The 281,994-nt window shown below is 41.9% G+C and overlaps 2 protein-coding genes, 1 long non-coding RNA gene and 1 pseudogene across 4 annotated transcripts; 1 reads left to right on the top strand and 3 right to left on the bottom strand.

The window, feature by feature from the left end:
- Positions 1-6,120: 6,120 nt before the first annotated feature.
- Positions 6,121-13,294, bottom strand: LOC309387506. Its single transcript, XR_014174601.1, has 3 exons — positions 12,970-13,294; positions 7,636-7,728; positions 6,121-6,174 (listed from the first exon to the last, which is right to left on the bottom strand). It is a non-coding gene; the product is annotated as an uncharacterized lncRNA (long non-coding RNA).
- A 31,617-nt stretch (positions 13,295-44,911) lies between these two features.
- RAB3C (RAB3C, member RAS oncogene family) lies at positions 44,912-179,462 on the bottom strand. The gene is made up of 5 exons (XM_081943362.1): positions 179,413-179,462; positions 152,226-152,453; positions 103,448-103,566; positions 56,491-56,615; positions 44,912-45,111 (listed from the first exon to the last, which is right to left on the bottom strand). Exons 1-5 carry the CDS (start codon positions 179,434-179,436, stop codon positions 44,921-44,923), a joined length of 687 nt encoding a protein of 228 aa, XP_081799488.1. The 5' UTR covers positions 179,437-179,462; the 3' UTR covers positions 44,912-44,920.
- LOC309386752 (solute carrier family 25 member 32-like) lies at positions 114,203-115,366 on the bottom strand (annotated as a pseudogene). The gene has a single exon. The product of its transcript is annotated as a solute carrier family 25 member 32-like (transcript).
- Positions 179,463-232,031: 52,569 nt separating the features above from the next.
- On the top strand, positions 232,032-242,257 carry PLK2 (polo like kinase 2). The gene is made up of 14 exons (XM_081943333.1): positions 232,032-232,406; positions 233,773-233,880; positions 234,039-234,155; positions 234,378-234,507; positions 234,817-234,904; positions 235,797-235,892; positions 236,135-236,330; positions 236,457-236,604; positions 237,251-237,348; positions 238,435-238,555; positions 239,353-239,593; positions 239,693-239,822; positions 239,914-240,024; positions 241,479-242,257. Exons 1-14 carry the CDS (start codon positions 232,134-232,136, stop codon positions 241,668-241,670), a joined length of 2,049 nt encoding a protein of 682 aa, XP_081799459.1. The 5' UTR covers positions 232,032-232,133; the 3' UTR covers positions 241,671-242,257.
- Positions 242,258-281,994: the final 39,737 nt, after the last annotated feature.

The raw sequence follows: 281,994 nt of genomic DNA, 5'->3' as shown, positions 1-281,994 counted from the left end.
GTGTGACTTTCTGTCTCTGTCTGTCTGTCTCTGTCTTTCTGTCTCTGTCTCTCTGTGTCTCTCTGTCTTCCCATCTCTCTCTCTCTCTGTGTGTGTCTTTCTGTCTCTGTCTTTCTGTCTCTCTCTCTCTGTCTCTCTGTCTTTCTGTCTCTGTCTTTCTGTCTGTCTCTCTGTCTCTGTCTCTCTGTGTCTTTCTGTCTCTGTGTCTTTCTGTCTCTGTCTTTCTGTGTCTCTCTCTCTGTCTCTTTGTCTTTCTGTCTCTGTCTCTCTGTCTTCCTGTCTCTCTCTCTGTCTCTCTGTGTCTTTCTGTCTCTCTCTGTCTCTGTCTCTCTGTCTGTATCTTTGTCTTTCTGTCTCTCTGTCTGTATCTTTCTTCTGTCTTTCTGTCTCTCTCTCTCTCTGTGTCTCCCTGTCTTTCTGTCTCTCTCTCTTGTCTCTGTCTTTCTGTCTCTCTGTCTTTCTGTCTCTGTCTCTCTTTGTGTGTGTCTCTCTCTCCCCCACCCCTCTCTCTGTGCACACACACATATAATACCATGCTGTTTCCTTTCAGGACAAACAACATTACACAAGGTCCTGAAAAAGAAGGTGTGTGTCTGTGTGTGTGTGTGTAGAGAAATAGACACAGAATGAGAGAGAGATAGCAAATGAAGGCTGCCATGTAAAATATGTGCTCTTTGGAAGACTAGACCACTCGGTATACGCACTTCCAGTGCAATACAAGAAACCTAATCAGAAGCAGCAATGAGTTTTGTAGTATCTCAGAATGTTCAGGTTTGTTCTGGAATAACTAGCATGAAACAGTCAATGGTTACTACTACTTTACATATATCTATGTGCATATCTGAATGTTAGGTGTGAGGAAAATAGAATACAAAACAATGCAGCAAGGAATACAATGTGGGGGGAAAGGTTCATGGATCAAGTGCACAGTCAGGGCCCCAACTTACATTTGTTGGATATCCATTCTAACAAAGATGGTCCTGCTGTCCTGATTGAGCTATATGGGAACTGAAGTCAACCTACAGCTTAGATTATGCCACTTTCATCTATCATAACCCAACAGAGTTTCTTGCAAGAGGGAGGGGTGGGATCAATGGTGGGTTCCTACCGGTTCTGACCGGTTCGGCTGAACCAGTAGTGGTTTAGCAGCCTGGGTCGCTGGAACCTGCAGCGGCCCAGGCTGGCCACACCTCCGAATTGGTTCTCGGGGCAGCGCCTATGGTGCCGCCATTTTGTTTTTTGCTTCTTGCCATGTGCAGAACAAATTTTATTGCACTGCGCATGCCCACGAGTGAACTGGCAGTAGTGACTGCAAGAACCCAGCCCTGGGTGGGATTACTTTCTCCCAGGTTTTGGTCTAGACAGGTTGGAAACTTTTTCTGCTTAAGTTTTGTTGTTGCTGGTTGGATTCATGAATTGATTTCATGCTATTATTCTTATTGCATATTTGTTAAGTTAAGTATGTTGTGAGATGCTCAAGTCAATTTAGAGTTTGGCAGTGCATAAACTGAATAAATTGTGTTGCACTGCATTATATCAAAGCCTGGTGGATGATGGGAAATTTGAATTTCATCCAAAGCACCACCTGCACGTATGCCACAAAACAAAATCCAATGTGTGCTTCTTACATCAACAGCCCTGGCACAAGCGAGACAAACAGATTTTTGAAAAGATAAGCAGGTTGGAATTTTGTGTTGGCAGTGGTAGAAAAAATTGTCTATATTTGAGTTGATGCACTGAAGCCAAATATTTTGTTATTCATTTCCACCATCCAGATTGAGTTTTTTCTTCTTCCAGGAACTGAGATGGAGATGCTTTTCTTTCATAAGTAAAATCATGTGACATTCACACTTAATCTTGTGAAATTCTAGTTAGATCAGTAGATACAGTTTTAATAGGCTGCCTTTGGACAAATTCAGATTGACGGGTAGAGGTTCATGTTCCAAGCAGAAGTTAAACATGACAGCAGTTGAGTAAAGTCAATCATAGCTCATCTCCAGCAGAAGCAGGATGAAAATGCTGCTCCCACTGTGAATACAGGCCAATAGGAGGTCTGTCCAGTGGGAGCCACTTTGGTGCAGTGGTGAAAGCGGTGGCTTAGAAAGCAGGAGAGTGGGAGATTAGCCTCTCTAAGCATGAAAGTCACCTGAGTGACATTGAGCCAGTCACTGTCTCTTAGCCTAACCCACATTGCAGGTGTTTGTTATGAGGAAAACAGGAAAAGGAAGGAATATTGGTATGTTCACTACCTTAAGTTGACCAAAACATATTACAAAGACGGGATAAAAGGATTATTATAGTTTGTCTCCCATAGTCAGCCAGATGTTCAGACTGGCATTTTTGTCCACCCAAAGGCATCATTGCAGAGTGTAAGCTGTTCCAACGATAGCTGCCTTCTGCAACTGACTGATGGGGATTTTGTCAATGCTGATGGTGATCAAGTGGTGCTTCAGATGTTTTGGGATTATATATAAGATGCTTAATACTATCACTAGTTTTACCTGTGAGGTAGGTTGCTTTGCTTTCTTCATATTTTGTGATTTTCTCCAGTTCTTCCTCTTGCAAAAAAGCTGAAGAAACAGTGATCCACCTAGTTAGCTGTCCTCGTCTTCCCACTTGAGACTTGAAACCCTTAACTAAAGCTGTCTTTGGTATGGTATGGTAGGACAGGTGATGGAGAGCATCTCAGAAGATTAGGAAGACTGGTGGGAAACAGCTTCTCCCTTTATCTTTCTGGTGTACAGGTCTTTTGTGATTGTTTGTGGCAGCCTTTGAGTGAATCCTGCAGTACTGAGATGAAGACATTTGAATGGCAACTTTCCATTTTCCTAGTGTGAAACAATGAAAAAAAAAGGGGGGGGACGACAACAGTGTGATTCATAAGTCTGAAATGGGACTTAGCCCCACCGTTTCCTGAATGAGCTCATCTGCTCCTCATCGTGCGCTAAATAACTCCAAACAGCTTGTGTTCGACACCTCTATTTATACACTGCGTCATTTCTCCCTCTCTCTCTCTCTCTCTCTCTCTCTCTCTCTCTCTCTCTCTTTGTTTTTCTTTGAATCTTCAGCTTATCTGTCTAATATATTACAGGAGTTAATTATATGGTTTGTTTTGTTCCTTTAGTTAATCTTTTTTCTAACTTAAAAGACAGAAAATAACTAAATTAAAAATGAGGGGAAATGTTGTTTAAAACTGATTTTAATAGTAAGAGTCAATGAAATTTTCATTCATTTCATTCGCTTACTTTTAGATCAGAGAATTCAGCATACTTGTAGGATGTGCTCACATGCTGTATTAACAGAGTTTGTTTGGGCTGGTGCAATATGTGAAACTGGTCTACAGCCAGGAAAGATCATTATCAGTTCTTTAGAAGATGGTTGATACGTGCCATAAGGTTCCAAGAAATTTGACATGCCACAAAGCCATTATTAATTCATCTAGCCCAGTTTGATGCCCTCAAGGTATTTTAGACATCAAACTTGTAACCTTGAGGTGTTGGGAAGGCTGGTCAATTCTGACAGACAGCAATTCTCTAGAGTCACAGGCAAGGTCATTTCCACTTCCATAATCCAAGAAGTTTAATGATAAAAAACCTGGATGCTATATACACCGCCTCTCTCTTCAAAACAAACAACTCTTTCAACATTTTCCCATCTCACACGGTGCAAGGAGAGACATTCCTATGGGATGATAAAAAGAAAACGCACAAATACTTTCAAAATCATTTAATTAGAAGAACATTATTGCAAAAATGGCTCAAAATAAAAAAAAATCCACTATGTGAAAATTCCGAATTGGCTATCACCAACAGAAAGGACGACCCATCCAAATGTTATAGATTTGAACAAAATGCTAAGATATAGAGACTTAATTGATAGACAGGGAAATTTAAAAACAATTGAAGAATTGGCAGAACAGAACATGAAAGTTGACTGGCTAACTTACCTTCAAATCAAAACTAAATAAAATAAAGATACCAAATTATATGACATTGAAACAGAACCACACGAATTGGATAAAATTATTCAAAGCTCAGATAGAAAGATGATAGGGAGAATATATAAATTTCTCCTGAAGTATAAAATGGAAGAGGAAATTGTGAAAGAACAAATGATAAAATGGGCGCAGAACTTTGGCTATAATATTGAATTAGACAAATGGCAAAAACTTTGGGGAACAAACTTAAAAATGACATTATCAGTTGCATACAAGGAAAACCAGTACAAAATATAGATTGCACCTGGCACCAACATGGTTAGCTAAAATCTCATCAAATACCTCCCCAAAATGTTGGAAATGTGAATCAATACACAGAACATATTACCATTTATGGTGAATCTGTGAGGAGGCTAAATTTTTTTGGAAAAAGATCAAAAATTGGCTGGAGGCAATAACGGGGGTTAAAATAGAATGGAAACCTGAAATTTTTAAATTAGGAATAATGTCTGCGAAATACAAAAAATAAATCCAGTATTTAATACTACATATAATTACGGCGGCAAGGATTGCCTTTGCCCAGAAATGGAAAAACAAACTAACTCCAAGCGAAGATGAAATAATAAGAAAGGTTATGGATTGTGCTGAAATGGGCAAACTAACTAAAGAAATTCAGGGAAAAGAAGAATCAGAATTCTATTAGGTATGGGATAAATGGTATAGGTGGATGGAGGAAAGAAACAAGAATCAATGAAGGAATATAAAAAACTCAAAAATAATAGTTATGAGTAAAATAAGAGAGTTAACAATGGTAAAATCCAAATGAAATACAATAGAAGGGGAAATAATATAAGGTGAGAGGTATCGATTGATAATTGCTATTAGAAAGAACAGGAAGCTCCTGGTTGTATTGCATTGTGTAAATGTGTTGTACGTCTACGTTTTGTGTGTGTGTATCTTACATGTTTGTTAATAAAATTGAAAAAAAAACCACATCAGACTTGTAACCTTGAGGTGTTGGGAAGGCTGGTCAATTCTGACAGACAGCAATTCTCTAGAGTCACAGGCAAGGTCATTCCCACTTCCATAATCCAAGAAATTTAAGGATAAAAAATCTGGATGCTATATACACCGCCTCTCTCTTCAAAACAAACAACTCTTTCAACATTTTCCCATCTCACACGGTGCAAGGAGAGACTTCCTTCAGGGCAGATGATAGTGGAAGGAAGGTAATGTCATGGTGGATTTACAAAGGCTCATTTCATGCTCATTAATTTGTCCCAGAATCATCTGCACTAAACTCATGTTGAATCCAGCAAAGTCCCAGCGCTGGTTCCTGGCAATGCACCACAGGCTGATCGTGCCTCTGTGTGTGTGTTTGTGTGTGTGTGTGTGTATGTGTGTGTGTGTGTGTGTGTGAGAGAGAGAGAGAGAGAGAGACAGAGACAGAGACAGAGAGACAGAGAGAGAAATAGAAAGTGATAAGAGAAGATTGACTAGTGGCAAAATAAAAATCTCAGCTTTTCTGAAATGTTTAACATACCTCGGAGCTAACCAATATCCCATATAACAATAATTTCTGGGAGGAAAAAAAACCCTCCTCTTAGCAACAAGAGATTGGTTTTAACAAGCTTTGAGAGAGCTATTTTCTCCAAATTCTCTTCCATTGTTTCTCAATTAGATTTTGTTGCTGCCGCATAGTGGAATTTTGACATGTACAGTATCTCAGGGAACAGGCTCAGAGAAAAAGAAATTTGACCGGTACTGCAGACTTTATACATTTTCTGCTTTTGTTCTCCTCTCTCTCTCTCTCTCTCTCTCCCCTTCCCTCTCTCCAATCCTTTAGCACTTCAAGCCTGGTAATGAAAAATGTTTGCATCCTCCTCTGTACCTGACACTTCCTTCTTTTCACATGCCTCGGTCTTGCTACACTCACCAGAGAAGTGATACTGTCAGTTGACTAACCCCTCTGAGTACCTCTGTGGAATCTGAAGAAAATCTGGGCATTCACTCTCAAACTTTCTTGCAAGGCTTCCCAGTTTCTCCCAGTTACTCCTCGATCTTAGAATGGCAGCTCATCCCCATTAAGATATGTTGAACTTAGAAGGCAAAAGGCCCAGTGCCTTTTCGAATAGGATGATTGCAGATGACCAGTTGGCACCAGAAGCACTTCAAAAGAGAAAAAGCGGAGGTGGATTGAATCATGGTTTGCTGAGGGGATTACTGTACCACATTTACTAAAAAACAAACAAACAAACATATTTGAGAGAGAAGACAGCATGACCATTTAAACTCAGTTAATGAAAATTATTTTTGGAGGTACTGGCAAGAATCTCACTTACCTCAGTCTTGCACAATATCAGATTAAACCTTGCCTGTTTTTTTTTTTAAAAAATATTTTGTTGTATTTCCTCATCCTTCCACCTGCCTCTGTTCACAGTCAAATGAAGTGTTAATACCACTTTATAATGCCTTGGTAAGGCCACACTTGGAATACTGCATTCAGTTCTGGTCGCCACGATGTAAAAAAGATGTGGAGACTCTAGAAAGAGTGCAGAGAAGAGCAACAAAGATGATTAGGGGACTGGAGACTAAAACATATGAAGAACGGTTGCAGGAACTGGGTATGTTTAGCTTAAGAGAAAGAAGGACTAGGGGAGACATGATAGCATTATTCCAATATCTCAGAGGTTGCCACAAAGAAGAGGGAGTCAAACTATTCTCCAAAGCACCTGAGGGTAGAACAAGAAGCAATGGGTGGAAACTAATCAAGGAGAGAAGCAATTTAGAACTGAGGAGGAATTTCCTGACAGTGAGAACAATTAATCAGTGGAACAGCTTGCCTCCAGAAGTTGTGAATGCCCCAACACTGGAAGTCTTTAAGAAGATGTTGGATAGCTATTTGTCTGAAACGGTATAGGGTTTCCTGCCTAGGCAGGGGGTTGGACTAGAAGACCTCCAAGGTCCCTTCCAACTCTACTATTGTATTATTATTGTATAAATCTTCCTATTTCTCCAAGGAAATGGTCTCCGCTTCCATTCCCATAAATGGAAAGCAAACGAGGAGAAAGAGGGCAAAATAACCTCCTTGTTTCTAGGCACCCATTGCTACCTCAAGGCCTAGTCGTATCATTCCAATCACCAGGCTCCTTTCTAGAACCCAAAACCCCAAAGCTTTGAATGCCGGTACTTTGCGGCACAATGAGAGAACAGCCAGTGATCCAGTGGCAAGCAGTGATTGACGTATCAAGAATGGTTGCAGGAATTGGGTATCTCTGGTCTAATGAAAAGAAGATAAGGGGTGACATGATAGCAGTGTTTCAATATCTAAGGAGCTGCCAAAAAGAAGAGGGAGGGGGACTCAACCTATTCTTCAAAGCACCTGAAGCAGGGGTGGGACTGAAATTTTTTAGCAACCAGTTCTCTGCCAGGTTCCTGGGTGGGCATGACCATGGTGGGTGCAGCCTCCTGCACCATGGCAGGGGGCATTTCACCCTCCCCCAGCCTCCAGAGGCTTTCTTTGAGCCTCCGGGAGGGTGAAAATGGCCTCTCCCAAGTGCTGGAGGCCCTCTAGAGGCTGGAAATGGGCCCATTTCTGGACATCTGGGAGGCCTGTTTTTCATCCTTCCCAGGCTCCAGAGCTTCTGAGAGGCCCAGTTTTTGCCCTCCCAAAGCCTCCGCGTCAGCCCTGCACTTACCCAGCATCCAAAACGGGCTGTGTGGAGACTCCTGAGAAGGGATGGAGCAGGGTGGAATAGAAGACCTCCAAGGTCCTTTGCAACTCTGTTATTCTGTTACGAAAAAAAAGCCTTAAATTATTTTCCACAGTAGCTGCCAATATGCTGCTACTTTGATTTTGTGTCTGTGTTAGGAAACACAGGGGAGAAGCGTGCTGAGGGGGAGACACCTAATTACTCCAAAAGTTATCTTTGGCTATAAGATGAAAATGGATGACTGAGCATGAAATAATCTGTAAATGGAAGAGGAGCTCTTTGTTTCCCCCATCTACTCTTCCCTCAGATCTATTTTTTGAGTTTGGCTGGGAGGTGTTTTTTTTTTTTGACCTTGCAGAACCTTGAGGTAAATCAATGAAATGAGTTGATTGATTAAGTATGTTTTGTGAACTCAGCCACTGCACCAAAAGATTCTTCTCTAAAGCGACTGAACTAGGAACTTCAAAGGCAGCTTCCTAAATTATGTTACAGATACTGTTCGATGAATTCGGAATTGGGAATTGGTTCAGTTCCAAGTGTGGAAAAAAGGCACTGGAAACATGGAGGCTGCTTGGAAAGATGGTTTAATGGTGGACAGGATCACATGGCTTGAGCTCCTGAACAGAAAAGGGGGATCACATGTTTCAAGATGTTGGGTGAAGAAGGAAAAAAAAGGGCAGAGATGCCAAAAGTCCCTGGTTTTATGCCCTCTCTGGCCTTTGATTTTGAATTCTAATTGGTTGTCAGACTCCCAATGGGCCATTCAAGGACAACTCTGTAGGCTGTACTTTGAGCCCAAGTTTGGTTGCCTTGCTGGCTGATGTAATTTTCCCAGGTGCCTTTTGGTGAGTTTCTGTGGAGGGTTAATCCTACCTTTGATATGTAGAGTAGACTAGCTCAGGCTTTAATGGCTCATTGACAAAGGTGGGGGCTGTTAAGTGTGAGTCTGATTCCTGCCCAAAAACATGTTTCTCCATTTCTTATCCAGGGAAATATAATATTCTGCCTTTTCAATATTTGCTAGGATATTTCATTTTTCTAGGAGAGGGGTGGGTTTTAACTTCCTACTGTCTCACATTAGATGACCAAAATTTGGTGAGAGTAAGAATTGCACAATTTCATCAGGTTTTAGCAAGAGCTCAAGAAATTTCAGTATTTTTACTTGAGGTCTTATAAATAAGAGGGTTTAGTGGTTCCATGAAGGCCCTGTGAGAAAGTTGAAATATCTTAAAAGAACTTGCATGCTTTCATCAGTGTTCATATTTTATTCTTATGAAATAAAAATATGCAACATGAATCGTTTACCATTAAACAAAATGGTCTAAATACCTAAAGATTTTCGTTACTGTCATTAAACACATAGTTCTAGAAAACATGGAAACCAGGGAAAAGGAGAAAAGCAGGAGGCACCTGAGTCACATGTTAGCTTTTAGATTGAGGATATAATGACCGCTCTGCCATGTATGTATCATTTCTGAGAAATGTTTCCATACTTTGGAGGGAATGAGGTTAAAAGAGGACAAAGCAAATGCTTGCGTCAAGGGAACAGCTGTTGATGCGCCATCTTGTGGTGAACATTAGCCAAGCAACATACAAATCTTGCTGTGGAAGGGAAGATTAGGGTTTTAGGGTACATTCTGTTACACCATCATCCCAATGGGTACATTATAAGCAGCCCAGGCTGTATATGGCTGCATCTGGGTGTGTGTGTGCGGGTGTGTGGGTGTGTATGCCCCCCCTCTCCCCTTTATTGTCATTGTACAAAATAAACAGAAATGTAAAAATGTAAACATGTTTACATTTCATTGTAAAATCATTATTTATGACTATGGCTAAAAGGGGGGGGGGCGAAAAGCAGGAAGGGTGTATTTTCCTACATTTAGGGAATGAATTCAAGACTATTTATTTATCTCATTAATTTATAAGGCTGTCCAACTTACCCAATGTGACTCATACAAGATTGAGGAAAATAACTAACTCCATATATATTATAAAATACTGCATAGAATGGTGACCAAATGGAACAATCAGACAACCAAAATACAGGTGAAATTCGAAAAATTAGAATATTGTGCAAAAGTTCATTTATTTCAGTAATGCAACTTAAAAGTTAAAACTAATATATAAGGTAAACTCATTACATGCAAAGCAAGATAGTTCAAGCCATGATTTGTCATAATTGTAATGATTATGGCATACAGGCCGCTATTGAAGCATCCTGGTCTTCCATAACACCTCAGCAGTGCCACAGGCTGATAGCTTCCATGCCATGCCGCATTGAGGCAGTAATTGCTGCAAAAGGGGCCCAAACCAAGTATTGAGTCCATATGCATGCTTATACTTTTCAGAGGTCCGATATTGTTCTATGTACGATACTTGTTTTATTGATTGCATGTAATATTCTAATTTTCTGAGATTGTGGATTTGGGGTTTTCATGAGCTGTAAGCCATAATCATCACAATTATGACAAATCACGGCTTGAACTATCTTGCTTTGCATGTAATGAGTCTTATCTCATATATTAGTTTCACCTTTTAAGTTGCATTACTGAAATAAATGAACTTTTGCACGATATTCTAATTTTTTGACTTTCACCTGTATGTCTGCTCTTATTGGTGGTGGTGTTAGCCAACTCATTTATTCATGTCTGATCTAAATCAGGATCTCCCAACAAATTACTCTAATGGTCATAGAATGCATTTGTGGGGATCTAGTAGATCATCTACAAAAGTAATAGTCCTGGTCCTATAAGGGAGAGAAGTTACTTTTAAAAATAAAGAAGTCATAGATGTTTAAGTTTTGGGAAAGAAACTGCACCACAACTAGATCTGGGTAAAAAATAATTTTGGTTTCAATATTTATTTTTATTTTAAAAAGAATAGCACCCTAGACAAATTAGGAGGCAGCACATTTTTTCAATAAATAGTTCTTAAAAATGAATACGGGACAGGGAAACAAAATAATATCTGTGCAAAGAAGTTCAGGACTATACGTCATAGTCCTAATGTAGTTTTTCCTTCTTCCATACTTACAACAAAAAGGTCAGAATATCTCACCAGTAATCAACCTTCAGAGAAGCTGGGATTGATACCAGGATTAACACCACACAATGAAGCAATGAACAATACCCAAATCAAAGTGCTATCAACTCAGATAAACAATCAAGTGGTAAGCAACAGCCTAATCAAGGAACTACCAAGGAGAAAACAGCACCTCCTGACAAGGAGAGTTACTGTATATAAACAGAAATCAAACCTCACACTCTTCTAGCACTGAAGATGTTACCTAGTCAGGTAGTGAAATGTTTGCAACTAAACAACCAAGCTCAAAGGGCATTAAAGACTCAATAATTGAACTTGTCGATCAATCAATCAATCAATCAATCAATTTTTTAACCTGGTTTTCCTCAAAATTTCTCAATAAATTATTTTTTTTTTAAAATAAAGTGATTAAAGCATGAATGTCAAAAGGAAATTTTCCATTGAAAGTTTCATCACATCCAAATCTTCACTGTGGTACAGTTACCATTTTATGTCAGTATTCTCCAGTGGTCTGATCTGAAGCACTTCCTAAACTAGTTTCTTTTCTATTTTCCTAGAGATACATTCACTGCATAGCTTGACAGGATAGAGGCTATTCAGCCCAGCTAGTGACATCCTTGCTATAATTATCCTTTACTGGGAATACTTGGAAAAAGGGATCTTCTGGGGATATTTTAAATTCTCTTTTTCGGTATAACAATGTACCTTAGTTGCTGAAGGATTAAGGCTCACTTTCTGGATGTCTAATTTTAGAAAATAGGTTGAAGGAAAATTACCTTGGAGGCTGAAAAGTCACTGCTTGTTAAGAATAGATGGTACCTATCTAGGTGGACCAATAAATTAGTCTACCATATGAAATTGGCAGCTTCTAAATTTAGTTGAAATATTCTTGCAGCCGTTAATGTAAACAGTAATTACTAGATAGCTTGTAGCAATCCATACTTATAGCTAGTGCTTCCTGAAAATATGTGTCAAAATATTTTCTCTGGGTTTGCATATGCCAGCGATGGCGAACCTTTTTTGGCTCGTGTGCCACTAGTGGGGGGAGCGCGGGGGGTCATGTGCAGGCGTGCCACACCCATAAGGCAACGCGTGATCCCCCAGTGCCCATGCACGTACAATGCGCGCCCCTCAATTTTTACATGCTTTTTTCGCCCTCCCCAGGCTCCAGAGGCTTTATAGGAGCCTGGGGAGGGCGAAAAGAGCCTTCCCCGCTCCCCCGGAGGCCCTCCGGCAGCTTCAGGGACTATCTGGAGGCTTCCCTGAAGCCTTCGGAGCGCTTAAAACCACCCTCTGAGCAAACCGGAAGTCACTTCTGGTTTGCTCGGAGGGTGGTTTTAAGTGCTCCAAAGGCTTCAGGGAAGCCTCCGGATGGTCCCAGAAGCCTTCGGTCAGGGCTCCGCCTCGCGTGCCCTGACAAATGGCTCTGCGTGCCACTTGTGGCACGCGTGCCATAGGTTCGCCATCACTGGCATATGCCCTGAAGATTAATGGTATGGCAGCATTAACCCCACCAAGGAACTCTCACATTTCTGTGGTGTTTCTATTTGTAGACACATTGTTAGGAAGAAAGAAAGCTATTGTTGTGGGTGGCATTGGTATCCCGATTCTCCAATTTTTGCGGGCTGGTGAGCTCATTTTGAAATTTTTCAAACTTGTGGGCTTGCTTATATAGTTCCCTGTTGTGGTCCAGCAGGATCCGATTGAGCTGCTGCTGGACTCGGATAGTGAGGAACCATATGAGTCTGCCCTGGATGATGTGGAGGACCCTGTGCAGGGTTCAGACTCACAGAAGGGACCAGAGAGGCTGGTTGGCCACCAGGAGGCTCCTGAGGCATGGAGCAGTGGGGAGGATCAAAGGCAGTTTGTCCCTGATGCTAGAATCAGAAGGGCTGAGAAACGGAAACAGCAACTCCGTAGGCAGACTCACAGAAGATAATTCAGCACAGGTGGTTGTGGATTGGCCCCTCCCAAGAGATATTATAGGTGAGGCGTTGGGAGGGGACATTTGCAGGAAACAACCGTTCGAATTAGTAGTTAAGAAAATCTATCTGTGTATTCTAGCCGTGTCTGTTCATTTGGACTATCTACGTTGTTTCATTTGAATTATCTGGGTTGCTGCAGAGCTACTCTATTGAACTTGAGTTGTCTGGGCCCGTTGGGGTTACGTTGGGGTTACGTTGGGGTTAGCCACCGCTACCAGTTCACCCAAACTGGACAGAACCGGCTGAATACCACCTCTGGTGCAAGAGCTAGATTATGCGCAAATACACACACCGCTCCATGGGAGAATTGTCTTCCACAAAACTGGTCCCTGGTATCAAAAAGTTTGAGGGTCTGCTTAGAATGTTCCCCTCTCCTTGCTGTTCCTCTTGTCCCTTTTCCAGGCAAAAGAAAATTCAAGATAGCAACTATCCATCATTTTAGATTTTTAAAGAAAGCTTAAGGGATCAATTTAAGACTCAGAGGTCTTGAAGATAAAGATGCCATTGGAGGCCAGTATCGCCTTCTTTTCATTAAAATTCTTAAAACTCATGTCAATCATGTAACTTGGTGAGGATTAACAGAGATGTCTGAAGTCATGTTGCCTATTTCGACACCTTCTGTGGATGCCTCTGGGAACAAAAAATTCCGAGTTACATTTAACAGCAATTCCTGATGGTATCACTGTTCAACATTTGTATTATAGAAATGATAGAAGATTCACTCGTTGATTTTTAAGAGAACCCCTCCCCCCCATGGATATCTAGCAGCAGGGCTACTGTATTACCTGATTTCCTAAATCAGCAAAGAATTGGATTGGATGACGCTTTTTCTGCATATGATCAGAAATATTCTTGACCCAGTTAGCTATGCTGTTAACAATATGAGCTAAAGTCGTACCTGAATAAAGAGCTACATCTATTTTTCCCCATAAATCTCAGCATAATATACAAATAACAAATTTGTTTTCAGCAATATGTTTTACACTACATATGTTCATTTGGAAATATTTTACCCCTCTCTTCCGCTCTGCTCACTCTTTCTCTCTCTCAAACACTCACACATATAAAGTAATAAATTTACCTCCTGCGTCATCAGTTTCCAAAAATGTATTTTTGGCTTCAACTGGCCTCCTGGAAGAAAGCTAGAGCTCTAGCCACAAAAATTGATATGAAATAAAACGACATTGTCTGAACTGCCATCGGTTTCTGATAAATAATGTACTATAGACACATATAAACAACTGTCTAATAAAACAGGGGACCATCTCAGATGATTTTTTTAAAATGGAGTCTGTCAAAGAAATTTGGGCCTATACCCCACAAAGATGTTTACAGGGACTTATACAGACTTTGACACATTCTAATTTACATGAAAGTTTCTTGGAAAAGATTGGAAAAAAAAGGAGATGGGCATACTACAAAATGTTAAAGCTAGGAATAATCTTGCTTATGGCCCTACTCAAGGGTAGCTTACAGCAACTGTTTTCTGCCTTCATATTTCCCACCCCAGTCCCTGATTCAGAATTGGTGTTAAGTCAAGGACTGCTGATTCTAGCAGTGATATGCTTCACTGTTTTCCCAAACTCCCCCCTCCCCATATATAAACCTTTGGGGAGGGTTATCTCTCTTGGTAATGCCATTTCCATCAATAGCACTTACATCCAGAAATGGAGGGAAGAAGTGAGTTTGCCTGAGTCATGCAGGGAACTTCTATGACTGAGATTAGTCTACGATTCAGGTCTCGCCACTAATAGTTCTTAACTACTCTACCACACAGATTCTCTAAATACATATTTGGGAGAGAGTGGGAAGACTTATTCTAAGTTTTCTCTTCTTTAATTTTTATCTGTCAGAATTCTCCCATACAAGTAATGCTATAAACAAGAGACAAGCAAGGATTGTGAAGCCTTGTCACTCCAGTCCTACCGTTCCAGAACAGCTTAGCACATCTGCTTTGAGCCCTAATTCAAACTATAATTCTCAGACAGGTTGGTTATGCTGGATGTGGGATTGGGAAAAGCTGTAGTCTGGCACATCTGGAATATATGAAATAGAGCAAATTTGAACTACCAGTATTTATTTATGTTTATTGATTTATTTAGTTTGTCACTCATGTACAGGATAACAGGAATAAGAATAAACAAGAATAAGAACACAGGAAATGAGTACAAATAAATGGGGACATTAGGACAGGGACGGTAGGCATGCTGGTACGCTTATTCATACCCCTACTGACCTCTTAGGAATGGGGTGAGGACAACAAGTTTTTTTTTAAGAGAGTTTTTTAAAATTTTATTTAAGCAAACAACACACGCAAAAAAAGAATCCTCTTACATTACATCTTGTAGAAAGTGTGTACAAATAACTTTCGTGCATCTCTTCCACAGTCATTACTTATAATTCATATCTGTTATGTGTTTTAAGTCAAAAAATTTAAGAATCTTACTTTCGGCATACCACAATCTCATTTGACTAAAATTGCTTTAACGTCCTTTTGCCTAAAATAGTCCATAGTTAAAAACACAACCACATAATGACATTTCATTAATTATTACAAAAATCATCCTTCATAACATTCTAAATAAGAATTAATTAGCAAAATGTCTAAGCCTTTTTTTCCAAGTCACTGTTTGCAATTTGTATCCAAATTCCTTTTGTTAGGACAGTACATGTGCATATCCTTAACAATATCCATTATCACTTCATTATTATTGTTATAATTAATATTTGTTAACAGGAAATCCTTTACTATATATATCCAATTTCTTCTCATCAAGCCAACACATATATGTACCTTGTTGTCATTATCAATTATTTATTTAACATAGCCATCTAAAAATTACTAAATTATTACAAATTATAAAACTTAATTAATTCTTTGTTATCAACTTTCATATCTCCAGTAACATTACCCCTTTATAACACATTCAAAATAAGGGTTAATTAGCAAAAATTTCTAAGCCTTTTTTCCAAGACACTGTTTGCAGTTTGTATCCAAATTCCTTTTGTTAAACCAGTACATTATATATTGTTAACTATATCTCTTATCATTTCAGTATTATTATTATCATTAATATTTATTAGCAAGAAATAATTTACTATTTATATCCAACTTCCTCCCGTCAAACCCACACAAATATTTACCTTGTTGCCATTATCAATTATTTATTTAACATAACCACCTAAAAATTACTAAATTACTACTTATTAATCAAAAGGCTTAGCTAAATTTCTATGGTCAACTTTCATATATCAACCTGTGTCCTTCCAATAGGCATACAGTCTTGTTTCTTTTGCCATTTGTGGAATTAGTCTTCTGTATATTTCCTTAATAAAGTTTTTATGGAATTCCCTCCGCACTTTATTGCTTGTTGCATCTCTCAGGTAATCTCTGCGCCCTCCATTTACTGCTTTAATTAATTTATCTTCAGTTGTCGATCGTGCTCCTAGTAAAATTTCTCTCCTTAAATCCATCATTTCCCCCCTTTTTTCTTCTTCTGTGCCTTGAAATTTGGGGTAGAGCTCCAGTCCATCAAATTCCCTTTTCCATACTCCCTTTTTTTCACTTTCAGCTAATAAAATCATTGGATTTCTTTGTATTCATTTTTCCCTTCAATTTTTGGGGCTTCATCTCCACCATTTTTTACTAGTAAAAACACTAGTTTTTCTATCTTCTTCTCAGTTACCTCCAGTAAATTTTGAATTCCAGCCAAGATATTTTGCAACATCAAAGTTTCCTCTTCTGAGAAATGATCCATATTTCTAAATTATTGTTTACTGCGCCCTAGCTTTCCAAGCTATTTTTTTAAAGTTAGCTCACACACAAAAACGTTTGTAATCTTCAAAAGAAAAGGGTTCTAATTTTTTCCCCTCTTGTGCCAATAAAGCTCTCAAAGGACATCTGTATAAACACTCTGTGTCCTTGGCTACAGTGCTTTGAGGTACAGAATCAGTAAGATCAAAGGGGAAACAGGAGCAAGTGTGTAATTAAAAAAAACCTCTAGCCTCTAGCCTCTGAGTGGCGGTTTCACTTCCTTTCACTTTCTGATATTATCTTCAGCTTAAATTCTTGAACAAAATTTAGTAAGAAGTAGTTGAAACTTTGTTAAAATAAAGAAGAAGATTTAGTCCTTAGGTTAAAAAGTAAAGCAACTAAAAATAGAAGAAGAAAACCGGTCCGTACACTTTAAAAAGAGGAGAAAAAAAAAGGTTGAGAGCACTTCAATCCACAAAATATAATTACAAAAAAAGAGAAACACTTTCCAAGGCAATCCACTGCAGGTTAATTTTGCCGCTTATTTCTTCTACTTAAGGATTTAATTATCTTAAAAAAAAATTGGGGCAATCTTTCTCAAAACAGAAAAAGTTCTCACCAGATGGACACACTTTCTCTTTCTGTTTTCCTTCCATTCCAGAGCCGTCCTGACTTCATCAGCCTAGGCTGCCTTTTGTCGCCAGCTTGAAGACCTTCTCTTGGATCAATCAGGGACTTTGCAGGGTCTCTGAGATCAGCAAGACATAGTCTTCCTGTTCACCATCTCTTTGGGACAGTTTAGGCCCGATTGGACCACCCAGCGGCAAAAGTATTGGCATCAGTCTCAGAGCATCAAGACCGTATGTCCGTACTGTCGCGACGTTGGCTCTTCTCTCTAACAGTAGAAAGTTTAAGGTTAAAGTTATGGGAGTTTGAGGATGTAACAACAGTCAGTTAGTGCATTCAGGCATTGACCACTCTGTTGCTGAAGTTGTATTTTCTGCAATCGAGTTTGGTGTGGTTTACTTTGAGTTTGTATCTATTGTGTGTTTGTGTATTATTGTGGTTGAAGTTGAAGTAGTCATTGCAAATGCTGCAATTATGTTCTTGCATTAAGGTGTTTGATGCAGACATATGAAATGGGGCATTTGCCTGATTATGTTACCACTGATGTATTGTAGTTTGTACCCAACTCCCTTGGGGGTACCATGGTTGTTTTTACTATGTATGTATGTATGTATGTATGTATGTATGTATGTATGTATATGATTGCAGTGATTCTGGAGATAAAACAGCATCCATGCATTCAGGGTATGAGTCTTGTAAGGAATCTCAGAATTGTGTAATTAGTTGTATCATGGAACAATCCGAGGCTAAAATAGGCCATCCTGTATGTTCCAGAGTACACAGTGTTGGATCGGGCAATGGAAAGGCAGACACAGGCTAAAGTAACAACAGCTCTTTATTAACAAGACAAGTGAGAACAATCCAGTTTAGGCTGGGTCTGACAGCAGCCCTTTTATAGGGAGCTGTCAGACTTTCAGCCAATAGAATCAAACCTCTGTTCCCGCCGGAACAGAGGACCTTGGTGGAAACCATATCTACTGTTGTAGATATCTAACACACAGGACAGGTCTAAATTGTGACTGGACTATTTTCATAGGAATAGTCTGCTTCACAGGCAGAAAAATATGTTTAATATGTCTAGATTGAAATCGATTCCTTTTTCTACAGAACCTATAAAGAAATAAATACTTGAACATGGGAAGCTGTTCAATAACCACAGATGGAACTTTTACAGAAGATGATTTACATATGATTACATTTGCTGGGTAATAAAACATTCATGCAAAATTAGCTCCATCTAAGCCGAGGGAGATGTAGACTCGATGCTTTGTCATACCTACCCCTCTGTCCTAATTTCCCTCTTCTCAAACGCTTTTTACTTTTCCCTACAGAAATTGTGAGGAAGAAAGTTATGTTGCCTTTGCTAGTGGAAGAAAAGATACAACAGATAAGGACGGGCAGAAGACACAATTTTCTTTGCTACTCTGGAATTGCACCGTCTCTATTTTCTCTTTGAACTATCTGTTGAACTTTCCTGTTCAAAAGGCTTCACAGAGTAATACAATCCTTGGCCATTATTACTAGAAACTCCTATAGCATCATTGTTCATTGAAAGTGCAGTCTAGTTCAAGGGTTCAAGGGACATATGGACTGTACAGCTAATAAAGGTTTGTTGTCAGGTTCAGGCAAAGAATAGTATTTCCAGTCAGTTATAGTTTGCCATTAAAGAGATGAGTGTTTCAAGTGAGGCTACTATTCTAACATTCACATGAACTCATGCAGACATTTTAATGAGAGCTCCCAGTCTGGCCAGTAGACAGTGAGGAGGTTGGAGAGGAACATGGGCCAGTCCTGGAGTCTGGGGAAGGCTCTGATGAGGGCTCTGTGTTGGAGGCAAAGAGGGGAGCCAGAACCATATGCCAGTTATCAGCTGCCTTCAAAGTCAGACATCAGTGAGGCAGATGAGCAGCTGGAGCTTGTTCCCAGTGTGCACATGCACAGAGTTGCCAGACAAAGTTAAAGGACAGGGGTTGATTTGGGAGTAAGGTCACAGGTGGACGATGAATGGCTCCTCCCAGAGGAAATAAAAGAGGGGCGAAAGGGGAGTGAAGTTTGCAGGAAACAATTAGTTCACTTAATTGGTTTGTGACTCTCCGAGACTCTCCGAGAAGTTTTGCAGATATTGGCCTGGCAGCTCTTCAAGCCAGATAAGGTCTGTGACTGTAAATCCTCCCTTGAAAGACTTTGCTGTATGTGAATGAGCAGAATTCACAATGAATTAATATTTATTGTGGGGTTTTTTGTCAGAACAAGGAGTTTGCTTCATGCTCTCGGGAAGCCTCGATCAGAAAACTTTCTTTGAGCACAGCCAACATTGTTTAGACCAAAATACTAACATTAATCTATTCAGGAGCAACAATTTACCCTTAATAGCGAGTTATTCTCAAGGGGCAAACTGCTTTTGATGTGAGATGTTGAGTCTCCTATCGACTGGGTGCTCTGAACTCCTTATTTATCTTTCATCTAAGATAAGAATTCTGAAACTTGGTCTTGCTGTACATTGAGACATGATCTCATTGACATTGAAGATTTACATCCGAAAAAGATTTTCTAGTTCGTGGCTGTAAATACAATATCAATGATTAAAAAGTGAAAGCAGTGTGTCTGTAGGAGAACCTGAACAGTTAATCAAAGCAGATTTTCTAAGAGTTTCAAGGGCTTATAATGCAGCTAGTCCTCGACTTACACAAGTTCATTTAGTGACCCTTCAAAGTTACAACGGCAATGAAAAAAGTGACTTATGACAATTTTTCACACTTTTGACTATTGCAGGATCCCCCATAGTCACGTGATCAAAATTCAGACGCTTGACGAGTGATTCATATTTATGACGGTTGGCGTGTCCTGGGTTCATGTTATCTGCTTTTGTGACCTCCTGACAAGTAAAGTCCATGGATTCACTTAAGAACCATCTTACCAACTTTAAAAAAATGCAGTGATTCACTTAACAACTGTGGCAAGAAAAGCCGTAAAATGAAGAAAACTCACTCAACAAAAGGTTTCACTTAGCAACATAAATTTTGGGCTCAATTGTGGTCGTAACTCGAGGACTGCCTGTATAGCTTTCTGCCGTGTAAAATAAACGCGTGATCTGGGGAAAGGAATGAAGAAGCATTTAAAAATAAATAAATAAATCTTCCCATAGCAACCACACAATAAAGGATGACTATTCATCTGCTGACATACAAAGCTTCCTTGATGGGAAAAAAGCAGCGGGGAAAAGGCTCGACCCACCACAAGGTGTGAACAAAATGTCAGTGTCGTTTTTCACACTGGCATCTATAAATGTCTTCGGATAATGAGCTAGGATAACTATTATGATGAGCTAAGACCTGTTCTTTAGGAAGCACCAGAATTTCTTCTCTTGGTTTTTAAAATGGAAATTCTCTTACTATTCACTGCAAAGGAGGTAGATATTATGAATGCACCAGGCTCCTGATTGTGCTTTCAGTTTTTCTCATCAATTGAATCAGAGGTGGGTTCTTACGAGTTCAGCCGAATAGGTAGTAACTTGGCCTGCCACGACCCTGAACCGGTCCTCTCAGCACCGCTATAGGCACTGCCATCTTGTTTTTGGCTTCTGCGCATGTGCAGAAGCTTTTTTTTTTAGTACTGCGCCTGTGCCTGCACGGCAAATCCCTGCGTGAACTGGCAGTAGCAGCAGCTGGAACCCACCCTTGAATTGAATCTTCCAGCAAGGCACAACTGCAGGTCAGTTCCAAATATGAGGAAGTTCTGGACAGGGTCTTCTGCTGGGACTCTAGGCTGATGGAGATCTGTTCCACTGTGTCTGCTTCTGGGTGGTTGTGTGTCCAGACAACAAGGTTTTAATGCTGAGCCAGCAACTTACAGTCACAGAACCACAGTCACCTCCAACCATAACCTTTTACCTTCTGGAAGGTCCCTGGGGCCTGTTGCCAAAATTCATGGCAAATGGTCATTTAAAAGCTCAGCACTTCTGATGTTTATTTTAATGAACAGGACTTTTTTTTCAAGAGGGATAGCTATACATATCTATTGTGGCCCAGCAGGATCTGGTTGAGCTGCTGATGGATTTGGATAGCAAGGGTTCATTAGAATCTGTCCTGGACGATGTGGACGACCATGTGCAGGGTTCAGATTCAGAGCAGGGACCAGAGGGGCTGGTTGGCCACAAGGAGGCGCCTGAGGCATGGAGCAGTGTGGAGGATCAAAGGCAGTTTGTCCATGATGCTAGAATCAGAAGGGCTGAGAAACGGAAGCAGCAACTCCGTAGGCACACTCACAGAAGATAATTCAGCACAGGTGGTTGTGGATTGGCCCCTCCCAAGAGAGATTATAGGTGAGGTGTTGGGAGGGGACATTTGCAGGAAACAACCATTTGAAATTAGCAGTGAAGAAAGTCTATGTCTTAGAGCCGTGTTTGAATATCTGGTTTGTTTTTCTTGTACGTGAGTTATCTGGGCCCTCAACCAAAGGGTTTGTTATCTTGCAATTAAACAGTGGCAAACAGTGAAGCCTGTGTTCTGGCTTGTTCACATACCATATTTTTGGGAGTATAAGACAAACCGTTTCCCCCCCACACACAAAAAGGGTGAAAATCTGGGTGCGTCTTACACACTGAATACAGCTTTTTTGGCCTCCTGAAACCCTGCTCCCTTCACAAAAATGGATGAGCAGAGGTTTTGGGAGGCCTGCAAAGTGCTCCTGGGGACTGGGGAGGGTAAAAATGAGCAAAAACTGGGCCATTTTCTGTTCATTTTTGTCCCCCCCCCCCAGCCAGTGGTGGGTTTCAATTTTTTTAGAACCTATTCTGTAGGTGTGGCCTGTTTTATGGGAGTGGCTTGGCAGTCATGTGACCGGGTGAAAGTGGCCAACTTGATATCACTCACCAGGAGATGTCATGGATTGGGTAAAATGTGGTGAAGCTCGTTTAACAATGCTCTTGCTTAGCAACCAACATTTTGGGCTCAATTCTAGTTATAAGTCAAGGACTATTTCTGCCTTCCTCTGCATGGCAGCCTTGTCCTAGTAAACTATTTCTCCTTTCTGGCAATTTTCCTCTTTGTTAGAGGCACCAAAATAATCCATATAATGTAAGGTTTCCTGCTGCAACAGGGGGTTGGACTAGATGACTTCCTAGTAGCCTTCTAGCTCTAAATTGCTGTGCTGTTTTTCTTTCTTTCTGTCAACAAAGAAACCTGCCTGAGGCTCATTCCACATGCCTGCCAGATAGAGATAATGAGATAATGACCCTAGAGAAAGTTTGGCTCCATTCCCAAGCCTTTTAGAAACACAATGCTCATATTGCACAAACCCCAAAACTTCAAAAACATAAAACCATATAACATATAACCAATTTGTCCTTTCCTGAACTTTTCAATTTAAAATTATTAAGACTTGTGGACTTCAACTCCCGAATTCCACAGCCAGGCATGCTCAGTTCCGATTTAAAGCAACAGCATTTGTTTTTCTCCTTTGCGAAATAAGTTTCCTTCTTTCCTTTTCTTTTTCTTCTATCTTCTCCTCCTTCCTCTCTCTCTCTCTCCCTCCCTCCCCCCTTTCAAACACACAGACACACAGAGATAAGTTGGATTGGACTATCTCTCCCACCCCCTTCCCTCTCTCACTATATCTCTCTCAAACACACACACACAAGTTGGATTGGATATCTTTTCCAATGGCTTGAAAGTGGTTCCTCTGCCATCTCCCCCCCATTCCCCTGCTGCCTTCCCCAACACCTCCCCCATTGCAAATGCAGCCTGCTGTCTGGGTGGGAAATGCCTGGAATGCAATAAAGCCCACCCATTCACCTCCTGCTGTCAGGCTGGGGTGAGAGGAGAGGCAGAGAAGACAAAGGGGAGCCGATCTGAGTCTTCCAAAAGAAAGAGGCTGGGGGAAAGTGTGTGTGCTACAGCATAGTTCTTTGCCTGGCTTCCTGCCTCCTCCTGTGGTCTCCTCAGTGCTTGCTTGTGCTCTTCCTCCTCAAGTGTAGTTTGATTGCAGGTGGAGCCACATTGTCTTTTCAAACTTGTAATCAGTGAAGCTGGGCTGGGTTTTTATATAGTTTTATCCAGCTCTGTGTGTGTGTGTGTGAGAGAGAAATGGATGGGGGCCTGGGGAGGAAGTCACTACACTTGGGGAGGGAGAGCACGAGTGAGCACTGAGGAGACAACAGGAGGAGGCATGAAGCCAGGCAAAGAGCCATGCTGTAGCACGCACACTTTCCCCCAGCCCCGGAAGGCTCGGATCCACTATGTAAAAATCCAGCCCAGCTTCACTGATTACAGGTTTGAAAAGGCAACGTGGCTCCGCCTACAATCAAACTACACTTGTGGAGGGAGAGCACAAGCGAGCCAGGGTCCTTCCCTCCAGCCTTTGCCCAAAGCCCCGCACAGCACCAGGAGGATGAAGTTTGAATTGCTCCCCCTCCCTCCGACCCACACGTACCTTTTCCAACTGCTTCAGAGAGGACTTCAACTCTGTTCTTGCCTCGGGTCCTCTGAAGAAGCCCCACCCTCACTTCCTTCTCTTTGAGAAGCGCCTTCAAATGGGCTGCAGGGCAGGGGAGGGTACCGGTATGGGGGCATGGTCATGCCTCCGTGGAACGGGTACGCAAAAGTATGGCAAATTTCTGGAACCGGTACACCCGAAGAGATGCAAACCAGCAGGAACCCACCTCTGCCCCCAGCCCCCAGGAGCACTCTATAAGCCTTCTAAAGGCTATGCATGCCCTTTTTTGGCAAAAAACAGGCTCCCTTTTTGCTCGTTTTTGCCCCCCAACCCCAGGAGCACTTTCCAGCCCTCTCAAACTCTACATGCCCCATTTTTCACAAAAAATGAGGCATGCAGAGGGTTTGGGAGGTCTGCAGAGTGCAAAAACTTTTTTTAAAATTTACCTCTTCAAATTCTTGGTGTGTCTTATACTCTGGTATGTCTTATATTCCGAAAAATACACTATATATGTATGTGTATATATGTAGAGGAAGGCTTCGACTTACAACCAGAGGTGGTATTCAGCCGGTTTGGACTGGTTCCAGTAATGGAAATTTTGAATAGTTCAGAGAACTGGCAACTACCTCAGTTCTGGTTGGCCCTGCTCTCCCGCCCCCTGTCCTATATGCCCTTGTTTTTTTAGCTAAGCTGATTTGCACAGCAGAGGCTGCCATGCCTCAGCTGAGCTAAAAACAGCTCAGCTCACCAGCACTGACACCAAGGCTGGTTTTTAAGTGTGTGTGCATGTGCGTGAAGCGTGCATGAGCGCAGCGCTCATTCATACAACCAGTAGGAAAAGATTTGGAATCCCACCATTGCTTACAACAGTTCATTAGTGACCATTCAAAGTTGCAACAGCACTGAAAAAATGTGACTTGTGACCATTTTTTCCATGCTTAAGCTATTTTTTTTGTACAGCTGAGAGACAAAAGTTGGGCTGAAATTTACCTTTTTGAAATATTTCCATGGGAGGAAATAGGAGCATCTCAAAACTGGAAACAAAATTGGAAGCTGAAAGGGAAGCAACTGGAAGCTCAGAGGAAAGCAACAACAAAGAATTATTTTTACTAAAAAAGTTAGTTACATTTGTCTTGGTTTGGTTTAAAGAAAGGGTAGCTAAGTATAATCAAGGTAGAAGCCTTACAGCCTTACGTGTTCCCTCTAAATCACAGGTGTCAAACTCACCGCATCATGTTGCCGTCATGTGATGTTTTTCCCATTCATTGTGTTGGGGAGGGCGTGGCCCGTGTGTGCCACATCCAACCTATAGGCTGCCAGTTTGACACCTCTGTATCTAAATCACATTCCCCTTGGTGGTGGTGGTGGGTCCGGCTTCTGTTACTGCTGGTTCACTCAGGGAAGTGCTTCGTGTATGTGCTTGATGCACGCTACCAGTGCATGCGCAATATTTAAAAAAATGTATTTTAAAAAACAAGGTGGCGGTGCGTTTGGTGCCACCGATAGAACCGGTTCAAGGGTGTGGCCGGCTAAGTTACTACCTACGCGGCCAAACTGGTACAAACCGGTAGGAACCCACCTCTGCCCTTAGTTTGGTCAAAGCTGCAGCTGCAGCTGCTGACTCGGACTCTTATTCTCTTTTCAGATGAAATATTTAAACTAATCAGCTACGATCTGATGCGAAACTGAAGTTTGGTAAAAGAAAGTTGCTAAAAAGAAAATCCGTTTCCTCTCACCATGAACACATACGACAATCCTTAAGTCTTCAAATTTGCAACGCAGAATAAGATACTTTGGATATCAATTTTCACTGCTTAAATGTTATATAGAAACATACATCAAATAATACGGTAACCAGAAAATAGCACTATATAAGGGGAGTTTAGACATGGAGGAAATTAAAAGCTAACCGCTCCTTTCTTAATCCACAAGAAGATTGTCTTTTTTAAAAAAATGATTAAAACCAAAGCTGAGCACATGTTAATTGAACCCGATGAAAGCGTTGAGGCTAGCAAGAAAAATGCATAGGTGCCTGATGCAGGAAACTGCATGATGGCTGCACAAGGAGGATTTGAGCAAGCAAAATAAGTCTTCTGTAATCAGGGTAAACAACACTGAATGCAAGTGTCAAGATTTAAAAATAAACAAATCATGAAGCATTAGGCCAGTATTTGAAGTAGTTTTCAGACCTCTTGGAGTAATTTAGATTCCTCTGGTTTTCAATACAGAGAAATCCTGATTGCTTCTAGGCAGACACATTCTATCTGCAGGTCAAATCACCGTTACTATTATTTTTTTTATGTCTAAATTACCACTACAAAATAAAAGTAAGCAATTAAATTTAAGGGGAGAAAAAGGAAACCAATTTCAGGAAAGTACGAGTTAGGTGAATGCAAAGTTGATATTCTGTGCAGGAGAAAAGGCTTTCAAAAGATAATACAATCTCAGCACTTCGCGTACCTTTGTTACCCCAAAGATGTGTTTCCCACACTGCCATTTAATTCGAAGTGGTTGTTTAAGACTGAACAGCACGAGGCTGAAGCAGGAGTGAAATACTACCGGTTCGGGCCAGTTCGCCCAAACCGGTGGTAAAAAAATGCTACCATTTGCCTGAAATGGTAGTAAAAAAAAATGCTTTTAAAAGTTTTAAAAAGTTCTGACAATCAGCTGTCCCCAACCATTGTTGGAACTTTTAAAAACTTTTTTAAGCATTTTTTTTACCACCTATTCGCCCAAACTGGGAGTTAAAAAATTGCTTTAAAAAGTTTTTTAAAAAGTTCCAATGATCAGCTGTGGGACAATCAGCTGTGCTCAGGAATCATCGGAACTTTAAAAACTTTTTTAAAAACTTTTTTAAAAACTTTTTTAAAAACTTTTTTAAAAACTTTTTAGAAAACTTTTTAAAAAACTTTTTAAAAAACTTTTTAAAAAACTTTAAAAAAACTTTTAAAAACTTTTAAAAACTTTTAAAACCTTTTAAAACCTTTTAAAACCTTTTAAAACCTTTTAAAAAACTTTAAAAAACTTTAAAAAACTTTAAAAAACTTTAAAAAACTTTAAAAAAGTATTTTGTTTGCTACCGATGAGCTGTGCGACAATCAGCTGTGCCTAAGGGTTCCTGCTTGTTGCAGGGGGCCATTTTGTGTGAAGTCCAGCTGCTTTTGCATTGTGTGTGAGTCAGTTGTGTAGCTTTTGTGTTATTTTTGTGTAAAGTGTGAGAGATGGTTTTTGAGATCTCTGTGACTCTGTGAGGTTCCTGCTTGTTGCAAGGGGCCATTTTGTGTGAAGTCCGGCTGCTTTTGCATTGTGTGTGAGTCAGTTGTGCAACCACACCGGTGGTGGGTTGCAGGTGGTACGCCCTGGTAGGGGTGTACCAGAGCCTGCCTTCTTTTAAGTCTTCGACACTTCAGCGCATGCACACAGCACATACAGCACCTGCGCAAAGCTCTGCTGGCTCACGGAGGCGCTCACGCATCCATGTGGATGCCACCAGGCTGGTACGGTTGGAACAGGATCCGGAACCCACCACTGACCCACACCCGCCCGGTCACATGTCCACCAATCCACACCCACCAAGTCACAACCACAGAACACAGTAGGAAAATTTTTTGAATTTCACCACTGGGCTGCAGATGGATGAAGAGCAATAGAGCCATTTGAAAAACAGCCCTAAAATATATTATAAACACCTAGAGTCTGAGGAGGAAAAATAGAAGCTACTTCTGGAGGACAGAACTTGCTGCAATAATATTAGAAGTAAGGAAAACTCCCAGGTATTATTTTAGGAACATAAAATAGTGACTTAGTCTGTCTCTTACTCAATCTTAAATCTGCTTCACGGTCATACTAAGTCATTCCCTGTTAACTGTGGCTTAATTAAGAAGCCCTAATTGGCAGTGTTCATATAGCACCCTGTGCTTTACAACATGTAATTGGCTGAGTTTTCAGTGCTAAGGAAACCACGTGGCACCTAGCCAATATGTAAAGCCATGTGCTCCAAGCACCCAGTTCGCTAAACTGTTTTCCAGTTTAGTTTGGAAAGACTAGAGATTTAACCTAAGACAATTTCATATGAAGTAGGTGTTCCACCTAAACTGTGGCTGTAAGATAAAAATGCAGGCAATGTATCCTTTCTTAATATTAATATTCTTGTGCAAAGCTGCTTAAATTCACTTCAAGGCAGAGGCTTGACCTCTGAGTGATGTGCTTTCTTTCATGGAAGAGAAGAAATGAGACTCATGTATCTTGAACTGTTTTGAGCCAATGCTAAAGAGAAGGCTTCTCTCAGTGCAATGGTATTTACTGAAACCACTCTGTCTGGAAGATTTTCTGTGTGTTCTGAAGTTACTCCAGCTGGGTGGCTTCAGGGCACTACAGAGATTTGCCCACAACACAACCAGCCTGGAAGATATTTGGCACATGAGCTGCAAGCTGAGCAGCTTCAGTGCAGGCTAGAATTTCCTGCAGTTTAGTAAAGCCACCCAGTGTTTGGTCAATGCAACAGAAGAAAGTGCCTCTAGTTTTCTTTCACAGTGTGAGCTCTGCAGAAGAAAGCTAAGAAGGAGGATACAAGCAGGACAACCCGAAGCAACACGGTCACTTTGCTTTTAAGGCGGTTGTGTTGCCTTAAACCGTTGCCCGGTCTTAGTATCTATTTATCAGAAAAGTAACAACGATTTTCACTTTATTATATTAGATGCACAAAACCTGAGCTTGAGGTGGGAAGAGCAGTCAGAGAAAAGAAAGAATCTTAAGGGCTAGATTATGAATCTAGCAGGAGCTATCTTTGGCCTTTTGAGGAATAACCATCTCCATCTAAGGGCTTCTGTCCACTCAAGAAGATCAAGATTGGTCGATTTACTTCAAGTACAGTATCTTCTCTTAAGGTTGCTGGGTGAGTGTGGCCATGGTGGGTGTGGCATATTTGCCCTCCTGCACCAAGGGGTGGGCATTTTTACCCTCCCCAAGCTTTGAAAGCTTTTTTTGAGCCTCCATGAGGGCAAAAACGGCCTCCCGTGGGATATGAAGGCCCTCTGAAGGCCATAAACTAGCCTGTTTCTGGACATCTGGAACTTCTGAGAGGCCCATTTTTTGCCCTCCCAGTGCCTCTGTGTGGTCCCTGCACTTACCTGGCATCTAAAATGGGCCACACGGAGACCCCTGGGGCGGGTGGGGCCAACCAGTCCTTGCAACCCCCAGTTCGGTGAACCAGATGTCAAATTAGCATCCAGTTTTTCTAAACCAGTCCGAACCAGCTGAATCCCACCCTGGGTTACTTCCTGGGATCAGATTAGCTCTTACCCAGTTGGCCTTCAAAGAAATAGCCATTAAAACATAGTTTTTAAAGAGAGTGGATCTGATCAGATCAGCTGCTCCATTCATGCTTTATGTTTAAGTCTTCTTCGGACGGTTAAACTTTACCTAATTTAGTTGAAATTTTTCTTTTTTTGTTATATACTTCTTCCTCATTGTTTTCATTGAAAAGGAAGGAAGTGAATTGCTCACTCATAGTCATTTTAGATTAAAGATAAGCCCTAAGAAGTAAATAACCAATCAACATTCAAATGGACGGATTATTTTTTTTCTTCCAGACACAAATATCATAAATGAATTATTATAATAAATACAAACAAAAGATAAAATGTACCCTATATATTCTGTGCGTCTGTTTGCATGTGTATGAAAATAAGAACAGATATTTTGAAATATTTGTGGATTATAGATTAGAAAGCTACTTTATGATAATCTGAAGGAAGAATGAGTGAATGTACCACCAACATTTCTATAATTTTTTATTAATCGGTTAGATATTCTTGAGACAGTTATGAAGATAACAGCGCCCTCTGCTGTTTGAGGTCATGGCATAGGACAGTGATGGTGAATCTTTTTGGCACTAAGTGGCCAAAACAGAACGTGTTTTTGCCTGCTTTTCAGGCTGTTTTCAGGTGGTCTGGCACCTGTGAAGACCAGCTGTCCAGCGCACATGTGCGCACCAAAAACCAGAAGTGCAGCTGGTGACAGCATTGCCCACAGAGAGGGCGCTGCATGCCACCTCTGGCATGCGCGCCATAGATTCTCCATCATGGGCATAGGAGATGGTAAGCACGTTACTCAAGAATAAGTAATCAGATGTCCTGGTGATTTAAATATGCTGAAGGCTGAAGGCTTCAAAGTTACCAGAGAAAAGAGCTTATTTCAGAACAAGTCCTTCTTCAGAAAAAGCTAAAGTGCTATTTTTGAAATCTGGAATGAAATCAATAGTGTGTTCCCATGGGGTCAATTGTCACTGAAGAATGTTTTCAACAAAGCACTTGGTTTAAAACATTTGCATTTACGTCAAATAATGACCAGCCTTTTAAATTCTGTATTACTGCAGCTTATCCTTTATAGCCCTGTCAGAAAATCGCTACATATGGTATTAAGACCTTTAATCAATAATGTGAATTTGTATTCATTTGAGTGAGGATGAGAGTAGCTACAGAAAAAGGTTATAAAGACATTTACTTCAATTTAAATATAAACTGAGGTGTAAATGTTTGTTCTTAGTAAAAAAAAAATCTAACTTTCTAAAATTAATAATGACATTACTTACAGTATATATAAACTATGGCTCATAGATACCATATTGCAAAATGACTAACAATAACCCATTAAAGTCTTTGTTTTGCTGAATGTTATCTCCCTAATCATTTTTTAAATTAAAAGAATCTAGAAACCTAACATTAGCTATGGCAATAGCACTTAGACTTATATACCACTTCACAATGCTCTCTAAGTGGTTTACAGAGTCAACATACTGCCCCCAACAATCCTCATTTTACCTCAGAAGGATGGAAGGCTGAGTCAACCTTGAGATGGTCAGGATCGAACTCTCGGCAGTGAATAGTGAGTTAGCCTGCACTTCTGTATTCTAACCAGAGTCAAACAAGGAGTAGAAGGAGTAGAGTTCCATGTGTTGGTAAAGACATTTTTTGGACATCAAGAAAGATGTTGCATGGATACTTTTACCGGCAAGCAAAATATTGGGGACTGAAACTCAAGAGAAAATTATGTAGAGAAAAATGTGAAAAATTACCAGTGAACTCACCAAAGCTTTAATGTTCTCATGAACCTTATTTGTAGCACCCTGAACAAAGGCATCCAACAATGAGCTTCTTCTACAGAGTGGAGGCCCCAGGTATGAAGAGACATCTAGGGTCTGTAAGAGGCCCTTTCAAGAGTTAAGAGGACTCTTAGTAATAGAGACCATTCCAAAACAAAATAGAAAAAAGGGACAATAAGGTGACTGTTTCAATAATTTCTTGCATACATCAGAAACTATAGCTCTCCATAATATGTACTGGCTCCAGATCTGTATTCAAAATTCTGGGTTCTATATTTATAATCGGGCAGAGAAGAAATATGCTTTCAGAAATGGTCACTGCCTCCCTGGCTTGTATATGACAAAACAGATTGTCATGCCAGCTGCTATTTCTACCATTCATATTTTTGGCTAGGTACCTAAGTAGGAGAAGGAACACTTTTCCAAATTTTGCTGAACAGAGGAATTAGATGAAATGGAATTTGCTCTTGAAATCTCTATCAAAGAAAAGAAATTTGAAATGCATGGAGTGGTGTTCAAGGGAGCCAGCATTTGAACATTAAGTTCTTGTTTTTCATTGTATAACCATTTCTCCAAAGATCTATAATGTTCTTTAAATCCCAAGGGAAGAAATTATGACAGAATTTCTCCATATAGTGTTTTTGTCTGTGGCAATGTTACCATTACCAATTCGGAAATGCCCTGCCTCTTAAAAAAATGTTGAAGATATTTTTTTTTTTCATTTGGAGAAATTCAAATAAACCATCTACAGATAAATTTGGTGGGAAAAGTTTGAAAGGCTATCTGTACAAATGCCTCTAGTTCATATTGCCCTCTCCGGGCATGGTGGAAGCAAAATGGAAATGATCTAATTTTAGGAAAAGGAAGCATTCACATGGCAGATAACATAGAACAAGGAAAAAGGAGTCAGGTATTAATCATCTGTTAGGGATGTACAAACCAACCAAGATCTGATCTTACTTTGTGATTCAAGAATCAACAGTGTGGAGATCTGATAAAATGTTCAACCAGATGCTACGCCTGACCAATGAGAAAAGTACTCTGCTCCAACTTAAAAATAAAAACTTCCAAAAACTGTTTAAAAAAGTAAACTCTTATTAAAAATCAAAGACTTCATCAGTCTTGGACTGTTTGTTTTTCATGGTTGGCAAACTGGTTGGCATGGCTCATTGGCAGGTTGGTGATGCGAAAGGATGCCATTTAACTGGTCCTTGTGATGTACTGCACAAAATTTCCAAAACGGAGATCTTAAAGGATTTAAGTTCACCCTTTTACCTTCTGACCATTCATGGCTTTCTTGGCAGCTAGGCTTGGCATCTCATCTTTGGATCTGGGAAATGTTTCATTATGAGAATGAAAACGAAGAACATTACCATAAATTGTGGTCGCACAGTGGTGAGAATGCAATATTGCAGGCTACTTCTGCTGCCTGCTGGCTGCCTTCAATTTGACAATTTGAATCTCACCAGGCTCAAGGTTGACTCAGCCTTCCATCCTTCCGAGGTGGGTAAAATGAGGGCCCAAATTGTTGGGGGCAAAATGCTGACTCCTTAAACCACTTAGAGTGGGTAAAGAACTGTGAAGCTGTATATAAGTCTAAATGCTATTGCTATCTAATGTCAAGTCTTGACATTCTGATAGGCAGGATTTATGGAAGTAGCAAAACATTGGCTGACTGTTCATGGCACTATCAGAGACATCGTCACAGCGCTATTTGTCATCACCTTGACCAGATAAGGACAGAAGTTACAAACATGTTTGAGAGTAAACAAAATCAAAAGCATTGGTGTAACAGTTTTCAGCACTGTGTCTTGGTTGCCCAGGTTTGTGTGCCATGAAAGGTTCAGGGTTTTTTTTTTTTGCCAATTCAGAAACCCCTCCAAAAATGATAGAAAGTGTTGTGCAGGTAGAATTCAGTCTCTGTGACATGACCAGATGGACTGCCCCAATTTCTTATCCTGAATCCCAAAAACCCATGACATGGGACTTCTAGTTCTGTGACCCAGAAGTCCTGTCTATGAGAGCTATGTGGTGAGATGAAAAAAGTTGAAAACCATCACATTAAAGCAGTGATTTCAACCTTTGCCATTTTAAGGTATGTGGACCTCAACTCCCAGAATTTTCCTAGCCAGCTTTTAGTGCACCAAATATGATTCAAGGACATCTAATCCAACTCATCACTTTAAATTGCCTTACAGACCAGACTCACATTTCAATTCAAGGGATAAGTTGCTTGATTCACCTTCAAACTGAACTGCCCCATCCAAAACTGTGTAGTCCTTGCATCTCTAGGTATACTACGTCACTACCACATAGGGTTTGGGCACTGCTCCTCAATGCAGCTGGTTTTCTTTGATCCCATGCCATCAGTGTCTTTGGGCAACCAAACTGATTTCCTTCTGGCATGACTGTCCCAAATTTCAAATGTCAAAAGCTGCACTTTGCTTGAGGTCTGAAAGGCTTGGGTGAGTCATATTCTGCAATGGCTGTGCAAATAACATTGGAAGACAAGAGGAAGACCTGCAGTTAAACAATGGTCTGACAAAAAACATCTGAGTCCAAAGCAAGGATGAGGTTGGAGAAAGCATCTGAGAAGGAACTCTCCCTAGTTATCTGAAATGTAAAGGCAAGGGAGGGGGGGAAGCAAGAAGGGGTGGGATTCTACTGGTTTGGACTGGTTCGGGTGAACCGGTAGCTCTGACCATCAGCTGGAAGCGAACCGGTTGAACCTGCTCCGACAATGAAATGGGCCCACCTTCCTACCTCTGTGCTTAACTCACCTATATCTTCTCAGCTGATTGCCATGCCTCAGCTGTTTTTCTCCCCAGCATTAATGCGGAAGTTATTTTTTGTCAAAACTGTGCATGTGCGCACAGTGTGCGTCAGACGGGTGCACAAGTGAAGCGAACGTGCATGAGGGAAGCGTGCGATCACCGAACCGGTTCTTAAACCGGTAGGATCCCACCATTGCTTGCAAGGTTCTGTTACTGCAATCTTACAATCAAGATCATGTTTTAGGACTCATGGTTTTTGTTCCTTGTCTGGACTTCCTCAAAGGGCTGATAGAGATGCACTGGTAGGAACTCACACTAGCACTTGTACCTCACCTCTCTTTTTCTGCCATTTGTAATATCTTGGGACTTCCATGTGACCCTTGCACCAGACTTTGGGCAGCCAGGCCAAAACTGCCTGGTAAGTAGATTGTGATGTCAGCTGGCTGTTCTTTCAGAGGTTATATGAGTATCATTCTGGGTTGTTGCGACAATGGTGTTGACAGCTTGGGGAGGGCTTGGCTGTGCTCCTCTGGCCATTTCAAAGTGCCCATAGACCACCCAGAAATCTAACGGCATGATGATGGCTCACTTGGAGCTGTTTATGGTGCTTTCAATTACTATGTGCCTTACCACTGCTTGAGGCCTCTGAGGGAACAGAACGGGACACACGAAGGAAGCGTACACCAGTTAACCACATTTCTGGCAGCCTGACTGGCCCAGCATTCCTCCTCCTATGGAGGAACTCCAGCAAACCCACAGGAATGCAAATACAGCCACTTTTCAAGGTTGCCAAGTGTACAGGGCAGGAGGATTCCATCATGCTTAGGATGGGTATCGGAACACCCTGAAACTGCCGTACTTAACTCTCCATTTTAAATGCATTGTTATATTTTACCTTGCTAGATATTTTTTTCCTAAAAAAAAAATGCCTGGCTTGAATTGGTTTTGAACAAAAGGCACCTCAGCTGAAAGATGCCATTCGAAAATTAACATCTTGTGCCCAGATTCTGAACTCAAGTGAAAATTTTTTTTTTCAGACACAGCCCTTCAGTTTGACTTGAAAAGGTATAGTTAATCAGAATGCCTGCTTCTAAGTAATTCTGGCTCGTGAATAGGATGGAGGTACTTTATTTCATGAACAAAAGACTGCTGCTAAAAATGTCCCCCTCTGCAGGTCAGTTTCCTATTGTCTACTCTGTTGTGTCTTGTCCTTCATATTCTTTATCTTGATACCATTGTGAATTGGGTTACACTATTTAGGCTCCGAGGGAAACTGCTCTCCATTCTTAAGAAAAACAGTTTTGTTATCCCTCTGCAGTAACCATGGCAATAGCAATAGCACTTAGACTTATATACCACTTCATAGTGTTATACGGCCTTCTCTAAGTGGTTTACAGAGTCAGCATATTGCCCCCAACAATCTGGGTCCTCATTTTACCGACCTCGGAAGGATGGAAGGTTGAGTCAACCTTGAGCCAGTCAGGATCGAACTGCTGGCAGTTGGCAGAAGCTTCCCTTTTTTTCTGCAAATGAATTGAGGAAAGTCATTTTTTTTAACGTGAAACAGTTGTTAGTTTTTTCAATCTGAAATTGATCACAAGTAAAAGGAAACTGTCTGGACTGTGCATGCTTCAGAAATGTTTTGAAACACTTGCTTTTACTTTGTGCAAGTACGGTGCCTGTCCTCTAGTCCCTAAGACAGCTCCAGTTTTCTTCAGGCTATCACACAAACATGGCAAAAAAGCCCTGCCATTTTAATGAAATGGTTCCTTATACTCAGGTTTGGGCTGCTATGGGTTTGCTTGGGTTTGGGAGAACCCGTAGCTAACCTTTTGGCCAGTTTGGAGAATCTCCAAATCCCACCACTGGATGGCCACGTCCACTCCCACCTCACTCCTCCTCTCCCAGGAGTCTCCATGCAGCCCGTTTTGGATGTGAAGTAAGTGAAGGGCCCACACAGAGGCTCGGGAGGGGGGGGGGAATGGATCTCCTGGAAGTTCCGGAAGGACAGAAACGGGAAAGCCTCTGGAGCCTGGGGAAGGTGAAAATGCTCCCCCTGGCTGTGGTGCAGGAGGCTGACTAGGCCATGCCCTCGAGGCAGAGAACTCATTGCTGAAATTTTTGAAGCCCACCCCTGCTTATATCTGTTGGTTCTGCTAATGTCTCATGAAAATTAGCCCAATGACCCAGTATTTGGTTTAATGTACTTTAAATTAAAATGTGAAAGCAAAAGTTTATTTCAAAGGGTAGCATCAATTGAGAACCCAGGGCAGAAGGAGGTAGTCAACTATGGTCATCTAAGAGCCTCTGGCTTTGGATTAGATCATGCCCATACTCACACAACCTCTTTTCCCATGGATCCCAAACTTCTCTTGTTTTATGTAGGAACTGAGGGATGTGAAATAGTTGAAGGGACACCCAGAGCACCAAAGGAGGATAGCAAAGAGAAACCCAAACCAGCATGAGTAATAGCTGCTATTAAGATCTATCTTGTGGTAGTAAGGGTGGTGAAATCAGTATTACATCAGAGGATAGTCATCTGGGTACCCTGTTCAAGGTAACGTAGCTCTTCTGAGGATGACTGATTTGGAAATTTACTTGCAGGGCTGCTGGGAGGAATATGCTTGGCATCTGTTGGACAAAGTTGCTCAGATTTGCTCCTGGTTGGACAGTAAGTTAAATAAGTCCATCTACTTACCAGTAAAATCAGTGAAGCTTATTTCTGAGTAAATCTGTCTCAGACTGTATTAGAACACTTTAATGTTTTGTATAAATTTATTAAACAGAACTGTGTTTTCAATATCTGTATAGCGAAAGATCTAGGTTTTTTAAAGGGACATTTTAACACATATAAGATTCATGTGCCAGGTTGTCTAACATTCAGTACATATATATTTGGAATAGTCCAATGTTTCTAGAATAAGTTTTAAGAATTAGAGCAGTGTTTCTCAACCTTTGCACTTTCAAGATGTGTGGACTGCAACTCCCAGAATTCCCCAGCCAGAAGTTCCAGCCTGTTCTTCTTCTAGTGTCAGGCCAAGTAATAATCTTCATTTGAAGACAATTCTTATTCCAATAGAATGTGACCTAACATAACATTTTAGAGTAGCTTTACCCAACGCAAGCATTCTTCAGAAGTGTGGATGTCATGTCCAAAAATTCACTGCAAATATTGGTAAGAATTCTGGAAATTTATATTTTAAGAAAATAAGTAGTTTGAAGAAAGGTGTAGGGTAAGAGCTAAAACCATTTTTTTTCAATGGGGATAAGCTAGAAGATTTTATATATAACAATCTTAACAATCTTTCTGAAGAAATGTACTTGAAACTTCCCTTGAAACCCATGAGCGCAGCACATTAGCAAGCACAAACATTTGAGCTGGTTCAACTAAAAATGTTCTTTACTCTTTTTATTTTTAGCACAATCTTTTTTTAAAGATAGTTCTAGAAGTAAAATTAGCATGCACTTGCAAAGAAGGAAACATGGACATTTTCATATGTGTGTGGGGGGTGTATATATATATTTATAATTATCTCATATAAGAAAAATAATTTAACAGAATTAGGAATAGAATATTTTTTTGCACAACACTATTAATAGCATTTGTATGATATACACATGACTATCAGACACTTGACAGCTAATAGAAATTGTTGAAATAAGCCACACAGTCATCAACCAACAAGTGGAGGCATCTCACACATTCAACACAACTCTCTCTTCCACACAAGTTTATATACACTGAGTAGGTCGTTAAATATTGCACTGATTGGCCCAAGATCCCTCAGATTTGAGGTGTTGAAAAATAGAAAAGAAATCTATTTTTAAGTAACATCTTCATGCAACATTTAAGACATTTCAGTTACACAAACACTATTAAAGAGTATATACATTCCGACAGTCCAACTGAATCACAACACATTAGCTGACGTTATTCACGATATGTTGAACAGGAATCACAGCACAGGTTCTATTTAACACTAGTTTGCAAGGTCACGTGTCAGGATTCCCCATTCCTGCCAATTCATCATGGTTAGGTGGTAAGCAAATCCTAGGATCAGTTTCGTATGTTTGGAAAGAGAGATTAGGTGGTCAAAAAGTTAAGGTCAGTCTCTCCTTTAAAATGCCAAGTGGATCCTGTGTTCAGGATCCTGCCATCTGCTGCCACTGTAAATATAGATTGTACAGGTTGGGAAATTACTAGAGGCACTTGCTAGTGACGAGATGAATTTCTTGGCAAGTTCCACGTAGCAGAAGAGACAAGAGGAGAGGAGAAGAAAAAGGAGGGGGACTGGAACTGTACAGAGATTGATACCACTAAACTGAGAAGGGAAATGAGTTGCCATGAGAAATAAAATATATTTGGTAAAGTGGGACTTGAGCATTTACATACAGTAAATAAGTTTTAACAGTGATAAAAACAAAGTTCTCTTAACCTGAATTGAGCATATTGAATTCAAGTCTTTCAAATGTAAAACTTAAAAAAAAAACCTACTTGCCTGTGGGAGGTGGGGGATGAGATTGAAATATGACTGACCTATTTACATGAAATAAATAAACATTGGCCAGCTATAATTATGGGAATTATAATGCTGGAATTCAGCATAGTATTTCTGATTCTCAAAGCTGTTAGTACAAAGCTATTTGCTGTATTTGGGAAACAATGTTCTATTGGCTACAGAGCCAAGATTGGCCATATTCCTGTGAATTCCAATATGTCTTATCATTATCTAAGTTAGACAGGTCTGGTTGGAGGTTGGAGTTCAACATCAGGAGGGGCATATATGGCCCAATGCCCACTCCTGGTCTAAACTTTTTAGTAACTTATTAATTGAATGAAATGGATGTTTTATGAGTAACCAAAGCTACCTGAGATGTGAATGTTTTTGGCCTTTCTAATATACATACAAATATATGAGAATCTTCCCATATCAAAAACAAGCAAAATCTACAAAAGGACCCTCGGGGTCTTGTCATTCTATAATAGCCCTGGTTTGACAAAATCAACATTCATAGTTGCCACACAGGCTTGTTTCAACAGACAAAAGTTCAAGCTGAGGACAGATCAACATCGGTTTGTATAGGATAATTCAGAGTTCAGTCCAGGTTTTACTGGATGTCTCTAGCACAATTTGGGTGGGGACATATGCAGATTTTGCCATCACAGAAGCAATTACATTATTTGATCCACATTCAAATGAAAATATAGTGGTACTTGACAGGAAAAACAAAACTTCAATCTACATTGAAAACTAGCTCTAGTAACTGTGATTGACAAAAAACGGACATCAACAGACATGAATCTTGCATCACCGTTACATTTCTTAGAAACCATGACATTCCAAGAAGGTTGCAAGTTAGGAGCAAACTCCAGTGAACGTAGTGCACCACAGCACTCTATTCTTAAAATAAGTAAGGTGCAGGCAGTACAGCTGGATGTATCAGAGCTGAGCTGACCAGAAAGAAAAATCGAATCTTTCAGACTCAAGCTCTGGAAAGGCCACATACTGTAGATCTAGCTGTTCAGGTAGTGTTCCATGTCAGTCGTCTTTGACCAGGTGCCCTTTAGTGGCACTGAGCTAAAATATCCCTAACTCTCCAGCCAGCATGCTTGCTTGCTGGTGAATGATAACTGTAGTCAAGCATCTCTGAAAGTTGTTGGGTTAAGGGAGGCTGCACTATGCAGTGTATTGAAGGCTAATTAAGTTCACAATAATGCAAAACCATTTCAGGAGAGTATTAAAGAAAGATAAAAGCATGCTCAGGTCTTCACAAAGAAGGATTAGCTATATGAAGTGAACATGATTTCAGAGTGGCAAGGCAAAGTTCAAGAAGAACTTTCGAAGCAAGGTCTAACTATTTGCAATGAGTTGGGGAGAAGAGTTTAATCATGTCCAGCTCCTTTGGAAGCTCTCTCCTTCTTACCTTAGCAATGGACCAATCAAACTTACCACCCAGAGCAGTAAGTTATCTGTGCCACTCTTCTTTTGTGATGTCATTAGCACGATCGTATACAAATCTATGGTATATATATATATACCATAGATTCATATTATATTATATAAATAATATAACTTTGTAATTCAGGTAGCACTATAGCCTTGGGAAAAAAATCTCAGTTTTCCAGGAACAGTAGTTTCTTAAATGTCAGGGAAATATACAATCCTGGTTAGAAAGCACTTTGCCAACACAGATACTTAATCCTGCAGAAAATATGTTCCAGTATCAATCATTTGGAAAAGCCCTCTGTATAAGTATGAAAGTATAAATGGTTCCATTAACAGTCACATACATTGCAGCTAAGAGAAAGGAAACATTTTGACAGAAAGGACAGACCAAGCTATTCTGCATTTTGTACATCAAGCAAACAGTTTTATATATAAGGTGGGTTTTTTTTGCTTTTTGTTTATGTGCTGTCTTGAATTAATGGCACACAAAATGACAAAGAACATTTGTAATTTCATAAAGTGAGTTTAAACCCCAAATTATTAATTTATTGATAAGATACGTAAGACCTTTGATAGATTCTGTTTGCATTATGTGTTTATGGACAATATATTGTAAGTGTTTGACTCACACATCTGTGGTAAAATTACCTACAAAAGGAGATTTTATGAAGAAACCGTATGCTCCTGCAGGGAGCAAAACACTCGTGAATGTAATTTACTGCAATTTTCCTAATTAAATTTCTTGATTAAACATTGTTTTCCCCATTACCTCCTCTTTTTTGCTCACTCAATCTCCACCTCCATTCTGTAACAATAAAGAAGCAAAACATTGGTTGCTATCTGGTTTTCTAAACTTCAGTTTGATATTTTTATAATCTTGTTGTATGTATTCTTAAATGATTTTAGTGCATTTAAAAGATTTTATCTAGACTAGCAAAAGTTGTTCAGTAGGAATCATGGAACGACAACAGCCAACTCATTCCTATTGTTTCAACTAATGACAGAGGGATTTTTAATTTGGTCTGTAACCTTTGCATGAATCAGCAACCTGCACTTTATTTGTAGGAAAGAAGAAATTATCCTTTTTTGGAATGTATTTCACTTGTACATAGAATGCATATAATGTACCTCAGAAAGTTGCTTACTAGATTATGTATATTAGGAAAAATTGTAAATATCATGCATATAAAAGCCTCCACCTACAGGCTGAAGTGGTGCAACCTACACACATATATTTACCACTTCCATAGAGTCTAACCTACATTCACTTTTTAAAAAATAGCTAATTTCTACATTCCAGTCTGAACCAGCCCCTGGCCCAAAGTTGTCACTTGGCTATATAAATTGCAAAAACTGGTGGTCAAATCAGGACCACAGTGGATAAATAAAAAAATTAATTTTCCCTCCCCTTCTTTTAGGTTTTGATTTGGATTAGATTTTTTGCACTTATTCTAGAGCACGGGTGTCAAACGTTGCCATATCACGTTGATGTCACATGATGTTTTGTGATGTTTTTCCCATTTGCAAAGCTGAGATGGGTGTGGCCCTGCATGAAAGGCATTTGCTCCGCGGGCCACCAGTTTGACACCCCTGTTCTACCTAAAGAAATATATTAATGGGCCCAGAGAGGCCAAAGTCAAAGGATGCTCTGAGACATTTGGGCCAGTTAAGACAAGAAAAAGATAATAGTAGTGATATAGGAGTTGCCTGAACTATGTAAAAAGTATGGACATAGAATGTTCAAACGCTCCTTATTGGTGCATTGCACGTTTTTGTAATAGTCTCTTAGCATTTCAGGAGCTTAGTCCCAGATTCACACCTTTTAATTATCTGGGCACCAATTTGAAGTGGGAAAGAAAAATAGAGAGGCTAGTAATAAGGGTATTTTTATGTACTGTGTGTATGTATATGTGTGTGTGTGTGTGTGTGTGTATCACAATATGTCACATATATATATAAATAAGCAGGGCCAAAATAGAAGTGCCTCCCCTAATAATAGGCAGCCATGGTTACATTGGCCAGAAATTCAAGAAATTCATCTATACATGGGATACATTGGGTTAAATCTTACTCTCCTTTTGTAGCAATAACAATCAGATATATGGAAGATATTTCCTTGCAATTAACTATATTTTTAATTTCCATCTATTACTCTTGATCAATCAACCTGGAATTTAATCCATATTTAAAATGGGATGTAATGAAGAATGATAAACGTAATATTTATTTGGGAGCCACACTAATTTGAAGGCTTTTGACCCAAAGCAGTGAAGATGAAACATGGAGGTTGAGATAAAATTGTTTCCCACTTTCAGAAAGAGAACTAATTAACATAGTGTGAAGTAAATATCTTGGCACAGGGGACTATAATTAAAATATTTGGCACATTGCCCTGGTAAATTCATCCAGAGATTTCATAATCATTTGATGCAGTCTATTTTTTGTGATTGTTGAATATCTTGTTGCTACTAATGTTGTTAATAATAATAATAATAATAATAGTAATCAGAAACCATCCAAATTTAGATAATCTCCTTAAAAGTTGCAAGAAAATAATCAGGGTCAAATTATTGCTAAAAGCAAATGATTCAGTCGAGACCTTTTATAGCTCCTGATGATATCAATGAAAGGGGAATGGAAAGGGAAAACACAATTTTATAAGAACAGAAAAATGACTTTCCCATGAGAAATAGGGAATCTAGTTTTAGGAATCGGAAAAGCAGTACTTCAATAGATGAGTCTCCACTGTTGTAATATTCCTTTACAATAGATGTATCACATTGAAATTATAAGGGTGGTCTTTAAACACATAAGAGTTCTATGGGCATGTTATAGTTACAGCTACTATCTTGCTGACTCTTGTTTCTAAGTGGTGGTCTTCGTAACGTTTTAGGACCATGTAATGGCCAACATAAAGGAAATAAGGAAATGTTGGAGCTACTGACCTAAACTTGTAGGAGAGCTTCTGTGGCAATGGAACATGAGATGTACAGCCTGTAAGACTAATCAATTAATAAATGACTAGCAATGTAAAACAGGATCACTGCAGATATCATGCTGTTAAGTTTGGCTGGACTTTTAGAAAACTAAAAGCCTTAACAATTTACTCTTTCATGACCAAGGATATTCCACAGGGACGATGTTAAAAAAAAATGCATTTAAAGATCATAGAGTCCATGTATACAAAACAGTTGTGAAAAGACATCTAAATCACTTTCCTCTTATTATGCTCCTCCTGTGTTGATGCTACTTGTATCTACTACCTGCAGTTTCTCATTAGTCAGGTATTATATGTACTTGTGAAGAGTTGTTTTGAATGAACTTGCTAAGCCCTTTAAAGATTGACTGCATTTAATTTTATATGTCTGTGTTTGATATGTAAACAAACATACAAACTGTATTGGAAATCTTAAAGTATTTTTCGTAGTGCAAGTAGGGGACAACACCTGCTGTCTAGATGTCGGGCACCATTGTGCATTTTATATGATAGTGTGAATCCCTATTTTTAATGGTTTTTTTTTAAATGCCCCAGATCAAATCCCCTGAGATAATATGCAAAAATGCTGAAATCTCACAATATTTTTTTTGCAGTCTCCTTAGATGCTATAAGAATCCAGATATCTGTAGATATAATCTTGCTGTCTCCTTTTCTCTAATGAGAAGAGGCACTATGGGGGGGAAAAAAAGCTCTGTTACATTTTATTATTTGCATATGGACATCTGAATTAAACTTATTTTCCAAATTAAGCAGGACAGTCAGTTCTACTAATTGAATCAGATTGGAATTCTCTAAATCTTTTCAAATGATTTGGAAGTTTTCTCCAAATGGTTTCTGAATTTCAACTTGAATAAACATAATTAATTTGATTTGAGCATTGGAATAAAATTGGATTAATTTTCCTTGAATCACATTGACAATTTAAACAGGATTTTGTCTACTTCATACAGACTTACTCCAATCTGTCTATCTTTCTTAACAATTGTCTTCATGTGATCAGTAGAGGTTATATATCGGTTTTTCTTAATGAAACTGAATTAAATGTTGCAATAAATGTGATCTAAATAAGCCAAACACTGTGCAATAGTGTTTGGCTATGGATCCACTTTACCTGGGATTCTATGGTGAACTACAATGAATTGGTGGACCAGACCAAAGAAATGGGCAACTAGAACAAACATTAAATGTAATACCATTTTAACTGAATGATAATGAAAATGAAAAACATGCAAGCAATGAAATTGCCCTAGAATGTACAGTATTTAATAATTTTCTAATTCAGTCACATTAAGAATCATAATAGGATGGACATTTTTGGAAGGACTCTGGGAATTGCATCTAAGGTTTTAGAAGGACTGCATAGACAAATTCTGGTCTAATGATGGATGGGACCTTGCCAGATAATCAGTGCTGATAAAAAAAATCCAATTGGAAGTAGGCAGGTAGCAGGTTTTTGCAAAACCTATTTCTGAACTTGTGTATCTTGGCTTTGAGTAGGAGACCACACTTACAATGTAAATAAAAGCGTGGCATGCTTTTAATTATTTAGGCCAGGGGTGTCCAAACTTGGGAACTTTAAGACTTGTGGACTTCAACTCCCAGAATTCCCCAGCCAGCATGGCTGGCTGGGGAATTCTGGGAGTTGAAGTCCACAAGTCTTAAAGTTCCCAAGTTTGGACACCCCTGATTTAGGCACACCATATGATTTCTCTAAAAGTGCCAGTTCCCTGCCACATGGAGCCATTCATCTTCTGGCAAGTTATCTAAATAATATACAGGTAGTCCTCAACTTACGACCATTTGTTTAACAACCATTCAAAATTTGAACTGGTCCTTGCTCTTCTGACTGCCTCAGCGTCCTTGCAGTCATATGATTAAAATACAGGCACTTGGCAACCAGCATATATTTATGATGGTTGCAGCTTCCCATAGTCACCTAATCACCATTTGTGACTTTCCCAGAGGGCTTCTAATAAGCAAAGTCAATGGGAAAAGGGTGAAATTTGCTTCCTGACCACATGACACAGTTAATGACTGCGGGGGGAAAAAGGTTAATAAAATCAGACACAACTCCCTTAACGACTGCATCGCTTAGCAATGGAAGTTCTGGTTGCAATTGTGGTTATAAGTTGAGGACTACTTACGGTTGCCTTTGCAGAATCGCATTGCTACACTTCAGCAGTTTTTATGTTGATCCAGAATGCTGAATAATGGAACTCATATTTCTGAACTACTTGGTCATTGCCCTGGAATAAATAGCAACAACTGAAAATGGGTGATGGATGGAAGAGTCAAAACCAGGCAGAATTTATCCCGGAGGTCACAGCACCAGCTGAAGCAGCGATAGATTTAGAAGGAACAAAGGAAAGGTCACAGAGAAGACAAGCAGCCATCTAAGCTTTGAGGCCAAATGTAGAGAAATTAGAGTGTCCTTTCTTTACACATTTGTAACTTTGAATACATCTTTTACCAGGAGTGGACATTAAAGAAGAGGTATACTCCTCTGAAATGAACCAGTAAGACATTATAAATAAAGGCATATAGACCTAGGTAAATACTCTATTGGCCAAAGAACACACTGGAGTTGCCTTGGTTGACAATGATGTTATTAACAGCCACAGGTGGGTTGCTGCTGTGGTGCAGGGGTCTCCTTTAGTCTTGTGTTCTGTTTACCAGCAGCAATAGCAGGATCGGTCTCCAGACTTTCAGACATTTTGTCACAGATGATATCCACAAGCCGTTCAAAAGTCTGCTTGACGTTGATGTTGTCCTTGGCACTTGTCTCAAAGAATTCAAAACCTAGTGAAAGAGACCCAAAACACTGATATCGTCAAACTTTAATCATCTCTCTTTTGAATAAGGTTTATAGACTGCAGCTGAAAACGATAATGCAACTGGAAGAACTAAGGAAATCAGTAAGGTAAATATAGTATGCATCTACTCTTCCACTTAATGACAGTTCTTTTAACAAGAGTCCAAAGTTACGTATGAGCAGTGACGTGCGGTGAGGTTTATGGCTGGTGAGGCTGGTGACGTCATCAGGAAGGCGGGGAATTGGACCACGTGTGCTGGAGGCTGAGGCTGCCTCAGCCTCCAGCACACGTGATCCCATTCCCCGCCTTTCTGAGCGTGCTCCGCCGGCTCGCACTCCGCAGTCCTCGAAAGCAACTGGGGAACGACGAGAACCTTCCTGCCTCTGCTGGACTTTGCGCGCTCCTCGGGACTGCATATTGCAGTCGCGAGAACGCGCGAAATCCAGCAGAGCAGGAAGGTTCTCGTCGTTCCCCAGTCGCTTTCGTGGCTTCATCATCCGGGAGCGCCGACAACATTTCTGCCTCTGCAGCTCCCGGGCGCGGCCGGACGGATGTATATAATATTATAATATTTACGTCTTTGGTTGTTCGGGTTTTCTCCCGCGTAGAATTGGAAGTATCTTCACTATTATATCTTCACTATTATAATATTATATATATGTATGTATATATATATATATACACACAAACACACACACACACACATATATACATATACACATACACACACACACACACACACACACACACACACACACACACACACATATATATATATATATATATATATATATATATATATATATATATAGTATATAATATTATATACTATTATTTCATGAAGAGAGGTGAGGCTCTGCCTCCCCTGCCTCCCCTGACCGCACGTCCCTGAGGGACTTCAAAACAAACGAACAAATCTGTATTTGCACTTACAGTCATTGCAACACTGTCACAACACCCTTGCAGACACATGATTGTAATTCGGGCACTTGGCAACGAGATCAAATTCATGATTGGTTACAGCATCCATGCTGTCACATGATTACAATTTGTGACCTTTTTTTTTTTGGTTAAAAAAAACCCATTGGGGAAGCTGGATTGGTTTAATGTCATAATTCATTTAACAACTGTTGTAAATGGTTGTAAAATCAGGTGTGGTCACATAGCATGATCAAATATTCTGATCCCAATTGTGATTGTAGTGCAAGGATTGCCTCTATCATCCTAGTTAAAACAATGATTGATATATTGTTTTTTTTCCCCCATGTGACTAGGAGAAAAAACCCAGCTCCATCCATTTCTGATTAGTTCAGATCTTTGGGGGAAAAGAGAGAGCTAACCATGGAATGCATCTAGATCAATTGCCCACAACTTTTTGGGCACTAGGGACAGGTTCTATGGAGAGAGTTTTTTTCCATGGACTGGAGGGGGCATGGTTTGTGTGCTGCCTGCATCCCACAGATGGGGCTTCATTTGTTTGCGCAGCCTGGTGTTGTGGCCCAGTGGCCAGCAGACCTGGCAGCAGAGTCAGACGGTGAGGAGGTTGGGGAGGAACATGGGCCAGTCCTGGAGGCTGGGGAAGGCTTGGATGAGGGTTCTGTGTTAAAGGCAGAGATAGGCCCAAGGCCATCTGGCAGTTCTCAGCTGCCTTCAGAGGTAGACAGCAGTGAAGCAGAGGAACAGCTGGAGCCTTTCCCTAGTGTACGCATGTGCAGAGATGCCAGAAGAAAAGAACAGCTAAGAATCAGGGTCAACTTAGGAGTAAAGCCACAGGTGGGCAGTGAATGGCCCCTCCCATAGGAAATAAAAGAGGAGTGAAAGGGGAGTGGGCTTTTGCAGGAAACCATTCATTCATTCGTTTGTTCATTTCAGGCGTGTAAATGAATCTCAGAGACTCTGAGCCAAGTCTTTCCTTGCACAACACTTCAGTTTTGAAAATATTTACATAACAGCTTTCCAAGCTAGATAAGGTCTGTGGTCATAAATTCACCTTTGAAAGACTGTTTACCAGACCTTTGCTGAATGTGAATGAAGGGAATTCACATTCATTTAATAAAAGGGGTTTTGTTGGAAACAGGAATCTGCCTCATGCTTTTTGGGGAAGCCTAGGTCATAACACCTGGTTTCTGGCATGCTACAGATCAGTGCCAGTCCACAGATCAGGGTTTGGGGACCCATGATCTAGATTATATTGTTACGAAATCCAAAATCCATATTATAAACTAGGACAATGCTATGGATTTGAACAGAGAAAAAGGATGACAGAACTGTAATGACATATTCAACTTTTGCTAGCAACTCTTTATAGAAGCTGTGTCTTTCCCCAGGATTGTGCAGTTGGCTTTGCACAATCTTGAGTAAAGATGTGATTAGTGTACAGAGGCACCGACAGGTTTTACATTCACATCAGTGGTGGGTTTCTGCTGTTTTTCACCAGCTCGGGAGAACCGGTTGGTAAAATTTAGCAATCGGTGAGAGGAGGTTCGACCTGTGGACCCAGAAGTAACTTCCAGAACGCCTGCCCCGGCCCTGTTGCTTGCTTGCCCTGGCCGTCCCATTGCAGCTTGCTTGCTCCCCCGCTTGTCTGCACTAAACTAGCCCAGCCCGCTGCTCACTGATTGGCTGGAGTCCAGCCAATCAGTGAGCAGGCTGGAGGCAACCTGTTTAAAAGCGTGGCGCCAACGGCCAACATTCTTCTCATTTCCGAGCAGCTGTCGCATTGTGCTTGCTGCTAAAGCCACGAGCTGGCATATGCCACATGACCGAAAGTGGGTGGGAGGTGGCGGTGGGGGCGACGGCAGGCTAGCTTTCGCAAGGGAAGGCCTTCAGGTCTTGCCTCGTGAAAGCCACAAGCTGGTGTATGCCATGTGGCCAAAAGCGGGTGGGTGGCGGTGTCAGGCTAGCTTTCGCGGTTTTCACTAGGAAAGGCCTTCAGGCCTTCCCTCGCGAAAGCCGTGAGCTGGCGTATTCCACGTGCCAAAAGCAGATGGGCGGCAGCAGCAGGCTAACTTTCGCAGCTTTCGCTAGGGAAGGCCTTCAGGCCTTCCCTCATGAAAGCCGCGAGCTGGCATACGCCATGCGGCCAAAAGTGGGCTGGCATACGTCACACAGCCGAAAGCCCCCTGCCCCACCCTCTCCAGCCTCACCTGGCTGGCTAAATCTGCCAGGCGGTGTGCCTAGCTAACCAACAACCCTAATCCAGTCTGGTAAGTTTACCTGTCCTGCTGCCTCGTTGCCTGCCTGCTCCCTGCTGCATCCATCGCATCGGAGAGCTACTGATTCTGCCTGCTGGTAAGTGACCTTTTTTTTTCTTTTATTCTTTTAATGTTTTTTAAAAGAATGTTTTATTTATTGTGTATAGAATTTTTAAAAATCGTTTTACTTAAAAGTATTGAGTGTAGAATATTTTAAAATGGTTTATTTCAATTTATTCTGTGTAGAATACCTTGAAATGGTTACAGTATAAATTATTGCTGGTAGAATATCTTGAAATGGTTACAGTATAAATTATTGTGTGCAGAATACTTAACAATGGTTTTTAAGGATTTTTTAATTTATAGAATATCTTTTTTAAAAATTATTTTAGGGAATTTTTATTTTTTAATTGTTTATAAAATATATTTACTACAAGAAATGTTATTCCTTTTTGCAAATGTTTTTTTTTTGTGATGCAATATGTTGCTTTTAAGTGTTCAGACCAGATTTATGTGTTTCAAAGTGTCTGCTTTTCTATGGGCAGGCCAGGTTGGTGCAAGCCCAGATTTAGTGTGTTTCACCCTGGTTGTTTAGATAATTGTGAGGTGGTTGCTGGTTCTGTGAGCTTCCTGGCACTGTCCTTTATAATTTCCCACAATGCCTTGATGGTTTTTATTCCAGTGGCTTTGTCTTTCCTGTCCTTAGGGTTAGGAAAAAAAACTGGTTCCATTTGTAGTCTTTTTTTTTGGGGGGGGGGAATTCTTATTTTTTGGTGTTTTCCTGGCACTGTCATAGTTTGTGTGGGTATGTAATGTCCCGCTGTTATCTACACATTAATAATGATCAAGAACTAATAATATTTTCTGATACATTTTAGTGACCTTTCCTTACATAATACGGACCTTCCCAGAGCTCCGTGAACGATGGGGCTCCCTGGCAGGGATAGCGGGCGTTTTCGGCCCCCGCCGGTCATTCTGGGGGTCTAGAATTGTTAAGTGGCAACCCTGGCCTTCGTTGAGAACAGCTTGGTCCCGGGGGGACCAGACAGCCAGGAGGACGGGAGATGGAGGATGGTGGCTAAGAGGCGAGAACGCAGAGGCTGGGCCACGGCAGCGGAATAACAGTAAGAACGGTGGAGGAGGTTTGCATGGCTGCCAGGACGGCGGGACAGCGGAGGAGTGGAGGAGTGATTCCGTGAGGAGAGCGAGTCGGTGAGAAGAACGATGTGGGAGGAGAGCTACATCTTGATGTTCGGGGGCGGCGTTCGGGCCCGACCGGCGGTGGCGACGGCGGCGGCAGCGGCGGAGATGGCGCTGGAACACCGGGCGCCATATTTTTCTTCTATATCTCTGACCGCGGTGAGCTGCCTGGTTAGGAGGCCGGTGGGGTTGGAGAGGAGCCGCGGGGACCGAAGAAGGAAGCCAGGGGGGTCGCCGGAGGCTATGGGTGACCTCCAGAAGATCAACAGGCCGGGTAACTGGCCTTGGCACTTCGCCTACCCCTCCGCCCCCCCACCCCCCACCCCGCTGAGTTGCGATTTCTGTATACCTTAAGAACTGCCTCTGGGCCTTTCTTTATACCTTAAGAACTGCCTCTGGGCCTCGATGGTGGATTATAGACTATTGTGGATTGGCGATGTTTGCTTCCTCTCTCCTCTCACTTGCCTTTTAAGTACTCTACTTCTCTATTTTACCTCCATTTACATACTGGACCTGCTACAAAGAAAACCCTGCCATAGCCATAGTCATGGACTGATCAACATCTTAATTTATTCAAGGTCTGACATTCTACGACTGCGAGGGTCCCCCCTCTCGCAGGCATGCCCCCCTGCCCTGGTGAGGGCCCACCTCGATGAAGGGTTCATTAACCCAGAGAGGTGGAGGAAGCGGGGGATTAGGGGTTTTTTAGCAAAATGTTTTTTAAAGGTTTTAAGGGGTTCCAGGGAGCGGGGGAGGGTTATTCAGCCTTGGGGTATGGATACAGCCAGGTCAACAGGTGGGGTCAGGATGGAGGGGAGCGGAGTGGGGGAGGTGGGAGGAAACAGCATTCCTACAAGGGGAATTCCAATAGCGACGGTCGTAGGGAGGGGCGGGCGCGAGGACACTAGAAGAACGTTTAGTCGGTTGGGAGACCAGGGCCGCTGGACATGCCCGGTCGCTTGTACCAACCCCTGCAGTCTAGGTGGACAGGATCGGCAGAGCCTGGGCCTTAGGCTGATGTTATGTAATGCGAGGTCCGTGGTTAACAAGGCGCCCCTCATTAGTGACTTGATCACAGAGGGGGAGCCGGACCTCGCAGGAATAATGGAAACCTGGTTGGGCCCGGAGGCGGGGTTGCCCCTCGGGGAAATGTGCCCTCCAGGTTACCGTGTATTCCACCAGCCACAGGCCCAAGGTAGGGGCGTTGGGGTAGCGATAATCATCCGGGAAGATTTGGCACCGAGAGAATTCACTGTGTCGCAGATATCTGGGTGTGAGTCTCTAGGCGTGAAATGGGGCCCAGGGAGACAGTTGGGCCTGTTGATAGTATACTGGCTCCCCGCCATACATCAACGGCCCTGCCCGGACTCCTCAAGCGGATCGCGGAGATGGCGGTTGAAACCCCCAAGCTATTAGTGATGGGGGATTTCAATTTGCCGTCGACGGGACAGGCATCCGAGGTAGCCCGGGAATTCATGGCTTCCATGACAGCCATGGATCTGACTCAAGTAGTTTGGGACCCCACACACGAGAGAGGCCACACACTGGATCTTGTGTTTGTCTCCGACCAGTGGACGAGTGATCTGGGAAGAGGGAATTTAGTCATCACGCCCCTGTCATGGTCAGATCACTCACTTCTCCAGCTGGACTTCCCTGGCGCTACTCCCCGCCGCGGGGAGGCGGAACCAGATTGTCCCAGATGGTTCCGCCCCAGGCGTCTGATGGAACCAGATAGGTTCCAGGCGGAGCTTGGGCCACCTCCTGCAGACCTGTCCTGCTCCCGGGCAGAGGACCTGGTAGCCGCGTGGAACAATGCGGCCGCCGGTGCCTTGGACCGGGTTGCGCCTTTGCGGCCTCTCCGATGGCAACGATCGACCCGGGCCCCCTGGTTTGACGGGGAGCTAAGGGCGATGAAACGCCACAGGAGACGCCTAGAGAGCAAGTGGAGATCCTCCCGCTCCGAATCCGACCGAACACAGGTAAGAGCCTACTTAAGGACCTACCTTGTGGCAATAAGAGTGGCCAAACGTTGGTATTGTGCCACCCTTATAGCGTCCGCAGAGAACCGCCCTGCTGCCCTGTTTCGGGTGACCTGCTCCCTTCTGTCACAGGGGCAGCGGGATCCCCCATTGCAGGGCAGGGCAGAGGAATTTGGGGAATACCTGCAGGATAAAATTGATCAGATCCGGAGGGGATGGACCCACTCCAGTGCTTCAGGGGGGGCGTCCGAGGCTAGCCTTGAGAGACCATGCTGGGAGGAGTTTGACCCTGTTGTCACCGAAGATTTGGACAGGTTGCGCGGGCGACTCCGAGCCACCACATGTTTATTGGACCCGTGTCCCTCCTGGTTGGTACTGGCTTCCTGGGAGGGTTCACGAGGCTGGCTACTGGGACTGGTGAATGCTTCGCTGAGTGAGGGCCTTTTACCAGCCGCCTTGAAAGAGGCGGTGGTGAGACCCCTGCTCAAGAATCCTTCTCTGGACCCAAAGGAGCTAGCAAATTATCGTCCTGTCTCCAACCTTCCTTATTTAGCGAAGGTTGTTGAGAGTGTGGTGGTTCAGCAGTTCCCGCGTCACCTGGAGGAAGCTGATTATCTAGACCCACGCCAGTCCGGCTTCCGACCCGGTCACAGCACGGAGACGGCCTTGGTCGCATTGGTGGATGATCTCTGGAGGGCAAAGGATGGGGGTTGTTCCTCCATCCTTGTCCTATTAGACCTCTCGGCGGCTTTCGATACCATCGACCATGGTATCCTATTGCGCCGTCTGGAGGGGTTGGGGGTCGGAGGCACCGTGTTACGGTGGTTCCGCTCCTACCTCTCTGGCCGGATGCAATGTGTGTTGGCAGGGGAGCAGAGGTCGACCCTGAGGCCCCTTACTTGTGGGGTCCCACAGGGGTCGATCCTCTCGCCTCTCCTGTTCAACACATATATGAAGCCGCTGGGCGAGATCATCCGTGGTTTCGGGGTGGGATACCATCTGTACGCTGATGACACTCAGCTGTATATTTCCACCCCAAACCACCCCAATGAGGCCGTCGAAGTGATGTCCCGGTGTCTGGAAGCCGTACGGGTCTGGATGGGTGACAACAGGCTCAAGCTCAACCCCTCCAAGACAGAGTGGCTGTGGCTTCTGGCTTCCCGGTTCAACCAGCACATTCCATCGCTGGCCATCGGGGATGAGCAATTAGCCCCGGTGGAATGGGCGCGCAATTTGGGCATCCTCCTTGATGCCCGGCTGGCTATGGAAGATCATGTGGCAGCCGTGGCGAGGGGAGCATTCCACCAGGTTCGCCTGGTGCGCCAATTGCGACCCCTTTTGGACCGGGAGGCCTTGCGCACAGTCACTCACGCGCTGGTGACGTCTCGCCTGGACTACTGTAATGCCCTCTACATGGGGCTCCCCTTGAGGTGCACCCGGAGACTGCAGTTGGTCCAGAATGCAGCCGCGCGGGTAATTATGGGGAGATCGAGGTTCTCCCATATAACACCTCTCCTGCGCGAGCTGCACTGGCTTCCTGTGGCCTACCGGGTGCGCTTCAAGGTGTTAGTCACCATCTTCAAAGCGCTCCATGGCACAGGGCCTAGTTATCTGCGGGATCGTGTCCTGCCCCATACATCCCTGTGACCCATTCGCTCACACAGAGAGGGACTCCTCCGGGTGCCGTCCTCCAGAGAGTGTCAGTGGGCGGTGTCCAGGAGTAGGGCCTTCTCTGTGGTGGGCCTTACCCTTTGGAATGACCTCCCCCCAGACATTAGGACAACAACTGACCTCCGCTCCTTCCGTATGAAACTGAAGACCTACCTGTTTCGACTAGCCGGCCTGGCATAACTCTACAGCTTCTCCACCCCTTGGTCATTTTTTAACTGTTAATTTTAGTTTTTAAATTTTTAATGCTATTGGGGTTTTAACTTTTTCTAAGCACTGTAATTTATTTATTTATTTTTACCTCCTCTATATGATACTGTTTTGATTGTTGCTTTTGTACGTCGCCCCGAGTCCCTGTGGGGAGAGGGGGCGACTAACAAGTTCAAATAAATAAATAAATAAAATAAAATAATACAAGATTTTAGACAGATTCGCTATTGCCTGCTTCCTAGGGCTAAGAAAGTGTTATTGGTGCAAGATCTCCCATCTGGGAGGGACTAGAACTCCCAATCTCCCAGAGTTCTAGCCTGTTGTATTATCCTCTTCATCAAACTGGCTCTCCAATAGGGAATAAATATTTTCATTAGATCAAATCGAGTATTGCAAGGGTTAAGTACACATGTTTTTGAGTTCTCTAAAGTTAGTGACCTGTATTTTCACATTGCTTGTGAAACTGCAGCTGTGCTTTATTATTTCTTCCTTTCTTATCCAAATCCTATGCCACTCATTTTGCCAAGAGGATTCTAATGCAGTGGTCATAAAGTTACTTTTTCATCACTAATGTAAATGCAAACAGTCCCTAAGCAAGGTCTCCTTGTATATACTATATTATATTATACATGTGCACTACTTCACTCCAACTCGATTCTAGGTAGTTAAAATCATCTGTAGCCAGAAGTGGTATTCAGCCGGTTCAGACTGGTTCGGCTGAACCGCTAGTGGAAGTTGCGGTTGGGTGGGTGGGACATGGGCACTCACATTTGTGAACCAGTAGGGAAAGTCTGTGAATACCACCCTTGTCTGTAGCCACCAAAGCTCTCAGTTACTGCAATCACATCAGTTTATCTGTTACTCTTTCAAGAAGGGGAGGTAGAGATAGAATGGGAGTTATTTATATTCATTGAATCTAGGGTGAATTTCTTGAGTACTGGGCAGATCAACACTGTCTTTAAACCTCCGTTTCTCTCAAGGAATTATTGATGGATGTCAAAGCTCTTTTGTTAAATGGAAGTTGGCCAGAATTAAAGGCAAGAGGTGGTATTCAGGCATTATGATCTCCTCTGTAATTAAAATCCACTGGGAAAAATGAGGACATAAGTTCCACCACTTCTGCTATCAATCCTCCACTACATGAGAACTTTCCTCTACTCTACTTGTTGAATGGGATACATTGGAAAGTTCTTCTGATGAAGATTAAGAACTCGACAACTATTTATGGGTGGAGAAAATACTCCAAAAAATCTGCAGCGACCATATGGACGTTTGCCTCAGATATTCAATATCTCTTTATCAGTTATCTTTATTACATACTAGCCGTTAACCCGGGATTGCCTGGATATTTATTTATCCTAATTCAGTATTAGGTTGGCGCCCTCTTGTGGAAAACTGTGAAGTCGTTACCATGACAACTCCACGGTGCTGTACAGTAGATGCCATTTTAAGGCACAATAAGCTGTATCCTAATACTATCACACTACTGTACACTATCACTGTCAAAAGTACTGTGATTTGATACTATAGATATAATTCATTCCTTTTCGTTTCAGCAGCCCAGGCATTCCAGTGTTAGGCTGAAACACAGACATAGACACAGACACACACACTGAGGGGTGTTAGGGGTGTCTTAGCCCCACAGTATTTGTTTCTAGAGAGTAAGTCATCTGTGTACCAAGTTTGATTGAAATTGCTCAAGGTGTTCCAGAGTTATGCTGGAACACACACACACACACACACACACACACAGAGCCATTTATATATTTACACACACACACACACACACACACGGCAATATATATAGGACAGACAAACAGGAGAATAAATGCAAGCATCACAGAACACAAGAATGCAGTAAGAAAAAAAGAAAAAACTTCCTCCCTTTTCCAGCACCTTAAAGCTACAGGACATGAAATCAACTTTGAAGGAGCCAGGTTAATCTCCAAAACAGAACACCTCAACAAGAGAATAATTATGGAAGCCATCGAAATAGAGAAACACCCCCACAACATGAATAAACGTGATGATACCTCCCGCCTACCAAACATCTGGAAACCAGCCCTAGCCAATAAATGAACACCACCCACCACCCAAGCCGTTACAATACAAAACAACAATGCACACACAGCCAGCACCAATCAGCACCAATCTACCAATCATGATACAACCACACAACCAATCATTCCACTTACTGAAACAAAGCCAGCACCCCATCCCCTCCCACCAAGATTTACAGAAAGACGGAAGCTCCGTTCCCATTTTAAGCCCAAGCCCGAAGATGGCAGGTGAGATCTTGCCGAAACATTGCAAAGACAATCTCAATCCTACACGGGAAAAGACCCGAATACAACAAAACCAGCATATATATATATATATATATATATACACACATACATACATACATACATACATACATACACATATATATACGTGTGTGTGTGTGTGAGTAGATTTTCATGGGTGTAGGTATGCTGGTCTTGTTGTGTTTGGGTCTTTTCCCATGTAAGATTGAGATTGTCTTGGCAACGTTTCGGTGAGGTCTCATTTGCCATCTTCAGGCTGGTGTTTTCGGCTTAAAGCGTCGTCGGAGCTACCGTCTTTCTATAAATCTTGGTGGTGTGTGTGTGGAGTGCTGGCTTTGTTTCAGTAAGTGGATTGGCTGTGTGGTTGTATCATGATTGGTAGATAGGTGCTGATTGGTGCTGCTGTGTGTCCGTTATTGTTTTGTGTTGCAACAGCCTGGGTGGTGGGTGGGGCACGTTTGTTGACTAGGGCTGGTTTCCAGATGTCTGGTAGGCAGGTGGTATCCTCACGGTTATTCATGTTGTGGGGGTGTTTCTCTATTTCAATAGCTTCCATGATAGAGAAACACCCCCACAACATGAATAAACGTGATGATACCTCCTGATCTGGAAACCAACCCTAGTGTTTCATTATTTTGACAGTCATATTTTTCAGTTCATTTTCTTTGGCTATTAGGAGAACTAGGCATATTACACTATGCATGTATGAACCCTCTCCAGAAGTTCTATCCAGACAAATATGGAGAAGGATGGGCAAACCTTCTCCAGAATGGTTTGTAGAATTCCCTGCTGTCAGGACTTTTCTTACCAAGTTGCTCTGCTAAATGTTTGCCTCTGTCAGCAGAGATTACACGTTCCTCTTCCATGTCACATTTATTGCCGACCAAAATAACCTGGGCATTGTCCCAAGAATACGTTTTTATTTGGGTAGACCTTATGAAAGACAGAGAAAGAAAACAAATCTGTTAATGGATCAGCAAATTTACAAAACTGATATTACCTTTATACAGACTTGGACAACAGCAAAATCCAGTTTTTGATTTTTCATAGCAGAACAAACGTTTTATATGCGCTTACAGGTAGTCCTTGACTTATAACCACAATTGTAACAAGAGTGATGCAGTCATTAAGTGAAGCAATCATCATGTCATTGACATGATCTTATGACCATTTTTTATTGCAATCATTAAGCAAATCACATGATTGTTAAGTGAACCCAGCTTCTCCAATTGATTTTGTTTGGTTGGAAGCTGGCTGGGAAGATTGCAAATCACAAATACATAATTGCAAGATGCTGCAACCCACATATATGTGAGCTGATTGCCAAGAACCTGAATTGCAATCACATGACTGCAGGGTGCATGTTTGAGGGTCATAACTTTGAGGATGGGACCCAAGTCACTTTTTCCAAGGCTGTCATAATTTTTGAACCTTCATTAAATGAATGGCCATAAGTCAAGAACTACCTGTATAATAACAGATGCGTAAGTTGCAATTGGATTTTCTAATTCAGGATCCCAAAGAACTTTTAACAGATTAGCAGAGTTGGAAGGGACATTGTAGGTCATCTAGTCCAACCCCCTTCCCCCCAAGCAGGAGACCCTATCTATAGCTGAGGCTTATCCCAGTCTGAAAACTTCCATCTTTCTTTCATAATCAATAACATTGCATTTGTTTTGAAAACCTGAGCAACTATGCACAACCGTTTTATTACAGAAATTCACAGGACTATTGTCTAAGCCCTGCACAGGAATCCTCATACTATCGCAGGCAAATGTCTCTCCAAACTTTGTTTGAAAACCCCCAATGATGGAACACTCACAACTCCAGGAGGCAGGTTCTTCTACTGCATAATAGTTCTCAGGTCCATGACCTTCCTTCTTATTATGTCTTTGGATCTCCCTTTGTGAAGCTCCCATCCACGGAGTCTTTTCTTAACTTCAGATGCTATGGAAAATAAATCTACACCTTCTTCCCTATCACTGTCCTTAAAGTATTAGAAAATTGCTATCGAGTAGTCTCCATATCTTTCTCTCCTTTAGGCTAAATGTACCCAGGTCCTTTAATTGTTTTTCATAGGATTTAGTCCCCAAACTCATCTGATACGATTGGTATTATCAGTCTCTGTGACCCTGACACCATGAGTCTATTAATGCAGCCCATGTATTTATCCCCTTTGGCTGCTGCAACACGTTGCATGCTCATGCTTAGTCTGTGGCCTACCAAGATATCCATATCTCTCTCAGAAATACTATTGCTAAACCAAGTACAGCTTACCTTGCCTCTGTGCATCTGGTTATTCCTGCCTAAGTGCTGAACCCTTAGTTGGATAGGACCTAATGTCCAAGTCTATCAACATCTTTTAAAAAACTTGAGTCTGCTTTCCAAGGTATTAGCAATCCTTCCTCCCCAGTTTTGTGTCATCTAAAACTTTTATGAGAACCTGTATACTGCATGAGTCAAAAAGAGGGCCGTGAAAATATTTACAGACCCCTCGCATCCTGGACATAAATTGTTTCAACTTCTACCCTCAAAACGAAGCTATAGAGCACTGCACACCAAGACAACTAGACACAAGGACAGTTTTTTCCTGAACACCATCACTCTGCTAAACAAATAATTCCCTCAACACTGTCAAACTATTCACTAAGGCTGCATTACTATTACTATTAATCTTCTCATCGTTCCTATCACCTATCTCCTCCCACTTATGACTGCTTGACTGTAACTTTGTTGCTTGCATCCTTACGATTTATATTGATATTGATTGTTTCCTGATTGCTTATTTGTACTCTATGACTATCAATCAGAGTTGTACCTTATGATTCTTGATGAATGAATCTTGTCTTTTTATGTACACTGAGAGCAATATGCACCAAAGACAAATTCCTTGTGTGTCCAATCACACTTGGCCAATAAAGAATTCTATTCTATTCTATTCTATTCTATTCTATTCTATTCTAAAATGGCCAACTTTCAGCAGGGATTTGCTTCCCAGGGGTCTCCTATTCACATTCTTAACAAAAGCTAACTACCTGGTCTCAAAATGTTGTTCTTGTCTCTGCTAAAGTTGTCACCATATCACCACATAATCTCTTTAGCTCTCTGGAAGGTTGGGAGGTTAAGCTACATTCCCATTGTCTGAACTGTTTCACCTGATTTAGATGGCCCACATCACAATTGCAAGCATCTTCTATCAACAGGAGGGTTACAAATGGATGAATATTAAATTCTAGGAGTAGTAAGCATACAGATAGATAAAAATATTATCAGTGCTAAGTTTACAAACTTCTCTGGTGGCTTGGTTATTGCATCAAATATTCCTTCAGTTCTTTTCTCAAATTATCTCATTTCAACCTCATGGGAAAATATGCATTGATTTTGGACTACTTTTCAAAGAAAAAAAATACTGAAATGCTATCATGGTTGGATGTAGCGGGGAGAGTTGAGTGTCCAGTCTTTCATTGTATAATCATTTCTCAGAAGTCTTCAACCACGCTGGTCTCCCTATGTTATGATTAAATTCTAAGGGAAGACATTATGAAATCACATGGCCCTTTTTTAGATGAGGAATATATGTAATCAGAGACACTGCAAAGAAATGAAAAGAAGTATAATAAAAAAAGAAAAGAATAACATATCACTGCCTCCTCTGCCTGTTTATAACAATATAACTTCAAAAGTGCAATAAAAACCTTCTAAGTAAATAAGAATGAGGTAAAAAATAGAAATATTTTTCAAAGATCTAGTTTTCTGAGAAACCAGAGGGATAGATTTGTTCAGAATATTAGTTTCTATATCACTGGCTGGTTTGTAAGTTTTGGATTGTTCAGTGCTTTTGATTTTCTTTGTGATTCTAATATACAAACGTTCCTTATCTGGAGTGAACATTCAAAATAAAAAAAAGTTAAAATTAAATTGGGTGCAATAATACCTTATAGAACATCTCCCCTTGTTTCCTTCGAAATTGTGTGGGTTTTTTTTGGGGGGGGGACTGTTTGCTTTCAGCATGAGGTGATGTTCCCAGAAAATTAGATTAGGACATTTCCTGTTTCAAATTAGTTCTGTTTATACTAGGTCACATGCAGAACTTTTACCAGATGAAGACATTTTATTACGAACAGATCCATTGAATATGAAAAGTACATTTTATGAAGAACAGATTCATGTATGCATGCACATGGGTAAAATTTCTGCAGATCAGTTTGAAGATGGACATACAGCTAAAAAAGAATCCTAAGCCATCTCTAAATACATGTGTATAACTAAGGCCAACTGGGCTGGAAAATTATTTATTTCGTATACATGAGATATATTTTCATGTATTTAAATATACATGAAATTCATAAATATATAGGAAATGTACTTACTGGAGTTATATGCCTCTCCAAATCAATAGGACTCTGAAATGTTTGTGCTATGCCACACAAGCTGGTAATAAAATGGTTATGACTGGCAAAGTCCTTTCTCCATTTTTGCAAAACAATTCTGCCTCTACCAACATTGAGGGAGAGGGGGTTGCTCAGAGAGAGACAGAGGGTTGGACTTGAGTATTTAGACAGAATTCTCAAGTACTGGGTTAGGTTTTATATACAGGTTCATTCATTCATTCAAAAACATTCAAATCAACAACTGGCCAGCCACAATCAATAGCCAGGTACCTTCAGTGTTTCCCTGCCTTCCTCTGGCCCTGTGAGTGATGTGTCAATGCCAGATTACCACAGTAATGGAGCAGTGTTCAGGTCAGAAAGAATTTGGGACACTACAAGGACACAACCTCTAACCTCTGGTTGTAAATAAAGTACCTTCCTTTCCCCAATGATTTTTTAAAATTAAAATCCTTTACAATAGCTTTATTGAATATGCTCTTATTTTTTTCCTATACTGTATGCCTGTTTTTGCATACAGTGTAGAAAATTTCCCCCTAAAACAATGTGCTTTTTACTAATTATTATACCTTTTCAATATCTGAATTGAAAAATTTCAATTTCAGCACATAACTGTATTTCCAATCATATCTACACTTAGGAAATGTACTTGGGAACTCAATGAACTTCTCTTCCATCCTTCCCATCTACATAACATCTTTTCGTGCCATACTATAAACAAATGCTTACCCCAGTTAGCAAAGCCAAACAGTATTTCCTCATATGTATTCAATTGTAACTTCATGTTCTAGTTATGCTGTCCAGTGTCATAAAGGGACGGGGGATAGAGACACATGAAAATGGTCTAAAGTTTCCATCATGTTAAAAGGGATTTTGTATTCAGGCACAATGGTGTATGGTATGTCCAGCTGTGAATTTTATGGTTCATTGATTGTAGAGAAGAGCAACAATGATGATTAGGGGTCTGGAGGCAAAAACATATAATGAATTGTTGCAGGAACCAGATATCTCCAATCTACCAAAGAGAAAGGCTAGGGGTGACACAATAGCAGTCTTCCAATATTTGAAAGATTGCCACAATGAAGAGATGGACAATCTATTCTCCAAAGCACTTGAGGGCAAGACAAGACACAACAGATGGAAACTTATCAAAGAGAGATCCAACTTAGAACTAAAGAGAAATTTCTTGATGGTGAGAATTACTCAGTGGAACGGCTTGCCTTCAGAAGTTGTGGGTACTCCAACATTGGAGGTTTTATAGAAGAGATTGGTATAGGATCTCCTTCTTGGGCAAAGGCTTGGATTAGAAGACCTCCAAGATTCCTTCCAACTCCCTTCCAATGTTCATGAAAGGCCACTTGCAAATACAATAACATGGGATGTTTTATGTATTTAATTTATTATATTTCTAGTTCATTTTTATTATTCTGCATGTCAATCTAACTGTCTGAACATGGACTTATAAATGGTCAAATGTGGATCAATGACACAGATGCCAATTTTCTCCTATAACTTTCTTTGGTGGAAATGATTGGCAAAAATTCATTGATTTCCTTCCTTCCTTCCTTCCTTCCTTCCTTCCTTCCTTCCTTCCTTCCTTCCTTCCTTCCTTCCTTCCTTCCTTCCTCACCATAATTTTTCGGTAGTATTTTGACCTGAAAGAGACAAACACTAAGCAGACTCCAATTAGTTCTGCTGTCTGCGGCTTGAGCATAATTTATTTTCTGGGTCTTGTCAAGAGTTCCCAAAGAAATATTTTAAAACCTTATTTGACACCACAAAGAGTAATGTTTCAGTACCCTCCACGTAATGTCTAGGCTTGTCGTCAAAAACTTTGCTTCTTTCTTAGTCTACTTTGAAATGCTGTCTCTATTAGTAATGACAAATTAGGCAGCAGAAGTTGTCATGAGATCATGGAATTGAATCCAATACTAATTAAAGATCCAGAATTCAGGAGACATTTTGTGGAAACTTACATTTGCTTGCAAAGGGACACTCATCCACCACATTCAGTTATATGAAAAATCTTGGTTGATTGGGTAAATGCTGTATATGTTGCATGTAAAAGTAATAGAATACAGTGATTATACCCGCACTCTCTTGATTGTGTAAGAAAAACCTACTAAACTATTATCCCAAAATACAAAGTACAATTATGTAAAAATGGTATATTGGTTCAACATTGTTCTCTTATGCCCATTCACCAACTCTCCTGTCTGCCTGTTACATCTTTTGTGGTCTCTTCCGTCCAACATGGCACTCCACCATATCTGTGCATCAGTGACATGCGGTGAGGTTTATGGCTGGTGAGGCACTGACCCAGTGGTGGGTTTCAAATTTTTTTAGACTTGTGGACTTCAACTCCCAGAATTCCACAGCCAGGCATACTCAGTTCCGATTTAAAGCGACAGCATTTGTTTTTCTTCTTTGCAAAAGAATTTTCCTTCTTTCTTTTTATTTTTCTTCTCCCTTTCCCTCCTTCCTCCCTCTCTCCCTTCCTTCCCCCTCTCTCAAACACACACACACACACACACACACACAAGTTGGATTGGATTACACACACTTTCCCCCAGCCCCGGAAGGATCCAGCCCAGCTTCACTGATTACAGGTTTTAAAAGGCAACGTGGCTCTGCCTGCAATCAAACCCTAACCCTTCCCTCCAGCCTTCGCCCAAAGCCCCACACCAGGAGGATGAAGTTTGAATTCCTCCCCCTCCCTCCAACCTACACGTACCTTTTCCAGCTGTTTCAGAGAGGATTTCAACTCTGCTCTTGCCTCAGGTCCTCTAAAGAAGCCCCGCCCAAAAGAGCACCCTCTACTATGAGGCAGGAGAACTGCGTGCCTCAGCTACGTCAGGAATTTTTAGGCTTTTAACCCTTGCTTAACTCTGCTTGAGTGATCATAAAACACCTAAAGTCAGACCAGATGAGGCATGCAGTTCTCCTGCCTCATAGTAGAGGGCACTTTTTCAGAGGCTTTTTTAAACAGTTAAGCAGAGTCATCCATGGTGAGGCAGCAACTAGCTCAGCCTGACCTCAGCTCTCGCCTTTTCCCTTTTATATTTTTTTTCTTTTCATGATGACAGTGGTGAGGCTGTGCCTCCCCTGCCTCCCCTGACTGCACGTCACTGCTGTGCATCTAGAGCAGACAAAATACACATGCACCAGAACCATAACACATTTCCACACTTTAGGTCCTTCTGGAGTCTCTCCCCTCCCATTCCCCCTCCACTTACACATAGACCATTTTGAACCAAATTGGCTTTGCCTCATGGTAAGGCCAATGATCCTGAATAAAACTTTATAAAGTTTTATTAGAATAAAACTTTATAAAGTTTTATTAGAATAAAACTTTATAAAGTTTTATGAGCCAAGAGGACAGGAAGAGCAGGAGAGATGCAGCTTTTCTTTCAGATGTGTACCAGAGGTGGTATGCAGCCTGTTCTTACCAGTTTGGGTGAACTGGTAGCGGCTGCTGCTGGAGGCTCCGCCCACCCACCCTGATATAATAAGGACCTTCTGCGCGAGTGCGCTCATATTTGCAAACCGGTAGTGAAGGTAAGCGAATCCCACCACTGATGTGTACTCATTTGTGTACTACTATCATATCCACATTTCACACATTCATCACAGATGTTACTGTGCATGAAAGGATAAGTCCTGGAGGCCCAGCTATGTATCTTTCTAAATAGCCAAGGCAGACTAAATACAATTCAGGCTAAACCGTATTCATTCGACATTTGCCCATACCTTGTGTTGGGTTTTTTTAGGACTTGTGGAAAACAATTTAATCTTGGGGCAAGAAATAAGAAAATCAAGATATGAACATTATTTTACCCCAAGGCTCAATATCCCGTTTCCCTCCTCCTCTTTTTTTTTTTAGTGGCCTCCTTTTTTTCAGTCTTAGTTCTTTCATATACTTTATTTTGTTGCCTGTTCTGGCTTCCTCCTTCAGGCCAACAGATTGAATGAGCAACAGGTGAATACTCAAACATGTGGAAGAAGTAAACCTTTTAACATAAAAGGAGGCGAAAAAGGAGCATTAAGCTGCACATCCCTCGGAGTGCTTTTGATTTTTAAGTCACAGTGGCAGTAAACTCTTCCATTCCCAGATGCCACCCCTGGATTCACAATCTGTAGACCTTACAGTTCTAAAGAGTAGAGCCAAAGACCTAACACCAAGCCGTCAACAAAGCAGTTCACTCAAATTAATCTTCAACAGAGATAGCAGCACAATGCTATTTTCACGGGGAATGTTTTTTTTTTTTTTTGCTTCTGTTTCTGTGATCCAAATCTAGTATATGATTCAGTATAAAAAAAATGAAAAGGTAAAATAAACAGTAAAACCTATACAGAAATTGCATATTCCGAAGGAGGTTAACACAGGAAGTGCCATGAATCATCCCCACACTGCATGCTATGTACCAATGACTGAACCATGTGTGGAGTTATACTCAGAGTCCAGCTATAGCTGGAATTGCAATGCAAACTGTAATAAATACATTGCCTCCTTTTTACAGTCAAATATTGCATACAGCCTTCTGCTGTGAATTCCAAGAACATGCTAAGGAAAATAGAGAAGGCGCAAAAGAGACATTGAGGATTCTCTTTGGGATTCTATACGCAGAATATTTTAAACAGAATTCCAATCAACATGTTTGCTTTGTTTTGCCATTAAATGTATCCCACTTTTTTTTAAAAAAAATCCCCAAACAGAATTGTTTGTTCATTCTCTTCCTTTTATATTTCTGGGAATGGGGGTGGGGAGGGTGTGAGGCAGCAACAATAGAAGGGCATCAAATAAAGAGAATCATCTCGGGAGATGGAGAAAGAAGCGAAGAACCTGAATTTGACTTACCTGCAGGAAGGCATGAACGAAGGAAACGAATGCTGTAGTACATAGAAGCCAGAACAGAGTGGGGCCTAAAGCATAGACATGGAAGATAACAAAGCCATTTGGGGCTGTTTTCAAGAGAGGCAGGGTGCTGCGGGAAGATGCCACAGAGTCCTTATATGGCAAGAAGAAGACGGCGTGGAGCAGCATGCAAAGTAGGATGAATTAAGTGTGTGCAGATTAGAAACGAGCAGCTTACTTTTTTTAAAAAAAAATGTGCATCTATTTCTCTGCTGACCTCTCTCTAGGCAGGTTAGGCACTGACAATAATGGCATTGACTTGGCTACAAAGCCACTGTGCAGAAGAAGAAAACAATATTTTATAATACAGCATTGAGCTTTTAAATTTTTTTTATTGCTATTCTTTGTTGTGCCGTCGCATCAGTTGTGTTCTTTGCTCCACGCACACTACCTATTGTCAGCCTTCTGGTATGCAATCAATCTTAGAGCTGCTTGGATCGATCTGTCTCAGTAGGAACAATGGATTCTTTAAAAAAAAGAATGCAGGAAAAAACCCCAAAGAAAAGGCTTTTGAAAATAGAAAATAGCAGTAGCCAGCCCTAGTGTAGTGCAGGTGTGTAGTGCAGATGTAGTGCAGGTGTGTCCAACCTATGTCCCACGGGTCGCATTCAGCCTTGGACAGCTAGTAACGCAGCCCCACAATATTTTATAAAACAATATTTAAAAATAAAAGAAGTTTGTTATAGACCTGTATATTCATTAACTATATTATATGTTTTATATGTGGCCCAAGACAATTCCTCTTCACTCAATGCAGCCCAGGCAAATCAAAAGGTTGACCATGCCTGAATTAGTAGTGCCTTGTCCCATGCACTTATAAAAGAAGTTGTTTCTGATGAAGTATAGGTAAAACACGTAATTCTTGCTTAACTTTGGTAATTGGAACAGGAATTCCCAACGCTAAGCAATGTGGGCATAACATTTGATGTCAGGTAACCGCATTGCTTAGCGATTGCAATTCCAGAGGTACCAGTTGTCGTTGTTAAGGAATTGCCATGGGTCATTCAGCGAGGGCCACATGTGACCAGGACTAGCTTCTAATCGGCAAATGGGGAAGCTGGCAAGAAGTGACAAGTTCCAGTCATAGCATGCCTTTCCTTAGGCAGCTCAGAAGCAAGGCAGTGGGCAGGTGAGCGGTACAAAGTGGGGAAGTCACAGGAGGGGAGGTTTTGGTGCATCGTGAATGCAGGAAGGCCCAGGTGGTTGGCGCAGTGTGGCCAGAGCACAGAAAGGACAGGCGGTGGATGGTGGGGTGTGAGTGCCACCTAGCGGGTGGCAGCCTGCGTACCCAGGGTCTGCACTCATCTTGCCACTCAGGAGCTCCTCAAGGGGAAAAGTGGTGGGGAAAGGAATGACTTACCAGAGCGACTTGCAACCTTCCTTGCTGGCTTCCCCATTGACTTGGCTTGTTGGGAGCCAGTAAGGAAGGTCACAATTAGTGATCATAGGACACTACAACTGTTGTAAGTGTGAGCCAGTTGCTAAGCTACAGTTGTCAGCTGTGATCATATGATTGCAGAGTCGCTACCATGGCCCAAACTTCAAGGACAAGCTAAGTATCCTTCATTTATGCAGGTTTGGACATGAATTCAGAAAAGAAATTTGGAATACGGTTGCTACCTTATAAGAGTGGTTTGCTGAAGTATTACTTTGTCCCAATAGAATTAGGATAGTGATTCCACATAGTATTTTCTATGTGAATTATATGATCCAGTAGGATCTTTTTTCATGGTGTTTGCTCAACATTCTCCCATTCAACAAAGATATGTCTGAAATTGTTTGGTCATGACACATCCTATTTGATGTACATACATACATACATACATACATACATACATACATACATACATACATGGATTCTGTAGCCACACATCTCAACAAACGATAATGCAAGCAGCATTGTGGCACCAGCTTCACCCCTTTTGTATATCTGTGTGATGTCACAATTCAAGTACCAAAAGGGCAGGGTTTATATCACAGGTGGGTTGCAAATCCTGGCACTACCGGTTTGCTCGTGCATGCGCAGAAGCTTCCAGGTGGGTGGGAGGAGCCTCCCGTTGCCACCACTACCCATTCACCCAATCCAGGCTGAACTGGGAGCAACCCACTTCTGGTTTATATGGCAAGACTGCTTTTATCATTCTGTCTACTTTTCTTCTCCAAAGATGTTGTCTGTTCCTAGTTTCCATTTCTAACTTATGTGTATGTTAGCCATGACATTGTTCAACGTCATCAAATTTTGGAAGGAGGTCTCTTTTGAATCTCTAGCATCCCATTTATTGCTTCATGTCAAATTTGGCAACTCGCATCCATAGGTCAAACCCCCTGGTGACTTATTTAGGCACTATCATAATTGCAAAGGACTACATCTTGATTTTCAACATTTGTGCTTGCTATTTTCAGAAATAAATTGCATTATGCTTGTGAGCAGAGAAAACAAAACCTTATTTGCCTGTAAGAACTGAATTGCTTCCAGTTAATTCTCATGCCAGAGAGTTTGAGCCAAGCCATGATTAATTCTTATTACCAAAGAACCAAATCAGTAACATAAATTCATAGTAGATCTTTATGAAGATTTTGGTAAGGAAACATTGGAAAAGACAGGCCATTCTGAGCTAAGAGGCCAAACTGCTTAGATTAGAAAGTACCTAAAAGACATAGAGAAAATTGTAAGGGAATTCCAATCAATATTTATAATCACAATCACTAGTCAGTAATAAATTGTAACAATAATGCTGCAAGGTAAGATTCCTACTAGTATGAATCATAAATAATGCAAATTGACTAGTTCTCATATCTTATGAAAACAACTGTAAGTCAGAAAGAAGCTGGCATCAGAAAAGCCATATCCCACTCCAGACCAGGATGCATCATTGCAAACTTGGCAACCTAGAGGTAAGTTGTTGGAGCCTGAAACTGATATTCAACAGCCTGAAGCTGTTACAGTGTTGTCCAACACAAGCAAAACTCAAGGCTCTTGCCAACTGTTGGGGCAGCAACATCTCAAGTTGTTTTGCTAGCGAAAAATATTGCTTTCCCTTCAGAATGTTGCTGTGGCTTTCAGATATCAACATCTAATATAATACAATACAATACAATAGCAGAGTTAACCCCCTGCCTAGGCAGAAAACCCTATACCAGTGATGGCGAACCTATGGCACGCGTGCCACAGGTGGCACACGAAGCCATTTGTCAGGGCACGCGAAGTGCTGCCCTGTCAGCTGGCCAGCGCGCATGCGTGCGCTGGCCAGCTCAGTTCACCGTTTTTAAAAGCCGTTTTTTGCCCTCCCCAGGCTCCAGGGGCTTTATAGGAGCCTGGGCAGGGCGAAAAGAGCCTCCCCCGCCCCCCGGAGGCCCTCCGGAGGCTTCAGGGACCATTCGGAGGCTTCCCTGAAGCCTTCGGAATGCTTAAAATGACCCTCCGAGCAAACCGGAAATGACTTCCGGTTTGCTTGGAGGGTCGTTTTAAGCGTTCCGAAGGCTTCAGGGACCATCCGGAGGCTTCCCTGATGCCTTCGGAGCACTCAAAATGACCCTGTGTCAGCACAAACGCAACACACACACAGACACAGAGATATATAGATATAGATATAGTTATAGATATAGATATAGATATAGATATAGATATAGATATAGATATAGATATAGATATAGATATAGATATACATATACATACATACATACATACATACATACATACATACATACATACATACACCCTAATATATAAATATTAATCACAGTCCATCTTGAATACATAGCGGAAAGAGGAAGCTAGAGAGTTCACAAGATTGATGCTGTGTGGAACAACACCGCCACTGAGTCTGGATGTTCTGCTTTGGATACCACGAAGTCTCCTCCCAGAAGGTAACAAGGAAAACAGGCCATGAAGAGGATGAGTAGCATCCCAGACAATCCTGCAGACCCTGCTCAAGCAATGCTTATGTGCTATGTCCTGGATAGAAGGGAGTGAATTGCCCATAATATTTTCTGCCTTCCTCACCACTCTCTGTACCACCTTCCTGTCCGAGGTAGTAATGCTTCCAAACCAGATTGTAATGCAATATGACAGGATGCTCTTGATTGTCCCTCTATAGAAAGTGATAAGGAAAGGGGGAAGAAGATGTACTTTCCTCATGCACCATAGAAAATGCAGGGAACATAGAAAATCTTATCAATATAGCTATACAACCCAAGCAATGATTGCTTGTGAAAGTAAAAAGCCAGTTCTAGTTAAACCATTCCTGCATGCCTCTTCCTCTGCAACATATATGCCTGTATACCTAACATGTGGGTAGAAATGCCTGCCAGAAGCCATGCTCTCCAAAAGGGTATGGCCAGGATAAATAAATAAATACAGCAGATTAATCACTAGTGATTAAAATTAATTGCCTGTAAACAGAAGTTCTTTTGTACTAGAGACAAAACTTGTCATTACGGTAGAGAAAACAGGATGTTATAATTTCTTGGAATTTGTGTGCTGTACTTTGATATTAACTGAGGACAAGGCAATTATACAGTAATGTTTTGCATATTATTTACTAGATTTATTTGTCTTGCTGGCCAAAATGATATTCTCACCCTGATGCCCCATTTGTTACCATGAAAAGATCTGTTTTGTTTTATCAGCTCCCTGCTCCAGCTGTCATGGACCAACTATAGAGATGATCTCAGAATCCTTAGTGTTTCCCCCCCCCCCCCCGCCTTAACATATATATTGGTATCTGAGTTGTAGTTCTATATTTGCTTGACATCAAGCAGATATTTTTTTTTTCACAGACTATGTTTGGTCCCAATACAGCAGTCAGTGAGTGAGTGAAAAACAGAGGAATGCAGTATTGGGAGCAATCAAAGATGATTTTAAGAAAAAGGAGATTCTTCAAACTGCCAGGTAAGATGATGGAATCTGAGATGAAGTACACATTACCTCTGGGTAACAAATAGTTTGCTATTTAGAGATGCATGATTTCAGGGTATGGTACCAAAGGTGCTTTTTTTCAGGAGGCAACTGGAGTTCCTTGTTTTTTTCTTTGATGATAGAATAGAATAGAATAGAATAGAATAGAATAGAATAGAATAGAATAACAGAGTTGGAAGAGACCTTGGAAGTCTTCTATTCCAACCCCCTGCTTAGGCAGGAAACCCTACACCACTTCAGACAAATGGTTGTCCAATCTTTTCTTTAAAACATCCAATGTTAGAGCATTCACAACTTCTGGAGGCAAGTTGTTCCACTGATTAATACAATACAATAGCAGAGTTGGAAGGGACCTTGGAGGTCTTCTAGTCCAACCCCCTGTCTAGGCAGGAAACCCTATACTGTTTCAGACAAATGGTATCCAACATCTTCTTAAAGACTTCCAGTGTTGGAGCATTCACAACTTCTGGAGGCAAGTTGTTCCACTGATTAATTGTTCTAACTGTTAGGAAATTTCTTTCCTAGTCCAGTTGCTTCCTGAAAAAAAAAACATCTTTGGGACAATCATGACCTGGATGACTGAGAATCTCCGTAGATTTGGGGGTATGTAATTCATGAAGACAAACAAACAAACAAACAAACAAACAAACAAGATAACTTCAAAACTTTGAATTGTAGACACAGATATGATGGATTGAAAGATCCCCAGCTAAACCTTTTGGATGACAGTCTGTTCCTTGACTATTTTTTAAAAAAGATATTCTGTCACCCTTCAAATACTTTGTTTGGCAGAGAAAAAGTAATAGTATATGCACTAAGTACCTTCTTTGCAGGTACTTGCAGGTGTTTTGTTCTGTAAAAATAAATAGATGTGGCCTTAGTTTAACCCGTAGGGTGTGTGTTCTGATCACAATTTTATTGAGTGGCCATCTGTTTCATACAAAAAATAATTCAGCCCTGTGATGAAGCAGGGTTTATTTCACTATTGCTGTTGATTGGAAATTTGGTAGTAATGAGTTTGTGGTCAATTAAGCTTCACACCATTGTCAAGTTATTGTGTGGAAAGATAGCTACACTCACAGCTGGCAACATGGAATATTGCCAAGGGCCACCCACTCTCTCTGGATAATTGATTCGACTTTATTAACTATTCTGTTAGGAAATTAGGTTCTTTAAAACCATTGAATCAGAATCTATTTTTCTGTAGTTTACATCCCTTATTCTAGAATGAAAGAGAACAGCTTTGACCTTCTACTATGAAACAACCTTTCAGGTATTTAAAAACTATAACTATATTCCCTCTCAGCCTTCTTTTGACAAGACTACTTGAGTTCTTCTTCTTGTGCCATATCCATCATTGGACATTGGTGATTATATGTTGGTGTTCCTATTTTTATCAACAGCCGCATGAAAAAGTGCTGCTGAGTTTTATCCAAACCAGTCCCTTAGATTTTGAAGCCATGATGTTTATTTTCTGCCTGGACCTCATTTGCCTTCTATCTTTCCTTGGATGATTAAGTGAAGTATGCCACATTTTTTTGGAGGTCACATCACGTGTCCAAAATATTCTAACTTTCGCTTTTTTATGGTTTGATTATTTCCCTTGGCTTTCCCATGCAGCTTATCTCCTCCTTATTTCTGATTTTGTCAACCCAGTTTATATGTAACAAACAGCCACATGTAAATCCACATTCCAAATGCTTCTAGACTCTTCAAGTGGCTTTCAATAGTAGAGACCAACTCTCTACTCCATAGAACAGGATAGAAAAGATGTAACATCTGATAAGGCTACATGACACTCAACAGTTTCAATCACTATAGTTTCTAGTGCCCTGATCCAGTGGTGGGTTCCGGATCCCATTGCAACCGGTACGCAGTGACGTGGCCGGGCATCCACCTTGGGCACGCACGCTGCGTGTGCATGCACACCCACCCTCCTGTGACACTCCAGCTGCTCGGCGGCGGTCGCGCAGGCGCCATACGCTGCACATGCATGCGCAAATAGCCCCGGTTGGCTTAAATACAGGTAAGGAACGCAGATGGGCAGGTGGGCCCTCCAAAACACTATTCCGGTACGGTGGCCGCTGCTCCCAGCTGCTCCTAGTATGCCCGTCCTGGGGTGTACCGCTCGGAACCTACCACTGCCCTGATAATCTTAAATGCCCTTCTTCATATCTTTCTCAGAAAGATTTTTTTGAAATAATGTTGATGCCTAGTTGATAGAAATTATGTTGATGCAACAGCTGCATTTACCTTTTCTGCAGCCACATCCTACAGCTTGCAATCAATTATATTCCAAGATTTATTTTTTTCATATGGTTTATTGCCCTAGGCTGCATCAACAGAGGGCTAGCATCAAAATGACAAGAAGTGATAGTTCCACTCTATATTTGCACTAGTAAGACCACACTTGGAATATTGTGTCCGGTTCTAGGTACCACAATACCAAAAAGATGCTGAGGCTCTAGAAAGAGGGCAGAGAAGAGCAACAAAGAGGATAAGAGGACTGGAGGCTAAACTATATCGGGATCAACCAAGAGAACTAGGTATGTTTAGTCTAACAAAGAGAAGGCGTAGTAGGGATAACAATAGCCATCTTTCAATACTTGAAGGACCATCACAGAGAAAAGGGGTTGATTTATTCTCCAAAGCAGCAGAGGATAGGACAAGAAGCAAAGGGTGGAAGCTTGTCAGAGGGAGACCCAACCTGAAACTAAGGAAAAATTTCTTGAAAGTGAGAACAGTTAGTCAATGGAACCCCTTGCCTCCTGGAGTCATGTGTGCTCCATCATTGATGGATTTTAAGATTTCTCCAGGATGGTATAGAGACTCTTGCCTTGGGCATGGAGTTAGACTAGAAGACCATGAAGGTCCCTCCCAACCTTATAACTCTATTTGTATCTCTATCGCTACAAAGCTCTGGGTATCAGCACCTCCTGCCTGTAACTGAAGGAAGTTCATTTAGAACAGTGATGGCAAACCCTTTTTCCCTTGTGCAAGCACGGGCGCTGACACCCATAATCCAATACCCCACTCCTGAGCATGTGTATGCGACACCCCCTGATTCTCCCACCCATGCGCACATGTGCATGACTCCCATTTTGCTGCTAGCAGGCCTCCCTGAAGTTTCCTGGAACCAAAAACGGGCATGGGGGAGCACTGCACCTCAACCCCTGTTTTTGGTCCCAGGAGGCTTCAGGGAGGCCTGCTAGCACCAAAATGGGGGGGGGTAGGGGGACGCACTGCACCACCTACTCCCGATTGTGGTGCTAGCAGGCTTCCGTGAAACTTCCTGGAACCAAAAATGGGGCCGCTGCATCCACCCCGCCACCCAGGCATGCATGTGTAAACCCCCCCCCATGCATGCATGCGCTTCTCCCAGCAGAGATTCAAAAATCAACTGGCTGGCGGGAGGCACGCGCGCATGCGGAGTAGAGCTGACCAGGCTCACATGCCTGCAAGATGGCTCCGTGTCCCACCTGTGGTTGCCATAGATTCGCCATCGCGGATACAGACGCTGTCTCACAAGGCTGTGTTCAAAATGGGAAGAGTAGAACTCATCTTTTATTTTAAGAGACTATACTGTAATTTGCAGATCTTATTTTATTTCCTTATTTGTGTTTGGTCTTGAGAGTAGGGGTAAGAGCCTCATTGGGCAGGCTGCTAATGCCAAGTGGCACTGGGCATAGATGAGGCCAAATTGACTATTCCTTTATTTTTTACTCATGTTTCGGTAGGAGCGAAATGCCTTTTTAGTTGTTGTTAACGCTATTTTATACCTTCTCTACAGTTTTTTTGGTCATCTCAAATAAATGAGAAACTATGTTGCTGACTTTCAGCAATTTTTGGTTGGTTAGGACTATAGAATTTTAAAAATGAGTTCATTCCATGTGTCCCTGGGGAACTTAGATTGCCTATAATTGATATAAAATATTTTTTTTAAAAAAGAAGAAGTTAGAAACAGCAATTCCTGGCCATTATTTATCAGCAGACCTCCAGCAAACTAACAACAACAAGAAGATTGTGACTGGTCTTTGTCATCTTGCAAAAGACATTCATCCTTTATTGATAATATCTTCTTATTCCCTTTAAAATTGTTTTCTCCAGCAGCCATTTAAATGCAGAACAAAGGAAACTATTAGGAGCCAGAAACTAGAGAGCCTTGAATAGTGCCAAGATTAATCCAGCTTTCCTAGAAAAGCAATTTGTTTAAGTGTTAGTTACCATCAGAAGCTAGTGGCCGCTGAATAATGTAAATATTAACTTGCTTTCCATTTGCTTTCATTTTTAAGTAGCAAAGGTAAATCTAGAGAAATGTGTTTATATATATACATTAAATAGGAAAGGAGAAAACAATTCCAAGAATCTGGGAATGGAAACAATCAAATTCATCGGAAACAGGTGACACCAAGGCAGAGCCTGCTAAATGATGAGATTGGTTACCTTGGAAACAAGCTTGGAATCCTTCATCAGATAACAATATGATGCAGAATGTTGGCCTCTCTCCCTCCCCCCTCTCCCCGAGTTGTTACAAGGATTTAAGATGGCATATTACGGAAAAGAAGACATTTACTCCAAACTCTTCATTATTATTTTGTGCACTCTTCTTCTCTTGAGAGTTATCTAATTACTCAACTTCCACCAGTACAATTTAAATTGTTCTGCCCATGTGCAGAACTGAAAAACAAAATGGCGCCGCCAACTAGGGAACTGGTTCAGGGGTGAGGGAAGCCTGGGTCCTGCCAGTTCCAGCGACCCAGGCCACCAAACCACTACCGGTCCAACCGAACCAGTCTGAATCAGTAGGAACCCGCCACTGACTTCCACATACGATACATGCAGGGGAAAAATATGATTGCTTTACATTTTGTTTCGCACCAAATGTATTTTTTTAAAATCAGTGTTAAAAGAAATATATCTTGAAAAAGAAATTGTCCATAAACCTACAACAAATGTTTCATCCAAAGACAATTCTGACCTGACAAGTATTCACAGTGATGATGGATTAGACTAAATGAAAAATCCCAGAGGCGCGGCCCGCTCCAAACCACACAGATATAGATTTAGAGAAAGGCTGCTTTCAATCTGAGTAAATTGGCAAAACCTTCCCTGATGATCTGATTTCCTTCCCTGAATACCGTAACTGCGCTCAGATGGGGAATCTGCCCTCCTGAATATAAGGAGGAGATCAACATATAAGTAAGTTGTTCACAGATTATGTCCATGGTTTCTACTCAAAAGATTTTCTCTTTGGGTATAGAAGACAGATTTTCCAGGCAAGAGAGGCAATAAGGTGATTCAGGAAAAGGATGAGAACACGAAAAGAAAGATGTCAGCATTCCAAGTAATGCACCCATAGAAAATAGAACTCAGAAGCAGGTAGATTCCTCAAAGAACAAATTTATTGGATACATCATATTGGGAACAACTGGTGAAAACCAACTCTGAAAGTTCCCGTGGTTTTCACCTAATTAAAACAGAAAGATTTCCCCCTTCCCCAAGTCATGAGTCACATGGTCCAATCAAGGTGCTGCGTACTTGTTTGGTTACTTCGCTCCTCCTCTCTCAGCCACCTGTTGGAATGACCTTGGTTCCCACAGGAAAACCTTTTGTTTTGGCTGCAAAACCCCAGCTAACTATTTCCCTCCCCCCTCCCATGTAGTGGTAACCCTGAAGCCTCAAAGATGGCCCCAGCCAGGTTCACTTCAGGGTTGACAAACGATATGTGAGTAACAAGCTTGAAGCCCAAACGGTGAGATTGTCTTCCAATGATCTGAAAATGAAAATATTCTGGATGTTCAGCTGAAAGGCAAGATCTTTTTTATGGTAAAGCTCTGGACTATCTAATTTCTGTGAAGACCATAGTGGTATCTATATGCTTAGAGTTATTTTGAGCAGCAGTGGAATATTAATGCAATAAATAAAATAAAAATCAATTACCACCACCCCCAAAATACCATCCTGCTATTTAATCAAAACTACAACCTGGGGACTTGGGATTCTCATTAGCCATCACAAACTTGCTCTCTATGTAGAATTATTATCCTCAAAATAGACTTGGAACTTAGTCCTCATAGATAAGATTTAATGGAAAATCACTACACTGATATACTATATTAGCATGAGGTTATATATATCAAGCTACGAAACTAGGATTCTCATTCCATGTTTCTAATTTTAGGGACAGTAAGCTAAATCGCAGTTCATATATGAAGTATAAAACCAGGACTGCTGTGCCCGGGCAATGATCTGGATTTGGAAGAAAAAAGGGTGTATCAGATCAAATGAATGCATATTGCAGTAAAAAAAGATGCAGCATTTTTAAGGGAGTTGTCAACAGGTATGAAGTGCACCATTATATGGCTATAAATCATCTTCTCCCACCTCACCTTCTGAGCTTGGGTCACTCCACAGTCCTAATACTTCTCCAATCCCATATTGTACGTGAAATATCAGGGTGCAAAAAACATTTGCATAAGATTCCCTCCATCACACCATTCTCTGTTAACAACCAGGACCAGCTCATACAGTACAGGTAGTCCTCAATGTATGGCTATAATTGAACCCAACATTTCTGTCATTAAGTAAGACATTGGTTAAGTGAGTTTGGGCCCATTGTATGACTTTCCTGCCACAGTTGTTAAGTGAATCACTGCAGTTGATAAGTTAAGTGAACTAGTAAACTAGTGAATCTGGCTTCCCCCATTGACTTTACTTGTCAGAAGATCGCAAAAGGGGATCACTTGATCTTAGGATACAGCAATGGTCATAAATGTGAATCAGTTGCCAAACATCATAATTTTGATCACATGATCATGAGGATGCTGCAAAGGTCATAACTGTGAAAAACAGTCATAAGTCACATTTTTCAGTGCCATTGTAACTTTGAACAGTCACTAAATGAACTGTTGTAAGTCAGGGACTATCTGAATAGCACTATAGTATATAAAAAGTAGGCGTGTGTGTGTGTGTGTGTGTGTGTGTTCCAGCATAACTCTGGAACGCCTCAAGCAATTTCAACCAAACTTGGTACCCAGATGACTTACTCTCTGGAAACAAATACTATGGGGGTGGTGGTGGTAAGACACCCCTAACACTGTTTGGGATGTGTTTTCTGTTATGATACAGTCTGTTGTGCCTCCAAATGGCTTCTACTGTACTGCCGTAAAATGGTTTCTACTGTACAGTGCAGTGGAGTTGCCATGGTACCAATCACAGTACTCCACAAGGGTGCTCCCTCTGGTAAGGGGGAAAATCTGACATTAAAAATTACGTTTGGTCCTGATGTTTTCACCCTATAAATAAATACTTGGACAACGCCAGGACCAAACGTAATTTTTAATCAGCTAGTCAACTATAAAGTATTTAATGTGAGACATGTATTTTAAGGCAAAGATATAAACTTTTTTTTAAAAAAAGAAAGAAAACCAGGGTTAAATGCATGGTGCCCACATAATAATAATAATAATAATAATAATAATAATAATAATAATAATAATAATAATAATAATAATAATAATTTTATTTCATTAGCCGCAACCCTCTCCCGAAGGACTCGGGGCGGCGTACAATCAAACAGATAAAAAATACACATAAGACAAACATATATACAAAAGAACAGAGACATATACATATGTGCATGGAGGAGGATGGACTTAAGTGAAAGACAGTTAAAAATACAATTTAAAATCCCCTAATAAAATTACCAAATTAAAAAACCCATCAGGAGCGTTACTAAGTTATGGTCGAGCCAGGCCAGCTATTTGGAAAAGGTGGGTCTTGAGCTTGACACGGAAGGAGCGGAGGTCAGTAGTAGTCCTAATATCCGGGGGGAGGTCATTCCACAGGGCTGGGCCCGCCACAGAGAAGGCTCTGCTCCTAGGCGCCGCCCCATGGCACTGTCTGGTAGACGGCACCTGGAGAAGTCCCTCTCTGTGCGAGCGGATGGGTCGTAGGGATGTATGGGGCAGAATACGATCCCGCAGGTAACTAGGTCCTGAGCCATGGAGGACCTAGCCAATAATATTATGAGCCCAAAGACATTAGCAAATCAAAATCTGATACTTCTTTGTCATCCTGCTATTTCATTGCAACACAGTTCTAAATAGAAATGCATTTGTAAGGGTGTTTTTGAGAAAACTATAAAATAATTTTCAGTCCTATGTGGGGAAAAAATCATATAAATTAACCTCTGAAATGAATACACTTTCACGTGTAATTTTAGGTTCAGCTTTGACTGTAAAGAGATATAATCAGAACTGAGATTCACTGAAGAAAAGTGTGTAAGGAACATTCAGCAGTTTTCCTTCTCGACTTTTTAATTTCCACTATAAGGCTAGACAATCTGTGACTTTTGTACATTGCTAAACCCCTGTGGTGGCTCAGTGATTAGAATGCAGTATTGCAGGCTAATTCTGCTGACTGCCAGCAGTTTGATTCTCACCGGCTCAAGGTTGACTCAGCCTTCCATCCTTCTGAGGTCAGTAAAGTGAGGAGCCAGATTGTTCGGGGCAATGTGTAGACTCTGGACACCCCTTAGAGAGGGCTGTAAAGTACTGTGAAGCTGTATTATAAGTACTACTGCTACGTGCTATTTCATGCATCAGCAGCAGCCATATTTCTGAGGGATTCTGGGAAATTTCACTGAAGAGGCTGTCAACACCTGAAGGGACATAGATTTCTATCCTGCTTATACTTTATTTTGGAGAATTGTGTGGAGAGCAAAAAAAAAAAAAAAAAGAAACCCAGGAGATCTCTGGTGGTACCTTTTCAGATCAATACATTTTATTAAAAGGCATAAGCTTCACCTTAGGGAAGCTAATCCCTTTTAATAAAAATTGTTAGTCAGAAAAAGATGCTGCTAGAGTCATCCTGATTTATTATCCTGGCCCTTAAGTTAACAGTGTTATCACTTAGACTTTACAGTCATGGCCATAATCTTGTGTAGCACATCAATCAACATTCTTTAAAATGAACCAAAGAAATTATTGAGAGAGCTGCTGTTACTAAGGCTAGAAACACCTTGGTGATGATATTAGAATAGTCTATAATTCTACATGAAAGAACATCTACTGTGTGTTCTCATTCTTCAGGAGAACAACAGATAGTTCTTACTAAGACAGCCCTTCACTTTTGATTTGGGGATATCATAGATTTGAAGTCTGATATTATAATCCAGGGAGTGTATTGTTCTCAACTACTTATTGCACTTACATTTTAGTGTTGTCAATCAAAGCTCTAGATTCTTAGTAATGTATTGCAACATGTTCAGGATCTATTCAAGTCAGCGGAATGAAATTGTGCTTTACTGATCGCTATCATATATAATGATTGTTTTACTTGGATAAATTGTGAAAGAGCTGTGATTTTGGTTCTTGTTCTTTAAATATTCTATAAATACTAATGCCATTATGGTTAAGCTTTATTCTGCTGGATCTAAGGCAGGGGTGTCCAAACTTGGCAACTTTAAGACTTGTGGACTTCTTCCGGTTCCGGCGGCTGACGGTGACGGGCAGGTCTTGTTCGCCCCGCGCATCCCTGGTGGGCTCCCCACTCCTTGGGGGGCACAGGATGCCCCGCAGAGGCATTCTGCCGGAGGAGCGGCGCGGCAGGGGGACCCCTGGATCGGCGGCGGCCGGCGGGGGTCCCCGCTTCGCTCCAGGCACCGAGGAGCACGAAGGGGAGACGCTCCGGCGTCTTCGCTGTGAGGCTGTGCGGAGATAAAGAAAGCTGAAGGATGCGGCGGTGGTGCGGTGAGGCGTAGACTTCCTCCACTCCTATTACAAATTTGAAAATTTGTCAGCTGTGTAAACTTTACTTTTCGGCTTGACTTGGAGAGGCGCGGCTGGAGGGAGGGGGATTTCCCCCCCCCTCGGACAGGCGGCTGGAAACAATTGTGCTCTTAGCCCCAAGGGAAGGAGGAGGGGGAGAGCCAACCAATGATGTCACACCCCTATAAAGTGGATTTTCGGACTTAAACTTATAATATAATGATGATCTGGAAGCTTTGGGAATTTTGAACTTTGAAAACTTTATTTGTTGCCTCTAAACCCGATGCTGGCAGGGCAAGATGGCACGCTTCCATTGTCTTTATGAAATGTGAAACTTGACTCCACCTTCAAAACTTCAGGCTTCCGGTCTTTGTCTCTGTGCTACTCAGACAAATCTCTTGTTGATTGATTGTTTTTGAACTCCCTGGAGTGAAAAACGTTTGCTCTTCTGCCAGGGTGATTAGAAAATACTCTCTTCTGCCTGGACCCTCTGTCTCCTGGGCTCTCCTGGCTGTTCTACCTTTCTGACTGATCATTCTCTATACTGACTGGACTCTTTATTCTATAAACAATGTCACCTAAAAAACCACCTCCTGGAAAGCCAGGCTTTGCTGCCTCTGCCCCGACATCTGCAACCTCCAGTCCTAGTACACAATCAACGATAACAGCCTTAATGCAACCAGGAGGAGGAGGAGCTTCCTGGTGAAATGGCGGTCTGCTACAGGGCTCCGTAGACGCTCGGGGCTCTTTAAGGGAGCAGGGGTGCTGCTGCCCCTCTTTCCACCATGGGGGGCCATGGTGTCCTGCAACAGCTACCCTGGATCTTGCTACGACCCAAGTGGCGGTCCCCCAGGGTAGTGTGACGATAGAAAAGCGTGGGAAGTGAGCTGGTGAACAGCTGAGGGGAGAAGCCATTCGAGACGCCGTTTGAAATCGGCGCCGTTTGAAATCGACGGAGCGCGCCGGAGAGCGCTTTGTGAAACCGGAGGAGAGCTGAGGAGTGCTTGAGTGCTTGAATGGCTGCGCAAGGCTCGGGAAGGCTGGAAATGGCTGCTGAAGCATGTGGGAACGCGTTGGGAACGCCGAACGCAAGGCTCGGGAAGGCTGGGAATGGCTGCTGTAGCTTGTGGGAACGCGCTGGGAACGCCGTACGCCGAATTCCCCGGCCTGCTATTGACCACGCAAACTGTGGGAGGTGCAGAAACTATGGAGGCTGAAAAGGAAGGCCCGAGGCTGGTAGGAGTGGCGCTGGGTTTTGGAATGGTGGTTTTTTTTGGGTGTTAAGAACAATGATGCAGGCCATGATAAGATACCGATGGCCTGGTAGGATGAGGGCTATGACGCAGGAGGCTATTCAGAGACTGGGGGGGGGCTTGAACCATCTACCCCCCTGCTGATTATTTATTACAACTTGTCCCTGCTTCCATTTGTGTGTGCCCTGGAGGACGTCCCCCCTTTCCTCTGTGACCCTATTGCCTGACCGACCATCTCCCCCTACCCATCATCAACAACAACAACAATAGTTTAACCACCCTCGCCACCCATCATTGTCCAGCATTGTCCATCATTGTTTATTATTGACCATCATCGACCATCTACTAACCCCCACCATTGTCCATCATTGACCATACTACCCCCACCGATTGTCTGTCATCTGACCAGCCTACTACCATCCCCCCCCACCCAGGATTGGACAATTCTTTTTACACTGGAGCCCGGCCTTTTCAACTTCTTCAATCTATACTGGATCATGGTACTCGGCTGGAACATCCACAGCACAGTTCCTAGGCCCTGGCGAATCTCTCTTTAACATCATATGTACTTAAGAGCAGACCTCATCCTACTGCGGGAGTCCCCCCTCTCGCAGGTGTGGCCCTCCGCCCTTTCGAGGGCCCACCTTGATGACGGATTTATTAATCTCGAGAGGTGGAGGAAGCGGAGACTTAGGGGGTTTTTAGTTGACTGTTTTTTAAAATTTTGTAGGGGTTCTGAGGTGGGGGGGTTGGAGGGTCAGGTCAGGAGCGAGGACAGAGCCAGGTCGCCAGGTGTGGTCGCGAGCAGAGGGAGCGGAAGGGAGGAGGAGGGGGAGGATGTCGTTCCGGTGCAGGGCCTCTTGATTCTAACGGTCATAGGGAGGGGCAGATACGAGGACAGATCAAAAACTCGCAGTCGGTTGGGAGACCGTGGGTGCTGGTTACACCCGGTTGTTTGTACCAACCCCCGCGTTCTAGGTGGTCAGGAGCTCCAGGCCCAGGGCCTGAGGCTGTTGTTATGCAATGCGAGGTCCGTCATTAATAAGGCCCCCCTCATTCACGATCTAATTTTGGAGGGGGAGCTGGACCTCGCGGGAATAACGGAGACCTGGCTGGGCCATGAGGGAGGTTTACCCCTCGTGGAAATGTGCCCGCCAGGTGATCGAGCATTTCACCAGTCCCGGGCCCAGGGAAGGGGCGGTGGGGTAGCAGTGATTATTCGGGAGGACTTAGAGCCGAGGGAGTCCACTGTGCCACAGACGTCCGGATGTGAATCCCTTGTTGTGAAATGGGGCCCTGGGAGACAGTTGGGCCTGCTGATAGTATACCTGGCTCCTCGCTATACATCAGCGGCACTGCCCGAACTCCTCGAGCTGGTCGCATCGGTGGCGGTTGAGACCCCCAAACTTTTAGTGATGGGGGATTTTAACCTGCCATCGGTGGGAGAAGCATCTGAGGGGGTTCGGGAGTTCATGGCTTCCATGACAGCCATGGACCTGACTCAATTGATTCAGGGCCCGACACACGAGGGAGGTCACACCCTGGACCTTGTTTTTGTCTCTGGCCAGTGGCTGAGTGATCTGGGAGGAGGAGACTTAACCATCACTCCGCTGTCATGGTCAGACCACTCACTCCTCCGACTTGACTTCCCTGGAGCTACCCCCCGCTGCGGGGAGGCGGAACCGGAAAATACTAGATGGTTCCGCCCCAGGCGCCTGATGGAACCAGATAGGTTCCAGATGGAGCTTGGGCCACCTCCTGTAGCCCTGACCCGCCCTCGGGTAGAGGACCTGGTGGTCGCGTGGAACAACGCGACTACCGGGGCCTTGAACCGGGTGGCGCCTTTGCGGCCTCTCCGGCGGCAACGATCCACCCTGGCCCCTTGGTTCACCGAGGAGCTAAGGGTGATGAAGCGCCGCAAGAGATGCCTAGAGAGTCGTTGGAGATCCTCCCGTTCCGAATTTGACCGAACACAGGTACGAGCCCATTTAAGGACGTACCTTGTGGCATTGAGAGCAGCCAAACGTCAATATTGTGCCGCTCTCATTGCATCCGTGGAGAACCGCCCTGCCGCCCTGTTTCGGGTGTCCCGCTCCCTTCTGTTTCAGAGGCCGCGGGAGCCCCCTTTACAGGGTAGGGCAGAGGAATTTGGGAAATACCTGCAGGATAAAATCGCTCAAATCCGGAAGGATTGGGTCCCTTTCAGTGGCCCAGTGGAGACGTCTGTGGCGAGTCTTGAGAAACCAACCTGGGAGGAGTTTGATTTGGTTGCCATCGAGGATTTGGACAGAGTGTGTGGACGACTGCGACCTACCACATGTTTGCTGGACCCGTGTCCCTCCTGGCTTGTACTGGCATCCTGGGAGGTTACACGCGACTGGCTCCAGGGCCTAGTGAACGCTTCGCTGGGCGAGGGGTCTCTTCCAGCCGCCTTGAAAGAGGCGGTGGTGAGACCCTTGCTCAAGAAGCCTTCCCTGGACCCTATGGAGCTGGCCAATTATCGTCCTGTCTCCAACCTTCCCTTTTTGGCGAAGGTTGTAGAGAGTGTGGTGGCTTATCAGTTTCCACGACATCTGGAGGAAAATGATTATCTAGACCCGCGCCAGTCCGGCTATCGCCCCGGACACAGCACGGAGACGGCCTTGGTCGCGTTGGTGGATGATCTCTGGAGGGCCAGAGATAGGGGCTGTTCCTCTATCCTGGTCCTATTAGATCTCTCGGCGGCTTTTGATACCATCGACCATGGTATCCTGTTGCACCGACTGGGGGGGTTGGGGGTCGGGGGCACCATTTTACGGTGGTTCGGCTCCTACCTTTCCGGCCGGATGCAACGTGTGTTGACAGGGGAGCAGAGGTCGACTCTAAGCCCCCTTATTTGTGGGGTGGCACAGGGGTCGGTCCTCTCGCCGCTCCTGTTCAACACATATATGAAGCCGCTGGGTGAGATCATCCGTGGTTTTGGGGTGGGATATCATCTGTACGCTGATGATACTCAGCTGTACATTTCCACCCCGAACCACCCCAACGAAGCCGTTGAAGTGATGTCCCGGTGTGTGGAAGCCGTACGGGTCTGGATGGATGACAACCGACTCAGGCTCAACCCTTCCAAGACAGAGTGGCTGTGGCTTCCGGCCCCCCGGTTCAACCAGTTAATTCCATCTCTGGCCATCGGGGGCGTACAACTTGCCCCGGTGGAGCGGGCGCGCAATTTGGGCATCCTCCTGGATGCCCGGCTGTCCATGGATGACCATGTGACGGCCGTGGCAAGGGGGGCGTTCCACCAGGTTCGCCTGGTGCGCCAATTGCACCCCCTATTGGACCGGGATGCCTTGCGCACAGTCACTCATGCGCTGGTGACGTCTCGCCTGGACTACTGCAACGCTCTCTACATGGGGCTTCCCTTGAAATGCACTCGGAGACTACAGTTGGTCCAGAACACGGCCGCGCGGGTAATTATGGGGAGTACAAGGTACTCCCATGTGACACCTTTCCTGCGTGAGCTGCACTGGCTTCCTGTGGTCTACCGGGTGCGTTTCAAGGTCTTGATAACGATCTTTAAAGCGCTCCATGGCTCAGGACCTAGATACCTGCGGGATCGTATCCTGCCCCATACATCCCTGCGACCAATCCGCTCGCACAGAGAGGGACTCCTCCAGGTGCCGTCCGCCAGACAATGTCGGGGGGCGGTGTCTAGGAGCAGAGCCTTCTCTGTAGCAGGCCCAGCCCTGTGGAATGACCTTCCCCTGGATATTAGGACTACCTCTGACCTCCGTGCCTTTCGGATAAAGCTCAAGACCCACCTATTCCAAATAGCTGGCCTGGCTCAACCACTCTGCTCCTGACGGGTTTTTTTAATTTTAATTCTGGGGTTTTTAGATTTTACTGTGTTTTAATTGTCTCTATTCATCTGCCTCCCTTCTCCATGTCCATGTACATGTATTTGTTTATTGTGTGTGTGTTGTCTATTTTATATTTTATGTGTTTTCTTGTACGCTGCCCCGAGTCCTTCGGGAGAGGGTGCGGCTAAGAAATAAATTTTATTATTATTATTATTATAATTATAAATCTACGGAGCTGGAGTTTCATCAAATGTTCCAGCAACTTCTACAGGGACAAGAGGAAATAAAGAGACAATTGAAGGAGATGAAAGAAGAAATTAAAGAGAACCAGGACAAAATTAATAAGAACTCACAGAGACTGGATCTTTTGGAGGGTGGGGCGGCTGAGATGAGGGGGGGGATAGAGGGGGTGCAGAAGGGAAACAAAGAACTTGACACCCAACAAATGAAAATAGAGTTTGAGAGAATGTCTTTTTATCTTAGATTTCAAAACGTGATGGAGACAGATGATGAAAATATAAGGGACATCATGACAAGCATTTTGGCTGAGTATATCCAGAAGGAGAAACAACAGATGGGGTGGGAAATAGACCTGGCTTATAGAGTGAATTCAGCTTACGCTAGAACACACAATGTTCCCAGGGAGGTACACATTAAATTCCTCAGGAAAAGCACAAGAGATGAAATTCTGAGTGCACAAAGGGGGCAAGCCTTGACATACAAAGATAAGGAGATAACCATTCTGAAACAGATCCCCAAGAAAGTGAGGGAAAAAAGAAAACATTATTCGCAATTGGTGAATAAATTATACCAGAAGGGGGTGTGGTTTAGATGGTTGATGCCTGAAGGTATGTTAATATTCTGGGAGGAGACAAGAGTTAGAATTAATACACCCATAGAGGCACAGGCCTTTATGGAGAAAAGCAAAGTACTCCTAGAAAAACCAGAAGACTCCCTAACAGACATACAAGACATGGGAGGGGCCAGAGCTCTGCCAGCGGGGGGAGATGGGGCGACATCAAGAAAGCTCAGATCACAAAAATGAGTAAGAAAAGTCACCTGATATATGTTACTACTTAATATTGAATTTTATGCAAATGTATACTATGAGTTTGGAGGGGGGGTGCACCTACCGCATTTCGCAACTGCCAAAATTTGTAACCTTTCCCTTAGCTTTTCCCTTTGTAAAATACTAAAAAACCAATAAAACTTTGTTTTAAAAAAAAAGACTTGTGGACTTCAACTCCCAGAATTCCCCAGCCAGAGTTGAAGTCCACAAGTCTTAAAGTTGCCAAGTTTGGACACCCCTGATCTAAGGCAATGTACACTATAGACATTAGCTGATAGTTGCCCTTATAGATCAATTTATACTCTGTAGAGCCAGACTGTAATTTTTTAAAAAATCTTAAACACTGAAGTACTTAATTTTATTCATCTATATAACCAATGCCACCATTTTTATGTTTCTTTCTTTTGTGAGAATAACACTTGTCTTTTTTCACTGTACACTTATTAACTTTTCTTTCAGGCATGACAGTTATTAATCGTTCTGCATGTTCATCAATTTACTTTATTTGAAAAGTGTTCATCATAATGTCCCTCTGTAAAAGGCTCAAAACTAGAAATGGGCACTAGATTTTGCAGAGAAGCAACTTGAATAAATATATTCATCATTAATTGTGATGTTTATACCTATTTTCTTGTTTCACTCTCATCTCTAAATAAAAGAAGAATAATCCTGGCAGTGCAGTACAGAGATGGTATTCAGCCAGTTCTTACTGGTGCAGCTGAATCGGTAACGATGGTTGCTGGAGGCTCCACCCACCTGCCCCAAAGTGATGTGCAGCCTTCTGCGCATGTGCTGAAGGTGGCGCAGGTGAGCAAAGTGAGCGTGCGCATGAGCATGCTCACATTTACGAACTGGTAGCAAAGGTAAGTGAATCCCACCACTGGCACAGTCGTTAATGGACACTCTGGAGTTAGCCTGGAGTTTGATCCTGATGGGCTCAAGGTTGACTCAGCCTTCCATCCTTCTGAGGTCGGTGAAATGAGGACCGGGATTGTTGGGGGCAATATAGTGACATTGTAAACCACTCAAAGAGTGCTGTTAAGCACTGTGGACAGTACATATAAGTCTACGTGTTAGGTGCTATCTCTAAATAAACACAAGAATGGCTCTGCGAGACTTCTGTTGTCCTCCAGAAACCTGCAAATTCAATTGAAGTTCATATATTTTCAGTAAAGGCATTCCCCCGCCCCTACCCCAGATTATCCCTGCTGCAAACTTGGAAATGCTAATTTAAAATGTGCTAGACATTGCTGCAAATTATAAAATCCTCTGAGTCCCCTTTTAAGAAATCATACCTCCCCCCCCCCCTGTTAATTAGGGAACATTTTCTGAAAACATTCTTGATGATTATCACATGCTCAATTCAATCTTATTTAAATAAATAAGTAAAGGGGGATCGGAAACTGCCTGGAAATGATTTATTATGAAATGCCCACTCAAGGTTGTCAGTGCTTATCATATTGATTGATTCACATACTGAATCTTGGAAATTAGAGTTTGTTGAGAAAAAAATGCCTATTAGTGTAACCCTAACCTTTCCCTCAAAGGCTGAAAATATCTCACATCACTAAGAGGGGGGGAAAAGGTGTCCCAAATGGTGTGCATTATACTAAGGTGTGCATGCTTTAGATATGAAGACCCAGCAAGTCAAAATCTCCCAAAATGAGTGCATGTAAATGGCCAGGTGGGACATGCACTCATGCCACTTTTCATATATTTGATATTAATCTTGGATCTAGAAATAGAACTTTTAGAGTAACCTTCATAACTTCCTTTTAATGAGAGATTTATATTTAACATACAGTAATGCACTATCTTTTCTTATGATGCAGGCAAAGTTTGCAAAGCTTATGTGATTTCTTTCAGTAAAGCATTCTGACTGCAGAAAATTAAAAAAAACTACATTTTTTTTACTTGAGCTCCAGGGCAGCCTTTATTGCCAGAAATGTAAAACAAAGCACTCTTTCATAGCTTGTAATCATAGTTACTGCACTATGACAGTTTAATATGAAAAATTTCCCAGGGGCTGCTAAAGTATTTCAAAATGTAGTTATGTTTGACCTAGCAATGAAACGACCTAGTCCAGTGATGGCGAATCTTTTTTGGCTCCCTTGCCAAAAGTGGGGGGAGCACAGGGGTTAGGGAAGTCACTACCGGTTTGCTCATAGGGCCAGTTTTTGTCCTCTGCAGCCTTCAGGGAAGCCTCCTGAAGGCCCCTGAAGGCTCCAGAGGGTGAAAAATGGACCTACGGACAAACTGGAAGTCACTTCCAGGTTGCTTGTAGGGCCCCTTTTTGCCCTCCGGAGCCCTCAGGGAACCCTGAAGTTCAGGAATGGTGGCTTCCGGTTTGTCCATATGGCCAATTTTCGATCTCCGGAGCCTTCAGGGGCCTTCAGGAGGCTTCCTTGAAGACCCTGGATGGCAAAAAACAGTCCTAAGAGCAAACCAGAAGTCTGTTCCTGAATGTCCGGTTTGCCCGTAAGGCTAGTTTTTCGCACTCCGGAGGCTTTCCCAGAGATGACTTTAGTGGAATTGTGGGAAGCCATCCCCCCTCCTGGAAGAATGAAATATTTTAAGGAATATTTAAAAAGGAAGAATATTATATTTCCGTAAAGGAGAAACATGTTTTTAAAGACAGAAAACAGCTCCCACGTCTTTCTTAATAGCCCCAGCAGGACTGGGCCAGCCTTTCTACAAGACAAAAGACCTTCAGCTCCAGGATGATGGGATTAAGACATGACTTTCCAGAACATAATAGGATTATCTAGCAGCAGAGCTCACTACATCGCACAAGCTCCTAAGGACATTGCATCATCCAGCACACTTCAAGCAAACTTGGCTCAGATAAACATTACCCCTCATGGTACCATGGGAGTTTGACAACAACCAATAGAATACATGTTCTTGCACAGGAACAGGAAGTTCAAGTGCAAAGCACAAGAGAAGGAATAATCCCCCTCACTCTTAATCCTTGTGATCAGCTGCGCAGAATCACAATTGTGGTTCTGCTTCATCAATAAATGGACCCTCTTTCCGAACAGCCTCCAGCCTCCATTTTGTCTCCAGTGCCTTTCTCCCAGATTGGAACAGAACCAGATGGATATTTTTTCCAACAGAATGGATAAATGCTCAGTTCTAAATTCTCTGGAATACTAAAGTTTAACATGTTCTCTATACCATAGCTGAGAATAAAACATTATTCTTTACAGGTAGTCCTCAATTTATAGCCAATTTCCAATTTTGCAGACCAGCAAGGGGGGAGAGTAATGATTCTGTGTGAGTGGCAGGTGTGCCTGCTTGCATGAGCAGCTTCATTTGCACGAGCGGCTGGCACTCGTGCTCATGCATGAAGCTCCATTTGGAAACATGCTGCTCAACCAATTAGAGCTTCAAGTATGTGCAGAGTGCCCACTGCTCGTGCAAATGGAGCTGCATGCGTTCACCCAACACATTGCACAGCCTGGTTCTGAATGGGCCACAGCCCAGTAACAGGCTATGGCCTAGGTATTGGGGACCACTGGTTTAGTGAATGTTTGAACTTACAACAGTACTGAAAAAGTGATTCACAACTGTTTTTCACACTTAATGACCATCAGAGTATCCCCAAGTTCATGTGTTCAAAATTTGGGCAATTGACCACTGTCATGAATCCGGGGTACCTTATTGCCACTAAATGTGCTTTAGAAACAGAGGCTGAACCAGATCTATCCACACATTTTAGCCAGAAATGAGAACTGGTTCATGATGCATTGGTACCTGATGTAAAAAATAAGTTACTTCTTTATCTGAACTGACAAAATATACTAACTAAAAAGGAAGAGTTAAAAGAAAAGCTGAGCTTTATTTTAGGAGATATTTACTCAGGATCTTTAGCAGGCAATTCTTCATTACAGGAAAAATCTGAAATGTTTACTTTGGGGAATAATTTGTCCAGCTGGAATAGATTTTGGCATTCAGGTTAACTCTCTCCTCCAAAAGAGTTAAGTACGAACATATCTTCAATCTGCTCATGAAGAAGAAAAAGTGTTAAAGATGGCATGTGTATATTGATGCATGTCTGTATGCCTTATGTATAACTCAGGTTTTATGCTATTCTAGCTGATAACCTGGTGCTGCCCAGGTATTTATTTAACCCAACCCTTACCTGGGGGAGCTCCCTTGTGTTTTGTGAAGCCATTACCATGGCAACTCCACAGTGCTGTACAATAGAAGCCATTTTACTGCAGTACAACAGGCTGTATCTTAACAGAACACATACCCTGAGGGGTATTAAGTGTGTCTTACCCCCACAATATTTGTTTCCAGAAAGTAAATAACCTGTGTACCAAGTTTGGTTGAAATTGCTTGAGGCGTTCCAGAGCTTGGCTGGAAAACACACACACACACACACACACACACACACACGCACACGCACCCACCCACCCACCCACCCACCCCCCACACACTTTTATATATATATAAGATGTTGTCACAATTATAAATTACAAAGCAGTCATGAATTTTCAAACAAGAAATGATAAAGACTGTAGGGAAATAAATGAAGAACTGACCATTTTTCTTGAATGTAATGCCTCCTTTTCTTTCTTAATTCTGATTTTAAAAAGGCACATCTCCACTTTCCCCCTGCATTTATTTTAAAATACAGTTCAGAAAATACCATATTGAAAGCAGCCTGGTGATTGGATATTCTATATCTAGCAAGTGTGGTACATCTAGTGCTCTGTATTAAGATGCAACATAGAGTGGAATAAATTAATAATACTATTGTTCTCACAACCTTTACATTCTGAAATGTGCTGGCTATAGTAGGATACTTTCTTGTGGAAGGAAAGTACCTTTTTCTCCAGAATTGAACCCATACATAATTTTAATTGATCATTTAATTGTAAAGTAATTGTGAACTAAGCATACACTGGAGGTCTACTTTAGTTTATAATAATTTTATAATTATTAAAATTATTATATTAATTATTGAAAATTAAAAAAAATAATTTTATTGTATAATGCATCGTAAGAAGACAGGAAATGATGAAAAATATTCCAAATAATTCTACGCAACCTGAATAACATGTACTTCAGCTTGGGATTTATATTCAGATTTATTGCAGCTCTACAGAAAGGATCTCCATGGTGACCAAGGAACCATTTTAAATATTTTGAAAGAAAGTCCTGAGAATGTACTTCACTGAGAAATCACTGAATGTGCATCACACACTTGTTCTTTGCTGTTCTTTTATTTTGCATACTACATTAAGTTATGTTTATTAATGAGCAGTGATTATGTTAGGTTTCTTGTTATGTGCACCCATCTCCTTATGATGACAACAATTTACTTGAAGAATATTCCTTTTCATGAATTCTGTGGACTGACGTCCATACATCTTATTGTTGCTGAGCGCTACACAACAGATACAAATAGTACTATATCTAGGACTAGACTAGACTAGACTAGACTAGACTAGACTAGACTAGAATACTAGTATTCTTTCCATTAGTTGGAAAGAATATTTGCCAGGTGGTTCTTGACTTACAACACAATTGAGGCAGGAATTTCCATTTTAAGTTATTTGGTCATAGGTCAAGTTACCAAATTTTACAACAATTTTTATAGTGGTCATTTAAAGAAATTCCATGGTTAAGCGAATGGATCTTCCCCAATGGGAATTTCCTTCCGCAAGTTGACAAAAAAGATTGCAAGCCATGATCATGTGTCTGGAGAATAGCACAACCGGTTGTAAAGGTGAGCCAGTTGCCAAGCGTCCAAATTGCAATCCCATGTCTGCGAAGGTGGTGTAATGATTGTATGTATGAGTACATATTGTAAGTGGCTTATGTCATAAGTGTTAACTTTGAACCATTGTTAAACAAATGCTCACAAGTTGAGAACTAACTATACAGACTTTCCCTTTAGGATAGCTGTTGCTCATATTCAGAATACACTCTAGGATAGAAAGCCACATTAGTGAAGTTACATGGATAGACAGACAGGTATTTAGAAAGGAATTGGCATGAGTATAAAAAATTATCATGATGCTTTTCCACAAAGGTTCAAATGGAAATAGCTATTTCAGAAATTTAAATTTCATTATATTTTTTGCAACACAATACCACAATATTACAATTTAAAAGCATGCAAAATGCAGAATAGCAAAACCAAACCAGCAACCTAAAATCTGATCTTTTTGCTTTAATTGGATAGAACAGTTGATAAAGACTATCAGACTTTATTTAATGGTCAATTAGCTGCAGTAGAAGCTCTTTTAGACCTTGCAATATGCCTATAATGAATCATGAAAGTTAATTTGGGGCTGGTTTTTAACCTCTTTAGTTGCTCAACAAAACCAAGCTCCATCTGTCTATGTCTTTGTCAGATTGGGGGGGGCGGGGGGAACACAATTGTTTTCAGTACATAATGTTCTATTTTGAGACAGGAAATGTCCACCTGCATTTTGTGTGTGTCTATTTGAGTATGTGTGCTCTTGAAATTAATAACAGATAACTCCAGTTTAGCATGACCATGCCCTGAGGTGTCTTCATATCTATTTACATGTCACAGATTTCTTGACTGTCCGTAAAGATCAGGGGTGTCAAACTCCCAAACCATGGGCTGGATGTGTCATGCGCTGGTCATGACCACACCTACTCCTGGTTTAGCGAAGGGGAAAAAAGTCATGATATGTTACATGACGATGTCATGACAACTTGAGTTTGACATCCCTGATAAACATGGCAAAAAGATGCTGCTGATTTGGGCTTGGGACAAATGCAAAACCATTTCAAATCAACATATATTAATTAACTATATTTGAGAAAAGAAAACACAATACAATCACAAGTCCCATAAGAGATTATTTTCAATAAATTGAAGAGTTTTCAAATTTATACTTGTCAAACGCTCCATGAAAAAGTTTGACTTGTTAGTTGATGCCTTGAAAAAAATCAGCATGCTTCTTTATTTTGTTTGTTGTTTCTTATTTCCTTTCAGACAAAAATGAAAATCAAGCCAAGTTAAGACAAGAAGTGTGGTTGATTTATTTTTCCTAATCTATTTTAAAAAATATGGCTTGCATTTTTATTCAGTAGCTGACTTCATCCCTTATGTTTACTCATGGTTCAATGAACAATTTGCTGTTTTGGAGTTCATATATTAAGCCAAGAGCATGGTTTAAAAACCATGCTTAGACTTACAAGTCATGCTAAATTATGATTTGATTAACAATGCTTTACTGAATAAATGTTTTCCAGTTGGCACGTGGCTATTATGCAACAGGTTAAGCCAAAATGAAACAGATCACATTAGGGTTTAATGTGTGGACGTAGATAATTTTAAAAAAGGGAAACACTATGGACCATTCTATTTTTGATAATTATCACTACATCTCTAGCCTTTCTGGAGAACATTATACATATTGTTGTTGACTTACAGAAATAGAGTACCTGGACCCATTTTAGTCAGGATTCAGACCTAGTCTAGGATGGAGAGACAGCAATATGATCATATTAATGGATAATTTCTAGGATGAACAAGGGACGCGGTGGCTCAGTGGCTAAGACACTGAGCTTGCCAATCAGAAGGTTGGCAGTTCAGCAGTTCGAATCCCTAGCACCGTGTAATGGGATGAGCTCTCGTTACTTGTCCCAGCTTCTGTCAACCTAGCAGTTCGAAAGCATGTAAAAATGCAAGTAGAAAAATAGGGACCACTTTGGTGGGAAGGTAACAGCCCTCCGTGCACCTTCGCCTTTTAGTCATGCCGGCCACAAGGCCATGGAGATGTCTTTGGACAGCTCTGGCTCTTCAGCTTAGAAACGGAGATGAGCACCGCCCCCTAGAGCTGGAAATGACTAGCATGCACGTGCGGGGGAACCTTTACCTTTACTTACTAGGATGAAGGAACTGTACCCCTCCTGGTGATGTTGGACCTTCTTAACAGTATTCAAAAACATCAACCATAGTATCCAGGTGGTCTGGACCACCTGTAGAGTTGGAGGTTGGTGGCACTACTTTGTAATGTTCATTCGTAATAGGCAGTTCTAAACTTGAGTACATGTGAAAGTAACCCAACCTGGGAGACCTTTGGTGTGCACAGAAGGGACTTCAGGCTGACCACCTCCAAAGTTTCATTCAAGATTGTCCCCAACTGTAATCCTGGAAAATCTTTAGCAAGTGGTGCAGAAAAGGCTGCAGGGCAGGCTTGTTGGCACACACAGCAGAAAGTATTTCAATAGTGGAAGTCATTCACTATTAGAAAAGCCAACCAATTTGATCAGCACAAAGAAGCCCACAGCTTGTTCCTTCGTCTTTACAGTTAGAAGCAAAGGGACTGCATTCCCCTCCCCCCAGAAAGCAGCTTTCAATTTATTAATGACTGGAAATCTCTTACGAGTTTTTGCTGAAGAAAAGAAAGCAATGAAGTTGGATTTATGAGTTTAATTATTCGAAAAGGTAAATTATGGTGGTGGTGAATTATGTTGCAACCTTAGAGAAAGAAGGTAAAATGTAAATGTACTTGTAAGTGCTGTTAAGAAGACTGAAAGCTACTTCTTTATAATTTTTTTCTTTTCTTTTGTCTGTTTCTTTGCACTTTTTTCTTTTACTTACTGATTATTATTATTTTTTTGTTTTCCTTTTTTCTCTCTTTCAAAATGTCTATTATTTTTATTCTTTAATAAAAGTTAAATATATGTTTTAAAAAAGAAAACCGCTTTCAGGGAAGGCTTCACTCAACATGTAATTGAAAAGAGTCATTCTTTTTCAAATTTGCACAAGGGATCACCGCACAGGTCCTGAATGTTGGCTGAATACACAGCTACTCCCTGAAATAAGCAATCTCTGTTTCATGAGCATCACTAGTTGCCTTTTTAAAACTTACAGACAATAAAAGAAGACCTTCATTCATTGGGCATTTTTAGTGTGTGGTTTAGAATTGTAAAGAGAACTGCTAAGTCTTGTGCCTATCAGTCAGTGCAGATACAAAGCCTTTCATTTACTGAACCAAGCATAGAAATCAAGCTTTTATGCTGTGATGCACAACAGCTTGATAAACCCAACAGTAGCATGCAACATGTTCACAGCTTCACAGGTATTGTTTAGCTGTGGATTAAAACTTATAATCAATCCGATATGATAATATGGTTGGTGAATGTCTACCTATTTGGGGAAGGGGGGGGATACAGTTACCATATCATGATGCTCAAGGTTTTTTTTTAACTAAATAAATAACTAGATGATGGGTCTGGGGAAAATGATATGAAGGTTAGAAACCAAAGCAAGCAATAGGGAGCTTCCAGAGTTAAAACAGAATCTGTCTTGCCAACAATTGTTTGTTCCTCTGAATATTATAATGCTTATATTGCATACTCAATACCAGTGTAAGTTCTCTTAAAAAACAGTTTTTGGTTTGCTAAACTCCTTTTGCCTACTGATCATCTCAACCATCCAAAAACAATCTAGAGTACTTTCATTCAAAAATTATTTTACAATTATTTTACATAAGGCCTGATATAATTTACAGCCGGCTCTGAAGCTGATTGTGTGCATCTACAGTATTCACTCCCCCCCCCCAAGATTCACTCTTAGAAACACTACAATATTTCAATTTTTTCTTTTCAAAATGTCTGTATGGCTAGCCAGCAGAAAAACAGAATCCTATGTGAGTGTAGGAATTGCTTTCGCACAAGCTGGAAACCCATACAGGAAGATTTTTCAAGCATCTTCCCTGCCTGCTTGTGACCATCTTGTATGCAACTTCCTGAAAAGGCAGGTCAGATGTGCCAAGTCACCAAGTTCATAAGCAACAGCATCAATTTTCTCAAGACAATTCAGAACACAGGAGAATGTACACAGAGCAGAGCAGCATGCAAAGAGTTGCCATGTCATCTACGCCAGAATTAATTCAATAATGTACACGAGAGCAGCATGAAATGGCTCTTGGCATTCATTTATTTCATGTTTGAATTTGGTTAAAGTAATTAGTAGAAATAAATCAAATCCAGCAGTTCCAATTATATGGGGCTTGCAGACGTTGTATATAGAACTCAGGAGCATGGGCGTTTGAAGCTTAAAATGTACTTGAGACAATGCCCCCACCCAGCACTTTTGCATACCTACTAAAAGAGGAAGGGGTGAAAAATCACATTGCTCTAATGGGAGCTAACAGTTACAAACCAAGATAGAATATGCCACAAATGGTGTTTTAATTGCAACTAGCCAATAACCCGGGGCTGCCTGGGTATTTATTTATAGGGGGAAAAATGTCTGGACCAAATGTAATTTCTAATGTTGGATTTCCCCCCTTACCATAGAGAGCCCTCTTGTGGACTACTATGAAGCCATTACCATGGCAACAGCACTGCGCTGTACTGTAGAAGCCAGTATGGCACAACAGGCGGTATCTTAACAGAACACACACACCCCGAGAGGTGTTAGGGGTGTCTTACCCCCACAGTATTTTTATCCAGAGAGTAAGTAATCTGTGTACCAAGTTTGGTTGAAATTGCTTGAGGTGCTCCAGAGTTATGCTGGAACACACACACCAGTGGTGGGTTGCAGGTGGTACACCCTGATAGGGGCGTACGGGAGCCTTCCCGGAGCACCGGATACCATTCCGGTATGGTCCTCTGGAGGACCCACCCACCCGCCAAGTTCCTTACCTGTCTTTTAAGGCTTCTGCTCTTCTGCGCACGCGCTTGGCGCGTACAGCGCCTGCGCGATGCTCCGCAGAGCAGCTGGAGCATCGCGGAGGCTTGCTGAGGCACTAAGACACATGAGCGTGCTGCACCGGTTGGAATGGGATCCGGAACCCACCACTGACACACACACACACACACACACAGAGCCATTTAGATAGATAGATAGATAGATAGATAGATAGATAGATAGATAGATAGATAGATAGATAGATAGATAGATGATAGATAGATAGATAGATAGATAGATAGATAGATAGATAGATAGATAGATAGATAGATAGTTGGATAGATAACATAGGCCTCTTGTTAGATAGGAAAGAAAACAAGAAACTAAGTAGAAAGTAATGGAACAGTAAGAATGAAGTTTAGTTATAATTTGGATGTAGAATGAACAACTTCAGAAGATACAAACTTAGCCTATATCACATAGCCTAGACACATTTTTTAATTAGTCAAATCATAGTCTGGGGGTAGAAAGGCACAAACAGTATGTTGATTTTAAAGGCACATATTACTTGACTTTGAAACCAAGAGGCTATTTTGCTTTTGCTTTTTGTTTCGTTTTACTTTATATTTCACACACATTTATGACCATTCTTTCATTTCAGGCTAAACAACTCAGACAAAGTACAGAAAAGGAATGAGAGATACGGAACAGAAGAAATGAAAAGAAATAGCAATAGCACTTAAATTTAGATACTGCTTCATAGTGCTTTAAAGGCCTCTCTAAGCAGTTTACAGAGTCAGCATATTGCCCCCAACAATCTGGGTCCTCACTTTACCCATCTCTAAAGGATGGAAGGCTGAGTCCACCTTGAGCCTGGTGAGATTTGAACTGCCGAACTCCTGGCAGCTGGCAAGGAGCAGAACTAACCTGTAGTACTGCACTCTAACCACGGCACCACCGCAGCTCATATCAAATGAAAGATGGTAGAAAAGAAAAAGAAATGTAACTTGCCCTCGTATTCATTACGCCTCTCACACGTTTTCATCCTTCCATGTGTAAAAAATATAGCAACTGTATACTAAAATATTTGGATCGAAAGACTGAATCTGTATTAAAAATTGATACAACTGGTAATGACCACCTTGTTGGCTCTGAAACATTTTCTTGCTTAAAAAATGAAAATGTTGCACACTTTAGTACTACGTGTCTTCTTTTTTTCCCACAACAAAAAAAAATCCTTTTAAAAAACCCGATGAGAATGGTATGGAACAAGTGGATTGGCAATTCTTGGGGAAAATGCTTCAGGACAAGTATCTTCTTTTGAATCACTAACATATAAATCAATCCTAGGGTGCATCAAGAGAGGAATAGTACCACGAAATGTGTGAAGTATTAGTATCGTATATACCGCCTTGGTGAGACCAAACCTGGAGTACTGCATCCAGTTCTGGTTATCATGATACAAAAAATGATGATGAGACTCTCGAAAAAGTGCAGAAAAGAGCAATAAAGATAATTAAGGGACTGGAGGCTAAAACGTAGGATGAATGGTTGCAGGAATTGACTATAACAAATCTAAGGAAGAGAAAGACTGATAATAGTCTTCCGATACTTGAAAGGGTGTCACAAAAAAGAGGGTGACAATTTATTCTCCAAAGCACTTGAGGGTAAAACAAGATGTAATCAGAGGTGGGTTGCTGCTAGTTAGGCCTGGATCGGCCGTACCAGTAGTAGCGGTGACGGGAGGTTCCACCCACCTGCACATGCGGGAGTGCGCAGGTGCGCGCCTGAGCCAATAATAAAAAGATTAGCAACCCACCTTTGGATGTAATGGATGGAAATTTGTCAAACAGAGATCCAACCTAGAACTAAGAAGAAATTTTCTTGACAGTGAGACTAATTAATCAGTGGAATGACTTCCTTTCGGAAGTTGTGGGTGTTTTTATAGAGATTTTTTAAAAAAGAGATTGTATAGTCCAGATGGGTAGAGGCCTCTTGCTTGAGTAGAGGATTGTACTATAAGACCGCCAGTGTCCCTTCTAATTCTGTTATTCTGTATTCTGTATAACTATTGGCTCCTGCTTTCAAAAAATCTTCAGGCAGAGACTAGGCAGACTTCTACTGGAAATGCTCCACAGCCTCTAGATAAGGGGTGTCAAACTCAATTTCATTGAGGGCCGCATCAAGGTTGTGTTTGACCTGAGGGGCTGGGGGTGGAGAATGGTCAGGGTGGGCATGGCCAACTCGACATCACTCATGTCAGGGGCACCTGTGGTGGCCAAGTGCTAAGACAGGACTTCCCTCAGGCCCTCCCTCCCTCTCATTATAATCTCCTTCCTTCCTTCCTTCCTTCCTTCCTTCCTTCCTTCCTTCCTTCCTTCCTTCCTTCCTTCCTTTCCTCTTCATTCTCTTTTCTTCTTCCTGTCCTCTCTTTCCTTATTTTTCCCTCCTTGCTCTCTTCCCATCTTTTCTTCTTTTTCGGTGTCTTTCCTCTTTTCCTTTCTCCTTTCTTGTCCCTTCTTGCATGCTCAAGAGGAACAAGAGGGGAAACATTTCTCCTTTTGTTTTGTTTTTAGTTTGTTTTGCTAGCCTTCTGCCAGCAAAAACAGAGCCCGTGTTTGGCCACAACAGCCCCCATTCCTAGAGAAAAGAGAGCTGGGGTGTGTGTGTGTTTTCGCTGGCCGAAGGTTGCAGGAGGCCATCAGGGCCAAAAACAGGGCTTGAGAGGGCCATATGAGGCCCCACTGAGCTCTGTTTTCACTGGCAGAGGCCCCATGGGTCAGTGCTTTGCTGTTTCCACAGGCCAGATTTAAGCACCCCATGGGCCCACCGGCCTTTGGTTTGACACCCCTGTTCTAGATTTTCTGGACCAATTTTTAGGTTGGTCGAGATTAGATTAGGTTACTTCCAAGGTTTTCTTTTTTAAAAAACCACGATTCCATGCTCTTTGAATAAGATATCTCAGAGGAAAAAATAAGGACCTCTTCAAAGGGCTATGATGGTTTTTTCCAGGTTTTCCACAATCATGGTGTGCAGCATGATAGCCTACCTTGTTGCTCTGTACCAGTGAAGCATTGGATTCAATTCTATAAATAATCAATGGGCAGCAAGGATGTAAATCTTAAAATATTAACGGAACAGAATGTTCTGCGAATGATAGTTACAAAGCTAAGAGTGCTCTTTTCCCAGCATAGGAAAATGTCTTCCAGGGTCTTCCATGCTTTTAATAAAATTAAAGAAAGGGTATCTATTAAATCAAAGGACAAGTTTTAAATATTGTCATATGCAAACTAAGTTTGAAATGTGGAAGATAGTTTGGGAAGTAGAATGACGAGAAGGAGCTGGGTGGTTGTTGTTAGTTGTGAAGTCGTGTCCAATCCATTGTGACCCCATGGACAATGTTCCTCCAGGCCTTCTTGTCCTCTGCCATCCACTGGAGTCCATTTAAGCTCACACTTACTGCTTTCTTGACTCTATCCAGCCACCTCATTCTCTATCGTCCCTTTCTTCTTTTGTCCTCAATCTTACCCACAATTAAGCTCTTCTTCAGTGAGTCCTTCCTTCTCATTTGGTGGCCAAAGTATTTGAGTTTCATCTTCAGGATCTGGCCTTCTGAAGAGCAGTCAGGGTTGATCTCCTCTAGGACTGACCGGTTTGATCTCCTTGCAGTCCAAGGGACTCACAGGAGTCTTCTCCAGCATCATAGTTCAAAGGCCTCAATTCTTTGGAGCTCAGCCTTTCTTATGGTCCAACCTTCACAGCCATACATTGCAACTGGGGAAACCATAGCTTTCACTATACACACTTTTGTCGGCAGGGAGATATCTCTGCTTTTTAGTATGCTGTCTAGATTTGCCACAGCTTTCCTCCCCAGGAGCAAGTGTCTTTTAATTTCTTGGTTGCAGTCTCCATCTGCAATGATCTTGGAGCCCAGGAAAATAAAATCTGTCACTACCTCCATTTCTTCCCCATCTATTTGCCAGGAATTGAGAGGCTGGATGGATTAGAAAGTTCCTATTTTAAACCTTGCTTTTGTAACATCTCTTCTAAATGATAGTAGCTACAATGTTGCTGTTGGAAAGTTGACAAATAAAGCTGGATTTATAGCACCTGAACTAGACAGTATCCTACAGTGCTGAGCCAAAGGTGGGATCTCTGGTATTTGAAGCATGCAAGTCTTAAAGCTGTCAAATTACAAGATCCTTGCACCCCTAATCCTTTAGGAAAAAAACCCCAGGGGTATTCAAACTTGACAGCTTTAAGACTTGTGGTCTTCAACTCCCAGAATTCCTCCTCTCACTCTTCATCTTGATGATGTGCAGACGGGCAGGGGGAGGGAGCTGGAACCGGTTCTAAACGGCACTGTAGATTTGTGGAACCTCTTCTATAGAAGAGATTAGAACTGGCAGGAAACCACCTCTGCACCAGGCTCAAGGTTGACTCAGCCTTCCATCCTTCCGAGGTGGGTAAAATGAGGACCCAGATTGTTGGGGCAATATACTGACTCTGTAAACTGCTTAGAGAGCCCTGTCAAGCAGTATGTAAGTCTAGTGCTATTGCTATAAATGCACTGCAGCAAGTCATAAAACTAAAAAAAAGAAAAGAAAATAGAAGAAATTACAGTATTAAAATAATACTGTAGTTATGGGACTTTTCAAAACTTACAATACAGACATGGGATTTAAAAACTATAATTTAATATATGAAGGGTCTGAATTCCCCACAAGAATGAAAACAATCTTTTCATTATTTGATATATTTATAAGAAATGCAATAAAAAAGTAAAAAAGCTTCAATTGTACATAACAAACTTATGAAAATATGATGAAACCAGAATGTTTTTGATCAAAGACTTATGCACTTTGAACTAGAAAACAAATACGAGAAATTAACATCATATATAATACCTGCAGCAAGATTACCGTACCAGATGTACAAAGATAGAAGAACAGTGAAATATCCACAGTGGAAGACTGCATTATAAAACTGATGGAATTGACAGGAATGATGAAATTGACCAGCATGGTCGGAGGAGAAATGATATAGACCTTTTGAAAGACTGGAAACCTCATATGGACTTTTTGTTGAAAGAAGGAAAGACTGCATTGATTGCATTGATACGAATTTGAGTTGGGGAGGCTTAAAAGGGAGGAGGAAGAAAAAAGGAGGGAAGGGAAATAACAAAATCACTATCAATCAAAGGCAGTTGCACTTGGAACAGCTTACATCCTTCAAAGATACATTCAACATTATCAAACAACAACATCTGCCTTATCCCAAGTCCTTGCGGAGGACTCAACACATGGATTAAAAATGCCAAATCCAGTCTAAACATCTGGCCTATTGTGTAACATACCATAACAATAACAGTGTACATTAAGAGCTAGCAATGACTGATGAAGAAAGAGTTCTTGGAGTAGTGGCAAATAATTCAATTAAGGTATTGACACGGTATACATTCATTGCAAAAAAAAAGGTGAACAGCATGTTAGACATAAAAGAAATGGGACTGAAAATAGTCCCATAATATCATGATGCCCTTCTATAAATCAATGGCATGAGAGAGTATCTGGTTTGTGCACAATGTGAACATTTCTGGTCATGACATCTCAAAAAGGATATAAGGGCACTAGAGAAGGTCAGGAAGCAACTAAGTTGGTGAAGCAATTGGAGAGCTTCCCCATGTGGAAACGTAACATTTAGAGTTTTTTAATCTAGAAAGAAGGTGAATTAGATGGGACATGATGAAGGTATACAAACTTGTGTATGGTGTAGACTTAGTTTGGTGTAATGGTTAAGGCATACTGCTAGAAAGCCAGAGATGGTTAAGTTCAAGTCCTGTCTTAGCCATGAAAGCCAATGGGTGACCTTAGGCCATTCACTCTCTCCCAGCCCTACTCACTTCGCAGGGTTGTTGTCGTGGCAAAAATAGGAGGAGGAAGATGTGTTGGATCTGTTCACCACCTTGAGCTATTTGTAAAAATAATAAAGGATGGATTAAAAAAAAACAACCAAAGTGGACAAGGAAAAGCTATTTCCCTCTTCCCAAAGAACCAGAACTCAGTGAAACAGAATCTTGGGAGAATCAGGACAAAATGATTTTTTTTCAATGTAAAATGCACAATTAAACTTTTGTACTTAAACTATAAGATGTGGTACTGGCTATCTGGCTTTAAAAAAAGGAGTAGCACCAATTCATGAAAGTCATGGGGATCAAGGTCTATTAGCTGTGATGGCACTGCGACTACCTTTGAAGATTTGCTGGAAGGCTAGTGGGCTTCCTTATGTAGTTGGTTGGCTGCTGTGAGAACACACCACTGGATTAGAATAGAGTAGAGTAGAGTAGAGTAGAGTAGAATAGAATAGAATAGAATAGAATAGAATAAATAGAGTTGGAATGGACTTTGGAGGGCTTCTAATCCAACCCAGGGAGGAAACCCTATACCATTTCGGACAAATGGTTATCCAATCTCTTCTTAAAAACTTCCAGTGTTGGAGCATTCACAACTTCTGGAGGCAAGTTGCTCCACTGATTAATTGTTCTAACTTTCAGGAAATTTGTCCTTAGTTCTAAGTTGCTTCTCTCCTTGATTAGTTTCCCCCCTTTGCTTCTTGTCCTACCCTCAGGTGTTTTGGAGAATAGCTTGACTGCCTCTTCTTTGTGGCAGCTCCTGAGATATTGGAACACTGCTATCATGTCACCCCTAGACTAGATGAGTCAAATGTCCAATCCAGCAGAGCACTTCTTATGTTGTTTTGAAGACATTTGAATTTGTCACTAATGAGGAAGGGAAACTTTTAAAGTTTTGTAGTTGGCATGAGGCACAGCTTAATCCAGAATAAATAATTCTCAAATTCAGATTCATGCTAATAAGAAAGCCACCTTTAGCCAACTCTTATAACAACAAGAGTCAAAATGAGGTTGTCAGGTCAACTATCCTTTATTTCCAATGGATTCCTAAATATATTTTACTTACCAGTCTTGTACAGCATTGAAAGATTCTTCATTGGTGATGTCATACATTAAAATGAAGCCCATAGCGCCCCGATAGTAGGCCGTAGTAATTGTCCTATATCTCTCTTGACCTGCTGTATCCTAAAACCATGAAATATCAATAGTTAATATCGAATAATAAGCAGTGAAATTCAACACGTACATCAGCCCCATACTGATGGCATTTCAAAATATTATTTTCAACAAAAATAACATTTCAGGAGACCAAACACTATTTGATAGTTATATGTACGGTATATCTAGGCAAAAGCTGGAACTAAGTTACTTCAGATCAAGAATCTTGAAGTCGTTGTTAGCTTCCATTGCTTCAACTGTGATTTATTTTCATCCGATAAGTAAGTGGTGAGTCTCAATATGAAACGATAAGACCAAAGATACTCAAATGCATATGAGAAAATAAGCCTTCAGCCATCTTCATCTGACAACATATTTGATGTTGACTGCATTTGGGGGCAAATGACAAATTATATTAGAGCCACGGCAGAGACATTTGCTTCTCCATTGCAAGCTCTCCTGGAGGGCAGATTTCATCACAGAAATATCAAGAGGCGAACGTATGTGATATCTTTTCCTTGAGAGTTGTTTTCTCCCTGATTAAAGTTGCTTTTATTCTTCTGGTAGGTCTGGCTAAGTGTAAATGGAAAAATCATATGGGAAGAATAACATTTAGTAGAACTTTCTTACAACTTCTGTGCATGTGGCATTTGTTCTGCTCCAGCTTGATACAGGTAGTTTGCAACTTACAATCACAACTGAGCCCAACATTTCTATTGTTAAGTGACTTTTACTCCATTTTATGACTTTTCTTGCCACAGGTGTTAAGGGAATCACTTAAGCAGTTGTTAAGTCAGTAACACGGTTGTTACGTGAATCGGGCCTCCTCATTGACTACTTGTCAGAAAGTCGCAGAAAGTGACCCTGAGACACTGCGACTGTCATACATATGAGACAGTTGCCAAGCATCTGAATTTTGACCACAGAGATACTGTGATGGTCATAAGTGTGAAAATGGTTCATAAGTCACTTTTTTCAGGGCCGTTGTAACTTTGAATGGTCACTTTAATAAACTGTTATAAGTTGAGGACTACCTGTTCTTAATTCATTTCTCTTTTGTTTTCAAAATCTTGGGCTCCGCTGAATTTGGATGTGGAACATTATTCCCATTGAGTGGAATTCCTATCCCCCAGCTTTGGAGCATCGTGTTATTTTGTCACTAGTCACATTTCTTTTAATTTCTGTTCAGAAGGATGATACAGTGATGCCTGCAAGCACTCTATATAAAGCCCCAAGGAGTATGATGAGTGGCCATAGTTGGATGCTGTTTTATGCTGTCATGCTAGTTGGTGAGAGGAATCATTGGTTAGTTGGAGGTTCTCATGTGATGAGATAAATCACTGATTGACCTGATTACAACATACAAACTTTAGATGCTGTTATAGAAGGTATCTTAGCTACAGTTCACACTTTCTAGAATTTCTTTTTACCTAAAGAGGCCAGTTAAATTTTATTATAAAGTACTGTATGGGAAGCTGTGTGTTTGCACCCATGGCTATGTTGCTGGAGGAGGAAGGAATTGTAATCCAAACAGCTGGATGGTGCAGAATAAACAAATAACTTTTGTTTGTCTTCAGGCAGTTTTGTCTAACTACAGTTTTAACTGGTTACAAAACAAAGACTTTCCCAAAATGCAGCATTGCTTATATAAATCTGTTAAATAGGCTTTACATTAATTTTTCCCTGATGCACATTTAAATAGGTTTTACAGATTATATATCTCCTCTGTCCCAATTATTGCATTCATATTCATGAATTGTTGCTGCAACATTAAACAAATGTAACCATAAGAAGAAAATGTCCAGTGTATTGCAGAGTCCATTGTCATGAATGACACCTTCATTACAATTGATGTACATGGGGAAACGTCATAGTAGATAGTCCATACACAAGGTATTTCTGGGAAAAAATTAACCAAGTACTTAAATTTCATTTATGACAAAATGCCTTAGTGACAACTGATACATTCATAATTTATTAGAACCATGTGAAGAACTATTGTGAACATGAATGCAATTAAATATAACTTCATTTACTATGCTAACATTTCCCCATCAATTTCCCTGCTCAGTGAACTTTGTAGTCCTTTTGTTGCATGTTGTATGTCTAGTTATTATGCTAATAGACCATTCAGAATAATTAATTCCATATTTCATTTATACTTCTTACTAAAAATTAATCCTGATTTTTTTCATTAAATCTTGACATAGGTTTCTATGGAAAACCAGTGAGGTTATCAATTCAATCTTCCTTATTCATTGGTGCTAATTTACCCACTGATCAGATTATTCTAACATTGAAATGCAATGGTCCCTTTCTACTTTCAGAGTAATTTTCTAAGCAAAAAATCTAACAGCATACAATTAGCCTGACAAATATTGATAAAAACGTGCCCTATTTTCCATTATGATGTTACCATGGCAATACATCTTTTTCCTGGTTGAACGGTGAAAATGCATAAAGATTTTTGAAGGAGCTTTTTCTTTGCTTTGGCACCAGGCAGTCAGTCAGGTGTTGTAATTGTAGCTATAGATACACACCATACAGAAAGTGCATAATAAAATATCCTTTGATAATGATTGCTGTTGGGCATGTAGTGATGATTCATGTAGAAATAAAGCTAGAAGAATCTAATTTTTACCCTAAATCAGATGGTTGTTTACTCAATTGTAGGTCTTGCTGTACTAGTGAATTTGATTATAAATATACATAGGTCTACAGCTTGACAATTCGATTATAAATATCCCAGAGTCTTATTTTCTTTTGACTCCCAAAACAAGCATTTGGCCTTATTTTTGGTGAGGTCTTATTATTTTTAGGTGCAGGAGGCCCCTAAACCTCGGCCCACGGCCCGCAGATTAGCTGATCCAGAGAGGACCAGAGGTTCTGTTTCTGTTTCTGGCACACTCTTGCCAGCCCTAGCGTCACTGGGCCTGCCACGCTTTTTGCGGCTGCCACTAAGAAAAGGGGCGCAGTAGCTAGAGTTTGCAGGAGTGGCCTCCACGAAGCCGTTCCGTGTGGATGGCATGTGAGGCACATGGGGGATGTTACCCCTCTCCCCCCAGGAAATGGCAAGGACTGGTTGCACTAGAGGAGGAGCTTCCGGCGATGGCGGTCGCCTCCTGAGCTCCTAAGAACGCCATGGAGCTCCCGACCGGGTAAGGGATTGCTGCCGGCCCTCATGTCATCGGAGGGCCGAGAGTTGGACAGCTCGACCACCCTGGCTTGTTTTGGGCTCGTTTTGGCCCACCAGGGTGGTCGGGGGAGATTGGAGGAAAAGGAGGAACGGAAGGCTGTAAACGGCCGGGGAAACAGCTGGGAAGCAATGGCGGCGGCGCGCGCAGCGCAGCGCAGCATGAGGATTGCGCTGACGGCGAAAAAAGGCACCGGGGAGAAGAACGAGGCACCGGGGAGGAGAACAAGGCTGGGAGGCAATTGGGAGAGGCAGTTGGAGACGGCTGCGGCAGCGGGACGAGTGGAAAGAGTGGCGCCGCTGCCAGGGACTCCTCTGTGGTATTCTGCCGTATCCTGGCTGCTCCCATGCCCCCCCCGGGTCTTGCCGGCGCCAGCAGAGGACGCCGAATGGTTATTACGATCTTGGAGAATTTTGGAGAACTTTATCCTAAACCGTGGAGAACTTTGGAGCGCCGGGTGGGGGGCCAAGGTGGAGTGTGCCCACCTGGGCGTTCTGGATGGAAACCAGGAGTGAGGGCGAAGGTATAAAACAACGGTTGGGGGTGGCCTGGAACACCGGAGGCCACTGGAGGCCCTGTTTCAGGGCCATGGATAGGCCTGAACAGTTACCTAGGCCAAGAACAACTGGGCCAAGAACGCCCCCCCCATCTGGAACCACCTTGGACTGTCTCCCACCTTTCTGTCATCTCTGCCATCTTTCACCACTTGGGGATATTCGATCATTTCCCGCCCCCCCCCCTCATCCAAGTACTAACTGGACATTGAAGCCTCGTACTTCCTATTGAGACTCTAACCCCCGTTTACCAACTTTTCAGTACTAGCACCCTTACCCCACTGGGTTTTTAACAATCTACTCGAGGTCAGACCTGCTCCGCCTGCGGGAGGCCCCTCTCTCGCAGGCATGGCCCTTGGCTCTCTCAAGGGCCTGCCTTGATGACGGGTTCATGGACCCCGAGAGGTGTAGGAACCGGAAGCTAAGGGGATTTTAAGTAAAATGTTTTTTATCTTTTTTAGGGGGTCCCAGGGTGGGGGGGAGGGTTAATCAGACCGGGAGGAGGGCCAGAGCCGGACAGACAGGTGAGTCCAGGAAGGACGGGGATGCGGTGGAGGGGGGGAATATAAAGGTCACTAAAGCAGAGGGTTGTCCTATTACAACGGTCGCGGGGAGGAGGGGATGCGAGGACAGGATAAGATCCCAAGGTTGGTTGGGAGACCGCGGCTGTTGGTTACGCCCGGTCGCTTGTACCAACCCCTGCAGTCTAGGTGGACAGGTCCTACAGAGCCAGGGCCTGCGGCTGATGCTTTGCAACGCAAGGTCTGTCACCAACAAGGCCCCCCTCATTAATGAGTTGATCTCAGAGGGGGAGCTAGACCTTGCAGGGATAACGGAGACCTGGTTGGGCCACGAGGGTGGTTTACCCCTCGTGGAAATGTGCCCACCGGGTTTCCGTGCATTCCATCAACCTCGGGCCCTGGGTAAGGGTGGAGGGGTGGCGGTGGTTATGCGGGAATGTTTAGAGCCGAGGGAGTTCACTGTCCCTCAGATACCCGGGTGTGAGTCCCTTGGTGTGAACTGGGGCCCAGGGAGGCAGTGGGGCTTGCTGATTGTATACTTGGCTCCTCGCTATGCATCAGCAGCCCTGCCCGAGCTCCTCGAGCTAATCTCAGCGACGGCAGTTGAGACTCCCAGACTTTTGGTCATGGGGGACTTCAACTTGCCGTCAACGGGAGCGGCTTCTGAGGTGGCTCGGGAGTTCATGGCTTCCATGACGGCCATGGACCTGACCCAATTAGTGCAGGGCCCCACTCACGAAGGGGGCCACACACTGGACCTCATTTTTGTATCTGAACAGTGGACGAGTGATCTGGGAATAGGGGATTTAGTCATCACGCCCCTGTCATGGTCAGACCACTCATCCCTCCGGCTGGACTTCCCTGGCGCTATCCCCCACCGCGAGGAGGCGGAACCAGACTCTATAAACTGGTACCGCCCCAGGCACCTGATGGAATCTGATAGATTCCAGACGGAGCTTGGGCCAATTCCTGTAGCCTTGTCCCGCTCCCGCTCCGAGGACCTAGTGACTGCCTGGAATAGGGCGACGACTGGGGCCTTGGACCGGGTTGCGCCTTTGCGACCTCTCCTGCGGCATCGACCCACCCGGGCTCCTTGGTTTACTGAGGAGCTTAGGGTGATGAAGCGCCACAGGAGACGTCTAGAGAGCAGGTGGAGGTCCTCACGCTCCGAATCTGACCGAACACAGGTAAGAGCCTATTTGCGGACTTACCTTGTGGCAATAAGAGCCGCCAAACGTAGACATTGTGCTGCTCTTATTGCGTCCGCGGATAACCGCCCTGCCGCCCTGTTTAGGGTGACCCGCTCCCTTTTATCGCAGGGGGCGCGGGAGACACCCTTACAGGGTAGAACAGAGGAGTTTGGAGAATATCTTCAGGACAAAATCGATCAGATCCGGAGCGGGTGGGCCTCCGTCAGTGGACCAGACGAGCTGCCAACAGCGAGTCTTGAGAGACCATTCTGGGAGGAGTTTGACTCTGTTGCCCCCGAGGATTTGGACAGGTTGCGTGGACGGCTACGACCTACCACATGTTTAACGGACCCGTGCCCCTCCTGGCTGGTACTGGCAGCCTGGGAGGTGACACGAGGCTGGCTCCTGGGCCTGGTGAACGCCTCATTGGGTGAGGGATACTTACCTACCGCCTTGAAAGAGGCGGTGGTGAGACCCTTGCTCAAGAGACCTTCGCTCGACCCAATGGAGCTAGCTAATTATCGTCCAGTCTCCAACCTCCCCTTCTTGGCGAAGGTTGTTGAGAATGTGGTGGCGCAGCAATTTCCACGACACCTAGACGAATCCGACTATCTAGACCCATGCCAGTCCGGCTTCCGACCCGGGCACAGCACTGAGACAGCCTTGGTAGCGTTGGTTGATGATCTCTGGAGGGCCAGAGATAGGGGTTGTTCCTCTATCCTGGTCCTATTAGACCTCTCGGCGGCTTTTGATACCATCGACCATGGTATCCTATTGCGCCAGTTGGAGGGGATGGGAGTCGGAGGCACCGTTTTGCGGTGGTTCGGCTCCTACCTCTCCGACCGGAAGCAATGTGTGTTGACAGGGGGGCAGAGGTCCTCCCTGAGGCCACTCACTTGTGGGGTGCCACAGGGGTCGGTCCTCTCGCCTCTCCTGTTCAATGCATATGTGAAGCCGCTGGGCGAGATCATCCGTGGTTTTGGGGTTGAGTACCATCTTTACGCTGATGATACTCAGCTGTATATTTCAACCCCAAACCACCCCAACGAGGCTGTCGAAGTGATGTCCCGGTGTTTGGAAGCTGTCGGGGTCTGGATGGGGGACAACAGACTCAAACTCAACCCCTCCAAGACTGAGTGGCTGTGGGTACCGGCGCTTCGGTTCAGCCAGCTGACTCCATTGCTGGCCATAGGGGGCGAACAGCTGTCCCCTGTGGAGCGGGCGCGCAATTTGGGCGTCCTCCTCGATGCCCGGCTGTCAATGGAGGACCATGTGGCAGCCGTGGCAAGGGGGGGCGTTCCACCAGGTTCGCCTGGTGCGCCAATTGCGCCCCCTACTGGACCGGAGTGCCCTGCGCACGGTCACTCATGCGCTGGTGACGTCTCGCCTGGACTACTGCAATGCTCTCTACATGGGGCTTCCCTTGGGACGCATCCGGAGACTGCAGCTAGTTCAGAACGCAGCCGCGCGGGTTATTATGGGAAGTACTCGTTACTCCCACGTAACACCTCTCCTGCGCGAGCTGCACTGGCTACCTGTGGCCTTTTGGGTGCGTTTCAAGGTACTGATTACCATCTTTAAAGCGCTCCATGGCATAGGACCTAGGTATCTGCAGGATCGCATCCTACCACACACGTCCCTGCGACCTATCCGCTCACACAGAGAGGGGCTCCTCCTGGTGCCGTCTGCTAGGCAATGCCAGCGGGCGACACCTAGGAGTAGATCCTTCTCTGTGATGGGCCAAACCCTCTGGAATGACCTCCCCCCAGACATTCGAACTACCACCGACCTCCGTTCCTTCCGGCAAAAGTTAAAGACTCACCTATTTCAATCACCTGGCCTGGCACTTTCTTAGTTTTACCTCCCGGGGATTTATTCATTTTAATTGGGTTTGGGGTTTTAATAAGCTTTTAATGTACTATATTTATTATTCTATATACAGTCTTGCAACCTCCTCCACCTACGTATTTAATTATTTAACTGTTTTATGTATGTATTTTATAACGCATTTTAGTGACTGTACACCGCCCCGAGTCCCTTTCGGGAGAAGGGGCGGTCTATAAATACGAATAATAAATAAATAAATACTTGCGTTTAAATATTTTAGGGGAGGGCTTATTTTCGGGGGAGGTCTTATTTTAGTGGAAGCCCAATTGGGCTTATTCTCCAGGGAGGTTTTATTTTAGGGGAAACAGGGTATATAGGACTACAGCCTGACAATTCAATCTCAAGAAAGCTTGCTTATAAGTAAAATTCCTCTCAAGACCAAAACTGCTCACAAGGCACCAGCATTCCTATCCACAATAGGTTTGTGAATCAGAAATTACTCCTTTGTTTAACAATTTGCCAATTCCAAAATATTTCAAGGTTTTGCTTAAAATCCTTAGTTAAGACAAAGTGTTTAGTCGAGATTTACTGACAGTTTTATGGCACAAGTCCCAGTTCCTCATAGTGCTAAGCAGGAAACATCAATAGCTGGGTTCATATATCATGTTTAGCCAAAGTTGAACAAACCACATTATGTCTGAGCATGTTCCTGGGATCCAGTCATGCAATTTGGGATTATTGTTTATCCCAATTCCCAAAGATTGATGCAGGAAATCAAACATTACAGCAATCTATAACAACAGATAAAATATGCTAGCTTTAGCTAAAAAAAAAAAATCCAAGGTAAGGCAGTGCTCACCCTCGACTAATAATAATCCTATTTTTACACTGATTATTTTCAGCATTAAGAAGTCTCTCATAGTGTTAAATTGGAATCTAATCTCTAATTTAAAATCCACTTCTACTTTCTGAAGAAACAGATAAGAAACTTTATCCTCTGGTTCTCAGAAATATAACCTAGGAGATGAATCTGTTTCTGTGGGATTCAAACTGAATCATACTAAAAACAGATAAGTGCTTGACTTACGACCACAACTGAGCCCAAATTTTCTGTTTCTAAGTAAGACAGTTGTTGAGTGAATCACTGCAGTTTTTAAATTAATAAAATGGTTGTTAAGTGATTCGGGCTTCCTCACTGATAGTTTGTCATAAGGTCACAATATGTGATCATATGACCTGGGACACTGTAACCGTCATAAAGATGAGTCAGTTGCCAAGCATCTGAATTTTGATCACATGACCATGGGGATGCTGCAATAGTCATAAGCGTGAAAAACAGTCATATGTCACTTTTTGATGTTGTAACTTTGAAGAGTCACTAAATGAATTGTCGTAAATCGAGGACTACATGTATTTTTCAGCATCAAAATAAACAAACTGAATTTTTTAAACTAAAAAATGTAGCAGGTTAGCCAGAAAGAGAGGTTAGTATTCTATGCAAATACTTTCCCAAGTTTTCTGCAGAGAAATATCCAGTCATTTAGCCTTCTGAGCTAGCATAATCCAAACACAACTTTATTCCCTTAATAAGGACAGTATCAAGTCTGAAAGCCATCTTTTGCATTGGGGCCTTCAGGCCGGCCACATTTACTGCTGTGGGAAATTGGGAAAATGGAGTGTAATAGATATAGTCAAAAGAATATTCCTTTCTCAGAGAGTCAAGGACATCTTGCCCTGCACCTGGAGTGGTGTGACTGGGAGGCATCTCCAGTTGGGATGGTGCCTGATTGGACCATGGGTGCTGGGCAGGGACTTGGACTTTCGTTTGGGTGGGGAAAACCTGGAAACTTTCAGATTTGGGTTTTCCCAGTTTTGCCAATATGACATCTCTAATAAAATGGAACTTTAAGGAAACTCAAGTCTTTTAGTCCAACCCCCTGCCTAGGCAGGAAACCGTATACCGTTTCAGACAAATGGCTATCCAACATCTTCTTAAAGACTTCCAGTATTGGGGCATTCACAACTTCTGGAGGCAAGCTGTTTTATCTATCTATCTATCATCTATCTATCTATCTATCTATCTATCTATCTATCTATCTATCTATCTATCTATCTATCTATCATCTATCTATCATCTATCTATCTATCTATCTATCTATCTGGATGGGGGACAACAGACTCAAACTCAACCCCTCCAAGACAGAGTGGCTGTGGCTACCGGCACCTCGGTTCAGCCAGCTGATTCCATCACTGGCCATAGGGGGCGAACAATTGCCCCCTGTAGAACGGGCGTGCAATTTGGGCGTCCTCCTAGATGCCCGGCTGTCAATGGATGATCATGTGGCAGCCGTGGCAAGGGGGGCGTTCTACCAGGTTCGCCTGGTGCACCAATTGCGCCCCCTTCTGGACCGTGATGCCCTACGCACAGTCACTCATGCACTGGTGATGTCTCGCCTGGACTACTGTAACGCTCTCTACATGGGGCTTCCCTTGGGACGCGCCCGAAGACTGCAGCTAGTCCAGAACGCAGCCGCGCGGGTAGTCATGGGGAGTACTAGGTACTCCCACGTAACACCTCTCCTGCGCGAGCTGCACTGGCTGCCTGTAGTCTTTCGGGTGCGTTTCAAGGTTCTGATTACCATCTTTAAAGCGCTCCATGGCATAGGGCCTAGTTACCTGCGGGATCGCATCCTCCCACATATATCCCTGCGGCCAATTCGCTCTCACAGGGAGGGCCTTCTCCTGGTGCCGTCCACGAGGCAATGCCAACGGGCGACACCGAGGAGTAGGGCCTTCTCTGTGATGGGCCCAACCCTCTGGAATGACCTCCCCCCCGACATTAGAACCACTACTGACCTCCGCTCCTTCCGACAGAAATTGAAGACACACCTGTTCCGACTGGCTGGTCTGGCATAATTTATAATGTCTACCTCCTGGCATACACATTTTTACTGGTTTTTAGAGGGATAGTTTTTTAAATTTAATCTTATATGACATTGGGATTTTAAATTTTATACATTTCGTTTATTTATTTAGCTGTACAGTTTGGCATATTTTATCCTCCTCTCATATACGTATTTATGTAGTTATTACTATGTTTTAATTTGTTGTATTTTGATACGGACTGTACACCGCCCCGAGTCCCTTTCGGGAGAGGGGGCGGTATATAAACGCTAATAAATAAATAATAATAATAATAATAATAATAATAATAATAATAATAATAATAATAATAATAATAATAACAATAATAATAATAATAATAATAATATCTATCTTTCTATCTATATCTATATCTATATCTATATCTATATCTATCTATCTATCTATCTATCTATCTATCTATCTATCTATCTATCATCTATCTATCTATCTATCTGAAACATACCAATTTGCGGGTGACCTTGGTCCATTTTAAAGGTATTACAAATGAAACTGACAAATATGAATCCAGAAAAAAAAAAAATGCCAGACAGGTGTTGGCATTCCTGCTTCACTGAAAGGGTGCAGAACAATATATGGAGTCAAAATTCAATCTTCATTTATTATTTAAGTCAAAGTAAAAAAAAAAGAGATACTTTTTCACATACTACAAAGGTGATACAACATGCAGGAGTGACTCGCATTGTATTGGGCATAATTCCTTTATAAAATCCACAAACTCCTTCTTTCCTCCACGTCCTATGGATGACATCAAGTACTCCAGACTATCTGTTGTGCTGATCCTGGAGACGTGCCCTCACAACCTGATACGGGTATGTGACTGCAAATATTTTGAATAATGCTGCCATGGTAATATATTTAAAGTGTTCCGTTTCATATGTGATGATCTAGTTTTATATTTATTATATTGGGATTTTAAATCTTTATAAGCCATAAAATGAAGGGCTCCATGTAAGGTTCCAAACAGACCAGGCACAAATCCCTTATATAGCCCATGTATACCTTCATGCCTGTGTATTTTAATAAGAGCATCAAACATTCCTTTGTACTGCGTCTTTGACAGGTCAGCACCAGCTTCATATTGTAAGACAAGCCCAGTCTTGGTTACACATATTGGGTTTGTAATACACAAAGTCATCACTCCAGCTTCTGCTGCTGACACTAGGTGTTCAATTGCTCCAAGGTTTTCCATCTTATTGCCTGTCTTGTAGGCTTTAATAGCGTTGTAGAAGAAAAAATACAGAGCTCAAGCGGCATCCGCACCCCAAACATTTGGAATCACTTCTTGGTACAGACCACGTAATCCTTCTTGTTTCCAGATGGTTGACAAACAATGCAAGATACCATTGTATTTTGGTCTCAGTTCCAAGCCATCACTCACTGCGAAACGGATCTTGGCCAAGTCCAGCGGGTGCAGGACCAGCGTGGAGGCAACGCTACTGCTCTCCCTGGCCAGCAAGTTCTCATAGCGCATATGCTTGAAGAAGGACTTTGCTGCCGGGCTCGAAGTAGCCAAGGGGGAAGCAGCAGAGCCCGCCAGCTTACTCGGGATGCCTGGAATGGTGGCGGAATTCATGAGAGGGAAAGAAGCAAAGGCAGCCAAGGGGACGGAGGAAAACAAAAAAAGACCCCACACGAGCCAATCAATCTATTTCTGTGTGTAGCAACAGAAAAGATTCACAGGCAGTCATAGAATGAAATGTTTTGTGTTACCGTAACCCTATAATAAAAGTAGTTGTAGGGTGTAATCTACTTTGAAGTTTGGATGCCAGCCTTGCAACTCTGAATGGTCCTCTCTGTCACTGCGTTAAATGTTTGCTAGCCGAACTGAACTGAATAATTACTAATGATTTACTGCGCATGCTTTCACACATTCCATAGACTTCTTTCCTTTTGATCTTTGTCCATCTGCCAGGAAGCTGGGAGACAAACTGCTTCTGCCAAAATGTAACAATTAGATAGATTTGTTTTATTTCTATTTTCTTATTTTTGTATTAAAGCTTGTTTTTAATTAGAACATATTTTCGGGTTTTATTTATTTTTCGCTTCTTGAAGAATATGCCTGTTTGGAAAAGCCGCGGTCTAAGCCTCATTAGTTCAGGGTGAAATCTTCCCCAGACACTCTCCCCTTCTTGCATTTATCCTCAAAAGAAGTAGGAAGGGTCATGTTTGAGATGCTTTCTCAAATTCCATTTCTGTTAGGGGCTGAGATTTCTTTTATCTGACATTGCTTGGGTTGTAGCTTTTCCCAGTTCTCAAGATTATTCTCACATTACAATACATTACACTGACCGGACTTGCTGAAATAGGAACAATGAATTCTCCCAAATAGCTAATATTGTGTTTCCCCAAAAATAAGACAGGTATTATTTTCTTGTGACCCCCAAAACAAGTGCTTGGTCTTATTTTGGGGGAGGTCTTACTATTTTTGAGGTGCAGGAGGCAGCAAGCATTATCACCTCATGGCTGCTGCTGTGTTGCAATATTTGTAGGGAGGGCTTATTTTGGGGAGAGGGCTTATTTTAGCACATCCGCTCAAAAGCCGGATTGGGCTTATTATCCGGGGAGGTCTTATTTTCAGGGAAACAGGGTATAATAGCTCTTTAGCAACCTCTGTGCTGTGTTGTTGCCTATAATGTTTCGGGATATTAGAATGGCTGTGGACAAAACATGAGGACAGGCAATTTGCTTGATCATAGAACATTTGGTACATTGGAGGTATTATTGTAAACATAATGCAGTAGTAGTACAGAATCAGGCTAGACATAGTGGTGGGATTATTAATAGGTCTACATGATAGGAATCAGAGAGGAGAAACATATTTCTTCGGTGATTGCATTAATAGAAAACCATCCCATGGATGGCCTAGCCTCCAATTATTTCAGCAATGCTTTGATACCATCTGAGCTCAACTATGTTATGAACAACTTGTACAATTCTCCAGAGATAAAATCACTCAGATTCCTGTAGGATCAGTATCACTTTGGGAAATGTTGTGTCTAGGGTGTTTATCACATTCTAATAATATATTTTTGAATAAGTTCTATTACTTGTCCCTTAAGGTAGCAGTTAAGACTCTTACAGCACTAATTATGTGTTAGATTCTTTCATGCTTTGGTTTAATAAGAGCATCAAAGAATTCCATCCTAATTTTTCTTTGCAAAATATACATTGGGGCCTCACCCCTATGGCTTAACATTGACACTGGACCTATCCATTTTGAACTTCATTTATTATCTAGCATTGAACAAAGCCTGTGAAGATGGTGGTAGCATTGTAGCTCTTAGAGGAAATGAGTTAGATATGAAGATGCTGACCCACTGAATGCATTGAGAAGCAGAACACAGAAAGTTGACTTTCTTGTAACTTCTGTCATTTTTTCAAGACTTAAGATTTTCTTAATGACAGCATCTTGTTGGAGCTCTTGTATTGTAGGAGGGAAGTGTTGCTTAGAACCACTATTTGAGGAATATGTATTATACTGGGAAGCATCTGTTCAACCAATTGAGAACTTTCTTTACTTAATAATACATGTCAACAGCAGCGAGGATTATGTTTGTACAGTACTGGAAAAATGAAGATATATCGCGAGATAAAGAGATAACCAGGAAGATACTAGATTATGCAGAAATGGATAGATTGACATTGAAAATTAAACAGAAAAAAGATGTAGAATATTATCAAACATTGAATCTATTTTATCAATGGGTTGGAATAAAGGTGTGGAGATTAAGAATGTAAATTTGTATTGTTAAGCAAATTAAATTCCCAGACAACATGATGTTTATTAAACATTAAGAAATGTATTTAATAGAAAATCAATTAAAACAAATAAAAAGAACTTTTTAAAGGTGATCTTGCAATATTCTATTTTGCATCCCATGTTATTTAATGACTTTAATGAAGTTGTTGGAGGTGATCATTTATGGCTTTGGAGATAACTGTCATCAAAATGCAGGTGAAAGCTTTACATTCATTTCCTGAAGATTCAGAATAGGTACCATCAAAATTGCCATATGTCTCCAATCTGTAAAGGCTATTTATGATAAAATGAAGCTGAAATCTGACAAGATGGAACTGTTATTGATTCTTGAGGCTGGATTTCAGGATTTAGAGTCACCCCTTCTGCAAAAATGGTTGAAGAGTAATGGCATGAATCTCTTTTCTAAATATTTAGCTACTCTCAATTATTGTTGGGCATTTAAAGGTGACATTAGTTACTTAACTTGTTCTCCACCAGATGTATGATTTTGAAGAAACAAAGAAGTGAAGCAGAGTAGAACCACAACCTGGCACAATCCTATTATTTGAGGTATTAGTTTCACGAGGACATAAACATAGTCATGTATAGATCTGACAAAAATTAAAATACTAACTTTGGGGTTGGTGGTGGAATTATATCTAAGACAAACCAGCACATAAGCGTATGGTAAGAGAAAATGTATCCTAACTGGGGCCTCTGATAGCAATAGCAATAGCACTTAAATTTAAATACCGCTTCATGGTGCTTTTACAGCCATCTCTAAGCAGTTTACAGAGTCAGCATATTGCCCCCAACAATCTGGGTCCTCATTTTACCGACCTTGGAAGGATGGAAGGCTGAGTCAACCTTGAGCCCGGTGAGATTCGATCTGCCAAACTGCAGGCAATCAGTGATCAGCAGAAGTAGCCTGCAGTACTGCACTCTAACCACTGCGCCACTGCGGCTGATCCAAAAAGAGTGGATGAAAACTGCATGTTCCAATAATGTTCCTATTATTGTCAGTACCATTAGGGAGACCAATATTAGATGGCCACATCTATGGTCATCTTTGAAATGCCCATGACAAGCTTCAGTTTTGGAAATTGCATTAATTATTTTTGATGATAAATTTATTTGAAAGCATCCACAGTTCTCAGAATTTTATGATAAACTTTAAAATTACTATGGCATGAGAAAGTCTATTTATATTCTACTGATCAGAGATTCCCTGGTATGAAGAAACAGACTAACAATAAACCTATTCAGTCATCCCTGACAGCAATTTACTCAAGTTTTGGCAGACATCAGTATCCAAAGGGTATGTCTGCTGTTAACAAAATGGCCCAATAAACATACTAAAGTCATTGACATTCCAAATTTTGGGATCCTGGAGTGAATGAGAAGATGCTTCAGTGCTTTCTGTAATGAGTGGCAACCTTAAAGAGCCCAGGTTCTTAGCAATACAAGTATATGCCCTACCTCAATATACTGACACACAGACTTAAACTGAAACATTAAGTACAAATCGTTAAGCTCCGCAAATATCTGATCTTTTTTTTTTTTCTGAAAGAATTTTATTAGTTTTTAAATTTTGGGGGGGAAAAGGGTAGGTGGATATACCCAAAAAATTTTTTGGCAGCTTCATCGTTCTAGAGGTAGGAATCTCTCCAATTCTCACAACTTTTTACAGAAAAAAAACAAAAGATAAAAGATAAGCAGAAATAGCATCTTATTATACATTGTATCAACCATGTGTTCAATCATCTCTTTTGCCACTTTCTAATATATCAACAATTAAAATGATATTCCAGATATATTTATTTTTGTGACCTGAGTCTTTCCATTATTGTTCCCTCCCCCCTGTCCCCAGGTGGAGCCACAGCCCTCCCTCCTTCATGTCTTGTGTTTTGTCGCCTTTTTCACTACTTCTTATATTTCCGTCCTCTAGAAGGGCACTATGTTTTTTAATGAAGGCCTCTGCCTCCACCACTGTGTTAATTCTAATTCAGTTTCCCTCCCAGAAGATCAGCATTCCTTCTGGCAATAACAATCTAAACCAAATTCCCTTTTTATATAATTTCTTTGACAAGGAGGAATACTTCCTCCTCTTATCTCTTATTTTTTTCGGAATTTGCTTAAGAATGGCAATTTCTTTATCTTTATATTTTAGTGGTCCCCCCCTCTGAGCCCCTAGAATCTCATCCCTCATGGTCTTCCTAAGAAATTTAACATGTACTTCCCTTGGAACATTATGTGTTCTGGCATATGCTGAATTAATCCTATAAACCAGATCCATATCCCACCACAACTTTTCTTTATCTCTTTTAATATATTCTGCTAAAATTGTACTCATAATATCCTTAAGATCTTCAACTTCTGTCTCCGGTAGGTTCTGGAATCTGAGAAAGAAGGACATTCTTTCAAGTTCTATCTTTGCCATAAAATTTTCCAATTCTATATTCCCCTTCTGGACTGCCTTAACCTCCTCCCCCAGCCCAGCTGTGCCCTCCTCTAGCACACCAATTCTCTGTTTATTTTCTGTTATTTGTTGCTGCACACTTTTAAGCTCATCTCTAAAATCTGCTACCTCCTTTTTCAACTCATTTTGTCCCTGCATAATAGCTTCAAACATTTGAGTAATAGATAAATCCTTTGAACCCTCTCCAGTCTTTTCTTGTAAAAATGATGAAATTTTTGTCTGTTGAATCGTTGGACTGGATGCAGTAGAAGTTGGTGCTGAGGCTGCTTTGCCTGTAGGTGGTTTTCTGGGCCCCATTGTCTAAATTCAGAAAGAGTAAAGATCTTTTGCAAAAGAAATGGCGTCAGTGAAGTGCGCAGCCGAGCGAGTCCAAGAAGACAGGCAAATCCAAAAGTGAAAATTAACCCTCTGTCACAGTTCCAAGTCAAGAAGTCACTCAAAAAAAAAAAGGGGGGGAAATCAAATAATCCAAATCCAGAAAGACTACATAATAGGAGAGGCTCCAAGAGTCCTTCAGTGGGGATAATATAAAGCCAGACTTTCTTCAAAGGTAGTTTCAAAAGGCAGACTTCATTTATAAGTGCGAAGAAGAAGAAGGAAGAAGGCCTTCTTGGCTCCTCCTCAGGATCAGGAGCAGAACATTAAAAACTTCCACAAAACTTTCAAAATAACTCAGCTCTTGCAGTTATGATATAAATCTTTTCACATAGTTAGTTCAAGTGGCTAATTCAATTTTTTGCTCTCTATCTCCATTCCAAGATTGAGAGACAGTCCAAATGCCGCTTTGCCTGAGAGGGGTAGAAGAAAAAAAACAACCCCCCTCCAATCTTCCTACTTCAAACAGATTGAATCCACAACTTGTAAAAAAGCCGCTACTCATCAGTTAAAAGCAATTAAGGAGATTGGAGTGAATTTCTCACCTCCAGCACTTCAGCCGCTGCATGTAGTTAACTCTTTCCTTCCGGAATCCATTCAGTGAAGGTGCTGATATGCACCCCCTATGCTCCCCGCCTCCTAAGGCAAAACTGGGGACCCCCCCATGGCTGCTGCCTATCCGGGGTGTTCCAGCAAGCCACCCTACGGCAGGTGATCCCTCCAAGACCCTCTGTGCTCCTAAAAGGAGCCCACTGGAGAAGCGAACAGTGGACCAACGTCCGTCGCCTTTGGAAACCGGAAGTGATTTGTCCGCAAATATCTGATCTTAAGTGTGAGTGTTATAACAAAAAGGACAACTAAATGATAGCAAGCATTAGCAAATCACTGGCTATGAAGCTACAGCTAGCTTCCATCAAAATTCCAACGGTGAATATGTTTAATTGCTATATTTTAAAACAATTATCCTGAGTTTCTACTTTCAAGGAGGTTTATATTCTCTTCTAAATAAACAAGAAGTAGAGTGAGATACACATACATATGTAGTATGTAGATCACAGGTGGTTTGCTAAGTTGTGGGGATATGTCTTGTAGAGGTGTACAAAGAAAGATTCAGGTCAGCCCTGTCGCTCTGAAGCTGTAATAAAAAGCGGTTAACCAAGCAAATCAAAGCAAAGAGGAAGCCCCTCAGTTGACTAGGAACAGGGCACCACTTTCCTTTGTGAGGTGTTACTTTGATGGGATGTTCCATTATGAATTGTCACAGAAGCCCTAACTGTTTATTTATGAGAGAATGCAGCTCTTGAAGAAAAGAAAGCTGTTCTGAGTAGCCAGATGGGGCACAAGCAGGGGCCAGCTGCTACGGGTTCAGAAGAACCTGTAGCTAACATTATGGCCAGTTTGGAGAACCTCCAAATCCCACCCCTCACTGGCCCTGCCCACCCTCCCAGGAGTCTCCACATGGCCCATTTTGGATGAGAAGTAAGTGCTGGGCCCACGCGGAGGGTTGGGGAGGGGGAAAAACAGGATTCCTGGAAGCTCCCAAGGGCCTCCGGAGCTCAGGGGAGGCAGTTTTTGCCCTCCCAGAGGCTCGAGGAAAGCCTCCAGAGCCTGGGGAAAGCAAAAATGCCCTGCCCTCCATGGTATAGAAGGCTGACTACGCCACGCCCACCATGGCCACACCCATCCAGCAACCATGCAGAGAACCCATTGCTGAAATTTTTGAAGCCCACCCCTGGGCACAAGTGTTACAAGACCAGTCAGCTCTCAATGAAGAATAGTGGTTGAATGTCCTAGATTCATTTAATCGACTCAGCAGACGGATGGAACAAGGAAAAACCTTCAATTTTATTTTCCTCCCAAACAGAGGAGTAAAAGTGTAATCTTTTGCATTTGAAAGAACTCAGTATACACATGCATCTATGTAACTTTTGGCTGAAATTCCTTGTCCAGAGACAAGTGTTTGTGACTGTACAAAATGATGAGAATATTTGTAGCTTGGACTTGAACTATTCCTGTGGCCCCCAGAGAACACCAAGGATTCTACAGTTGCTCACAGTGTATAGAAGCCCAGAGGCTACTCAAACGACCTCCATGCCCTTTGCAGTGATCTAGAAATAGCTTGGTTGGAAGCGTTCTGGGGGTGGTGGATACCACTCCTGAATCTGAAATATACTGAGAAGTTTACAATATCTTTCTCCCTCAAAATGCCTGAAAGGATTGCAATTTTCTAATGTTTCAGTGTAAGGAGGTGATTGCCAACAAGTTCTAGAGCTACTTAGATGAAGAAATGTGTTCTCCCAAAAAATACATAGACATTACTGTATGTTTAATTTTTCAGCCCTTTAAATCAGGGGTGAAATCCAGCAGGTTCTGACAGGTTCTGGAGAACCAGATATGGAAATTTTGAGTAGTTTGGAGCAGTGATGTGCGGTGAGGTTTATGGCTGGTGAGGCTGGTGATGTCATCAGCGCGAGCCGCGGTCCCCTTCATGTTGACTCAGGAAGGAGGGGAATGGGACCACGTGTGCAGGAGGCTAACGCTGAGGAGCCTCCTGCACACGTGGTCCCATTCCCCTCCTTCCTGAGTGATTGATGATTTTATTTTTAAAAAAGGCCATCCTAAAAAGCTGGGGGGGGGGAAGAGACTTGTAAAGGATTAGTCATATAACCTGAATGCCAAGCTGAGTTAAGCACTCTATATTAAACACCCCAATGACCTCATATTGGAGATAGACCAGGCAACCCCGGGTTCCGACATTAATTTAACCATCTGAATGTATGGAGAAGGCTGGCTCCTGACCTCTCTGAAACTGGATTACCACGGAATTAAAAAAACCGCTTTCCTCCCAAAAACCCCTTCTGCGCCAGCCGACATTAAAAACAGTGGAAAGTTTCTCTTTCCCGGATTCGATTGCACAATGAAAGCCCCAAGGAGGACTCGGGCATCTCTTTGTCCCTCCTGTGGACACGCCCAGAGCAGGCGTGCAAGCCCGGGGTCCGTTTGCCGAGTCAGATCTCTCTTTCTGAGCCGTACAAGGCGAACGGGGAAGGGAAGGAAACAGGGCCAAGAACTTCGCCGCTCCAAAGTCTCACAAAATGGAGACCTTCCTCTGCTCCCAAAACCGTGGCACTTCCCTCCCGCAAAGCCAGGGACCTCCGCCCACCTCTTCAGCTTCGCTTTCTGCCTCCTCCGCAAGGCATTACCTGCTTGCATTGGCCGCGGTCTCCCCCAGCACCGCTCGCTGCCTTCACGGGCTCCCCCCTCCCCCTGACTCCTCTAGCCTCAGCCTCCCTCCTGCACACGTGGTCCCATTCCCCTCCTTCCTGACTCCTGAGTCAACATGAAGGGGACCACGGAGCGCGCTCTGCGGGCCCGTGGCTCACGCTCCGCGGTCCCCTTCATGTTGATTCAGGAAGGCGGGGAATGGGACCACGTGTGCAGGAGGGAGGCTGAGGCTAGAGGAGCCTCCTGCACACATGGTCCCATTCCCGGACCAAGTGTGCAGAAGGCTCCTCAACGCCTTTTCCCTTTCCGCCCTTTTTTTTATTTTCATGATGAGAGCGGTGAAGCTCTGCCTCCCCTGCCTCCCCTGACCGCACATCCCTGGTTTGGAGAAACGGCAGTGGAAATTTTGAGTAGTTCGGAGAACTGGCAAATGCCACCTCTGGCTGGCCCCAGAGTGGGGTGGGAATGGAGATTTTGCAGTATCCTTCCCCTGCCACTCCCACCAAGCCACAGCACGCCCACCAAGCCACACCCACAGAACCTGTAGTAAAAAAAATTGAATTTCACCACTGCTTTAAATCTTTTGGTTTTTAAATATTGCCTAGTATTATATTAATTCTAGTAACAAAAATTTGCAGTGATGATACATTTTTTGGTGTGGAAATATTCATAACATGTTTCAGATAAACAGGCAGTGATCTTTTTTAAGGGATCTGATTGTTACACAAACATAAGGGATAAAGTCCCTGGTCTTCTCTTCCATAAAAATAAGTAAACCAGTTTCAAATGCTCCAAAGAAAAAGGTTAGAAACTTAATGGAAATCCAATATTAGAACAAAGACAGAAATCTATCTACTCTGTCCTGAAATCTGGTTTTGGTCAAAGTCAGTGCACATTAGAAGCAGGAATAATTGCTTCTAATTTTAGGATGGCCACCGCTGGTTGATGGCAATGGTCTGTCTCAGTTATATCTCCTTCCAGTAAAGATGGCTGGTAATCGGACTGCTTACTCTTTGTTTCTTGATTCATGTGATTTATTGGCATTTCTATCTTATTTTATTTTTCTCTTGTCAGTTGCCCTGGGGAAAGGAAAACCCTGCCAGCTGTGAAGTGGTCCTCCTCAATTTATCTTGGTTAAGCTGCAAGAGGACTTGTTTATAATTCTCAACAACTGTCCTCTGCTCTGAACTGGGCAGCTGCTCCCTCTTTAATCCAAACCTTGCATCCAAATGATTTGCAGCTACCCTTTTTTCCACTTAATTAAAAAACTCATAGAAAATAAAAATAATAAATCAATCAAGGACTTTAAAAAAAAACCACCAAGCCGTATATTGATTAAGTGCACTAAAACTCTTTTAGCATAATCCATAAAAACCAATATGAGTAATTGAATTTAGGACTTTCTCCTGACCTTGTTCAGGCAGGGACTAATGTTATCATTCATTGCAGAGAGTAGTAGCTTAGGAACATTCAGAGCCTGCTTATACTGTTGTTCGAGATATTCAGGACCTTGTTTTGATTAGTACTTGTGCTATATTTATACGTTGCATCTGAAATGAGGCTGAATTTTAAGTATGAGTCTGCCTTCGTTGCCTGAGGAATTTCTCCCATCTTGCATATTTGTCTTTCTGCCTGCACAACATTGGTCAAAACTGTTCTGCCTGCAGAGAGCAAATAACCTCCGCAGATTTTTCACAGCTGGCATTCATTATTCAAATGGAAGGGTACAAGTCTCCCTCATTTCTTCCTTGTTCTGAAACCATTTCAAATAATTTATTTCAAAATGCATCCATATTAATGCATTTTACCATTTTTATAACCTGCCCCAACAACAAACTCACAAAGAAATCTGGGAACAAAATTAAATGGGCAACGTGAGATTATATGCCTGGGGATTATTTAAAGTACACTATGTTTAATATTCCTTGTGTATCATTGTGGGAAAATGTGTTTTGCGGAAGATAGTGGAATATTCATAGAAAATTCTTAATAAGCCTTTACAGGAAGTTGAACGAGGAAGAAGTCTCCTTTAAAGATGTTTGGAGATTAATATTCAGCAGGAAACTTTAGATGTGTTCTAGAACAGAGGTCACCAACCTTTCGGACCTCAGGGACCACTAAATTCATAATTTTAAATCCCGGGGACCACTAATATGATCTGCCTAATGATTGGCTAGGTGATCATGTTGACAACTCAATGTCACTCACATCGAGGGGCACCTTGCCAGCCCCTACTCACTCCGCCCCTCCCAGCAACTCCTTACCTCACCACCAAGGCTCCTTAGGGCCCCAACAGGAAGCAATTGTTGGAGGTAAGCACCACTACAAGAAAATGTTGGCAAAACATCTCAGTTTAAATTGGTTCTGACCGAGAAGGAGGCTCAATAGAAGCACCTCACTGAGGATTATGAGCATAGGTTTTCCAAGCAGAGGGCAGACCAGGAGTGCAAGGCCAGGTACTGGTGCCCGGAGGTTCAGCAGGCTGAGATGGTTAGCCAGTTACAGGCCATGATGCAGTCCCACTGGAACAAGGCCCTCTGGCTCTTCGCCACCAGTGGCACTTCCCTCCAGCCTTCTCCCAAAGCCCCACACCAGGAGACCGAAGCAGACCCCAAGTTGGAATTTCTGCCCCCCTCCAACCTACACAAAAAGACCCCAAAGGGGGAGACTCTCTGTAGCAACACAAATGTTCATTGCATGTAACCATCCCAGGGGGTATAGTTTGAGGACCCCTGATTTAGTGCAATATAAAACATGCAAATAATTTTTCTGTGGACCACCAAAATTTTCACATGGACCACTAGTTGTCCATGGACCATCAGTTGGTGACCGCTGTTCTAGAACATATACAGACTGAAGTTAAGTGGAAGTCTATCCCACCATTATTTAATGGCCATAATATGATTTTCTTGAATGCAGAATATGAATGCTAACCAATGTTCATTCTATTTGAAGTGAAATGTAGATATATTAATAAAAATATGTATTAGTATATTTTACCCATATTTTACATCCTGAAATAGAGGACAAGAGTGAGAAACAAAATTGTCTTTATTTTTAAACCCAGAAACTCACTAAACCAGATGAGAAACAAACAATACTATTCTTTATTATGGAATGGTCAAATTAGGTTCATAGTTATAGAGAGTTGCAATCTCTTTGCAATAAAGGTTGGCTTAGTTTGGATTTGCACAATGAATCATAGAATTGCAAAGGTTCTTAGAATAATCTGATTCAACCTTCTGCTCAGTTCCGGGTCATCTAAAGCAGATGGCCATTCAGTCTCTGTCTGAAGACTGCCAGTGAAGGGAACACACCATGGTAGCATAGGGTGGGACCATTACTTACTGTGATCTGAATTATATGCTCCTGCAGCTAATACTTTCAGAAAAATAATATTTACTTTTTAAAAGGTGCAATCATACTGGTAGTTCTGTTTAACCTGCAATTTACTAGAACACTAAGTCTCTTATTGCATGAGTTACTGTACTGTACTGCTTCATCCCATACCTATGTCTTTCATTTTGTTTCCTCTCCAAAAGCAGGATATTACCATTTTCCCTAGTAAATTCCATCCTGTTTCAGTCTAATGGTCAAATCTTGATTTTTTTGAACTTTCACATTCTCTTCTAAAGCTATCCCGCCAAGTTTTGTGTCTTCTACAGATTTGATAACAAACAGTTCAATATTATCTAGAAAAGAGTGCAGAGAAGAGCAACAAAGATGATTAGGGGACTGGAGGCTAAAACATATGAAGAACAGTTGCAGGAACCCGGTATGTTTAGTTTAAAGAAAAGAAGGACTAGGGGAGACATGATAGCAATGTTCCAATATCTCAGGGGCTACCACAAAGAAGAGGGAGCAAAGCACTCCAAAGCAAGAAGCAAAGGGGGAAAACTAATCAAGGAGAGAAGCAACTTAGAACTAAGGACAAATTTCCTGACAGTTAGAACAATTAATCAGTGGAACAAATTGCCTCCAGACCTTGTAAATGCTCCAACACTGAAAATTTTTAAGAAGATGTTGGATAACCATTTGTCTGAAGTGGTGTAGGGTTTCCTACCTAATCAGGGGTTGGACTAGAAGACCTCAAAGGTCCCTTCCAACTCTGTTATTCTATTCTATTCTATTCTATTCTATTCGTCTCTGCTTTCTTGGAGATAAGCCCATCTTCTGGAACCTGACTGGTTTGCCAACATTTCTAAAAAAATGCAATTAATGATTCTGCATTCTTTCTTAGGATTCTTGGCTCCATCAGGCTACAATTTTAGTACAATGCTTTCTAAATCATCCTACAAGAAGAGATATTCTCTGCCCCTTTGTATCTATATGTGCATATGACTTTAAGCATATAGAAAATGACAGAGCTTTGATAAGCATTTGTGCCTGCTATAGGGTTCTACCTCATCCTGAGTTGTGGATACCTCTGTCTTTGAATTAGAGCGTAGTGCTCTTTTATTATCATCTACTTTAGCCTGAGCTGTATTTCTCTTCATCCACTAGAGGTATACCACTGGCCAGTTACGGCTTTGTTTCCCTTTTGAGAGAAGACAGATGTAAAATTTGAATTAAGACATTTCTTGCCATCAGCCACTAATCCACTCTTTCCTCTTGGCAGCAGACTTCTTGGCTTTTCTTTGCTCCCCCCTCCCCAAGCATGGTTGCTTTGAGCATTTCTTTGCATGCCTCATCACATTCTGAGCTTTAGCCTTTCTGACACAATCCCTACAGTTTCTGATGACTGCCTTCTTCGATTTCCTTTGTATGTCTCTTTTTCTTTTCTGCAAGCTCCTTCATATTTACACTAGTTTCTTAAGATGTCTCCCATTTTTCGATCCCTGACCACAACAATTCTGGTGGAGGCACTGTCTCAAAACATTCTGCTTCTCTCTGTGGACAACAAAATTAAATACTGTGGGATATTTGGAAATTTTAGTACAATGCTTTCTAAATCATCCTACAAGAAGAGAGCTATGTCAAGACCTCTTTCAAAGCCTCGAGTGAATCTATCTTACTACTTCTTTCCTAATAGTTAGCTTTTCTATTGATCTTATTAGATGCTTGCTATAAGTGTAGTGCTGTGTGTAGAGCAGTGTTTCCAATCTTGGCACCATGGCTGGTTGGAGAATTCTGAAAGTTGAAGTCCCTAGATCTTCACACTGCCATGGTTGAGCAACCTGGTTTATATACAGTAGAGTCTTAATGGAACTGGTTGAACTTCTAAGTTTGAGAAAAAAATATGGGCATACTTCATAGGTTTCTAGTGATAAGCTCATCATCCCTGAAATTCTACAATAAATGCAAAAACATCAATATAAAAATTGGCGCCTGTTTATTTATTGGTAAATTGCCTCCAAGAGATTTATTTATAATCTGTTTTTTTCCCTACTCTGTTGCAAAGCTGGGAGAATTAAGATTGATGAAAAGCAGTCAAACATCTTCAGTTTGGCCCTGTTAATTTTCTCCACCTAAATCTACAATTAGTTAATTGTAAAAGGAATCATGCACTCAATAGCACTGGAAGGTAATCTCTGGCGTCACTCAGGGATGGGTTTTGGAAATCAAAGGAAATTATAACAAGCAAATAGAACAAGAGGAAATTGGAGCAAATTTGCTAGAGGAAACTCCATTCAGTATAAGCATTAATATTTTTTTCAGTTCTTCTGTGGATCATTTTCTTTTCAGATTTCCTGATTGCCTCTCTGTTTGGGTAGCATACCAGTGGGAGACATCAGCTCATCAAAATTTAGCAGTTTCAGGCTTTGTTTCCTTTTAGCCAACAGGGTAGATATCACAAATCCTTGTTAGTGTGCCTTTTATCATTTTGAGATCTGGCTGCTTTCCAGCAGGATCCATTGAAGCTTCTACTGTGCAAGTAATGAGTTATATTGAGCAACTAAATCTAAAGCACTAAACGTCTATGGAGATTCGCAATCATCCAGGTCATGGTTGTCCCAAAGGTGCTTTTTCAGGAGGCCACTGGACTTTCTCATTTTTCTTTGAGGACGCTGAAGAAGCTCCTTGGATGAGAAGCAAAATATCTTCAAAGAAAAAATAGTCCAGCGGCCTCCTGAAAAAGCACCTTTGGGACAACCAGGACCTGGACGACTAAGAATCTCTATAGGGTTTTAACTATGAACGTTGGGATGAACAGTGTGGGAGTATGGATGGATTTCCAGAAAAATAGCAGACTACAGGAACCATTTGCACTTTAGTTTGAGATGCAGACAACACAGACTCTTCTCCAACAGCTTGCTACTGTCTTCAACAGTGAAGGGACACAGGGCAGAAAACATCCTGCAACCAAGAAGGCTCCACACCAGGGGTGGGTTCCGGCTGCTGCTACTGCCAGTTTGCTCAGGGGATGCACCACATGCGTGCTTGAGGCGTGCTACACATGCATGTGGAGTAGTAAAAAAATGCTTCTGCGCATGCACAGAAGCTAAAAACAAGATGGTGGCACCTATGGCGCTGCCAAGAGAACCGGTTCGGGGGCGTGGTTAGCCCAGGTCATTGCCGGTTCCAGTGACCTAGGCTGCCAAGTTACTACCTATTCGGCTGAACCGGTCCAGTAGGAACTCACCTCTGCTCCACACCCATTTACACTACTCAGGTGACCCTAAGGACACAGAAAATCCTTCAATGACTTCAACGATCCTCTAAAGCCCGGGTGTCAAACTCACAGGGTCACGTTGCTGTCATGTGATATAGTGCAACGTGTTTTTCCTGGAACTGGGGTGGGCGTGGCCTATGCTTGACGCACCCAGCCCACAGCCCACGGGTTTGACACCCCTGCTCTAAAAGAATGCAAATGACTAGCTGTCTGCAAGGAATATAAATCTTTCCATTCCCCACCATCCAGTCTGAACTGAAGAAGCTTCTTGAATGAGAAGCAAAACCTCTTCAAAGAGAAACAAGGAAGTCCAGTTGCCTCCTGAAAAAAGCACCTTTGGGATTAACGCACTAAAAGTAAAACCTCATTCAGGATTTATCAAACGGGGTTCAGGTCCCTTGCTTGTTCCATATTCTATGGCCATGATGGCGAACCTATGGCACGTGTGCCACAGGTGGCATGCACCGTCCTGTCTGTGGGCATGCAAGCCGTCACTCTAGTTCAGCTCCACCATGCATGCATGTGTACCTCCCACTGGCCAGTTGGTCATTGGGTCTCTGGAGCACATGCGCAGGGGGGTGTAAGGTGTGTGAAAGTGGCTGTGTGTGCATGCGCTGGGGGCAAGGTGTATGCAGGGGGGTGGTGCGCATGCATGGAGGCACATGCATGGGGGCCGCACATGCATTGCATTTTGGGGTTGGGGCACATGCACGCTTTGGGCACTTGCTCTGGAAAAGGTTAGCCATCACTGTTCTATAGTTAGTTCACCAGACAAATTCTCTGGTAATAAAAAAATTACAATAGAACAACATAGCAGAGGGCACAATTAGCTACAGACACAGTTGTAGCAAGGAAGGGGTTTTCCCCCTCATCTATTGTTCTTTCCTTGCAGCTTCCTCCAATAGATGCTAGACTGCCACTTAAACCCAGTGTTTCCATTGCAAATAAGTTAGCTGGAAACCCAAACAGGGTGAAAAATGGAAGGCACAAAAGATCTCCCATTGGGAGGGGGGACAGCCACTGCCATCACTTACCCACTTACCCACATTTGGACCTGTCGCTTATTTTCCTCACTTGCAGGCTGTATTACCATCATCTGCTAATCATTCTTTCCTGCAGAAAAGTCACTAGCAATGTTTTAACAACAGACACTAGGCTAAAATGTATCCTCATAAGGGAGCTTCCAAGTGAAACTTTATGGAGTAGCGTGGCTCGTTCTGATTGTCCTCTCTGATGAGTAGAGCACAGTGGTCTATTTATATAGGCCTGTGAACTACTGTGCTAATTTTCTACAAGAAAATGGCGAATACAGCTCTCCCAAGTATGTATTGCTCCTTTAATAACTTTCAGAAAAAGTTATGACTGTCAGGCCTGCAGCATCTTTTCTTTTGGGTCTTGGGCCTGCCACAGTTTTTATTATTCTGCAATGCATTTTCTATTGTGGGAAAATTGGAGGGGGGGGTTGTAAGGAGTCGCATACTATGTAGCCACAACAAAATTCTTTCTAGAAAGCCAAGGTCATCCTTTGTCTCTGCACCTGACCGGAATTGGATGGGTGGAACTGCCAGCATGGCAGTGGGAGATTGGACCATGTGATGGACTTGTGGGTGTGGGAGCAAGATCTTGAACTTTCAACTAGGTGGGGAAAATTGGGAAGCTTTCAGATTTCAGTTTCCCCAGATATGCCAACATGGCTCTTTCATTAAATTGCAACTTTGAGGAATTTATTGCCTTGGAGTTTGAATTGTTTAATGATACTATTTGGAAGCCTGACAATGAAGTGGCTCACTTCTACCAAGCTATGCCCTCTGCCCGTCTCGCTCTTAGAAGTTCTTAGAGCACAACCATGGGCAAAGGAGCCTCTTCAGGAGACAGAATGGTATGTTGAAACATAACCTTGATCTGTCATCCTTCTCAATCTGTCACCTGAGATGGCTACCTCATGCCAGTCTAGAAAAGAACAGCAAGAGATGGAGAAAATTGCCCAAAGAAGATGGCAGAAAGAAAAAACCTTAAGTGACATCTGTCAGATCAAAGTCTTGCCAGGGCAGTTAGCAGGCCAACTTTTTTAAAATTCAATTTAGGCAAGAGAAATAGTGTTTAGTATTAATTATAAAAAGTTGGAACAGTGCAGGGAGATTCACCTAAGGATTTTTTTTTTGTCTACTCTGAAATCATAGTGTTTTTATGTGTGTAGGCAACCAAACATCCAAAGGCAGATACATCAATTAGTTTTTCTCAGAACAGCCACGCTTAATTGGAACAAAATATTATTAGTTTCTTTAATTGAGGAGACATTAGCGGCCTTAGCAGAATAAATCACTTTTCGTAGATGGTAAACTGGCAGAAAATAGTAGCCCCACTCTATCAAGAGGACAAAACTAATTATTTCCATTCAAGCAAATAGGCAGAACAAAGAGGGAAAAAAAACAATGGATGTTGGAAAATTGCATCTGTTACCTAATAATCCTCCCATTTTCTCTCCTAGTAAGAGAAATGACTCAGCATGTTCTAAACCAGTGGTTCTCAACCTGTGGGTCGGGACCCCTTTGGGGGTTGAATGACCGTTTCACAGGGGTCGCCTAAGGCCATAGGAAAACACATATTTTCAAAAAAATACGGAAAACATAAAATCATTTTATGGTTGGGGGTCACCACAACATGAGGAACTGTATTAAAGGGTTGCGGCATTAGGAAGGTTGAGACTCACTGTTCTAAACTGAAATGTGGTTTAGTCACTGGGCCCAAAGTATTTTCACCCCAGATGGCAGGGGTGGGCTTCAAAATTTTTAGCAAGGGGTTCTCTTCCTGATTGCTGGGTGGGTGTGGCCTAATCAGCCTTCTCCACCACGGGGAGGTGGAAGTTTGCCCTCCCTGGGCTTCGGAGGCTTTCTTCGAGCCTCCGGGAGGGCGAAAACATTCTCCCCAGGCTCTAGAGGCCCTCTGGAGGCCGAACTTCTGGAAGTCTATTTTTTGCTCTCCCCAAACCTCTGTGCATGCCCTGCCTTTGCCTGCATCCAAAATGGGCCATGTGGGGACTTCTGGGAGGGGCAGGGTGGGTGGGGCCAGCCAGGATTGGGAGGGGTTATCTGAACTGCAAAGAATCGTAGCGAGAGGTTCTCCCAAACCCCTGCAAACCCCAACCAGCACACCCCCGCCAGACGGTATCCTCTCTCGAATGCTCCAAAGTATTTTGAAGTCATATTTACTTCTGATGACCTTGAAAAGATGAGGTAATGAACACCACGATCGATGTTCCTTCCAGCTGATCAAGAATCAACTACAGAAAACATTTACTTTCTTCTCTGAACTGTAGCACTGTCTGGAAGTGGAAAAATATCATGGTTTTCACTCTATACAAAATGGGGAAAAATTGCTATCTTGCACCTTCACATAATTTTGTTGTATGTGTTTGTTTTACATGTGTTTGTTTGTCAGAGTGAGATTGCTAAGAAATTAGAGATGCCTGACTGTAAAGATGTCATTCTTCCTGAATACAATTCCTACTGAAAGTTGAAACATGTTTAAGCTATAAGAAATAGCATAACGCACTATATATCGGACATTGATATGATTGAGCGGGTTCAGAAGTATTTCACGAGAAGAGTACTCCACTCCTCTACTCACAATAAAATTCCCTATGCCACTAGGCTCGAAATTTTGGACTTGGAAAATCTGGAGCTGCGCCGCCTGCAGTATGATCTAAGCACAGTACACAAAAACATCTGTTACAATGTCTTACCTGTCAACGACTTCTTCAGCTTCAACCTCAATAATCCACGGGCAAACAATTGATACAAACTCAAAGTAAACCCTCCCAAACTCGATTGCAGAAAATATGATTTCAGCAACAGAGTGGTCAACGCCTGGAATGCGCTAGCTGACTTCATTGTTACATCCTCTAACCCTCACAGCTTCAACCTTAAACTGTCTACTGTGGACCTCACCCCATTCCTAAGAGGTCTTTTATGTTCTGAGGTAATAAGGACAAGGAGGCTGCTGAACCATTAACTATTCTTTATTAACACAACTCCTGACAGGAACAGAACAGCAACAAACCGGCTGACAGCTATTTATACTGACAGCTGTCAGACCGGTAACCAATAGAATAACAAGGATTATCCCACCAAGAAGTTAGGCCAGTTGGACCAATCAGAGGGGAGCGGGACAGCGCCACCTGCTGGTGGACGCTCTTGGTACACAACACCCCTTTCCCCTGGTCTGCACAGGCGTAGTCGCATAGATATATGGGAGGTCTGCGCACGCGCTGGGATCTCCTTATTGTAGGAGTGGCCGTCGGTGAAGAAGGAGTGTCCTGTCTGCCGCGAGGGAGGAGCGATTTAGCAGGCCTCAACCCTAGTGTCCTGCCAATGTTTGAAGGTAAGTTTTCCGGCGAGAATGTGGCGGTCGGCGAGGCTTCGGAGCCAGCTGTTTGAGCATGGTCGGGCCAGCAGGCGGCGTGGATAGGGCCCGGTTTACTCGGAACATGTGGACTGTCCGGAGGACCCTCGTTGTTGCGCCGCCGCAGCTGATCTACATGCCGCCGCCAATGTCGTCCATCGCCGAGGAGGACCCTGTAGGAACAGGGCCCCGTTAGCTCTGCAATGATTCCAGGTACCCACTTTGGGTCACCCGCAAAGTTTCTCGTGAACACCCCCTCCCCCACAAGAAAAGCCCTAGGGGGTGGGGAAAGAGGGAAGGAAGGGGAAGAGTAGAGAGGGTGCAGACGGTCGAGCGTGGTGCGGAGTTTTCTGCCCATTAAAAGTTCAGAGGGGGCTTTGCTGGTGATTGGGCAGGGAGTGGTGTGTTGAGAGCGGAGGTATGTGGTCAAGCGAGCATGCAAAGGAAGGGATGCCATTTGGGCAAGTGATTCTTTGGCAGAACGGACAGCGCGTTCAGCCAGGCCATTTCCCGCCGGGTGAAAAGGAGCCACAGGGGCGTGATGGATGCCTAACACTTGGAGAAAATGCTGGAATTCCTGGGAGGTGAATTGGGGACCATTGTCTAATACAATGATATCAGGCAGGCCATGGGTAGTAAACAGGGCATCTAAGACACGGATGGTGGCACTGGTGGTAGCGGTAGGCATGGGAAAAAGTTCTACCCATTTGGACCAGGCATCAATGACTAATAGGAATGAGGAGCCAGCCAGGGGGCCCATGAAATCGATGTGTAGGCGACTCCATGGGGCCCTGGGTTGTTCCCAATCATGGGAAGGAGCGGCGGGAGGCACCGCACGCACTTGCTGGCAGGGTGTGCATCGCTGTACCCAGGCAGTGATGTCCGCATCCATGGAGGGCCACCAAACGTAACTTCGGCCCAGGCCCTTCATTCGTACTATGCCAGGGTGCCCTTCATAGAGGCGGGTAAGCACCACCTGGCGCAGGGAGTCAGGAATGACCACCCTGTGGCCCCACAGCAGGCAGCCCTGGAGGGCGGAGAGCTCAGTGTGGCGGCGGTAGAAAGAAGGAAGCGAGAGTCCCCTGATGTAGACAGCCAGCCCCTGTGGACAAAGTTAAGGACCATGGAAATGGTAGGATCAGAAAGGGAGGACAATGCGATGTCCGAAGAGGACACGGGAAGGCGGAGGTCATCAAGGAGGCAAATAGACTCAGTGGGGGCAGGGTCTGAAACAGGCAGGGGCAAAGGGCAGTGGCTCAATGCGTCCGCGTGGCCCATGTGGCGGCCAGGCTTGTGTACTAGGGAGTAGTTGTAAGCGGAGAGAAATTCCACCCAACGTGACATTCGTGGTGATAGGATGGGCGGGGTAGGGCGGTCCCCAGCAAGGATGCCCAAAAGAGGCTTGTGATCGGTTAAGAGGGAAAACGGGTGTCCGTAAAGGTAATGATGGAAGCGTTTTACTCCCGCAATGGCGGCCAGTGCCTCCTTATCCAGCTGGCTGTAATTTCGCTCTGGCTTGGATAAGGTGCGGGAGTAAAAGGCGATTGGGGATTCAGAGCCATCTGGATAAGCGTGGCTCAGGACAGCCCTAATGCCAAAAGGGAAGGTGTCGCAAGCAAGGAGCAAGGGAAGAGATTCGTTGTATTGGGCCAAAACAGGGGGAACTGTCAATGCATGTTTGACAGCCGCGAGCGCATGTGCTTCGCGACTGGTCCGGGCCCAAGTGGCGGAGCTGTCCAAAAGCCGATGGAGAGGCTCCACCAGGGAGGCTTTGTGAGGTATGAATGATGAATAGAAGTTGAGGAGACCTAAGAAAGCCTGCAACTCAACTTTGTTGGTGGGGGTAGGTGCAGAGAGAATAGTCTGTAAAGGGGATGTGCATAAGTGCACCAGCATGCCTACCATCCCTGTCCTACTGTCTCCATTTATTTGTATTCATTTCTTTTATTTATTTATTTATTAATTCAATTTATAGGCCGCACCCTCTCCACCATGGACATTTTGTTTATGTCCATGTTTATATTTACACCTGCCATCTTGTACATGTTTGACAAACTAATAAATGCAAATCAATCAGAAAGGTTGGTGGTTCGGCGGTTTGAATCCCTAGTACAGGCCTCCTGCGTGAGCAGGGAGTTGGACTAGATGATCTCCAAGGTACCTTCCAACTCTGTTACTGTTTACTGTTTACAAATACAAACATTTGGAAGCAGTGAAGGCAGATGCCCCCCTGAATCACTGAAGTATAAGGGGTGGGAGAAGAATTTTCCCAAAATTTAAAAAGATGATATCAAACTCGAACATCAATCAAGAGTAACCCCATCTCTAAATGAAGTAACATTTTTAAATGCATCTTGGAACTGTAAGGATGGCTCTAATAAATGTAGACTTAATGGTTTCGAGGATGTTATGTCAGCAAGAACTTTCCTGAGCTGTCTGCTGTTCTGCCCCTGCTTTTCTGTTTCTTAAGAGGCAATATTACAAGCCACATCAAATATACAACAGAGTAACTGAAGGATGGGTGGCTATGTAAATGTTTTAAACAAAATAAAATCTAGCTGCAAGCTTCCAAGTAGGGAGGGAGGAAAAGGGAAGAATCAAAAGTTGAGTGAAGAGATCTCTCTACGTAAAAAGAAACACCACAGAACCAGTCCGGCTGTAAGGAAATTCGCTCACACTTCGACTCTTAATAGGTCCGAGGCGCCTGAATGGGAACTTCAAAGGGAACTAGAAAAATAACAGTTGCTGGAAGTCTCAGCTTCTTTTAGAGACAATTTAACCAGTAGTCTAACTCCCAGCCAGACTAATTCACTTATTGTTTGCACAAAAAATAAGGCAATGCAGAAGCAAGACTCCAAGGTTGTTCCCATAGAGTTGGCGAGCTGATTTTATGGTTAAACTGTAGCCGACATTTCTTCTTATAGTTCAGTCATTTCATTGTTTGAGCAATTGACTTCTATTAATAAAAACATGTACTCATTAAAATGTGACTTTGTAGCTTTGGCTCCAAAGCACCCCAAGAGACTTTCTACTTTTATTGAAGCCCATGTGTCAGACTTGGATTCCTTGGGAATCCTTGCGATTCCTTGAGGAAGAGATACAACTTCAGGTCAATTGTGAAGTCCAAACTCAGTTTTCCTTTTCACTGTAAAGGCAAGTGGCTCCATGTTTGTTCACCACAACATTCTTTTAGTCACAAAAGAAACCACCTCATTATAATACACTCAGTCCTTGCTAATAAACCAAACTGTGCGCTGAAGAATGTAAATTCTTGCTGTGTCACAAACAGGTCAATTGTGAATTAATTTAAACCCCTAGAACTCTGATTGATTTGATCTTTGGGTACCCATGATACTTACTGATATTTAGTTTGGCCCTAAGTATATTGTTTTTGAGGATTGTGAAGAATCGTTAAAATGATCGAAAGCTAGAAGAAGCAAATATTATTCATCTTCAGAAGAGGAAGGTCACAATTCAGAAGAGGAACATCACAATTGACTTGACGTTGTATCTCTTTCTCAAGATTGCTTGTCTAATATCAACATCTGGAAAGATTCCAGAAGGGATCATAAAAAGATGGATCTGTAAGTACATTGAAAACAATAAACATCAGAAAGGATTTGCCTGATTTTTTAAAAATTGGATTGGATAAGTTTCTTAAGAGATTGTGGAAATGCTATAGATATATCTTCATCTCAGTAATGCATTTGACAAAGTATATCATGATATTAGCAATCTAATTGTACTGGCCGAATGCATGTTAAATAAATGAATGCATAGCTGGCTCATAAATCATACCCAAAATCAGTTCATAAATCATTTCTCATCCAATGGGACTTAGGTATCTAGTATGCTGCCAAACTTCCACTCCTTAATTTTTGTATTAATACCTAAGATGATTACTTATGAAATGTACAGATAATTCAAGATTTAGTGGAATCATTAATTAATTCATTAATAAAACACATACCAATCTTAAGGGCATAAAGAAAATGCAAATCAATTTAGAGAAATTGACTGAAAACAACAATGAATTTTAAGTGGAAAATACAAAATTCTTTGTTTAGGAAACAAAAATCAAACGCATTAACATCACATAGGATGTACCCTATATGGTAATAGTTCTTGTGAAAAGTAACATACTAGAAGTGTAAGTGATTGAAAATTAATTATAAGCCACCAGTATGATGAGGTTGCAAAGAAACAAATGTAATTTTAGGTTGCATGAAATTTTCCTCTCTGAAGTACTGCATCCATTTCTGGACACCATACCGTATAGATTCAGAGAAATTGTAACAGGTTCATGTTGAACGTGAACCTGCTACCTAGAAAGAGAAATATTTCTCTATGAAGAGAAATATTTGAGGATACTTGAGAAAGAGGCGATTGCAAGGAAAATATAATACTTTTCAAATATTTGAAGGGAATCCACTGAAAGTTAGAAAAAAAACTTCCTAAAAGTAAGTGCATTTCAAAAGTGAAGTCAATTATCTGGAATGTTAGTGGGCTCCCTTTCACTGAATATATCTATCATAAATTATTCCATCTGTCATAGATTCTTTAAACTGGATTTTTGTGAAGACAGGGCATTGATAGCCTAAGGCACCCCTTCTGACTCTACAATTCTGCCTGCATCTTTCTGCAGCTTCTCTGTCAGTGCTTCTTAATTTCAAAAATAGCCATAAGAGAAATTTTCTTATGATGTTTTCCTGTTGGATTTAATTTGACTTTGGAATCAAGGAAAGCTGAAGAGGGACAAAGATAATTCTGTAAAATAAAAGGTAAGACTTTGACCAATTCATTAATTTACTTGTAATTAAAACAATATTGTATAGTTCTAACATTGTAGTAATCAAGATTACTACAATCATAATAGTAACTATTGACAATGGGATGAGCCAATTTTAAGGCTACTCTTAACCAAGGATATTCTCTGGGTGACATTAGGTCCAATCGCCAATATTTTCCATGGGCAAAGATGGGAAGAAGGAAACACAAGGTCCTTGTTATGAATTTTTATCAAGTGCTTTTTAGTAAGGTCTAATAAATATAGACCCCACACATCTCTATATTTTATAAACACTGAAAATGTATGTTTTTAAAGATCTAGATTTAACCCATTGCTGTTTGCAGCACAAAAGTATTTTGTACTCCAAAGCCAGCAGTTGCATAGACTATGTAACATCACTATAAACAGAAGAATTTAGAGAAATGTGACCCCAACATCTTTTATCCATACTTTCTTTATAAGATGAATGTGTTGTAAATACCTTAATTGTCATTTTTAAAGGAACGTATAGGATTTCTAGTGTAAAGATCCTGAACCTGTTGTGTGAAATAACTACAATGTTTTCATTCCTTGCAGGTGTAAGTAACATTGAAAATTATTGTATATAGTTTTCATAATGGGTAAACAGTTTCCAAGTATATCTTCAGATATTGAGAATTATTACAACAAGGCTTAGCTTCTGTATCTGCATCCTTTTATTTAGGCGTAAGCAGCATCAAACCCAGGCAAACTATTCTATTTGAATAGACATATTCAGGATAGTATTGTCACTTTCTTGGAATTCTGCACCAAAAGCAACAGATTCAGATAGCAAGAATGGACGCACATTTCATAAAAATTAAGGAATAGAATTTGCTTTGAGATTTCTTTGCAATCAATGAAGTGACCTTTCCTGATAATCATAATGGTTTCACAACATGGTATCCCCCTGGGATATTTCCAGAGATAAATTGAAGAGTGAATTTAATTAAAAGTCACAATTCTTGCATAGAGATCTTCCTTTATTCTCCTTCTTTCCCCCAACAGGAGAAAGGATAGTCTAATACACAAAACCTCTACAATATATTTCTGCTAAGAAGAGCTCTCCCTCTCCTTAAATACTTCCACAACTGCCTGAGAGAGTCTGTTCTTTCAAATTATTCTCCCCCTCAGCTCCACAAAAAGATATAAAAAAACAACAAAACAAACATTAGGAACAATGAAATTAGAAAAAATTACCTGATGCCTGACTAAAATATACTTCTATATAATTGTCCTATCTTCTATATGCCTCCCTCACCATCTTTTTTTCACCAGGCTAAACATATTCAATATCTCTAATCATCGTAGTTACTCTTCTTGGGACCTAGATCGCTTTGTTGCTGTATTTCCTAAAATGCAGTACTGAGTGTTGGATGCTATCTTCTAGCTGCGGTCTGACCAAAACAGGATTTATGGCAATGAGGACCTACAGAACCTAGATTTTGATACTAATAGGCATTGGATTAGTGATTTTGCAGAACTCTTACTTTATCCTTTAGGGATATGCACCACTTTGGACTTCATTGCAAAAATGTGGTTAAGAGTTCAGGCAACATGAATGTAACACTGGATTAAAAAAAATTTTAAGCTATAATATTTCCTGGGACCACATGGTAGTTAAAGAGAGTGGTGCGGTGGCCTAGAGGTAGAGCTTTCACCGCACAATCAGGAGGCTGTGAGTTTGATTCTAGGTAGAGGCAGATATTTTTCTCTCTGGGCATAATGAGAATATATCTGCTGAATATAACTCTGCATTGGCGATAGGAAGGGCATCTGGCCAGTAAACACCCAGCTCCATTCAGTTGCCCAGACTCCACCCCACCCCACAAGGGGTTATGGGGTTATTAAAAGAAGAAGATCACATGGTAGTTAAAGAAAAATATGTGACTGCTTAACTAGTGGCAGAGAGATGCTGCAGTTGCATCCTTGTACTTCTCTAAGGCAAATTTTCTTAATTATTTCCAAAGAGTTGTATATCTGTAAGATCTCTCTCTACTCATCTCTACTTTGTTAAATCTGTAAATAAGCCTGAATATTATTGACTGCTGTTAACCATCTGGAATCATTTTGCAAAAGCAGGTTAAGAATGAATATAGTGTGGGAATTCAGTTTACAGCACAATCATTGAGTCAACTATCCTATGTCTCTTTAAAATCAGGGAAACTAGTTGGGTTTACACTTCTGCCTAAGAGGATGCACAAAATCTCTATCATGTCTCAGGCAGGTAATTCAAGCCTTCAAATCCTGGTTTAAAACATAAGAGAAATAAAACCTTTTCTACTAGCAGTTAAGGAATATTAGGGCTGTGCAAAACTTCAGTGGGGTATTTTACTGATGCTTCAGGCTATTTGATGAGGCAATCAGTTCTCAACAGTCAATTCACAGACTGATTACGACCTAGGAGAAGGTTTTGTCAATAAGCTTCAAGTTCTTCTCTTATTAGTAAAAATATCCACCACCTCACCAGTTCACAGAAAAGCTGTTTCTGCTTTAATCTAACAGGAGATAAATTGGTTCGCACTGGAAAATAGTCCCATCACTGAAATTCTTGTCACATTATCCTCTTCATTTTGATAAATTTTGTTAAAGAAGAACATGGCGGAACTTTTTGATTTAGAAGATTTATATTCACGATGAGGAAGCTGCAAAAAAAAACCTGACTTCCCACTCCTAAATAATGAAATAAAGCTGCTGCATTGTTTTATTTTATTCTTGCAGTAGCAGGAAGGAGTATCTGTCTATCCACCAATCTCTCTCTTGGTAGTCCCAATTACCTATACTTAATGAATACTGGAAAAATCACTGGAGGAGTTGGAGCCTTAGTCAGACAAATCACATCATTACTGCAGCTTGTTAAAGCAAATACAGTATCTCTGCAACATATAATGCCTTGTTCAGACAATGAGAGCCACAGTGGTGCAGTGGTTAGAATGCAGTACTGCAGGTTCCTTCTGCTGCCTGCCGGCTGCCTGCAATTTGACAGATAAAATGTCACCAGCTCAAGGTTGACTCAGCCTTCCACCCTTATGAGGTGGGTAAAATGAGGACCCAGATTGTTGGGGGCAATAGGCTGACTTTGTTAACTGCTTAGAGAGGGCTGTAAAACACTGTGAAGTAGTGTATAAGTCTAAGTGCCATTGCTATATGTGGGTGGCTCACACAGGTAATAGAAAGCATGAGAATGAGGGTGTTCTTGTATTCATGTGCTTCAGGTTGGTAGCTAGTGGGTCACTGAGGAAAGGAAATGCTAGAGTAGAAGGTGCTGTGCCTGACCCAGCTTGGTTCTTCTGTTCCTGTGGACACAAAAATAGTCCTTGCTACATCAGATTAATGGTGTTTCTAGCTGGAAACTTACCGGTAGCCAAAATGAGAATATTAATTTGCTACAACTAGATCACCCAGTAAAAGGCCAACGCCCCATAGCTTGCATGATCTCCAGATGCAAAGCTACATATGATATTATCTTTAAAAGTATAAACTGAGAGCTACCCTGTTGGTTCCCCCCCCCCCGCCCACCCCCCCGGCAGACATTATGGATAAATCTAAGTGTCAGATTTAATGCACATAGACTCTTTCACTTATTGAATTTAGTTAGAATAGAATAGAATAGAATAACAGAGTTGGAAGGGACCTTGGAGGTCTTCTAATCCAATCCCCTGCCTAGGCAGGAAACCCTACACCACTTCAGACAAATGGTTATCCAACACCTTCTTAAAATTTTTCAGTGTTGGAGCATTCACAAATTCTGGAGGCAAGAAGTTCCACTGATTAATTGTTTTAACTCTCAGGAAATTTCTCCTCAGTTCTAAGTTGCTTCTCACCTTGATTAGTTCCCACCCATTGCTTCTTGTTCTACCCTCAGGTGCCTTGGAAAATAGTTTGACTCCCTCTTCTTTGTGGCAACCCTTGAGATATTGGAACACTGCTATCATGTCTCCCCTAGTCCTTCTTTTCATTAAACTAGACATACCCAGTTCCTGTAACCGTTCTTCATATGTTTTAGTCTCCAGTCCCCTAATCATCTTTGTTGCTCTTCTCTGCACTCTTTCTAGAGTCTCCACATCTTTTTACATCGTGGCGACCAAAGCTGAATGCAGTATTCCAAGTGTGGCCTTACCAAGACATTATAAAGTGGTATTAACTCTTCACATGATCTTGATTCTATCCCTCTGTTTATGCAGCCTAGAACTGTGTTGGCTTTTTGGCAGCTGCTGCACACTGCTGGCTCATATTTAAATGGTTGTCCATTAGGACTCAGAAGATCCCTCTCACGGTTACTACTATTGAGCGAGATACCACATATACTGTACCTGTGCATTTTGTTTTTCTTGCCTAAATGTAGAACCTTACTTTTTTCACCATTGAATTCCATTTTGTTAGATAGTGCCCAATGTTCAGGTTTGTCAAGATCCTTCTGTATCTTAAGCCTATTTACATCCTTATCTTTCTCCAAGAGTTCAAGATGGCAATCATACTTATTTATATCCCCACAACAATAAGAGTCCTGTGGGCTAACACTAACTTTACCATCCAACTTCAAAACTTTAGCCTACCCGAAGCTCACTGGCTCCATCTTAATATTTGGAGGGAAGAAGGAGAAAGGTTGCTCTGTTACTGGTAAGTGATGAAAAAGAAATATCAGAAAGTGTAAGGGTAGTGGGAAGCTGGCAGAGAGAAAAAAATAGGAGCGGAAACATCCAAAAGTATGTATTGGGATGGGATTTCCAGAATATTTTGAAGGGGTGCCCTTCAAAAACTAAATAAAACATTAAGCAATCGCGCCCTAGCTGTTGGTTTTTAATAGGTAATTTCATCACTGGCAGTCTTATCTCTTTCCTTTCCCTACATCCCCTTCAGACATATCAAACTGATGCCTTTCTCTTTACCTTAGCTCTCTTGTGATCTGCAAAAGAACTTGCAGATTTCCAAGTCTTTTAGGTCTACCTCTGTGAAAGTGAATGAAGTCAGCCACCACTATTTCCAGGACAGATTGCTGTTCGGCTGAATCATTTGAGTCAACACAGATTTGCTGCTTCATGATCTAATTTCTGTAATACTATTTGACCAGAAATGCTTGGTGAACATTCTGGTTTTAATGAGGTATTATGGCAACTTCAACTTATTATTGCTTATTGTTTTAAATTTATTTCAATGGACTGGCCTGCCAATATTTTTTTTGCCCTGACTCTGCTGTTAAGAAATCTTATTTACTTCAATGGCGTCTCAATGGTGCCTATCAATGTTAAATTTCTGGGTTTTATTTCTGGGATTCAAAGTTTTTACTACTGGTTCTGTGGGCATGGCTTGCTGGGTGTGACATGGCTTGGTGGATGTGGCTTGTGGACGTGGCAGGGGAAGGATACTGTAAAATCTCCATTCCCTCCCCACTCCAGGGGAAGGTTACTGCAAAATCCCAATTTCCTCCTGATAAGCTGGAACTCCAGAGGCAGAGAATAGATGGGGGCGTGGCCAGTCAGAGGTGGTATTTACCGGTTCTCTGAACTACTCAAAATTTCTGCTACCGGTTCTCCAGAACTGATCAGAACCTGCTGAATATCACCTCTGCTTTACTCCCAAAAGACTATATAGCAGACTTCATGATGAGTCACTGAGGCTTTAGAGAATGACAGAAAGACTCACAAATTTCTAATAAATGTTGTGGTTCTTAATGAATCAGAATACATCAGGAGTGATAGGAACAGAGAGATCAGGAATAGTACAACATGAAATGCTAGCCTGTGCTTATGCATCATAGGAAAGGAGCAGAGCAACTGATTTTCCACAGCCAATCTACTAAAAACTTCCTGTTGCTTCCACCCAAATTGCTTGGCACATTTTTGGATGCAACCCATCAGAGGATGCAGTAAGAAAGACCTGACACCAGAATATTAATTAAATAGTGATTGACCAATTTATCTGAAAATGCCTATTAAGATTGTTATTTTTAAACAACTCTGATTAAATTAAGTGGACAATCCAGTATAGGTTTCCAACCCAAAAATGCACACTGTGTCCTGTAATCCAACATCTCAAAACCAATGAAAGTCCTAATCCATTCTAAAAGCGCTGTACACTAAAAAAAATCATAGTATTAAAAGGAATAGTATCATCAGTTATGGTTTAATCATATCACTGAACTACTTTGACCTTCTTAAGATAGGACTTTCATTGGTATAAAAAAATGTAGTACAGAACAGAGCAGATGCGTAGGAATACAGAATGCTTTTATTTATATTCAATTTTAGACTTATTATCAAGGCTTTTAATCTTGTTGACTAGAATTAAGACAGTTAGTTATGTACAACTAACAGGCAGTTTATGCTGCCTTACTGAGCTGAGGTATTATCTATTCCTACTGACAGTGGCTCTAAAAAGTGTTTTACAAAGTTCATCTACAAAGTTCATCTTTTTAAAATGGCAGAATCTAGAGGAATTTGGAAGCTTCTGTATTGGCTGTGGAAAAGGTCTGGATTTAAAGGACAAAATATGATTCACGAATATCCATGCAGTACCTCTCAAGAACACCTTAAACCAAACTCAAGTTTGCAAAACATCTATAGTCAAACTACATGAACCCAAGAAAGGATATAATAACTACCTTGAAGAATAATCTATATGTTTACTCATGTGACTCTGCCTGGCCTTATTCTGCACAATCAGGCTAGAGGTCCATGTGGGTAATCTAGTTCCATGGATTAATATCTATAAAATCTCATGTACATGCACCTTGCCTTGCCTTGGCTATACAGCCACAATAACAAAAGTTGCCATAAAACAAACAAAAGAATGCAATATTTTTCTCTGTTTATACAAAGTAATATTGTACTTTAACTCAAAAATATACATATGAGCAGGAATTGGAGCCACTACACAACTCAAATCAAATATTCCAATAATACATTTCTTGAAATATGTTCCTGATGCAAATTACCATCACTTTCAATTATAAATGCATACTGTGTATGAAGCATGCAATTGCCTTATAATATAATTTCAAATGTAAATGAATGGATCACAAGCACTGTTTATTTAATAAGGTAGTTTGCAGAAAGCTGTGCATTGAACTGTTTAGTTATCAAATTTGCAGTATATATTTGTCCATCAAAAATAAGGGATTACAGGTGGCATACAACAAAGCTAAAACATGGTCAATACATATCCAAAAAAATTCTTTGAGAAATGTACTCTTAGATTCTCAGTCTAAGACTGCTGGAAACTAATAATTCAAATCAGAGGTGGTATTCAGCAGTTTTTGACTAGTTCTGGAGAACTGGTAGCAGAAATTTTGAGAACCAGTAAATACTACCTCTGACTGGCCCCACTCCCATCTATTCTCTGCCTCCTGAGTCCCAGTTGATCAGGATGGGGATTTTGCAGTAACCTTCCCCTGGAGTGGGGAAGGAATGGAGATTTTACAGTATCCTTCCCCTGCCACGGCCACCAAGCCACACCCACCAGGGCATGCCACGCCCACCAAGCCACGCCCACAGAACTGGATGTAAAGATTTTTAATCCATCTCTGGAGTAAAACCAAGAAATTAAGTATCAATAGGCACCATTGAGACACCATTGATTCAAATCCTAATCAAGAACCTAAGAACTATCAAGTTTCTAAGAATATAGGCAGTTCAAAGCAGGGTGGGTTTTTTTGTAAAGGCATGCTGTGCAGGTCTGATAAATTCAATTTTCTAGATATTCAGGAAGTCCTTTCTAGATATTGAAGTATCACTTTATTGTTATTGTGGTTAATTGTTTGTCATCAGGATGGTTAGATATGATTTGTCATTTTTATCCACTTACCAAGTCCTTCTCAAGAACCTGGGATGGGTACATGTTTGATGGTATTAGAGATCTCATTGCAGGATGTAAACTGTTTCAAGTAAAGCTGCTTTTTGCAATTGACTGATGGTGAATTTGTCAATGCTAATGGTGTTTTAAGTGGTGCTCCAGTTGTTCTGGGATTGCACCCAAGGATCCTATACTATTGGTACTACCTTTGGTTTCTTTTGCCACAATCATTCCATTTCTATTTGCTTGTCTTTATATTTTGTTATCTTCTCCAGTTATTTCTCTTTTATTCTGCTCTCTCCAGATGCTGGCATGACCACTATCCAGACTTTTTTGTCTTCCTTATTAACAATAATTAAGTTTGAGATGTTATGTGACAGGTGCATGTCTATTTGAATTCTAAAGTCCCAGAGCACTTTAGCTTCATTTATTATCAATATATTAAAAACTATAAAAATAAAGCTAAAAAGAAGAAATAATGGGTGGAGAGATGTTAATAATAATGGAGCATCCACAGTAGAACTATACAGCAATGCTGCAGGCATGGTTCATATTATAACTATTATTATAGGTTGTAATGCAACAGGAACACATTTATTTGAAATGTGTTCCACAGAATAACTCTTTCAAGATTCATATCTTATTTTCATCAGTAGCCTTGGGGTGTATCCATCATCCAATTGTATTCCAGCTGCATTAACAAATCACTTAATGCAGAAGTCTAAAATTACACAAGAGGACAACAATATGGGACATTCACTCACAATGGCTTTTTGAGAGACAATGCTCAAAATTTTCATGAATTCTGTTCCCATTAAACAATGCAAAGACCATAAAGATGTGCTTGATGCATCAGCTATCCCATTCTGTTCTTTGTTTTCTTTAATTTGATCTCCTTGGCTCTTGGCTACAACTAGAAGTCTTTCACTTTTTTGTTTCATTGGATAGAATAAACTTTTCCCCTACAAAAATTCATTCCAACTTTAGAAAGCCTACAAGAACTATGTCCTCACAAGGAGATAGAACCTGGAAACATTTGACCATGGGTTTCAGCACTTGCAAAGAGAAAAGAGGCATGAACCTTCTACTTACTACTAGACTCAAGGAACCTGTGGTCCTTTTGGAAGCCTCAAATTTCTTTGTAGCTGAGGACATGGAATGATCAGGTTCTAAATCCAAGCAATCAGATAATGGAAGAACAATAGTCTTAGGTGTTATTGTTCAAAAGGATGCACATAAATATTCCTTTAAATTGGAACTACCATGCAAACTGATTCACATCTACCTTATATGAAACTCATTGTCAGCTGTCGAGCTGGCAAATCCAGAAAAAGAAACTCCTGGGACATTATTTTATAAACTTGACTGAATAAATCTACATTGGCACAGAAGAAGCAAAGCCAGCACTGGGCTTCCTGTGCAAATGCACACATAGTTCATTTTCCCACGGACCACCCACAATCCATTATATCCACCAATCATTTCTATTCATTTTGTTTTGGGAACCAGCCGACCACACTGTGGCATCTACCCTGGGTATCCTTGAGGGGGGGGAGCAATGTCTCATGGGCACCAATGATGCTTGGAGGCCATTCCCCACCGCACTTGCATTCCAATCCACCCCCACCCCCATTCTTTGTCAAACTGTGAGCAAAGCGGAATATAGGTGAAGTTTGAGTCAGTTCTGACATATTTCATTTACCAGATGAAAAAAATGGAAATAATGCTTTGCTGATATTTATCTGTAAACATATTAGTGTAAATTATAAGACCCTGCATTCATTTTAGCTGTTTTTGCATTATGAGACTTATCAATAACATGCATACTAATAGGATACACAGTAAAAAAGGAAGTGCATCTCCTGTAGCTGAAAGACAATTTATTGCTGCATAATAAGCAGGTAATGAGGAGGCATCAGCAAGAGTTAGTATGCATCTCAATAGCTTATAAGCTTCTTCTAAAACAATATGCATTCTATTAGCCTTCCCTAGGCACAATTATCTAGGATAGTGTACAGCATATAACAACAAGGATGGGAATAATTGCTACATATGAATGAGGGGGTACAAGTGAGCTTTCAGCCCATACAATGACGACCCCTCACATATGCTCAAATGCACGTTTTAAGTCTTTAATAAGGTGAAATTGAGTTATGATGGGAAAGCCTTTAGCTGACCTGAAAAAATAGGCTCCCACATTTGGGTCAAAGGGCTTTGAAAGATATGCTGGGATTTGTACTCAAAACAAGGTGTGGGACTTACCTAAATGGGAAAGTTCAGAACCACACCTAAATTTTAACTCAATTACATTTTATTTATTTAATAAAATGTTTCTGGAATAGAATAGAATAAAATTCTTTATAGGCCAAGTGTGATTGGACACAAGGAATTTGTCTTTGGTGCGATTCTTGGAGATTCTTGGAGCTCTCAGAGTACATAAAAAGACAAGATACATTTAATAAATAAATACAATAATAAAATAGTAGAGTTGGAAGGGACCTTGGAGGTCTTCTAGTCCAACCCTCTGCCTAGGCAGGAAACCCTATACCGTTTCAGACAAATATTCTTAAAGACTTCCAGTGTTGGGGCATTCACAACTTCTGGAGGCAAGCTGTTCCACTGATTAATTGTTCTAACTGTCAGGAAATTTCTCCTCAGTTCCAAGTTGCTTCTCTCCTTGATTAGTTTCCACCCATTGCTTCTTGTTCTACCCTCAGGTGCCTTGGAGAATAGCTTGACTCACTCTTCTTTGTGGCAATTCCTGAGATATTGGAACACTGCTATCATGTCTCCCTAGTCCTTCTTTCTATTAAACTAGACATACCCAGTTCCTGCAACTGTTCTTCATATGTTTTAGTCTCCAGTCCCCTAATCATCTTTGTTGCTCTTCTCTGCACTCTTTCTAGAGTCTCCACATCTTTTTTACATCGTGGCGACCAGAACTGAATGCAGTATTCCAAGTGTGGCCTCACCAAGGCATTATAAAGTGGTATTAACACTTCACGTAATCTTGATTCTATCTCTCTGTTGATGCAGCCTAGAGCTGTGTTGGCTTTTTTGGCAGCTGCTGCACACTGCTGGCTCATATTTGTCAAGAATAATAAGGTATAACACTTAATGATATTCATAGGGTACAAATAAGCAATCAGGAAACAATATCAATATAAATTGTAAGGATGCAAGCAACAAAGTTACAGTCCTGCAGTCATAAGTAGGAGGAGATGGGTGATAGGAACGATGAAAAGACTAATAGTAATAGTAATGCAGCCTTAGTGAATAGTTTGACAGGGTTGAGGGAATTATTTGTTTAGCAGAGTGATAGTGTTCAGGAAAAAATTAAAAAAACTAATTGTGTTGACTTATTGAAATACAGATAGTTTGAGTGCTCTCTGTGAATTAAGACATTTTATCAATATGGTGGTGACATTTGAAGAGATTCTTGGAGTTCCTTGGAGGTTCTTGTTCAGCCCTGTTCTGAGAGAAGCCTCTGAAGTAAAACCTTGCCAATTTATACGAGCTGGCTTTGCTTAAGACCCTATTAGATGCTTTCATTTGTAGCACTTGTTTCAACTGCATATATAAAGAAATTGAACTTCATATATTTAGAAATCTAGCTTCGGAACTCTACCTTCAGATGATTAGGGAGAAGGAGATATTTTTAAAGATGGGCCCACAGCAGCCCATGTTAGTAGAAAGGGTATTCTGTAAGATAGGAAGACTAGGTTCCAGATTTTACATTCTAATGTGTTTGTGTATTTCCAGGAAACAAATATTAATGACTTCCACAACTAATATCTCAAAGCAGTGAGACGAGAAAACTCATGAAAAATCCAGGCCTCTAAAACTGCAAACCAGTCAATATGAGTAAAATATTGTCTCTCTTTTCCCAAATAGTAAAAGGAAAAGAAGAATATCAGATGTCATGATCATCACCATTTAAAGACTAGAACAGGAGCTGAAGGACCACTGGCTCCTACTTCATAATATTAGGAAATCTAGCACTATGCTTGTGAACATTTGCAGAAGCTTGCAAGTCAGATCATGCTGTACTTCCTCTTTCTTCTGATGAGTCAATGAATTAGAGACATGTTTACCTGAATCATATCTGAATGTCATCTTATTCTTTGTGGACTTATAAAATGCTTCAGATCTTTTTCTTAGGTAACAGTTCCCAAATATCTCCACCAAAATCATTTTCACTGCTCCATGCAGTTATAAGCAGAACCACTCAAACAACAATCCTTTAAAATACAGGTGTCAAACTCGCAGCGTTACATTTCCATCATGTGATGTTTCATGATTTTTTTTCCCATTCGCGGAGCTGGGGTGGACATGGCCTGCGCATGATGCATCCAGCTCGTCGGCTGCCAGTTTCACACCCCTGCTTTAAAAGCAGTCATATATAATCAACATCAGATTGTCCCATCATCAGAGAAGGATGTATTCCAGAAGATGGAAACTAAGATGGAAGCAAACTAAGGTAGATTCAGTACTATTTCAAGACAGTTTGCTCCTGAACAAAGAAAATGGTAGCTTCTCCATTCTACTTGTAGGTCACGTAATTCATAAATCCTCCATTAAGGCAGCTGCCAGGGCAAAATTATCCAACATATGAGGACAAGACATCATTTACTGGACAAACTATATGCATGTATCATTCTGTCCTTCTGTGTTTCCTTATTTCCCTCCTTACCATTTCCTGCTTGAAGCAACCACATTGCTCTACCAAATGGTGAGATTGGACTGGTCAAATGCAAGAAAGGTAAATGGAAGAATAATCAAGATTAATTAATACAATTGTGAAGAAAGATCAAAGTAGAGCTGTGTTCCTCAGTCTTGGAAACTTTAATAAATGTGGATTTCAACTCCCAGAATTCCCCATCTAGCATGAATTTTGGGATTTAAAGTCCAGATGTCTCAAAGTTGCCAAGAAACACTGAAATAGAGTAATTTGCCTTTAACATTTAATATACAAACCTGAAAAGCAGAGATAAACCATACACATATACAGTAGGCTTGCTTACCCAGATCTGTAGCTTAATTCTTTTTTCATTTTTGAAGACTGTTTTCACTTTGAAATCGATCCCAACAGTGCTTACAAAAGCTGAAGTAAAAGAATCATCAGCGTAACGGAATAGGAAGGAGGTTTTCCCAACACTGCTGTTACCAATGATGAGAAGTTTGAACATATAATCAAAGTTCTGATCCGACGTTTCCTTTTGGCCATATCGGGTATCTTGCGCAGATGCCATCTGTAGGTTGGAGATGAGGAAAGAGAGAGATATTTTTTTAAAAAAATTAAGTGTTATGTTTGCTTCATGTAACTCCAAAGTGCTTATCATTTCACCAGCTATCTCAGGACTAGGTGCCCAAGTATTTGTGTAGAAATTGAGATTGTACAATATTCAAATAACACCAATAATCATAGTGAACATTTTGGTTCCAGAAAATTAGTGGCAACCTTCCCCTCCACAAGGGAGCAGTGCTAATTAATTCTGTTATCCGAATGGCCAAGATGGTGTATATTCACAGAAGTGTTTTTAAGCATTCCTAAAATAGCAACACAACCATCAAAATCAATTGCTATGAAAGGGAGAAGAATTCTAGTGCCTAGGCCAAAGAAGACGAAATGACAAAGCAGTTGAAAAAGCAGGGGGGGGGAAATCTTGCTTAGCTTTGTGAATACAAACATCCTGGGTGCATATTGGGTGAAGCCCCGCCCCCACCTTGGCTACTCAGACCACATCTCTGTTATGCTAATTCCAGCATGCAGACCACTCACCAGGCGTTCAAGACCAGTTTGGAAGCAGGTGAGGATCTGGCCAGCAGGAGCCATCTCTGCTCTTCAGGACTGCTTTGAATGCACTGACATATTCAGGGAGTCTGCAACCATCAGTGACTCTATTGACTTGGAGGAGTACACATCGTCAGTGACCGGCTACATCAGCAAGTGCATTGATGATGTCACAGTCTCCAAGAAAATTATCTCACACTCCAACCAGAAGCCATGGATAACTGGAGAGGTGCGTGCTCTACTGAAAACCCGAGATTCTGCATTCAGGGCAAGTGATAAAGCAGCCCTAAGAACAGCGAGAGCCAATCTGTCCTGGGCCATCAGAGAAGCTAAGTGTGCACATGCCCAGAGCATCCACCACTTCACAAACAGCAGCGACACATGGCGTATGTGACAGGGCATCCAAGCCATCACTAACTACAGAATATTACCACATGCCCGTGAGAATGATGGTTCACTTCCAGATGTGTTAAACAGCTTTTATGCCCGTTTTGAAGCACAGAACAATGTGACAGTGAGGAAGACCACACCTCCTTCCAACGACCAGATACTTTGTCTCTCCACTACTGATGTGATGAAAGCTCTAAGTAGAGCTTTCAACCCGCGGAAAGCTGCGGGACCAGACAATATTCCTGGCAGAGTACTCAGAGGATGTGCAGACCAACTGGCAAATGTTTTCACTGACATCTTCAACATCTCTCTGAGCACCACTGTTGTCCTAAAGACAATGACCATTGTCCCTGTGCCAAGAAACCATCAGTGCCCTGCCTCAATGACTACCGTCCTGTTGCACTTACTCCCATCATCATGAAGTGCTTCGAGAGGCTCATCATGAGGCACATAAAGACTCTGCTGCCTGTAACATTGGATCCATTGCAGTTTGCATACCGCTCGAATCGCTCTACCGACAACGCCATCTCCACTACACTCCATCTAGCCCTCACTCACCTAGAAAACAAAGACTCATATGTACGAATGCTGTTCATAGACTTTAGTTCAGCATTCAATACTATCATTCCTCAACATCTTATGGGGAAGCTGACCCTTTTGAGCCTGAACACCTCCCTCTGTAACTGGATCCTGGACTTTTTGACTGGAAGACCACAGACAGTCCGGATCGCGGACAACACTTCTAACACCATCATACTGAGCACTGGAGCCCCTCAGGTTTGTGTGCTACTGTTCACCCTGCTGACGCATGACTGTGTAGCAATGCACAGTTCGAATCACATCATAAAGTTTGCTGATGACACAACCATGGTGGGTCTTATCAGCAAGAACGATGAGACAGCATACAGAGAGGAGGTGGAGAAGTTAACAAACTGGTGTAAAGCCAACAACCTGTCTCTGAATGTAGACAAAACAAAAGAGATGGTTGTTGACTTCAGGAGGAACAACACGACCGCTCCCCACTGAACATCAATGGCTCCTCTGTGGAAATTCCTTGGTGTTCACCTGGCGGAGAATCTCAACTGGTCCCTCAACACCGGTTCCATAACAAGGAAGGCCCAGTAGCATGTTTACTTTCTTAGGAAATTGAGGAAGGCACAGCTTCCACCACACATCCTCACAACCTTCTACAGAGGGACTATCGAGAGCACCCTGAGCAGCTGCATCACCACCTGGTTTGGGAATTGCACCATTTTGGATCGCAAGACCCTACAGCGAATAGTGAGGATGGCAGAGAAGATCATCGGGGTTGTTCTTCCCTCTGTCATGGACATATACACCACAAGCTGCATTTATAAAGCCAGAAACATTGCGGCTGAGCACACACACCCTTCACACACCCTCTTTACTCTCCTGCCATCTGGAAAAAGGTACAGAAGCATTTGGGCCCGCACAAACAGACTGTGTAACAGTTTCTTTCCACAAGCCATCAGAGTCCTCAACACTCTCTAAGTTCTTAGATTTAGAGCTATATGTACTTCTGTGTCCTGCTCTTTTTCTTTTTATCTTTGCTGTCTGATGCAGAACCTTGCTCCTGGGGAAACGTTGTTTTGTTTCACTGTGTATTGTACTGTATATTGTTGAAATGACAATAAAGCCTACTTGACTTGACTTGACTTGTCTCCATCTTTTCTTGTTGTATTATAATTTGTTATATCAAATTGATATCCTGCTTTCCACTCCAGGAACTTAAAATGGTGTATACATAGCATAAGTGGGGGTGGGTGGGCTGGCTTTAAGTAATGTATTGGGATTGTAATTTTAAAAGTATGCAAGGACAGGAGGGTGAGCAAATATGGGATAATAGCTGTATATATAGTTTAATTTCAAATGGATTATAATTGCATTTTATTCATGTGCTGTTTTTACTTTTAGTTTATATTCCTTTCTATTTCCAAAGACACAATGGCATATAAATAGAAATGAATGAATGAATAAATAAATAGCACATTATGGGTGTTTCGTTGATACAGGTAGTAAAGATATGAAATGTAGTCAAAAGAATTATATTTAGGAAAGTGCAAAAAAAAAAAAAGAATAGTTGCCATCATGAAATGAGTTTTTTTAATAGATTGGATATTTAGGGTTTAAATTCATGTAAACATGTATAAATACATACAAGTACCAGGACAAAAGATTCTGACTTCTAATTTGGCCAGTAGGAATTTCAAAGCATGTATTTTGATGTGACCTTTCTGAATGTTCACTCAGCTATGGTTAATTTCTGCCACTGTTAATCTTATACCCTAAATATGTGATCTTTTGCTCCTAATAATTCTTCACTATAATGAAAATGAATTTGGTTTTATGTTTTAAAAAAACAATATAACATTGTGATAAACCTCTAACTGACTGGGAAATTCAGGGAGTTGAAGTCCAGATATCTTAAAGTTGCTAACGAAGGATGAGAAACACTGTTCTAATGGATAGTATGCAGAGTTTCTTGGACTTGCTCTAAGTGTCAGATGTCCTCCTGCCTTTTATTATTCTTTTTTTTTCAATGATGATCTATATCTTCTTGGCTTCCCACATATCAATCAATAGTCCTAAGTGAAAACATAATAAGGAACACCTCCCAATGTGCTTTTTCAGTTCAGGAATATGGGCAATCAGGGAATTTCATCTCCATCAAGCGTGTACAAACTAGATTGAATCCGATATGAAATGTCAGTTTGACTTGACAATTCAGAAAGCTGTTTGAAGTATTGAAGCAGATAGTTTCTTTCTAAATCGAATGCATCTGCCTTAATATCAGTTATCCAGCTAATATTATACCAAAGGAGAACTATACAGGATGATTACTTTGCCTTGCACAAATGCCAAGACAGACTCAAATAGTGGGGGCTAGGTAGCAATAGCAATAGCACTTAGACTTATATACCGCTTCATACTGCTTTTACAACCCTCTCTACACGATTTACAGAGTCAGCCTATTGCCCCCAACAATCTGGGTTCTCATTTTACCCACCTCGGAAGGATGGAAAGCTGAATCAACCTTGAGCTGGTGAGATTTGAACCACTGAACTGCAGCTAGCAGTCAGCTGAATTAGCCTGCAATGCTGCACTCTAACCACTGTGCCACCTCGGTAATTAAAGGTCTGCCATGGTATGAAAATACAGGCTGATAAAAAAAAGGGGCAATCCCAGTGGACTTCCCAGTGGTTTGGATTTAATCCCAAAGATTTAAGGACCACATTAGAGTGTGAGCATAGCTCAGGGGTGTCCAAACTTGGGAACTTTAAGACTTGTGGTCTTCAACTCCCAGAATTCCCCAGCCAGCACTGGCTGGGGAATTCTGGGAGTTGAAGTCCACAAGTCTTAAAGTTCCCAAGTTTGGACACCCCTGGCATAGCTCCTGTCATCCTGCAGGTGTATCTTTTAGCAGAATCATATGGCAGCTGCTTTAAAGAGTCGTGCAGTGGCCTAGAGGTAGAGCTCTCGCCTCACAATCAGGAGGTTGTGAGTTCGATCCTAGATAGAGGCACTTATTTATCTCTCTGGGCACAATGAGAATATATCTGCTGAACAAAACTCTGCATTGTTTACAGGAAGGGCATCCGGCCATTAAACACTCAACTCCATTCAGTTGCCCAGACTCCACCTGCAAGGGATTATGGGGGTCATTAAAAGATATGGCAGCTGCTTTAAAGAGTTTCAGAGAGAGGCTACATTGTTCTCTGAAGCAGCAGGCCAAATTGAACCTGAAACAGAGCACACCGTAGAAAACATAGTCTGTTGAAAAGGGTAAGTGGAAATTATGAGTGGCATTTTAGAAAACATATTAACCTAAAAATGTTCCTATCCTTCTTTTTTCCATGTAGCACTAGGAGCCATAGTTTATTCCCTGCTCTCATTTTATCTTTGTAACAATCTTGGAAGTTAGTTGAACTGAATGGATGCAACAGACTTAAACTTGCCTACACCAGTGGTGGGTTCCTATCGATTTGGACCGGTTCAGCTGAACCGGTAGTGGTTTGGCGGCCTGGGTTGTCACGATGTTAAAAGGTTTGCTAGGCCTGAACTGCCTAAACTGACACTCAAGAGTTAAACTAAGAAAGCTTTATTGCGCAGGTCATAAAACAAAATGTTATCTGAAAGTGATTTATTGCGCACGCGTTACACATTCCAGAACTAAAATTCCTTTCCTTCTTTGTTTGGCTGCCAGCTTGGCAGACGTAGCTTTCATTATCAAAATGTAACCATTAGTTATTTCTGTTTCATTTACTTTTATTATTTTATTATTAAAGTTTGTTTATTAATTAGAATACTTTTAAAGACTTTTATTTTTCTCAATATCTCAAAAGATATGCGGAAGGGAATCAGCCACGGTCCATTGATCTCAGATTTCCCCAGGGCATTTTTTCCCCCTGACAACTTGGCAGCTGAGATGGCTACAATTTATGGCTGCATTTTCCCTTCATGCTATCTAAAGATAACCGACTAAGCCTAATTAGCAATGTCGGAGAAAAAGAGAAAGAAAAGAAAAAAACACGGACATGGAAAGCGCTCGAAAGAATCCATTCCCTCAGACACAGAGGAGCAAGATTCTTCAGGTGCCGAGCCAGATGTGGGGGAAGGAGCTACAGAAGGCAAGATCTACGGACTGAGGTCAGTAAACCTCCCTCATTATCAAGATACAATTAATGAACGGCAAAAGTCTAAACGGCAACTGCCGGCAGAGAAAAAAATCCTCCCACGCAGAAAGCAAAGTTTATGAAATCTCCCCAGATGATGAGCAAGAAATGCAAAGCTATCTATATCGATTAAAGCTGTTTGAAAAATATACTAGGGAGGTGAGAGAGTGCTTTAACGAAATAAAGCGAAGTAGGAGGAGCTCCCCCACTCCCAAAATGTCTGAGGACTCCATCTTGTCTTCAAAACAACAGCCTAAGACACACCCCACAGAGTTCATTGGTCAATTAGAACAAAGAGACATGTACACGTCACCGAGGTCACGTGGTCCCTTTGAGCCCATTGAACTTCTGGCCATGTATAGAGGGCTGCAGCCAAGAAGTGAAGCTGCACTGCCATCTGCTGGCGGAGAAAAATTATTACAGCAAAAGATGAAGCAATTGGACCAGATTTTTAGAGATCTGTCTATGAGTTTTACAGAAGCCCAAACTTTGCCCTCAAAGGATAAGTCTTCAACACCCCCTGGCGGTGCTGAATCCTCCCTAGATGGAAAAGGGCAAAGCCAAAGGCGAATTCGAGGAAGCCAATTTGATGTTGCCACGCAAAGGCCAATGATGCAACCCCAGCATCCCCTGGTTCAACAACCAGATTTGCAACCAGAGCAACAAATTGTTCCGATGCACATTCCTCAGCAGGTATTCACAGTCACCCCCTTGACTGGTGAGTCCAAATTAAAGGAGTCAGGAGAGAATTATAAAGCCTGGGTCAGTGAAATTGCGCTCTTGCTTCGAAGAGAAGGCACACATTCCATGGTTTTTAATCCTCCTCCTCCACCGTGGACACCTGCGATAAGAGACCTCGAAAACAGAGCAATCACGACTTTACTCATGTCAATGGAAATTGAGATCCAAGGTATCTTTCCACCTGATGCAACTGCCCAAGAAATTTGGGCTATTTTGGAAGATTGCTACAGGCCCGTTTCAATTGAATCTTCATGTTTGCTCATGTCCGAGTTCCATGGTTCGAAGTTGAAACCTGGTGAACGAATTGGTGGACATTTGACCAAACTGAAAAGAATGAGAAGTGAATTGAGACAAAATGGCCATGTAATCGATGATATCCAAATGATTAGCATCATCATTAACTCATTGAATTATGAATGGAAAGATGCTGTTGCAAAGATTAACTACGTGCCTATTGCTCAACGCACAGTTAACCACATTTGCAGACTTTTAGTGGAAGACGAAGCTATCAGGTTAGCTACACCACATCTGCAACGGCCTCCAGCGTTAAAGGCTCCAGCCAGACGTCCCTTCCGAGGAAGAGGCTACGTTCCAAGGATGCCAAAATGCTACACCTGCAACCGTGTGGGACATGACACCCGGGATTGTCCCCAACGAGTTCCAGCTCCCGCCACGTACCAGCCCAGAGGAACAGATTCCAGAGGCAGAGGTAGAGGCGGAAGACAAGGCCATCGTGGTCCAAGGCGTGATTCACAAGCTCCACTTGTGACACTGGCCATAACCAACATTCCACAACCTGATCCAAAGTTCGACAGACGTCTTTTGTGGACTTTAGACAGTGGAGCAGCTGTGCACGTTACCCACAGAAGGGAACTTTTCACAGAGATGGGCGAACCAGAGCCCGAGTATCGAGAACTGTATTCCTTCACCAACCACACTTGCAAGGTTATGGGAAAAGGAACTGTTTACATTGAAGAGCTCGATACACACATCCCTGATGTTTATTACATACCTTCAGCAACCAGTAATTTGCTTAGTCAAAGTCACTTGTCTAGAGATTTAAAGTTCCAGGTTCACCACCTCGAAAAAGCAAGTTACTTAGTTAAAGATGGAGATATTGTTGCTGAAACTATGCTGATTGGTGGTGTTTATTACTTAAAGCCAAAGCCTAAAGGGCAAGCACAGGCAAGTATGCAAACTCCAAAAAGGCACAACGTGAACCCAGAGAGAGTTGTCCCAGAGAGAGAAAACGTTACTGTGCCAAAGGCTCCTAAAGCCAACAAACAAAGAAAACAGAAACAGATTGCTCAGAGCAAGCCTGAGGGTCCTCATGAAACTGTTAATGTTGAGAATTCACTAACTGGTAAACCTTTGCATTCCAGGTGTATTCACAAGTGGCACAGAAGATTGGGGCATGCCAGTTTCCGTGTTCTTAGAAAGATGCCGGAGTTCGCAAAAGGTTTGGATCTAAAGGGGTGTAAGGTGTTTTTGGATTGTGCGGTTTGCAAAAAGGCTAAATCCAAGGTGGCTGCAATTCCCAAACACGCTACACGCCGGTCAACACGCATTTTTTATTTGGTACACACTGACATAGTGGGTCCTTTCCCACCAACACTTGGTGGCAGAAAGTATTTTTTAACAATTGTAGATAATCATTCTAGATATGGATTTGTATATCCTATGAGAGAGAAATCTGAGACCTTTCAGATCTTTAAAGACTTTGCAGCTTTTGTTTCTACACAATACCAAGTTCGCATCGCCAGAATCCAGAGTGACCGTGGTGCAGAATTCATGTCTCAGCGTTTCCAGGACTGGATGCGTAAGAATGGAATTCTTCATCAGACATCTGCTCCATATACACCGGCTCATAACGGAGTCGTAGAAAGAAGACAAGGGGTTCTACAAACCATGATGCGTTGTCTTCTAGAAGATGCCAATCTCAGTAACGCATACTGGGGTGAAGCAATCAAATATGCAAATTACATTGTCAACCATACTTGGAGCAATGTAATCAATCAAACTCCTTTCTACATGCTGTATGGCTACAAGCCTGATCTCAAGAACCTCCACATTTTTGGTTCATATGCTATGGTGAACACTCCCTTAAGTCAAAGAAGAAAGGGAGGTACAGTAGCAAAGAGACTGAGATTTATGGGTATTGATGATAATTCAAAATGGTTCAAATTCATCGATACTAAACATGTGATTGTCATTTCACAATCTGCTAATTTCGAGGAAGACATTGATTGGTCCAGGATTCATTCCAATGATCCTGAAGTTTATTTTCCTAGAGATGGTGTTCCAGATGCCACGCAGCCTGATGACAATTTGCAGGCAGATGTTCCTTCTACCAGTTCTTCACAAACTGATGTTCCGTCTTCGCAAGCCGCGGATGCTGATGCTAGCGACGAACGTGAGGACGAGGATGATGATGATGAAGAAGAAGAAGACTGGTCTGTTGTTCCTAGACGCTCCAAGAGGGCCACAAAAGGAATCCCTCCACAACGTTATTCATGGCAACTGACAAAAACACCAGTACCTTTGATTTGCAACGTTACTCTTCCTCCAGAGACATTCACACAAATCAAACAGCTTCCTGATTCAGAACAAGACAAGTGGTATGATGCAATGCAGGATGAAATGGACAGTTTAAAGAAACTTAATGTATTCACACCTGCAAAACCTCCAGCAAACAAGAAAGTCATTGGCACCCGATGGGTCTACAGAATCAAGAAGAAACCGAATGGTGAGTCTTTATACAAAGCCAGACTTGTAGCTCAGGGTTTCGCTCAACGTTATCCTGAGGACTACACAAACACTTACTCACCAACAGTCAGAACTGAAAGTGTAAAAATTGCTTTAACCACTGCAACTATTCTTGGTTTAGAAGTTTTCCAATTTGATGTGGACACAGCTTATCTACATGCAGACCTAGATGAAGAGATCTACGTGAGAAGCCCTCCAGGATTCCGAAAGCAAGAAGGGGATACCTGGTTCCTGAACAAAAGTCTTTATGGTCTGAAACAGTCAGGTTTAATGTGGTATTTATGTCTTACTGACAAACTAAATTCAATGGGCTTTATTAAGTCCGAAACTGATGAATGCGTGTTCACAAAAAGATCTAACAATGCATATGAGATAATTCTTGTTTATGTTGATGATATTGTTTATATTGGTCCAAATAAGAAAATGAGTGAGATTTTTGCTAAAAGTTTGCAGAGATACTTCACACTAAAATCTTTAGGACACATTAGCACTTATTTAGGTGTTCAAATTGAAAAGACACAGAAGGGGTTTAGTCTTTCACAAGAAGAGAAAATTGACCACATTCTACATCATTGCAACATGAAAGATGCTAGCACAACAAAGACACCCATGCAAACAGATTTTCACAACTTAACACATGAACCAAGTCCTGAGTTCGAGGATCAAACACTTTATCGTTCAGTCATTGGTTCACTATTATACATTAGTAGTTGGACCAGACCTGACATCGCACTTAGTGTTAATCTTTTATCACGACACGTAGGTAAGGCAACACAATTTCATTGGTCATGCATTAAGAAGTTGTTGAAATACGCACATGAAGTTATTGCTAGAACCAACACACACTGATCAACCAAAGTTGATTTGTTTTGCTGACGCCGACTGGGCGAGCGACAAGAAGTCACGCAAAAGCACTTCTGGTTACATGATGTTCCTAAATGGTTGTCCTGTTTACTGGCAAGTGAGAAAACAGAGTTTTGTTTCATGTTCATCTACTGAAGCTGAATATGCTTGTGTTTCAGATGCTTGTAATTCTCTAACGTGGTTTGATGCTTTGATCACAGATATCTGGACACGTCCGATTCGACCAATCACCGTGATGGAAGATAATGTATCTGTTGTCTATATTTCTGAGTCACATTTTACAGGTTCTAGGTCCAGACACATTGACATTCGTTATCAAAACACAAAGCAATTAGTTAAGCAAGGTTTTGTTAAATTGCAATATGTTTCTACACATGATCAGATCGCAGACATGCTTAACAAACCACTTGCCGCAAATCAACACGAATATCTGCGAAAGAAGATGTGCCTTAATTGATGATTTGATGACGTCAGCCCAGACTAGCAAAAGAAGGGGTGTCACGATGTTAAAAGGTTTGCTAGGCCTGAACTGCCTAAACTGACACTCAAGAGTTAAACTAAGAAAGCTTTATTGCGCAGGTCATAAAACAAAATGTTATCTGAAAGTGATTTATTGCGCACGCGTTACACATTCCAGAACTAAAATTCCTTTCCTTCTTTGTTTGGCTGCCAGCTTGGCAGACGTAGCTTTCATTATCAAAATGTAACCATTAGTTATTTCTGTTTCATTTACTTTTATTATTTTATTATTAAAGTTTGTTTATTAATTAGAATACTTTTAAAGACTTTTATTTTTCTCAATATCTCAAAAGATATGCGGAAGGGAATCAGCCACGGTCCATTGATCTCAGATTTCCCCAGGGCATTTTTTTCCCCTGACATGGGTCATTGGAACCGGCAGTAACCCAGGCCTGCCACATCCCCAAACCGGTTCCCCGGTCGGTACCTTTGGGCCCACTATCTCATTTTTTCAGTTTTTTGCATGCCCAGAACAATTTTAATTGCACTGAGCATGCACGCACAGCATGCATCAACTGCGTACATGAATCGCGCACCCAAGCGAATCAGCAGTAGTGCTGGCTGGAACCCACCCGTGGCCTACACCAATGAAGATTTGAACCTAGTTCTCTTCATTTCCAGACCAACAGAAAGCCAACAGAATATCACAGTAGTTATGGGAATGAATAGCTGATAGTGATATGAAGGATCTTGTTGTCAGCCTTTAAGAGCAGACTTTGAGTTTTCTGCTATTACAACACAACGGCTACAACATAAAGCACAATTTCAAGGTGGTGACAATTTTTCAAATGCTATTGAGGCTTTTCAGTCCTTCTACGTGTAATTGATCCCCTTAGCCTCCTTTTTGAAAACAGTTCTTAACTGGTAACATCTGCTTTCACCGTTGCAAAATTGGGGTGCTTGACTTTCATTTGCAGACAAGTGCAAAACACTTTAAAGGACAGGCTTTCAGTTCTCTCTCTATATCAAGATTCAGGAATCACTATTGTTATCACTACTCTGAAATACACTCCCACTCATTTCTTTCATGGAATGTAGCTACAGTGTTCCCTTCTTAAAGGTGTGTGTGGTGTTCACTCACTTTTTGCCAATGATTAAGAGCTGTGTTGCGAATATCACGATGGATCTGAGTTATAATAATAAGCATTAAGTATCCATTTGCCTGTTTGAATGATGTTTGGACTTTTATATGCATGGACAGAAACTGACTACACAAGTATGGGTGATTGGATGGTTATCTATAAATAAGGGTGGGATTCAAAAATTTTAGCAAGGGTTCTCTGCCTGATTGCTGGGTGGGCATGGCTTAGTCAGCCTCCTGCACCACAGCGGGGCTGGGGGTGTGTGTTTTTGCCCTCCTCGGGCTCCGGAGGCTTTCCTCGAGCCTCTGGGAAGGTGAACATTTCCTCCCCAGACTCCGGAGGCCCTCTGGAGGCTGGAAATGGCCCTGTTTCCTGCCTTCCTGAACTTCCAGTGGGCCTGTTTTCCACCCTCCCCAAGCCTCTGTGTGTGCCCTGCACTTACTTGCATCCAAAATGGGCCGCGTGGGGACTCCTGGGAGGGGAGGGGTTGGCGCGGCCAGCCATGAGTGGGATTGGGTGTTCTCCGAACTGCACAGAATCTTAGCTAGAGGTTTTCCCAAATCCCCGTGAACCCTCAGCATTTCATCCTGTGTATAAATCCATTTTTAGGACCCTGAGGCTGAAGGTACAATCAGAATCTAGAAGGGATATTTCAGGATGTCGCAAAGAATATTTTTCATTGAGGTAGTTAGAATGTCCTGTCCATTAAGTGACTTATATGATGGATATGACTAGCCATTGAACGAATATTGATCAGAATGGTCAGTTGACAATATTTTCCATTTTTTCTTAGATCTCTGAAATGTTCTATATCTCTCGGCTTCTTTTTCAATGCTGGAAAAGTCGCAATATTTTGAAAGCGGTTATCAATTACTTATTTTGTTTTGGGATTTGTTGGGGACCCAGAAGTTTCCTTGTTAATGCATTGGTCTGCCACATGCCATGTTCCTGGTTTTTATTTGCAATTAAAATCTTGAAATCTCCTTTCAAAAAAGATTTTTTAAAAAATGAGACAAAGGTCTTGAAGAAGATCAAAAAGATGTTCAAATCATCATATTGTCCAATCCTGAAAAAGGATGTGTTAAGTAGACCAAGAATGATTCCTTGACACTATCATATGCAAGCAGAGGAAAATTAATTCCTCTGGTAAAATTAATTTCATAATTAAGTATATTATATTGCATTATTGTACATCTTCTGCAGTGAGAAATATTTTCTTGCTTATTGATTGGTTTCCAGTTCAGTTCAGGATGATGATTTAAAACTTTAAAGCTTTGATCTGCATGGTAATTGATAACAAGGGACAATTTGTCTCATCGTCATGTTGCCTGGATGTTAAGTTTGAAGGGGCAGTTTCTATACATTCCTGAATTGCTTTTTCTCAGAATATTATCAAGCACTCAGGCAGATGTTTAGACTGGATTTGGCATTTTTTGTCCACCTATCAAGTTCTTGCCAAGGACCAGGAGGAGGTAGATGTTGTTTTTTTAAATAATATTAAAGGTATTGTTGCAGGATGTAAGTTATTCCAAGGAAAGCTGCCTTTTGCAATTAACTGCCGTCCTCCAGAGAGTGTCAGAGGGCGGTGCCCAGGAGTAGGGCCTTCTCTGTGGTGGGCCCTACCCTTTGGAATGACCTCCCCCCAGACATTAGGACAACAACCGACCTCCGCTCCTTCCGTATGAAACTGAAGACCTACCTGTTTCGACTAGCCCGCCTGGCATAACTCTACAGCTTCTCCACCCCTTGGTCATTTTTTAACTGTTAATTTTAGTTTTTAAATTTTTAATGTTATTGGGGTTTTAACTTTTTCTAAGCACTGTAATTTATTTATTTATTTATTTTTACCTCCTCTATATGATACTGTTTTGATTGTTGCTTTTGTACATCGCCCCGAGTCCCTGTGGGGAGAGGGGGCGACTAACAAGTTCAAATAAATAAATAAATAATAAATAACTGCCACCAGTTACCAATGATATTACCAATGCCAATGATATTACCAATGCCAATAGTGTTAAAGTGTTAAAGTGGTGCTTTAACACTGCTGTTTTAGGATTGCAGCCAAAACAATGGTGTGGTACTTGGCACTTAGATTTATATACCGCTTTACAGTGATTTACAGCCTCTCTAAGCTGTTGCCCCCACCTCAGAAGGATGGAAGGCTGAGTCAACCTTGAGCCTGGTGAGATTTGAACTGCTAAATTGCAGGCAGCCAGCAGCCAGAAGAAGAAACCTGCAGTACTGCACTCTAACCACTGTGCTACTGTGACCCATTCAAATATATATATATATATATATATATATATATATATATATATATATATATATATATATATATATATATATATATATATATATATATATATATATATATATATATATATATATATATATATATATATATATATATATATATATTCTGATTCTTTCTCTTCTATTCTGCTTGTTTTTCTTATCAACAATTGTTAAAAATCTGGGGTGTTATATGGCAGGTGCCTGTAGGTTGGAATTCTAGGGTTCCAGAGAAATTTGGCTTCTTCATTTTCTATTACTTTCTGTTTTATAGTCATACTGGTGTTGCTTGCAAGCAAATAGCATTTCTTACAGATGTTTCAATGCACCATTGTTGCTACTTTGTCAAGTGGCATATGGTAGCCTAATAGTGAAGACACTGGCTTCCCACTCAGAAGGTTGAATGTTCAATCTCAGATAGCAGCAGGAGTTTCTTTCATAGAGCACAAAGAAAAAATATCTTCTGCAAACTCCACATAGGCATCAGGAAGGACATCTGGCCTATAATGCTCAGCTCCATCCAGTCACTCCAACTGTACCATGAATTAAACCTCTATAAGAAAAAGGGGGGAAATGTTGCACTTGGTCATTCTGTTGTTTGCAGCCAGTCTGAATGACCTTCTTAGAGCAGCTAACTAGGTGGTCCATTATTTCTTCACCTTTTCTGTAGAGATGGCCCTTGCTACTTGTCGCTCTCTTCTCAATTCCAGGTTTGTATGCATTTGTTAAGGTTTGGTCTTATGCAACCAGAATTAATCCCTCTTTCTCTTTAAATTCCCTGCTTTTAGCCATTGCCAGATGTTGCTGCTGTTGTTCCCACTAGGGCACTTTGGTATGTTTTGACTTAGGTATTCCCCCCCCCCCTACTTTCCCCTCGGCAAACATTTGGAGCTCCCTGGTCTTCCTGGATTCCTTTGCATGGATTATACTCTTTGTGTTACAAAACACGGAGCCACACAGGTTTACCTGAGAATAATCCCACAATATTTAGTCAGCATGCTGTGCTTTATCAGTGATTTCCCCCCCCCCTTAGATTCCTCAATAGACATCTTTTAATAAAAAAGAAATACTTCTTTAAATCTCTGGACTCCCCTTTAGCATGGAGATCCTATTGCTTAGGCTGTCAGGCCTGCAGTCATATTCCTTTTAGGATCTTTGGCCTGCCACACTCTCTCTTATTTTACTATGCTGTTTCATTAGTGGGGTAATTGGGAGGGGGAATAGTAAGGAGTGGAATGTGTTGTTGTCAAAATAAAACATTCCTTTCTAGAAGCCCAAGGTCATTCTTTGTCTCTGCACCTCTGCACCTGACCGGAAGTGGATTGGTGGAGATGCCAGCGTGGCAGTGGAAGATTGGACCATGTGATGGACTTATGGGTGTGGGGGCAAGATCATGAACTTTCAACTGGGTGGAAACCCCAGGAAGTTTTCTGATTCGGGTTTCCATAGATGTGCCAATATGTCTCTCTTAATAAATTGGACGTTTGAGGAAAGTTCTGCCTTGGACTCTGATTTAATTTTGGATGATATTTGGAATGCTGACATTGGCTTCAATACATATCTCTCAGTGGTGAAATTCATTTTTTTTACTACCCGTTCTGTGGGTGTGGCTTAGTGGGCGTGGCAGGTGAAGGATACTGCAAAATCTCCATTCCCTCCCCACTCTGGGGGCCAACCAGAGGTGGTATTTGCCGGTTCTATGAACTACTCAAAATTTCTGCTATCGGTTCTCCAGAACCTGTCAGAATCTGCTGAATTTCACCCCTGATATCTATATGTTGGAATAAAATGCCAAATACTGTCATGCATTTGTAACCCATTGTTTTTCCAAACACTTGCACACATTTGATAACTATTCCACTGCTTTGAGCTCTCTGTAACATAATCAGAGGTACTTCTATGGCCTAGGACACTCTTTACCATAGGAACAATCTTTCAGTCACATATAACGTCCATAAATAAAAGCAGATGGAAAACCTGTAGATGTTACCTACCACCAGAAATACCAGAAGTCTGTGTTAATGTTGATAATGCACAAAATGTTTGTTGCCGATTTTGCTAAAGAGACATTCTGTATTCATATAAATACAAATGAGACAGTTGTTCTACCATACTGCCTGTCAGCTTCTATCTTACCCTAAGAGGCTAGTGCAAGCATGCTGGCTTATAACAACATTTGCTATCTTCAAAGTGGCCCTTATGAATTAAGGAGGCCACACAGAAGATTATTTATCCATAGTTCATTTTCATTAAAAAAAATTCCTCTGAATTTTAATAGCTGCATGGTTCATACTGAGGATCTTTGATCTCTGAAAGCCCATAAATTCTCCCCTACATAATCTTCATTATGCAGGAACTAATACTAATTGTGGTGAAATTTCCTGACTCCAAGGAAACTTGTGTGACATCACCGTGACTCCTCATACCAATCATTATTTCTCTTTTCAGGCTGGCAAATGCCTAATCAAAAGCAGCTTCCTGTCAGCCTTCCCATGTAAACCAGACACACATGAAACATAACCAGATGTTCCAACTTTACTTTACTGTAGGGCTACATTAACAGAATTTTGTAAGTCTGAAAGTACAAATCTCCTGCCACTCCCGTGACAGCCCAAGATGCTAGCTTCTGAATCTCTTTCTCTGTCCATTATGCAGCTGTGGGCTATACCATCTCTTATCTGGCCATTCCCTAGGCAGCACTTCCTCACCCCACCCCTCAAAGCCTTTCTCTCATACCATTATACTTCCCGAGTTCCAGCCATCATATTCAATTATTCACAGTATTTCAAGTCTTTTTCGGAAGGACAATTCATCTTCAGCTCCTCCTTTTCCAAGCATCAAAAGATCACAATGAGGACAATGATATCAAATTATTAGAATGGTGCTTAGCCCTGATGACTTGTACAATAGATTTTTTTTGTGATGTTGCTTCCCCATATTTCTGGATCCGCTCAAATCCTGACTGAAGATGTTTGAACGAGCCAGGCAATACACAACAGAGAAAAGCCCAGATCATTTTAGTTCTGAGATTTCCTGTGCATTTTGAACATATAAAATTTCTGATGACGTGGAAAAGGAATATGAATGCAGGCAAATTTACCTAATCAATTCTGACAGTTTCAGAGTATTATACTGATCTCATTCGTGAAAACTGGGCCTCCCAGATACTGATTTTCCTCATCTGTATTTCTTTAATGAATGTCTGTTATGAGCTATTTGAGATAGCTACTGTTTCATCAGAACTAAAGGAAAGAAGTGTGACACACTGATTGGAATCTTAGATACCAGTGGGAAGATTAACCCCATGGCTTTATTCTGCCATGAAGCTGATAGGGTTCAATCACCTATGCTTTCTTGGCCTGGATCTATGTAAAAGGTTTTGTGAAAAAAACATAGAGTGAGGGTGATCATGAAAAATATATCCAACTCTATGGAAGAAGATAGATAAAAATGAACAATTCTATTATCAAAGGGACAGGTCTAAGAAATCCAGGAGAAATCAGCATTTTCGACAAATGTTTTTTTTTTTAAGAAAATCCAAATGTTTATCCAATCTTGGCTGACCTTAAAAAACAATGTAGAATGGGATCAGGTTAGTACTTGAATGGAAGAACCAGAGCAGGAGAATTAGGACAACCCAGGATTCTAAATTAAACTGAAAAATAAAATATTGGAAGATGGCAATGGCTTACCATACTGTTAAGAAAACTGCGTAGAAATGTTCATGAAGATGTCAGGCATCTAGCTCAACTCAAATGTTTTTTGTTTTTGTTTTTTTTTAATCTCTAGCCACTTAAAATTTTGGGCAGAAAAGGAAAATTGGGTAATTTGGGGTTCTACTTTTCTTATAGGCAGTCCTTGATTTACAATTGTTTACCAACCATTTGAAGTTACAATAGTGCTAAAAAGTACCTTAGACTGGTCCTCCCAGGGTCATTTAATCAAAATCTGTGCAGTTTCCAAATGACATATATTATAATGATTACCCAGATTCTGGGCTCATGTGATCACCATCTGGAAATCTTCCCAGCTGACTTCCAACAAGCAAAGTCAATGGGGGTGGGGGGATGGGGGTGGGATTCCAGATTCACTTAATGACCATGTGATTCAATTAATGAGCATTGTGATTTGCTTAATGACCACACCAAAATGTCATCAAATTGAATGTAGTTCACTTAATGGCTGCCTGATTTAACGACAGAAGTTCCAGTCACAAGTTCTGCATCTGACAGTAAGTAGCTATTGGCTTAGTGAGGCTCATTTGACAAAATCAAATGAATCCAATCAGCCTTTGATTTTTGTAAAAAAAAAAGGAAAAAGGGTTCTTTTCAGGGGAAAAAAAGTAATCAGAAACCTATATCACAACAAAATTCACTCATAATACAATCTGGAATAGCTTGAGGCTTGAATAATTATCAACACATTCAGTACAGCTAGACAGAACTTCAATAGAGTGTTTGATAAAACTTCAAATAATACTATCAAAGCAGACTGTCAAATCAAAGTGGATATTTTAATGACCTCTGCACACCTTCTGTGCACGCAGAGAAAACCTTGTAAAGCAAAGCAAAACAGCTGGCCAGATTGATTCAGCTCACTTCTCTACTGTATTTTATTTTGGGACTCTGAGGCAGATTGACTTGATTTTCCAAGTTGTGGGCTAGATAGTCTGGAATTGGATCTGTGCTGTTTTGATAGGTCTAATTTTCAGCAGAGGACTGGGAGGAGGGAGAGGATTTGATGCTAATCAGAAGTACTTTCCATGATTGCATTTTTTTTGCATCTCTGAGAATCCTTGATACTCTCTAATTATAATTACATACCAGACATGCAAATTTGTATTATTAGTCTCTTTCAATCCTCCGCAGCTTTGCTTTGACAGTTCTGTTGCATCTGGTTTATATAAAATCAGTGCTTGTGCTCCTTTGAGAAGCAGCAAAAACTTTTTTTTTGCATAATGCCATGACAGCAAGACATGTGTGTAGAGGAAAAGGCTCCCTTTCATCAAAACCAACAGATGGATCTTCAAAAACAAAATAATTGGGTTTCTTGAAAAAAGTTCTCCAATAAGAATGTTGATTCCAACATTGAATATTACTTAGCTGTACTATTTAATTTCTAACTAGTGGTGGAAGCCTCAGAGGTAAAATTATTGCAACATCACTGTGATTTCACTTCCTAAACCCTTCTTTGGTTTTCTTTAGTATCCTTTGTTGATCCAATTGTGCTGTAATTAGTGGTCGAAAGCTATCCTGCTCAGTAGAAAAACTCTTCCCTATTGTTGCTGCCTCTAAATCTTGATTCACTTACGTATTTCCCTTCAAGCAACCTTGGCAATTTTATGATTTGTAGAATTTAGCTCCCAGAATTCCTCAGGCAGTCATTAAATACATGTTGGCTGAGGAATTCTGGGAATTAAAGGCCACAAGTCATAAAGTTGCAAAAATTGGAGACCCGGGCTTTAAAAGACACCTTAAAACTGGGTACCCTCCCCCAGATGGTTTTTGCTTGATAGTCTCATCCCAATACTTATTATAGCTAAACCAAATTATGAGTAATTTAAATGATAGAATCCTTCTTGACTTAATCTCATTTGATTCTCCTCCATTTCCAGTTAATTTACCTGTGTCTTTTAAGCCTATAGGATATAGAGAGAACAGGGAGCTCTATATATTTAAAGCAATGTTGTTATTGATAATGACACTTGAAACCAATGTTCTTGTTCTGCTTTAATGCCACAATTTTGTTTAGGACCCAAGCTTTAAAAAAATATTCAAAACTAAATAATAACGTAACAATGTGTTTTCTGAACAAATGCAATTCTTGTAACTGATCCAGAAGCAAAATAAGCCTATAACTTTCATTTTTACTATGAAAATATGTAATATTTTTGTTCAGCTATAGGGTTATAATTCTTTCTTTTTAAATTGCCTAACAATATGAAGATATATTTTACATATGCGGTACATATACACATATATTCACTTGTAAAGAGTTCGTGTTTTTTTGTGTTTAATTCTTGAAGATGGATATATTTATAATTACTTCTGGGGTAAATAGATCTCATCATGTAACACTAGCATTTGATCTGAATAAATTATTGCAGTTCACCTTCAAAGTCAAACATACCCTACAGAGGTGTTATGTAGGGGGACACAGTAAACAAGAAATAATTCTGTTAAAAATTTTGAATTTTGACCTTCGATGAACAATTCCTACAGAAGCTCTTTTGCCAAATTAAAACCTTGTAAATATTCTGTAGCTCATAATATTTTGTAAATCTGGTTGCAAAATTTCTAATACTAGACAGCAATATTTGTCAATAGATAAGATACAACTACTATGGCAAGCTATACACCAAAAATACAGAAATTAACAAAATATCTTTATGCACATCTACACTCAAGTCCCATTAGAACCAGTGGATTTTACCTCCAAATTGGAGTAGATAGAAAGTAGGGTATGTAGTTTATCTTTGGGCTGTAGAAATGCTCAACCTTGTCAATTTCCAAAGATAGACCTTTATTTTGTGCTTAAAAGTAAAACAAGACTTTCCTGGGAAGGAGAATCAAACTAATTGTCAAGCCGACCTTCCTCAGCAACCAAGAAAGAAGCCACTTAACTCCATTTTGCAGAATTAAGAGTACTTTTACTGGTTATGAAAAGATAGCAGCTAAGCAAAGCAAGATCTGAGGCAAAAGTGCGCGAAATCATACATATCAATATGTGACCAAACCCCCTCCCCCTGGTAACCCTCATCCCAGTGTCCAATCTGCAAATCCCTTAGGTGTCATATGAGTTCCATCTTCAAGGAGCATCATCAGTTTGGTATGCAGGACTGCTGGCCTTAACCGACCCCAAGCACTAATCTCCAGCATGCGCAGTAGACGGTGAGACCAAAACTCCAGTTTACAATCTCTCCTGTACTTAAACTTCCCCTCCCAAATACCAGGCACCCCCTCCCCTTTTCAATGGTAGCCAAAAGCAAATAGCGAAACAGAGGCTGATATCCGGCCCTCCTTCATGAAAATAAGTCATCCCTGCAAGAAAATAAAACAGTAGAAAAGACAACATAAGACATGTATGATTTAAATATGATCAAGGCTTATCAGGGTACTTAGCGTAGAACTTCTGTAAGAGTCTAGGAGCTCTAACGTGAGATTTATCAACCCACTCAGCCTGGGAGGGGGAAAATGCTTCCAGGATACCAGATATTGAATTTGATTCCTATGTTTCCTGGAGTCCAAGATTTCCTTAATCTCAAAGTGTTGCTCTCCCTCAATAAGAAGAGGGGCAGGGGGTGCAGGTAGGGGTGCACGAAAAGAAGAAGTGTGCTCTGGCTTCAACAGGTTTACATGAAACACAGGATAAATCCGCTTAAGATGCTTTGGTAACTCCAATCGTACAGAAACAGGATTAATGATTTTCACAATAGGGAAAGGACCGACATACTTCGGCCCCAGTTTCTTTGATTTCTGGGTGGTTTGTAGAAACTTGGTGGACAAAAACACTTGATCTCCTACTTTGTACTCCCTTTGCTTCACCCTCTTTTTGTCATCCTGTTTCTTGTGCACCCGGTGAGCAGCCTCCAATGCCTTGTGGGTCATGGGCCAAATTTGGCGAAGCTGATCACTCCACTCGGAGAGGGACAAAAATTGCGGTTTTTCTTGAGGCAACTCAGGAATTGGTACAAAGTCCTGTCTAAACACAACTCTAAAAGGGGTCAAGCCCGTACTGCTGTGCACAGAGTTGCTGTATGCCACCTCAGCATGTGGTAACAGTTCAGCCCAGTTATTTTGTTGATAATTGATGAAACACTGGAGGTACTGTTCCAAAACAGAATTAGTCCGTTCACAAGCCCCGTTAGTCTGAGGATGGTGGGCGGAGCTTAGCCCCTGGGCAGAGCCAATTAGCTTCAGAAACTCCTTCCAGAAGAGGGAGGTGAACTGGACCCCCCCCCCCCATCCTAAATTATGTGTTCAGGTACTCCATGTAACTGGTATACATGTGAAATAAACAACTTAGCTAACGACTTAGCTGATGGGATTTTGGTACAGGGTACAAAATGAATTTGTTTGGAAAACAGGTCAGTAATTACCCAAATCACAGTATTTCCTAGACTCTCTGGCAATTTGACAATGAAGTCCATCGATATCTCCTTCCATGGGGCCTCAGGGCGGGCCACACCTTGGAGAAGGCCCTGGGGTTTTCCCAGTGGGCGCTTTGCGGCAGCACAAACGGGACAACTGGCTATGTAGGACTCAATGTCTTTTTTCAATGAAGACCACCAAAATTGTCTCTTAACCAGATGTAAAGTTTTTACAAATCAAAAATCGCCTGCCATTCTTGAATCATGGGCCCATTGAAGAACAATAGTTTTCAGGTCAGCAGGAACATATAATTTAGCCCCTACCCAAGCCAGTCCATCCTTCATAGTGCATTCATTTGAATGTTCCTTGAACCAGTCATTGGACTCAAGGCCCTCCTTGAGTCCATTCGGAATGCCTTGGCTTCTAGTAATCACTGGGGCAGCTAGACTTTTTGCTGGGATGACTGGGTCAACTACGCTCAGCTTAGAGCTGTTGTATTGGGGAAGCCTAGACAAAGCATCAGCCATGAAGTTCTCCCACCCCCCCAGAATGTACTTGAGGGTAAAGTTGAAATGGTTGAAATGTTGTGCCCAATGCACTTGTTTAGGAGATAGCTTATGTGGGGTCTTCAATGCTTCCAAATTTTTATGATCAGTCCATACTTCAAAAGGGTGTTTCACCCCTTCTAGGAAATGTTGCCAGGTCATCAAAGCCCATCTGACCACAAAAGCTTCCTTTTCCCATATGGTCCAATGTCTCTCCGTCTCTGTCAGTTTGCGAGAGGTGTAAGCGCATGGCTGCAATTTTCCATCAGCATTTGTTTGAAGTAATACTGTCCCCACCGCCACATCATTGGCATCAGCTTGAACAATAAATGGTGCCTCCATATCTGGCTGTTTCAAAACGGGTTCAGCTGCAAAGAGTTGGTTTAATTTCTCAAAGGCGGCTTGACATTCCATAGTCCAATTCAGAGGCTTACCCGATCTAGGCTTGGCCTCCCCTTTTGATTTTAGGAGATTTGTAATGGGCAGAGCAATGCTGGCGAACAAGGGGATAAATTGACGATAAAAATTCGCAAATCCCAAAAAACTTTGTAATTGTTTGCGGGTGCGAGGAGGTGCCCATTCAGTTACAGCCTGGACTTTCGCTGGGTCCATCTCGATGCCATTGTGGGAGATGCAGTAGCCCAAGTAATCAATTTTCTCTTGATGAAATCACATTTAGACAATTTGACATAAAGTTCTGCGGCCCGGAGTTTCTTGAGTACTAATCGTACTAAAGTCACGTGTTCATCACGTGTTTCGGTCTAGATAAGGATGTTGTCAAGGTAGACCATCACACCCTTGTACAGGTGTTCATGTAAAACTTCATTTATTAATTGCATGAAAAAAGCTGGCGCCCCCTGTAGGCCAAATGGGAGTACTCTGAATTGAAAACACCCGAGTGGGCAGTTGAAAGCAGCTTTCCATTCATCTCCCTCTTCGATTCTGACTCTCTCTTAGGTCCAATTTTGTGAAGATCTTCCCTTTACCCAATTGGGCCAACATATCCTTCATCAGAGCGAGGGGGTATACATTTTCCACGCACACACTATTAAGATTCTTGTAGTTAACACAGAGACAAAAGGAGCCATCTTTCTTTTCTCTAAACCACACAGGGGTGGCCACACGTGGCCTAGCAGGTTCAATAAACCCCCTTTTCAAATTTTTGTCAATAAACTTCCATAATTCCTCCATTTCGTGTGGGGTCATTGAGCAAATATAGGGTTTTGGAAGTTTTACTCCTGGGAGGATTTCAATGCTGAAATCCATCATGTGGTTAGGGGGTAATTTATCAGAGGATTTTTCATTGAAAACGTCCTTTAGGTTCCAATATTCCTTTGGGATTTTCTCCTCCCCTCAATTTTTTCCTGCACCATGGCCACTAGGTTAGGTTCAGTGTTGGTAATATTGGAAAACCTCCCTTCTCCCTCAGGGGGTTTAGCAGATCGGATGTGCAACCATCCTTTCTTCCAGTTGATGTTTGGGTTCCATTTATGTAACTAGGGTAAGCCCAGTATGAGAGGCTGGTCCACTTAATGTTTCCTGGTGATCTCCCATCCACATGTCTATAGGTTCAGTCACAAAATGGGCAGGAGCATCCCCCCCCAGCTATAGACCCATCTAGCTGGCAAAAAGCAATGGGGACTTTCAAAGTTCTCAGTTTCAAGCCCATTTTTCCCACCACTTCCGGGCTAACAATGCAACGTGTGCATCCCGAGCCAGCATTTTTGCTTAGGCGCCAGTAGAGGGCACTTTAAGTTCTACTGGGATGGTCATGGGGCCCGATCGGGAACTTACCAGACGATCGACATCGGATTCGGTTTCACTTTCTCCTGATGAGGAGGACGGTTCTTCTTCTCTTGGGATGGGAGGAAATTGGGCAACAGGTTCCACCCCTTTCATGGCGGTGTCCCTTCTCTTCCCAGGTTGTTTTTCTGGCTTTCTCCCCCCCCCCCACAGAGGGCTTTGGGCCAATCTTGGAGTGACAATTTGCTGTCTGTGCCCCTCCTTTTTGCAACGGAAGCAGGTGGTAGACCGGGGCTTGCTTGTAGACCAACTTTTTCCTCCTTTCAGAGTTCCTTTGGGGGGGTTGGGAGGGGTAGCTTTCTCTTTCTCACTGTCTTCACGGTACTTGTCTCTGGCTAGATCGATCTCTACGTCTGCTGCCAATTCGTACCAGCGTTGCAAGTTACGGGGGACCCCCTGTTTACACAGTTTTGGTATATATCTTTGTTTAAGCCATCCATAAAACTGTCCATTAAAGCTTCTTCTGACTAATCCCGCATATAAATGGACAATTCACGAAACTCTTGTATGTAATCAGCCCTGGGTTCTTCCCCTGGGTAGGGGTTTTCATTCTGGTTCTGGCCTTCCGCTCCATGAGCAGGTCATCAAAGTGTTTCCTCAGGGCGGCCATAAACCTATTATAGTCTCTCAGCAGGGGGAGTCATCGTTATGCAGGGCAACCATCCATGCCGCTGTCTTGTTCTCCAGCGCCATGGTAACAACTCTTACCTTGGCTTCTTCTGTGGGGAGATACTCTCCGAACTGTTGCATGAAATTCCAGACTTGGACCAGGGAAAATCCTAGTTCCTTTGGGTCACCTCCAAATTTCACACCAAGCGGAGGAACTTTTGCCATCCGGCATCTGTCGGGGGGCCCTCCTCCTCTTGGAAGGGCTCTCACGGCTGCTGCTGCCGGGGCTTCCCCATCCTGATGAGCTCCACTGTCTGCCCCCAGGGCCCCCCTTGGGCAGAACAGGGCTTCTGCAGTTCTATCTTCTAGGTCTGGGAGGTCAGCTTCTCTTTCGGGACTGCTCTCGCGTAAACGTTGCCTCTCCCAAGCCTCTTGAAAGAGTTTCATAGCCTGGGACATCATAAGGTTCTCCTTGTCGGTGTCCTGCCGGGCAGATGCCGGTTGCCGATGTCACCTTGTGGTAACTCCAGCCAGAATTTCCTCAGGGTCATACTTCTGTCCCACTCCCAATGACCACCTGGGGCGGACGGATCATTCCTCCAAATTCAGATCTGCCATCTGCTCCATCTCCAAGGGACACCAGGATGCAGCCACCCCCATGTGAAAGTGAGATTTTGCTTAATGTCAAGCCTGCCTCCCTCAGCAACCAAGAAACCACTTAACTCCATTTTGCAGAGTTAAGAGGACTTTTACTGGTTATGAAAAGATAGCAGCTAAGCAAAGCAAGATCTGAGGCAAAAGTGTACAAAATCATACATACCAATATGTGACCAAAGCCCCTCCCCCTGGTAACCCTCATCCCAGTGTCCAATCTGCAAATCCCTTAGGTATCATGTGAGTTCCATCTTCAAGGAGCATCATCAGGTTGGTATGCAGGATGGTTGGCCTTAACTGACCCCAAGCACTAATCTCCAGCTTGCGCAATAGATGGTGAAACCAAAAATAGATATCCTTTTTTAAAAATAGATATCCTTTTCTTTGTATTTATTATATTTTAATTTTTCCCTAGCTCAATGCAGCTGTGATTAAAGACAATGCTTTGAAAATTTAGTAATTCAAATTCAAAAGTGACTTCTAGGAAGATTTAAGTAGCACAGAGTTGGGCTGCAATATTCAAATGACCACTAGACAGTAGTAAAGAGAGAGTGGAAACTCATAACACTATTTTTCCATCTAGTGGCCATCCAGAATTTTCCAGCCACGATCTGGCAGCAGATCCATCGCTCATCAAAGATCCATCAATATTTAATGTTATTGAAATATTAAGATAGCAAACTATGCTTACCTATAAGACTCATTCAGCACAATAGGATTTCCTTTTGGCTACATGTGACTGCATCTTGCACAATATCGAGTCAGAAATTAGACTTAATATGTTCAAGTGTTACTCCGTAGGCAATGATTTAGGATGGCTACCTGAATTTGGAGACTTCACATAGAAAGGGAGAAGGAAAGAAGGAAAAGAAGAAATGATTGATATACAAAGAATAAGAGTAGAAGCCTCTTTCCTCTACGGTGTTAAAAAGCTAATGTTCTGTTCTTGCCCTGAATCAGCCTTTGCAAATGGAGTTGTCAGCTGAAAGACAGTTCTGTCAAATTACATGTGGTCCTCAATGCTCTGAATTCCTCAGTAATCTCTGAGTTTAATGCTCTCCCCTTAGTCGGCCAAAGAGAACAAATGAAGGGATCAGAATGTTTGAGGAAGACACAAGGGAAAACTGACACACGGTGTTTGCGATGGGAATTAACACGTGATGTTTGCCTGAGTATCGTCCGTCCTTTCCTCTCCTTTCCGTTTGCAAATGAGATCTCCGAATTACTCAACCACAAGTTCCCGTTTTGTGCGCCGCAGCCCTTCCCCTCCTAGCCGCTGTCCCCTCGCCCCGATCGTGTGAATCTAGGCGCCCAGGGTCCCTTTTTTTAAAAGGGATATTCCCGGTTCCTCTTTGACGTGCCACTAACCTGCATAGCAGCTTCGTGCCTCATTGTCAACCGCACGTCTTTTCTTCCCCTCTCCGCTTTCTTCCACCTCGCGGATTTACTACCGCTAGGATCCAAGCAGCAGATCGAGCCCACAGCCAAGCCAGACTATATACGTCCGGCTCAAGGCGGGAGGAACAGCAGCGAACGACGCGCTCAGCCGCTGCTCCGCCAGGGATCCAGAGCAGACCGATCAGCACGGGAGCTGTCCACGGTGTCATTCCTCTCCTCCCGCCCGCCCCCCCCCCGCTTCGCAACGATCTGTGGGAATTGTAGTCAGAGCCGACTAAGGGCTGCTGCCCAATCGAAGAGGAACCTTCCTTACCCACAACTACGTCTCCCAGACCCGCTCGCGGGCTTTTCGCTTCGCCCTTTCGTTCCCCTCCCCAATGTAATCGCTCCATGATGGAAACGGAAACAAGGGTCTCCTCGGCTTTATAGTTTCCCAGCTGTTGGGCAAGTCTTTGCTTGGGCTGCTGTTGGCTGAACTTTCTGAGGAAGTGGGGGGGAAGCCTTCAACACCCCCCCCCCCAAAAAAAAACCCGGTGTTTCTCCATTAGACTAGCTGGAGGTGAAGTGGACCTCGCCCACTCCCCACGTTTTCTTGCCGGATTAAACCTCCATTCCCCAAATTTCCTTCCATTCTGGCGCCTTCGGGTGGAAGACGCTTCATTGGGTAGGAAAGCTGCCGCCAGCAGAGATCAGCGCGTTCCTTCGCTTAGCGTGAACCTATCGAGGCATCCCCTTGCTTTGGGGATGGGGGTGGGAAGGCAGTTTCATCGATGCTGGACTCCCCCCCCCCGCTTTTTTTTTTTAAACAGAGGGAAAAGAGCCCTACCTTGCCGTACAGCTCCATCTCGGCCTCGCCAAACGGGGGCTCCAGAGCCCAGCGGGCAACTCGTCGTCCTGATTTTCGCACACAAAGACCGGCGAAGGCACCGAGCGAGGCTAAGGGGAAACTGGGGAGGAGGGGGGGAGGGGGGGAGAGAAGAGCCAAGGCAGAGCGTGGAACTCTCCCGTCCCTTGGAAACTGGGATCCAGTGGCGCCTTTTTTGGGAGCCTCGGCCGCCTCAGCTCCGAGCAGAGTTTCCTAGCACCGCTCTTTGGCGCTCGCGCCACCCGGGAGAGCTCCCTTTAGGCACCTTTGGTTTAATTAGCCCCCCCCCCCCCCCGCCAGCAGAAGAAGAGCAGGTGCGGGAGGAGGGGGCGGGGGGGGGCAATCAGAGGCAGCGCGTTGTGGAAACGGCAACCTGCTCAAGAGCAAAACAAAAGAAGTGCCAAAGCCAGGATGGCGAGGGAGGGTTGGACCGAGTTAGCGGCTTGTCAAAGGCTAGAGGAAAAGGTTGGGGGTCTTTCCCCCTGCTCTTAATGCTTTCCAGCTGGACCGGATCCCCTCAATCCTCCCTAGCATCGTTTATTAAACTGCCCGGAGGTTGTATGAACGGAAGTCTAGAATATTTGGAGAGCACCGGTTGGAGAAGGAATGATTTTTTGTTGTTGTTGTTGATTCATCTATCTGGGATCCAAAGGTAGCAGTTGCCATTCTCCCTTCCTTAGTGATTTATTTATTCTCCACTTTTATCACTCAGCCACCTCCAAAGACTTTGGGCAGGTTATAGCAATCTAAAATTACAAACACAGCAAGCACATACAATTATAAAAACAACCCTAAGCCCACCATAGGCTTAGTGGCAGTGCCTAAGACACTGAGCTTCTCGATCAGAAAGGTCTGCAGTTTGGCAGTTCGAATCCCTAGCACTGTGTAACGGAGTGAGCTCTCATTACTTGTCACAGCTTCTGCCAACTTAGCAGTTCGAAAGCATGTATAAAATGCAAGTAGAAAAATAGGAACCACCTTTGGTGGGAAGGTAACTGTGCTCCGTGTGCCTTCAGTGTTTAGTCATGCTGGTCACATGACCACGGAGACATCTTTAGACAGTGCTGGCTCTTCGGCTTTGAAATGGAGATAAGCACTGTCCCCTAGAGTCAGAAACAACTAGCACATATTGGGCGAGGGGAACGTTACCTTTAAGCTGGACACCAATTACATTTAGCTAACCTTGAAAGTCTGATGCAATAAAATAAAACTGTCTTTAAATTTTATTTATAAACTATGAGGACCGGAGTCTCATCTAGTTCTCAAATCAAGAGTTTCAAGTGTAGAGGCCATCACAAAGAAGGTCTTTTATCTCCTCCATGCCTCCCTCACTTCAGAGAGAAGAGGGATTCTTGACAGCGCTTCCAGATATGTTTTCATCAGATGGAGAAGTTTAAAAAAAATCCCCACATGAATAGACTATTTACAAGCAGTACCATTAATCAAAAGGAGACTTTATTCTTACTCTTTCAATGTTTTTTTTATGCTTTCAATTTACAAATCTGCTGGGATTGTAAAGAGCACTTTCTGCTTCGTTTTCCAACCATGTTCCATGTGTCTATACTTATGTTTCCTGAAACTAATAAAAGATACAAAGGTGCAGAGACTGTTAATAAAAAGTCATGGAGCCCAGAATGGTTGCAGAACCTATGTACATTCCACCTATTTCATGTATGTGTGTATCTCACATATAAAAAGTGCTTATATAGCAGTGATGGTGAACCTTTTTGGCATTGAGTGCCCAAACCGCAACACAAAATACTTGAATGTGCAGAAATGGTCAAAATGACAATAGAACTAAAAGAAAGAGAAGAATCTATAAAGTATGGAATAAAATGTACAAGTGGCTAGAAATCAGAAGCGAAAACAAGAAATAGAGAATACAAATACAATAGATGGAGATACAAATAATGAATATTACTATAAGTGTTAATATTATGCTTGCTACATCATAGGACAAGGTTATAGTGATAGGAAAGCAATGGAGAAGGGAGAATTATAAAAGCTAAGCAGGAAAGCCGATATTGAAAGCTGTAAAATTACTCTATACTGTTATGTATGTTCCGTGTTTTGTTTTGTTTTATTGTGTTTATTCCTTCTTTACTGTTTTTAAAGATTAAAACATTCAATAAAGATTAATAAAAAAAGTCATGGAGCCCAGAATGGTTGCAGAACTTATGTACATTCCACCTATTTCATGTGTGTGTGTGTATCTCACATATAAAAAGTGCTTATATAGCAGTGATGGTGAATCTTTTTGGCATTAAGTGCCCAAACCGCAACGCAAGTGCATGCATGTGCATGTGTGAGCATCAGAAACCCGAACACCAGCTGGCTGGTGCTCACATGCCTGTTGTTGTTGTTGTTTTGCCATTTTGGGGGTTGTTTTTCAGGCTGTTTTCAGGATGTTTTTGAGACCTTTTGGCGGCCATTTCCAGGCCATTTTTGAGCTGTTTTTTCAGGCCATTTTCAAGCTTGAAAAACAGCCTGAAAACAGTTCGAAAAGCAGCCCCAAAATGGCCTATTTTTTAAACCAGAAAAGCAGCTGGTGACGGCATGCATGCCCACAGAGAGGGCTCAGTGTGCAACCTCTGGCACTCGTGCCATAGGTTTGCCATCATGGTTATATAGGGTCAACAATTGCTATTATGCACACCTAAAGGTACCCTGGGCTAGCAGCAAAGCTGATAACACAAAGCTACTTTTTCCTTTTGTTTTGCAGCTCCTGTATTTGCTTTTTTTGTGTGGGGCTTTTTTTTTCTTCTGTTTTAAGGATGTATTCATTTGTAACTGAGAATTTCTGAGCCTGGGAAATCATTTATACTAACCAAGCAAGCTAAAAACTGACCTTTGTTTTTAAGAGATTGTGGAGATCACTGCAAACCAGGACAAGTGCATGAAGGTATAGATGGGCCATTCAATCTATAATTACTCTTCTGATAGAAAGATAATGTAATCCATTGCAAATAATTTTAGAAGCAAAAAGAAAAAAAAGTAAGCTGCATGTTATCTAGGAGAATTCCAAGAAGGAGAATCCCTTCTTTTCATTGCTGAGATGCTTTTTCAGTTTCCTTAGGTACAGATATACCTCAATTTTGGAAAAGTTCATCCATATGCTTCTTAGTTTAAAATCTCTAAACTGAACTAATTAGATTGGTAAATTGGGAGCAGCCTCAACATTAGGGGTCGAACCTTATTACTCCTTTTTCAACTGTCTACTTTTCTCCCATATTGGGGAAGCTGGTAGATCGCAGCATCCATTATCACTTATCATGATCTCTTCTTTCACATGTACCACCTTCAGCAAACTCAGATATGAATACTCCCATACATTATATGCTCAGATAAGTGTGCATCTTAAGGGGAGTAAACTTTAGAAAATCTGCTATTGTCTCCTTTCTGACCAGCCTGTTAACTCTCCAGTGGTGAGTTCTGGATCCCGTTGCAACTGGTCCCGTTGCATCCACCACATGCACCACATGCATGCTACGCCTGTACCAGCGTGTACCGGTCATATCTCACCACTGTAACTCTCCCATCTCAACTGGTGGGAAGAGAATGAGAACCAGTTCAGAGTCAGTTCAGAACCAATTCCCACGGGGAACAAACAGGGAACATTTGCTTCCATTCTGTTCATGGGCTCACATTGCAACAGTGGAATGACTAACTGATTCAAAAATAATTTTGTTATTATCACAGTTTGATAGGTCACCCCATAGAGTTTTATGCTGGAATCATTCCAGCTTGTTTTATACTTTCACTTCAGTGGTGCTATTCAGCCAGTTCTATCAGGTTTGGGCAAACTGGTAGCGGCAGCAGCAGGTGGAGGTTCCACTCACCCGCCCAGACATCATCACGTCCCATTTTTGATGCTCTGTGCATGCGCAGAAGGGCCAATGCTCTTCCAGTCCATTGGCTTGTAAAAGGGTGCAAGAATGTGTTGCAACATCAAAAATGGATGAATACTGTGATATTTTACTTGTCTATTTCACTGAACAAAAACAGTGACAATTTTGCTATGTTTCTTCCTGGGAATAAAGATGAAATGTTGTTTACAAATCCACCACACATTTTTTCCCTCTATCTGGTTGAGATGATAGCTCATCATATTGTTATTATCTCTAGCAATGACATGGAAATAGTTTTAAAATAACAGCTTGGATTCACTGTAGACTATCAGATGTACCATAACTTAAAGCTCAGGATTTTGACTGTAAACAAAGATATATGTTTCTAACACCATGTTGATCCTGACTTCCCATAATTTGAAATATTATATATTGTAAAAGTTGAAACATAACAAGATGACTAGTTAAAGCATATCAGAGACAAAGAGATTCTTAATGATTGGTAAAAATATTCTCGGAGAATATCAAAATGAAACCATTCAGGCATTTTTGAATTATTTATTTTCTTTACTAAAGCATAACATGAAAGGAGAGAAACAATATTGTGTTCATATTAGATCTTTAAATTGGTAATATTCTCCATATGATAGAATTTCACTTTTTCATGAAATTCTTATTTGGCAGCCGGAAACAGTACTAAAAGGAATATTTCAAATGTAAATAACACACAACTATCATTGAAAATTAAATATTTTACAATAAATGCAACAGATAATAAATATTCCTGTTATATACATAAAGTACATATAGCCTTCCCCAAATTTAGTCTTCCAGAATTTCTAGCTAGCATGATTACTGACCAGGATGGTGATATTTTAGGCAGTTGTAGGCCTAATATATCTGAACAGCACTGGTTAGAAAAGATGCAACATTAATTTAAGTGATCTCAATTCCTAGCCTGCAGATCTTGAATAATTTTGGATTCAAATACTAAGATCCTTAAGGGACAATGGATCTATCTATCCTTTATTAGAAGGATCTTCTAATAAAGCTGGAAAGGAATATTTAGAGCACTGTGCCCAAACCTCTGCTCAGTGCAGCAATTCAAATTAAAACATCTAAGACAAGACTGCCGGTTCCGGCGGCTACGGCGACGGGCAAGGACTTTGACCGCTCCCGCTCTTCGGTGGGCTTCCCCCGTCTTCGGGGGGGCACAGGACACCCCGAAGAGGCGCCCTGCCGAAGGAGCGGCTCGCGGAAGGCTCTGGCACCGGCGGCGGCTGGTGGGGGCTTTTCCGCTTTGCTCCAGGCACCGGGGAGCAGTTTTGGAGGACGCGCCTGCGTCTCGCCCCATGCCGATTGGAGAATGCAAAACTGAAGGAAGCAGCGGCGGTGCGGTGAGATGCTTCCTCTCTTCATCCCCTTACTTTTGAATTGATAGACTTTTCAGTAATTTTAAAAGTTAACCTTTCGGATTTACTCTTTGAGGAGCGGCTAGAGGGGAGGGGGATTCCCCCCCCCTTGGACAAGCGGCTTGTTAAAATTCTGCTCTCGCCCCCAGGGGAAGGAGGAGGGGGGAGAGCCAACTAACGATGCCTCACCCCAGTAAAAGTGCTTTTCATGGGACTTAGTTCCAGAACTTATTGATGACCTGAGAACTTTTTGAACTTTTAAAATTTTTTCTATGCCTCTGAGCCCAAAGCTGGCAGGGCAAGATGGCACACTTCCGTTGTCTTCATGAACTGTGAAATCTGACTCCACCTTTAAAATTCAGGCTTCCGGTCTTTGTCTCCGAGTCACCCAGAGGAATCTCTTGTGGATTGTTATTTCCTGAACTCTTTGGAGAAAAAACTTTCATCTATTGCTAGAGTGACTAAAGAAACTCCCACCTGTTTGGATCCTCTGCCTTCTGGACTCGCCTGCCTGCTCTACTTCTCCAGCTGCCCAGTTTCTACACTGACTGATCTCTCTGTTTTATAAACCATGTCTCCAAAAAGACCACCTCCTGGAAAACCTGGCTTTGCCACCTCTGCCCCAACATCTGCAACATCCAGTCCAGCCACACAGTCAAAGATAACAGAACTGATGCAACCTAAGACTACAGAGATGGACCTTCAACAAATGCTTCAACAAATTTTACAGGGCCAGGAGGAAATCAAGAAACAGCTAAGGGAAATGAAAGATGAAATTAAAGAGAATCAAGTTCAAATTTATAAGAACTCACAGAGACTGGACCTTGTGGAGGGTGGGGTGGCGGAAGCGAGAGGGGGGGTAGAGGCTTTACAGAAGGGAAACAAAGAACTTGATATCCAACAAATGAAAACAGAGTTTGAGAGAATGTCCTTTTATCTTAGATTTCAAAATGTAATAGAAGCAGATGGGGAAAACATAAGGGACATTATGACTAATATTCTAGCTGAATACATACACAAAGATAAACAGCAGATGGAATGGGAGATAGATCTGGTCTATAGAGTGAATTCAGCATATGCCAGAACACACAATGTACCCAGGGAGGTTCATATTAAATTCCTTAGGAAAAGCACAAGAGATGAAATTCTGGGTGTACAAAGGGGGCAAACACTGACATATCATGACAGGGAGATAACCATTCTGAAGTAGATCCCCAAAAAAATTAGGGAGAAAAGGAAAAACTATTCACAATTGGCGAATAAACTATACCAGAAGGGGGCGTGGTTTAGATGGTTGATGCCTGAAGGTATGCTGATATTCTGGGAGGAGACAAGAATCAGAATCAACACACCCATAGAGGCACAGGCCTTTATGGAAAAAAATAAAGTGAACCTAGAAAAAACAGAAGACACCACAATGGTCACACAGGACACGGGAGGGGCCGGAGCTCTGCCAGCGGGGGGTGAAGGGGCAACACCAAGAAAGCTCAGATCACAAAAATGAATAAGAAAACCACAATGTTATAAACAGACCGAAAGTAATAATGAAATTATATCTAGACTATATATCATAACTATATAAATTGATTGAAAACTATTTTTTCTAGAATTAATATGCTGATTTTTTATGATTATGTATTAATGTTTGATATTTAGATGTAACCTATGAGTTTGGAGGGAGGGGGCGTCTGCCACACTTGCAACTGCCAAAATTTGTAACCATTCCACTTACCCTTTTCCTTATAAATGTTTTAAAAAACCAATAAAACTTTTTGAAAAAAAAAACATCTAAGACAAATGGTGTCTCAGAGAATTGAGTGAACTGCTCACTATGTTTCAAAGTCGTAATGACTATGAAGATTCTTAGTCATCGAGGTCATGATTGTCCCAAAGGTGATTTTTCAAAAGGCAACTGGACTGCTTTTTTTTTTAAAAAAAATTGCTTCTCATCCAAGAAGCTTCTTCAGTTCATGCAATGTACTGTAATGAGTTTCTTTGTTGACTAAGCATCCATAGCACCAGAAGTAACATCTACTATTCAGGGAAGTGGATGTTTTCTTTCATCTTGCCTAAGACTCTTCAGCTGCAACTCTTGACCTTGGGAATGGGATAGGAGCAACATATTTAAAGATGCATTATTGGAGAGAGAAGGAATATATTTCATGAAGAAAATATATTCAAAATAGTTGCTTAAGAGAGTACAAAACAAGAAAGTAAAAGTTTTTGAAAATGAATGTCAAAATGAGTTAACTCTGACTTATAAAACAGATATAAATTTGACAGGGAGTGCAGTCCCTCTTAAATCGTATGTAGGTTAATCAGGGAGTTTTCACTGGATGTTCTAAGATTTTGTCAAATTGTCTTCTAGCTCTCTGCAGTAATGTATTTTACTCATCTGATTTATGCATCATTCTGAATTAGCCACTTTGCCTTTTAAACATTTAACACAAAAGACAGTAAACACAGTCTTTAATTCAAGTTAGAACTGTTCCATATAGGTTGGAAAATAATTTCAATAAAATTGAAATGCCTCATGTTATTTGAAAAGATGGTTGGATAGAAACCATTATTTAATGTCAATGTTGAATTTAATAAAACACAGATGACCTGTTTTTAAAACAGCTTGTTTTGATTACTGTGTTCTGTACTTGATCGCATAAGGAACAAAAGATTGATTATACTCTGTCAAAATTGTTTTCTAAGTAGCTTTAGGATTGATGAAATCATCAGAATTTCCTGTTTGATAATTATCCTAATGCTAACTCTTAACAAAAGCAGCCAGAAATAGGAAATAGATAGCCATATTGAAGGAAATAGGAAATTATATTTAATATGAAAGGCATTCTACATGTATCTATTTATATGTACACATACATGTACATTTAAATAGAGTAGTGTCTGCAGAGGGGAGCAGGATGTCAAATATGCCAGTTGACATGGTTTCATTGTGATGCCTTGTCTGCCATCTTGCAAATATTGATCACCCCTCACATATCTATGCTTACGTACAGTGGTGAGATCCTACCGGTTTAACAACTGGTTCACTGAGCCTGTGCTTTGTGCTCACTTGCTCACTTCACTTGCACAAACGCCTGATGTGTGTTATGCATGCATATGCAGTTTAGAGAAGACTTATCTTCTGGATTAAATCTTGGGAAGTAAAACAGCTGAGGCAAAGCAATCCACTCTGTCACGTGACTCAGCTGAGAAGATAAAGGTCAGTAAAGTGCTGGGACGGGCAGGCGGGCCAGTGGTGGTTTTCAAAATTTTTTAGAACCTCTTCTGTAGGTGTGGGCTGCTTTGTGGGAGTGGTTTGCTGACCATGTGACCTGGTGGGAGTGGTTTGCCAGCCATGTGACTGGGTGGGCATGGCCAACTTGTAAAATGTGGTGAAACTCACTTAACAATGCTCTTGCTTAGTGTTGTGTATATAGTTTTCCCTCTGGTCCGCTACGCTAGGGGGCGCTGTGCTAAGCACTGATTGGCTGACTGCTCTGACAGCGGCATATATAAAGGCTGTCAGAGCAGAGCTCAGCTGTTGCCTGTTAGCGAAGCGCGTGTATTGTGAATTGCCGCGTTGGCAACCTGTTAGCAATAAACTGTTAGCATTCTGTTAAGTCCTGGCTCGCCTCCTTTGTCCACCTGTGTTCTCCGCAAGCTAGAACATTGGCGACGAAGGTGGGATTACTCTGGAGGAGCCCAGGCAGAGCTGTGAGTCACTAACCACGAGCTGAAGTCACTGAGAGCTGATTTCCTCACTGAGAGCTGAAATTCCCTCAGGGAATTACTCGACGAGAGGTCGAGTGAGTCACTGTCCATCGTATACCTTTTGGCTGATAATCAACAGAAGAAGTTACCTCAGAGATGGCATCCATGAATATGTTTGCTGCTTTCAACGCGGCTACGGAGACTTGGGTCTCATATATTTCACATTTTGAATGCTACCTAGAAGCCAACGGCTTCACAGACTTAACTGAGCAGCGAAAAAAGGCTTGTTTTTTAAATTTGTGTAGCACAGAGATGTTTAATTTGGCTGAAACCTTAGTTGCCCCACTCTCTGTCCACGATATAACCTGGGACGCGTTAATGACTAGATTAAAGAATCATTACGCCCCATCGCTCTCCCGCACCACACGAAGATTTGCCTTTTACCGTAGGGTTCAGCGAGAGGGCGAATCTATTAATGATTACGTGGCTGCGTTACGAGCCGCAGCTGTCCATTGTAGGTTTAGAGACCTAGATGAAGTGTTAACAGATCAGATTGTGGGGGGTGTTAGGGACCTCCGCATACAACGCCATCTACTGGCCAAACCTGAGCTCGACTTGCAAACGGCCCTTGACGAAGCCAGGGCTGTAGAAATGTCAAACAAATCCACAGACGAACTCCAGAGGTTCTCAAAACCTCTGTCCGCAGAAAAGACTACCGAGGTTCACCATGAAGACACCCTAGAGGATACCGGAGCCGTTGGGAACGATGAAGTGCATCGGCTGCGTGGTGAGCAACAAAAAGGGCGCCAGGGTAAGGCTGTTTTCCGTGCAAATTGCCCTGGGTGTGGGGGAAAACATGATAGGGCAGACTGCCGTTTTAAAAACACTGCCTGCCTCCGTTGCGGGAGAAGGGGCCATTTGGCAAGAGTTTGTAGGGCAGTAGCTCCGTGTGCGAGCGCATTAGAAGGGAACTCTCCCAGCCCTAACCATAGTTTCAGGAGACCTGCAAACTCAGGCAGGAACGCTGGTTCTAGGAAACAAGATTCTTGTTTCACAGTTAGTGATGACAAAGATGAGTATGCAGTGGATCAGATCATCCATGCACCTAGGGGAAAAATATTCCTCAACGTTAGGATAGAGGGTAAGCCCTGTCAAATGGAGATAGATACTGGCTCAGCCGTGTCTATCATATCATGGGCTGGACTCAGGAGAATTGTACCAAGTATTTCACAGGCACGCCTATCCCCGTGCCCATTGAAGCTAAGGGATTTCCAAGGAAATTCCATTCCTGTACTGGGAAAGTTTTACTGCAAGGTGTCATTTAAGCAGTTTCAAAAAAGGCTTCCCATTATCGTTGTCAAGGGCCCCAGGCCAAGTTTATTAGGGCTGGAGTGGTTTGAAGCGTTAGGTCTAGCCATAACTGGTATTGATCAGATCCAGACCACTCCACACCTGGATACTCTGATTAAGGAGTTTCCCGAAGTCTTCGGGGAAGGATTAGGGAAATATACTGGCACACCCATTGCTTTCAATTTAGACCCCCAAGTACCACCACGGCGGCTTAAGCCACGCCGAGTGCCATTCGCGTTGAAATCTAAAGTAGACGCTGAATTGGATAAGTTAATAGCTCAGGGGGTGTTGGAACCTGTTGATCATGCCCGCTGGGAGACTCCCATCGTCATACCAGTGAAGCATGATGGGTCTGTGCGCATCTGTGGGGACTTTAAGTGCACCCTTAACCGCGCATTACAGCAGAGTGCATACCCCGTGCCGGTGGTGCAGCATTTGTTGCACTCTCTGGGACAGGGGTCAATTTTTGCTAAGCTCGATCTAGCTCAGGCATATCAGCAGTTGCCTGTTGATGAGGCAACTGCTGAAGCCCAGACTATAGTTACACATAGAGGCGCTTTTAAGTGCCACCGATTACAGTTTGGGGTCAGCGTAGCGCCAGGGTTATTTCAGAACTTAATGGAGAGGCTTTTGCAAGGGATACCAGGCGTCGTACCTTATTTTGACGACGTCCTGGTATCAGTCCGTTCCGTGGCGCACCTTATGGCCCGCCTCCGAACCGTACTTCAGCGTTTCCGTGATGCTGGTTTAAAGCTAAAAACAACTAAGTGCCAAATTGCGGTCCCACAAGTTGAGTTCTTAGGGTTCTTAATCGATAAGAATGGAATCCGTCCTACGCCTGCTAAGGTGCAGGCGATCACACAAGCCCCCTCACCAACAAACAAAGCCAAGCTTCAAGCGTTTTTAGGGCTGCTCAATTTTTACAATATTTTTCTGCCGCATAAAGCATCTGTTGTGGAGCCTCTCCATCGCTTACTAGACCGTTCCGCGAAATGGTTTTGGGGGAAGAAAGAGGCCGCTGCTTTTGCCAATATAAAAAAGTTTTTAACTTCTGAGACTGTTTTGCACCAATACAGCGAATCCCTTCCAGTGACTCTAACCTGTGACGCATCGCCCTACGGGGTCGGAGCAGTTTTAAGCCACCGTTTACAGTCTGGTTTAGAGGTACCGGTCGCATTCTTCTCCCGTACCCTGTCTTCGCCCGAAAGAAACTATAGCCAGCTCGACCGGGAAGCTTTGGCTATAGTCGCCGGGGTGAAGCGGTTTCATTCCTATCTGTATGGTCGTCATTTCCAAATTGTGACAGATCACAAACCGCTGTTGGGCATCATCGCTGGGGACAAGCAAACTCCACAGATTTTGTCTCCCCGTTTCACGAGATGGACGGTGTTCCTGGCAGCCTATAACTATACCCTGCTCCATCGCCCAGGGAAGCATATCTCGCATGCTGACGCGTTAAGCAGGTGTCCCCTGCCCATTGCCGTCCAGGATCCTGCTCCTGCCTCCAACGTTCTCTTAATCGACGAGTTGCAGTCGCTCATCACGGCAGCAGACGTGGCCACGCACACACGGCGAGACAGACTCCTCTCCAGGGTGCTGGCTTGGACTGAACGCGGCTGGCCAGCCAAACCTCTGGGCACCGAATGGCAACCTTTTGCAACCAGACAACATGAACTCTCTACCCAGCAAGGTTGCCTCCTGTGGGGAAGCCAAGTCGTCGTTCCTGCCTCCCTCCAGGAAGCGGTGCTGAACACGCTGCATGAAGGCCACCCCGGCATCGTCAGAATGAAATCACTCGGTCGCAGCTACGCGTGGTGGCCGGGCATGGACCAGGACATTGCACGGTGGGTCTCTGGCTGTGAAAAGTGCCAGGAGTCCCGACCTGCGGGTCCCAGAGCTCCCATCCAAAATTGGGAGCAACCCAGAGCTCCATGGTCCCGGATCCACATGGACTTGGCAGGCCCTGTCAAGGGCCAGGTTTTTATTGTAATTGTTGATGCTTATTCTAAGTGGGTGGAAATTGCCTTACTGTCTAGTACTACTGCCCCTGCCACCATTAAGGTACTTAGAAGGGTTTTCGCTACTCATGGGTTGCCTGATCTAGTGGTATCGGATAACGGTCCCCAATTTACTGCTGCCCTGCTCGGCAAATTCCTTACGCAATTAGGAATCCGACAGGCATTTGTAGCGCCCTTCAATCCAGCGGCCAATGGCCTAGCGGAACGCGCGGTCAGATCAGCTAAAGAAGCGCTGGCTAGGTTTGGTCCAACTAACTGGCAGGAGGACATAGATACATATCTATTTTGGCAACATGCCACCCCATGCGCCACAACTAATAAAAGCCCTGCTGAATTGTTGATGGGTCGCCGAATTAGGACAACACTTGACAGGCTTCACCCCGAATATGCCCCATCTAAGCCTCTGGACTCACACAGTCAGATTAAAGGTTTCTCTATAGACGCTACTGTGTATGCAAGAAATTATGCCGGCCACCCACTGTGGGTAAAGGGAATTATTAGAAAAATTACGGGCCCCTGCTCTTACTTGGTCGAAATAGAGGATGGCCGAATATGGAAACGCCATATTAATCAGTTGCGGAACCGACAAGGGGAGGCAAACACCACAAGGGAGCAACTGGGTATGGGTTCCGAGAACACACAAACAGCTAATTCCAGGCCTACCAGCCCAGAACCATGGGAACAACAAGGCCTAGACTCCGAAGTCACACAAACACCAAATTCCAGGCCTGCCTCCCCAGAGCCACCACAGAATAGAATTAGTAAACCTAGGAACCTACCTAGTATTCACTGTAAGTCTCCAGCAGGGGTAGAGCCGAGTAGACAAAATCCCAGGCCGTTAGAAACCACGGCCACTAACTCTGAAGCAGACGTCACTCTGCGAAGATCAGGGCGGGTCCGTCACCGCCCAAGGTACTTGCAAGATTACGCATGCGCTCTCTAGGTGTAAAGGAGTGTTGTGTATATAGTTTTCCCTCTGGTCCGCTACGCTAGGGGGCGCTGTGCTAAGCACTGATTGGCTGACTGCTCTGACAGCGGCATATATAAAGGCTGTCAGAGCAGAGCTCAGCTCTTGCCTGTTAGCGAAGCGCGTGTATTGTGAATTGCCGCGTTGGCAACCTGTTAGCAATAAACTGTTAGCATTCTGTTAAGTCCTGGCTCGCCTCCTTTGTCCACCTGTGTTCTCCGCAAGCTAGAACACTTAGCAACCAAGATGTTGGCTCAGAAACTCTGGCATTTGAAGCACGCAAGTCTTAAAGCTGTCAAGTTACAAGACCCTTGCAGCCCTAACCTTTAGAAAAAAAACCCAAGGGGTGTTCAAACTTGACAGCTTTAAGACTTGTGGACTTCAACTCCCAGGATTCCTCCTCTCGCTCTTCATCTTGATGATGTGCGGATGGGCGGGGGAAGGGAGCTGGAATCAGTTCTAAATGGCACTGTAGATTTGTGGAACATCTTCTATAGAAGAGGTTAGAACTGGCAGGAACCCACCCCTGAGGCAGGCCAACCAGTTTACTCCCAGCTGATCTTAGGAGCTACCAGTTCACCCGAACCAGTCCAAACCAATAGAATCCCACCCCTGCTTACATATATTCATTCCTTTATGCATCCTGAAATAAACTTTCACAATCTCAAATGAGTATCAGGACATCAGCTGTCAGAATTCTGAAATTTCTTTCAAATTGTTTGAGAAAAACTGAAATGAAAAGAGAATGCTCTTCCAATTGCTCTGTTAAATGAAAAATGAGAAATCTATGGCTCTGCAGAAATTGTGATACTACCTACATTCCCATTGTCTGGGTCAATTGGATATTCTGGGTGGATTGATGGAAATACAATCCAGCATTTAGACACAGTTTCCAATCTCCATTCTGAGAGGAGGGACTAAAAATGGCAATACCTTATCTGGAATTTGGTGGTTCAAAGGCAAAACTGTATTTATGTATATGCATTTTTAAGTTTGAGGAAGAGTCATGGCCTTTTGCTTTAATTTGCTTCTAAAAGAAGACATCTATCAAATCATATTGATGATGGAACTTTGTTACTGAGAAGTAGTCATCTTGAGGTTACTCATCATTTTTTTTAAAAATATAATTTTTCATTGAAGGTGATTCACAAATATTGACTAAATACTTTTTTTTACTTCTTCATTTAAGGATAGTAATGTTCACATTTTTGACAGAGAAGATAGATGGTTTGTGAGAGGAGTGGATGAATCCATTTATGCCAAAGTGGAAAATTCTTCCCTCAATAGAGGTGAAGGCCTCAGACACAACCTGCCCCCCCCCCCCCCCCATATTTTATCCTGTTCTTTCATCAGTCCCAAGGAAGTTCAATTTTACAGTTTCACCAGGGAGGCTACACTTAATGACCCCTAAAAAATTTAGGAATTGGTACATTCTAGTGACTCTCTACCTTTTCAGGTTCCCTTAATCAACTTGAAGAAGCTACTTGGAAAAGCAACAAAACATTTCAAAGCAATAAGAAAGTAATTCCAGTTGTCATGACACAACTTCCAGACAATTCTACTTGGATGACTGAGAATCTTCATCAACATATTGATTAAAGAGGATACATTCTACTAGAAAGCTACCTAAGTCATTTTCACAGGCCACTTCATTCCTCTGAGAGTCTCCTCCCATCTCAAAGTTGTATTTCTATAGCATCAAAAGGGCCACCAAAATATCTTTTTTTGCTCCCTTCAGCAACTCCATCTATTTTGATTTTGATCTTTCTCTATACTCTTGTCTTTTTATTACCACCACAAGCCTGATAAATCTTTTCATCTGCTTCCCCCACTGATTTTTTTTTGGGGGGGGGCATAAGTAACTAACCCAATTTTTCAAGTGGTTCCTGAAAAGCCATTTTTTTTTTAAAAAAAAAGTTAAAACTCACTGAGAATATTGGTGTAACCCAGTTAGGTCAGGAATGAGTAATTCATGGTCTGCATGAGTTTTATAGGTTAAAGAATCCATTTCATCTCCCGAGCTCTTTGTGTTCTATTGATGTCAAGTTATCTCTGATCATATCCTTCTGACTCACAGGAAGGGCACAAAGGAACAGTAGGCTCTTCTTGAAATCTATTGCTCAGAATGACATTAGGTCACTTCTCCACAACCATGAGTTCTCTATAGCTGCTGGTATTGCAACTGTCAACTTTTTCAAGACAGAATTTCGGTATATCCGTCAGTTTCCACATTGCAAAAACTTGTCAAGGTCATTCCCAGGCTGCCACTCCTGTTAGACCTCTGTAAGATGTCTTTTCAGTGCTGCCATCTTGAATAAAAGTCAGACTTATTAAAATTAAAATTCAATTTATTTTTAGAAAGCAGCTAAAATGTTTTTAGTCAGTTGCTTCTAGAAATATCTCATCCACCTACAATATTTATAGGCTATAACGTGTAGGCAATATACATTATATCCCACAATCTGTAGTTGTGTCTATGTTCACACATGAACATGTGTATGTATATCTGTGTGTCTCTCTCTATCTCTCTCTCTATCTCTCTATCTATCTCTCTATATCTGTCTGTCTGTCTGTCTGTCTGTCTGTCTGTCTGTCTGTCTGTCTGTCTGTCTGTCTATCTATCTATCTATCTATCTATCTATCTATCTATCTATCTATCTATCTTGTTATAGTATGAAAGTTATAACAGTTTGGTCTAGTGCAGTGATAGCAAACCTTTTCAGCACCGAGTGCCCAAACCGGAATGCGCATGCATGCACATGCATGTGTGCGGGGAGGAGCAATGGAAAGCCAAAGACCAGCTGGCTAGCATGCGCATGCCTGTTCTTTCGCTGTTTTTGGCTGCTTTTTGGGCCATTTTCAGACTGTTTTCAGGCTGCTTTCAGGCTGTTTTTCAGGCCGTCTTCTTACAGCGCTCTGAGGCCAGCGGATGTGTGTGCCAGAAACCAGAAGAAAAGCTGGCGATGGCCCACATGCCTACAGAATGGGCTCCGTGTGCCACTTCTGGTACAGGTGCCACAGGTTCGCCATCACGGGTCCAATGGTTAAGGCAGAAGATAGAAAGCAGGAGTTTATGAATTCTTGTCCTGCCATAGCGATGAAATCCAGCTGAGTGTCTTTGGGCCAGTCACTTTCTCTCATCCCACCTCACAGGACTGTTGTTGACAAACAAGAAAACAAGAGGAGGAAGGTGTGTTAGATATGTTCACTGCTTTGAGTCATTTGTAAAAAAAAAATTATAAAGGCAGGGTACAAACAGCAAACAAGTAAAAGGAAAGGGCCCTAGAGAAAGGTTATGTAGCGTACACTGGAATCGTTCTTCATGAAAGGATGCATAGAAATGTTATAAGCATATAAGCATAACATTAATATAAAAACTACCACCAACCCCATCTCTTTCTTCCTCAAATTTGGAAGTGGCTAATTTGCAGGGAAGGTTCTCCTGAACCTGGCTGCATATCACAGGGATTCCGAATGTCTTAAGTCTACGCATAACTAAGGGGACAGGAACTTCAACCAGCCTTTTCTATGGATTCCATATTGCTGTGGCCAGCTGAGTCATATTAATTATCAGGGCCCCGTGGCCAATGCGAAAAAGCATTGGGATAACTTATAATCATAGCACTATAGTTGCCATGGCTACTAGGTCAGCATGCTAGAAATTCTCTCTCTCGAAATTCACGTAACAATCTACCATGACAGCTATAGAGGAGAATGTCAGGGGGGGGGGGGGAACGCTGGCTGCACATTTTGCTTTTGCCATTGTGATGAATTTCTCCAAGTTGAGGAACGTTTTTGAAAGGTTTTTTTGTGACATTGCCAACAGAGCAGGACCGTAACAATCCAGGCTGTTTTACCGATGACTTGGTCTACAAAAATCAGCCTGTGAACCTTTTTTAGGGGGGGCAACATGGAGATAAATGCTGGCTTGCTCAGTCTTGCAAATGATTGGAGACTCGGCAGCAGGATTTAATAAAATGTGGCAAGCTGGTTTTTTATGGAGGAAGAAAAGGCGCCTTTCAAATAATTCCCATAATCTGAGCAGAATGTATTCTGGCAAGAGATGTTTTGCCTTTCTCAATTATTTGAAGATCTTTGTATGGTTTTAACTAATAAGGGTCAGTGTGAATTTGTGAAGAATGCCTTTAAATGGTTTCTTGATGCTGCTTTCAAACAGCAAGTTTCCCCCTTCCCATGTGTTTAGCTGTGATTGTTCAAACACAGATTAAGGTTACTTGCAACATAATCAGTTATTACACTTAAATTGACTGTGTCTATTTATTATTTTAGGGACGCGGTGGCTCAGTGCCTAAGACGCTGAGCTTGCCGATCAGAAGGTCGGCAGTTCAGCTGTTTGAATCCCTACTGCCGCGTAAAGGAGTGAGCTCCTGTTACTTGTCCCAGCTTCTGCCAAGCTAACAGTTAGAAAGCACATAAAAATGCAAGTAGAAAAATAGGGACCACTTTGGTGGGAAGGTAACAGCACTCCATGCACCTTTGGCATTGAGTCATGCTGGCCACATGACCACGGAGATGTCTTCGGACAGCACTGGCTTTTCAGCTTAGAAATGGAGATGAGCACTGTCCCCTAGAGTTGGGAACGACTAGCTTGCATGTGCAGGAGAACATTTACCTTCACCTATTATTATTTTCAGCAGGACTTTATCTTTTCCCACTTAAAAATGTGATTATCTGCAAAATGTATCAGTTACTATCAGGTCTTTGAATACTTAGGTTACATTCTCAAAGATGACATAATTTCTAGGCACATTAAGTTATTTAATTTTGAGAACAAAGCAAAAAACATATAACATTTACCTTCTGTTTCCATAAAATAATTCAGTTATACATCCAGGTATGCTGCTACGTAACAGACCTTTTACACTATATAAGCCAGGATTCAAGGTTTATTACTAAAGACACTTGCTAATGTATATTTGCTTTTTCTCTTCATGCATGCAAAGTAAAGTAATTATATAAAAATGGCTGTGTGTGTGTGTGTTCCAGCATAACTCTGGAACGCCTCGAGCAATCTCAACCAAACTTGGTACCCAGATGACTTACACTCTGGGAAAAAAAATACTGTGGGGGTAAGACACTCCTAACACCCCTCGGGATGTGTGTTCTGTTACGATACAGCCTGTTGTGTCTTAAAATGGATTCTACTGTATTGCCTTATAATGACTTCTACTGTACACTGCATTGGAGTTGCCATGGTAACAGCTTCACAATATTCCACAAGGGAACTCACTCTGGTAAGAGGGAAAATCCAACATTAGAAATTACATTTGGTCCAGACATTTTCAACAAAATCAGGGCTTTTCCTGTCTAATACAGAATTAGGATAAATAAATACCCAAGTAACACTGGGTTATCAGCTAGTAAAGGCATAACAACAAACAAACAAACAAACAAACAAGTACTGTATCTCTTTATGTAAATAATTTTAAACTATTAACAGAATACTCAATAATTCCTACGTTATCTGATACAAAGGTTGACAGGAAGTGCAGTGGTCTGTGAAGTACATGGAGAGAATGAGAGCCACACAGCTGGTCTTTGTGTATCCCTTCCTTAAGCAGTCCTCTCTTTTCTATGCCTAAGTCCAAACATTGCATTGAATCATGATATCTGTCTGGCTGAAGAATTGGGGTTTGTGTGTGTGTGTGTGAAAGTTGCCAAGGTTGAGAAATACTGACATACCAAACTGTGTGAACTGAGCCCTTATAATGGGTTAATGGGTTTTCAAGCTCAGGCAATAATAATTAATTTAGCCGAGAATAGTTTTTAATAAATAAACTTTAGTCTAACCAAATCAAAGCCCACAACAATTGGCCATTCTACTCTATGAGTGAAAAGAAGATCTAAACACAGCTTTCTTATGATGTTTTCACTAAGATATTATTTAAGCCAGATGCATATATTTGCTTTGATCTGAACAGATGTGGACTGTCTGCTCTGTGCCTGCTAGGAATTACTGTTGCTATCTGCTTTCTCTGTGGACTTAAATGCCAGGCAGTCCAGATAAGGAATACAGGAAGTCTTGCTTGTGCGGGGGGGTTGGACTAGATGACCTACAAGGTTAATCTGTTATCTGTTATCCTACTTTACAGTCCTCAATTTACAACTGTAGTGAAGCCTGCCCATTATGGTTACACATTATAAGGGTGATAAAATGGGTCAGCCACGTGACTGATCTGATTTTACAATATTTTTTGCTGCGGTTGTTAGGGTGATTACCACATTTGTTAAGCGATTGCCCCAGTCATCAAACCAACTGTACATTTTGGGCATGGTTTTACTGAAAATCAGGAGTAAGTGCTAATTTTTGGCAAACCCATTATAAAATGTCACTGTGGGACACTACAAACGATAGTAAATGCAGCTATGTTGCCAAGTGCCACAAAGTTTGCTCATGTGACCACAGAGGGGGGCTCGATCATCGGAACTTTGAATCCAGGTCACGTTCCCTTTTAGAGATTGGTCGTAGATTAAAATAATACTACGCGATCGGTCATAAGTCAAGGATTGCCTGTATAATTGAAAGACTTTCATCATCTTGGTTTTCTGCCACTCAGCTAAGAGGTAATGGTTATCCCTATCTTTATTTATTTAGTTTGACGAACATGTAAAAGATAACAGGTATAAGTATAAACATGGACATGAACAATGGAAATGAGTACAAATAAATGGGGACATTAGGACAGGGACGTTAGGCATGCTGGTCCACTTCTGCACGCCCCCTTTATGGACCACTTAGGAATGGGGAGAGGTCAACAGTAGAGAGTTTAAGGTTAAAGTTTTGGGGGTTTGAGGATGTAACAACAGAGTCAGGTAGTGCATTCCGGGCATTGACTACTCTGTTGATGAAGTTGTATTTTCTGCAATCAAATTTGAAGCAGTTTACCTTGAGTTTGAATCTATAGTGTGCTTGTGTATTATTGCGGTTGAAGCTGAAATAGTTGTTGACAGGTAGGACATTGTAGCAGACAATTTTGTGTACTACGCTTAGGTCAGACTGTAGGCGGCATAGTTCTAGGTTGTCCAAGCCCAAAATTTCCAGCTTTGCTCCCCTTATTTTTTTTTAAAATACATTCTTATCCACATTTATTAAATAGGTTGGAAACAACTTGACACTCAAAAAGAAAGAAAGAAAGAAAGAAAGAAAGAAAGAAAGAAAGAAAGAAAGAAAGAAAGAAAGGGACAGCCAATAATTTATCCATCTCAGAAGTCTAAATCTGTGTTGAATAATGTTTCTGAGGTTGAATGAGGGTCACTATTTCTTTTGAGGGGAATGTTTCTCATCATTTGTAGGGATCCTGGGGTTGGGGGGTGGGAGGAGGGGGGGGAACAGGTCAGGAGGGATGGTAGAGCCAGGCATCTAGGTGTGGTCGAAGGAGGAGGGAGCGGAGTGGGGGAGGAGAAGGAAGATAGCATTCCTGTGCAGGGCACTTTAATACCAACGGTCGTAGGGAGGGGCAGGTGCGAGGACAGTTTAAGAGCACGTAGTCGGTTGGGAGACCGGGGTTTTTGGTCATTCCCGGTCGTTTGTACCAACCCCTGCATACTAGGTGGTCAGGATCTACAGACCCAAGGCCTGAGACTGCTGTTATGCAATGCGAGGTCCGTTGTCAATAAGGCCCCCCTCATCCACGATCTAATTTTGGAGGGGGACCCGGACCTCGCCGGAATAACCGAGACCTGGTTGGGCCACGAGGGAGGTCTACCCCTTGTGGAAATGTGCCCTCCAGGTTATCGAGCATTTCACCAGCCTCGGGCCCAGGGAAGGGGCGGTGGGGTAGCAGTGATTATCCGGGAAGACTTAGAGCCGAGAGAGTTCACTGTGCCGCAGACATCCGGGTGTGAGTCCCTCGTCGTGAGATGGGGCCCAGGGAGGCAGTTGGGCCTGCTGATAGTATACCTGGCTCCTCGCTATACTTCAGCGGCCCTGCCTGAACTCCTTGAGCTGATCTCATCGGTGGCGGTTGAGACCCCCAAACTTTTAGTGATGGGGGATTTTAATCTGCCGTCGATGGGAGAGGCGTCTGAGGGGGTTCGGGAGTTCATGGCTTCCATGACAGCCATGGACCTGACCCAGTTAATTCAGGGCCCTACTCACGAGGGAGGCCACACCCTGGACCTTGTTTTTGTCTCTGGCCAGTGGACGAGTGATCTGGGAATAGGGGATCTAGACACTATTCCCCTGTCATGGTCGGATCACTCACTTCTCCGGCTGGACTTCCCTGGTGCCACCCCCCGCCGCGAGGAGGCGGAACTGGAAGGTATTAGATGGTTCCGCCCCAAGCGCCTGATGGAACCGGATAGGTTCCAGACGGAACTTGGGCCACCTACTGTGGACCTGACCCGCCCCCGAGTGGAGGACCTGGTAGACGCATGGAATAGTGCGACTACCGGGGCCCTAGACCGGGTGGCGCCTTTGCGGCCTCTCTTGCGGCGACGAACCACCCTGGCACCTTGGTTTACCGAGGAGCTAAGGGTGATGAAACGCCACAAGAGACGCCTAGAGAGTCGTTGGAGATCCTCCCGTTCCGAATTTGACCGAGCACAGGTACGAGCATATTTGAAGACGTACCTTGTGGCATTAAGAGCGGCCAAACGTCAACATTGTGCCGCTCTTATTGCGTCTGCAGATAACCGCCCTGCTGCCCTGTTTCGGGTGACCCGTTCCCTCTTGTTTGAGAGACCACGGGAAGCCCCATTACAGGGCAGAGCAGAGGAGTTTGGGAATTATCTACAGGATAAAGTCGCTCAAATCCGGATGGGATGGACCCCTTTCAGTGATTCAGTAGAGACGCCCGTTGCGAGTCTTGAGGGACCGCTTTGGGAGGAGTTCGACTCGGTTACCATCGAGGATTTGGACAGGTTGCGTGGACGTCTGCGACCTACCACATGTTTATTGGACCCGTGTCCCTCCTGGCTTGTACTGGCATCCTGGGAGGTTACGCGCGACTGGCTCCTGGGCCTGGTGAACGCCTCGCTGGGTGAGGGTTCTCTACCGGCCGCCTTGAAAGAGGCGGTGGTGAGGCCCCTGCTCAAGAAGCCTTCCCTGGACCCAACGGACCTAGTCAATTATCGTCCAGTCTCCAACCTTCCTTTTTTAGCGAAGGTTGTAGAGAGTGTGGTAGCACAGCAGTTCCCACGTCACCTGGAGGAAAATGATTATCTAGACCCGCGCCAGTCCGGCTTCCGACCCGGGCACAGCACAGAGACGGCCTTGGTCGCATTGGTTGATGATCTCTGGAGGGCCAGAGATAGGGGTTGTTCCTCTATCCTGGTCCTATTAGATCTCTCGGCGGCGTTCGATACCATCGACCATGGTATCCTGTTGCACCGGCTAGAGGGGCTGGGAGTCAGGGGCACCGTCTTACGGTGGTTTGGCTCCTACCTCTCTGATCGGACGCAACGTGTGTTGACAGGGGAGCAGAGTTCGACCCGGAGGCCACTCACATGTGGAGTGCCACAGGGATCGGTACTCTCGCCTCTCCTGTTCAACACATATATGAAACCGCTGGGCGAGATCATCCGTGGTTTTGGGGTGGGATATCATCTGTATGCTGATGATACTCAGCTATACATTTCCACCCCGAACCACCCCAATGAGGCCGTCGAAATGATGTCCCGGTGTCTGGAGGCCGTACGGGTCTGGATGGATGGCAACCGACTAAAACTCAACCCTTCCAAGACGGAGTGGCTGTGGCTTCCGGCCTCCCGGTTCAACCAGGTGTTTCCATCTCTGGCCATCGGGGGCGTCCAACTAGCCCCCATGGAACAGGTGCGCAATTTGGGCGTCCTCCTGGATGCCCGGCTGTCCATGGATAACCATGTAACAGCCGTGGCAAGGGGGGCGTTCCATCAGGTCCGCCTGATGCGCCAATTGCGCCCCTTATTGGACCGGGATGCCCTACGCACAGTCACCCATGCGCTAGTGACGTCTCGCCTGGATTACTGCAATGCTCTCTACATGGGGCTTCCCTTGAGATGCACTCGGAGACTACAGTTGGTCCAGAACGCGGCCGCGCGGGTGATTATGGGGAGGACTAGGTACTCCCCTGTAACACCTCTCCTGCGCGAGCTGCACTGGCTTCCTGTGGTCTACCGAGTGCGTTTCAAGGTTTTGATTATGATCTTTAAAGCGCTTCATGGCACAGGGCCTAGTTATATGCAGGATCGCATCCTGCCCCACACATCCCTACGACCAATTCGCTCACACAGAGAGGGACTTCTCCGGGTGCCGTCCGCCAAACAGTGCCGGGGGGCGACACCCAGGAGCAGAGCCTTCTCTGTGGTGGGCCCAGCCCTGTGGAATGACCTCCCCCGTGACATCAGGATTACTTCCGATCTCCGCTCCTTCCGTGTACAGCTGAAGACCCACCTCTTTCAATTATCTGGCCTGGCTCAATCGTAATTATTCTTATTCCTCCTAACTGTTTTTAAATTGTATTTTAAACGTTAAATCTTAATTTTATATCGGGTTTTTACAATTGGGGTATTTTAATGCGGGTCTTTTAACTGTCTATATGATGTAAATTGTTTACCTCCTCCGAGTCCGTGTTTGTGTATCTGTATGTATGTTCTGTATGTACGCCTATGTGTTTTATATATTTTCTGTGTTTTATATGCCCCATTGTACACCGCCCCGAGTCCTACTTGGAAAGGGAGCGGCTAATAAATTCAAACTTATTATTAATAGCTACATAATAGACCAATGTACGTCACACAACCAAGATAACATACCTGGAAAAAAAAATATAGTCCACAGAAAATGACATAAGACATTGGCAAGATTATAGATATGACTTGTCAAGATGACTGAATGGGCACTACTGATATTAGGAGAACTTTTCCAAACAGATCTGAGGAAGTGATCAACTGATCTGTTTTTTGCTTTCCGGTGAGTGCAGAGCTTATTTTCCACTTGCTTGCTCTGTGGAAGCCAGGCATTTATGTTTCTTCTCTAGGTAAAAGCATTGTGTAAGCTCTCCTGTGTCCCAATCTATCACACACACACTGTTTACCTTGTCTTTTGAAGCTCTTGCAAAGCATTTCATAAGGGATTTGTGGGATCCGTATGACTTCCTAGAATGCTAAGTGCAGAAAATACACAGAAATCCCTACGTACCTCTAAGGAAAGGTAACCTTTCACGGCCGCATTGGATCTTACACTACCTATTATACAACTTGTTGATTTGTGTGTGGAGTGGGGGGGAGGAATCACATGTCAAAGTAGAAACTTAATCTCCCTTCCTCCATGGGCTCTTCTGCAGTACAAGCCTCTGCATGTTTACGGAGAAGTAATTCCATGGGGACCAAGCAATTATGTCTAGGCCCCCAATGTCTCTTTAATGAATTGGAAAATAACTTGTCATTTTTTAGAAATAAGCAGTGATTCTTGCTGAATTCCTAACTGTAACCAATATTGTTTATATTCTAATAGTTATTGGTGCTTGCTTACAATCCAATAGCTTTGTCGCCTGCAGGCAACGAATCTGCAAATCACTAGTAAGACTTCACTCTTTGTTTTAAAGGTCATTATGAAAATTGCAGAATATCTAGATCTTATTGAGGTTAACTATAGGGAAGATGACTTATTATGAACATATCCTACTGTTTTCTTTATATTTATTTGAATTTTTGTATCAGTTTTCTATATTTGACATGGTCAATTGACTTAATAATCTCTCTCTCTCTCTTCCTCCCTCCTTCCCTCTCTCTCTCCCTCCCCCCCCTCTCTCTTTCTCATAGGACCCAAGTGTTCCAACCTAGGCTTCCCCAAAAAGCATGAGGCAGATTCCAGGTCCCAACAAAACCCCTTTTATTAAACGAATGTGAATTCCTCTCATTCACATTCAGCAAAGGCCTGGTAAACAGTCTTTCAAAGGTGAATTTATGACCACAGACCTTATCTAGCTTGGAAAGCTGTTATGTAAATATTTTCCAAATGCAGTGCTGTGCAAGGAAAGACTTGGCATAGAGTCTCTGAGATTCATGGACAGATCTTCACACTCCTGAAACAAACGAATGAACAAACAAATTGTTTCCTGCAAAAGCCCACTCCCCTTTCACTTCTCTTTTATTTCCTATGGGAGGGGCCATTCACCATCCACCTGCAACTTTATTCCCAAGTCGACTCTGATTTCTTAGCTGTTCTTTTCTTCTGGCAGCTCTGCACACATGCACACTGGGAACAGGCTCCAGCTGTTCCTCTACCTCACTTCTATCTAGCTCCGAAGGCAGCTGAGAACTGTCAAATGGCCTTGGCCCCCCACCTCTGCCTCTGATGCACAGCCTTCATCCGAGCCTTCCTCAGTCTACAGAACTGGCCCATGTTCCTCCCCAACCTCCTCACTGTCTGACTCTGCTGCCAGCTCCACTGGCGGGCCACCACACTAAGGAAACATTCTACCTCAAGGTATCAACACAAGGACACTACTTACCAAGTCTGGCTTCTTTTAGGAGGAGAGATCATTTGAGACTTGTACATGATTTTGTCTATTTGCAAACATACAAATAGAACATAACTGGAGGAAGAAAACAACACAAAACAGCTTTTAATATTGTTATTAAAGAAGGGTTGTCATTGGGCTTGTTTGTTTTTTTGCAGATTTTTTCCCCCTTCTACAACACATTACAGTCATTATATCAACATTGTTATGTCATCATATCTATACATGTATATAATATTTCGCTTCTATATTTACACACCTTTATACACAGTTCTCTATGTATTTATATATGTTTTTTGGCTTAATTAATTTTCTTGTTTTGCAGCCATTTGCACCAATTGTTCCAAATTTCATAATATTCCGAGTCTTCTTTATCTTTTAATTTCAGTGTTAATTTGTCCATCTCTGCACAATCCAAAGTTTTTTTTATCGCTAATTCATCCGAGGGGGTATTATTTTGTTTCCAGCATTGGGCAAATGCTATTCTAGCTGTAGTTAGCAAATGTGTTAATATATACTTAATTTTCTTTGTATATTTCCCTTTGATTATTCCCAGCAGAAAGATTTCGGGTTTGTATTTTATCTGTTCTCCTGTAATTTCTTGCACCCATTTCCAGATTTTTGTCCAATATTTTTGTGTTTCCGGGCTGGTCCACCATATGTGATAAAAAGTCCCTTGTACTTTTTTACACTTCCAGCAGGTGAGCTTCATGTTTGGGTACATTTTAGCCGCTGGGTCTTTTTAAAGCACAGGGCAAACTAATTCATTTATATCTTAATATTGCCTTTTTTTTCCCTTTTCACGTTTTAAATGTGTCTTTCTCTCTTTGCTGCTCCGAGAGTCTCAGGGTGTTGCTATCATCTGTCTTCTTTTCCAGCGAGATCCAGCATGGCTCTTTCCATCTCACAGTTTCTGAGCTAAGTGTTTCCCTGTGTACTTAGCACATTTTGCTGAAACTTAAGTTCTGCCTCAAACGTACCCACAGCAACTCCATTAACTAGGAGGAACATGGTTGCGGTGTGGATACATCAGGATATAAAAACCTTGACTAATTGCTTTTCAGAATCAAATATGAATAAATTCTGCAACCCAGCACAGTATGATTGCAAGTGCATAGATATAACAATAGATGAAAGCTGAGTTCTCTTCACCAGGAAGATTGACTTAGCCAAACATACCTAGATAAATCCACTAGGACAGTGATGGCAAACTTTTTTGGCACCAAGTGCCCAAACCAAAATGTATGTGTATGTGCATGCATGTGTAAGTGCCGAAGCACCGGTAACCCAAAGACCAGGTGGCCCGAAGACCAGGTGTACACATGCCTGTTTTTTGGCTGTCGTTTGGGCCATTTTCCGGGCCATTTTCAGGCTGTTTTCTGGTGCTATGGCCTGAAAAACGGCCTGAAAACAGCCCCCAAATGGTCTGAAATTGGCCTAAAAATGGCCTGATTTTTGGCTGGTTTTGGCCATTTTCAGGCTCTTTCACGGTGTTCTGGTGCCCACGAAGACCACCTGGCCAGGGCACATGCCCACAGAGAAGGCTCTGTATACCATCTCTGGCACACGTGCCATAGGTTCGCCATCACAGAACTAGCAATTACCAAGGACATAGGATGGACTGGGAAGTTGAAAGAAAAAAAATAATATCCAAGAAGAATCAATGGCAAACCAATTCCATAATACCAGCAACAAAATTCTACGGAGCACAAGCAAAAAGAGTCCTCATTTGTACATTTTTCTTTCACCGCAATGCAAACTGATCTTGGGAGAAGGTGGCCTTTGCTGACAACTTCAGGATTAATGTGGTGTGATGAGCTGCATGAATCCTGAAGACAACACTGCAATGTGGGGATCTAGAGCATGGCTAAGAATAACTAACAAGTATACCTGCTCCAAATGATGGATCACTGAATAAACCAACCCCAATTTTCACTCAAGGCGATACAATGACCAAGCTCAAATTCCCCTACTTAAGACACATAATGCAAAGATTTGGCTCTCTGGAGGAGGCTGTTCTGCTGGGGAAGGTGAAACAAAAGACATGAAGAGGAGAAACAGTAACAAGGTGGATAGACTCAGTTACAGGGATGATAACTACATCATCAGAAGGCATGAATGACCAGGTTAGGGACCAACCCGAGCTTCTCCATAGATTGAAAAAAATGTATCTCTGTGGTTGCTGGGAGTTGAAAACAACTTGATGGCATTTCTCTCTCTCTCTCTCTATATATATATATATATATACATGGCTCTCTCTCTCTGTGTGTGTGTGTGTGTGTGTGTGTGTTCCAGCAAAACTCTGGAACGCCTCGAGCAATTTCAACCAAACTTGGTACACAGATGATTTACTCTCTGGAAAAAAAAATACTGTGGGAGTAAGACATCCCTAACACCCCTCAGGATGTGTGTTCTATTACGATGCAGCCTTCAAACGGCTTCTACTGTACTGCCATAAAATGGTTTCTATTGTACAGCACAGTGATTTGCCATGGTAGCAGCTTCACAGTACTACACAAGGGGGCTCCCTCTGTAAGGTGACCAGATGTCCCGCTTTTGGCGGGACAGTCCCAATTTTTAACAATTTGTCCCACATCCCGCAGAGTTTTTAAAAAGTTCCGATTTTTGGTAAGGTGCGCGGCTGCACACGTGGCAAGAAAACACCATGCAGCAGTTTACAACTGCCGCGCAGTGATTTCAACTGTCACACGCTCCGGAAGCAGGGGAGTCCTTTGCAGGCGACTAGAACTGGCCGCCCTCAAAGGACCTCCCCGGACTTGTTTTGATGAGTGCGAGGTGACTGACAGTAGTTTGTGCCGGCCGCACCCGCTCAATCTATTGTCAGTCGCCCCGTGTTCAGCAAAGCAAGCCTGGGGAGGTCCTTTGTGGGCAGCCAGTCCTAGCCGCTTGTGCCTGGTGCTGCGTCTGAAGTGAACCCCCAAAGTCCCTGCCACCACTAGAATAACTGCTGCTGCCTCCACCTCCTCCTCCTCCTCCTCCTCCTCCTCCTCCTCCTCCTCCTCCTCCAACAGCACCACCACATTTGCTGCCCAACGCTGCTGCTGAGATGAAGCCGCCAAAGCTCTTGCTGGCGCCCCTGCCCATGGCAGCGGCGCCTCCTCCTCCGCTTGGAGCACCTGAGCTGAGCCCCACGTTACCCCTGCCCCTCCTCCTCCGCCGTGCTTTTGAGGAGCCATGAGGCTGCGGGAGCCAGTAGGAAGGTGGCAGAGGGGGCGGGAGCAGGAAAAAAATGTCTCATGGCTTCTCAAAAGCACGGCGGAGGAGGAGGAGGTGGCAGGGGTAACACAGGGCCCAGCTCAGGTGCTCCGAGCAGAAGGGGTGGCGCCACTGCCGCTGCCACGGGCGGAGGCACCAGCGGGAGCTTTGGCAGCTTTATCTCAGCCGCAGTGCCGGGCAGCAAATGTGGTGGTGCTGTTGGAGGAGGAGGAGGAGGTGGTGGCAGCAGTTATTCTGGTGGCAGCGGGGGCTCATCGGCATCTTCAGCAGCAGCCCTGCCCCCGGTGAAAAAAACTGAAGATGGAGCAGATCCACGCAGATGATGTAGTCGCAACTTGACTGGAGGAGAAATTCTGGGAGTTGAAGTCCACAAGTCTTAAAGCTGTCAGGTTTGAAGACCCCTGAGATTTTTTTCCCTAAAGGGTTAGGGGTGCAAGGATATACACCAAATTTTTAATTAAGAACCCCTTCCCCCCCCGGTCAATGGTGTCCTGCTTTACCAATGTTAAAATCTGGTCACCTTATCCCTCTAGTAAGGGGAAAAATCCAACATTAGAAATTACATTTGGTCCAGACTTTTCCCCTCTATAAATAAATACCCGTACAATGCCAGGTTATCAGCTAGTAAAAAATAAATTCACCAGTCAATCCCTACCCTTTCTCTTCCTTAATGCTCTTTCTTATTGATATTTGGATTCCTATTTTGTACTTAGGACTAGTTAGAGAGTTTTTATTATTTGAGTAGGTCAGGCCAACCCCTTCCATTTAGGATGATTCGCATGAGAGTACCATATTTGTGGGAGTATAAGATGCACCTTTTTCCCTCAAAAAAGAGGCTGAAAATCTGGGTGCATCTTATACACTGAATACAACATTTTTTTTGCCTCCTGAAAACCTGCCCCCTTCACCAAAATGGCAATGCAGAGCCTTTAGGAGGCTTACAGAGTGCTCCTGGGGGCTGTGGAGGGCAGAAAGGAGTGAAAACCGGGCCATTTATGTTCAATTTTGCCCCCTCCCCAGCCCCCAGGAGCACTTTATAAACCTCCTAAAGGCTCTGCATGTGCCCCCCCCCTTTAACAAAAAACGGGCCCGTTTTTGTGAAAAATGGGCCATTTTTTTCTCATTTCCCTCTCCCCCGGAGCATTCTACAAGCCTCCTAAAGGCTATTCATGCCCTTTTTTGAAAAAAAATTTTTTTTGAGAGGTCTGCAGAGTACAAAAACTTTTTTTAAAAATTTGCCTCTTCAAAATCTTGGTGCGTCTTATATTCCGGTGCATTTTATACTCTGAAAAATACGGTATTTTTTTACATTGACACCAACACCAGGGGTTTCTTCACAAAAAAAAGAGGTGTACACTGGAAAAATTTAGGGAAATGAACAAATTGTTTTCTGCCATAGAAAGCAGCTTTTCTTCAACTATTTCTTGAAATAGGATTAATTTGGCTAAAGCAGACTGTGGTATCAAGACTATTTCTTATGTGTTCTCTATGATTGCTTGGAAAGAACAATGAGTTAATAGTGTTCTGCCCACCAAAATGACATAGAGTCAACGACAATGAAGGGTTGCCATAGGGTTGTGATAATGAATATATTGAAGCTATAATAGAAAGACTCAATTTTTTAAATAAGTGGTACCTGGAAAGAATTTGAGAAACAGTTTCCACTCCACCAAAGAGAACATAAACATCTTAACCCAAATTCTCTATGCCTTTAAAAATGTAAACCACTTGAACTGTTACACATTGGAGTGTAGTGAAATATTTTTCACTAATTTCCTCTATGGTGAAGAGATTCTCTTGATTACGTCCAATTCTCTTGGCTGCTTTAATTCTTATTATTTTGTTCAATCTAGATCTGTTTTTGCTCTCTCATTCTTTGTGGGGTGAATTGGGGGGGGGGGGGTGTCTATGCCAGTTTGTTGTAGTTTACCTGTAGTCAACTGTTCCTGACTGAATTTGGGATTATTGCTCTACCTGTGCCACTTGTTCATTTTGGTTTGTTTTCATAAAGAATACTCAGGTAAAGTTCAGATTAAGATTAGGACAGACCAGTGAATCTCAGATTACAGATTAACAGAGTTGGAAGGGACCTTGTAGGTAATCTAGTCCAATCCCCTACCCAAGCAGGAGACCCTACACCATTTCTGACAAATAGCAGTCCAATCTCTTCTTGAAAGCTTCCAGTGATGAAGCTCCCACAACTTCCGAAGGCAAGTTGTTCCATTGGTTGATTGTTCTCACTGTCAGAAAATTTCTCCTTATTTCTAGGTTGAATCTCTCCTTGATCAATTTCCATCCATTATTCCTTGCCTGGCCTTCAGGTGCCTTTTAAAATAGCTTGACCTCTTCCTTTCTGTGGCAGCCCCTCAAATATTGGAACACTGCTATTATGTCTCCCCTGGTCCTTCTCTTCACTAGACTAGCCATGCCCAGTTTCTATAACTGTTCTTCATATGTTTTAATCGCCAGTCCCTTAATCATCCTGGTTCAAATTTAGGCAGCTGTCAAAAGACCCATTGACATCAATGTTGTCCTATCACTTCCAGGAACTGACTGCATCTTGATTAAGCACATTGGTTAACTGTATTCTTCATTAATCATATCTTTTCTTCCAGCGACTCCCTTAGGAGGCTATTCATGGATTAATAAGGTCCTCCAGGATCACACTGTTTACCAGGGAGAGACAATTCATAAACATGTGTAGATCACTTCAGAATAGTTTTCTATTCACATCCTTGGATGTACACACCTGTTTCCCTACAAAATAATCAGCCAAATGAATAGCCCATAGGAGGCTTGTAAAGTGCTGGGGGGGGGGGGGGTGAATGATGAGCAAAATGTTTTGCCTAAAAAAGGGCATAGATAGCCTTTAGGAAGCTTATACAGTGCTCCTAGGGCTGGGGGGGGGAACTGAGTTTTTTTGCTCATTTCTGCCCTCCCCAGGAGCTCTCTGAAAGCCTTCTACAAGCTATGCACAGCCATTTTGGTGAAGCGGGCAGGGTTTCAGGAAGCAAAAAATGATGTATTCAGTGTATAAGACGCACCCAGATTTTCAGCCTCTTTTTTGAGGGAAAAAGGTGCATCTTATACTTCGAAAAATATGGTACTTTGTTTCTTCTTTACAAGTCTAGCTTGTAGTTTTTCTAGCAGCAGTATAGAAGTAGATCAGGACAGTCTTCTTTGAAGACTTTTTTTTAACTTCCCAGGCTAGCCTCCAGCCTGGAGTTTTCTTGTTGATTCCATTCCAGAATTCAACGGATCTAATCCCGAACAGAGATCACCAGCGAATGACAACTAGGGAGAAATATTTCAACTAAGGACCAAGATCAAAACACTCCAGCTTTCTTCGTTCAGGGCACCAGTGCTTCGGAAGTCTAACACTAGCCTGAGGTTGCACCTTGTATCCCAAAGTTCTCCAAGCCGCTATGAAATTATTGGAATCCGAATGTTACCAACTCAGCTTGAATCTGAATTGACAATGCTCAGGTAGAAAACAGATCTCAAGCAGGAGTGGGCTGCTGGGGGTTTGCAGGGGTTCCGGAGAACCTCTAGCTAAAATTCTGTGCAGTTTGGAGAACCTCCAAATCCCACTCCTGGCTGGCCCTGCCCACCCCCTCCCCTCCCAGGAGTCCCCACGCAGCCTGTTTTGGATGCAGGTAAGGGCAGGGTGTGCGCGGAGGCTCGGGGAGGGCGAAAAATGGGCTCACCAGAAGTTCAGGAAGGCCGGAAACTGGCATCCAGAAGACTCCGGAGCCTGGGGAGGCCATTTTCGCTCACCCGGAGGGCTCGAGAAAGCCCTCCAGACCCTGCGGAGGACAAAAATGCCCCCCCCTGCTGTGGTGCAGGAGGCCAACTAGGCCACGCCCAGCATTGCCACGCCACCCAGCAACTGGGCAGAGAACCCCTTGCTAAAATTTTTGAAGCCCACCCCTGATCTCAAGTAAAATGAAATAATGAAGTGAGTTTAATTACCTACAATTTTCCAAATGTCAGTTTCTTTAATTGCAGACTACAGGGGATTGTAAAAAAAAAAAAGCATGTTATCTTTTCAAAGCCAGAGAGCGCTCTCTGTGGGCAGCAATTCTTTTCATTAAACTCTTATTCTATGGATTTGGAACATGGTGAAATGGAATTTGATCTGGTGAAATGAAACGTTTCTATCACCGCGATAGGAATACGCAATAGAGAACACAGCACAGAACAGCTCACCTATATAAATATCAAGATGTCTCTATACATGTATCTAATTCCAAAGTTGTGGGCTAGACTTGAAATTAGAATAAAACACTTTTAACCTGAAGGAAAGCAAAGGCAAAGTGCTTCTGTTTTGGATATGGCATAGTTCTGGCATATGGCTGGCACAGATGTAACATTCTCCTTGCCCTGGAGATGACAGAGATTAACCCACAGCCAGTCTTTTTAATTTCTATTCATTAATCGGTATCTTCTTTTCTTTTGCTTCAGGTAACAAAATGTCTTGGGAAGTCAAACTTGCGGCCGGTGGGCTGGATGCGTCATGCACTGCCCACCCCCTTTTTAGCGAAGGGAAAAAAGTTGCAATTCATCATGTGACGACAATGTGCCATCACGAGTTTGACACCCCATCAATGGACCTTTTTTTTCCATCCATTTTCTCCACCTTGTAATTCTGCAACATTGCCAAGAAAACTGTGTGGCTGTAGCCATGTAGTCACCAACAGCCGAATATTACCTTTTAGGCAAGTATGGATGTCCCAGAAGACTTTGAAAAAGCTGCACTGAATAAAAGCCAGAATAAAATGATTACTAATTCCAGGCCATACACACATAACCTAAAGTCAACATTGCATGATATTTATGCATGTGAGCTGATATACTTACATGTAATTAAAAAAAAAAACCTGCAATTTAAATAGCAAAGAAATACATCCTAGCATAATGCAGATGTTACCTGATTTTTTTGGGCTGTTGGGGCATCATCAAGTTCAGGAAGCTGGAGGAGGGAGAATTGCCAACTTCCCTCACTGTACCAGATCTGCAGGGATAGGTTAGTACAGCTGGCTGGGGAATTCTGGGAGTTGAAGTCCACAAGTCTTAAAGTTGCCAAGTTTGGACACCCCTGGGTTAGTACATTGCACATCCATTGATATAACAATACAGATCAGGTTAGGACATTGTCAGAAGTGGGCTGCTGTGGGTTTGTCCGGGTTCAGGAAAAACTGTATTAACGTTATTTCCAGTTCAGAGAACCTCCAAATCCCACCCCCGGCTAGCCCCTCCCACCACACCCCTCCCAGAAGTCTCCACATGGGTCATTTTGGATGCGAGGGGGGGAAACGGACCTCCCAGAAGGCCTCTGGAGCCTGGGAGAGGCAGTTTTTGCCTTCCCAGCGGCTCGAGGAAAGCCTCAGAGCCTGGGTAAGGTGAAAACTCCCCCCCCCCGGTGGTGCAGGAGGCCAACTAGGCCACACCCACCCTGGCCACGCCCACCCAGTAACCGGGCAGAGAACCCATTGCTGAAATTTTTGAAGCCCACCCCTGGACATTGTTGGTGCAATTATTCCAAAATGGCACCTGAAACCACAAATACCATGGCAGGAAAGCGAAAGGCTGGGTAGTCAGAATTTGTTTATAGGCCAGTCAGTTTCCACTCCTGAGCTTTCATACATCCATGTGTATCTGAACCGTAAAAATGAGGACAAGTGCATTGATTCCTAGTTGCTCTCAGCAGGACATGTAGGAAAGCATGAGGACTGGGCAGCCTCTTTAATTAAAGCCTGTGCCGCCTTTCGGCTAAGCTCAGAAAGAGGTGCAGGTTCATTCAACCGTATTATTGTACTGCCGTTGTACCTATTACGCCCCAACATTTTAAAAAATGGCCTTATCCGTTTGAGCTGTAGAAAATAATTGCCTTTCTTTAAAGTTACAGAGGCTTTGTATAAAATGCAGGTTAGTAAACGGCCTCTCCCGAGCAGCAGAGAGCAAAAGATATTAAGAGAAGCACTATTTTCAGGGGACACGTATATGAAATACAGATTCAGTGATGCTAATGTAGTTGGAGCCACAAATGGCTAAATTTGTGGCTCCACAAAGAGAGCATGCATCCACAGAGAGCATGCATTAATGGCTCCACTTTGTCTTTAAGCGGGGCGGGGGGGATGGGGGTGTTTCCACAATTTGTTGTAAAAAAAATTGATGGCCATGACTGGGTGATCAACATCCTGTCTTTTTATTTATATATGCATGGCACGTAAGATGCACATAAAAATGGGTGGAGCTTCAATCACACCAATAATAGCCCCCATCTTACCTGTTTAACCAGATCCTGCAGAATATTATCATTGTTCTGAAGCAGGGGTGTCAAATTCAGTTTCATTGAGGGCCATATGAGGGTTGTGTTTGACCTGAGGGGGCGGAGTGGGCGTGGCCAGGGTGGGCGTGGCCAGCTCAATGTCACTCATGTCCAGGCACCTGTGTTGGCCAGGCACTCTGCCAGTGAAAATGGAACTCAGGAAGGCCACGCATGGCCCTCCCGAGCTCCGTTTTCTCTGGCAGAAGCACTGCAGGCTGGTCCTTCGCTGTTCCCAGGGTGGTCAGAACTAAATACCCCACAGGCCAAATCTGGGCCATGGGCCTTGAGTTTGACACCCCTGTTCTGGAGGGAAATCTCAAATAAAGTATCCCAGACTCTTGTTGGTCAACATTTCTTTCTTTCCAGCTCAATCCTTTGTTTCCTGTTAATTTCCGCTCAGATTGACGCATCTGCTCCATTTTCTTTTCCACAAGAAGAAAACAACCAGCATGAGGAGGGTTGCTGCTCTTTGTTCCTACCTGTTGGAGCAAAGAAGCAGCTTCAGAGCTGGTCTGGCTACAGGTCACTGATAGCATTCAATCAAACCTGAAAGCCACCCTAGATGACGCTGCCATTGGTGGACCAAGATAGTATGCTCAGAAGTGGTACATCCATCTTGCTATCAGTGGTGGGATGCTGCCAGTTTAACAACCGGTTAATGCGTGCACGCACGCTTCATCCGCGCCTAAAGCTCTTGCGCACAGCGCTGCAAATGGAGCATTTAGAACCTCAACTGCTTGCCTTCCAAGTCAGCAATGGTAAGTAGAACAGCAAGGAAAGCGGGGGAGAGAAATTAGCTGTGCTGCGTAATTGAGATGAGCTAGAAAGCAGGAAATAAAGGCCTGAACCCATCCGAACCGGCTGAATCCTACCCCTGCTTGCTATGCATCTTTGTTGCTTGTAATTCCTTAACTTCCCACTTGCTTCTCCAGGAGACCCTCAGCCTCTTTCTCTTCTCATCAGGATTTGCCTTGTCCCAGCAGCCATTCCATCATTAGTTACATATTTATTACATATATAGTATGTGAGACCTATGTAGCTGCCTATCATATACAATATTTATGGGCAGGTCAGCGCTATCCACCCCCTGGTTTCTTTATGCTTACTGTAGTGATCTTCTCTATTTCCAAGATCACTTTGATTTTCCAAGTTCCAGTATTCTTGCGATACCTGGAGCCAGATGCTGCGTTATGGGATGGGGCAGAATATCCAAGCTTAATTGAAGAAGTCCTGGGGCAGGTTTTCCCAGTGCCTCCCCTGGGTGGCCCTGAATCACATTTAACATTTGAAAGAATTGCTCAGGTAAAAGATCATCCAAATCTCAAGCTGATTGTGACAGGTTTGCCAATACACAATAAGTTGATTCTTGTTCCAAAAAGACCACAGGATAATATCACAGCACATTCATCTTCTAATGTACTCGCAGTGTATTTTAGAATGTGTGTGTGTGTGTGTGTGTGTGTGTGTGTGTGTGTGTGTGTGTTCCAGCAAAACTCTGGAACGCCTCGAGCAGTTTCAACCAAACTTGATACACAGATGACTTACTCTCTGGAAACAAATATGGTGGGGGTAGGACACTCCTCGGGGTGTGTCTTCTGTTAAGATACAGTCTGTTGTGCCTTAAAATGGCTTCTACCATACTGCTGTAAAATGGCTTCTACTGTACAGCGCAGTGGAGTTGCCATGGTAACGGCTTCACAGTACTCCACAAGGGGGCTCACTCTGATAAGGGGGAAAATCCAACATTAGAAGTTATGTTTGGTCCGGACCCTTTCAACAAGGCTTTGATTATTTTTGAGGACAATTTAGTTTCTGGGGGCACAGGGAAAACATTTGTAACTAATTTAATTGTTGCCAAAATCAGGGCTTTTCCTGTCTAATACAGGATTAGGATCAATAAATACCCAGACAATCAGTTATCAGTTAGTTGGAGAATAAGCCTCTCTCTTGCCAAAGAAGCCGGCAGCGGAAATGGCGGCATTGTGGCAGCGGCGGCGGCAGCGTTGGAGAGAGGAAGAAGGAATGTGAGGCTGCGAGCTGTGAGCTGTGAGCTGTGAGCTGAGAGGCTACGTGAGAAGGAGAGAGGCTGGTGAGCAAACGTTGGAAGGAGAGAGGCTGGTGAGCAAACACTGGAAGGAGAGAGGCGGGTGAGCAAACGCTGGAAGGAGAGAGGCTGGTGAGGCTGGTGAGCAACGTTGGAAGGAGAGAGGGAAGAAGAAGTTGGAAGGAGAGAGGCTGGTGAGCAGAGAGGATTGGAAAGAGAGAAGGAGAGATTGGAAGGTGAGAGAGAGTAAAAGAAGGAGTTGGAAGGAGAGAAGCTGGTGAATAGAGAGAAAGTGGCTGCGGCTGCGGCTGCAGCGACGCTGGAAGGACGCTGGAAGGAGAGAGGCTGGCACCAACAGCAGCAGCCGCTGAAAGAGCTGCCATGGACGCCAGGAACATCATTAGGACATTGGGTGAGACCCACCAACATCTGGATTTTGGGTGGGAGTCATGACAGAGCAGGACTGGAATGGAGGCTGGGAGCGACTGGGGGCGGCCTGGAACACCGGAGGCCGCCGGAAGCCCTGTATTAGGGCCATGGGTAGGCCACAGGGATGTCTAGGCCAAGACCATCTGCCCCCAAGAACATCCGCCCCCTCCCAATTGGGAACCCCATTCCTTAAGAACTCCAGATTACTATCTACAAACTCTCTCTATGAACTCCCACCCACCTTGGATCATCTAGGCTGCTACCACCCTTTGGACCATCTCTCCACCACCCAGACCACCACTTGGACATTTGATCACTCTTCCCCCCCTTTTTTTTGACTGACCACTCATCATCTACAACACCTTTGACCCCATCGTGTTTTTAAGATTTTTAAGATTATTTATTCGAGGCTAGACCTGCTCCGCCTGCGGGAGTCCCCTCTCTCGCAGGCATGGCCCTTGACGCTTGTAAGGGCCCGCCTTGATGACGGGTTTATAGACCCCGAGAGGTGGAAGAAACGGAAGCTTAGGGGGTTTTTAACTAAATGTTTTTTATCTTTTTAGGGGGCTCCAGGGAGGGTTTTAGGGTGGGGGAGGGGGGAATCTGTCCAGGAGGGGGGCCAGTGCCAGGCGAACAGGTGAGTCTTGGAGGGAAGTGAGTGTGGTGGAGGGGGGAGGGGAAAGAACATTCCAATAGAGGGTTGTCTTATTACATCGGTCGCGGGGAGGAGGGGATGCGAGGACAGGAGAAGACCACAACGTCGGTTGGGAGACCGTGGTTGTTGGTTACACCCGGTCGTTTGTACCAACCCCCGCAATCTAGGTGGTCAGGAACTACAGAGCCAGGGCCTGAGGCTGATGCTCTGCAATGCAGGGTCCGTGACCAACAAGGCCCCGCTCATTAACGAGTTGATCTCAGAGGGGGAGCTGGACCTTGCAGGGATAACGGAGACCTGGTTGGGCCACGAGGGTGGTTTACCCCTCGTGGAAATGTGCCCACCGGGTTTCCGTGCATTCCATCAGCCTCGGGCCCTGGGTAAGGGTGGTGGGGTGGCGGTAGTTATACGGGAATGTCTAGAGCCGAGGGAGTTCACTGTACCTCAGATACCCAGATGTGAGTCCCTTGGTGTGAAATGGGGCCCAGGGAGGCAGTGGGGCTTGCTGATTGTATACTTGGCTCCTCGCTATGCGTCAGCAGCCCTTCCCCGAGCTCCTCGAGCTGATCTCGGAGACGGCAGTTGAGACCCCCAAGCTTGTGGTTATGGGGGATTTCAACTTGCCGTCGACGGGGGAAGCATCCGATGTAGCTCAGGAGTTCATGGCTTCCATGACAGCCATGGACCTGACCCAATTAATTCAGGGCCCCACACACGAAGGTGGCCACACTCTGGACCTTGTTTTCGTATCTGAACAGTGGACGAGTGATCTGGGAAGAGGGGATGTAACCATCACTCCCCTGTCATGGTCAGATCACTCATGTCTCTGGCTGGACTTCCCTGGCGCTACCCCCCACCGCGAGGAGGTGGAACCAAACTGTCCAAGTTGGTACCGCCCCAGGCGCCTGATGGAACCGGATAGGTTCCAGACGGAGCTTGGGCCATTCCCTGTAGCCCTGACCCACTCTCGCTCCGAGAACCTAGTGGCCGCCTGGAATAGGGCGGCCGCTGGGGCCCTGGACCGAGTTGCGCCTTTGCGGCCTCTCCTGCGGCGACGACCCACCCGGGTTCCTTGGTTTACCGAGGACCTGAGGGTGATGAAGCACCATAGGAGACGCCTAGAGGGCAGGTGGAGGTCCTCACTCTCCGAATCTGACCGAACACAGGTAAGAGCCTATTCACAGACTTACCTTGTGGTATTAAGAGTGGCTAACGTAGACATTGTGCCACTCTTATTGCATCCGCCGATAACCGCCCTGCCGCCCTGTTTCGGGTGACCCGCTCTCTCTTATCACAGAGGACGCGGGAAGCCCCTTTACAGGGCAGAGCAGAGGAGTTTGGGGAATATCTACAGGACAAAATCGCTCAGATCCGGAGCAGATGGGCCCCCTTCAGTGGACCAGAGGAGCCGCCAACAGTGAGTCTTGTGAGACCATTCTGGGAGGAGTTTGATTCTGTTGCCCCCGAGGATTTGGATAGGTTGCGTGGACGGCTGCAACCGACCACATGTTTAATGGACCCGTGTCCCTCCTGGTTGGTACTGGCATCCTGGGAAGTGACACGAGGCTGGCTACTGGGCTTGGTGAACGCCTCTTTGAGCGAGGGGTCCTTACCTGCCTCCTTGAAAGAGGCGGTGGTGAGGCCCTTACTCAAGAGGCCTTCCCTTGACCCGACGGAGCTAGCTAATTATCGTCCAGTCTCCAACCTTCCCTTTTTAGCGAAGGTTGTAGAGAATGTGGTGGCACAGCAGTTTCCACGACACCTTGAGGAATCCGAATATCTAGACCCATGCCAGTCCGGCTTCCGGCCCGGACACAGTATGGAGACGGCCTTGGTCGCGTTGGTCGATGATCTCTGGAGGGCCAGAGATAGGGGTTGTTCCTCTATCCTGGTCCTATTAGATCTCTCGGCGGCTTTTGATACCATCGACCATGGTATCCTATTGCGCCGGCTGGGGGGGATGGGAGTTGGAGGCATCGTTCTGCGGTGGTTCGGCTCCTACCTCTCCGACCGGACGCAATGTGTGTTGGCAGGGGGGCAGAGGTCAACCCTAAGGCCACTCACTTGTGGGGTGCCTCAGGGGTCAGTCCTCTCGCCCCTTCTGTTCAACGCATATGTGAAGCCGCTGGGGGAGATCATCCGTGGTTTTGGGGTGGAGTAACATCTGTACGCTGATGATACGCAGCTGTACATTTCCACCCCAGACCACCCCAACGAGGCTGTCGAGGTGATGACCCGGTGTTTGGAAGCCGTCGGGGTCTGGATGGGGGACAACAGACTCAAGCTCAACCCCTCCAAGACTGAGTGGCTGTGGCTACCGGCACCCCGGTTCAGTCAGTTGATTCCATCACTGACCATAGGGGGCGAGCGATTGCCCCCTGTGGAACGGGCGCGCAATTTGGGCATCCTCCTAGATGCCCGGCTGTCACTGGATGACCATGTGGCAGCCGTGGCAAGGGGGGCGTTCCACCAGGTTCGCCTGGTGCGCCAATTGCACCCCCTACTGGACCGGGATGCCCTACGCACGGTCACTCATGCACTGATGACGTCTCGGCTGGACTACTGCAATGCCCTCTACATGGGGCTTCCCTTGGGACGCGCTCGAAGACTGCAGCTAGTCCTGAACGCAGCCGCGCGGGCTATTATGGGGAGTACTAGGTACTCCCACGTAACACCGCTCCTGCGCGAGCTGCACTGGCTGCCTGTGGTTTTTCGGGTGCGTTTCAAGGTGTTAATTACCATCTTTAAAGCGCTCCATGGCTCAGGACCTAGGTACTTGCGGGATCGCATCCTACCACACAGTTCCCTGCGACCGATTCGCTCTCACAGGGAAGGACTCCTCCGGGTGCCGTCCACTAGGCAATGCCAATGGGCGGCGCCTAGGAGTAGAGCCTTCTCTGTGATGGGCCCAACCCTCTGGAATGACCTCCCCCCCGATATCAGAACCACCACCGACTTCCGCTCCTTCCGACAAAAACTGAAGACTCACCTGTTCCGTTTAGCCGGCCTGGCCCATTCATAGTCTTATTCTACCTCCTGGCAGATATTTTAACTGGGATTTTTAGGGTTATTTAAATTATTTAAATATTGTTTTTAACTGCTTTGCTTTTTGTACAGTTTCCTATTGCCTCCTCTTTTATGTTTGTATTTTCTATCTTGATGTGTTTTATCTGACTGTACACCGCCCCGAGTCCCTTTGGGGGAGAGGGGGCGGTATAAAAGTCTAAATAAAAGTAAAGTAAAGTAAAGCCCTTTGCTCTTCCTCATATGAATATACAGTAACATCATTACTATGTTGACCAATCTAATGAAGGTGAATTCAGTGGAGAAAGCTGTTGGGAAGAGTTAGCAGTAAAAGGAAACCAGGCCACCAAAGAACATGATAGGTGGACTGTATCAAAGCTGACGCCAGTCAAAATATTAAAAAACTCAAAGAAGCAGTGCAAGATCAGAGGATGTGGAGAGACCTGGCCCAAAGAATCTCCAAGAATCAGAAACAATGGAATTATAACACCATCATTCTGCTGACCATATTTGTGTGGTTGGCTTACAGCCCCTGTGTGTAGCCATTCAGTTGTCCTTTTCATTTGGATGGAGAAGAAAGCCAAATTCTATATTCTATTGTGTCCAGAACAGCTAGTACCATAGGTAATTGTTCTGGGGCCCCTTCATCCGGTAATGAACGCCGACACAGGCTTAGCTGTTTGCCACTCTTTATTTACAGTAATTATAATCCTGTTGGCTGAAAGCCCAAACATGACTCACAGACAAGACGTTGGCAGCAACCCAGACCCCAACAGATACAGACAAGAGCTTCTCCAGATTGTCACGAACAGTTGTGTCCTGCAAAAAGACTCCTCCCAAAGTCTCTTCTTATATACTGTCTTGGGAGGGGCCAAGCCACAACCACCTGGGCTTGATTATCTCTTAGGAGCTTGTCTCCGGAACAGTGTTGCCTTCATTTCTCCTCCCTTCTTAGCCGTCAGGGACAAACTTCCTTTAATCTTCCCCACTGCTCCCTGCTTCAGGCGCCTCCTGGTGGCCAACCAGCCTCTCTGGTCCCTGCTCTGAGTCTGAACCCTGCCCAGGGTCCTCCATCTCTTCCATAGCCGACTCATAGGGTTCGTCGCTGTCTGAGTCCCTCAGCAGCTTCAACGGATCCTGCTGGGCCACAACAGGTAATAAATATTAATAAGTATTTAAATATTTAGCTCAACTTAGCCAGAGCTTCGTACGACCTTAAAACAGTACTTTCCTAGTTTGCAAGTAACAGGAAAATAAAGTTGGCGTACTAGTAAGATTTGACTTGCTTATTCATACACATTTTTTAAAAAATTGTTTTATCCTGCCTCAGGGTATATCTAATACTCCTTCCGTCTCCTATTTCCCCCACAACAACAACCCTGTGAGGCAGTAATGGTATCCTATTATCCAGTGACGTGCGATGAGGGTTATGGCTGGGGAGGCTGGTGACGTCATCAGGAAGGCGGGGAATGGGACCACGTGTGCAGGAGGCTGAGGCAGCCTCAGCCTCCAGCACACGTGGTCCCATTCTCCGCCTTCCTGAGTGAACATTAAGAGGAACCCAGTCGCTTTTGTGCCTTCATCATCCGGAAGCGCCGACAACATTTCTGCCTCCTCAGCTGCTGCTTCCCCTGACTGCACGTCCCTGCTATTATCTTCACTATTGGTTCAGTAGCGGGAGCGTGCACCTCTGGGCATGCACAGAACCTTTTGCGCATACGCAGAAGGTCCGTGATAACGTCTAGGTGGGTGGGTGGAGCCTCGTGCCTCTGCCACTACAGGTTCGCCCAAACCAGTGTGAACTGGCAGCCTACCACCTCTGTTGTGAGGTGAACTGGGCTGAGAGAGAGTGACTGGTCCAAATTCACACAGCTGTCTTTCATGCCTAAGGCAGGCCTAGAATTCTTGGTCTCCCTTTAGCTACAACCATCTGGCAGTGAAAATAATGGACAGGAATCTCATTGGGCGATTGTATCAAAAAAACCTATATATATATATATATATATATATATATATATATATATATATATATATATATATATATATATATATATATATATATATATATATATATATATATATATATATATATATATATATATATATATATATATATATATACATACATACATACATACACACACACACACACACATACATACATACATACATACACCATCTCCCACTAAGCTCAGCAAAGCAGAATAGATCTGCAGGGGGGTTTGCTGTAAGCATATTCATCCAACATGAAAGAACTAGTTTACTTACTTTTGAGGGGAAAAAGTCAACATTGCATACAGGCGAATTTAGATTTAGAGGGAAGCATAGATTGCAATCATTATATATCAAACATAATCCTGTATTTGTTATTTTCAGTGCAGCCACGCTGAAGAACTGGCATTATGTCGTTTTACCACAGGAGGGTGCTGCAATACAGATTATAAACGATTCTGTTACAATGCAAGTTTCCTTTTTGTTTGTTTTAAGGGAAAGTAAGAGAGAAAGACAAAAAAGTTGGGGCTGGTTATTTTATTGAGCAGAGTGAGGTGTTTACAGTATCTCCCAGAATGATAGAATGAACGAAGCAATGCTGTTGCTTTTGAATAATAGGTTACCATCCGCCGTACAATTTTGCAAAAAAACCATTTTCCCCCCTGTAGGAAGTTATCACCCAGCCCTCTCCCAGAAAAATGAAATATCCTAGGAAATATTGATAAGGCAGAATATTATATTTTCCTGGATGTGAAAAAGGGAGAAACACATTTTAAAAAGTAAGTAAATTCCTGCAGCTTCCTGCCCATCCTCACTTTATCAAAAGGGCCATTAAGAAGGCCAAGCTAGTCCACTTTACATAATAAAGAGTTCTCCCCTTCAGCCCAGGGGGATGGGAATGAAGGCATGATAATATAAGCCTTTACTCAACTGACCACATGGCATCTGAGAATTCAACCAAACCTGGATTCAAAACTCAGCCTAGAGGGTTGCCCTTGCATGGGCCCATGTGAGTCTGACAACCAATCAGAATACATTTCTTACACATGAACAGGAAACAGAGAGGTGGGACTGAACAGGTTATAAAAAGCCTAGCAAGCCCCTCCATCTTCCCTTCTCTTCTTCTCCACCAACATTGAAGCATGTGATCACCTTTTCTGTTCAGGACTCTAGCCATGTGGTCCTGTCCACCATTAAAACCATCTTTCCAAGCAGCCTCCATGTCTCCAGTGTCTTCTTCCCCACTTGGAGCCGAACCCAGAAGGACATTTCTTTCATCACCCCCCCTCCTGTGAAATAGCTGCCTCTCTTTCTACCTATTTCTCAGGAAAGAAAAGGTCTTTCAGATGTCTCTTGGGTGTGTTTTGTATCTTATTTTAGTATTGGAGGGGGCTTCTGCTAGCATTGTTTTGTGCTGCCTCTGTTTTCATCAGTCTAGAGCCGTGATGGTGAACCTATGGCCCACAGAGCCCTCTCTCTGGGCATGAGAGCTGTCGCCCCAGCTCAACACATGCGCGCACGCTTCGTGCCAGCCAGCTGATTTTTGGGTCTCTGCCATGCATGCATGTAGGAGATGCACCCGCATGCATGGTGTGGGGGTCACACATGCATGCGCAGAAAGCGGGGGAGAGCGGGGGGAGGCGGACATGGTCCATTTTTGGTCCCAGACATATCTTTGAGACATAGATACAATTTTTATCCTTTTACCCATGAAAAATTTACATTAAGGATCATTATTTGAAATACCACCAAAACGTGGGGCTGAATTGTGGCAACATGGTTTTTCAAGTTTTTTTTTTTTTTGCAACAGCAATAAAATTTGAGCGTTCAGCCTTTTATATGCCTAAAACCATTTTCCCCACATAATAGGCCCCCCTCTATACGTTTTTGTAAGGTTAACTGATTGTTGTGATTGAGATCATAACACATTTACTCCCCTTTGCACTGCCCCCTGGAAACAGGCAATTGATCACAAACTGGGCTCTTATGGGCTCTCACCATTATTCTTAATGTCCCTAGGCTTTGATCAAGCAAAGCAAGTAGTAATTAATAGAATGAAGGACATGGAGTTCCAAGAAGAACTAAATAGGTTGCCTCTCCACAGTAGGCACAGAATCAAACAGGGTATGTGGGAATCGGCAAGATATCTAAATGACCTGATTTTCCCAAAGCAAAGAATAGCTTTCTTCAGAGCCAGATTTAACATTCTTCCTTCAAGCAATCCTCCAGGGCAGGTATAAGAGAACACCTATAGCAGAACGGGTTTGTATATGTGGTAAAGGAGAAGTGGAAGATAATTCACATGTTCTATTACACTGCGAGCTATACAGAGCTTGTAGGTCTGCACATATTCTCCCCTTATTAGAGAGATTGCCAGGGAGGGCAGACAATTTTTATCTAGGCTTTCTCCTCCAGGACACTAACCCGGTTACCACTTATGCAGTGGCAAAGTTCTGTGCTGCTGCATTGTCCATAAGAAAAAAAATGGCTATAGAAGTATAGTTGTCATCTTGTACCAATTATCTGGATATATCTTTTAACAATCTTTGGACCATTGTATTTACTCCTATACTTAACAGTGTTGCACCCAGGTAAACCAGGGAGTGACCTGAACAATCTGAGAACATGTATGTTATTTTCCACTTTTAATGTCAATACTTTTTAATTATATCTTAATGTCAGTACTTTTTAACATATGGTAAAAACTAATGTGTATTGCTGGTCTTTGACCGTAATAAAGATTTACTTACTTACTTACTTACTTACTTACTTACTTACTTACTTACTTACTTACTTATCCCTTTGCACTGACTATTTATTGATGCTTTCAAAATGTAGTTAATTAGAATTGTTCTATTAATGATATACTGGTTTTGATGGTTGCATGTAGGTATCAATACTTCAGTCTGGACTGCATGAAGCAGAAACTGTTAATCAGTAAATGCAATTTATTTCATTTCTATTCTGACTTTGCTAAGTTTGATTTAAAACCGGATTGAATCAGATGCATCAATGCATCTGTCTGTCCTTATACATCAGTCCCTGAGCTTATTGGAGTTAGTGCATATGTAGCAGGCAGTATCAAAAACATCTTTTTCATCAATAAGATAGCACTGATGTGCTTAGTAAGAGGGTTACACATGATTTAGTGGCTAATGTGGAACTGTGAGTGTGGCTTACAGCTTAACACATGATGATTCATATAAGTAGTCCTTGACATATGAACATAGTGAAACCTACCCATTACAGTTGTGCCTGTCCATTATGCTTGTATGTTGTGGCAGTTGCTAAGCAATTGTATGACCTCTTTTGCAACAGTCATTAAGCAAAAGCCGCAATCACTAAGTGCTGGTTTTCAGCAAAACCTTCATAAAATGCACTTAAAATATGTGACCCTTGGGAAACTGCAAACAGCCATAAATGCAGCTGTGTTGCCAAGCACTCAAAGTTTGGCCACATGACCACCAGGGGGCCTGATGGTCAGAACTTCAGAACTGATTTCATTCAAAGTAGTTCATTCACAACTTTTAAGGGTTGAGAAGTGTTTGATCATAGGATTACCTGTACTTCACTGGAAGTATTGTAGAAGCGTGTGCGTGCACAGGGGGAGGGGCACACAGAGAGGTATGTCAAACGGGCATTGCATTATAGGTGCGGGGGGTATCACACGCTTTTGGCACACGACGAAAGGAAAGTTAGCCAACACTGGTATATGGGTTTGATGATTTTAAATGGTAGCTAATAGGAAAAAGATGAAAGTAATGTTGTAACATTAGGTCAGGGGTGTCCAAACTTGGCAACTTTAAGATGATTAGGGGACTGGAGACTAAAACATATGAAGAACGGTTGCAGGAACTGGGTATGTTTAGCTTAAGAAAAAGAAGGACTAGGGGAGACATGATAGCATTGTTCCAATATCTCAGAGGTTGCCACAAAGAAGAGGGAGTCAAACTATTCTCCAAAGCAACTGAGGGTAGAACAAGAAGCAATGGGTGGAAACTAATCAAGGAGAGAAGCAACTTAGAACTGAGGAGAAATTTCCTGACAGTGAGAACAATTAATCAGTGGAACAGCTTGCCTCCAGAAGTTGTGAATGCCCCAACACTGGAAGTCTTTAAGAAGATGTTGGATAGCTATTTGTCTGAAACGGTATAGGGTTTCCTGCCTAGGCAGGGGGTTGGACTAGAAGACCTCCAAGGTCCCTTCCAACTCTACTATTGTATTGTATTGTATTGTATTGTATTGTATTATTGTATTGTATTGTACTTGTGGACTTCAACTCCCAGAATTCCCCAGCCAGCTGGGGAATTCTGGGAGTTGAAGTCCACAAGTCTTAAAGTTGCCAAGTTTGGACACCCCTGCTTTAGGTCACTTTAAATTTATATCTATAACTGTTTAAAAGGAAATTTGACATATTTCTTTTTTTTTTCATTTCTAAACCTTTGGCTTTGTTGTTTTTTCTCTCTTCTTTTCTTTCTCTTATCTTAATTGCTAATTAGTGATTGAGATTTTCTGTTTTTAGAATAAAAAAATCTAATGAAGTTTTTTTTTAGAAAATCTAATAAAGTTATCAATATGCTTACTTACTAGATCCTGGCTGGGAAGGAACAGATGGAGGATGCCAACTGTGTCCCTCCTTTTAAGTTAGGGACTGAATTCTTATGAGGTCTTTGAATGCACTAGGTTACGTTTAATCTGGGGATTAATTGTTTTTCAAATATCAATTTGTTGGTACATTTTTGTAAAACTTAAAATCATATCTGCTGTTTGCAAATTCATTCAATTGCAGAGGGAAAAAACACTATTGCTCCCACCTTGATGCTACTATGTCAACACATGTGTATGGGAAAAAACATGTACCCTAGCATGACATATTAGACAGCAAGGCAGGGCACTCAAACACTACAAGCAAAATGATTGACAATGGCACAAGTGGGCAGCACTTAAATATAGTAAGTAGTCAGTATAATTCAGGTTTTCAGGTCGGCCAGATATGTTTGCAAATCAATTTCTCTCTGCCAAGTCATCCAGCGTAGGTTTATCAACTGCATTGAACAAATGAGAACATTGCTTCAAGAAAAAATACAAAGGAACAAATGTATTCTAACAGGATTTAGAGCAAAAAGGACATAATTTTCATGCCATAACAATTTGGACCCTTGGCTGTGCCATTCTCTTAGAATATACCTGTGATGGAGAACCTATGGCACGCGTGCCGGAAGTTGCACACAGAGCCATCTCTCCAGGCACGTCAGCCACCGCCTGTTGCCCTTCCGGGTTCCGGCATGCACATGCGCGCCTGCCAGCTGGTTTCCCCGCATGCATGCATGCATGTGCGGCTACCAGCAAGTCTTTGCGTGTGCATGCGTGGCAGTAAACAGTAGACCATGTGATTGGCACGCATGCACACAGCGCTTGCCCGGGAATTGCTCTTTGGGTTTCTGGCACTCCCCTCCCGCCCGCGCGCTCCCGTTTCAACATTCGGTGCCAAACAGGTTCACCAACACTGGAATATATCATTCTATTTGGCAAGGTTTGTTTAACCTGTAGTATTAAAATATACCACAAGGGGCCGCTCCTGTTTCTTTTAACTCTACAAAGGAATAATTCCTAGTTACTTTAGCAACAGTAAGTATCCTACTTAGCAACAGTTAGATTCTTAGGCTCTGAGCAGCTGATTGGCAGGATTTCTCCAACCAAGAGAAGACATTCAGAAGATCAATCAGTAGGATTTTACAGAGGAGGAGGAAACAATGTTTCTGGCAAACCTAGTTTCTAGGCCATCACAATAAGTGGTTCTTTTATTATATGACCCTTTAGCTTCTCCTTCTGCAGTTTCCTTCTCCGGATTCCTCGTGCTCAGCTTTATTATCTGGTGCTTTAATATAATGGCAGGTTTTGCAATCAATGCTAAGCAGATCTTCGGTTTCATAGAAAGTGATGCCAACCCCAAAGACAAACTGCAGCTGCCACAATTGCAGATGTAATGGAGAGACAGTTATATGTTTATTAGCATGTTACCATATAACCAATTTTATCCAAGAGAATTTGCAGAACCAATTGAAGAGTGTGAACTTCAATATTCACCATCATCATTTCATCACCATTCTATCCATTGTCCATATCCACTGCAGGATGAAAGCCTCTTCTGCATGCTTCCAACCAATATGGTCCTGAGCTTTCTTTTGCCAATTGGACCCACAATACTTGCTGATGGCCAATGACATTTTGTGTACGTCTCTTTCGTGGACGCTTTTTATCAAATTGGATCCATTCTATGGCTGCCTTGGTCCACCCGCCGTCAGTTCTTCTTGCTATTTAAGTATTAGGAATGCAAATATTATGAATAAAACTGCTTCTGATTTAAGGAGGTTGGATGTGCGCACCTAGATGGACTCCAAATCACCATTTTTTTTCCTTTGAAACATCTAGGTTATTGTACTTCCCTGCCCATATATAAGCAAAGAAGAATGAAAACCAAGACCAGTCAGGGGAAAATGCATGAGAAGGAATTCAAGGCTTGGTTAGGAGCATAAGAGTGAAATAATTTAACTTTATGTGCAATGTTGTAGGTGTCTTCTCAAGAAGGAGACTTTTAGAGTGATTTCCCCACAATTGCTCAAAGCATAGCTTGGCTGGGAATAGGGTGTTGGTGGCAGATTAAAATGATGGTGAAATTCAGCCATTGTTCATATGTGTGTTTGTGTCACTGTGTTTACACAAAGATGCAAGCGTGCAAATTTACCTTCCAACAGGCCAATCACAATAAGAGAAAGTACTGTATCACTGTACTATACTTAGGAATGTTGAGAGACCATAGGTTAAATGAGTAAGGAAGCTTTTAGAAGAAAATGGCAATGAATACAAAGTTATTTAAAGTTATTTATAAAATGTAGAGTCTTTGGGGATTAATTTTTGTATACACTGTGTATAAAAATAAAAAGCTGGTTCTTACATAATGCTAAGATACTAGTTATCTTGCTAAGACATCTTTTAACCAAAATTTGGTGAAAAGCCACAATCAGCCGATTCAACCCCTCTTTTTCAACTTTATTTTTTCAACTTTATCTTCCCACCAATTTTTTTGCTATTGGCTGATGATAATTTTGCAGATGTTCTAATGAATCATGTTGTGTTGTTGCTTATAACCAGGGTGGTCTTCTTTGCATAAGCTGAGTTTCTTCTTCTTCTTCTTCTTCTTTTCTGACATTGAAAAGTAGCGGCTAATTTGTGATTTACCCTCTCTCAGACACAGGATGGTAAACATGGAGTGCAAAAGAACAATGCCCAACCTGGAGACATTGGCACTTGGAGCATTTTTCATATAGAAAGAGGGCAGGAGTAGGGGGCAGAGGAGATGTGCCCCTTGTTTGCCTCTGGTTAGGACTGCTTCTTTTAAATTATTGTAGTTTAAACCAGTGGTGGCTTTCCATTTTTTTTTACTACCAGTTTGCTTGTATGCGCATGTGATGCTTCTGCGCATGCACAGCTTTTGTGCATGTGTGGAAGCGTCCGGGTGGGCGGGCGGAGTCTCCAGTCGCCACTACTGGCTCGCCCAATCTGGTCTGGACCAGCAGAAACCCACCTCTGGTTTAAACCTTTCTCACTCCTAAAAGGCTTAGATCAATGGTTCCCAACATGGGTCCCACGCCCCACAGGGGGGCAATTTGATTTTTAATGGGGGCAATTTGAACCTTGTTTAAACCAAGTTAATGGCCTTTTAGGCTTCCTCTGCATGAGTAGAGTTCACTTTTTGAGTAAAGTAAGAATTATATGCGGGGGGGGGGGGATGAAGATTTTAGAGATGCTTAGATGGAGCATGGCCCCAAAAAGGTCGGGAACCACTGACTTACATGGATTGTTTATTGATGAACATCCATCTTATTGCCCAATCATTTGGAACGATTGGGAATATAGGGGGAAGCTGAAAGCCTGGACTGGAAGCAAATCCCGCAGGGTTCAAGCAGCGAACAGCATCGGGCTGGAACAGGGGCTTTGTTGTCAAACCCAGCCAAGCTCTCTTGCTCGACCTCGGAGCCCCCAACGGCAGCCCACTTCGCGGGTGGCGTTCCGCCCGCCGCGGCGCAACAAGGCAACTCCGAGCGTCCAGCCCAGCCCGCGCCAGAACTTCACCTGGGTGGGAGGGGACGGAGTGACAAGTAGGGTTTGTGACGTCAGCGCCTGGGCGGGACCTGCCGTTTGCCTTATAAAAAGGGATGCCGAACCGCCGAACGCTTCGCGCAGCTATCGGGGAGAGCGGAGCCGGCAGAGAAGGAGGAGAAGGAGGAGAAGGAGCGAGCGGGCTTGTTTGGGGGATTGCTGGGTGAAGAGCCAGCCGAAAGGAGCCATGGATTTACTGAGGACTATCGCTTATCAGCCGGGCAGCACAGCCTCTGGCGGAGGTGGAAGCGGCGGCAGTAAGATGGGGGAGCAGCAGCAGCAGCAGGCGCTGGGCAAAGCCTGCGGCGGGGACTCGCGGAGAAAGAAGGCGGCGGAGTCGTCGGAAAGCCACCAGCACCACCAGCACCACCACCACTCGCATTCGGCTCCCGAGATTTCTCGGATTATTACAGACTCGACCACGGGAAGGAGATATTGCCGCGGGAAAGTGCTGGGAAAGGTAAATGCCCGGCGGCACTTTGAGAGAGAAGGCGGCTTTGAGCGCCTTAGGAAGCCTGGCGAGGGCTTTGGACTTAGTCGCGGAGAGACGGTTGCAGAGGATGAGCTACGGCAGCTCCCGCCTCCCTCCTGACCCTTCCCCAAAAAACAACCACCCCACGTCCGTCCCCAAACGTGATCGCCGTTTTGGGCATTTGAATACTTCTTCTTTTTCTCCTTTTGTGAAGGTCTTGCATAGTTCTCGATCGATCGAATGACGTCCCCGTTTCTTCCTTCTTTGTGCAGGCTTTTTCCTCCCCCTTTTCTTCCTCGCCTTTATTTCTTTAGGAGGGGCGGAAAAAAAAAAGAAGGATAAACAAACGGGAGGATAAAATAGATATTAAAGGCATATTCGCTCCTTTGTGACTCCCATCGCCTGGATTTGCCTTCTCTTTTCTCTCTCTCCCTCCCTTCTTTCTTGTGTCGCCTGGCTCAGGGGTCACCGACCTTTCGGACCTCAATTCATAATTTTCAATCCCGCAGACCAATAATACATTTTTTTAAAAAAAAGATAAATAGTGTTTAGTGCAATATAAAAAATGCAAATGATTTTTCTGGGGACCACCAACATTTTCTCGTAGGACCACCAATGGTCCGTGGACCCCCAGTTGGTGACAGCTGTCCTGGCTCACTTGAAGCACTTGCCCCCCCCAAAACTCCAGGCTGTTGCCATTAGAGATCTTGTGACACATATAAGCCGCCTGTCTGGAGAGGTGGTTTCACAAAAGGATGTGAAAAACTCCTACACAGAGTGTGGCTTCCATGCAGGGTGAGGGCATAGAACGTGTAATGTGCCATTATGGAGAGAAAGCAGATGCAATAGGCATTTCACAAAGCAGGAATCCAAACATCTGGATTTCTCTCCCCTCGCCTTTCTTTTTGTCAGCGTATAGATACAATAGAGAACTGTGGCCTTCTTTTGTGTGTCTTGTGTGTAGAGAAATTGCAGATTCCTGCATGGTGAGGTTGGGAATGCACAGGAAAGGAGATCTGTTGCCTTGCTGTAAAAAGCAATATTGTCAATTTCCCTTTGTGTGATGATTTGTTTGGAGCTGAGCAAATTGGCTTCATTTTTAAATACTAGGAGAAAGATGTTCTTAGGTTGCCTGTGGTGAAAATTTAGGTCAGATTTGCGGGAGGGGGAACCCCCAAACCTCATCAACATCTTGGACTCGTCGTGGGTGATCTGTTGGGCGATCTGTTGTTCATAATTACACGTCTCTTGTTCTTTTGAGATTACCCAGTTGATTTGGAGTCCTCAAAGGAGGGAAGGGGGATATCTTCCTTTCTCAGCCTTATGTGCTTTATCTTCTGCTTTGTCTCTGTAGGGTGGCTTTGCAAAATGTTACGAGATGACGGATCTGACCACAAACAAAGTCTATGCTGCAAAGATCATTCCTCACAGCCGAGTAGCCAAACCTCATCAAAGGGAAAAGGTGTGTGTTGACTGTGACTCTCCTTTCAGGAATCTCTTCGGAGGCTTGGGTGGCCCTTCCCTTTTCCTGCAATGGCTTGCTCACGTGTAAACCTTTTTTCCCATGGATGGCAGGAAGCAAGGCTAATGATCCTTTTGTTGGCCTCCCCTCCTTTTCAGATTGATAAAGAGATCGAATTGCACAGAATGCTCAACCATAGGCATATCGTCCAGTTCTTCCACTACTTTGAAGACAAGGAGAACATTTACATCCTCCTAGAATACTGCAGCCGAAGGGTGAGCATCCCAGTGGACAAAATCCAGTATTCACTTACATGGAAACAGCAGCTAATGTAAAAAAAAAAAAAAACTTTAAAATGTAAAAGGTATCTTCCAGAGGCAGCCTTTATCCTTTGCTCTAATGCTAGTATTTTTGTTTACATATGTTCTGGCTTCATGTGTGATTTCAGGGTTGTAACTTTCTCTGTCTTTTATATTTTATTTTCCCTTTCCTATTAGTCGATGGCACACATCTTGAAAGCAAGAAAGGTATTGACGGCACCAGAAGTGCGATACTATCTAAGGCAGATTGTATCGGGACTGAAATACCTTCACGAACAAGAGATTTTGCATAGAGACTTGAAGCTAGGTAAGCTGACGTTCTCTCCCATGCCTGGCTTCTATTGGATATTGGAAGAACAGGGTGGTTTCCTCCCCCCCCCCGCTTATGCATTGTTTTACTTCTGTGTTTATACTGCACTCCCAGAGATTAATAGATACAATCGGCTCCTCTGCTAAGAGAGCCTTGGAATGCTTGAGTAATAGCATTAAGTAGTCATTCATAAAGAAAAGTTGGCTAGCTATTTGCTGACCTCCTCTAGACACAAGCCAGCACTTGTCCAATATGTTAATGAACTGGTGCTCAGCTGTCTTTTTCTCCCCCACTCTTGATCTGTAGGTAATTTCTTCATTAATGAGGCCATGGAATTGAAAGTGGGTGACTTTGGCCTGGCTGCCAGGCTTGAACCATTGGAACATAGGAGAAGGTAAGGCTTTTTTTTAAAGAAAGAGGACAATTATTTGGGTTCAGTGTCTTCTCTTGCTTAGCTTTGAAGTCTTGGGTTTCACAGTAGGAGAGATTGAAGGCTTCCATAGTATGCAAAGATTGGCCTTTAAGACATGGCATTTGATGACTGCCAAGTCATCAGATACTCAGTCATTCAACTTATATAATTTACTTTGGATGTGAATGGGCCTTTTAGGTACTAATGCATTTCTCAGCATCTCACAACACCAGCCACATGATCTGAGGCTGTTAGCCATGATAATGACTAACAATGCAGAGGTCACAAGTTTCTCATCTCTTGGGGTCAACTCATGCTGTCTTCTATCTCTGAACAATTCCAGAATATTACAGGATACAGATGGATGTAGAGAAAGTTAGCTAAGTGAATTGTCTTAAGGATGGCATTTACTGAGTCTTCTGCAGTAATAACCAAAGTATTTGAAACCATAGTGAATTTTTATATAACCTATTTTATGGAGTATATTATAGTCAAGGAGAGCTTGGAGAAGTTTGAATAAAGAAGTAGAAAGTGGTTAACAGTGAACCTTCCCAGTATGGAAATAACAGCCAAACTAATAAAAGTTAAAATTCCTTTAAGTTCAAGACTCAGTGACCATGGAGATGCTTCACATAGTTTCTTTGGCAACAAATAAAGATGGCTTGCATTGCCTTCAGATGTGCTGTTCAACTTCGTAGTCTAGCCTCTACACTTAGGTTTCCTGGGGATCTCATCCAAGTGCTAACCTGATCTAACACTGCTTAGCTTGTTTCAGATGGGCCAGACCTTTGGGTGGTAGGAAGGACTTAGACTTAAGACAATAGTTTATTCTTCTGAACTGATAGATTCTAAATTTGATTTTACTCTATTTCAGAACAATCTGTGGCACACCAAATTACCTTTCCCCAGAAGTCCTGAACAAACAAGGGCATGGCTGTGAATCTGACATATGGGCCTTGGGCTGTGTCATGTGAGTATTTCTTGAGGATATTAAGGTGGATTTTCAAACCAGTGCTTGAAATAATGGGGAACTGGTTCTGTTTTATTAGAATCACACCACGTGGGCACATGTTGTGCTATATTGGTACAAAGTAATGTGTGATGTGTTTTGTACCATTTTGACCTCTGGGATCTTTGCATTTTCATAAAGAGATTGCTCTTCTTCTTTTTAATTTGGGAGATAACGAAAGTCCTGTGTTTGTCTTCTGACAGGTATACAATGTTATTGGGAAGGCCTCCATTTGAAACAACCAACTTAAAGGAGACTTATCGATGCATAAGAGAAGCAAAATATTCTTTACCATCGTCTTTGTTACCTCCTGCAAAACATTTGATTGCAAGCATGCTGTCCAAAAATCCAGAAGACCGCCCCAGCTTAGATGACATTGTTCGGCATGACTTCTTCTTGGTGAGTAGTAGTATTTTTGCTGGGAGTAGTAGTATTTTTGCATTTGAAGTTTCTTCTTTCAGTAATGACACTGGCTGCTGACAATTGATTGCATGTACTATATATATATATGTTCTCTTTCTACAGGGTTTCACTCCAGACAGGCTTCCACCTAGCTGTTGTCACACAATTCCTGACTTCAATTTGTCAAGTCCAGCTAAGAATTTCTTCAAAAAAGCTGCTGCAGCTCTCTTTGGGGGCAAGAAGGAAAAAGCAAGATACTTTGACACACACAGTATGTATCCATTTATATCTGGGGGCTCTTTGCTGAAAGTGCTTTTTTTTAAAAGAAAAATCTGGTTGCATCTTTGCAATACAATTTTTGCATGCTTAGCTTCTCTCTGTTCATAAGTGATGGATGCTTAGTAATCAACTAGCCATATTCTGAAATAATTGGCATGTTGGGATATAGAAACAACTAAGATATTAGATTCTGCTAATAGCAATAGCACTTAGACTTATGTACCGCTTTACAGTGATTTACAGCCCTCTCTAAGCGGTTTACATAGTTAGCATATTGCCCACAACAATTTTGGGTCCTCATTTTACCCACCTCGAGAGGTTGGAAGGCTGAGTCAACCTTGAGCCTGGTGAGATTTGAACTCCAAATTGCAGGCAGCAGAAGTAGCCTGCAGTACTGCACTCTAACCACTCTAACCATCAAGGCTCATAATAAACAGTAGTGCCAGTCACTATGAGTTAATTATTGGCTGGAAAGTGTAGTTTGTGCTATGCCGCTCTTGATAATAATTTAGACTGAAAGGCAAATCGTGACAAGTTTCTACAGCTAATAAGCTTGCCCAACAGATACACAGTAGTGTTCTTTAGATTTAAGTATCACATTTAATGGATCTGTTGTGTGTTTTTTTTAAATTTCCCAGATCGATTGGTCAAGGAAGATGAAGAAATATATAAACTTAGGCATGACTTAAAGAAAACCTCAATAACTCAGCAGGCCCTGAAACACAGACCCGAAGAGGTAAGTAGAAATTACCCACATAGTATGACTCCATCCTTCTGAAAGTTTGAGCATTTCTAAACCTAATTAGAAGGGACTTGCAAACAATTGGAGCATCAACAGCTTGAGCACAATGTTGTGAGCAAGATGTAACCTTTAACAATTGAGTGCAAGAACTCCACATTTCTGTTTGTTCCATATCTCAATAGTACAAATGAACCACCATCTGTGTTTCTTTGCTCTTTGCAATCCTTAAAGATTGCTGAACTCCATCTGTGACTCAAAGCTTCTCTCCACTCATAATTTATTTGCATTCTCAAACTAAAGCATGTATTGTAGGAGCTAAATCTGGTGAGAGTTGGGTGGAGTAAAGGCAGTTCAGTGATTATTGACTAAAATATGAAATGGAAGCAATGTTCCAGGATTAAATGTCTAAAGACAGGTTTTTGTGATTCCTTTCAGATATTTTTAGCAGCTTGCAAACTTTTTAAAATGCAGTGCAAATTTATGACTTTCTGGAGTTTTTAAAGGCATTGCAAAATTTAGGAGTTAAATGATTTGAAGGACTGCTTACTTGTATATTCATCTGGGATCAGACACATAAATGTGGATCAAACAAAATTCTACCTGTCCTTTTCATGAAAACGACACTGTGTCTTTCATCTTTGATATTTGATGAACTTTGCCTGATAGAAAAGGCAACTTGATGAACTGATAGAAAAACATTGTGTGCATTTTAAGTACTTTGTAAGGTTTCTTTCATGGTTGTCCCAAAGGTGCTTCCCCCCCCCCCCCAAGAGGCAACTGGACTTTCTGGTTTTTCTTTGAAGACATATCGCTTCTCATCCAAGAAGCTTCTTCAGCTCTGACTGAATGGTTGGTGAATGGAAGCCAGAGCTGAAGAATCTTCTTGGACGAGAAGCGATATGTCTTCAAAGAAAAACCAGAAAGTCCAGTTGCCTCTTGAAAAAAAAGCACCTTTGACCTGCATGACTGAGAATCTCCATAGACTTCCTGTCATGGGCATCTTTTGCTATGCACTTTCAGAAATGGAGTAGCAACAGATGTGTTGGATTCACCTAAAAATACCTTTTTTTTCCCTCCCAGGAGATCCAGCCTTCCAGCACCACTGTAGCAAAACCTAGTGCTCTAGCAGAAACCAAGCAAATAGATGCAATCCGGATGATTGTTCGAGGAACTCTGGGAAGCTGCAGTAGTAGTAGTGAATGTAAGTTGTGGCATAAGGGCTTTGTAGTGTCAAACAGGTGGGGTACGGAGTTCAATCAGGACGCTAAATGAATACTAAAAGAATAGTGTAAAATACGGTCTTTGGAAAGTGTTCTTTCTTCTCTCTTACACCCATGGGACTATGGCTAGTCTAGTGAAGAGAAGGACCAGGGGAGACATGATAGCAGCGTTCCAATATTTAAGGGGCTGTCACAGAGAGGAAGAGGTCAAGCTATTTTCCAAGGCATCCAAAGGTCAAACAAGGAATAATAGATTGAAATTGATCAAGGAGAGATTCAACCTAGAAATAAGGAGAAATTTTCTGACAGTGAGAGCAATCAACCAATGGAACAGCTTGCCTTCAGAAGTTGTGTGGGCTTCATCACTTGAGACTTTCAAGAAAAGATTGGACTGCCATTTGTCAGAAATGGTGTAGGGTCTCCTGCTTGAGCGGGGGGTTGGACTAGTGACTTATAAGGTCCCTTCCAACTCTGTTAATTTGTTAATCTAAGTAAAATAATAAATCTGATAGAAAACTCAGCGGCTAATAAGATATATCTTTTTCTAAACATCACAAAGTGGTCAGGGTTTGGGGGAGTGCTGAGATTCTGATGGATCTCTTAATTGTTCCTTTCCCTTTCTAGGTAGGAAGTGTGGTTCTAGCTGTTTATTAAAGCAATGTATGTTACATTTCTCTAAGCAATTTGGTAGAGCAAGTCATTGTGTATTGAGGTGGCCTTTTTTTGGTCAATTTCACTACTGGAAGCATTATTCATGAGTCCTTTTGTCTCCTGCTAGGTCTTGAAGACAGCACAATGGGAAGTGTGGCTGATACTGTCGCAAGGGTATTGCGTGGATGTTTACAGAACATGCCGGAATCTGATCATATTCCCAAAGAACAGCTGGCTGTCTCTTTTCAGTGGGTCACAAAGTGGGTAGACTACTCCAACAAATACGGCTTTGGTTATCAGCTGTCTGACCACACTGTGGGCGTTCTCTTCAACAATGGTGCACACATGAGCCTTCTTCCGGACAAAAAGTGAGTAGCTGTTTGATTATAAATCCAGCTGTTGCATTGAGTTTCCATTCTATTATCTGCTTGAGCTTAACACCTTTGCCTTTGCTTTTGGTCCTCCAGAACAGTCCATTACTATGCAGAACTTGGCCAGTGTTCAGTTTTCTCTGCTACTGATGCCCCGGAACAATTCATCAGTCAAGTCACTGTCTTGAAATACTTTTCTCATTACATGGAGGAAAACCTCATGGATGTAAGTTGGAGCAAAAGAAGTGGGTAAGGTGGCTTAGATGGTAGCTTATACAACGAGCTGTGTTCTAACTTTGCTGTGTGCTTGTTTTTAGGGTGGGGATCTTCCCAGTGTCACGGATGTCCGCAGACCAAGACTTTACCTCCTGCAGTGGCTGAAATCTGATAAGGCGTTGATGATGCTTTTCAATGATGGCACATTTCAGGTAGGTGGTGTAGCAAAGTTTTCTCTGAGCTTATTCAAGATTCTGTCGGACCGTGTTGGCGAACCAATGGAACGCATGCCGGAAGCGGCACACAGAGCCATCCTGGGCGGGACATGTGGCCTTGCTGGCTCCATGTTCCTGTGACTGCATGCGTACTGGCCAGCTGGCTGTTGCCTGCATAGGAGCACCAAAACCTGGAAGAGCAGCATTCTGCTGCACATGAGCATGCCAGCACCCAAACCTCTGGGTTTCTAGCACGCGCATGCATGACGGCCAGCTGTTCATTGCACGCGCACATGTGCTGGAACACCAGAAGTTTGGATGCCGGCCACACGCATGCCTGGCGGAATGCTTCTCTTCCAGGTTTCAGCACTCCCGCACACATGAAGGCCAGCGAGGCTGCGTGTTCCAGGCGGAATGGTTCTGCATGCCATTTCCAGCACACAGGTCAGCAGGCGGTGATGTAAAGTTTAGCCTTCACTGCTGTAGGATGTTCCCTTAGTACATTAATGGCAGAAGGCTCATGCAAAGAGGATTTTATATGCTTGTCAAGCAACCTAAGGAAATTGCTTTAATTTCCTTTTGCAGCAAGTAACATAAAAGATGCATAAAATTCGAGCTACTGTTTGGGGCTTACTAACCAAAAGTGGGTATTTCCAAATTAAAGGTGTCAGTCATAACTATTAAAGAGAAACTGAAATCAAGATTTCTTGTCATCAAAGGTATGCAGAAAAGATACAGTGTAGAATAATATCAAACGTTTACTGAAATGGAGCACTATGGATAATAATAGTGTCATGCGTGATCTAGTAGGGGCTTTTAAGTATTGCCAACATTTCTATGAATTGTTTATTTGGCCTGGGCTTTCCTAATGATCCTAGGAAAAGATGCAGTGGCTTTAAAGAGTTCTGAACAGGTGCTAGGTGAGCACTTCTTTGCCCCTAAAGTACCTATTACCTTCTGCAAAGTTTTCACTTTACATCAATATTTCTCTAGTCATAGAAAAGGTTTCAGAATGTTGTAGATATGCACAGTTGACTTTGTACTGTATTTACAGATCTAAACCCTACTATATACAATAAAAGTTAACTTCAAAGTAAAAGGGGCATTGGCTTGAATTTTTCTGCTATAGTTAGAGGAACTAATTGTTGCTTAAGCAGGTAGATTCTGCAATGCACGACCAGAATTTTTATTTTAATTCTTCATGTAAGTAAAAATCAATGTGGTTTTAAGAATAATAATCAGTATGCAGAGACATTCAGGGACTATACTGGGCATTTTCCAAGAGACCCATTTCAATCAATCTCACCTGAATGAGACCCAACATGGCAGGCATTTAGCTAATAAGTTGCTGAGTATGCCCAAATATCATTAATATCATAAATATTATTAAGTGTCTTTGTATGGGGTGGTTGGAAGAAACACATTAAGTTTCAATTCTTGATTCTTTTCAGGTGAACTTCTACCATGATCACACAAAAATAATTATTTGCAACCAAAATGAGGAATATCTTCTTACCTATATTAATGAAGATAGGTTATCTGCAACATTTCGTTTGACGACTCTTCTGATGTCTGGATGTTCTCTGGAACTCAAGCATCGAATGGAATATGCACTGAACATGCTGTTGCAAAGATGTAATTAAAAGAACTCTTCTAAAACCAAAAAAGGACTTATCTCACTGAAGTCTACAGTGAAGGCAGTTGGATTTAAAAAAAAACCTAGCATGTTGATGGATGTGTGAGGAGTAGGGACTGGTACGATGAAATGTCTCATCTTATGTACTGGGCTGGGACCAGACATGAAGCTTGTAGTCTTTGTTGGATTAATGATGTGGTGGCCAGGAATCCTTTGGAATGTAGCTTTCCTTGGTTCACTCCTTTTGAAAGAGTTGAGTTGGAAGACATTTCTACAGCAAACTTATTGGAGGACTTGAAACTGTGAATAACACTTGAGGAATTGGGAGGGAGGGAGATCTCGATGTTGTGGAATATCTGTAAGAAGCACCTCATGGCTGCTTAAACTGTGAACTATGGCCATATTTTTTTTTCCTTTTCTTTTCTTAATTCTTCCAAGAACTGATCACACTTGTGGCTGGCAAAGTGCATTCCTTGTTAATAATCTTTTTTTATTTATTACAGCCCAAAGCAAAGTATTTATTACATACATTTTTTTGTAATTGTGATTTTTAAATATACATTTGTTGGCAATAAAGAGTGGGAAAAACCTGAACTGATGGTTTCCATATGATTTTTCCTCCGGCATGTACTGCGTTCCAAGAAAAAGCAAAAGGCAATGCTCACAGGGAAATGTCTGATTGCTGTTTCTTCCCTTTCACAGTTAGCAATCAGTCTGCCTTATGAGTGTGTGAAGACCAAGCTTTCCTGTCTGAAGTTTTGCTTGCTTAATAGACCTTCTTTATATCACTCATATAGTGGTGTGGCTGCAGGACAGTGGGAATTAAATAATCCTTTTAACATAATTTCTATTAAGTTTATGAAAGCTGGGTGGTGGTGGTCCTCAATGCCCTTTCTCATTAGGAGAATTGGAGAAGAATTCACTTTGCACTTTTTCATACAGATGAGAACAAGCTAGGCACCCCTTTATGGAATGTCATGCTGCAGTTTTCATTGGAGAAGTTGGCTCAAAATATAAATTGCAAAGAAATGGACTTTTTAAAAAGTTCAACTTTTTCTAAGGTTTGCTGTAACTGAATGCAATATTTTAATATGACTCATCCACCATAATGTTTAATGATTAGGAAAGAAAACATACCCCAAAGGAATACTATGTACTTAATATCAGAAACAGTTTGGATGGGATGCAGATACCCTTTTGATAGACTTATTCTTTTTTTTTTTTTTTACTATTTTGAGAATTGTAATTGCAGATTATTACAAAAGAGTGCTAGTATTGATCCTGTTCTTATGAATCCATAAACATTTGACAATTGAGTAAACATAGGACTAACAGGTAATGTCCCACTTTTCTACTGACAACTTTATACAGTGCATGAAAACAAGGCATCATCTTAATTTTTTCTTGGATTTTTCTTTTTGTTTAATTACCTCTATCATGGCCCTGATGCATTGTGCAGGAATGTAGAATTTGGCAGATTAGTCTTACAAAAGGGGGAGAAAAATGTTGGGGATTTCCTACTTAACTCACGCAAATAAAATGATTCAACAGTTATTCTTGCCTGAGGGATAATAGCCACAATAGAGAATTCAAGGCAATATTAAAGGCACATACCATTCTGCACTGTATTAACAATTAGTTTGGCTGTTGCCAACATAACAAAATCTAGCTAGAGGAAGGTAGATTTGATAGAGGTTACCCACACCTTCCATGATGGGAGTTGCAGTTATCTTAGATAAAGCTTTCGTAGAGAAAGCTCCTGGCATGCATGTGTCCCTTTAACAATGCTCCTCATTGCAACTACAGTAAACATTTGAACAGCCTGAGAGATAGTGCAACTTATACTTGCCTTCTAAACATAAAACCAATGTGCAGTTTTTCACAGAACCTGATATGAAAGAAAGAGATTTCCAAGTTTTGTCTGCTATTCGAACAGTGGAGATTTCAGGTGTTATATTTAGGAAAGCAGGCTTATTTTAATCACAACAGTTATTGATTGACTGTTGTTTTTAGAATCAGGAAAGCTTTGTGTCCACGATGCTGTTGTTCGTGCAGTTATGTTACTTCTACTGCACCCTCAACAATGTTAGAGGACACCACAATAACTCGATTTAATAGTAAGAGATTAAATGTTTAGGAAAAGTAGGAATGATCATATCCTGTCATATTCTTGACATAAAATCTTATCTTACTCTGAAGGCATTGAAAGCAAAACAAAAAAAACGTAATAACTCTCAAAAATTGACACCATTGTCTTCTTTGTCCTATAATGAAAATCAAAAGATGGCTGCTCCTTCAGCTTGGTCTACTCCTTAATATTCTGTTATAAATCCTCTGTATTTTAGAAAGCAAAATCTTGCCACTGATGTTACAGCAGCTCTCATTGAGCTGCAGATGGATGAATCATCTTTTGGGTGTTTTGTCAATATTTAATTATTGTAAATCTCCATTTATATCATAGAATGGGGCTTATTTAGAAAGAAAACTCATTAAAATCCTTACCTTGGGTGCACATTTCTTTAAACACAGGTATGTTTACTTCCAATTTTGACCAATGTACATGGTTTCTCAAAACAGTCCCCTACAAATATAGGTTACTTTTCATAAATACATGCATTTTTTTTTTGTTTAAATTCCTCCTTGGCACTTTTTGTAACTAGAACGTAGAAAGTTGTAGGTAAGGCTAGTTCAGGCATGTTTATTCATAATTTTGATTGGTGAACTTTCTCTCTCTCTCTTCAGAACAGAAGCTGGGCATCTAGTACACTTTTCATGAAAACATGCATTTTTGTATCTCTTTCACCCTAGCCTACGTTTTTAATGAAAACGGAAAGGTAGCTATTTTCCCCTTTGCTACTAAACAAATGGAGTCAAACAGTGATGGGTTTCAATTTTTTTAGAACCTCTTCTGTGGGTGTGGCCTGCTTTGTGGGAGTGGCTTGCCAGCCATGTGACTGGGTGGGCGTGGGCAGCTTGTAAAATGTGGTGAAACTCACTTAACAATGCTCTTGCTTAGCAACCAAAATGTTAGCTCAGGAACTCTGCCATTTGAAGCACGCAAGTCTTAAAGCTGTCAAGTTCCTGTTCAGACAAGCTTTAGAACATCTACAAATGTACTGTAAATGCCCATAGGAAACTTTAAGCTAAATGGGTAGTTATAAAATCCAATTTGAAATTCTCTGGCTTTCAACAAATGTAAACTCGTGCTCATAACCTGTAGCTTCCTGTCTGCTTCCCTGCTTTTTACGCCTTATTAAGTTCTGTGATGGCAAACATCCCTCTGATTGAATTGCTACTGCTTAATTAGACCAATACATTCAAATTAAGATTTTAAATGCCATTTAAACTATACGGTGTTGAAATCTAATATCATGGTTCATCAATGTTTGGATTTTTCTTTAGTAGAACATAAGGATCCGGCCTCTGGGGTTTATTCTTTTTAATTTTATTTTCAGTATGAAATCTCCCCCAACAGCTCTAATGAAGCCAAGCATGTCAAACACCAGCACTTAAATGCACCCCTGTTCATCCCAGTAAGTAGATATAGTCATGGGAGGGGAAATTGTACTTTTGTGGGATAGAATGGCTTCCTATGATAGTTTACTGAAGTGCTAAAGAATGAGACTGAATGCAGAAAAAGGAAGAACGTGATGGGCATATCTGAAGCTCAGGAAGGAATGCTTGGAAGACAAAGCATGACTCACCCCCTTAGCTATGTCTTTAATGCTTCTGAGATTTTGAGGCACTGGTTCAAATCAGGTCAGTAACTGACAGAGGGCTGTTCCCTTTCTTGACAGGTCATTTGCCTGTGTAAAGAAGGCGGATTACTGGGCACAATATTAAGTGGTTTAATCTTAACTGAATAAAAAGCTTGTGTATTAAAGAGCCACTTGTTGGCTGATTGCATGCACTGCACAAATTGTACAATCTTGTTAATATTTCACAACGGTCATGTTGCCTGGAGGATGCTGGTAATTGTTGTCCACTTATCTGCATGCTCTCAAACTGGAGAATAATATAGAACTGTGATGGCGAACCTATGGCATGCGTGTCACAGGTGGCAAGCGGAGCAGTATTTGCAGGCACGGCAGCCCTCGGCAGCCCTCAGCTCTGGTGCGCACCGGCCAGCTGATTTTCGGCCTTCTGGAAGGCTGAGAGAGGCCGTTTTCACCCTCCACAGGCTTCAGAAAAACCCCAGAGCCTAGAGAGGGCGAAAAACAGGCCCAACGGCCCAACCTGGAGTTCAGGAATGAACTTCCATTGGGCCTGTTTTTCACCCTCCCCAGGCTCCAGAGACTTTCCTGAAACCTAGGGAGGGCGAAAATGGCCTCCCCCACCTGGGAGGCTGCTGTTTTTGCCCACCCCAGGCTTCAGGAAAGCCTCCGGAGCCTGGGGAAGGCAAAAATCCCCCTGAGTGGGGGTCACTTGCACATGCTCAGGATGTGTGTGTCACTCATGCATGCGCAGGTGGGTGGGCACACATGTGTGTGCAACAGCACGTGTGCACAAAGTTTTGGCATAAAAAGGTTAGCCATCACTGATATAGAATCATATAAAATATAGCACCAGGATAGAAACCATGATACTATGTGTTCCATTTCTACCTGAGGCATGAAAGCTGGCTAGATGATTTTGGGCCAGTCACTCTCTCTCACCCACCCTACCTCATGGGGTGTGTGGGGAAAACAGGAGGAAGAAGTATAGAACGTAGAGCATACAATAATAGAGTTGGAAGGGAGCTTGGAAGCCTTCTAGACCAATCCCGTGCTTGAGCAGGAAACCCTGTACCATTTTGGATAAATGGTTGTCCAGTCTCTTTTTGAAAACCTCCAGTGATGGAGCACCTACAACTTCTGAAGGCAACTTCTGTTCCATTGACACATGCCTTGGTAAGGCCACACTTGGAATACCGCATTCAGTTTTGGTCACCACGATGTAGAAAAGATGTGGAGACTCTAGAAAGAGTGCAGAGAAGAGCAACAAAGATGATTAGGGGTCTGGAGGCTAAAACATATGAAGAACGGTTGCAGGAACTGGGTATGTCTAGCTTAATAGAAAGAAGGACTAGGGGAGACATGATAGCAGTGTTCCAATATCTCAGGGGTTGCCACAAAGAAGAGGGAGTCAAGCTATTCTCCAAGGCACCTGAGGGTAGAACAAGAAGCAATGGGTGGAAACTAATCAAGGAGAGAAGCAACTTAGAACTGAGGAGAAATTTCCTGACAGTTAGAACAATTAATCAGTGGAACAGCTTGCCTCCAGAGGTTGTGAATGCCCCAACACTGGAAGTCTTTAAGAAGATGTTGGATAGCCATTTGTCTGAAACGGTAAAGGTTTCCTGCCTAGGCAGGGGGTTGGACTAGAAGACCTCTATGGTCCCTCCCAACTCTGCTATTGTATTGTATTGTATTATTGCTCTCACTGTTAGGAAATTTCTCCTTAGTACGTTTGCTGCCGTGAGTTATTTATAAAAATAATAATAAAGTTGAGATATAAATAAATAAATAAAGCTTAACTGCTTAATTATATTACAATATAAACACTGCATCAACATTTTACTATGTTTTTACCCTCTACACATTTGGAAAGATAATTGCTTGCTTAAGTCTTTTATTTCTAAGAAATAGAAAAGTTTGAGGAAATTTAAGGAGTGCCACTCTTAAGTATTTATTTATAAAATTCATATCCTGCCCCTCTCACTGTCAAGCAATTTATGAGGTAACTGACAGGAGCATATGTCTTTTGCTGTACAAACACTTCTCATAAATGCTGCAGCTTTTATTGTGTCTCTCCCCCCCCCCCCGGCTGGGCAGCATGGGCTTCCATGAAGAATAAGGAGGTGACACCTGTATAAGCTTCAAAAGCCAACAACTCTGCCCTGAAACAATTTATGAAGTAAAAATAATAACAATGGAAGCCTCTTTTTGCCAGGGAAGAAAATATTTCGTTAAGCAGAGGACAAATTTTGGCCCAGTATTATTTTCCATGCCTCACAAGAATGATCCGGATTATCTTGACAGATTGCTCAACAGAAACCTACTCTAAACCTACTGGATGATTTCTGAACACACTTGTTCCTTGATAGCTATGGATTGTGCTATTTTGTTAGGCTTTGGCAGCTCATTAGATAAACATAGCATAACTGCCAAGTTTCAATTCAAATTGCAGCTCTCTGTTTAACCAGCAAATAATGTTTAAAAGTAGTTTAAAGACACTGAGAATATGAAAACATTTATGGATATTTTAGTCATATGGAAAAAAAATGCTTTCAGTATTCCCAGCTGTGTTACTTCAGTTTGTGTAAACAGAGTAAATAGGATGCAGCCAATGGATATCAAACCTAATTTATAATTTAAACTTTTAGAGCCATTCACTCATTGATGATTCTAAAAATAATTCAATGGTAAGGTGGATATTTTACCTTGTAGAAGTTTTATGTTCGATGTCTGGAATTCCCAGATATATCTGAGTAAAGATTCTTGCCCCGTGAACTTCCGGTGGCACAGTCAGCGTTGGAGGACGCTCCCTAGGGAACGCCAGCCCTGTGACTGAGTATAAGCTGCTAGAACAGCGTAAATCAGCTGTCTAGTGGCTTGAAAATTCCCCCCTCAGGAAAAGAGGGGGAGGTGAGCTCCCCGGGATTCCTAGGAGCAATTCTTGGGCACGAAGGGTGAGAGCTCCCCAGAAGTCCGACAGAGCTCCTCGTCCGGGATGCTTCTGCTTTCGCAGAAACGAAACATCACGACCACCCCTGCCATTAATGTTTCAATCTACATTTGAATGATATGCAGGCAGAGCAAAACAGGAGTGAATATAACCGCAAGTACAAACCTTAATTCCGATGTAATATACTTCCTTCTGTGAAGATAAAGGGACCTAAAAGGAAGATGGTGCTGAATAACAAAGGGTGTGATGAAAGTGAAACTTAAAAAGGACAGCACTTGTTAAGTGCCTGCTAACGTTGTTAAAAGACTCAAGAGCTTAAGATCAAAGAAAACAGTATTAGTTAACAAATCTGGGGAATAGCTGGACTTTTTGGACTTAATAAACTGGCTGTTGAAAAGTTTGATTGAATATTTGGAAATGGCTTCAAAACAAACAAAACTAAGCGTTTCAAGAGCGCTGGAAGATCCCCAGCCCAGACACAGAAATTACAATCTTTATTACCCCCAGTAGAAAAACAAACTCTGACACTCGAGGCTCTCCAAAATGCATTAAAGGACCAAGCCATTGTTTTGGAAGGAAAAATTTCAAATGCTTTTAAAGACTGATGAAATGTCTGGAATTAAGGATTTAATCCAAACCCATAATCAACAAATTAGAGAGGACATAGTAGATGCATTTAAGGGCTTACTTGTTTATGTAACATCTCTGGATGAGAAGGTGGAAGAAATCAATCAATCTAATATCAAGTTGATGAATAAAGTTGAGGAGGCACAAAATAAAACCAATAAGTCAGAGGCAGAGTTTACAATGCTACAATATAGAACAATGGAATTTGCTCTAAGAATAAGAGGTCTGAAAGAACATAACCAAGAAGATCTGAGAGATATTTTTGCAGAAGCTTTCGCTCAATTAACTGGTGAACCAAAGGTAGAATGTGCCTGGCAGATTGACAAAATTTACCATGTTAATTCATGGATTGCTAGACAGCGACAACTACCAAGAGATATTGCAATTTATTTTGTCACCAGGAAAACTAGGAATGGAATATTGCAAGCAACTTACAAAAATAAGTTACAAGTGGCAGGTCAAGATGTGATGGTATTGAAGGAAATTCCCCCAAAAATGTTGAGATCCAGAAAGGACTACGCATTTCTAGTGGATGAACTTAGAAATTGTCAGATACATTATAGATGGGAGGCCCCAGCCGGACTGGTGGTGAACTACCTAGGACCATGATGGCGAACCTATGGCATGCGTGCCACAAGTGGCACGCGGAGCCATTTGTCAGGGCACGCGAGGCGCTCCCCTGTCAGCTGGCCAGCGCGCATGCACGCGCTGGCCAGCTCAGTTCACCTTTTTAAAAGCTATTTTTCGCCTTCCCCAGGCTCCAGAGGTTTTATAGGAGGCTGGGGAGGGCGAAAAGAGCCTCGCCCACCCCCCCGGAGGCTTCAGAACGCTTAAAACCACCCTCCGAGCAAACCGGAAGTGAGGGTCATTTTAAGCGCTCCGAAGGCATCAGGGAAGCTCGGACGGTCCCTGAAGCCTTCGGAGGGTGGTTTTAAGCGTTCCGAAGGCTTCAGGGACGGTCCCTGAAGCCTCCGGGGGGGGCGGGGGAGGCTCTTTTTGCCCTCCCCAGCCTCCTATAAAGCCTCTGGAGCCTGGGGAGGGCAAAAAAAATGTAAAAATGGGGGAGGTCATGCGTTGTGCGCGCATGCGCACTGGGGAGGTCGCGCGTTGCATTATGGGTGCAGCACACCCGCCCTCGACCCCCCTGCGCTCCCCCTATTTGTGGCACGCGAGCCAAAAAAGGTTTGCCATCACTGACCTAGGAGAAAGATATCGTCTTAATTCATTTTGGAAGGCAAGAGATTTTTATAGCAATGAATTAAAGGCTAGATACCCTCCATCTCCAGGATCTAGAGGAAGAAAAGAAGCAGGGGAGACCAAACAGCAAGATATTCAGGCACAAGTGGGAGCTGCTCAACTCTGGACTTACCTGAAGAGACAGAAGAAATTATGGAACAAAGACAAACTCGAGCGGCCACTAAACGCAAAGAACAAGAATTAAAGATGCAGCAAGCCCAGACAATAATCCAAGAATTACAAATATGAACACAGAAGCTGTGGGGCGGGGGGGAGCAAGACCGAAGGTGAAATCCCAGCAAGATTTCCAGGTAGCTCTTAGAAAGCTTCAGGGAGCTGAAGATGACAATTAAATTTCTAACCTGGAACATTAATGGTTTAAATTCACCACAAAAAAGGAAAAAAATATTTCACTATCTGAAACAATTTAAAAATGATGTAATTTGTCTGCAAGAAACACATTAGAACACAGGATCAGAAATATTTGATGAACACAAGATTGGGATCACATTTTGTGTCATCTGCTCCAGAGAAGAAAAATGGTATAGTTATATACTTAAGAAAAGACTTAAAGGCTGAATTAATTGAAGCAGATCCTCAAGGAAGATATATTGCAATTGAACTACTAATAGAAGGAAAGTTAAAACACTTTTAACAGGAGAATATGCTCCCAATCAACAAGAAAATTTAAAATTAACACAATGGGATTATAGATCGTGTATACTATTGGGTGACTGGAACGGAGTACTGGACACCATCAAAGACAAACAGAGACTTCTGCAAAATACTCAAACACGAACGAGATTGCCTAAATCCTTTTTTGATCTGATGGGTGATATGGAACTGAGAGATACCTGGAGAGAACGGAATGTTAAAGAATGAGACTTTACATTTTTTTCCGATAGGCATCAATCCTTTTTCAGAATTGACTTCATACTAATTACAAATGATTTCCTTTCTAGCGTGAAGAAGACAAAGATATGCCCGAGAACTCTAACAGATCATAAAACGGTTTGGATGGAATTGGAATATAGAGAGGGATCTAGGAGGTCTTGGAGGTTAAATTAAAATCTATTTAGATATGAGAGAAATGTTATAGAATGTAAAAAACTATTGAAAGAATATTTTGCTTTTAACATACATACGGGGACATCGATGAAAATGATTTGGGATGCAAGCAAAGCATACATGAGAGGTGTCTTAATAAATTTGAACAATCTATGTAGGCATAGACAGGGGGGAAAACGAAGGGAATTAGAAGAAGAGATAAAAAAGAAAGAGCAGGCGTTAATATCTAACCCAGGTGATAAGAAGACAAAAGAAGTAATTACTTTACTGCGAGGGCAGTTTAATATGTTGATGTCAGATCAAGTAGCCACTAATCTGTTATATGCTGAACATAATAGTTTTTGTAATGCAAATAAACCAGGTAGATGGTTAGCATACATGTTAAGGAAAAAACAAACGTCTCGTACTATAGAGAAAGTAGAATACAAAGGTAAAGAAGTCTATTAACAGGACATGATTAAAAAGTCTTTCTCAGAGTTTTATACTAGACTGTACGCTGGTGATAAAATACAAGGTTTAGATATAGATAGATATTTGGAGAAAGAGAAAACCCCTATAGTTACAGATGAACAAAGGGAAAGACTGAATCAACCTGTAACCACGGAGGAAATTCTCCTGGCAATTAAGCAGTCAAAAATTGGGAAGGCCCCAGGTACAGATAGATTGACAGCGGTTTATTATAAAAAGTTACAATTAGAAATGGTAGAACCTCTTAAGGAATTATTTAATAAAATTCAAATGGAAGGAAGGGTACCGCCATCTTGGAGAACAGCCTTTATTTCCCTGATTCCAAAAGAAGATCAGGATCACACTCAGCCAAAAAACTATAGGCCTATTTCATTACTTAATACAGATTATAAATTTTTTGATAAAATATTAGCAAATAGGTTGATGTCAATTATACAACAAATGATTCATAATGATCAATCTGGTTTTATACAGGGGAGACAAATGAAAAGTAATATAAGACAAATTGTTAAATATATTGGAATACTTGGGGAAGAACAACCAAGTCCCCGCAGCGCTTTTATTCTTAGACATGGAGAAAGCATTTGATTGAGTGAATTGGCAATTTCTAATAAAAATAATACAAAAGATGCAGTTTGGAGAGTATTTCACACAATCTATCAAGGCAATATACCAGAAACAGACAGCACAAAGTATAGTTAATGGTAGTTTAACAGAATCCTTTAAAATTGAAAAAGGAACAAGACAGGGGTGTCCCCTGTCTCCATTATTGTTTATCTTAACCTTGGAGTTATTGTTGAATAGAATACATGGGTCAGATGACCTACAGGGAATTAAGATTAGGCATTATGAATATAGAATACGAGCATTTGCAGATGACTTGGTTGTAACTTTAACCCAACCGGGGAAATCAGTTATAGGTTTAATGAACATAATTAATCAATATGGTCAAGTATACGGGTTCAAAATAAATCTAGGGAAAACAAAGATGATAGTTTAAAATATGACTACAAATCAAAAAGAAGAATTAGAAAGAGTAACAGGATGCAAGATAGTAGAAAAGGTTAAATATTTAGGAGTTTACATTACAACCTCAAATGGGAAATTATATAAGTATAATTATGAACCATTATGGCATAAAATACAGTTAGAGATGAATAAATGGGAAAAAAACTACAATTGTCCTTGTTGAGAAGGATAGCAGCAGTAAAAATGAATGTTTTGCCTAAGTTTCTATTTCTCTTTCAAATGATACCAATACTTAAAAAAGATGCAAATTTGGAAGAATGGCAGAAAGGTATTAATAACTTTGTCTGGGCGGGGAAGAAACCAAGAATAAAACTTAAAATAATGCAAGACATACGGGAAAGAGGAGGTTTGAAAATGCCCAATTTAAAATTATACTATGAAGCAGTAGTTTTATCAACAATTAGTGATTGGATTAATCTAACAGAGGATAGAATACTGAATATTGAGGGATATGATTTGGTATATGGTTGGCACACTTATTTAATATATGATAAGAAGGTGGATAAGATTTTTAAAAGCCATATATTAAGGAATGCCTTATTGCGTGTCTGGAAAAAATACCAATATAGGCTAAATGATAAGATACCTATGTGGGTAGTACCCAGACACGCGATAGAGAATATAAGTATAGAACAAAAACAGGATGTAATTACATATAGAGAACTTCTTAATATAGAAAGAGGTGTACTACAGTTAAAGCCTTTGAATGTATTAAGAGAGGAAAAGGTAATTCAAACCTGGTTCCAGTATGGACAGTTACAAGCTAGATGGAAAAAAGACCAGACAATTGGTATCATGCAAAATGAGGATAGTTTGGTAAAACAAATTAGGGACCAGAGTCAAAAGCATATAAAAAGATTGTATAATATACTGATAGAAACAGATTCTGAAACAAAGTTAGTTAAAGATTGTATGATAAAATGGGCACAAATTTTTGAAGAACCAATAATGATGGAAACATGGGAAAAGATTTGGGTAAGAAATGTAAAATTTATGCAAGCTCAGAATTTGAGAGAGAATTTTTATAAGATGTTTTATAGATGGCATTTAGATCCTAAAAAGCTAGCTTGTATGTATCCGAATTTACAACCTAAATGTTGGAGATGTGATTGTGCTGACTCTACGTATTACCATATATGGTGGACTTGCAAAAAAGTCAAAGCATTTTGGATAAAAATATGGTGGATTATTCAAAATAAAAAGAGGATAAAGTTCACTCCCCAGTTGTTTTTGTTAGGTATAACTACAGATTGTACAGTTATAGAGACTAATTTGATTTTGAACTTAACGATGGCAGCAAGATTGTTGGTGGTGCAGTACTGGAAGAGGGAAGAATTGCCTACTATTCAAGAATGGACACTAAAAGTAAATCTAGCAGAGATGGCCAAAATCACAGCATATTTGAAGGACCATTCAGATCAGAAATATAAGTTGGGATGGAGAAGATGGATTGACTATATTCAAAATAAATATCGGACTAAAAAATTTCAATTAGCTTATGAGTGAAGGCACAAGGAATGTTACAATTTATCTAAAGTTAGTTTAACAAAAGGGGAATTAAAACACAAGAGGAGGTAGGATGTTAAAGTCAGTTAGCTTATGTTAGGGTATGATTGTTAAATGTTTATATCCTGTATTTTGCTCCGGGAGGTTTGGGGGAGGGAGGGTTGGAGGGGGGGTAGGGTTGGGGGTGGAGGGAGGGAAGGGGAAGGGGAAACATTTGTAAAATTTATTAAAACTTTTAATAAAAAAAAGATTCTTGCCTCAAACATTGTTAATTGCAGCCAGTCGAGGATATTCTATGAAATGAATAAATGCCCTGACTCAATATAAGGTAGTACCTTCCTATGATTCCTAAGTCACCCAACCAGTCCACTTCCTGTAGTGACAAGTGTTGTCTTCTCCTAAAGTTGAACCCCTCTAACTACTTCTTATGGCATACAAATGGCATTGACGAAGATTCATATCTTTAACATGACCAGAATGTATGTGGTTGGTAAGGTACACTGACTGTTCATCATCCCTGAAATTATTTGCAGCATCAATTTAAAAATAAAATAGACCCTGTGGTATTGGTATGTCACTGAAGATGTATAGTTATCTATTGGGAGTTTCATACTTATACCACCAGCTTGATTGAAACTCTGTATTGTTGTTGTTAGTTGCAAAGTCATGTCCAACCCATCGTGACCCCATGGATAACATTCAATTCAATTCCTCCAGGCCTGCCTGTCCTCTACCATCCTCTGAAGTCCATTTAAGATCACGCTTATTGCTTCGGTGACTCCATCCATCCAGCTCATTCTCTGTCATCCCTTTCTTCTTTTTCCTTCAATCTTTCCCAGCCTTAGGCTCTTCTCCAGTGAGTCCTTCCTTCTCATTAGGTGGCCAAAGTATTTGAGTTTCATGTTCAGGATCTGGCCTTCTAAAGAGGAGACAGGGTTGATTTCCTCTAGGACTGACTGGTTTGATCACCTTGTAATCCAAGGGACTCACAGGAGTCTTCTCCAGCACCATAGTTCAAAGGCTTTCCATTCTTCGGTGCTCAGCCTTTCTTATGGTCCAACTTTCACAGCCATACATTGCAACTGGGGAAACCATAGCAGTGACTATATACACTTTTGTTGGTGTATTTCTGTATTACTGAATCTCAATTGGAATGATTAAAAGAAGTGCTCAGCTGCTCACAATCCTACAGGAATGTTTTTGCAATGTTAAGAACATAAAACCTATGTCAACAAGACATATATATGTGTGTGTGTGTGTGTGTGTGTTGTATTTGTGCTGATAAATAAATACCAGGGGTTGTAACACAAATACATATATATTGGGCATACCAGGGGTTGTAACACATACATACATACATACATACATACATACATACATACATACATACATATATTGAATAAAGACAAACAAAATCATCTTCCATTACAAATTGTAGAAAGTGTGTCAATTGGTTACAAAGAACTTTCGCACATCCCTTCCACAGTCATCACCTCTGATTCATATCAAATTATATATTTTACATCACATATATTTATATATATTGCTATCATCATACCTCATCCTTCATATGACTATAGTTGTTTTAACTTCCCTTTATAACAAACATTCCAAAATTTAAAACAAAACCCCATAGTGGCATTCCCTTATCTATTTTCAATATCATCCAACCACATTATACCTTTATAACACATTCAAAATAAAAATTAATTATGTTTAATAACAATATTTTAGACCTCTTTTCTTAATCATTGTTTACAATTTATATCCAATTTCCCTTTTATCCTGTCAATACAAATTATTACATTATTATCATTATCAGTCATTTATTTAATGATAGTTTGACTAAGTTTAACTTTTTCCCCTTTTTTCCCCATTTAAATTTTTTACCAAATTTCCTCTTATCAAACCAATACATATGTATACCTTGTTATAATTATCAATTATTTACCTAACTTTACCATTATCACTACATTTTTAACATAATGCTCTAATTTTAACTAAATTTAACTAGTGTTTTATTATTAATTTTCATATCTCAACTTGTGTCTTTCCAGTAATAGTGTAGTCCTATTTCTTTTGCCATTTATGGAATTAGTCTTCTGGTTATTTCCTTAATACAATACAATACAATACAATACAATACAATACAATACAATACAATACAGTACAGTACAGTACAGTACAGTACAATACAATACAATACAATACAATAGCAGAGTTGGAAGGGACATTGGAGGTCTTCTAGTCCAACCCCCTGCCTAGGCAGGAAACCCTATACCGTTTCAGACAAATGGCTATACAACATCTTCTTAAAGACTTCCAGTGTTGGGGCTTTCACAACTTCTGGAGGCAACTTCTTCTACTGATTAATTGTTCTAACTGTCAGGAAGTTTCTCCTCAGTTCTAGGTTGCTTCTCTCCTTGATTAGTTTCCACCCAATGTTTCTTGTTCTACCCTCAGGTGCCTTGGAAAATAGTTTGACTCCCTCTTCTTTGTGGCAACCCCTGAGATATTGCAACAATGCTATCATGTCTCCCCTAGTTCTTCTTTCTATTAAACTAGACATACCCAGTTCCTGCAACCGTTCTTCATATGTTTTAGTCTCCAGTCCCCTAATCATCTTTGTTCCTTTTCTCTGCACTCTTTCTAGAGTCTCCACATCTTTTCTACATCGTGGCGACCAAAACTGAATGCAGTATTCCAAGTGTGGCCTTACCAAGGCATTATAAAGTGGTATTAACACTTCACGTGATCTTGATTCTGTTCCTCAGTTGATACAGCCTAGAACTGTATTGGCTTTTTTGCCAGCTACTGCACACTGCTGGCTCATATTTAAATGGTTGTCCACTAGGACTCCAAGATCCCTTTCACAGTTACTACTGTTGAGCAAGGTACCACCTATTCTGTACCTGTGCATTTCGTTTTTGTTGCCTAAAACGAAGAACCTTACTCTTTTCACCATTGAATTTCATTTTATTAGATAGTGCCCAATGTTCAAGTTTGTCAAGATCCTTCTGTATCTTTAGCCTATCTTCTGGAGTGTTGGCTATTCGTGCCAGCTTGGTGTCATCTGCAAATTTGATGAGTTCCCCATTTATTCCCTCATCCAAATCATTGATGAAGATGTTGAAGAGTACTGGGCCTACTAGTACTCTACTACTATCGACAGCATTCCTCTGGTCCACTAATTTTGTCACTTTGTCAAAGAATGCAATAAGATTAGTCTGGCATGATCTGTTTTTGACAAAAATTTGTTTAGATTTCTCTTCGCAACTTGTTGCTTATTACATATCTTGTAAAATCTCGAAACTCTCCGTCAGCTTCCTTGATCAGTTTATCTTTGGTTATCAGTAGTGTTTTTATCAAAATTTCTCTCCTTAAGTCCATCCATTCTTATTTTTTCTTCTTCTTCTATACCTTGAAATCTGTAGTAAAACACCTTTCCATCTATCTTCCCTTTGCTTGTTTCACTCTTTCCATCTCCACATTCAGTTCACTGTCAATATCCACAGTTATCTTGCCTCTTTGTTCATTTCCCCCCTGGGTTTTTAGGACTCCAGGCTCCAGTTTTTCCATTTGCTGAATATCTTCTATTTGCTGAGTATCTTCCATTTTTCCATCAGGTTTTACCACATTAAAGTTTATATTTTCAATATTTTCCAATCTTTTCTCAATTCTCTCTGTTGTTTCTAATAATTTTTGAATTCCAGACATCATCTGTTGTAATGTTATGGTTCCTTTTTGAAGTCGTGTCATCCTTCCAATTAATAAACACTGCCACTCTAGTTTTAAAACAAATCTTTGTTTTCACTTCTTTCCAGCTAGCAACAAGCATCCAGAGAGCACCTGCATAAGCAACCCATGCTCTTCTCTATAAACAAGCTGAAGCCTTTGAAGTGCAAGGTCAAAATGATCAAAGAGAAAAAGAAAAAACAATGTTTCCAGGTCTCAACCTCCAACCTCCAAGTTGCAATGTAACTTCTTTTTCCTCTAAGATTACTACCCTCTTTATATACCTTTTAAATCTTCTTTATATTTCAGGCTTAGAAGAAACAAAGTTCTTAAATGAAACCAAATAAAAAGAAAAAATCCATCTCAGCCAGTATTGTAGAAGTGAAGGAAAAGATTTAATCCATAGATAAAAAAGAAATAGAAGAAGAAAATCTGAAACTTTCACTTTAAAAAGTAAAAAATGTTCACAAAACTTCCATCGATAGAAAAAAATAAAATAAAATAAGATAACACACTGTCCAATAATGCTTAGTTTCGCCGCTTATTTCCTTTTCTTTACCAGTTTAATTTAACTTCAATCTTTTTTGGGCAGTCTTTTGTAGAAATAAGATTTTCTCACCAGATGGACACACTTTCTCTTTCTGCTTTTCCTCCCATTGTGGAGCTGTCCCGACTTCAGCAGCTTGAGGCTGTGCTTTTTGTCGCCGGCTAGAAGAGATTCTCTTGGATCAATCTGGGACTTTGCGATGTCCGGGATCAGCAAGACATACTCTTCCCTGTCACCGTCTCTTCGGGACAGTTTAGGTTCAGATGGACTGTCCAGTGGCAAAAGTGTCGACTGCAATCTCGGAGCTCCGAGATCGTACATCGTGTCATCGCAACGTCAGTTCCTTTCTCCAACAAGATATCAATTTTAAGCAGACAAAACATTACCTTCAGACATTATAGAAAGGGTCCATAATATTAGCCTACATGGAGGATATCTATTGCCCTTTGTGTTTAAAGCTGATTAAGTGCTATACACAAGGAAGAGGACTAGGGATGTGTATGGAAGAGCCATTCCATCTGTTTTGCCTTCTGTGTGCATAGTTTCTGAATGAATTTTAAATCATGTTAAGCCAAATTAACGTTCCATGATAGAGGAATCTCTTTATTATAGACTATCACCCTTTACATGTAGAGGGCAAAAGGACAGAGATACTGGGATCATTACAATCTGAAGAACAATTTATACTATTATCTGATGTAAAGATCAGATAGTTATGGATCTATTTTAAGATGTCCTGATTTCCTAGGATCCTAATGTCAGTCACATAAGAGATGGCTTTTTCCTATGCTGTTTACAAACAATGGAAGGCACTAGATTTGTCCCATTTTTCTACTTTGAAGAAAATAGTAAAAAAAAAATTCATATTTAGCAAGATCATTTCAAGAGGACAACTACGGAATAGCCTCCTGAATTACATTTCACTGCTCCAGGCATGTATTTTATACATATATACAACAGTAGTGGGATTCAATTTTTTTTATTACTGATTCTGTGGGCGTGGCTTGGTGGGCGTGGCTTGGTGGGCATGGCAGGGGAAGGATGGTGTAAAATTTCCATTCCCACCCCAATCCAGGGGAAAGTTACTGCCCATTCCCTCCCGATCAGCTGGGACTCGGAAGGGAGATAATAGATGTGGGTGGGGCCAGTCAGAGGTGGTATTTACTGGTTCTCTGAACTACTCAAAATTTCTGCTGTCGGTTCTCCAGAACTGGTCAGAACCTGCTGAATACCTCCTCTGATACACAGATATATGTACAGAGCATTCTGGATGATCTTGCTCATTTAATGAACATAATGAGAGGAAACCTATGCTAGATGAAATCAAAGCCTACAAAAGTAGTTAACTGGGCAAGGAACTCTCATTGTCTTCTCTCAGTGTACAGGCTTGCTTTAATAGACACTCTGACAACATTCATTGACATCTCCAAAATAAGATATAGATAGGCACAAATGGGAACTCTAGTTATCTAATTGTTAATCTTATTATTGTTGTTTGTCGCACACTCAGTCACATGTTCAGACTTTGGATTTGGCATTTTTATTGGTCTATTGAGTCCTTCCCAAAGATCTGGGATAGGCAGATATGGATGTTTGATAGTGTTACAGATATTGTTGCAGTATGTAAGCTGTTCTGAGTAAAGTTGCCTTTTGCAATTGACCGATAGTGAATTTTTCAATGCCAATGATGTTCAAGTAGTGCTCAGGTTGTTTTGGGATTGCATTCAAGGCATTTATGACTATTGGTACTACATTTGCTTGCTTTTGACATAATTGTTCTTTTTTTTTTTTACTAGAACTGTATTCTATTATTGTTAGGTGTCATAATCAAATCTTTTTTCCCCAAGTTTTTTTTTATTTTTTTACAAATATATCAAATCAATGCGTGAACAGTGTGTTACCTGGGTGTCATACATTCTAATACAAGTAAAACTGATAAAGTTAATCATAATTATTACATTCAATCAACATGTTTATTTAATAATAATACACCTTTATATTAGATTGCAATCTATCATTATTCAATTATTCCATATTTTCTCCTGTTGTTACTTTTATTTTATTATATAAAAATGAATTGTTCCATTTCTATTTGCAGGTCTTCATACAGTATTTTATTATCCAATTCCTTCTCTTCTCTTCTTTTTTGTCTTTCTTATTGACAATTGTTAAGTCTGGGGTGTTATGTGGCAGGTGCATGTCTGTTTGAAACCTAAGTCCCAGAGCACCTTAGCCTAGGGAGATTCTGTGATCCAGGTTGCCCCAAGCAAAATGTCTTCAAAGAAAAAAACAGGAAAGTCCAGTTACCTCCTGAAAAAGCACCTTTGAGACAGAGCACCTTAACATCATCATTTTCTGTTACTTTAGTTTATGGCTCCACCATTTCTTGCTTGGAGGCAAATGGTATTTCTTGAACATCTTCCAATGCACCATAGGTACTGCCACATCGACCATACATAATGTTTTGTCTTTATTATTGACAATTGTCAAGTCTTAGGTGTTATGTGGCTTGTGCCTGTTGTGTTATTATTTACTTTATTGTTTAACATTTTAATATTTTTATAGGCTTTTAATAATTGTAAGCTACCTAGAATTGAAGATTGGTTATTCTGGGCTGAGAAGACATCTGGTGTTACCATGTGTGATTTCTCCAAGAGAGGATTCTGCAAACCAGAGGCTGAGGAGTTCTGGAAGTTGAAGTCCACACATTTCAAAGATTCCAGGATTGAAAACCACTGCCGTTATCAAAACATCATAATTAAAAAGGCCTCTCTTTTATAATGAGCTGCTTCCCTTCACCAATGGGGTCATCCTAGGGAGTAGTACTGAAGATGACCCAAAAGATTCTGTAATGGTACGTAGAAATGACTGGAGGATAAGGGGAAGAGATAATGACTGTTTAATGTCTGGTTTACTGGACTGACTGATTCCTAAAGGAGGGCACCTGTATCTTCTATCAGAAAGGACAATTCCTATTTTTTTTAAAGAAAGCAGTCTGCTATCAAAATTTCAGAAGCACAGACTCTCTTTTAAATCTCACTTAAAATGGGGAAGCCAGCTTAGACCAAATCTCTTAAGAATAAGAGCAATTCCACAGTGGAAACAGTTCCCTGGCAGGGATGGACTCCCCTTCGCTATACAGCCATCTGTTTGGCATGCTATAAACTGTATTTTGGCACAGAATGGGGCTTTGAACTTGTGGCCTAAGCGGCTTCTTACAACTCTGTGATTTTTAGTGAAGAATTCCAGGTGTTCAACAGCTGTGGGAATGCCATTTTTAATAAAAAAAATCTTTCATTTCTTGCCTATCATGACCCCAAAGCAAAAAAAAAAAAGAGGTCTTTTGGCACTGTCCAAGATTAAAACATTTGTTATTGCATACATTTTCGTGACCCTGAATTTATTTCATCAGATGCATGAAATGTTGTCCCAAGTTGGCAAGTATGTGTACAAAGGCGGAGAGAAAGAGACATAAGCAGTCGGATCAAAGGAAAATGTAATGTAATAAATACAGATTGTGACGATTATCTTAAAGCTTAAATATTGATATTAACCAAAGCAGAAAAGATGGAAATGAAAACAGCTACTAATGTTTCAAGGACTTAGCTCACCCTTACAGTCATCAGGATTCATGTTGTGGTTGTAATATTTCTAACATAAAGGTAAAGGTTCCCCTCTCACATATGTGCTAATCATTCCCAACTCTAGGGGGCGGTGCCAGGTGTGGGTTCCTGAACCGGTTAGTACCAGTTCACTGTACATGCACATTTGACTAAGAATTGCTCTGTGCATGCGCAGAACCATGCCAGCAATGACAGAAGACACCAGAGAACTGGTTCAGGGACATGTCAGGTCTGGGTCGCTCCCAGTTCTCCAACCCAGGCCTGAATTCCACATCAACCCACCTCTGGGCGGTGCTTATCTCTGTTTCAAAGCCGAAGAGCCAGTGCTGACCAAAGACGTCTCCGTGGTCATGTGGTTAGCATCAGTGGTGGGTTCCTGCCGGATCGCACCGGATCGCGCGCTCCCTTTCGGCGCTGAACCCGGAAGTACGTTCTTGCCCCGCCCCTGGCGATGGGACGATGCTTGCCTGCTCTCCACCAGCTCGGCTGGGACCGGAGACGTTTCCTCAGCAGAGCGGAGCGCCTGAAAGGGACGCAGGCTCAGCCTGCCAGGCTGCCACCGCTCCACTGAAGACATTGCTGAGCAGAGAAACGTCTGCGGTCCCAGCCGAGCTGGTGGAGCGCAGGCAAGCGTCGTCCCGTCGCCAGGGGCGGGGCAAGAACGTACTTCTGGGTTCAGCGCTGAAAGGGAGCGCGCGATCCGGTGCGATCCGGCAGGATCCCACCACTGGTTAGCATGATTAAATGCTGAAGATGCATGGAATGCTGTTACCTTCCCACCAAAAGTGGTTCCTATTTTCCTTGCATTTTTAAAAAAAATTATTTTTAAACATAAAAGTCAGCATAAAAAATTCTCATTCATGACATATAGCATGTCATTTGGTTACAAGGGTTTGCGCGTCCATATTTTCAATTACGCATACAATCACAACTTTTCTGTCTAATATAACTAGATACCTCACTTTCATTGTACATCATATATTCAATTATGGTTAATATTTCTTTCTTTTCAGCGAACCTAATTCCCTTGCATTCTTGATTGTCTATTTAATAACAATATACCTTTATATAATCGCTTATCTCATTCTGAATATTTTTACAGTGTAAAAGATTTTACCAACTGTTTATGTTTATACATCACTACTTTCAATTATGCATAATCCCGCCAATCATCCATCTAGTATGCTTATGTTCATTATTGTCCTTGTACATCATACATTCAAGCAAAAATGTTATTCCTTCATTTTTAAGCAAAGTATTCTAAATACTCACTTCATATATATACCAATCTTTCATTACTTCCTTATTGAACTATTTATCAACAACAAGATATCTTTATAATATACATCACTACTTAGAGTTATGCATAATATCACCAATTACCTATCAAATGTACATAGATTCATTATTATCTTTATCCTTTATTTTAAAATAAAATATTCTAAATTATTCAATTCATATATATGTCAGTCTTTCATTGTATTAATCTATTTAACAACATAATTGTATTATCACTTATCTCCTTCAATTAAAACATAAATAAAACATTTTTCATTTCCAGGTTTTTTTGTCCAGCCAATGATAAAACAAATCCCATATCTTATAAAATTGCTGATCTCTTGTTCTCTAATTTCAAATGTCAATTTACTCATTTCAGCACACTCCATTATCTTTCGAATAACTTCCTCCTGTCTTAGTATTGTTTCATTTTTCCAATTTTTTGCAAATACGATTCTAGCTGCTGTTAAAAGGTTTACAATCAAATATTTCAAATATTTATTGTAAATTTCTGGTATGATTCCCAATAATAAAATCTCTGGTTTAAGGTCTATGTCAGTCGCTGCCCTGTCAGCTGGCTAGCATGCATGCGCGCGCTGGCCAGCTGAGTTCACCATTTTTAAAAGCCATTTTTCGCCCTTCCCAGGCTCCAGAGGCTTTATAGGAGCCTGGGGAGGGTGAAAAAAGCATATAAAAATAGGGGGAAAGCGCCTTTTGTGCGCGCATGCACACTGGGGGTCACGCATTGCATTATGGGTACGGCACGCATGCACACTCCCCCCCTGCACTCCCCCCACTTGTGGCACGCGAGCCAAAAAAGGTTCGCCATCGCTGGTCTATGTGTTTGTGTATCATTTTCTCCAACCACATGTGAATTTTAGTCCAGTATCTTTTAGCTTCAATGCAAGTCCACCAGATGTGGTAGTAAGAACCCGGTATCTGATGACATTTCCAACACTTTTCGGAATGATCCTTAAACATTCTTGAAATTCTTGTTGGGGATATATGCCACCTGTAAAACATCTTATACAAATTTTCTCTATATGCAGTTGACATTGTCATTTTATAATTTTGAGACCACAATTTCTGCCATTTCTCTAAAACAATCCCATGTCCAAAATTTTCCCCCCAAACTATCATAGTTTCTTTCTATTTTCCTTGCATTTTTACATGCTTTCAAACTGCTAAATTGGCAGAAGCTGGGACAAGTAACGGGAGCTCACTCCGTTACGTTGCGCTAGGGATTCGAACTGCTGAACTGCTGACCTTTCTGATCAACAAGTTCAGTGTCTAAGACACAGAGCCACTGCGTTCCTCATATTTCTAACATAGAAGAGATATTTACAAGTCCATTTTCAGTGGATTATTTTACAGTTTTTAAAAGTCTCTGTCTCTCCCCACGCAATGATCAAAGTGTGATGAGATAAAATATTTTTTGCAACCACAATTGTTTGCAGAATTTTAGCTCTGTTAAACTTGCTCTAAAAATGTTTAAAACTTTTCAAAAGGATTGTTGAAAGGTGGAATCCTGGTCGAACAAAGTAATATATCGTATAATCCAAGAAAGCATTTAAAATAATGGCAAATATTGTATTATGTTTTTTTTATGGAAGGAATACAACATGGGAGATTCAGATTCAAGCCTACTCTCAGCCATGAGGCTCACTCAAGTACTTCGGACCTTGATAAGTCAAGCCTACCTCAAAGGGTTGCTGTTGTAGAAAAAATGGGAAGGGATCAGGGTGAAATGCTACTGGTTGGACCAGTTTGCCCGAACCAGTAGCAAAAAATGCTACTGGTTAGGGCGAACCAGTATTTCCAACGATCAACTGTGAGGTGCAATTTATATTAGCTAGAATTGTCGGATTTCCTGCTGTCTAGCTAATCTAAATCGAGTGACACAGCAGATTAACCCCCCTCCCTCGCTGTTCTACTTACCTTTGCAGGCACGCTCAGTAGCAAGCTCTGCCCACCTGCCTGGACATCATCACATCCCATTTTTGACGCTCTGCGCATGCGAAGGTAAATTGATTTCACCCTTGGAGGGGGTACTATATGTATTGCTTGAGATCATTTTTCCAAATGCAAAAGTTCAAAAAAGGATTTTAGGGGATTTGTATGTAATTTTCTTCCTCTAGGCTTTCAATCCCCAGCAAGGAGAGCAACTTGTAACAAACAGTGCAGAAATACCTTTGAAATGCCATTTGCCTGTAATAAGGAAGTGAGAGCGGGCCAGGAGAGAAAGTTGGCACATTCTTTTGGTGCTCAACTGCCACATAATTTATCTGTTGACTTTGCCTTATGCAATATCCTTGCAATGGTGTCAAATGGACCACCTATCATGTGAGCACATGGCAAGGCAGCAAGTTAAAGTTATGTCCTATCCATGTTTTCATTTTATTCACTCCTTCAAGTTCACTCTCTTGTCATTTATGAAACTCTGAACAGTGTGTTTTCTTACTGATCTCACTCAGAGGTCAAGGGAGGATAGCTGTGTATGAAAGCAACCTTGTTCACAATACTTTATCCCCATAAAAGAAAGAAATGGCTGCACGTCAATAGAGTGGGCTTGTTCACACAAGAGATCTTAGCTGTCACTCAGGGACCTCAGCTGTAATGTAAAGACAGGATGGAGCCTTTAATCATACAATCATGCCTGCCAGCTTGATTTTTTTGGGACATTTGTTAGGATGCCTCAAAGGTCAACTCTGAAGGGTAAGGATTTGATGTATCAGAAAATGACAAGGGATTTTTTCTTATTTAAAAAAGCCAAATGAGCATAAGACTAAAAAAAATCAGAATAATATGTGGAACAATCGTATTTCCTTTTCCTTCTTGCTCTCTGTAGAGGAATGTTAAGAGTGAGAGTGGAAACTTTACTCTTCACCATCACTCATCACTGGCTATGTCATGTCTTCATGAAGTTAAATTAAATAAAAGGCAGGAGGATAATGCTTTCTACTTCTATGGAAACAGGGGGAAGGGGGAAAAATGATGCTAATTCTAGCCCAATCCCCTTCAAGCAGGAGAACCCTCCCACAGCTGAGCATTCCTTCTCCTCCTTTTCTACCACACAGAGACAGTAAAGGACCTGTTGAAAATGGTTAAGAAGGGACCCTGAAAAAACTTTACCTTGCCCAAGGTACGTTATTCTTAGCTATATTCTGTACTGCAATTATATCGGCTGTTTGAAAAACTATGCATGACTTCCTGACAGCGAAAACAATTATGGTAATCTGTAGACTGGCTTGCCTTCAGAATTTATGGATGGTCCATCACTAGAGGTTTTTAAGAAGAGATTCGACAACCGTTTGACTGGGAAGGCATAGGGTGTCATCTTGGGCATAGGATTGAACAAGACCTCCATGGTGCCTTCCAACTTTGTTATTCCGTATTTGGCAGGCCCATCTTTTATATAGATAGTCCTCAATTTAGGACTGGTTGCTTATGACTTGATTCTGAAGTTCCAACAGCTGTTCCACCATAGTCATTTTGTTTGCTCAGCAACTGCCCCATATCAATGGCCATTTGCAGCATCTTGCAGTTATGTGATCATAATCATGATATTTTTGCCAAAACATTATTTCTGGTTTTGGGCAAAGAATGGTTTCACTTAATAACTGCAGTGTTTGCTTAATGACTACAGAATTGCTTGATGACTGCAGCAAAAAAAATGGCCATTAAATCGGATCGCTCATGTGGGTGATCTGCTTTACAACCATCACAACCTATGACTATAATGAGCAAACTGCATTAGAGTTGCAAAACGAGGACTACCTGGAACCAAATACATGCCCTCCCCTACCTTCATGCTCCTTTGCAATCATATTTGGGAAATATTCTGGGAAGTTCATGAGGGGTCTGGTGGCCTAGTCATGAAGACACTTACCTCCCACTCAGGAAGTTGAGAATTCAATCCTGTGTAGTGGCAGACGTTCCTTTTCTAGGGCACAAACAAAAAATAACCTCTGCAAACTCCACGAGGTGTCAGGAAGGACATCTGGCCAGTAAATGCTCAGGTCCATCCAGTCCCTATTCCAAATTAACAGATTATAGGGCTGTAAAAAGGGAGATATTCGGTGAAAGCTCATATCTGACATTTATCCAGCCTTTGCCTAGATTGAACAGAGGTTAAAATATAATATAAGCGGGGGTGGGCTGCTGTGGGTTCGCAGGGGTTCGGGAGAACCTCTAGCTAAGATTCTGTGCAGTTCGGAGGCTTGGGGAGGGCAAAAAACAGGCCTACCGGAAGTTTGGGAAGGCCTCCAGACAGTCTCTGGAGCCTGCAAAGGACAATTTTGCCCTCCCAGAGGCTTGAGGAAGGTACCCAGGGAGGGCGAAAACGAACCTCCCCACTGTGGTGCAGAGGGCCGACTAGGCCATGCCCACCATGGCCACGCCCACCCAGCAACTGGGCAGAGAACCCCTTGTCACTGCGTTTATTTGGTTTGCCAGCTGTGCCCACATTCTGAGTTATACGGTAGAATGAACTGTTTCTTATCTAAGCTTTACTGCGCATGTCACACATTCCATACCTTCATTTTACTTTTTTTCTTTTGTCCGTCTGCCAAGGCAGACAGGAAATCTGCCAAAATGTAGTCTTTAACTTAGTAAGTTTGTATTTTTACTTTCTTTACAATAAAATGTTTTTCTTAGAATATACCTTGGGTTTACTTTGCTTATTTAGAAGTATGCTTCAAGGAGAAGCCACGATTTCATACCTCGTTAATTACAGGGCTGGAATTCACACCCTGACACCCCTTGCTAAATTTTTTGAAGCCCACCCATGAATATAAAGAATATAAGGAAATATTTTGATAACATGCAGCATTTGGTTTTGTTCTATCCTCGACCTACGACCAGTCTGCCCTGCCCTACAGCTAGCAACAGCCAAGTCGCGCCTTATTGGCTAAGACGCGGCTTGGCTGAGTGCGGGCTGTTCAGGCTGTTTCCATTGGCTGCCCTGCTTGACAGCTCCGTATAAATAGCTGTCAAGCAGGGAAGGTGCTGAACTTCGCCTATTGCTTGTTGTTAGCTTCTGTTTAAATAAACGCTGTTAAAGTTCCCTCAGAGTGAGTCCTGCCTCATCCTTCAACTACTTTACAGGTTTCCTTTCCCCTCACTCGCCTCTGCACCCTTCCCCCCTGGTCACATTTGAAGGAAGGGATAAGAAAAGGCAGCACATAAAGCCCGAAAAGCATGTGTAACAACATTAGGGCAGCAAACCTTCTGCAAAATCCTAAGGAAAGGATATAGTGGAGGAGTTACAGACCTAAAGTATACATAACCTAGCTTCCACTGGTACTATGCAACTCCTAGGAGGGGGAAGAGAGTGGAGCTACTCAATTATCTAGATACAGTCGATAGAAAGAGGAGAAAAATCAGTCTATCAGCAGCAGAGACACATAAGTCAATAGAGTGGTTGAAGTCAGACTGTCAATTTCCTATTTCTGATTAAAGTGCGTTATGAACACAACACATTAAAAAAAACTGTTTTGAACGGAAATTGTGACTGCCAACTTGGGTTTTTGTTTTATCCTCCCTGCAAACCAGCCTGAGTCTATTCATTATAACCTGGTCATAGTTACATGAATGCTCAGTGAAAAGAAAAGAAAATGAATGAATAGTGACGAGTACGATCATTATAAGAGCCGTGGTGGCACAGTGGTTGGAATGCAGTATTGCAGGCTATTTCTGCCAACTGCCAGCATTTCGATTCTCACCGGTTTAAGGTAGACTCAGCCTTCCATCCTTCCGAGGTCGGTAAAAAGAGTACCCAGATTATTGGGGAAAATATGCTGACTCTATAAACTGCTTAGATGAGACGGTAAAATGGTATGCAAATCTAAGTGCTAATTAGTGCCATTGCCATAGTCTGCTTATGACAGAAGCAGTGTGAAAATATTTTCAGCAATATTTCTTTGTACTTACTCCCTCTTCAGGATATTGGTCAGCCATTATTCTTAACCAGGATATTGTTTTTGCACATGACGCATAGTGGTGTCTTAGGGGAGGGAGGGAGGGAGAATCTATATTTGCTTGCTATGATTGCATTTTATTGCTCATGAGTTTGAATGAATGCAAAAAAAAACAGCAGGAAAATGCAACCCAGATTGTGTGCCATGAATATATTCCTGTCCTCCATGAGTCTGGGCCAGGATTAAAGATGCTGTCATAAAACATGGTGTCAGCCTGAAATTATGACCATATTCAACCCCCAGAAGGGAAATCAGGAGCTGTGAGACGTAAATTACTGCACTGTCATGAAGTTAGTAGGTATTCTAGGGTACGTGGGCATTCCAGCCTCAAAGGTTTTCTTCCAAATGCAGAAAAAAAATGTCATCTCTTGCAAACAGGGCTGTCCTTAACTTTAAGTAAAGGTAAGGACTACTTCAGCTTCAACCTCAATAATACATGGGCAAACAATAGCTACAAACTCAAAGTAAACAACTCCAAACTCAATTGCAGAAAATATGACTTCAGCAACAGAGTGGTCAATGCCTGGAATGCTCTACCTGGCTGTTGTTACATCCTCAAACCCTCAAAACTTTAACCTTAAACTGTCTACCGTGGACCTCACCCCATTCCTAAGAGGTCTGTGTAAAGGGGGCATGCGTAAGTGCACCAGCGTGCCTACCGTCCCTGTCCTACTGTTCCCATTTATTTGTACTCATTTCTTATGTATATATGTATACCTGCTTATGCTTATATGTTTATATGTTATATTCATACTTATACTTGTTTTCTCATACATGCTTGACAAACCAAATTAAATAAATAAATAAAAAATAAAGTGCCCCATTGGCTTCAGGCAGCAGATTTTTACCTATCTTTAAATGTTAGCAAATTGTTAACTATTTAGTTTGTGATGACTTCTATTAAAAGTTGGATATGGAAAAATGTGTAGTTTTAAAGTGTCAGATCATTTTAAATGTTCTGTTTCCTGATTGGCATAGGGGAATATTTTGCTCTGTTTTAGGTACAAGTGTGTCAAGCTGTTAATATCTCTGCTTTGAAAAAAAAGTGCCAGGTACCTTCTACTTACGGGGAAAATATGCAGCATATTACTCATAGTTAGCTTGGGAATTTATCATGTGGACTTTGAACTGGAGAAATTGCCTTTGAAGTTAAGATTCAAACAGGCGGTGAACAGTGCAAGCTTAGCAATGACACTACTTTAGCATTATTTCCCATGATGCTTTGCTATATGATGGACATTAATAAAGATGATTCAAAATGCAGTCTAGTGTGTAGAATTGATACCCATGACAACATGCCATAGGACTCTCATCTCTTCTATCTATCTACCAACCAACCTACCTACCTACCTATTTATCTATCTCCATCTATCCACTCATTCATCCATCCTTTCCCCACACTCATTAATGGATTGACTGTCAGATAGACTCATGACAACATTTTACTAGGATTAGACCAAAGATCTCTCTAAACCAGTGTTTCTTAACTGTGACAACTCATTGGTTCACACATGTGGAAATGGCCACAGTTAGGAAACATTGCTGTAAATAAGCCTCCCCTGTCCTCTATTGATCCCTGTGATGTGTTCAGGATATACTATATTCCATCATAGCTGTCTTCTCCTGTTCTTCTCAATCCTCTGGATGCCAACTTTGGACCAGGAAATTTTTAATTGCCCTGAAGTCCTACACTGTGGAAAAGGATCAACTTATTTATATGTATAGTTTAATGGCATCCACTATAGATAGATAGATACAGATATATATATACCATTTTTATCTTTACTTATTTTTTCACTGAACTAAAGGGCCCCAATGACTATAGTCTTTCTACATAAGAGAGTTACTGTTATTCTCCTACTTGTTCTGGTTATTCCTTCAACCCCTCTTTTCCAGCAATAAAACATGCATTTTGAGATTGGTGATCAGAAATATGCACCATATTCTACTAGGGATCACAAAAGAAAAATATGGCAAAGGTGGACTATATTTAATGCTGCATATTTTAAAGGCGGCAAGACTGGTTTTTGCACAAAAATGGAAAATAAGGAGACTCCCTCGGAACAAGGAATAATAAATAAGATATTGACGTGCACAGAGATGGACAGACTGACTCTAGAGCTCAAAGACAAATGGTGAGACAGAATATCACAAAATCTGGGACAAATGGTACCATGGTTAGAAATGAGGGGAAAAGGCCGGGACAGAAAAACACAGACAGATTAAGAATTGGAAAATATGGTATTAAGAATATGTGATATGTAGGAATTGGATATGTATTTGTATGATTAGTAATTATATAAAGAAAAGGATCAACGGACAAGTAATCTGACTGACTACATATACCTATGTAATGGATATAAAATGTAATTGTTGTAAGATCTACTCACTATATGGAAACGTTTATGCCAGAAATGTCGCACTATGTCCAATGTTTTTAATGTTTATCTAATAAAAAACTTTTTTAAAAGAAAAGAAATATCCACTGTATTCCAACCGTGATCTCACTATTGATTAATAGAAGAACATTGTGACAAATTGCAAATAATATGATGGCATTAGCAATTTGACTATCTCTTGGTTTATCCACCTCTGAACATATGCTAATAAATTTAAACATACAACTCCCAACATCAGAGTCTGCACATCCCACTTCACACATCCCTCTATTATAAATTATAATATTCAAATTGCCTATTCATTCCTATTTTTTTCTAATTCATTACAATAATCTATCTAAGTGAAAGCAAAGAGAACCACTGAAGGCTTACGACAACTTTATAACAGAGTGTTGTTTCTAAGAATGGAGACAAATTCTTAACAAGCTTCATGAAACTGTTCTTTGGTTGATGGAAGATTGGCCTTCATCTAGCCATGCTACAAAAACAGAAAAAAAGTGACTCTTGGATCCATAACATAGTGGGGCACAGTGAAACATGCCTGGCCAAAATATATATGTTTTATTTAAAGAATATGATTCCCATGACTGTTTTCTTCATTCTTTTATGTGAAAATGCACATGTACTGAAGAAGCCACTGAAGCATGATACAAACAATACAGTCTCTAAACCATCAGAAAACTTTGTTAAGACTTAGAAAATATTAGACATCACATTGCTCTTTTAATAATGTTCATGCACACAGCCAAAATAACTTCAATATCTGCCAGTGTTTAATGAAACATTACACTGATGCAAACAACTCATGTTGTATCACATGTTTCTTGAACAGATAACACATTTGACAGTCCCACTGAGTCAAAATAATGACAGCATGAATAATGCAGTGGATCTCACTGAGCTAATTCTCTCCATTGCAATCAACATTTTCCCCTACTTCACTTGTCTCACATATCATTGCCACTCCTTGTGTTATGATACAATCATGGACTGCAGTCAGCTTAGGCAATATATGTCACAAGCAGAACAGACTGTTTAATATTTCATGCTTTAGAGAAGGAAAAAGGAAAGAGCCTAACATACAGCCTATATGCTGTTGTCTATGGAATGACCACTTATTTTTAATGTATGAGTCTTAAATTATGACTAATTGCAAAAGAAGATGGCTGGCCACTCAAGTGCTTACTTAAAACTGGCACATATCTCTTATTAAAAATAAATTTTAGTATCTTTATGGAAATTGTACAATGAATTTACCCAGGATGACTTTTCTACGTAAACTCAGCCTAATTAATGATTTGGCACTATATTTCTAAGATTAAAAGGCTATATGCATTGTACAAACCAGTTCTGGAGAAACCAGATAGGAAATTACCACGGATGGGGGAAACTATTAACAGGAAATAAAGTAAAATGGATTGTGTGGATGTCTGAACCTTATGAAACCCTACACATCAAGTATGCACAAAGGCCTAAATAAGTAGCCAGTAGACTTCAGGAATTGGGGAGGGGGGGGCACAAGTAAATCTTTAAGTCAATGTTTCTTAACCTCAGCAATGTTAAGATGTATGGATTTCAACTCTCAGAATTCCTTAGCCAGTATGGCTGACTGGCTGGGGAATTCTGGGCATTGAAGACCTCTTAAAGTTGCTGAGTTTCAGAAACACTGCTCTAAATCTTCTGAAAACCTGGGAATAATGACGATGGAAGAAGTATGTTGAAAATGTTCAATCTGTATTTTTTTTTTCCTCTAGGGAAGGGAATTAAGGATGAGGATGGGAAGAGGAGATTTCTCAGAGGTGAACTGTTGCTGTTTCCACTTTTACTCCTCTAATTCCAAAATCAGACTGAAAAGGATTTGAGGGTGGAGGTTTGTACCTCATGCTTGTGGATTAGTTTCTGAATGTTTCGTTACCAGGCTAGGTAACATCTTTTGCAGAATGTAGGGGACATCGGTGTTGGTGTTCTGTTTGTAAGGACTTCGAATGTGGTTAGTAGATCTTGTGATGGGGAGGTCATGTCAGGTGAAGGTCTTGTAATGGGTCAGGTGTGGGTTGCATCAAGTGAGGGTCTTGTGATGGGGAAGTCATATTAGGTGGTGCCTTTCTTCAATTTGGGAGCAAGTGATGACGAAGATGTTATCAGCAATGAAATTGCACTGCTAAAATTGCTATTTTATTTCCCCAAAGTTGTTTAATTGTCTGTTCTCTCTCTGTCTTCATATGTTTATAAATGTATTGAATTGGTTTTCAAATTTAACTCACAGATTTCGAATGAATTGTGACTAAGTTAGAGATCGAGCGCTGTATTATGACAAATAAATGTTTCATGGAATAAAATTAATGGATAAAGTTGTTTTTATCATAGGCAATGCATGTGATATACGTGCCCCTTCTCATCTCCTCCTGCCAACTTTTGTTATCTAATTAATGGTAGGAAACGGTAACAGAGGACAAGTCAAGCAGAAGTATTAAATCTGCAAATGAATTTTCTCCTTCTTTTATTTGTTTCTTTTGCACAGTTAGTATGAAAGCATCTGACTGCGCACAAACTTTATCTCTACTAAGCACCATAGCAAAAGGATTTGCTTTAAAGTGGCAAAGTCTCAGTTTAGAAAAATTGCCTGGGAGGATTTCATTTCACTTGCATTCATTAATTCCTGGCTAATGGGTCCTCAGTCATGTTTTAAAGTATAATGATATATATGCTAATACATTATTTGTTCTAGCCACAAGTAATTGAACATCTCATTGCTGAGCATCAGGGATGATGCAGCATGAATGTATAATGGGGGCTGCCCCAAATGTTGAACTTTTTTATTTTCCAAAACTACTTCTTGTACAATAATAGTAAAAATTAAGAACAGCTTAAAAAGTTAACCCCCGAAAATTTAAAATACCAGCCAGGAGGATTGGAAATTAAAACTACGATTGGGCCAGGCCAGCTAATTGGAACAGGTGGGTCTTGAGTTTCTTGCGGAAGGAGCGGAGATCGGTAGTAGTTCTGATGTCGGGGGGGAGGTCATTCCAGAGGGTCGGGCCCATCACAGAGAAGGCCCTACTCCTGGGCGTCGCCCGCTGGCAATGCTTAGTGGACGGCACCCGGAGGAGTCCCTCTCTGTGAGAGCGAATTGGTCGTAGGGATGTGTGGGGTAGGATGCAATCCCGCAGATAACTAGGTCCTGTGCAATGGAACGCTTTAAAGGTAATAGTCAACACCTTGAAACGCACCCGAAAAGCCACAGGTAGCCAGTGCAGCTCACGCAGGAGAGGTGTTATATGGGAGTACCTGGTACTTCCCATGATTGCCCGCGCGGCCACATTCTGGACCAGCTGCAGCCTTCGGGTGCATCTCAAGGGGAGCCCCATGTAGAGAGCGTTGCAATAGTCCAGGCGGGATGTCACCAGCGCGTGAGTGACTGTTTGAAGGGCGTATGTATGTATGTATGTATGTATGTATGTATGTATGTATGTATGTATGTATTGTGTCAGGAGGAGGAGAGCCTGTGGCTTAGTGGCTAATACATCTAATAATACATCTAATAAATAAATATTGTCTTTAAACATGGTGGAGATTGCCTTCCTTGGATTTTTGGGATTCTGTAACAGAGCAAATTCGTATTGGCAGAGAGAGCAGTCAAGTGCTCTTTGATGGATATCAATCTCTATGGTTATACTACAATAGGGGTGTCAAACTTAAGGCCCAGGGGCCGGGGCCGCCCTATGGGGTGATTAGATCTGGCCCACCCTGGAAACAGCAAGGGACCAGCTCACAGTGCCTCTGCCAGAGAAAATGGAGCTGGGGAGGGCTGTATGCCAACTTCTCAATCTCCGTTTTTGCTGGCAGAGGGTTGCAGGGGGCTGTTTCAGCCAAAACAGACCTCAGCAGCCCCTTTCCGCTGGCAGAGCACTGAGGCTACCACAGACACGAGTGATGTCAAGCTGGCCATACCCATCCTGGCCACGCCCCCTGGCCCCCCAAGGTCAAACACAACCCTGATGCGGCCCTCAATGAAATTGAGTTTGACACCCCGGTACTACCATATGAAACAACTACTTACAATGTGAAATCCAGTATGTCTGGAGAGAGTAATTGATCTATAACTCCAACAATCATGCTAAAATCTTCCCCTCCAAACCAACGGAGAATACTGCTAAGCAATATATACTTGATAGTTTCAAGTTTCATCTGTGCTGGAAGCTCTAAATTGTGATCAAACCGCATTTGAAACTTAAATAAGTTAACCTACTGACATGCACAACAACGAAGGCGAGTTGTCACATTCCTTAGTAATAAATGAATTGAGTCTCTCTTAGAAATGAAAAATAAAAGTTAGCATAAGGACATCTTTAGTTGTTTAATGTTGCATTATAGAAATATCTAATAGAAAATTCATCTGATATGTATCAGTTTATCTGCATTCTGGCTAGAAATGAATGTTCAAAGACCCAAGGCAATTCCACTTACAAAAGAAATTTACTTAGCTCAAAGCTAGGATTGGTGTTAACTTTTCAACGCTCTATGAGCATTGATATAGTTTTGTGATTTCTACAAAGATAACTCCCTATGTTTCTAGGTCATCTATGTGAACACATTCCAGTTCAAATATTGGAGCATTTTTTAAGTTGAAAACATATGTTGCAAGACTGTAACGTTTAAGGCAGTTTGACTTAATTATAAATTCTCACTAGTGAAACAAAAACAAATGGCAAAATCTAAAATGAACTACAGGGGGGAAAATACTATGGTAGCTTCAGCACACTGCATTGAATGTTAGGCCCTCCATGAGTAAAACAGATTGAGATTGGGAATCATCCATTTTGAGAAATCAGGCACCAGCTTACAGCAATCAGTTATCAATAAACATATTGCAATATGTCATATCCTATTGAAAACTACTTATGGATGAAGTCTTATAATTAGATTCATATTTTCACTCAAATTATAAGATTCCCAACTGTATTAATGGATGCTTAATGAATGTATTCATGGGGAAAATCTTATCTATGGGGTTGTTAATAATCACCCATTACTTAATAGCATGCAATCAATCAATTATACATTGAATCAATGTGATTGGGGAGAGATTGTGGCAACTTATTTTGCCTGTACCTCTGTACAGTCAGCATATGGCTACATAAATATATAGGTTTTACTACAGAGTATGTGCATAGCAATGGTGCATAACCTTTCAATGTATGTTCAGCACAACTAATTTTGTTCACATTTAACATTTGTTAAATCTGTAGTCCTTGACATAGAACAGTTCATTTATTTATTTATTTTATTAAAGAATTTAATAATTTTTACAAATATTTCCCCTTCCCTCCCTCCACCCCAACCCTCCCCCCTCCAACCCTCCCTCCCCCCAATCTCCCAGAGCAAAATACAGGGTATAAACATTTAACAATCATACACTAACATAGGCTAACTAACTATAGCATCCTACCTCCTCTTATACTTTAACTCCCCTTTTATTAAACTAACTTTAGATAAATTGTAACATTCCTTGTTCATTCATAAGCTAATTGGAATTTCTTAGTCTGATATTTATTTTGAATGTAGTCAATCCATCTTTTCCATTCCAGCTTGTATTTCTCATCTGAATAATCCTTCAAATATGCTGAGATTTTGGCCATCTCTGCTAAATTTACTACTTTTAACATCCATTCTCAGGTAGTAGGCAGTTCTTCCTTCTTCCAGTACTGCGCCACCAACAATCTTGCTGCCGTTATTAAGTTCAAAATCAAATTAGTCTCTTTAACTGTACAATCTGTCATTATACCTAACAAGAACAGCTGGGGAGTGAACTTTATTCTCTTTTTAAGAATATTTTGAATAATGCACCATATTTTTATTCAAAATGCTTTAACTTTTTTACAAGTCCACCATACATGATAATACATAGCATCAACACAATCACATCTCCAATATTTAGATTGTAAATTCGGATACATACAAGCTAACTTTTTGGGATCTAAATGCCATCTATAGAACATCTTATAAAAATTCTCTCTCAAATTTCGAGCTTGCGTAAATTTTACATTTCTTACCCAAATCTTTTCCCATGTTTCCATCAATATTGGTTCTTAAAAGTTTTGTGCCCATTTTATCATGCAATCTTTAACTAACTCTTTTCTGAGTCTATTTCTATCAGTGTATTATACAACCTTTTTATATGCATTTGACTCTGGTCCCTAATTTGTTTTACCAAATTATCCTCATTTTGTATGATACCAATTTTCTGGTCTTTTTTCCATCTAGCCTGTAACTGTCCATACTGAAACTAGGTTTGAATTACCCTTTCCTCTCTTAATACATTCAAGGGTTCTATGTTAAGAAGCTCTTTATATGTAATTACATCCTGTTTTTGTTCTATACTTATATTCTCTATCGCGTGTCTGGGTACTACCCAACCAGATTGATCATTGTGAATCATTTGTTCTTTAACTGACATCAACCTATTTGCTAGTATTTTAGCAAAAATTTTATAATCTGTATCAAGTAATGATATAGGCCTATAGTTTTTTGGCTGACTGTGATCTTGATCTTCTTTCGGAATCAGGGAAATAAAGGCTGTTCTCCAAGATGGTGGTACCCCTCCTCCCAGTTGTATTTTATTAAATAGTTCCTTAAGAGGTTCTACCATTTCTAGTTGTAAATTTTTGTAATAAACTGCCGTCAATCCATCTGTGCCAGGGGCCTTACCAACTTTTAACTGCTTAATTACCAGGAGAATTTCCTCCGTGGATATTGGTTGATTCAATCTTTCCCTTTGCTCATCTGTAACTATGGGGATATTCTCTTTCTCCAAATATCTAAATCTAAACCTTGTATTTTATCCCCAGCATACAGTCTCATATAAAATTCTAAAAAAGCCTTTTTAATCATATCCTGTTGATAAACTTCTTTACCTTTGTACTCTATTTTCTCTATGGTACGAGACTTTTGTTTTTTCCTTAACATATATGCTAACCATCTACCTGGTTTATTTGCATTGCAAAAAGTATTGTGTTTAGCATATAACAAATTAGTTGCTACTTGATCTGACATCAACATATTTAATTGCCCTTGCTTCTTTTGTCTTCTTATCATCTGGGTTAGATATTAGCGCCTGCTCTTTCTTTTTTATCTCTTCTTCTAGTTCTCTTCATTTTCCCCCCTGTCTACGTCTATATAGGTTATTCAAGTTTATTAAAACACCTCTCATATATGCTTTACTTGTATCCCAAACCATTTCCATGGATATTCCTTTATGCATGATAAAAACAAAATATTCTTTCAGCAGTTTTTTTACATTCTGTGACATTTCCCTCATATCTAAATAAATTTTCATTTAACCTCCAAGACCTCCTAGATCCCTCTCCATATTCCAGTTCCATCCACACTGGGTTATGATCTGTTAGGGTTCTCGGACATATCTTCATCTTCTTCACCCTGGAAGGAAGATCATTCTTAATTAATATAAAGTCAATTCTAGAAAAGGATTGGTGCCTATCAGAAAAAAATGCAAAGTCTTGTTCTTTAACATTCCATTCTCGCCAAATATCCCTCAGTTCCATATCCTCCATCATGTTGAAGAAGGATTTAGGCAATCTTGCTCGTGTTTGAATATTTTGCAAAAGTCCCTTCTTGTCTTTCATAGTATCCAATACTCCATTCCAGTCACCCAGTAATATACACGATCTATAATCCCATTGTATTAATTTAGTATGGAGCAACTTGTAAAAATTTTCTTCTTGTTGATTGGGAGCATATACTCCCATTAAAAGTATTTTCTTTCCTTCTATTAATTATTCAATTGCAATATATCTTCCTTGAGGATCTGCTTCAATTAATTCAGCCTTTAAGTCTTTCCTTAAGTATATAACTATAGCATTTTTCTTTTCCAGTGCAGATGCCACAAAGTGCATTCCCAATCTTGCATTCATTGGATATTTCTGGTTATTTGTTCTAATATGTGTTTCTTGCAAACAAGTTACATCATTTTTAAATTGTTTCAGATGGTGAAATATTTTTTTTCCTTTTTTGTGGTGAGTTTAAACCATTAACATTCCAGGTTAAGAATTTAATTGTCATCTTCAGCCCCCTGAAGCTTTTTAAGAGCCACCTGGAAATCCTGCTAGAATTTCTTCTTAGGTCTGGCTCCCCCCACAGCTTCTGTATTTATATTTATAGCTTCTTGGATTATTATCTGAGCTTGTTGCATCTTTAATTCTTGTTCTTTACGTTTGGTTGCCGCTCGGGTTTGTCTTTGTTCCATAACTCCTTCTGTCTCCTCGAGTAATTCCAAGGCTTGAGCAGCACCTGCTTGTACCTGGGTATCTTCCTGTCTAGCCTCGCCTGCTTCTTTTCTTCTTCTGAGTCCTGGAGATGGTGGGTATCCAGTCTTTAGTACATTACTGTAAAAATCTCTTGCCTTCCAAACTGAATTAAGACAATATCTTTCACCTAAATAATTCACCACCAGTCCGGCCGGAACATCCCATCTATACTGTATCTGGCGATTTCTAAGTTCATTCACAAGGAATGCATAGTCCTTTCTGGATCTCAACATTTTGGGGGGAATTTCCTTCAATACTGCCACCTTCTGACCTGCCACTTGTAGCTTGTTTTTATAAGTCGCTTGTAATATTCCATTTCTTGTTTTCCTGGTGACAAAATAGATTACAATATCTCTTGGTAGTTGTCTCTGTCTGGCAATCCATGAATTAACACGGTAAATTTTGTCCATCTGCCAATCATATTCTGCTTTTGGTTCGCCAATTAATTGAGCAAAAGCTTCTGCAAAAATCTCTCTCAGGTTTTCTTGGTTATTTTCTTTCAGGCCTCTTATTCTCAAAGCAAATTCCATCGCTCTATATTGTATCATTGTAACCTCTGCCTCTGACTTATTGATCTTACTTTGTGCCTCATCCAAATTGACATTAGACTGATTAATTTCTTCCACCCTATCCTCCAGTGATGTTACATAACCAAGTAAGCCCTTAAATGCATCCACTATATCCTCTCTTATCTGTTGATTGTGGGTTTGGATTAAATCCTTAATTTCAGACATTTCGTCAGACACATCTTTAAAAGCAGTTGTAATCTTTCCTTCCAAAACAGTGGCTTATTCCTTTAAAGCGCTTTGGAGGGCTTCAAGTGTCAAAGTTTGTGTATCCGCTGGGGTTAATAAAGACTGCAATTTATGTTTCTGGGCTGGGGAACTTCCAGCACTCTTAGAAACACTTAATTTTGTTTGTTTTGAAGCCATTTCCAAATATTCAAATCACACTTTTCAACAGCCAAATTATTAAGTCCAAAAAGTCCACCTAATCCCCAGATTTGTTAAATCTTGTAGCTTGTTAGTAAACCAATGCTGTTTTCTTTAATCTTGAGCTCTTGAATCTTTTAACAACATTAACAGGCACTTAACAAATACTATCCTTCCTTTTAAATTTCACTTTTACCACGCCCTTTGATATTCAGGCGCCATCTTCCTTTTTGTTCCCCTTAATCTTCACAGAAGGAAGTATTACTACATCAGAGTTAAAGTTTGTACTTGCAATTGTAATCACTCCTGTCTTTGCTCTGCCTGTATTTTATTCAAATGTAGATTGAAACATTGATTGCAGGGATGGTTGTGACGTTTTGTTTCTGCGATAGCAGAAGCGTCCCAGACGAGGAGTTCTGTTGGGCTGCTGGGGGGCTCTCACCCTTCGAGCCCCAGAATTGCTCCTGGGGGTCTAGGGGAGCTGTACCCTTGCCCGGCTACTCGCCTCTCCATCTTTTCCCAAGGGGAGAGTTTTCAAGCCACTAGACAGCTGATTTATGCTGTTCTAGCAGCTTAACTTGATCACGGGGCTGGCGTTCCCAGAGGAGCGTCCTTCAATGCCTATGGTGCCACCGGAAGTCCCAGAACAGTTTTCATTTATTGACTGTTCAAACTTACAACAGCACTGAAAAATGTGACTTATCCTCATGATCAAAATTAAGATGCTTGACAACTGATTCACATTTATGACCGTCGCTGTGTCCCAGGCTCATGTGATCCCCTTTTATGATCTTCTGACAAGCAAAGTTAGTGGGGAAGCCAGATTCACACAACAAGTAGGTTACTAACTTATCAACTGCAGTGATTCACTTAACAACTGTGGCAAAAAAAGTCGTAAAATGGGGCAAAACTCAC

The sequence above is a fragment of the Natrix helvetica genome (assembly GCF_964273705.1).
Source record: "Natrix helvetica genome assembly, chromosome: 2".
In the NCBI taxonomy this organism is placed as follows: Eukaryota; Metazoa; Chordata; class Lepidosauria; order Squamata; family Natricidae; genus Natrix; species Natrix helvetica.
This window is presented reverse-complemented; position numbering and strand designations above follow the sequence as displayed.

What these genes read in the sequence shown, in the direction of transcription:
- RAB3C (XM_081943362.1), bottom strand. Translation starts at nt 179,436, where the DNA reads ATGAGGCACGAAGCTGCTATGCAG. An exon ending in GAATTAAGCTACAGATCTGG is followed by an intron (nt 103,567 to 152,225) that starts GTAAGCAAGCCT and finishes TCATGGTTTTAG; the next exon opens with GATACAGCAGGTCAAGAGAG. An exon ending in TTCAATGCTGTACAAGACTG is followed by an intron (nt 56,616 to 103,447) that starts GTAAGTAAAATA and finishes GTCTTTCATAAG; the next exon opens with GTCTACCCAAATAAAAACGT.
- PLK2 (XM_081943333.1), top strand. Translation starts at nt 232,134, where the DNA reads ATGGATTTACTGAGGACTATCGCTTATCAGCCGGGCAGCACAGCCTCT. An exon ending in GCGGGAAAGTGCTGGGAAAG is followed by an intron (nt 232,407 to 233,772) that starts GTAAATGCCCGG and finishes TTGTCTCTGTAG; the next exon opens with GGTGGCTTTGCAAAATGTTA. An exon ending in TTCGGCATGACTTCTTCTTG is followed by an intron (nt 236,331 to 236,456) that starts GTGAGTAGTAGT and finishes CTCTTTCTACAG; the next exon opens with GGTTTCACTCCAGACAGGCT.